At 41.3% G+C, this 246,741-nt stretch overlaps 3 protein-coding genes, 2 long non-coding RNA genes and 3 other non-coding genes across 24 annotated transcripts; 4 read left to right on the forward strand and 4 right to left on the reverse strand.

Moving 5' to 3' along the window:
• Positions 1 to 1,291: 1,291 nt before the first annotated feature.
• TERB2 (telomere repeat binding bouquet formation protein 2) lies at positions 1,292 to 242,064 on the reverse strand. Of its 16 annotated transcripts, XM_043919097.1 has the most exons (15): positions 241,964 to 242,064; positions 241,768 to 241,849; positions 240,856 to 240,995; positions 238,810 to 238,871; positions 236,514 to 236,599; positions 213,560 to 213,648; positions 109,847 to 109,914; positions 107,110 to 107,261; positions 49,012 to 49,137; positions 45,204 to 45,314; positions 20,081 to 20,162; positions 9,095 to 9,230; positions 6,223 to 6,499; positions 3,906 to 4,019; positions 1,292 to 1,438 (listed from the first exon to the last, which is right to left on the reverse strand). In XM_043919097.1, the coding sequence occupies exons 1-8, from the start codon at positions 242,025 to 242,027 to the stop codon at positions 107,160 to 107,162; spliced, it is 693 nt and encodes a 230-aa protein (XP_043775032.1). In that variant the 5' UTR covers positions 242,028 to 242,064; the 3' UTR covers positions 1,292 to 1,438; positions 3,906 to 4,019; positions 6,223 to 6,499; positions 9,095 to 9,230; positions 20,081 to 20,162; positions 45,204 to 45,314; positions 49,012 to 49,137; positions 107,110 to 107,159. The 16 variants fall into 16 exon arrangements, with proteins under 16 accessions (XP_043775032.1, XP_043775031.1, XP_043775028.1 ...); XM_043919096.1 differs by lacking the exons at positions 1,292 to 1,438; positions 3,906 to 4,019; positions 6,223 to 6,499; positions 9,095 to 9,230; positions 20,081 to 20,162 and adding exons at positions 28,265 to 29,404; positions 38,762 to 38,823; positions 47,292 to 47,413 and having other exon boundaries at positions 45,217 to 45,314; XM_043919093.1 differs by lacking the exons at positions 1,292 to 1,438; positions 3,906 to 4,019; positions 6,223 to 6,499; positions 9,095 to 9,230; positions 20,081 to 20,162 and adding exons at positions 28,265 to 29,404; positions 38,762 to 38,823 and having other exon boundaries at positions 45,217 to 45,314.
• Positions 9,619 to 24,313, forward strand: LOC122704995 (histone-lysine N-methyltransferase PRDM9-like). Its single transcript, XM_043920165.1, has 8 exons — positions 9,619 to 9,773; positions 11,803 to 11,870; positions 18,827 to 18,928; positions 19,142 to 19,413; positions 20,229 to 20,296; positions 21,367 to 21,560; positions 23,984 to 24,209; positions 24,307 to 24,313. The coding sequence occupies exons 1-8, from the start codon at positions 9,619 to 9,621 to the stop codon at positions 24,311 to 24,313; spliced, it is 1,092 nt and encodes a 363-aa protein (XP_043776100.1).
• On the forward strand, positions 48,700 to 50,466 carry LOC122704998 (serine/threonine-protein kinase MARK2-like). Its single transcript, XM_043920169.1, has one exon. It carries the CDS (start codon positions 48,700 to 48,702, stop codon positions 50,464 to 50,466), a length of 1,767 nt encoding a protein of 588 aa, XP_043776104.1.
• Positions 69,830 to 69,936, reverse strand: LOC122706093. Its single transcript, XR_006344333.1, has one exon. It is a non-coding gene; the product is annotated as a U6 spliceosomal RNA (small nuclear RNA).
• On the forward strand, positions 107,102 to 107,264 carry LOC122706066. Its single transcript, XR_006344317.1, has one exon. It is a non-coding gene; the product is annotated as a U1 spliceosomal RNA (small nuclear RNA).
• LOC122704428 lies at positions 108,444 to 109,840 on the reverse strand. Its single transcript, XR_006343855.1, has 2 exons — positions 109,689 to 109,840; positions 108,444 to 108,961 (listed from the first exon to the last, which is right to left on the reverse strand). It is a non-coding gene; the product is annotated as an uncharacterized LOC122704428 (long non-coding RNA).
• Positions 109,863 to 143,934, forward strand: LOC122704427. Of its 2 annotated transcripts, none has more exons than XR_006343854.1 (4): positions 109,863 to 110,297; positions 138,488 to 138,578; positions 141,080 to 141,266; positions 143,381 to 143,934. It is a non-coding gene; the product is annotated as an uncharacterized LOC122704427 (long non-coding RNA). The 2 variants fall into 2 exon arrangements; XR_006343853.1 differs by having other exon boundaries at positions 141,080 to 141,261.
• Positions 191,960 to 192,032, reverse strand: TRNAG-CCC. The gene has a single exon. It is a non-coding gene; the product is annotated as a tRNA-Gly (tRNA).
• Positions 242,065 to 246,741: the final 4,677 nt, after the last annotated feature.

The raw sequence follows: 246,741 nt of genomic DNA on the forward strand, positions 1-246,741 counted from the left end.
GGTGAGACCCACACAGTCCCCGAACCCTGCTTCTGGGGACGCATGACTCTTGGTTAGGACACCAGGTCCCTGATGGCTAGGCCCCAAAGGCAGAAACGACTGGGTTCCTGGAACCTTCTCTCATCCCAGAGAAGTCCCCCTCTCCTGCCCTTCGGTTCTGTCTGATACTAACTGTTTTGACAGCTGTCACGATAATGTTGAACACACTGCCTTGGTTCCAGAGGGCTCCGTTCTTTGTTTTCCCACTGAGGTGTTGAGAAAACACACCAGGCGCGGGGCTAGAAGATGGCGGGGGCGGGGGGGGGGGGGCAGGTCTAGTGTTTGCAGAGCAGGGACAGGCGACGGGAAGGCGATCACATAGCAACCTCACCTGCTGCCCGATGGTTTTTTGCCTGATCCCTGTACCCTGGAATCAATTAGCCAGGTGAACCTGCCTCCCTACTCAAACTGAATGCGCTGAAAAACTGGAATAATTACCAAGTAGCCCACCTGAGGAGTCTCCATGAGCCTCAGGGCAGGGGAGTCTGGCAGGAGGAAAGACTAAGAGCCCTACTGCACCACTGACATTGGGAGGTCCATGGAACCCCACTCAGAGGAGGGCACATTACCCAGAGAAGCCCCCCTCAGCTCCAGACCCCAGACCTCTGAGCACTGACTTTCAGACACAGGCACGGAGTTTTCCAGGATGGAGGCCAGGCCCAGTCCGCACCCAGGTCTCCACGTCCCCGTGCACACAGAACATGGTCAGGTGTCAATATTCTCATTGCAGAAAGCAAGAAGTCTTGTCTAAACATAGTCAGTGCAGACAGGATTGAAAAGTCAAAGTATTCATCATTCAGACATGTCTGACTATTTCTGACCACATGGACTGTAGCCCTCCAGCCTCCTCTGTCCATGGGATTCTGCAGGCAAGAATACTGGATTCAGTTGCCATTCCCTTCTCCAGGGGATCTTCCCAATCCAGAGATGAACCCAGTTCTCCTGCACTGCATGCAGATTCTTTACCATCTAAGCCACCAGGGAAAATCCCAGACAAGACAGAGAGGTCTAAATCTACCATGCAGACAGAACTTGGCCAGGTTTAAACTAGAGTAAAGTTGCTCTCCTGGAGGCACAGGTCATGCACACGCAGGGTCTCTCATCATTGGACAGGGGCCTCACCCTCATGTGGGAACTAGCATGTAAGTTTCTTAAAGAAAAAACCATCACTGGGCCCCACATGTCACCCACATCAGGAAACCAAAAGAATCTTTGCCATTAAACACTTTAACAGGCAAAACAAAACTGTCACCAGTATCTTTCGCCATGTGGTGGTCAGGATCCAGGGAAGATCCAGGGACTTCTTAGAGTTGAGTCCAGTGTCTTGTAAAGACAGACAGACAGTGCCCTGATTCCTTCTCCCATGCTTCCAGCAGGAGGCAGCCACACTGGAAGCCTTCTAGAAAAGGATACTCTTTATCAGAATAAGAATTGTTGAAATGGAAAGCATACTAGTTAGTATTTGCCAACCTAAAATATTCTTAAAAGCTTGGCCCCCAGATCTTTGCGGTTCCCAATGGTTCCTTTGTGTTCAGATTGTCAGGAGAGAAACGATCTGTTGTTTCAAATTGGTTTCTTCTAATTCTGTTATTTGCTACTATATGAATGAAAGGTCACACTTGAAATATACCTAAGATAATTCTTGCAAGAAAAAATGGAGTCAAGGAGCCCATAAGCTGTATGAACTCTGCCTTCTAACAATTTCAATTTCAAAGACTGAGGGCAGGAGGAGAAGGGGATGACAGAGGACGAGATGGTTGGATAGCATCACCAACATAATGAACAGGACTTTGAGCAAACTCTGGTAGATGGTGAAGGACAGGGAAGCCCAGCATGCTGCAGTCTATGGGGTTGCAAACAGTTGGAAATGACTGAGCAACTGAACCACATCAAGCTTCAATTTTCTGCCTGGAGAAACCTGATAAAATAGGCACCCTGATTTTGTCACTTCTCTGTTTAAACTCTGCTAAAATGAAATTGATATTCATATAACAGGTAAGAGTTTCTGAGTTTTGAGATGTCACACCAAGGTAAGAGGTGCTGGTGAGAATAGAACGCTGCTGGTGGGCATAACGTTCTTCAAACAAAGCTCTGTTTCAAACTGGATTTAAATACAACACTACATGGGTACATGAAGTATGAACCAAGAGCCTAAGTATAGCAGGCAATATGTAAAAACAAGTTTGATATCCCATATGCGAGAGTAAACGCTACTGGTTTTTGCAGTAGTCACGTACGGATGTGAGAGTAGGACCACAAAGAAGGCAGAGCACTGAAGAACTAATGCTTTTGACCTGTGGTGCTAGAGAAGACTCTTGAGAGTCCCTGGGTCTGCGAGGAGATCAAACCAGTCAATCCTAAAGGAAATCAGTCCTGAACATTCATAGGAAGAACTGACGCTGAAAGAAAGCTCCAATCCTTTGGCCCCCTGATGTGAAGAGCCGACCCACTGGAAAAGACCCTGATGCTGGGAAAGACTGAAGGCAAATGGAGAAGGGGATGACAGAGGAAGAGATGGTTGGATGGCATCACTGACTCAACTGTCATGAATTTGAGCAAGCTTCGGGAGTTGGTGATGCGCAGGGATTCCTGGCGTGCTGCAGTCCATGGGGTCACAAAGAGTCAGACACAACTTAGCAACAGAACAGCAACTACAACAACATGAGAATAAATGTTTCTTGACAGACCTGCAGCTGGTATGCACACATTGGTTTAGAACACTCTCCAACACAGATTGCCTCTAAGCTGATTAAGTCCGTCACAAGTGCATGAACCAAAAGGTAATGGATTCATTCCGGGATGGGATAGAATGTAACTTTGAACAGTCTGTAAAATTTGCAGAGTCTGTAATCCACTCAAGATTTCAAATAATAAAACATTCACCTAAAATTTAAAGCCTCTTGGAAAGTTGCATCCTATCTATGAAAACATTCCATAGATTTCTTTACATAATAATTTTTCACAGTGATAACACTGAGAGGGTAACAGGCAGGAAGGCCAGGGGTCTCCAAATGGAGGAAAGAGGCTGCAAGTGCCAGATATTTTTATTTCTCTTAAGAGGCAGGAGGAAAAAAACCAGCGATATTTTTCTTCTCTATACAAATTTAAAAGGAGGTTTCTCTGAAAATGCTGTGTTGCCATGACACCTGATTTCACCTGAAGCTAACTACTCTCAAACCTTGAGTTAATCAATACATTGCTTTTTCTTATGGAAATGTTGTCTTAAGCTATGTTAATGTACCCCAGATTCTATCTCCAAGCTGGTTTTGCCAAATGGCCCAACCTACTTACTCAGGTATTGTTCCCCTAATCTATGTAAACGAAACTATTTGTTGGTATTCTGCCCTTCTACAAGATTCAAGTCAATCGTTTTATGGCCAGGGATGAATTATCTGGTACCATTCTAAATTTTATGACACTCCTTTCTTTTCATTAACAGACTGTGAGTGACTATATAACATACAGCTAAAGACAAGGAGGGGTGTACTCTTTTGCCCCCTTCTGATACCTATGTCAGAAGCTATTTCTATCTCCTTTATACTTTAATAAAACTTTATTACACAAAAGCTGTGAGCGATCCAGCCTCTTCTCTGACCCTGGATTGAATTTGTCTCCTCCGGAGGCCAAGAATTCCAGCGTCTTATGGTTCAGCAACAACCTTTCAACACTTTAACTCTTCAGTTGCTGATATTATAACCAAGATAAACTTGTCCTCATGGGTGTGGGAGATGAAGTGGATCCATTGTGATTGCTCTCTGGTCAAATGACTCTCGCAATTTCTAATTATGTTCTATATCCACAATATTTATTTTTACATCCATCGAAGTCTACTTCTCAGATCTTTATGTACACCAAACAATAGATACCTGGTGAGTTCAGATTATATTAAACACTCTTTCCATAACTTTTCCAATGTCAATTGAACCAGAACAAGGTGAAGCAGGGAGAAGTGTTGAAATTTTAAATGATCTCTAAGGACCCTAAAAAAAAAAAAAAAAAAAAAACATTAGAAATCCTAACCATTGCTGGTCTATACAAAAGAATCACAATGTGTCTTTTTCATGAAATTGCAACAGTTGACTAAATAGAGTTGCAAGAAGTTGGAGTTATTATTGATTTTATTTGAAACAGTTTGTATGTGGGCATATGAGGATATATAGGATGATACATACTTAAGGAGGTAACAAGTATGAATCCAAAAATGTATAAGGTATGCTTTGTAAACAAAGGTGAAACATTTAACTTGTTTTCACTATCTCACCCTTCCAGACTTTGCCATCATCTACTGACCCCCTGTGGACTTGTTGGTTTAGTGCCCTCAGATTAAAACTAGTCACATGCATCTGGCTTAGCTGTGTTCTCTTTGTTTGAAATTGTTTATGTTTCTCTCTCCTAGTATGCTCTTATAAATGCCACTATCTGTATCACTTATGTTGTCTATAAGGTGGTCTCCTTCATTGCCCACTATGTAACCATCCTCCGTGTATACAGATATTTACATGTCTATGTATACAGATATCTATGTCTATATGTATCTATAATAGATATTTATATCTGTATATACATAGATAGTTATGTTTATATGTACATATGTATTTATATGTCTATCTGTATAGATATTTATGTCTCTATGAACCTAGGTATTTATACTCTATGTACCTAGAATGTATATTTCTTTTTTTTTTCCACTTATTTTTATTAGTTGGAGGCTAATTACTTTACAATATTGTAGTGGGTTTTGTCATACATTGACATGAATTAGCCATGGATTTACCTGTGTTCCCCATCCCGATCCCCACTCCCACCTCCCTCTCTACCCAATCCCTCTGGGTCTTCCCAATGCACCAGGCCTGAGCACTTGTCTCATGCATCCAGCCTGGGCTGGTGATCTCTTTCACCCTAGATAATATACATATTTTGATGCTGTGCTCTCAAAACATCCCACCCTCGCCTTCTCCCACAGAGTCCAAAATTCTGTTCTGTACATCTGTGTCTCTTTTTCTGTTTTTCATATAGGGTTATCATTACCATCTTTCTAAATTCCATATATATGCATTAGTATACTGTATTGGTCTTTATCTTTCTGGCTTACTTCACTCTGTATGATGGGCTCCAGTTTCCTCCATCTCATTAGAACTGATTCAGATGAATTCTTTTTAATGGTGGAGTAATATTCCATGGTGTATATGTACCACGGCTTCCTTATCCATTTGTCTGCTGATGGGCATCTAGGTTGCTTCCATGTCCTGGCTATTATAAACAGTGCTGTGATGAACATTGGGTTGCACATGTCTCTTTCAGATCTGGTTTCCTCAGTGTGTATGCCCAGACGTGGGATTGCTGGGTCATATGACAGTTCTATTTCCAGTTTTTTAAGAAATCTCCACACTGTTCTCCACAGCAGCTATACTAGTTTCCATTCCCACCAACAGTGTAAGAGGGTTCCCTTTCCAAGGTGACTTTAAAAAACAGCCACTGAGGTTCTAAAATTTCATATGCATCACAATCAACTGAAAATCTTGCTTAGAAAACATGAATTGCAAGGCCCCACTTCAAAATTTTCTGATTCATTGGGTTTGGGTGGGGCCCATGGTTTACAACAAATTGAATACTTTTTTTTTTTTTTTTTTTTTATTAGTTGGACGCTATTACTCTACAATATTGTAGTGGTTTTTGTCATACATTGACATGAATCAGCCATGGATTTACATGTATTTCCCATCCCGATCCCCCCTCCTACCTCCCTCTCTACCCGCTCCCTCTGGGTCTTCCCAGTGCACCAGGCCCGAGCACTTGTCTCATGCATCCAACCTGGGCTGGTGATCTGTTTCACCCTAGATAATATACATGTTTCGATGCTGTTCTCTCGAAACATCCCACACTCGCCTTCTCCCACAGAGTCCAAAAGTCTGTTCTGTACATCTGTGTCTCTTTTTCTGTTTTGCATAGATAGTTATGTCTATATGTACATGTATATTTATATGTCTATGTTTATAGATATTTATGCCTCTATGAACCTGGGTATTTATACATCTATGTACCTAGAATGTATATTTCTATGCATATAGACATTTGTATATCTATAAACGTAGACATTTATATCTCTCTCTGGACATTTACATATCTATGTACCTAGATATTTACATTTATGTACACTTATGTATATACAAATAGATGTCTTACCAGTACAACAGGGCCTGTAGAAAAAGGAACGCTCCTACAAAAAGATCTGACTCTGCAACCGGACAACAACAAAAATAGAAAATACATTCGGTTCACCTGCCACCAACAACACGTGATATATCAATGTTACTACAATATGAAATAAAGGTTACTTTAAAAAAATAATGCTTAGGGGGACTTCCCTGCAGTCCAGTGGTTAAGATTCTGTGCTTCAAATGCAGGGGGCGAGGGTTCGACACTTGGTCAAGGAACTAAAAATCCCACATGCCACATGGACCTGCCAGTAAATTAAAAAAATTATTACAATAAATAAATAAGAAAGTTCAGAAAGAACACACAAGCTTTTGGGTGTTTCTTCAAGTACATTCCATATTGAATTACAGTCTTGAGTTAAAACTTGAAAGTTTTCACTTTCAAGGTAGTCACAACTGGGCATGATAAAGTCCTGACGCCTTGTGGCCATTCCCTGCAATAGCAACCTTAAAATTTATGCTTATAAGAACATTTCACGCAAAGATGGGCTCAGTAAAGGACAGAAATGGTATGGACCTAACAGAAGAAGAAGATATTAAGAAGGGGTGGCAAGAAAACACAGAAGAACTGTACAAAAAAGATCTTCATGAACCAGATAATCACGATGGTGTGATCACTCATCTAGAGCCAGACATCCTGGAATGTGAAGTCAGGTGGGCCTTAGGAGACATCACTACAAACAAAGCTAGTAGAGGAGATGGAATTCCACTTGAGCTATTTCAGATCCTAAAAGATGATGCTGTGAAAGTGCTGCACTCAATCTGTCAGCAAATTTGGAAAACTCAGAGGTGGCCACAGGACTGGAAAAGGTCAGTTTTCATTCCAATCCCAAAGAAAGGCAATGCCAAAGATTGCTCAAACTACTGCACAATTGCACTCATCTCATACACTAGCAAAATAATGCTCAAAATTCTCCAAGCCAGGCTTGAGCAATACATGCACTGTGAACTTCCAGATCTTCAAGCTGGTTTTAGAAAAGGCAGAGAAACCAGAGATCAAATTGCCAACATCCACTGGATCATCGAAAAAGCAAGAGAGTTCCAGAAAAAATATCTATTTCTGCTTTATAGATTATGCCAAAGCCTTTGACTGTGTGGGTCACAATAAACTGGAAAATTAAAAGAGATTGGAATACCAGACCACCTGACCTGCCTCTTGAGAAATCTGTATGCAGTTCAAGAAGCAACAGTCAGAACCAGACATGGAACAACTGACTGGTTTCAAATCGGGAAAGGAGCATATCAAGGCAATATATAGTCACCCCGCTTATTTAACTTCTATGCAGAGTACATCATGAGAAATGATGTAGCACATGGATGAAGCACAAACTAGATTCAAGATTGCCAGGAGAAATATCAGCAATGCTGATGGCACAACCCTTTTGGCAGAAAGTGAAGAAGAACTAAAGAGCCTCCTGATGAAAGTGAAAGCCGAGACTGAAAATGTTGGCTTAAAGCACAACATTCAGAAAACTAAGATCATGGCATCTGGTCCCATCACTTCATGGCAAATAGATGGGGAAACAGTGGCTGACATTATTTCGGGGGGCTCCAAAATCACTGCAGATGGTGACTGCAGCCATGAAATTAAAAGACACTTATTCCTTGGAAGAAAAGTTATTACCAACCTAGACAGTATATTAAAAAGCAGAGATGTTACTTTGCTAACAAATGTCTCTCTAGTCAAGGCTATGGTTTTTCCAGTGGTCATGTATGGATGGGAGAGTTGGACTATAAGGAAAACTGAATGCTGAAGAATGGACGCTTTTGAACTGTGGTGTTGGAGAAGACTCGAGAGTCCCTTGGATTGCAAGGGGATCCAAACAGTCCATTCTAAATGAGATTAGACCTGAGTGTTCATTGGAAAGACTCATGTTGAAGCTGAAACTCCAACGCTTTGGCCACCTGATGTGAAGAGTTGACTCATTTGAAAAGACCCTGATGCTGAGAAAGATTGAGGGCAGGAGGAGAAGGGGACGACAGAGGATGAGAAGGTTGGATGGCATCACGGAATCAATGGACACGAGTTTGAGTAAACTCCGGGAGTTACTGATAGACAAGGAGGCCTGGCGTGCTACACTCCATGGGGCTGCAAAGAGTCAGACGTGATTCAGAGACTGAATTGAACTGATAAGGGGAAAGAATATGAAGAAGAATAGATATCTATATCTATATCAAGAATAGATACCTATATGTATACCAGACCAGCTGGAATGTAAGGGATGCTGATGGTGACTGGTTCTGACTCTCAAGACTTTAATCGACTGAAGCTTGGAGTCTCCCACAGCCCAAGACCCTTAATGAACATGCCTGTAAAGTTAAAGTGTTAGTCACTCACTCATGTCTGACTCTTTGCAACCCCATGGACCACCAGCCTCCTCTGTCCATGGGATTCTCCAGGCAAGAATACTGGAGTGGACTGCCCCGCCCTCCTCTTGGGATCTTCCTCACTTAGGGGTTGAACCCGGGTCTTCTGCTATGCACAGACTGTTTACCATCTGAGTCACCACAGAAGCCGGAACATGCCTGTACTCATAGATTAAAGCTAACCCAACTTTGTGGTTTACAGAGACCCTGCTCTGGAAAGCTCCATGGTGTTCTCCATAGTTCTGCAAGTAATACACTTTTCCTTCCCATGAGCTTTGGCTGGGTTGTACCTTCTGGCTCTACACCCACCAAGAGGTAAACTCGCTTTTCTGGTAACACATCTCCAACCAGACTCCCAACCACCACTTGACACTAATTCTACAGTCAGTCGCTTTGCTTCCAATACATGGAAATCACATTGTTTTTCTGTGAGCAAAGCTACCTAAGGGCCAGGAACAGTGTCCCTGTTTTACCTTGTGAAGCCAGTAGGTGTCAGGCAAACTCAGCTCAGTGGATCCACAGTCCTCCAGATCGATGCCTCGGCTTACAGAAAACACTTGCAAGGCTTTGAGGTTTTATTTATACCTCATTTCTGAAGGCTTCTCATACCTACATTAAATATACAGATGGCTCATCAGTGCCACTTCTACTTTAGGGTTAAAAATCCTCCAAGTTTTTTCTAACATCCTTATTCCATGCGTTGTGTTTAAATCTTTGACCACACGGTGTTTATCTTGTGTCTCATCAGAATGCAGTTAATTACACAGTTTCCCTTGAATAATGCAGTACTCACCACATAAGAGTTCTTGCCAAAACTGGATTTGATAAGGTAGGGCACAGGGGGACCTAGGATACACTCCGGGAGCACGGTTAAAGTCTGGTGGAGCCGATATACCAGTTGAGGGCACTGGAAAGAAACATTCAGCCTGAGGACAACCCGACCACTTGAGGATCCAAGCCTAAGAGGCCAGGCCTGAAAACAAACAAACCAGCCACGATGCGCCTGCACGCTGGAGGCTTGACAGACACACCCACAGAGCAGCCAATCCCCGAGCGGTGGGGCGGGGCCTCCATCGCGCTCCCCACCCTCCGGGCGCCTATTGGCCAGTCTGCCTCAGTCACAACGCCGATTGGTCGCTTGTGCCTGACAGGGTACAGGCCGGCTGCTGGCCCTTCACTTCACCTCAGCGCAGAAGGACTGGACTTCGCTTAACCTCTAGCTCTCCTGGGGACAGGGTGGGCAGCGTGGCAGGACAGCGGGGAGGCTGACGGAAACGCACCCTGCGCAGCCCTCATAAACCCTTAGCCTGATGGCTTCAAATTCCAGGGTGGGAGGCCAGAAATCCTGTCAACTTTGAGTAACCTGAGTCCTAATCTGAAGGGGGCTTGATCTCGTCAGCTTCAGGGACTACAAGTCCCTTCACCCACAGAAACACCAAACCCCTTAGTGCTGCGACCCTCAAATACCTAGATTAACCCCAGTTCCCCTCAGCCTAAGGCACCCTAAAAATAGCACCCGCAGAGAGACCCAATTTCCTCAACCTCGCAGCCCTGAATCCCTCCGCCTGCGAGCTCTTAAAACTCTTCCTCCTCAAGACCCTAACTGTCCTGCCTGTCGGAGCCCTAAAGTCCCTTAATAAGAAACCCCCGATTTCCTCAGCCTCACAGTTCCCAAGTTTTCTCACCCTGCGCATTCTACGTCAGCCAAAAGATCCCCAGTCCCCTCTCTCTGAGGAACCCAGTTACTTCAGCCCGTGGGACCCAGATCTCCTCAAGCCGAGCGACTTGTCCCTTAGACGTAGAACCTAAGTTATGCCCAGATTTTTCTGAGTCCCCAGGAGGAGATCCTCAAAACCCTTATTGGAGAAACATTCCCTCTGCTGCACTGGAACAGAGCCCTGATTTCAGCCTGACCCCAGTCCAGCAGTTAGGGGTTTCCGGGTCTCATTAAAAATCCCTCCGTCTCCCACAGACACATCCCTCCCAGTGCCTTCCCTCAGAGGGGCTGAATTGTAGGGAACCAAAGAAACCAAATCTAGTTCACATTAGGCTGATCTGTCATATCTAGTCAGGATCCTTCCATCCGACCAATACCCTCACCCCGACTTTCCCCTCACCTTCCTGCCCTGGACACTCCACTCAAAGGAAGACACACCAGGCTCTGGACACTGGTCTGGGCTATCTCAGCACCTTCTTCTTCCACAGGCACCTTGGCCTTGAGCACTCCAATGGCCATGAGGCTGAACAGGTCTCCAGAGGAGAGCACTGAGGGAGATGCCGGGAGAACAGACTGGAAGCCCACGGTGAGAGGTGGAGGCAGCAAAGCTGGGCTCTAAGCCAGCTCTATAGGAAGGACATGGCACTGGTCCCTGAAGCACCACAGACTGCTTGCCTGGGCAACTGAGTTAACTTCCCTGTGACCATACACAGGATGGGAATGCCTGGTCCTGTCTGAGATGGTGGGGGTGGAGTGGGACAAAACAGGACACTAGCTTGGTCAACTGCTCTGTGTCCAGGGAGAGCTAGGAAAATGCTCAGCGTTTGTTCAGTTAAGCAGGACACAGTCGGGAAGGAAAGTCTTCATCCCTGTCTCACACAGACCATCAAGTAGCTTCAGGCTACTCTCTTCACAAAAGGTGGAGGAGAAGGCCCAGCTCTAAGGTCTGACTTAGATTAGTAAATCACTGATGAAATCTCTTATTTTCCTTAGGCCAAAGATGCTTTCAAAGACATCTCCGTATACTTCTCCAAGGAACAATGGGAAGAGATGGGAGAATGGGAAAAAATCCGATATAGGAATGTGAAAAGAAACTACGAAGCGCTAATGGCCATAGGTAACAGGAAGTGCTGGGTGCCTGTGAGCCTGGGAAACATGAAACAGGTCTTCACCCTCAGTGTTCACTTGGCCCACTCTTAGGTGGCTTCATCTGCTCACAGTTCCCTTTTGTGTGGAGACTAACCTGGAGGAAATGTTTACAGTTCTGTACCAAAGGGAGGTTGACCCTGCAGGGCAGAGCTCACCTCTTGCCTTATTCTAGATTCCCCCAGCCCATCCTACAGATTTCCTTGACTTTGTGACACTTCCCATTGCTTCTATGCATTGTTTCTCCTTCTTAGAACAAATATTTTGCTTCTTTCCAGGTTTCAGAGCCACTCGACCGGATTTCATGCATCACCGCAGGCAGGTCGTCAAACCCCAGGTAGATGACACTGAGGATTCTGATGAAGAATGGACACCAAAGCAGCAAGGTGAGAGAGAGGCCAGGAGGATTTGGAGGTGTCTTCCTGAAATCAGCCTTGGCTTAGGTCTCAACTACATCTCCAACAGTAGTAAGGAAAACATAATTTTCAGCATTCCGAAGTGGTTGTGGCTGAATATTGACATTAGCCTGAATGAAGATGAATGTATAGGTTTTCCAGTGTAATTCTCAAAAATTTTATGGTTAAAATTTATCATTCTTTTTACAAAGAATTATTTTTGCTAAACATTCTTAGTGAAAGGCAGTTAAAGAAACCTTAGAAATAAATTCACCAAACAGATTTAATACTAATCTCATTGGTTATTGGATTAAATCTCTTCAAAGAGGAAATGATTAACATATTATGTCAAGATATATTATTTATGTTATGTATATAAAACAAAACCCATGATCTTCTTACCCTAAGGTTAAACTAATTCTTTATTTTGATTCTGGGAAACAGTTTGAGGAACTATTTATTCTCCATGATCTTTCCCACATTTCACTGACCAGAGATGGCATCAGGTAAATAAAATGAAGTACACTTATTATAAAATAGAAGTGAGCAGCTCACTTCCTCTTCTGCTGCTCAAACAGTTTAGAAGAGTTAATCTGCCTAGACTGGAGAAAACAATTTAGATAGTTCTATGATTCTCCATCTATGGATTTCTGTTCTCCCAGGTTTTTAAAAATTATTTATTTAGTTTTGGCTGCACTGGGTCTTCATTGCTGTCCATGGGCTTTCTCTGGTTGCGGTGAGTGTCTTCTCGTTGCAGAGCACGTGCAGGCTCTGTAGTTTGTGACACACAGGCTCAGCTGCCCCGCAGAAAGTGGAATCTTCCTGGACCAGCCATCGAACCTGTGTCCTCTGCATTGGCAGGCAGATTCTCATCCACTGTGCACCAGGGAAGTCCCTCTGTTCCCTGAGGTTATTAAAACTAGTGAAAGGGACGTGAAAACAAACATTTGGTTGTCTGCAAAGGTTTTGACATAAGGAGAGATTCTTCATAGGGAATACATACGCCTCGGTTCACCATACACCTGCACGTCTTTATTTTCCTTTTTAACAATTTCTGAGTGTATGGCACACTGTTACTAACTATGTGCACGTTAGTGTTAGTGGCCATAGGGTTAATCGCTCAGTCATGTCTGACTCTGCCTGCCCGTAGACTGTAGCCCACCAGGCTCCTCTGTCCGTGGGATTCTCTAGGCAAGAATCCTGGAGTGGGTTGCCATCTCCTGCTCCAGGTGATCTTCCCAATCCAGGAACTGGGCCTGCATCTGTTGCATCTCCTGTATTGCAGGTGGATTTTTTACCACTGAGACACCAGGGATATATATCCACATTGATGTACAACAAATCTGTAGAAATGATACATCTTGCATAACTGAAACCCTAACCCACTGAGTAACAATTCTCCAATCCTTCCTCCTCACAGCCATTGTCAACCACGATTTTATTTTCTGTTTCCATGGATTTGATTAATTTAGATACCTCATAGAAGTGGAAGCGGGCAATATTTGTCTTTTTTGATTGGTTCATTTCACTTAGTAAAATATCATCAAGGCCCATCCATGATGTAGCATATGACAGAATTCTTTTTTAAGGCTTCAAAACATTCTGTTGTGTGCATGTGGATATAAGAGCTATAATATATATCTTATATATAATCTTTATCTTTTATCCACCAATGAACATTTAGGTTGCTTACACATCTTGCCCATTGGGAATAATGCGGAAATGACCATACATGTGCCCACTACTTATTCAATATCTTGCTTTCAATTCTTTATGGAAATACACTCTTGAGTGGGATTGCTAGATCATACAGCAGTTCTAACTTTCTGTGTAAACTCCATACTGTTTTCTAGAAAGCTTGCAACATTTTACATTGCCAACAATAGTGTATAAGTGTTCCAATTTCTCCATATCCTTACCAAGCTTGCTATTGTCTTCTTATACATATTGCCCATCACAGAAGGTTTCAATTTGTATTTCCCTATTGATTAGTAATATTGAGCATCTTTTCATATGTTTGTTGGCCATTTGTGTATTTTCTCTGGAGAAATGTCTATTCAACTCCTTCTCTCACTGTTAGTCAGCCCAGACTGCCATAACAAAGCAGACTGCATTCCTTAAACCACAGAAATTTGTTTTCTTACAATGCTGGAGCATGGAAATTTGATATCAAGGTGCCATCATGGTCAATCAGGTTCTCTTCCTGGCTTATAGGTAGCCTTCATACTGGTGTATGCTTATTAACACCTGATCACATGTATATTTTACAAATATTTTCTACCATCCTATAGGTGGCCTTTTCAACTCTGTTCAGTGCCCTTTGCTGCACAGAGGTTTTAAGATTAATCTCATTTGTCTATTTTTACTTTGGTACTAATACTTGTGCACTTGGCACCATATCTAAGAAATCATTGCTGATTCAGTGTCGTGAAGCTTCACCCTTGTTTTCTTCTAAGAGTCTTATCAAGTCTTGCATTTAGGTCTTTCATCCATTCGGAATTGATTTTTCTTCAAGATGTAAGATGTTCATTATTTTGCATATGGTTATTTTGTTTCTCCAGCACTATTCATTTCAGGGATTAAACTTTCCCCATTATCTTGACACCCTAAATGAAGATCATTAGACCATGTATCCAAGAGTTTATTTCTGGCTGTCTATACTGTTCCATTGATTAACATATCTGTCTTTATGCCAGCCAGCTTCCTCAGTGGCTCAGCAGGTGCAGAATATGCCTTCAGTGCAGGAGACACAGGAGATGCGGGTTCACTCCATGGGTTAAGAAGATCCCCTGGAGAAGGAAATGGCAACCCTGTCCAGTATTCTTGCCTGAGAAATCCCCTGGACAGAGGAGCCTGGTGGGCTACAGTCCAAAAGTCACAAAAACTCAAGACGACTGAGCGACTAAGCATACATTTTTTGTCAAATCTACACTCTTTTGGTTCCTGTACGTTTGTAGTATGTTCTGAAATCAGAGGCCTCCAGCTTTGCTGTTCTTTCTAACATTGCTTTGCCTATTTGGGGTGCTCTGAGTTTCCGTGTTAACTGTTGGATGGATTTTCTATATCTGAAAAAAATTCCATTGGGATTTTAATGGGAATTGCATTGAATCTTTAAATTGCTTTCGGTAGTATGAACAGCTTAATAATATTAAGCCTACAAATCCATAAACACGAGACACCTATCTATTTATTTATGTCAGATTCCTTTCAGCAATACTTTGTAGTTTTCAACATATAAGTCTTTCATCTCCTTAAGTTTATTGCTAATTACTTCATTCTTTTCAATGCTATTATAAATAAGATTATTTGTCCAGTGGCTAAGACTCCACACTCCCAGTGCAGAGAAGTTGGGTTCAGTCCCTACTCAGGGAACTAGAATCCACATGCCACAACAAAGGCCTGGCACAAACAAATAAATAAAAATATATATTTTTTTAAATTTAGCTCGACTATAGCTTTAAAAAAATAAAAAATAAATAGGATTGTTTTCTTATTTTCCTTTGTGGAATGGTCATTCTTCATGCACAGAAAGATATTTGAATGTTGATATTGTAACGTGCAACTTTCTGTGCAGGATTTTTGTGTGTGTGGATTTAAAGGTTTTTCTGCACATAAGACCATGCCCCTGTGAACAGACATAACTTACTTCTTTCTTTCCAAATGGAAGCCTTTTGTTTCCATTTCTAACCTAAAGCCCTGACTAGGAGTTCTAGTATCATGGTGAACAGAAATTTCGATAACGGTCATCCTTGCCTTTTTTTCTTGATCGTAGAAGTTTTCAGCTTTTCACTGATGACTAGGATGTTAGAGGTAGACTTTCAATATATGACCTTAATTATATTGCAGTAACTTCCTCGTATCTCTACATTGATGAGTACTTTTGTCATGAAAGGCTACTAAATTTATTAGATACTTTATGAACATCAGATGAGGCACAGATGAAGTTTCATACTCTTTTTTAATTTTAAGAAAATTATGTAATACTCCGAGTGGAACCATGGGAGTTGATGATACAGAAATCATCTTCCATTCCTCCTTTGGTAATCCTTTTCCTTGTCACTCTCTGGCTTAGAATTATGTGTCCTTAATTAGAATACCCAGAGTTTGGAAACATTTCCCAACCAAAACACTGATTCTCATCATTTTTTAGGTAAACCTTCTTCGATGTCCTTCCGAGTAGAGCACAGTAAACACCAGAAGGTGAGTATTTCCCAAATCCTGTTGCCAAAATATCCTCCTCATGGATCCAGTCACAGGTGAGAATAGGAGAAAACACAGAGATCCTGTAGATGGCTGCCTTCCTGTCCTGAATCTTTACCACAATGTCTGATATGAGCAACATCTTTACAGTTAGTAAGAACAACACCCATAGTATCCTGTTATATTGTTACATTATTTTCACAATATTTCAGACTTTAAGCATTTTATGTGAATAAACTTACTTAAACCTTAAAACAATCCTACAGTACTTATAAGTAGGTATATAGCTATCACCATTAGAGATCACAAAACTGAGGTAAAAAAAAAAAAATGATTGATTATATGCCCAAGATCACAATATCACTGGTAGTGCAATCTAAACGAAAGCACTTTTTCTAAACTCCTTAAAAAATGATTAAAGCTTCCATGGTTCTATGAAGCTTATTCATACATCTTTATATCATTAATCTGAGAGATGTTTTCAACCTCAGTTCTTTTGTGCTGTGCTAGGGAGGGATATGCTAAGACATATGACTAACGGAAGCTTAAGGCCATGTTGGGCAGTTTGTAGAGTGGACAGTCCAAGATGAAGAAGGAGATAGGATCCCTACCTCAGAGCCTCCTACTCCAATAAGAGGAAGCAACTCGCAACCCTGAGAAGCCTCAGGTTTATGACTGAAAAGCAACAAATAAGAAAATAACAGAAGGACGTCACATAGATTACCCACTTTTGAGTAGAAATTCATCATCTGGGCATCATTTCAAATGCTCATTCTTGCAGGAGGGGGTAATAACTCCTTCCTCTGAGCTCTAATAGGCAACTCTCCTGTTTGGAATCATTTGTTTAGCCTGCCCCTGTGTTGTGAGCTTTGGGAACCTAGCCCACACCCATTCATTCTCAGAAGTCCAGGCCCTGCTCAAAGCCCCTGAGGGACCCCTGAATGTTTTGTGAATGAGTGACTCCACATTTAAGCATTCATCTAGGAGTAGAAAGGTCAAAGAATGCTGAAGATAGTATCTGTGAGCTAGACTTCAAATATTGATGCAGTTTAGGGAATAAATTGATACCAGGGATGTACGCAAATGTTCTTACTGTATTAAATAGCTCACAAAACAATTTGTTGAAGGTTATTAAATTTCATGTCCACTATAAAATTAAGAATTAGCCTGAATACCAATTCATGGATCAGGAAACTGAGGAGAATCAGCTAGTCATACAGCCTTGTTCAAGGAGAACTGATGTGACCAGCTACTTTAATTCCAAACATTGTCTCTAGGACATGGCAACCTGCAACTTTCATCTCCTTTTCTTTATTGTCTAAATGTGTTTCTGCCGATCGTCTTTTCTCTTCTTAATCTCACTGCTTTGTCACCTTATTTTCCAGATGTGTTTTGTCCCCTCTGTAATTTTCCATACTTCCTTGTCCATCAAAGGGCCACTAATTAATACAACCCCCCCGGATCTCTCTACGAGCACTTACCCTCTTCTTTCCCTGACCTCCACCTATTCTCCCTGCCTTGCTCTCATTTTTATGCAGAAAGTTGAAGGGGAAGAACCTTAAGATATGAATTCTAGTTTTGATTCACTATCCACCTAGGTCCTTTTGTTACATTCCAGTGTTCAGCCCCCCCCCCTCACCGCCCCCAAATCAGGTATTTCCAAGAACTGGCAAAGTATTAACTAAAGTCATGCATGTGAAAACACTTCATAAAGTCCTAAAGAACTAAAGAAATGCCTGTTGTCTTTTACTCACATGGAAGAGAATGTCCAGGGCACCATTAAGTAAGGAATCTAGTTTGAAGGAATTGCCGGGAGTAGCAAAATTGCTGAAAACAAGTGGCTGCAAGCAGGCTCAGAAACCAGTGCCCCATCACAGAAAAGCAAGGACCCCTGGACAGCACCCCAGACAAAAAGCTGGTAAGAGAAATTTGGGGAGTTCCTCTAATTAGTTCCTATAATCCCTGTAGAAAAACTAATAAGTATGGCCTAGGTGTGTGGCATGGACTTTGGGTAGGCATGGGTTTAAGATGGACTGATCTGAGACATGAAGTTAGCACTGGGGCCTTGGGAAAATCTCATACATTTTCTGATGTCCTGATTGCTATGTGTAAAGTGAAGATAAGGATACATAACTCATACAGTGCTTGAAAGCCTTACATTAAATGCAAAAGTCTGACACCTACAAGTAGTTCGATAAACCCAGCTGTGATAATGGGAACCAAGCTTTGTTAGTGTTTATGCCCAGACCTCTGCTCAGTGCCTTACATGTCATGTGCCCTTAACATATATTTTCTGAGTAGATGTGTCGGTGAAATTTTTCCTAAGTAGTAAGGTTCAGAAGTTAAACCTACTAATGGGAAGTGCAGGAAGCTATCACTGAATAGGGCATCTGTGGTCAGTGGAGCCTCAGTCTCCTGAACCTGTAGTTAAAGGGAGAAGAAACACAGTATAGAGTAGGGACTCCCTGGGGGTGAAGTGGTTAAGGCTCCACGCTTCCACTGCAGGAGGTGTGGGTTCCATTCCTGGTCAGGGAACTAAGATCCCACAAGCCATGCAGTGTGGCCAAGAAATAAATAATGTAACATTAAAACATAAAATTACAAAAGTAAAAGTTTGAAAAATACATGTAAGAATGTTTTAACAAAGTGTATAGATTGACAGGTAGGAGATCTCACACTTTCTGATAAAACAGGGACTAACTCCCCAGACCCCACCAGCCTTGCACAGCTTCTGTTCTCCATCTTAGAACTCAGAAGAAAGGAGACTGGAGTGAAGAGGTACAGTTTACGAGAAAGAAAGGGCCACGTGTACCAAGAGGTCAGCGAGCCCCAGGATGACGACTACCTCTGTGAGTGACCCCGGTGGCCCACTCACGGAGAAGGGGCTATGAGGCCTTGGTCCACTAACCTCACCTCACCATCTCGTCCCCCGGCCATCCCCTTCCTCTATGACTTGGGGAGCAGGGTCGAGGCCAAATGCCATGAATGCCCCAGTTCTTTCTGAAGGTCGTTATGACCAGCAACATCACTATACCTTCTCTCATCCCTGTTCTCACCTCCAGATTGTGAGGACTGTCAGAACTTCTTCATCGACAGCTGTGCTGCCCATGGGCCCCCAACCTTTGTAAAGGACTGTGCAGTGGAAAAGGGGCATGCCAACCGCTCAGCTCTCACGCTGCCCCCTGGGTTAAGCATCAGACTGTCGGGCATCCCTGACGCTGGGCTTGGAGTGTGGAACGAGGCGTCCGATCTGCCGCTGGGCCTGCACTTTGGCCCCTATGAGGGCCAGATCACAGACGATGAAGAGGCCGCCAAGAGTGGATACGCCTGGCAGGTGAGAAGCACCTGTTTCCCAGTCCTCTGGCCTCTAATCGCTTCTATGTGTTGGGGGGTACTTCATGTCTACATGCGAGGACGCAGATTGAGATAACATGATCGGCAATGACACAGTCAGCCCTGGGTACTGTGTGCCCTGGGCGTGAACACAGGACTTCCATCTAAAGGTCAGAGGAGAGGTGTGACCACAGTGTACAGACACTCAGGACGTCTATCTAAAGGTGAGAGGAGAGGTGGGAGCACAGTCTACAGACACTCAGGACCTCTATCTAAAGATCAGAGGAGAGGTGGGACCACAGTGTACAGACACTCAGGACCTCTATCTAAAGGTCAGAGGAGAGGTGGGACCACAGTGTACAGACACTCAGGACTTCCATCTAAAGGTCAGAGGAGAGGTGGGAACACAGTATACAGACACTCAGGACTTCCACCTAAAGGTCAGAAGAGAGATAGGAACACCTTGGTACACACTCACAGGACTTCTATCTAAAGGTCAGAGGAGAGGTGGGAACACCATGGTTCACACTCACAGGACTTCTATCTAAAGATCAGAGGAGAGGTGGGACCACAGTGTACAGACACACAGAAGTGACTCCTCCCTTGTGGAGCCCTTGCCTTCAATGAACCAAGAGACTCAGACTTGGAATGATGAGTAAGGGGCTTACCGTGTGGTCCGACTGGCAGTTGAATCCATGCAGGCTGAAAAGCACCAATGTCTACAGAGGGAAATAGCTCTTCTATATCTTCCTACCAAAAAAAAAAAAAAGAAAGAAAAGAAAGAGGGAAGCTTGTAACTCTTTCTCTGACACTCAGATCACCAAAGGGAGGAACTGCTACGAGTATGTGGATGGAAAGGACACGTCTTGGGCCAACTGGATGAGGTGAGTGCAGTGAGTCTGCAGTGTGGAGACATTGAGACTCCCTCAATCCCACGCCCCTTTCCTTCTCAACCCGGCTCCCTCAACAGCTTTCACATCTTCCTTCCTCTTTTCCCTCCATATCATGCTCTTTCATTTCAAAAGACACTAGAAAGAAGGAAATAAAAATATGGCATGTGCCGTCAAGATACAAGTCTATATGCTGAACAAAACTGGTGGACTTGAAAGCAACTTGAGGAGTCTAGATTCACCAGGGACACTTTAACTGACTTAATGGACACTTACCACACACTTTATGTTTCAGTTTAGACAGTGAACTTCGTTACTGAAGCACATCACACAACCCATGTCCTTTTGGAGAACATACTGCAGACAGACATTAGCCAACTGATTTTAGGAAGAGTAACCTTATTTTTTCTATCTTTGAGTAACTGCACAGCGCCAGGATAACCTAATACAGGAGACCTTGACTCTTTGTGGGCAACAACATCCTCAGCCTTGGTTCCAGTGAGAAGTGGGCCCTGAGGCCTCACAAGGAATGAGGGGCAGCATGGCCCTGAGCAGGGCAATTCTCTGAGGGCCTCTCCTTTCATCAGGGCAGGCAAACAGTGAACAAACTATTACTGTTCCTTGTCTCAAGCTATATCAGCGCTCTCTCCAAGTTTCCGTGGAAGAGGGTGGGCAAGCGAATAGGACCCTGGATACATGTGGGGAGATGGGAGAACGCTCGAGAGAGAAGGCAGGCTGGGGTGAGTGCTGAGGGCTGTGTGTTAGCCAAGGAGCACCAAGTCCTGTGGATGGAAGAGAACTTAATTCAGAGTTTAGAGGAGCTGGAGGTCACCAGCCTCAAGGACAGTCCAGGTGGAGACGAGTCTGGAACTGGGCTCTAGAAAAATGGCTAATTAGGTAAGGAGAGAAAAGCATGGGAATTCACATGGCCTGGCCGAAGGTGTGAACAGAAGGTCCACATTTGGGGCGGCCTCAGAGGCGGAAGGCAAGGAGCTGGGCATGGTGGGAGAGTGGAGGGCACTCATCACCTGAGGTTTCTTTCCCTTTCCCGGCCTCACCCCCAGGTATGTGAACTGTGCCCGGGACGACGAGGAGCAGAACCTGGTGGCCTTCCAGTATCACGGGCAGATCTTCTACCGAACCTGCCAGGTGGTCAGGCCGGGCTGTGAGCTGCTGGTCTGGTACGGGGACGAGTACGGCCAGGACCTTGGCATCAAGCGGGACAGCCGGGGGAAGAGTGAGCTCGCAACCGGGAGAGGTGAGTGTCAGCCCTCTTCCAGCACCCCACCCCATCCTGGGAGCCTCCGTGGTCCTATTTCGAAGCAGAGTACAATCCAGTCCAAAGGCAGTTGAGTTGCAATAAAAATGCCTCAGAATTTGATTCTTTTCATATGATTGTTAGGAGAAATTTTTATATTAAAAATGTTAGTTCTAATTTTTAATATTTCATGCAAAAATCTATGTAACATCACCTTCTGCTGAAAGGCTTAGAAGCAAAAAGCAAGTTTTCTAGCACCTACCAGCTCTCTGCCCTTTACCTCTTTCTTCCTTAATTCCTCCCATTTCTTTTTTTTTTTTTCACTAAAGACATTTTATTTTAAAATATTTATAGGACAAAGATATTTAAAGAGTCACACTAGGAAATTTATAAATGACATCTGCCAATTTAAAGAAAGTAAATGGAATTCCTTAGTCATCAGTATTTTATTTATTTATTTCATTTACTTTTATTAGTTGGAGGCTAATTACTTTACAATATTGTAGTGGTTTTTGTCATACATTGACATGAATTAGCCATGGATTTACATGTATTCCCCATCCCGATCCCCCCTCCCACCTCCCTCTCTACACGATCCCTCTGGGTCTTCCCAGTGCACCCGGCCCGAGCACTTGTCTCATGCATCCAGCCTGGGCTGGTGATCTCTTTCACCCTAGATAATATACATATTTTGATGCTGTTCTCTTGAAACATCCCACCCTCGCCTTCTCCCACAGAGTCCAAAATTCTGTTCTGTACATCTGTGTCTCTTTTTCTATTTTGCATATATGGTTAACATTACCATCTTTTTAAATTCCACATATATGTGTTAGTATGCTGTAATGGTCTTTATTTTTCTGGCTTACTTCACTCTGTATAATGGGCTCCAGTTTCATCCATCTCATTAGAACTGATTCAGATGAATTCTTTTTAATGGTTGAGTAATATTCCACGGTGTATATGCACCACAGCTTCCTTATCCATTCGTCTGCTGATGGGCATCTAGGTTGCTTCCATGCCCTGGCTACTATAAACAGTGCTGCGATGAACATTGGGGTGCACACATGTGCAGTGATGTTCATTCAGATGACCTGTTCCAGTTTCTTGTCATGTGAGTTCACACTCTGTGCCAGACAGGGCTCCACGCACCAAAACAGACAGAACCACTGCCCTGGGTCAGCAGGGGCTTCATACCAGACAGGGGCTGGTGCTCTGAGGAAAACCAGCGCAGGGAACGTACCTCAGTTCAGCGAGAACAGAGGGTGGGGTGTGGTGCAGGACGGTGCGGCAGGGTCTCTGCAGAGATAACACCTGCAGGGAAGGATTCCAGGCAGGGGAGCAGCCAGTGCCTCAGACCCAGGGCCGGGAACTGAGGCCATGCCAGGGGTCGCGGGAGGAAGCACAGAGGGAGAGGAAGGAGGCTGGACGGGACACGGGAGCTTCAGGGCCTGTGTCCACGTGCAGGCCCCAGGGGTCCCCCTGGGTAACACAGAACAACCGCGCGGCTTTCAGCTGCAAGCGGCATGTTCTCTGTGCTAAGACGATGCTTTGGTTCATTTTTGGGAAGAGACAGCAGCGGGGAGTCCCCTCAGAGATTAGTTCATTGCCAGACATGAGGGGAGAGTGGGCTGGCTGAAGATGCTTGGGAGTGCGAGTGTGAAAAGTCTGGCTGGAGATGCATTTTTAAATAGGGCTTCCTAATGCATGTTAAATGGACTAAGCCTGAATGAAATAAATAAGGTATGGATACTGGTGAGGCTTGAGAAAGGATATGCCTTTATTTTATGACTTATGGGAAACTGAGAGAGGAGCAATTTATGAACCAGTTTGGGCCGCAGGAGCCAGAGATCTGTGGTCAGTGGGACCTGGGCCGCTGGGTCTCATCCAGTCTCAAACCCACTTCCTGCAGAGATCGGCCCAAAGGCTGCTCTTTGAACAAGGAGCCACAAAGTCAGATTTACTCACACCTGATCTAACCACCCCCTGTGCTGCCTCCCACATGCAGAGAGCTCCAGGCCAGGCGCCCCTAACTTAATAGACCCTTTCCCCTCACAGGGAGCCACTCAGGAGATTCCACCTAAGTCATCAAGTCTTATCCCTCAGTAGGGTAAATATCTGTGGCTACTGTGACGTGACTTTTCCGATACTTACACGCAGGGAAAGTCCCTGCAGATCCACCTCTCACGAGAGATGCTGCCTCTGATGCTGCTGGAAGGTCCCTATCTGGGTGATATGTAGAAAAGGCCCTTGACAACAGCTTCCTGGATTTCTGTAGATGTAGAGAATAAGAGTGGAATGGAAAAGTGGACTGTAAAGACACTTGATGGGAGACAAATTGTGCACTGTCAACACTTAGATGATTAGTGGGGAGGGCCTGACCATGGCAAACCAGCTACCTGACCAAAAGCTTCCTCTTTCAGCAGAACCGAAGCCCAAGATCCACCCATGTGCCTTCTGCTCTCTGGCCTTCCCCAGTCAGAAATTCCTCAGCCAACACACCCAACAGAGTCACCCCTCTCAGACCCTCCTGAGACCATCTGAAAGAGACCTCCTCCAACCAGAGGATCCCTGCCCAGGCAATCAAAATCAGCGATATTCAGATCCACACAGCCCAAGCGAAAAACCTGAGGGTCAGGAGGCCAAGGACAGGCCCCAAACTTTGCTGAAAAGCATAAGGCTGAAGAGGATATCAAAGGCCTCTTCCTACTCAACCGGAGGACAAATAGGGGGTTCTGGGGTGTATGAGAGAATGAAAGACGAGCCCAGCACAAGCAAGAAACTGAATCCAGAGGACACAGGCCCATTGCTCACGGGGGCAGGGGTCTCGGGGATTATGAGAGTCATGTATGGAGAGTGTGGGCAAGGCTCCAAGGACAGGTCAAGTCTCAGCACACACGAGAGGACACACACAGGGGAGAAGCCCTATGTTTGCGGGGAGTGTGGGCGATGCTACTGTCAGAAGGTTCATCTCATCAGACACCAGAGGACACACACAGGGGAGAAGCCCTGTGTTTGTGGGGAGTGTGGGTGTAGCTTCAGTCGGAATTCCCTCCTCATCAGACACCAGAGGACACACACAGGGGAGAAGCCCTATGTTTGTGGGGAGTGTGGGCGAAGCTTCAGTGATGAGTCAAATTTCATCACACACGAGAGGACACACACAGGGGAGAAGCCCTATGTTTGTGGGGAGTGTGGGCGAAGCTTCCGTCAGAAGTCAACCCTCATCAGACACCAGAGGACACACACAGGGGAGAAGCCCTATGTTTGCGGGGAGTGTGGGCGAAGCTTCAGTCAGAAGTCAGATTTCATCATCCACCAGAGGACACACACAGGGGAGAAGCCCTATGTTTGTGGGGAGTGTGGGCGAAGCTTCAGTCGGAAGTCCCTCCTCATCACACACAAGAGGACACACACAGGGGAGAAGCCCTATGTTTGTGGGGAGTGTGGGCGAAGCTTCAGTCAGAAGTCCCTCCTCATCAGACACCAGAGGACACACACAGGGGAGAAGCCCCATGTTTGCAGGGAGTGTGGGCAAAGCTTCAGTCAGAAGACCAATCTCATCTCACACAAGAGGACACACACAGGGGAGAAGCCTTATGTTTGCAGGGAGTGTGGGCGAAGCTTCAGTCAGAAGGCTCATCTCATCTCACACCAGAGGACACACACAGGGGAGAAGCCCTATGTTTGCAGGGAGTGTGGGCGAAGCTTCAGTCAGAAGACCCATCTCATCAGACACCAGAGGACACACACAGGGGAGAAGCCCTATGTTTGCAGGGAGTGTGAGTCATGACCAAAATACCACACCTTAGCCACAGGAGGATTACTGCAGCCACCCCATGCCTCAGCTCTAAGGGGGCCTCAGAGGAGGTCTGTGACCCATTACTGTCCCCAGGAGTATGAGGAGAGACTTCCCAGGTGGTCCAGGGGTCAAGACTCCAATGCAGAGACCCACGTTCAATACCTGATTGGGGAACTAGCTCCCACAGGCTGCAACTAAGACACAGCACAGCCGAATAAATAAATATATGATAAATATTTTAAAGAAAGAGTGTGATAAGCACAGAATTACTTGTTAAATAGACCTTCCACTTTCATGACAAGAGAGGCGGTAGATAAACAGCAGAGGGTTTCTTAAGTGTTCTGGAGATGTTCATGCCAAGGGCCGTCGTGGTTTTTTAGTACTCCTCTTCTAAGAAATTTTGTCTCCAAACAAATCTGAAGCCCAGACTATTTACTCTTTCCCCCCTTATCACTGACAGTAGAGGAGTCCAGTCATAGCTGAACCCCTGGGAAGGCATCATTCTGGAGCCAAGTCAGTTAGGTCACTGGACAGTCAGTTCCTGGGTCCAGGGAGAGGAATCTAGGGTTTGAGACAGACTCACCAGAGAAGGGATTCCCTGGCCTCCTAAGAAGTGGGGCCTCTCCTCCTTATAGACCCCGACTCTCCTTTGGCCTCTCCTCGTTGCCCTCTGGTTCCCTCTGACTTCTGTAGACTCAAAGGTGAAGGCCATGTGCACGTGTGTGTGTGCGCGCGCGCGCCTGTCTCAGCATGGGCCATCTGGTCTCTGCCGCTCCCTCAGGGTCATCACAGCATCTGGGCTCCAGATGCGACCACAGGGGTCCAGTTCTCAGCCCTGCCCTCAGCAGCTGTGTGAGCTTGGGCAAGATGCTCAACCTCTCTGTGTCTCTAATCTCATCTGTGATACGAGGTGGGAGCACCAGCATTTTGGTCTGATGCGTAAGCAACAGGCGGAATCTGCCAGAGGCTGGCTGAGAACGCAAGCCCCACCATTGGTGTCCTTTGTGGGGTTTTTTTTACTCTTTTTTAATTTTTTAATAGAAGGATAATTGCTTTACAGAATTTGTTTTCTGCAAGCCAAAAATAAATAAATAACCTTTTTTAAAGTAGGAGATCACAGCATTCTCTGCTGATACAGAGGCTAGGACTCTGAGCTCCCAACACAGGGAGCCACATTCAATCCCTGGTCAGGGCACGATTTCCCACATGCTGCAACTGAAGCTCCTGCTTGCCACAGCTAAGACCCAGCGCAGCCAATCAAATGAATACTTAAAAGTAGGAGGCGGTTCATCTGTCACCATAGAAAACTGTGACATTTTAGGAAAAAAAAAAAATAATAAGATCTTATTTTGCAAGTGCTCATGGTTGATTGCAAAAATTTTCTCATAATATGCAGCTGTTAAAAGAAAAGAAATTTAGAAAATACAGAAACTAAAACCCACCCATAAATGTGTGGGGAACATCAATTACTGCAGCATGCGGCCACCACACACGGGAACACACGTCCGTGTTTTTCTTCTACAAAGAAGCTTTTAGCCTCCACCCCCCTTCCCACCGGCCTCTGTTCTGCTCACCAAGAAGACTGCGCTTTGGCCTCGTGACCCGGGGGTTTCTGTTGAACTCAGGGAGGGGGAGGAGCAGGGCTGTGAGGTTGGGGGCACCGTCTGGCCTGCAGTGAGGAGGGAAGCGCGACTGCTCTGCCTCTGGGTCCCGTAACTCCAGGGGCCTAGGGGAGCCGCCCGGGAAGAAGCCTCTCAAACACCTTCCCTGCAGTCTCCACAGTTACAGCACGTCCCAGGTCTCGGTGTTCAGCTGTGGGTTAACAAGTCCTCTCTTGTTGGACAGAAAAGTGTTTCCACAGAGAATCTGCCTGGATCTTGGCCTCGGTTGGTACAGATTAACAGGCAGTACGTTCAGGGCTCAGGGAAGTTAGTTCTGAAGCTCTCTGGGTTTAGGGCTACAGCACCTCCTCACCTCCACCCCTTCCATGGTCATGGAGCCTTCTCTTCCAGAGGAAGGTGTTTGGCAACATCAGCCATGAAGACACGTACTGAAGAGGAGAAAGCCCTCGGCAGGTGGGGCTGGGTGTTCCTGGGGGAGCAGAGGGGCCTTGGACATTGCATGCTGGACCCCTGCCCCATCAGCTTCTCCTTCTTCTCGCTGGGCATGCAGCTTTCACCTGCTGGGTGCCCGCCAGTGAGGGGCTCCCAAGACACGAAGCTGGGGTTGGCGATGGGGGAGCTGGATGCCAGGGAACCCGAGACCCTGCAGCAGGTCAGTGCACTGTGGACGAGGGCCGGCCTCGCTGACTGGTTAGGCCCTGTGCACTCAGGACACCCTCTCTGGACCCCAGGTGGAGGGCTGATGCCCCCAGGAGGTGGAAGAGAGACCGGGTTGTCCTTCCCACCTCCCGCCCAGAGAATGACAAAGGCCAGTTCCCAAAAGTGGGAGCAGGGAGGGCAGAGTGAGTCTTTGGTCTCACAGGGTCCCTGTGAAGAGGGGTTCACTGCTGCCTGGATCCCTCTTGGCTGGTTCTCCTTCTGTGTTGTCTTCACATCAAATCACAAGGACGAGGCAGTCCAAGTGCCCACAGCATCACTTGCCCAGGTGCTGACAACCCTCCTTATTTATTATGGGCAGGGAGACAGGGTGGCTGGTGTGACGCTCCCCTGGACCACAGAGGAGACCCCCCAGGCTGTGTCCCTGCCACGTCCTGAGACCCAGGTGGGCATTGGGGGCAGAGCACCTCCAGCTGGGATCTGGACAGGGTGTCCTGAATCGACAGGGCCTAACTGTCCAGTGTGGCTTCATGGGGTACGGGCAAGAGAGGTTCTAACTGCTTTCTAAATATTTCAGACAACCACTGAGTTCCTTCTGGTTTTTGGTTTCAGATCTTTTTATATGGTCCATTTTCAGAGTCTTTATTGAATCTGTTACAATATTGCTTCCATTTTATGTTTTGATTTTTTGACTGCATGGCATGTGGGATTGTTACCAAGTCCAAGCTAGCTCTGCATGCCTCACAACAGGGCGATAAATCAGAGCTGAGGTGCTGAGGCAAGGAATATGACTTTACTTGGAAAGCCAGCAGATTGAGAAAATAGCAGACTAGTATTTCAAAGCAACCATCTTGTCAGGGTCTGGATGCCAGTGTCTTTTATAGAACACAGAGCTGGGAGGTGAGGAAATAAAGTAAAAAGGCCATTAATCTGGCAAATATCTCCTGGAATGGCCAGCCTCGGAGGGAGATGTGTTACTTTCTCCCTCCTGTAGCTATCCACAGGTGGACAGTTCCTGGACAGAGGCAGAGGGGAGGGTTTCCTGAGGCAGGCCATTATGTATGGACAGCATCGCTGTAGCAAACAGACCAACAGGAAGCAAAGGTTAGAGTAAAACATTCAACATGGAGTCAGATTTTGTTCTTCCCTGTAACAATTCCCCAGTGTCAATGTCCATTCCACAATCTTACGAGAAAAGGGGTGATGAGTGTTCTAATTGCTCCACTAGTTGCATCTTTTGGGGAGTGCCCACCACTGGTGCCAGTGTGCTGAATGTTGAGATTGGTCTTTGTTGTTCTTTGGAAAGTCTCTACTTCATATGTATAGACATAATAATATTATAATACAGGTGTTGAGAGTTGTTTTATACAGTACAAATCTTTTAGGACTTCAAAACCAGGGGGAAGCATCTAAAGTTAAGGAACTTAGCACTTTTCTATGTGTGGGAAGATGCACCAGCCATCTCACTGAAATCATCCCCTTTGATACACACCTTACCACCTGGGACCAGCATCCTGACTTCTCCTTCCTGAGTTTCCTCGGGGATCACAGTGGGGAGTGGCTGCAGTCTGATGGCTGCTGGAAAGCAGGTATTCTTCTCTTTTCTGAGGTTCCTCAGAGCTCACCATGAGAAGCGGCTTCAGTTTGATAGCTTCTAGAGAGTAGGAGGGGGAACCTGGGTCCCCATTGAGATCATCTCAGCAGAGAGAGCAAGCAGGTCCTTTGACTCCAGGCAACCTTCCAACGTTCAGGGCTCAGCGTTCAGCCTGCAGGATCCACATTCGTCAGCTCAGCCACCATGCTCTGCACTTAGTTGCTATGTAGCCCTGAAACCTGCACTGCAGGAGGCCCTCTAAATGTGGCGTCCTGTCTAGCAAACTGTCAATCACACCCTCCAAGCCTGACCCAGGCCCAGCTTTGCTGAGAGGGTCTCACTGGGACCCAGGTTCCCCCTCCTGCTCTCCCACATTCCGTACCTGAGTGGGGAGAAGGCAGGGGCTGGGGGCACAGTGCCTCCAAGCAGGTAGGGCAGACGTTCTCCCATCACCCCTTGTGGTCCATCCCTGGGAACACAGTCTAATGTCAGCTTTAGCAGCAGAGGACATGTGTCCCCAGACCCGGCCCACTCTCTAGGGGCTGTGAGCTGTGAGCACTAACACAGGAAACCCCGAGTGACCTGCTTAGGCTGGAAGACTAGTTCCTGGGATGTGAGCTGAAGTCTGAAAGTAGCTTCTCATTGGGATTAGCCTTCTCCAGATGTAGCTTGGGGGCAGCAAGAGCGCAATAAGTGGCCCCCAGCTGGGGCAGCCACACGGTGCCTCTCGACAGCCCTGTGGAAACTGTGCACCAGAGTGACCACGAGCTTGCACTCATCCAGCGGATGGCCTCTGAAAGGTCTGTGACACGTCATAGTGACTACAAGCCTGCACTCATTCGGCGGATGGCCTCTAACAGGTCTGTGACAGACCAGAGTGACCACGAGCCTGCACTCACCCAGCGGATGGCCTCTAACAGGTCTGTGACAGACCAGAGTGACCACGAGCCTGCACTCACCCAGCGGATGGCCTCTAACAGGTCTGTGACAGACCAGAGTGACCACGACCCTACACTCACCCAGTGGACGGCCTCTAACAGGTCTGTGACAGACCAGAGTGACCACGAGCCTACACTCACACAGTGGACGGCCTCTAACAGGTCTGTGACAGACCAGAGTGACCACGAGCCTGCACTCACTCAGCAGTGAATTCTTGCCTGGAGAATCCCATGGACAGAAGAGCCTTGTGGGCTACAGTCCATGACGTCGCAAAGAGTCAGACACAACTGAACACCTGAGCACACACACATGAAACAGAAATGGACTCGGGGACAGAGGGAACAGACTGGCGCTCTCCGAGGAGGAGGGGGCGGTGGAGGGCCAGAGTGGGAGGCTGGGGTCAGCAGATGTAGCTTTTGTAAGTAGAATGGATAAAGAAGGCCCTGCTGCATAGCAGAGAACAATATTCAGTATCCAATGATAAACTATATAATAATATTTTTAAAAAGAATGTATATATGTGTACAAGTGTATCCCTGAGCTGCGCAACATAAATTAACACATAGTAAGCCAGCCATAATTCAAAGGAAAAAAAAAAATACTGATAAAAAAAAAAAAGAACAGACCCTAGCCAATTACAATAGACACTCAACCCAGAAGCACCAAGTCCCGAGCAGTCAGAACATGGACCAACCAGTCAGAAGAGGGGCCGACAAGAGACGGGGTCCCACGGCGGCCCATAGGCTACCTGGGAGCCTGGGCGCCGTAAGCCACAAGTGTCGCTGGAGGAAATGAGAACCCACCCACACGACTCCCCCTCCAGCTCAAACCAAAGCGGCTCTGCTTCCCCTGACCCCTTAACTGAAGGGGCCCTGGGACGCCCTGGCTTGGTGCTGGGACCAGGAATGTACTGGTCAGACCCCAGTGCAGGGGAGGTCTGTGAGGGCAGCTCTGGAGCGGGTGGGCCAGGATGAGCGCAGCAGCTCCGCCCGTTCCTCGAAGGTCGGACAAAACAGAGCCCAGGAGGCCGGAAAGTGTCCTCATGGAGGGCAGGCCCCACGTTGGAGCCTCCGCTCTCTGGCTGAGGCCCAGCGCTGACCCCCTGTGCCGGTCTGCAGCGCGTTCTGCACACGCCCTGACGGCTCAGCCGCTGAGCCCCAAGGAGAAGGCTTGTGATGGCAGCCATGCCCACAGGCACCAGCAGCACTGACCATCTGGCCCCCGGCCCAACAGCGAGGTCCAGCTGAGACCAGTGGGCACGTGGTCAGCGGTGCTCCAGGGTGGGCCCTGTGTCACCAGTAAATGGCAGTGTCACGATGCAGGCCAGCAGGACTCAGCCTGGCGGATGGCTAGACTCAGTGGGGACACACCGACCCATGAACACTCCCGGCCCTGGGTCAGGCAGAGACCAGAACAGGCAGACAACTGCAGAGAGCAGAGCCCACGGCACAGACAAGGTGCACCCGTCCACGGGCAGGGAAGGGGCCCCATCTCAGGGGGCGCCCTTGGGATCCCCCAGCTTAAGCATAAAGAGGCTTCAGGCACAGGTGGGAGGAACAGACTTGGAGCTGCTTTTAAGTCATGCAGGGCAGGACACGCAGGTGAGTGAAGGCCAGAGGGAATGTACCATAGAAAACAGAGTGTCTGGGGAACAGACGGGCTTGGGTGGAGCTGAGCCCAAGGGGGCTGGGAGTCCGGGTTTAGAAACCCTGTACGCCTCTCCCGGCTCGGCCTCCTAATCTACTTAACCCCCACTGTGCAGCCTGACGGTGCCTGTCCTGTGCATCTCCACACTCGGACCATCCACTCATTCACAGATATTTGCTTAGCACCTGCCTCTGGCCAGGTCGTGTTCCAGGCACGGGACAGCCGTGAGGAGAGAGACAATAACCCTAGTCTTTGGGGAGCAGAAGCTCTACCAGAGGCCAGATGCACCGCTCCTGTGGCTGAGCCGCAGCCTTGCCCTCCTCACCCACCGGCCGGGCCGCTGGAGCTCCAGGCCCAGATGCAGTTCTCTCTGAGCATCCCCCCTCCTCCAAGAAGGCGCCTCTCTGGACTCGCCACCCGTCAGCCCCTGCCTCCCCGAGTCCTGTGTCCTTCTCAGCACAGACCACCATCTGAAACGGCCTCCCCGCCACCTGCGTGACCTCAGTGTACCTGGTGATGTCACATCCTCGGTGAAGGAAGGTCCCAGCTGCCCTCACAGCTTTCTGCTGAGTTCCCACCACAGATTCCCTTCACGATGGCCTGGAAGGACTCTCCACATGGGTTTGGAGCAGGGCTCAGTGGAGCCCGAGAGAGTGGGCCCCCTGGGCCGCTCCAGTGGTCAGGGTAGACAGGGACCTCCCAGCAGGGGCTCGGACCGGCCGGCAGGCCAATCAGCTTCCTTCTCCCTGGGACCACGAGGGGGCGAGGCTCTCATCGCTGCTTAGGGTCGTGGCTGCCCAGGAAGGGCTGTCAGTTCCACAGTCCTGAGCACCCTGTGAGCTGTTACACGTTTTACCTGTGTGATCTCAACTCCCTCAGGCAGAACGCTCTGGGCTACACACTTGGAAGAATCTACTAGAGTGGTGTCAGTTCAGTTCAGTCGCTCAGTCGTGTCCGACTCTTTGCGACCCCATGGACTGCAGCACACCAGGCCTCCCTGTCCACCACCAACTCGCGGAGTTTACTCAAACCCATGCCCATTGAGTCGGTGAGGCCATCCAACCATCTCATTCTCTGTCGTCCCCTTCTCCTCCCGCCTTCAGTCTTTCCCGTCATCAGTCAGACATGACTGAGCAACTGAACTGAACTGATGCGACTGTGAATAAATGCAAGAGGAAGAAATCAAAGTCCTACCCCCTTGGTTTATCATACTGCCTCCTGACTGTGAGCCCTTCCTTCTATGAGCCCCTAGACTCCTCAAGGGGGGCAGGCAAAGGTCTTGAGGCATGAGCCTGCTGGGTTCCCCTCTCTGCTGGCTGAGAATTGAAGCCAACTTTCTATTTCCTCCAGACTCAGTCTCCATGTCCTTTAATTCAGCTTCAGCAGGCAGAGAAGGCCAAGATTGTGGTCAGCAACAATACCACTAAACTGATCATCAGGTTAATCTGAATTAACACCACCAGGCATAACCTACTAATTAGACCCACAAGCCTACTCCTCCTTAATCAATGATAACAGCCTCAATTTCTCATTAGTTTTCTCCCGCTCCCTATGGACACCACCACTCATTTTAACTACATGGTTATGACCCCTTATACTAATAGTCAGCACCACGTATTAAAAGAATCTCTACCAGAAAAAAAAAAAAAATATTATCACTGCTAGTCATACTATAATTACTTTAATTATAACATTTACTGCCATAAAATTAATTCTTTTATATATTCTATTTGGAGCAACACTAGTTTCAACACTCATTAACATTACCCAAAGAGGAAATCAAGCAGAACATGTTAATGCAGGTCTCTATTTATTTTATACCCTAGTAAGGTCTCTCCCCCTCTTAGGAATACTTGTCTACATTCAAAATACAGTAGGACCTTTCAATATTCTAATGCTGAGCCCAATCAGTATCCAACTCTTGATCCAATGGTTTCATATGGTTAGTATGCACAGTTGCCTTTATAGTAAAAATACCACTTTATGGCCTCCACCTTTGACTACCTAAAGCACATGAAGAGGCTCCTATTGCAGGCTTCATAGTTCTGGCTATGCTGCCAGCACTACTAAACTTTGGATGTTGTGGTATACTACGAATTACGAATTACAATAATTTAAAACCCACCAACAGACTTCATAGGGTATCCACTCATTCTGTTGTCCTTATGAGGCATAATTATAACCAGCTCAATTTGCTTATGCCAGACAGACCTAAAATCACTCACTGCATATTCTTCTGTCAGCCACATAGCACTTTGCTATCCTTACCCGAACACCTAGAAGTTGTATAGGAGCCACAGCCCTAATAATTGCCCATAGTCTTACATCCTCTGTATTGTTCTGCCTGGCAAATTCAATTTACCAGGTCCATCGCCAAACAATAATCCTAGCCTAAAGCCTACAAATATTCCTCTTACTAATAGCAACCTGATGATTACCAGCAAATTAAACAAACCTAGCTCCACCCCCAACTATTAACTTGATTGGAGAGCTATTTGTAGTAATATCCTTCTTGTGATCAAACATTGCAATTATTTTAATAGGAATTCATATAGTAATTGCTGCCCTATACTCTCTATATATACTCATTACAACACAGTGAGGCAAATACACACACCATATGAACTGTATCTCTCCATCTTTTACATGAGAAAATGCTCTCATATCATTACCCATCCTACCTCTTCTACTCTTATCCTTAAACCCAAAAATCATTCTAGGCCCCCTAGACTGTATATATAGTTTAGAAAAAAACACTCGATTGTGAATCTAGAAAGAGAAGACAATACCTTCTTATTTACCACAGAAGTAGATAAGAATTGCTGATTCTATATTCCCATGACTAACAGCATGGCTTTTTCAAACTTTTATCCATTGGTGTTAGGAACTAAATGATTGGTGCAACTCCAAATAAAAGTAATAAATTAAATTTCCTCTTTCACTCTAGCCTCACTATTTATATCATCGATCATAATAACAAGCACTAACATTTATAAAACCACCACATACCCTCTATATGTAAGATTATCTCATATGCCTTCACCATTAGCTTAGTTCCAACAATAATAATCATTTATACAGTCCAAGAGATAATTATCTCAAACTGACACTGAATCACACTACAAACCCTTAAGCTATCATTCAGTTCTAAAATAGATTATTTCTCAATAATGTGTGCTGGTGGCCCTATTTGTCATATGATCAACTATAGACTTCTCAATATGATCCATTCACTCAGACCCCAACATGAACTGATTCTTCAAACACTCCTTTTCCTTGTTACAATACTAATTCTTGTTACCACTAATAATCTCTTCCAATGACTTACTGGCTGAGAAGGAGCAGGGATTATGTCCTTCCTGCTCATTGGATGATGGTGTGGACAGCAGATGCAAACACAGTGGCACTACAGGCAATTTTCTATAACTCCTCAGTCGGTAGATTGTGTCCGACACCTTGTGACCCCATGGACTGTAGCCCACCAGGCCCCTCAGTCCATGGGATGTTCCAGGCAAGAATCCTGGAGTGGGTTGCCATTTCCTTCCCCAAGGCCAAAACACCTCAGCAAAGCCCAATGACTGACTGGAAAGAGGAGGCAGACTGCTGGCTTGTGCTGCGTGGATGTGGGGATGCAGGGCTCGGGGGCGTGGATGTGAGAAAGCGGGGCCAGGGGGGCATGGATCTGTTTCATATAACCCTGTTCTGCTGCTGCTGCTGCTAAGTCGCTTCAGTCGTGTCCGGCTCTGTGCAACCCCATAGACGGCAGCCCACCAGGCTCCTCCGTCCTTGGGATTCCTCGGGCAACAACACTGGAGTGGGTTGCCATTTCCTTCTCCAATGCAGGAAAGAGAAAAGTGAACGTGAAGTCACTCCGTGTTTCTGATTCTTCGCGACCACATGGACCACAGCCTACCAGGCTCCTCCATTCATGGGATTTTCCAGGCAAGAGTCCTAGAGTGGGGTGCCATTGCCTTCTCCAAACCCTATGCTGATACAGGTTTTATTAAAACAACAGCATGATTCTTACTTAACTTCAATGCATGACACAACAAATTTTTATCCTCAGCTCAGTTCAGTTGCTCAGTCGTCTCCAACTTTTTGCGACCCCATGAACCTCAGCACGCCAGGCCGCCTCGTCCATCACCAACTCCCGGAGCTTACACAAACTCACATCCATTGAGTTGGTGATGCCATCCAACCATCTCATCCTTTGCCGTCCCCTTCTCCTCCTGCCCCGAATCCCTCCCAGCATCAGGGTCTTTACCAATGAGTCAGCTCTTCACATCAGGTGGCCAAAGTATTGGAGTTTCAGCTTTAACATCAGTCCTTCCAATGAACATCCAGGGCTGATCTCCTTTAAGATGGACTGGGTGGATCTCCTTGCAGTCCAAGGGACTCTTCAAGAGTCTTCTCCAACACCACAGTTCAAAAGCATCAATTCTTTGGCACTCATCTTTCATTATAGTCCAACTCTCACATCCATACATGACTGCTGAGAAAACCATAGCCTTGACTAGACGGACCTTTGTTGGCAAAGTGATGTCTCTGCTTTTCAATATGCTGTCTTCGTTGCGCGTAACTTTCCTTCCAAGGAGCAAGCGTCTTTTAATTTCATGGCTGCAATCACCATCTGCAGTGATTTTAGAGCCCTGCTTCCACTGTTTCCCCAACTATTTGCCATGAAGGGATAGGACCAGATGCCGTGATCTTAGTCTCCTGAAAGTTGAGTTTTAAGCCAACTTGTTCACTCTCCTCTTTCACTTTCATCAAGAGGCTCTTTAGTTCTACTTCACTTCCTGCCATAAGGGTGGTGTCATCTGCATATCTGAGGTTATTGATATTTCTCCCAGTAATCTTGATTCCAGACTGTAATTCCTCCAGCCCAGCATTTCTCATGATGTACTCTGCATATAAGTTAAATAAGCAGGCTGAAAATATACAGCCTTGACATACTTCTTTTCCTATTTGGAACCAGTCTCTTATTCCATATCCAGTTCTAACAGTTGCTTCCTGACCTGCATACAGGTTTCTCAAGAGGCAGGTCAGGTGGTCTGGTATTCCCATCTCTTTCAGAATTTTTCACAGTTTATTGTGATCCACACAGTCAAAGGCTTTGGTATAGTCAATAAAGCAGAAATAGATGTTTCTCTGGAACTCTCTTGCTCAACTTAATTCAGGTTTACCTATATTAGGTTTAGTATTAGTTGCAACGGGAAAATTTGCCAATTTGGGCTACACCCATAATTACCCTCAGCAATAGACGGCCCACATCAGTCTCAGCCCTACTCCACTCAAGCACAATAGTAGTAGCAGATATGTTCCTACTCATCCACCTCTAGCCTCTGACAGAAAGCTATAAATGTACCCCATCAGTTACATTATGCCTAGGGGCTATCACAACATTTATAGCAATATGTGCCATTATCCAGAACGATATAAAAGAAATCATTGCTTTCTCCACCTCTAGTCAATTAGGCCTCATGATAGTAACAATTGGCATCAACCAACTCTACCCAGCATTCCTCTTTCTCCAAAAAAAATGCTCTTACCTTTTTCAAAGCCATTCTATTTATGTAATCCCGATTATTCACAACCTAAATGATGAACAAGATATTCAAAAAATAGGAGGTCTGTTTAAAGCTATGCCTTTTACTACAACCGCCCTTATCATTGGCAGCTTAGCATTGACAGGAATGCCTTTCCTCACTGGATTCTACTCTAAAGACCTAAATATTGAAACGGTGAATATGCCTTATACCAATGCCTGGTCCCCTCCACAAACTGCCACCTCACTCACAGCCGTCTTCAGCATCCTCACTATCTTCTTCATGCTACTAGGACGGCCTCAGTTTTCTACTCTGATTATCATTAACAAGAACAACACCCTCCTCATCAATTAAATGCCTACTAGTTGGAAGGATTTTTGCTGGCTTTATTATCTCCAACAATATTCCCCCAACAGCAGTTCCACAAAGAACCATACCTTACTACCTCAAAATAACTGCCCTGGTCCTGAATATTCTAGGCTTCATCTTGGCACTCAAAACTAGCAGTAACACAAAACCTGAAGGACAACTATTCAAATGTATTCAAGGATACTTTTCCACTATCATACACCGCCTGACCCCTTATTTAAACTTAACCAGCCAAAAGTCAGCATCCCCCTTCTAGACTGAATCTGAGGAGAGGATATTTTGCCAAAAACACCTCCCTTATTCAAATAAAAATGTCTATATTGGTATCAGATGGAAAGGGGCTAATCACACTGTATTTCCTCTTTCCTTATCACCTTACTCATCAGCATAATTTAAATTTCCACAAGTAATTTCTGTAATAACAATTCATTATGACCAACTAGTATCATGGTTGGGTCCCCTTCTCTACAAGCTCATTTATTGCAGCACTTACTATAGTCCACTTACTATCTCTCCATGAAACAGGATCAAATAACTCAGTAGGAATTTCATCTGATATAGACAAGATCCCATTTCATCTATATTATACATTTAAAGACATCTTGGGTGCCTTGCTACTAGTTCTGGGGTTAAAAACACTAGCCCTATTTTCACCTGACCTACTAGGAGACCCAGATAGCTACACCCCAGCAAACCTCTCAACACACCTTCACACATCAAGCCAGAATGGTACTTCTTGTTCACATATGCAGTCCTACGATCAAGCCCTGACAAACTAGGCAGAATTTTAGCCCGAATCTTTTCTATCCTAATCTTAGTATTAATGCCATTACTTCATACATGAAAACAATAAAGCATGACATTCTGACCATTCAGCCAGTGCCTGTTCTGAATTCTAGTAGTGAACCTCTTAACACTCGCATGAATTGGAGGACAACCAGTAGAACATCCCTTTATCATCACTGGACAACTAGCATTTATTATATGTTTTTCCTTATCCTACTATCAATGCCAGTAACTAGCATTACCTAAAATAATCTAAAATGAAGCGAAGTCTTCCTAGTATATCCATGCTTCTGGTCTTGTAAACCTGAAAAGGAAAACAATAAAACTCCCTAAGACTCCTTGCACAAGTTTGTGTCAGCAACTAGTATTACTCCTTGATGGTGAACAGTAAATAAAAATAATCTAACATTAGATTAATAATTGCAGTGTTAACCCAACAGAGGCATTCACTCAAGCAAAGAAGAAAAGAAGAAAAAGAACTCAGGAAACATAAACCCTGCTTGTTTACCAAAAGCATCATCTCTGTCATCACTAGTATTAGAGGCACTGTGTGCCCAGGGAAGCATCATCTCTGTCATCACTAGTATTAGAGGCACTGTGTGCCCAGGGACAATCGTTAAACAGCTGTGGTGTCCTGACCATGCAAATGTAGCCTAATCACTGGTTCTCTACATAAGGGCTTGTATAAATAGCCGCACAAGGGTTTTACTCTTACTTCTCATCAGTGAAACTGACCTTCCCATGAAGTCAGGAGAAAAAAAACGAGACGAGAAGACCCTATGGAACTTCAATTAATTAGCCCCCCCAAATAAAATTAAACCATTAAGGGATAGCAAACATTTAATGAGCTAATGATTTTGATTGGGGTGACCTTGGAGAACAAAAGATCCTCCAAGTGACTTGTAAAGCCAAGACCTCCCAGTCAAATCAAATTATCACTTATTGATCCAAGAAATTGATCAATGGAACAAGGAACCCTAGGGATAACAGCACAGACCTATTTTAGAGTTCATATTAACAACAGTGTTTACAACCTTGATGTTGGATCAGGACACCCGAATGTTGTGACCAGTATTAAAGGTTTGTTTTGTTCAACAATTAAAGTTCTACATGATCTGAGTTCAGACCAGAGTCATTCAGGTCGGTTTCCATCTATTATACAATTTTCCCAGTATGAAAGGACAAGAGAAATAAGGCCAATGTTAAATAAGTGCCTTAAAATAATGAATAACTTTATCTTAATTGATAAGTAAAAATTTCCACCCAAAAACAGGCCTTATTTAAGGTGGCAGAACCTGATAATTGCATAAAACTTGAACCTGTATGATCAGAGATTTAAATCCTATCCTTAACAAACTCTTCATAATATTCTAATAGTTATTATGCCCATCCTCCTAGCTATAGCATTCTTACCACTAGTAGAATGAAAAGTTCTAGGCTATACACAATTCTGAAAAGGCCCAAATGTAGGGCCATACAGCCTACTCCAAACTATTGGCAATGCAGTCAAACTATTTATTAAAGAAGCCCTATGACCAGTCACATTCTCAGTTTCTGTACGGATCCTTGAACCTATCTTTGCCTTGAGCCTAGTTTAACCATATGAACTCCTTTACCCAAACCATCACTTAAGTCGTTCAGTCATGTCTGACTCTTTGTGACCCCGTGGGCTGCAGCACGCCAGGCCTCCCTGTCCACCACCAACTCCGGGAGTTTGCTCAAACTCATGTCCATGGAGTCAGTGATGCCGTCTAACCCTCTCATCCTCTGTCGACCCTTTCTCCTGCCGCCTTCAATCATTCCCAGCATCAGGGTCTTTTCCAATGAGTCACTTCCTCACATCAGGTGGCCAAAGTATTGCAGTTTCAGCTTTAGCATCATTCCTTCCAATGGATATTCAGGACTGATTTCCTTTAGAATGGACTGGCTGGATCTCAATGCTGTCCAAGGGACGCTCAAGAGTCTTCTCCAACACCACGGTTCAAAAGCTGTACTATGTCGCTCAGTCATGTCCGACTCTTTGTGACCTCAGACTCTTTGTGACCTCAGACTCTTCGTGACCTGGACTGTAGCCCGCCAGGCTCCTCTGTTCATGAAGATTCTCCAGGCAAGAATACTGGAGTGGGTTGCCATGCCCTCAAGCTGAAGTCTTCTACACCAGTTCCACAAACAGACAAAATAATCTGTCATTAGCACTTTCAATGATGTATACCAGGAAATGCTACTGATTGGCTTTCAAGATTCTTCCCTCCTCCCTTTAAAATATTTATATGAGAAATTGTCTTTGTGTAGCCTATTTTAACTTTGAAAGTTAAAACTCAGTTGAGCTGTGATCACAAGAAATAATTTTTTTAAATCTGGTTAATGGTAAGATAGAAATGCCATCATGAATTGCATTTGCAGGCCTATGTCTTGTGCCCAAAATACCTATTTTTAATAGATATTTTAGATTTCTTTTTTCATAGATAAGAACATTTTCAGAAGGGATATATGAAGAAAGAAAGAACAAAAATCACCCCAGGCAAAATTTATCTTCAGTTCCCACAACTTTCATTTCTATAGCTTTCCACCCATTTGTGTCCCCTATTTGTGTCATTTATTTATTCAACAGATATTACTAATTGCCTGTAAGGTACAGCACAGGATGCTGAGGATATAAAGATATGTTGATGATGGCGTATGAGGGTATGGGAGTCATTGCTTCAGGGAGCTGGCAAGTACAGTGAGGTAACACAGATGTTAAATAAACAATTGTGAATGTACAAACTGTGATGCACTATGAATAAAATGAAACTGCTGCGGCAACAGATAATAGAGGAAGTGGAATTAAAGGGGACTTACTTAGGGTGTCCTGAGAAAGCTTCTCCGAGGCGCAGAGAGGTAAGGAAGAGCTAGGCTGACACAGAACTGTATCATTAGAGAAGCAGGCAGAGGCCAGATCTCACAGAGACTCGGGGCCATAGCATAGATTGAAAGTTTTACTCTAAATACATAGGAAGGCCCCGGGGAGTTTTAAGTAAGAAGGATTGATTTACATGCTATAATGCTACTCTGGGGAGCTATGAGGAAAATGAATTAAAGAAGAAAATAGTCAAGAGGGGAAGCAGAGGGACTGAGCAGCAGGCTCTCACAGCTGTCTAGGGGCAATTACAGTGATGGAAATTATGATGGTCATGGAGATGGATTAGCGGTCTACTCTGAAACTAGAAATGACAGCACTGGCTGATAGATTGGATATCTGAAGGGGAGGAGAGGAAAAGTCAGTGGTGCCTCCAAGAGAAAGGGGGCACTTGGAAAACATGGCACCACACTTCCAGGGACCTTTAGGTCTGGCTCTGATCAAGAGAAGGATCTAATTCATCTACCCCATTTACACAGGAGTAAACTGAGGCCCCAAAGCGGGAAGGGATTTTCTCTAAGGTCCCCAAGGCAACGCCTCTGGCCTGTTGCTGCCCACCCTCCAGTGTCCTCCCAGGCTCCACCGCCTGCAAATGGACTGAGAGTGAGCCTTTCAACTCTTTATTCCCATGGCCCTCTCCCCTCCCCATTGGCTTCCACTTTCCTGGGATCAGATGACCTAGTAAGAAAAAGGAGAAGGGTGTGGAAGGTCCTAGCGGAAGAGAGGAAAATAGGAAATGATGATTCCAGCTTTCAGAACTCTTACTCCTGATCTTAGAATGTGACAGAATGCATAATAATTATCTTCACCTAGGGAAGATAATCACTCTCAGCAAGAAGAATTCTAAAGCAGGGGAGTGGTGGCACTTTGGAGATCTCCAGGAACCCTGTACTACCACTCTGCTTCCCCCCAACCCTGGTTAATGTGCTTGCTGAGGGCCCTGAGACTGATTCACCATGGGAACAGAGTAGCCAATGAACAGAGCCTAAACTGATAACCAATGACAGTCTGACTTTCGCATTCACACACAAATCCACAGCAACCAGGACTATAGTGCACACAGGGGTGATGAGGAATCTCCCCCTTCCACCTCTTGTTCTCCCCACTTCCCTCCCAGAGACAGTCATGCAAACCCCTTCCTCTGGCCAATACTCGTGTCACTGAAGTGTTGCGGGGGAGAAAAGGGGGCAAATATTCAAGGAAGTTGATGGAAGCAGCCTGAATTTATAAAATATTTCATCTTCCCAGGCGGTGCTAGTGGTAAAGAATCTGCCTGTCAATGTAGGAGATGTGGGTTCAATCCCTAGATCAGGAAGATCCCCTGGAGTAGGAAATGGCAACCCATTCCAGTACTCTTGCCTGGAAAATTCCATGGACAGAGGAGCCTGGCGGGCTACAGTCCAGGTCACGAAGAGTCTGAGGTCACAAAGAGTCTGAGGTCACAAAGAGTCGGACATGACTGAGCGACATAGCACAGCCCAGCATAGGCACCGTGGCCCATGCTGTTGGCTCACTCATCAACGTCCATTCTCACCCTCCCCATTTTAGAGGCTGAAAAACCTTATTCTTGTCTTTCCTACCTTCAGTGCTACTAGAAGTGATCACAGGCCACTGTTCTGACTAATGAGGTGGATAGGAGACGTCTGCTTAGGGTGGGAAGTATATTGCTCAGCTTTTGTTTTCCTGATCCAGAGGGCTATTCCATGGCTCAAGCCTCAGGAACTGCATCTGAGCTCCTGCCTGCTTCCCTGGCAAAACTCATCACCGGGGCAGTGACTCTTCCTGCTGGACCACACTGCCCACCAGTCCCCTCCTGATCTCCCGGGTACCTGGTTTTGTTCCTTAGCAGTCAGCATTATGATGGTTTCCTCTGTATCCCAGAGTGACAGACACTGGTTTTGCAGGACTTGCAACTATGTGAGGCTTTTTCAAGAGAGTAATTAAGAACCTCATGAGCTCTGGAGTGAGACCTATGCTTAATTCTGCTTCTTACACTAATTTGCTGTGTGATCCTGGGCAACTAGCTTTGCAACTCCGAGCCTCTGTTACTGTATAACAAGCCTGGATTTGTGGCACAAAACAGCAGCTTTTTTATTCTGCTCGTAGATTCCCTGGGTCAGGAAACTTGGATACAGGCACAGTGGGATGGCTTGTTCTTGCTTACAGATGCCTGAGACCTCGGATAGAGAAGCTACAAGGCTGTGGATCACTTGGCAGTGGGGGGTGGAATTACCTGCAGGCTCACTCACTCACATGGCTGGCAATGGAGGCTGCTGCTCTGACCACCTACCTACACATTCCCTCTGCAAGCTCTGCTGGGGTTCCTCACAGCATGATGGCCAGGTCCCAAGAGCAAGCAACCAAGAGGAAGCAGGCAAAAGCTGTAACACATCTCATGACCTACCCCGAGACTTCTGCCAGAGTCACCAGCCCAGCCAGATCAGAAAGGAAGGAACATATGTTCCTTTGTCCTACCTTTCAGTAGGACAAGGGTCAAAAGTCACATTGTAAGAAGAACATGTGGAATGGGAGAGGTTGCAGTGGTGGTATTTGGAAAAAGCAATCAGCTACACCTTATATATAAAGTAAAGATAATACTTTTGGAATAAGTATGAAGGTTAAAGAAAATAAGGAATTTAAAATGCTTAGTATGGTGCCTGACATGTAATAAGTGCTCAGTAAAAGACACAGTCATTCACATTCATATTCCCTCTCCTTCCCTTCCTCCTTCCCTCTCCCCTCATCCCTCACTCTCACCTCCCCCAAGCAGAGGTACACACACACATATGTGACACTTCTGGATAGTGCTTATTAACGTGTTGTCTGTGCTTATTAATTGTTTGTGTCTATAAGAGATGCTAGTAATTATTTAAGTTAATGAATCTATAGATTAGATCCCTAATGAATCTACAGAATAGAGCCTCAAAAGTCAGGTTGTTTCTTATCTAATTACCTTATTTTTATACTTTGGAAAACCAATGTTAATAATCCTTACTTGGATGAAGCATTCTTGTTGAAAAGAACTCAAGTGACCCTTAGCAAACAATAAGCAATTTTTCAAAAGACTGAGATTAGATTTCAACACCTTTCGGGATTTATAAGGATTTGAATTTCATCATCACCCCTGGAGTTAAATGAAAAGGCACAGAAGGTGCACAAAAGCTTGATACGTTCTCATTTTGCAGATCTGAACACTGAATTGAGCCAGGTCACTTACTGTCTTTGACTTTTTTAAGACTATGCAGATTGTTCCTCCTTCCCAAAGCCAAGGAGCCTCATATTTAGGCAGTATTTGCTCTGTGAATCAGCAAGCAGAACAATCAGAATTCACAAACTTGAGTTACTGTATTTCTGCATCTCTGCACTAAGAAGTAAGGAAGGACCAAGGGAACAGAACAGAAGGCGCGTGGTTTGTTTCTCCTCACCAAGGCTGTGCAGGGATCTTGGCTGGACAAGGATGGAACTTAGAAGACAACGATGCCAAGTGACTGGGCAAATGACTTACCTCCTTAGACCTCAGATTTCACAAACTCAGTGATCTGACATTCTATTGGGTTGGCCAAAAAGCTCATTCAGGTTTTTCTGTATGATATTAGGAAAACCCAAACGAACTTTTTGGCCAACCGAATACAATGGAACATGCTTACTGAGCCTCTGTGGTCCATTCTCTCCTTATTATGGTGGAGACTGCACAGAAATAAGAAATGCCAGGTCTTGGTTTACATGATGTTCACAGTCTAACTGAGGAGATAAGACTAACACACAAGCAGCAATGTGTTACTTACAGTGTGAACTTACAAAGCTCAGTTGTATCTTGAACACTAAGTGCCATCCACAGGTGACCCAAAGGGACAGTTGCATGCTGGCAGAAGGTCAGTCTTCTTCCATCCATCTGGCTAGAGAGGAAGAAAGGGCACGCATGTTATTAAAACATAAGTCCATCTATCAGGTTTCCCCACAAAGCCAATGTTCTTACATTTCACCATATCTTCCACATCAAAACTCAAAGATAGAAAAGGAATTTTCCTACGTATATAGAGAAGATTCATAGTTAATTTTTTTTAACTTCAACTCCCTTTTAAGTCAATGAACTCTTCCCTCTTAAATTTAATATACCATGCTGAGCAAAGGAAGATGTTAATTAGAATCTGGCTTTCCCCATATCCTCCCCGTTTGACACACAACAGATTTAATTTTTCAATTTCGTTGAAGTATAACACACATATAAGTGCATCAGTCAAAAATATACGGCTCAGTTAATTTTCATCAAGTGAAAACACCTGTGTAATCAGAATTCAGGAAATTAAATACTGCCAGGGAGACTGGTATTGACATATGTACACCATTATGAATAAAAGAGACATAAAATAGATAACTAACGAGAACACTTTTGAATTTCCGTTGCATATATACCCAGGAAAGGAATTCTTAGGCCACATTATTTACGGTTTCCTATCATAGATTCTGCCAAACTATTTTGTGAAAACAAATCTATGCTCCCATCAATAATGTATATGAGTTCCAGTTGCTCCACACCTCCCTTTTGTATTTGAGCAAGTGAGTGTATCATAATATACACACTTTTACTCAGTTATACACAGACATTACCATTTTAATCTGCATCTACCTGCAATTTAGGTACCTTTTCCATGTTTATCAGCCACTTGTAGAGCCTCTTATAAGAATTACCTTTGTAAATTTCTTGCCAATTTTTCTGTTGTCTTTTTCTTGTTGTTCAGCAAGCATTATGTATATAACTTTGATACAGATCATTTTTCAGATGTCTATTATATCAGCATCTTCTATTCTGTGGCTTGTCTTTTCACTGTGTTGACAGTGTTGTATGAGGAACAGAAACACAGAATTTTAACGTCGTCCTCTTAGCAAGGTTTTTCCTTTAGAACTAGGATTCCACGCATCTTGTATAAGAAGTGTTTGCCTAACTCAAAGTCCTGAACATATTCTTCTATGATTTCTTCCGAAATGTCACCTTTCACATTTGGTATATAGATATGTGCAAGGTCATTTTTTTTCCTTGCATGTGTATATCCTATTGAACAAGCGTGATTTATTGAGAAGTCCATCCTATTCCCCACTGCATGCCCCTTTCTCAAATCACCAAATGCACATAGGTATGTTTCTGGACTCTTGATTCTCTTCTATTGATATACTAGTCTATTCTTGCCCCTACTTCACCCTATCTTAATTACTAGAGCTTTATAATGTGTTGATACCTAGTAATATGCAGATATCTGGAGAAGCTTGCTCAGGGTGCTGAAATAAAAGTTGGATGATTCCGCTGGGTGCTAGAATATGGTGTAGAAGAGAATCTGTTATGAGACCATATCTGTGGTCTTTTTCTAACTGTGAGGTGGACTATTCTGTTGAAGTACCAGTGATTGCGGGTTTTCTCAAAGCTCTAGAACAAATCAATAGCCGAGACTCTGTCAGTGCTTAAAAACCTAAATGTGATGGTTAAAGCTCAGGACAATCATGAGTGGAAAAGGGATCCAAACATGGAGCATGTAAAACTCTCCCAGAGAGAAGGATGAATCCTTTTCATGTCAATTAAGAAGGTGCATGAAGCAGAAGCTAGTGAGGAACAGATAGGAATTTGTTGTGCTCTCAAAACATGGTTGCTTTTACTAACCCTTAGTCTCAGCTCTCAACATGAGGAGAAAACAGGGCTGCATACACCATAAGAGATATGAAAACATAAAAAATGTGGATTTTTTTTCAGGTATTAAGTTTTGTGCCAGTTGAATCTAAGGGTATTACTAAGTAATGGATGTGTTGTGCAGTTAAACGAGGAGTATTGACCTAGCTATGAATCACCCATCTCTCCATACATGATAAAAATACAAATAACTCACAGAAAGAGCAAACTCATCCATAGCCGAGCCGCAGACCAAAAACCGTCCTGTGCAAAATTTGATTCCATTGCATCTTGTGAACTCTCCCCCCTGTTTATGTCAACCATGGTGAAATGCTGTGGCTTTGAAAAGGATAAACAACATTCGTTTTCTGCTGTGGCCAAACAAAACCCCCACACTTAATAAATCAAAACTATACTGGCAAAAATCGAACAACTCCATCATTTGCTGAAACCTCGAAAATTCTCAAATTGGTCTTAGTGCTTCTGTAAGCACTAAGGTTAACATTTCCTTCTTTCCTTCAACATTTCAAAGACACTGACCCATGTCATCTGACTTCTGAGGCTCCCCATGAGAAACCTGCTCTTGATCCTCCTGGCAAATCTTCTCTCAGCTTCATAAACATTAATAATGTGCTTTACCAGTGTCTCACACAACAGAACATTTTCCTATAGTTTCATCAAGTCAGTTAAATCATCACACTGCGACCAGAGTTTGAGGAAAAAGAATTGAATATTTCAAGTGGAGACATTATGAGGTCTTTAGAATTATTACTAACTTTCAAACTAGAAATGAAAAAGTTGCTGAAGCCTCCTACAGATTTTAATTTCTAACAAAGTGAATACCAGTCTCTAATATATTTAAAGAAAAATCTCTTTGGGACCTTTTACCTAAGTGCAAAGGGGCCTTGAAGCTGAAAAGGGAGAAAAACCACTGGGTTTATCCCAGCCACGATTGGTCCATTTCTTGCTCTGACCTCACAGGGCATCATTGTGATGCAACTCACCAGAACCCTTTATAAGACCTCAGCTGGTCTTGTCCGCAGAGCCCTGGAAGCTGATTTTGGTGACCTGACGGCTGGACCTATAGTTAGCGAGCGTTTTTCCGTGTTTTTGCCATTTTGTTGATTTTTTTTTTCTTTTTCTCTTTTTTCTTTCTCTTTTTCTCATTTTTTTAATTTGTGTCTTATCATTTTTTTCTTTCAGTTTTAGTTTCTCCTCCCCATTTTTTGTTTTTCCCCATTTTCCCCCTTCTTTTTCTCATTTTATCTTATTATTTGTTTTTAGTTAGTGTTGCTAGTGTTAGCATAGAGACCATCATTGACATAGTTATAGCAGAGTTGGTGTAGCTACTAGTTTGCTAGCATAGATAGTATAGTTAGTGTCAGCACTGTTAGTCTTCTCCATAGTTGGTGTGGTGGGTATAGTTAACAGGTTCCTAGCATAGTTAGTATCTGCACTGTTACCATAGTTGTTAGCATTAGAATAGTTGTATAGCACGGTTAGCATACGCAGTATTGTTAGAACAGTTAGCATTCTTAGTGAGGGCTTAGTGGTAGTATAGTTAGTGGTAGAGTTAGTATAGTTAGGTCATTAGTATAGCTTAGTGGTAGTTAGTATAGTTAGGGATGCAGGACTTCACAGCCATCTCGACTAACAAGATGGCTCGTATCGCAAATTATGACATACTTCACACCATTGGCGAAGGCCAATCCGCCAAGGTGAAATTGGCCCGGCATCGTCTCACCAAGGGACTGGTAGCCGTCAAGATCATCGAGAAAACAGATCAGACCAACCTCCGGCAACTCTTTCAGGAGGTCAGGGCCTTGAGAAGCATGAACAACCACAGGAACATTGTCCAACTCGTCGAGATCATAGACACAGAGGAGACTCTCTTTTTAATCATGGAGTACCTCAGTGGGGGAGACTTAGCCACCTACCTGGACGCCCAAGGCTACCTGACCGAGGGGGAGGCCCGAGGCGTGTTCCGCCAGCTGGTCTCAGCCCTGCGGCACTGCCATCGGCGGGGCGTGGTGCACCGGGACGTGAAGCCGGGCAACATCCTCCTGGAGGCGAACAAGATCAAACTCTCAGACTTTGGCCTGAGCGACCAGTGGCACCCCGGAAAAAAACTGAACACCTCCTGCGGCACCCTTGAGTACATGGCCCCAGAACTCTTCCTGGGGCTGCCCTACACAGGCCCAGAGCTGGACGTGTGGAGCCTCGGCGTGGTGCTGTACACCCTGGTAACGGGATCCGCCCCCTTCACGGGACGAGATTTCCGGGAGCTGCGGGACTGCACCTGCACAGGGCACTACCGTGTGCCCGAAGGCCTATCAGGTGAGATGAAAGACTTGATGCGCCGTATGTTAAGGCTCAACCCGGCCAACAGGGCGACTTTAGATGATGTTCGGCATCATCCTTGGCTGAACGTGGGCCTGGAAAGGCCACTCCCGCCAGCCTATGGAGATTACCCTGGGGTGACAATGGGGATGACACTGGGCTGGTCGAGGGACCAGATCCAGGGCAGGCATACAAGCACTGGCAGAGACTCGAATGGACCCAAGGTGCGGGCCCGCACCATCTTTGTGAGGCCGGCTGTTTCCTCCGACCTCAGCAGCCAAGAACATACGCCTCCCGCCAGCCCTGAAGTGTCCACGCTTATTCCCGACTGGCTTTGGGAGACCATGGAGCAGGAGAACCAGGAGTCAAGGGAGAAGACCAGAGAGCCTGCCACTCCCTCACCCTGCCCGGAGGCGAGGACCGTCACCCCCAGCTCAGCCCCCTCCACTCGCAACACCCATGATGGCCGCAGCGCCCCAGCCACCGATCGCGCCGGTTACCGCCACGACACGTGCGGGACCAGGCTCACCTGTGACGCCTGCGGCGGGCGTGACAGCAGCCACACCCGTGATACCAGCTTCACGCGGGACACCAGAGACGCCTGCGACACCAGCCTCACCTGTGATACCAGCCTCACCCACGACGCCCTAAGCACCCAGGACACCACTGGGGCCTGCGACATAGAAGACGCCCGTGGCGCCCGCGATACCTACGGCGCCAGTGTCCCCAGGGACACCAGAGGCGCCCGTGACACCGGTGGTGCCCACGGCACCCACGATCCTCATGCCACCGTCACCCGGGACACCAGGGGCACCTGTGACATCAGCGGTAAAATCCCTGAAGGAACCCACTGCCCCCCAGATGTGCCTGATGCGGGAAGCTCCACCCTTGTTGGGCAGCCCCAGAATTTGTCTCCAGTCACTCCCCCTGGCCTCACCCAGAAGAAGAAGGGGGTGGCTGGGAGAATCTGGAGAGGTCTCCTTAAACATCTTTGCTGTGGGCTGCCCAGCAAGAGGGGTAAAAAAGTGAGCCCAGAAACACCCAGGGGATGACCTGCCAAGCCCCCTGGGACCTGGGCATGTTCCCACCTGGATGATGGGACTCAAACCCAGCACCTCCACCCCTTCAGACGAGATCGGGCGCGTTCAGGGTGGTATGGCCGTAGACACCTCCACCCCTTCAGGAAGCCTCCTGTCCAAAACCCTGACCAGCACAGAGGATGCTCTGCAGGGACCTGGGCGACCAGAAGAGGCACCACCCTGGCCTGGCTGCCCCTCCTCCCCTGCTGGGTGAAACTTCAGAGACTGGACTGTCCCCTGGGGCATGTCCCCATCCCCCACACTTCTGTCTTCCATGTGGTGGGGGAGAGGATAGTTATTGCCAACTCCTTGGTTCTTCCCTTGGTTCAATCTTATTAAACTTCAATGCTCCAGAAAGATGTATCACACTCTCTTTTGCATTCTCTCTGGTTAGAGTAGTGTGTAGGCATGTAGTACTTGGCGTTAATGAGCTAACAATTAGCACAATCATCCCCAAGAGCAACAGTTGCTGCACTGCAGGGTAGAAATGCAGAAAGAGTGTATTATTCCCCTGCACTGACATTATCTAATATTTTCAGAAGGGGCAGAGGAAACTTTCGGTCCCTGCAGCTAGGGCTAATAGGACCGGGACGTCTAGGATAGGATAATAAGTCCTGTGAACCAGCCAGTGTGCGGTGCGCTCAGGTCCCTGTGTGGATGCCTTTCCTGAATATGCTGCAGGAGCTGGGCGCGCTCCTTCCCCCATGGGCAGGCACCCTGAGGTGTGGCGTTTTTTACATTTTCTGATGTGAATTATTTTTAAAGTCTATTGAACTAAATAAAATGACAGGTGCTGCTGCTGCTGCTGCTAAGTCACTTCAGTCGTGTCCGACTCTGTGCGACCCCATAGACAGCAGCCCACCAGGCTCCCCCGTCCCTGGGATTCTCCAGGCAAGAACACTGGAGTGGGTTGCCATTTCCTTCTCCAATGCATGAAAGTGAAATGTGAAAGTGAAGTCACTCAGTCGTGTCCGACTCTTAGCGACCCCCTGGGCTGCAGCCTACCAGGCTCCTCCGTCCGTGGGATTTTCCAGGCAAGAGTACTGGAGTGGGTTGCCATTGCCTTCTCTGCATAAAATCTGAGGCCTGTGTTTTAACTGATTTTATGAATTATGCTTCCTAAATTGATGTAGAGTTAAATAGGATGTAATTAACTCTTCTTGACACACCCGAGTCACTGGGTGCATGCACAGGGGCCCCTGGTTATCTGAGGACTGTGCTCCAGCCAGGTGACTCCCCAGGTCACATCTCACTCTGCCTGTGTTTCCTCTTCCTCAGACAGAGGGGTCAAACTCAGATTAATCTTTTAAGACCTTCAGCTTTTTATTTTGTAAGATGATTTTTCTTTTGATTGTGGACTTGTTTTTAAAGTCTTTCTTGAATTTGTTACAGTATTGCTTCTGTTTTATGTTGTGATTTTTTGGGGGACATGAGGTGTGTGGGGTCTTAGCTCCCTGGCCCGGGATTGAACCAGCACCCCCAGCATTGGAAGGCGAAGTCTGAACCACTGGACCACCAGGGAAGTCCTCACTTTAGCTTTTTAAAAATCACTTTTCTTCAGATGGAGCCAGCTCTCCAGTTGGGTAAGGGCTTCATCCTTTCATCCTTCATCCTGCCTGTTTCTGCAACAGCCCGAAATCTTGCTGGTCTCTGATACTTGCCTTCCATTCTGGAAAAAGAGAAGCCAGCCTGATGTTTCTGGAAGCACAGATGTTGACAGACAGCTGGAGGAGAAGTGGGGCTGAGTCATGATCTCTGCAGAATCAGGAGGGCCCCGCCCGCATGGGCCAGGTCTTCCTGATGAAGAGCTCCCAGCTCTTTACACAAAGCTGGATTCTACTCCTGCGCTGGTGGAGCCAGAGCCCTAACAGAAGAGGGAGCTCTTCTGGTTAGCTTGTATCCAGAAGAGCTGGCTGGAAGGGCAGGAGGGGGATGGCCCCTGGGGGCGTGGGGGTGCAGTCTTACAAGGAAACCACAGGCAGCTCTAGGCAAGAAGGGAGGTGCTCTCCTGCATCTGATCCCCTGTGTTTCTGGGTTTGTATCCAGGTGAGTCATCTTCATGCCTGGTACTCTGTTAGGCTGTGCGGTATAAAGGCAAGAGTGTGCCCTTAAGGGGCATCACACACTAGAGGGGAGACACCTACTGCCCTCTATCACACATCTGCTGTGCTTACCCTGTGCATGTCCACATAATGCTTTTTTTAAAAAAAGAATTATAGTGACTGACTCTTTGTGACCGCATGGACTGTAGCCCGCCAGGCTTCTTTGTCCGTGGAATTCTCCAGGTAAGAATACTGGAGTAGGTGGCCATTCCCTTCTCCAGGGGATCTTCCCCACCCAGGGATCAAACCTGGGTCTCCTGCACTGCAAGCAGGAGTTCTTGACTATTTGAGTCACCAGGGAAGCTCATCTATATCTGAGGCATCTTAGTTCCCCAAGCAGGGATCAAACCTGCACCCCCTGCAGTGGAAGCGCAGAGCCTTAACCACTGGCCCCCTAGGACAGTCCCTGTCCACATAACACAGGCAGGGTGAGATGTGACCTGGGGAGTCACCTGGCTGGAGCACAGTCCTCAGATAACCAGGGGCCCCTGTGCATGCACCCAGTGACTCGGGTGTGTCAAGAAGAGTTAATTACATCCTATTTAACTCTACATCAATTTAGGAAGCATAATTCATAAAATCAGTTAAAACACAGGCCTCAGATTTTATGCAGAGAAGGCAATGGCAACCCACTCCAGTACTCTTGCCTGGAAAATCCCACGGACGGAGGAGCCTGGTAGGCTGCAGCCCAGGGGGTCGCTAAGAGTTGGACACGACTGAGTGACTTCACTTTCACATTTCACTTTCATGCATTGGAGAAGGAAATGGCAACCCACTCCAGTGTTCTTGCCTGGAGAATCCCAGGGACGGGGGAGCCTGGTGGGCTGCTGTCTATGGGGTCGCACAGAGTCGGACATGACTGAAGCGACTTAGCAGCAGCAGCAGATTTTATGGATACCCAAACAGGGCTATGAAATTTCAGTGGAACTTACTACTTCATCAGTTTTATCCAAATGCACAAAGATTCACGGAACAAATGGTCGCACGGCTAACATCTTAACTGCTGAATATCCTTTTGAAAAAACATAAAGCCCCTGGCTAGTGGCAACCTGCTTCCTTGACTGGTGACAGGAGAACATGGGCATCTAAGCAAGAAGCACAAACGGCCTCCAGACAGTCGGTTCGGTAACCCTGAGTTCTGCAAAAGCCAAGCAGAGGCGACTGAAACCTTGCAAAACATAGGTTAACAGCTGAGACCACAAACCTCCAAAAGCCTGAGCCTCAGCTGCTGTCACTGGTGGCCCTGCTCTCAGGCCCTTCGGAGGTGAGGGCGTCTTTTCCTAACCCAGGGACTGGAATTCCCCTGATACGCTGGGAATGGGGAGGGACGGAGGAGACCAGCAGCGCAGTGATGAACATGCGGGCTTTCAACACTTCCTTTTCCAAAAACTCGGACAAGCTTACAGCCGGCTCTTTCTGGGGGGTCGGGGGGGGGGGGGGGGAGGGCACAACTGGTGGTTTCTTTTTAACTGCGAGGAGAATTTGACACAAGAGAGAATTCTTTTCTTTCAAAGTATCTGAAGGCAAGCAGAAATGTCTAGACGTGACTCAGGGTATACAGGTTTCCAGTGCTGAGGACAACTTCACATGGCTCACAGCGAGGAAAGGGCATCAAGGTACGATGCTCCCCTCCTGTAGATGCAGGTGGCTTCCCTGGTGGTTCAGGGGGAAAGAACGGCCTGCCCATGCAGGAGACACAAGAGACGCAGGTTCAGTCCCTGGGTCAGGAAGATCCCCTGGAGTAGGGAACAGCAACTCACTCCACTATTCTTGCCTGGGGAATCCCAGGGACAGAGGAGCCTGGTGGGCTTTCCCGTCCATGCGGTCGCAGAGTCGGACACAACTGAGCGACTAGGACAATCAACGTGAGCACAGTGAGCTGCCCCGGTTCTTAGTCCAGGAGCTCTGTAAGCTCAAGCACGCCTTGTCTGAACGACCGTTCGCTGATTAACTATTGGGCTGAGCATTTTGGGGGCAAAGATGAAAGCATAGCGTCTGCTTACAGGTTCGGGGCGGGGGTGCAATTCATAAACAACTGTAGACCACAGAGCAAATCGAACTGTTATAACTGCATAACTACCGCATCCTGATACACCAAGAGCCAGGACAAGCGCCAGGAGCTACGCCCATGCTTTTCTAGCACCGTCTCACCCACTCCTTACAAAACTGCTGTTGCTATCAATATTTCTGTCCTCATTTTGTAGGTGACATGACTGAGGCTCAGAGACATTTGACTCCAAATCATACAATTGGTAACAGGGACTTCCCTGCTTACGCTGGAGGTCCAGTAGGTTAAGACTCTGCACTTGCAGTTAGGGGGCAAGGGTTCGAACTAAGATCCCACATGTGCTGGCATGGCCAATAAATAAATAAAATTTAAATTTTTGAAATAAACAAAATAAAAATTTGAGACAATCAGTAACGGTAATCATGGCTGTTACAGGGCACTAGAAATGTAGAAAACTGTGCTACACGAACACAGCTCACATGGAATTTTCTCATTCCAACCTCACAATAACCCTCTAAGTTAAGCAGTATCACTGACACCAACTCTCCAATGAGGAAATGCACAGAATTTCTGTAAGGAGCCTCAGCAAAGCTGGGTTAAGAGCCTAGGGCCTTGTGAGTCGGTAGCAAGTACCCGTCACCGCCACCCCCGCGTCTATGAGGTGGGGCGCCCTGTGGTATCAGGAGGCTTGAGGAGGAGGTGGCATGTGACACCGATGCCGTGGTTCCCTGCCTACCTCCCGGGGCCCGTCCCTTCCTGCTGGGGACGAGCAGAGTCCTGGCACGCCCATGCATGATGGAAAACGCAAGGGGCTTGCTTTTACAGGTCAACCATCATGATGGGAGGACTCCGGGCCTGCCTGCAAAACCTGAGACCTTGGCTGCTTGCAAGGGCCACGCTTCTCTCCTCCCATTCTCTCATTTTATAGAACAGCCAGCTGCAACAGGGCCCCCAATCTAAGCACAAAGAAGCTGGAAGGCCTGCAGCCACTTCCCACCCCAGATTAACCCAGGCCTGACGCAAAGCAAGAACAGACCGGCATGTCTGAACGGTGGTCAGCGCGACCCTGCTGAGCTCCTGTGGCAACCCCCTCCATCTCCCCCGAAAGAGGCTGGGCCAGCCTACTGGCCCTAATTAAACTGCATCAGCCGTGTTCACCTGGGGGCCCAGCAGAGGGTGGAGAAAACACCCAACGAATGTAAATGTTCCAAACTTGAACGCGCTCACAACAGCCAGACGGCAAACGTGCAGAAACTGATTCTCCCATGGTAATCGCGACATTTCAAAGCAGGGCGTAAGCTGAATGCACCTCCCCACAGCACATTATTCAGCCCTGGGACTTGAACACGATCCCGAGGGAGAGATTCAGAGAGGAAGGGTGGTCTGTTTCTTCAAGGTCTCTTTCCTTCCTGAGGCACCTGAACTTGAGCCTTTTAGACGCAGGCTCATCAAACGTACTGTGGCTGACTCTCCCCGACCCCATCGGTCTCTGCACCACCAACAGGAAGCACCATTCACTGGGAAGACATGGATGGATGCCCGGCAGTCAGCCCTGAGTAGCCATCTCTGCTCAGATGTAATGAGTAATTCTCTCTGCACTCTGGTTCCACCAGATTTGTCCTTGGACTTGAAACTGTAGCACTACTGGAAGTGATGACTATGGCCCTGTGCTTGGTCTCAGAAAGTCACTTTCTCAGCTTTGCTCAGAAAGTCACTCGTGCCCCCCACCCCTGGCAGGCTGCTGCTGCTGCCCCCCGAACAATGCCAGGGACCTCATGGCTCGGGCTGGGGTCTTCCTCAGTGGCAATAGGGGCATCTCCCAGCACAGGGGTGTGGCCCACACAGCTGAAGACATCACCTTCATTACATGACTCCCAGGGCACTCTACTGAGATGGTAAAAAGGCCCACCGTGGATGTTACCTACAATAATGGAAGTCACTTAAATGCCCACCAGCAGAGAGATGGTTGCTCAATCAAGGGACATCCACATGACAGAAAACTGTGCAGCCTTTAAATAGCTTGGAAATGTCCAGAATAAGCAAATCCATAAAGACAGAAAACAGATTAGTTGAGGGACTAGCAGGCTTTGGAGGGAAAATGGGGAGTGATTGTTAATGGGGTTCAGGGCTTTTCGGGGGGTGGTGTGATGTGTTCAGTTGTGTCTGACTCTTTGGCACCCCATGGACTGCAGCCCGCCAGGCTCCTCTGGCCATGGGATTTGCAGACAAGAACAATGGAGTGGGTTGCCATTTCCTACTCTGGGCACAAGGAATGGGGCGGGGGGCAGTGATAAAGATGTTCTAAAATTGACTGTACGACTCAGAAAACAGTAAAAAAAAAAAATATTGAACTGTTTCTTTTCAATGGAAGCACTATGGTATGTGAATTTCATCTCAATAAAGCTGTCATAAAAAAAATGATGGTTTGGGAGACTAACAACGTAGAGAAATGCTCAATATAACGTTAAGTGGGAAAGATAGGTTTTAAAGCAGATTATTTAACAAGATCCCACTTTTGCAAAAACTTTAAAAAACAACACACACACATTCACAGGCTTACTGCCTTCTACTAATTCTACTTCTGCCATCACTACTGCAACTGCCTAACATTTAATGAGTGTGTAAACCATGCACCAACCACTAATAAGTTATTTTCCATGCATTTCTCACCTACAGTCACAACAGTTGGGTGAGATTGGTTGTGTGGTAGATGAGGAAACGGTCACGACATATGGACACAAAAGACTTTGACCAAGTCCATGCAGTTGGTATGTGGTGGTACAGAGGAGATCCAAGACCAGGACCATCAGACCAAAGTCTGGATGCTCTCGATCTCTGTGCAGAATTATACAGTGGCCAACAGTCTTCAGAGTAGTGAAAGCACAGGTGACTTAACCTTGGTATTATTCCTGTTATGAAAATTCCACAGTAATTTTCAGACTAAGGAAAGACAAGAAATAGATGTAATTCTGACAACAAAAAAGCAAGCGGTTCCTGGACTTCCCTGCTGCTTCAGTGGTTAAGACTCCTCACTCCCAATGCAGGAGGTGTGGGTTCAATCCCTGGTCAAGAAATTAAGGTCCTGCATGCCACACGGTGTGACCCCCCCCCCCCCCTCGCAAAAATAACAGGTTCTAAGCACCTGCTGTCTTATAATAGGCCCTGGGCACAAATAACACCTTGACCAGACAATATCACAGCAAATTATTTTCAAGAGGGAGATGTACAGTGTTAATACAAAAAGCTATAAAAACACTAGCAATCAGTTGAGGCTCAGTATAGACTGTGAACAGCTGGAAGAGGGCAGGCCTCCTATGCTAGCTGGGAATTCAGGGCAATAGGTTCCCTGACCAGATTTCTCCTAGCTGGAAAACGGCGTTGGCTTAATCGTCCCCTTGAGGCCCCTGGGGCTCTCTGAGGCCCCCAGTTTCAATTCAGGGTGATACGTCTTTCCTTGCCCCAAGCTCAGGATCAGGGCGGGAGGGCTCTCTGGGCTGGCACTGACCCCATTCCCGCCCATGCTGTCCCTTCTCTGGGTCACAGCACAATCGTTCCCCGAGCCACTTCTGGAAAGACTCCAGCTCTGTCCCTACTTGGCCTCCATCACTCCTCTCAAGACGTGGCCCCCAGCTGCGGTGCAGATGTGGCGGGGAGTCTACCCGTGGAGGAAGGACGCCACCGAGCTCCCCAGCACTCACTTCCTCCTTGCATGGCTGCCACACTGTCTGTGCAGAGCTGGGATCCAGGACCTGGGGTTCCTTCCTCCCACTTCTGAGGTGCTCCTGCGTCAGGCGCCCTGGAGGCCAGCTGGTCCAAAGCCATCACCCTACAGACGCAGAAAGTGGCTGGGGCGAGGGGAGGCAAAACTGGCGCGGAACGTCACCAGTGCCACTGGGGGCCTGAGTCCGGACCTCCTGTGCAAACATATTCCTGCCTCATTAAATGGGGACCAAAAACTCCAGGTGTTTGCAAAATTTTAAAGTTGAGCATCTTTCACGTTTTAAGAAGAGCTCTGAAACAGGAACTAAATAATCAAGCACATAAAGGCACTAATTTTTTCAAAAAAAAAAAATGTCCACCCACCTATGATACGCTGTACCTCTCTGCCGGGATAGCCTCTGATAGCGCCATCCCAAGTTTTCCAGGAGAAAACCCCCAGGACAGGGCAAGCAGCCATATTTAGTTTCTCAAATAATTTTTAAGTCAAGACACCCAGCAGCCCTAAATCAACACTTCCCTCCTGTCCTGCCCCCACTGAGAGGGGTGTCTGATGCTGCAGCTACTGCCCCGCCTTGCAACGAGAGATGGTTGTAATCTAATTCCCAATGTGTCAAGTAGGACATTTTCACTGCAGCTAGACCCAGCTGGAAATGAATCCCTTACACACACACACACACACACACACACACACCCAACAAAATATAAAACAAAAAAAAGACGGAGAAAGACAGAGAGGGAGATTGATGGCTTCATCTAGTCAAATGGAACAGGCATGAAATAAAGCCAATACCATCACCATGGGTGTGCTGCCTGCCTTCTCCCCGCCTCACGAAGTCCATCCCACCCTGGGCCTTTGCTCAAAGGGTATCCTCTGCCTGGAATGCTGTACTCATCTGTCCCTCATGGTCCAGGTCAGAAGGGACGCTGTAAGCTCTCTCTGGCTGGAACCAGTTGTGGCTTCGCTTGCATTCCCAGAGCCATGGGATCCGTCTTCACAGCACTGTCCACTACACTTAACTCTGTACCCTCTCCCTAGTCCCCATTCGCCTTCGAACACCTTTGGGGCAGAAATCGTATCTCTAATTCATTGTTACCCATCCCCCTCAGCATCCAACACAGAATGGGCACACAGCAGGTGCTCAAACAATGTGAGAAGCAAATTAAACTGAACTTAGTCTGATATTGCGGAGGGGGCTGGGGTGGGGAGGGGTGCGGCTTCCCAGGTGGCTCAGTGGTAAGGAGTCTACCTGCTAGTGCAGGCGAATGAGGGTTTGATCAGGAAGATCCCCTGGAGCAGGAAATGACAACCCACTCCAGTATTCTTCCCGGGATAATCCCATGGACAGAGGAGCCCGGTGGGTTATAGTCCATTAGGCTGCACAGAGCTGGACATGACTGAGCACGCACACAGTCTGATGGGAGGCCTTCCCGAGCAGTTGAGATTTTTACAGCCGTAAGGAATCTGTCCTATGGGTAAGCTTTACGATGGATCTGTCTTCATCCCCATGTTAAATGAGTATTTATACCTGTATGTGGGATGGGAGAGAGTATAGGATTCTATCAAATAAATCTACAGTGTATTTTTTATCACATGAGAATCCAGCCTGTCTTTACATACCACCCTTCTTGAGCCTATCAACTGACTCAAATAGAAAATTAAACATGAAGCCATCAAGAATATGTTGAACCCAATTTATTGTTTGTTTGGCTTGGTTTGGGGGGTCATGTTTTTGATTGGGTCATATTATTTCAGGACCTCTATCTGGAATTTTTTGTGCAACTCTTGATCAAATGATCTGATTTATTGGAGTTTCCGGTGAAACTTCTTGCTTCTACTCTGTGCTTTTATGATGCTTTTGCTGAAGACACTGCCTGGGCCATCCCGGGTCTCCACACCCATCACCACTGGCAGCAGCTCCAATGGAAATACTCTCACTCCCTCATGTCTCGCTGAGAAAGGAAACCCCATTTGCCCATAAACCCATCCACCGCATCTGCACTTTTGAATATTCAATTCCATTTCAAATTAAATAACCACTTTTATACTGGTTTCTGCGATGATGTAATGGTAGTTTAGTTCAAGTTACTGTTGTTTGTACACTGTCAAAAAATAACACAGAGAACTAATTTTACTTCAACACTTTAAAAATTTCATAATTCCAAATCCAAATGGAATTTAACACCAATAGCAATGCTTTTGAAAGCATTCCAGAATGCAAAAGGACTTTTCTTTCTCATATTAAAAAAGAAAAAAAAGTTTTTCTTTCTCCTAAATAGCTGAGAATAGAATAAAAAGTTTGCCTCTCTAGTTAATCTCACGCCAATTTACTTTCTACCTCCATTATCACTTCTTTCGAAGTCAAAGGGTGATCTTTATTCACTCCCCCACCAGGAAGGAGAAGCCCCCCAACTAGCCAGTGGCTGCCCTTAATGTGAAGACACAATTTTCATTTTTATAAAAAATACTTCAGAAAATATTTTTTTTAAAAATAAAAATCTAACAAATCGATAGTGGCTACAGAGAAATATCTTTTAAAAAGGGAAAATAAAGTGATGAGCTAAGGAAAGTATCTTCACATTACAGTATGAACTAGAAATTAAAACATATGCAAAGATTCTATAAGCATAAAACCATTCAACCTTTTATGATAACTTTTGTTAGGAGGTCTAACCAGGTTGTACTCTCAAACGTCATGGGGAAATTACAACTATACATCTACTATATAGACTCTATCTACCCCTCATTTCCTAAATGCTCTCCCTCATCCAAACCCGTTGGATCGCTTAAACGGTGGTTTTAAAAAGAATTATAACCCAAAATACTAACTCTGATCATCTTCAGGTGATGGAATTACAGGCACCTTTCACGCTCTCCTTTCTTTCTACAATAAACAGGCATGGCTCTAACAATAATAAAGATACGGCAGGACATTCCCCATCCTGAAGCAGAAAGGTTTGTATCAAATGGTCACAAAAATAAAAAAATCATATTTTTGCTGATTGTGTTGATAAAATGAAGCCCCACTGCAACTTCCTGGTGGTCCAGTGGTTAAGAATCCGCCTTCCAACACAGGGGATGCGAGTTCAGTCCCTGGTTGGGGAACCAAGACTCCCCCGTGCCATGGAGCAACAAAGCCCGTGCACCACAGTTAGAGAAAGCCTGCCCAGGTGAATGAAGAGTCTGCACAGCCAAAACAAAAACTAAAAAAATAATAAATAAATAAACTCTGTCACAGACTATTAGATGTATTTTAAAAGAGGCTTGCTCCTTGAAGGAAAAGTATGACAAACCTAGACAGCACACTAAAAAGACAGAGACATCACTTTGCCGACAAAGGTCTGTAGAGTCAAAGCCATGGTTTTTCCAGTAGTCATGTATGGATGTGAAAGTTGGACCATAAACAAGACTGAGCACTGAAGAATTGATAGTTTCGAGTTGTGGTGCTGGAGAAGACTCTTGAGAGTCCTTTAGACTGCAAGGAGGTCAAACCAAAGTCAAATCAAACTAAAGGAAATCAACCTTGAATATTCACTGAAGCTCCAATACTTTGGCCACCTGATGAGAAGAGCTGACTCATTGGAAGTGACCCTGATGCCAGGAAACTGAAAGCAGAAGGAGAAGGGAGCAGCAGAGGATGAGATGGCTGGATGGCATCATCGACTCAGTGGACATGAGTCTGGGAAACTCCAGGAGAATATGGAGGGCAGAGGAGCCGGGTGTGCTACAGTCCATGGGGTCACAAAGAGTCAGACATGAGTTAGCCCCTGAACAACAGCAACATTATACTGTCCCACTCGGCCCTATCACTAATGAACCTAAAATTTTAAAGGAAATTGCTAAGCTCTTGACGCTGTTGGAGGCACCCACAAGCTTTCCCTGGAGACCTAGATAAGAGGAGCGATTCTTTCTGCATTTCAGGCCTCCCTTCTTCCTGTCTGGCCAGCTCCTTGGGGCAGCATCGGCCTCGGGGATCCATTCACAGCTTATGAGTGCCCTGCGGGCAGGTCCTGCTGGCGCAGCAGCCTGACTCTACCAAACCAGCCAGCCAGGGGAGCCGGGTGGGGACCAGTCTGCAGAGATAGCTCTTTCCACCCAAGGCTTTAGGACAAGCAAGGAGGAGGAACCCCGGGGTGGAGGCAGTCCTGGCCAGAGCTCCCTCTCATTCCTCTGGGGTTTTTCCACCAGTCCTAGCCGAAGCAGCTCAGCCTGTCTGGCCAAGTCGGGCCGTGGAGACGTCCATTAATTGACCATCTCCCAGTCCCTTGCTGGTGACCTTGGCCACGTTGCTTTGCCTCCCTCTGCCCTCGGGGGCCTGACACCATCTACTTGGCGGGTTACTAGAGGGTCAGGATGATATGGAAAGCTCCCAGAAGGGCTCAAGCCAGGGAGAGGACTTCCCTCTTCTTAGGGCTGTCCACAGCCTGTTCAATCCTCTCCCCACCTCTAGCCTCGAGGGGAAAACGGAGCTGGGGGCTGCACATCCTATGTCCCCCGCCCATCACCTGGCCGCGGGGTGGGCTGGAGGGAGTCCAGCAGTGGGGGTGTGGCTCCCCCAAGCCCCTTACATCCCCTTCCTCCCCGGCTCGGAAATCGACGCAATCCAACTGCGAGGCAGCGGCCGCCAGCGGAGGCAGCGAGGCGTCCCGGCGGGCGGGCCGGGGTCCTCGGAGGGCTGCGCGCGGAGGGCGCCGGCCCCGACCTACCTCCTCCGGCAGCGTGACGGTGTTCCTGCAGTTGCGCAGCCGCGTAGTGAAGCTCGACGTGGTGGGCGAGTTGTAGTCTTCGGTGGTCTCGGCGATGAACTCGGAGACCGAGATCTGGTCCGGCATCCTGCCGGGGGAGGGGGCGAGACACAAGCGAGGGCGGGGGGGTGAGTCACCGCGCAGGCTCCCGGGGCCGCGGGCCGACCGGCGGCTCATGAACGGCCCCCGCACGCAGCCCGCCACCCGCCGCCCGGCCTGGCGCGGCTGCGATCCCGGCGGCGGCGCGAGAAAGCTCTGGCGGGCGAGAAAGGAGGCGGCGGCGGCCGCGATCAGCACGGAGCCCTTCAAACTCCGAGCGGCGCGCGAGGTTGGGAGTTCTCAGCTACCCGCCTCCCTCGGCTCACGCCCTGCCACGGGGGAGGGGATGCTTCGCGGGGGGCGGGGAGGGGGCGTCCGGGGCCGGGCAGGTCGCGGCGGGCCGGCGCTGCCTGCTCACACGCTCTGACAGGCGGCAGCGAGGACACCGACTGACTGAACACACGCTCCCGCGAGCGGGCGGGCGGGGCTGCCGCGACAGTCTCGGGGACATACAAGTGTTCTGCGCACGCGCTGTCGCGCCCCGCTCCCTGCGGGGCCCGGCCCCGCCCCACCCACAGCGGCCCGGCCCCGCCCCGCCCACAGCGGCCCGGCCTGCCCACTCCAGCCCCCAGCCCCGCCCAGGCCCCGCCCCAGTCCGCCCCACCCTCACCGCCCAGGTCCCGCCCCGGCCCCCCCCCAGCCCCGCGCATGTCTCCGACTGGGTCCCCTCTCACCCGGGGCCCGGGCCACGCGGCTCTCTGGGCGGCGAATGCCCGCGTCCCCAGGGCCGCCCCCGGAGCGGTTACTTGGGCGAGCTTGTTACGCGAGCGTTTCTCAAGAAGGGGGACCAAAAAAAAAAAGTTGTGCGCGTTCTTTTTTAGCCCCGTGTGGGTGCAGGAAGCGAGGCCCGGAGAGCCGCCTCCGTCTGCCCGGGTCGCGGGCCCGGCGAGAGGGGCGCGCGGTGGCGGCCTCTGGGGCCCGGCTCGCAGCTTGCCCGCCCGCCGGCTCTGGCCCCTCAATCCCTTGACAGGGTGCTCACTAGCCTCCACCACCCCCCCCGCCCCGCCCCGAAGGCTAGTTTTGTGCGGTTTGCTGAAGCCGCTGAAGTGCTAAGTGAAGACCCTATAGGAAGGTTCCCCCCCACCCCACAGTTTTCTAATCTTTCACTTATACTGGCTTTTGTTGTTGTTATTGTTTTTAACGGGAAGGACACTGGAGGGGAAGAGGTGTAAAAGGCATTTCCCGAGGTGCAAATGGTGTACAATGCTAAGTAGATGCCAAATTTCAGCGGAAAAATTACCAAGAGATTGCTCATTCCTCGGCCCTGGCAGATAGCTATTCAATCTACTTAGCCCAAAGAATCCATTTAATTTCTCACCATTGATTGCGGATCAAATTGCTTTAAAAAAAAAAAAAAAAAACACCACAAACTAGGCCCTTAGGAAGCGCCTGACGATTGGCTCCTATAATTGGAGCCAACTGAAGCCGGCTCATAAAGTCCCAAATTCACCAACCTGGGCAGAAGTCTAGCCCCCCCCCGGGCCTCCTCTGGGATTGAGTTCTGCGATCTTGTACAGTTATCTGTCCTCTGGTCCTTCCCCGAACCACAACAGAGTGCCCACTGGCAGGGAGGGGCATTGGACCCGGGAGTGATTGCCAAATGAAAACTGCATCTCCTCGCTCACTGCTGACAACTATTTACTAACGCCCTCCTCCTGCCGCTGGAGATTCGGAAACAGACAATGCCGCTACTCTTCCATCAACAGTAGTAAGGGAAACAGACAAGCAATATACATGTAATATAAAGTGAAGTATATACAGAGTAAGCAAGTGATGCAGGAGCTACGGTTTGAGGAATGAGCAGAGAAAACCTCCTTGACAAAGCGACATCTAGAGCAGAAGAGAGAATGAAGGGACTTTCCTGGTGGACCAAGACAGTGCAGGGGACCTGGGTTTCATACCTGGTCAGGGAACTAGATCCCACATGGCACAAACAAAAGTTTCTGAGACGCAGCTAAAAAGATGCTGCAGTGGCAACAAAGACCAAAGGTCCTGTGTGCCACAACTAAGATCCGATGCAGCCAAATAAACAACAAAAAGAAGAAACGAGAATGAGGGGCTGCCTCTGCAGGTATCCTGGTGGCTATGGGATCTTGGCCTTCAGTTGCCTCCCATGAACATGAAAGAAGAGGGCGCTAGCCCCATGAGGCTGGTAAATGATAACAGATGAGAAGGTGCTCTGTGCCCAGGAGAGCCATTGTACAAGTTCAAGGTCTTTTGTCTGCCTGTGCTGGCAATATCTCAAAACAACCTCCTTGAAAATGGCTCCCTTCCACAGGGAAGGACCTGTGGGCATACATTTTAAAGCTAGAGGAGGGCGAAGAGCCTCATTGTCTGGACCAGCTCCAGGGTCAACCTGTGGTCACACCCTCTGGATGTTCAGGCGGTATTGATGGTCTGCGTGGGATCTACACTGTTTCCACTGGGGTTTTGCTGTGTCCTTTGGCAAAGCTGTGGGCTGTTGCCTCGGTGACTTGGACTGAGACAACAGCTCCTGTCACAAATCACTCTTCACAGTCTGCTTTTCCACTAGGACCCTCAAAGACCCGTCAGACTGGACCAAGGCCTCTGGAGCACTCCCCAAGAAGCTTCTTGCTTGGAAGATTAGCAGTTTCTCCCCAAGCATCGCTCTCAACTTGCTGAACACCTGGTAACAGTCCCAGCAGGATGGGTCTCCCTCAGACCCCAGGACAGGTAGGCGCTTGTGCGCATCTAGGGCTTCTGCTCACAGCCACGTGGTCCTTCCCACCTGGCCCTTACTGTGTATATTACTTACATATGTGTGCATACGCAAGTGTATATGTGCTATGCTCAGTTGCTCAGTCATGTCTGACTCTCTGTGACCCCTTGTACTGTAGCCTGCCAGGCTCATCTGTCCATGGGGATTCTCCAGGCCAGAATACTGGAGTGGGTTGCTATGCCTTCCTCCAGGGGGGGTCTTCCCAACCCAGGGATTGAACTCAGGTCCACCACATTGCAGGCGGATTCTTCACCATCTGAGCCACCAGGGAGTGAGTGTATGTGTATGTGCATATCTATGTTTATATGTCTGTGGTTAAAAAAATGTTGTTTCTAGAATTTACTGTACCCCCAGAAGTCATAGGTTGAAATCCTAACTGCATATTATATATATTTATAAAATGCATCTATTATAGTGAAGGACAGGGAATCCGTGTCCTTCTGCAGTCCATGGGGTCACAATGAGTCCAACAAGACTTAGTGACTGACCAACAATAATGCATATGTATGTGTGTATATGTGTGTATGCATACATATGTTTATATATCTGTGGTTAAAACCCACTCCAGTATTCTTGCCTGGAGAATTCCGTGGACAGAGGAGCATGGCAGGCTATAGTCCATGGGGTCACAAAGAGTGGGACACGACTGGGAGACTAACACTTTCACTTTTCATTGTTTAACTTTAGATGAAAATGGGGAGTTTCTATCTCTGGCATATGACTAATAACTATCTTTATGCTTCTAAGGAATAATTAATTTTTCAGTTCACAGAGAAATAAGAATGGGGAAGAGGAAGATTCATGGAGGAGGGATATAAGAGTGAAACGAGAGATGGAGTTTGAAAGTGTGCCTGTGTGTTAATATATTTGATAATGATAGTGAAGAATAGAAAGAGAAAAGCTGTGAGTGCTTGAGTCTCCTTAATGGGAAGAATAGAGGTCTGAGGAAAAAATATGAATCATGTTACTCTTTGGTGACCATGCAGTGGCACTGTTGACATGAGACAGCATCGTGCTGTCACTTCCAAATTATGGTGTGTGCATTCTAGGTAAGTGCAAGACTGTCCTTTAAGGTGCCTGAAGAAAATATTTTGTTGTTGCTGTTTAGTCGCTAAGTTGTGTCTGACTCTTTTGCAATCCCATGGAGTGTAGCCTGCCAAGCTCCTCTGTCCATGGGATTTCCCAGTGCTATTTCCTTCTCCTGGGGATCTTGACTGCCCAGGGATCGAACTAGGATCTCCTGCATCAGCAGGAGGATACTGTACACTGAGCCACTAGATATTAGAACTCCAATTTCTATTTAGATTTTATCTTTAGAAAACAGATACACACTAAACGTTGCTAGTATTGAATATATGATTGATACTGGCTCCATCACTCATCACTTAAGTAGAGGATTCTGCATCACATGGTCTGCAAGAGGAATGGGAGCTCTGTAACTCAGGGTTGGTGGCAGCTACCTCATTCTCAACTTACAGTGATGTGTTGTAGTTTTCATGTTCTTGGTGAAATGGATTTATGTACTGTATTACTGATTATGATAAATTAACAGTCTTAAAATTTTAAGTACAAGTGACTTAAAATATTTTCTGCAAAGAAACTGCTGGTCAACATGGTCCTAATAATTCAAGACAACAGCAGGAAAATGGAAAAACAGCATGCCTCATCCTAGTTTGAACTTTTTCTCAGCTATATTGTGAGCTAAAAACAATAGCTATTGGTGATATGTTATCTAGCAGCATTTTTTTTTTTTTTTTGAGAAAACATACCCACTTAATCAGTCTTTTTGAAATAAAAGTGATATTTTTGATAATAAATGAGAAAATAATGGCCTTTGAAGAAAACTCACGGTTGGGGGAAAGAATTTTGAAAGTTCATATTTAGAGATATTTTCATCATTATGTGATTTTTGTTCCTGAGATTGAGACTTATTTATTTTAACTGTAAAACTCTTATATTTCAATATAAATAATGCTTTGAAAGTGAATTTTCTAATTTGTTAAAAAAAAGTGTCCATATGAAGCCATTAGGTAGGTTTTAAGATCATCTATAAAAATATAAATATTACATACCTTCATTTAATTTGTAAACAAAGAGATTAACATTATAGAAGATGGAAATTTCTTGATCAAACATAAGACTTGTACATGAATATGGTTTTCCATAGGCACCTGTGTTACTTTGTGACGTGTATTTTTCAACTAGGCAACCATTAAAATGAAAAAGTAAGTTTAGAACCAGGCCATCAAATCAGTTCAGTTCAGTCTCTCAGTCGTGTCCGACTCTGTGCGACCCCGTAGACGGCAGCCCACCAGGCTCCCCCGTCCCTGGGATTCTCCAGGCAAGAACCCTGGAGTGGGTTGCCATTTCCTTCTCCAATGCATGAAAGTGAAAAGGGAAAGTGAAGTCGCTCAGTCGTGTCTGACTCTTAGCGACCCCATGGAGTGCAGTCTACCAGGCTCATCCATCCACGTGTGCAATGAGTGCGGTTGTGCGGTAGTTTGAACATTCTTTGGCATTTCCTTTCTTTGGGATTGGAATGAAAACTGAGCACATGAGTCATGATTATATAATTAAGAAGTATCCTGCTATGTTACTTCTGGGTTTACATGTGTGGAAAATTGCCTTCTGCAGGATGTAAGCAAAAACGTGTTCCACACTTAGTCTTGCACTCATAAGAAAGGCGGCTTTGGGGTCTGAATAGGATTTTGAGAGGTAGAAAACATGAGGTAATGGTGTAAAAACCAAGAGATAGGAAAAGAAAAGCAAGTTTGCGGAAGAATGAATATAGTGTTTTGGCTGAAGCAGAGCTGCATTAAAAGATAGCGTTGGGGACTTACCTGGTGGTCTAGTGGTTAAGACTCTGAGCTTCCATGCAAAGGGCATGTGTTCTATCCCTGGTCAGGGAACTGAGATCCCATGTGCTATGTGTCACTGCCAAAAAACAAAAACATCCACATAAACAACAATAATGAAAAAGATTAACAGAGGTGTATTTGGGTAGAATTAGAACAGGAAAAAATTGAACAAGTGAGGAGGCAAAAGAGAAGTTTATTGTGCTCACCTAGGCATGAGGGGCAAGGGCCAGAAGGAATGAAACTTGGAGGGAAGAAAAAGGGAGTGCAGATGAAAGCACTTTTGAAGTGCAGCCTTCAAAAGACAAGTCAGCAGGGCTTGGACACATTAAATGACAGGTGAGCAAATGGAAGAAGACAGAATGACACCAGTATTTTCATTTAAGTTGGTGTGGTGTGTACGTTGACATCAAGAAGAGCAAAAGTAATATTTAGAAGGGCAATGACAGGTTTGACTTTTTCATGTTGAATATGAATTAATAGAGAAACATCTGAAGTAAAATGTCCAGGGGCATTTGGAAAACTTACATTGCTCTGACCCGCAGATGGAGTTGGAAGTCATCTGCATGGAGGACAGAACTGAAAGAGGTCTTTATTATCCAAAGATTTATAGTGGAAAGGTCATTTAAATAACTTCATACAGAACACCACCACTACATACCTGTAAATGGTGGAAAAATTTAATAGGAAAAAAGTAATTACAGTTATTTGTATGTTATAATTAAAGCAATTTCTATTCTAATTCCAACTGGCCACTAATTCCTAGAATGAGCAAAGAATTAATTTCTTTTTGTCGCTGTTTTATATACCCAGTGAATCTGTGCACCAGTCTCTCGGAATCTACACTCTGTGTTACTTTCTAAAAAATTGTGTAAATGTACATTTATTTTCTAATCTTTTTGTCATCACAAAGTTTTTTTTTTTTTAACAAAAATCATTGGTATATTGATTTGAGTTTTGTCTGGTCTTTTATGCACAAATATCACACATAGTAAAAAAGTCAGTCTTGGACTCTTCAACATGTAGTGAAACTTTAAAGACCCTTTTTTTTTTTTTTCCTTTTTCTTTTAAAAATATGGAACGCTTCACGAATTTGTGTGTCATCCTTGCGCAGGGGCCATGCTAATCTTCTCTGTATTGTTCCAATTTTAGTATATGTGCTGCCGAAGCGAGCACTAAAGACCCTTTTAGCAAGCAATCTGAATGCAAGATCCTTTGATATTTTATTATTGTTTGCCTTGAACTAGCTTTTTGATATTTTTTTTTTAAATTGTGGTAAAAGACACGTAATATAAAATGTATTAATACCATCTAAAACTTTTCAAGTGTGCAGTTCAGAGTGTTAAGTATATTTTACATTGTTATGCAACCGATCTTCAGAAATCTTTAGTCCTGAAAAACTGAAATTTCATAACCATTAAACAACAATTCTCCATGTCTCCTTCCCCTTAGCTCCTAGAAACCACCATTGTGACATTTTCTTTTCTTTTTTAACTTTTTAACCACACTACAAGGCACGTGGGATCTTAGTTCCCTGACCAGGGGTTGAACCTGTGTTCCCTGCAGTGCAAGGGCAGAGCAAGAAGCAGGATCTAGGTGTTTCTGGGTGCGCAGCTACAGTATCATTATAGTAGTACTAAAATCTCACAAGCACATGTCAAGATCAATATATTTTATTAGTCTAACGATTACAGGGAGTTAAGTTATTGGCCTTAAACAAAAGGCCAATAACTTTGTTTATGTGACATAAAGAATGGAATGAAAATTGGGATTTTGATGTCTAGTTCTGATTTTATCACAAAATATGTGACTTTACACAGGTCAGTTTACTACTCAGACTGAACCTCTCACATTTCTTCTGGCTGTGATTCTACACATAGTACGATACACCTTTCCTAAGGCTGACATCTAGTGGATACACTTAAATTTAGTATTTAAAAATGAATAAGCTTAGTTAAGCTATTTTAAGTAAAAAACTCACTAGGAAGCCTGGTTATGTGCAATAAGTACAATAAATTAGGAGACCAATATTGCTCCTTAAATGAAAGTGAACCATGATAAAATAATATTACATCAGATTGTCCTGGCATCTTTGAATTTGATTCAGAGATTACGGGTACTCTTCCATACACCCAGCCATTAAAAATTAAGCCACTAGGCAAATTAGCCGCCTGAGTTGCAAATTTAGAAGAAAGCAAAGAAATGCTTCCTGCTCGAGTGTCCTGCATTCAGGGACAGACACAGGATATGACAAGGGCTAGTACAAAGTTCTAAGTAAGTGACTTAGGAGTGTATAAGATGGTGTATGATGGAAACATGAAAAAAAAATTCTGAAACTCAAAATTACCTATTTTATAAGGATTATGAAGGTTTTTCTTTAAAAACTATGACCACTGAACAAAAGCAGTACTCTGAATTCAGTTTCTTAAAACCTACCACTATTTTGAAATCAGGGAAAAATTACATATATCAATACCTGTATGTGGTAAAAATACATACATTGAAAGGCAAGGGAATGATAAACACAAAATCTAGGATACTGGTTATCCCTGGGAAGGCACAGGGCCACAGGAATGGGAAACTTCAGAGGTTTAGGGAATACTCTAGTCCCTCAATGGCTGGTAGATTCATGGAATTCTTTTTAAGCTTTTAAATTCCTAAATAAACTCTAGCCTCCAGCAGACATTCTATTATATAGTCACTACTCAATAAACATTAGTTGAATTAATGAATGAATTAAAATTCAAGTGAAAAAAGCTTGTTCATCAAAGAAGAGCGTATCTAAACCAAGGGCATCCGTAAAAGGTGCAGCTTTAGGTCAAATGAAACAAACTGCAACTTTACAAAGTGGCGGTAAGCTTATGGAATGTGCTAACTACAAAGGAATAATTAAACTATAAGTTCCACAAAAGCTGCTGTTGCTGCTAAGTCGCTTCAGTCGTGTCTGACTCTGTGCGGCCCCATAGACCGCAGCCCACCAGGCTCCCCTGTCCCTGGGATTCTCCAGGCAAGAACACTGGAGTGGGTTCCCATTTCCTTCTCCAGTGCATGAAACTGAAAAGTGAAAGTGAAGTCGCTCAGTCGTGTCTGACTCTTAGCAACCCCATGGACTGCAGCCTACCAGGCTCCTCCGTCCATGGGATTTTCCAGACAAGAGTACTGGAGTGGGGTGCCATTGCCTTCTCCGCCACAGAAGCTGAGAAACTTAATTAAGGGCAAGGCTAACAGGCAAAGGTTTACTGCTGATAAACTGCTGATAACTGAACACGTTAAAGCCGATCTAGACAGCAATGTTATCTTCCCACAACACTCTTTATCACCTCCGAACAAATATGCATTGGTATTTCTCATGTTCTTATGCATTACAGCAGTGAGAGCCAAAATTCTTAAAATCTTGATCCTAAAACCTAACATTCATCCTCAGAAAAATCACCTCTTAACATATCTTGGCGGGGAGGGTAAGGGCTACAGAGACGTTTTCGTCCACTACATATACACATTCTGCCTCATTCTCAAGGAACTTGGGCCTCACTCCCAGGTAAGGAGGTCTCAAGGTGGTGAAAAGGAGGAAATAAGAACCCACCATCATTCTTTTCCCTCAGAGATTTCAGAGCAGAAGAAAAGGGGGAAAGCAGGAGACCTCCAAGCTCAAAGAAATCTGCCAGTACTTGATGAACACAAATAAGAATCTCTAGTTAGTACATTATGACTGTAATGGTTAAGAGGCTCTTAAAAACTGTCCTTCAGGGACTTCTCTGGTGGTCCAGTGGTAAAGACTCAATGCTTTCACTGCAGGGCGCTCAGGTTCGATTCCTGGTTGGGGAACTAAGATCTTGAATGCCACAAAGCACAGCTAAAATAATTTTTTTTTAATTAAAAAAAAATTTGTCCACTTTCCCTCATAATTTGAATTAAAAGGTATTCTCTGAAGCAAGAATTCCATTTTTTTTTTTTTGGATGGACTGTGGTTTCTTCTTTTTTTTTGGCTGTACCGTGTAGCAAATTCGGATCTTAATTCCCCCACCAGGGATCAAATTTTTGCCCCCTGCACTTGAAGCACTCTTCCTAACTACTGGACCGTCAGGGACGTCCCTGTGGTTTCTCCGTAACATTAACAGTCACCATGAGGAGTGAAAGATACCAGACAGAAAGGCTTAATATCCAATCATCAACGAGTAAGAAAATCTTAGACCAGGAAGGGACCATCCACACTGGCCTTGGACTGATTTTGAGCTTCCAAAGCAGTGAGAAATAAATTTCTATTGTTTATGAACCACCTAGTCGGTGGTCCTTTGTTAAAGCAGCCCAAACTAAGACATGCATTAAAATGGAAGACTCAAGCTTGACCATCTAACCTTAGTAAGAATGTATTCTACAACATCTGTTTATGCCAAGCTGTAATCGAGTCTCTGCTTAAATACTTTATTCTGCATGAGTACATCCAAAGAGGAAGTCATTCTGTTTTCAAATGACACCTTTCTAGACTTGAGTCAATTTTTTAAAACTTTTTAGAAACTTCAGCCAATAATCAAATGACACACTTAATCTGACATGAAGCCCATCCTCAACCACCACACAAAACCTGCATGAAGCTGAAACTTGCTAATTTCTCCTCCTTGGTCCCAGTTCTCACCGGCCTCCTGGAACCAAACTAACCAAACAATCCCTGTGCTGCTTGACAGCACGGCTTTTAAGAACATCTTTAAAATATGGTATCAGAGTCAGATTACAATGATAGAAAGAATCAAGGACCACAAGCAAAAAAAAAAAAAAAAAAAAAAAAACACCCAAAACAAAAACCCCACAAATGTTCTATTCAAAAAAAGCAACTGGCAGACACTTGGTGACATTTTACAAGTCTTGACCTTTTTTTTGTGCTTCGGTAACACAAACATCAGAGCACTTACTATTTGCATCCTCCCTATGACAGTTATGACATTTCTTGTGTTAAACTTTAAGTATCTCAAGCTGATATGCTATTTTTTACATGTTTATTTCATATTCCTTGAACTAGAACGTGAGTTCTCTGAAGGCAGGGTCTCTCCAAGGTATAACTCCTCTTCTACTCCCTTTTCTACAGACTAGGTTGCTGTTTCTGTGATTACTGATTAGCAACTAGAAGTTTTTTCAAAGCTATTTCTGTTAGGATATTTCCTAAGGAATGGATTGTAACTCTACTTCTTTAAGATTAGTTATACAAACATAAAAAACTCTACACTTACTCAAACATGATGGAGAAAGAAAGGTCTAATGGATTTTTCACTAATAGGAGTTCTTTATCTGAGGTTCAGAGAAAGAATTCGGTGATCTGTGAACCTGAACGGGAAACTTCTTACTAACCTTTATGTGAAATTTAGCAATTCCTTCAATTAGGATTATAGGCAACAAGCCACTGTAGGATTAGAAATATCTATTGAACATGGTATTAGTAAAAATCACAGGTATTTTCATATTACAATTACTACAAATTCATCATTATTTATTTTTTATCATTATTTGAAATTACAGTACTTAACTAAATTGTCACTAAAGCTTATTCTCTAATGTGAGAAGCATCAAAAATTTGTATTTTTAGTATTTGTTAACTGTATTTCAATAATAACGGGTTTCTTTTTTAATTCTATGCATTTTACTTCATAAAACCATGGATCATTATTAGAATTCATGAAACAACAACAAAATAAAAGGGGGGTAACTCCTGCCCTATAATAGAGAGTGTGGGTGAGGTGATTACAATTCCAAAGAATGACCATAACTGTCATAATCATATCCATTATAATAAAATGACAGGTGAGTTTTAAAATATAAATACCTGCTTATGATTAGAAAAAACAAAAAGGGACTTTAAGCTGATCATTTTCACTTAGACAAGAAAAAGTATATCTATAGAAAAATTAATTTTCAAATACCTATTAACTTGTTATAATTAAAACAATCACAGGATTGTAAATGGTTAGGTACTCAGGACCCTTTAACAGCGACTATTTACTGTTGCTGTTGCGTTCTTTACTTTCACCATCTTATAAAAGGACCAAAATCCATTATAGGTAGAATTCTTATATTAAGAAAATATGTAAAAATGTCTTTCCTTCTAGCTAGCTTCAAAATATACACATACATTTTATTTCTAACTACTAAAACTATGGCTTGGACTTTTCCTACTCAACTATACTGGTGATAGCTAAAATGACTTAGAAAGGAATTCAAGGAAAAACACATACCTCTCCTATCGAAAGGAAGCTGTAAAAAAAAAAAAGTTCCAATTAATCTACATTACTTCCCATTCTAAGACAGAAACTAAACAATATAGGGTATTTCCTAGAGACATTTTTAGCAGTTCAATAATATGCACAGGACATTTTTCTTAAATTATGTTTAGCAGATATCACTTTTCATTTAAACCATAACTTTTCACATGTATTTGAATAATCATTTCCCCCAAAGACATATTTACCTTCAGCCAGTGCTGGTGATTCTGTTCGTGTCCCTCCTATCTGTTTAAAGAAAGGAAAAAGGAAGACAGTCTATAACATTATTTTTAAAACAAGGTTTAATTTTATTAAAACTAACTTTAACCACTAAGTTCATCAATGCTATCATATATCACATGTATAAGCCATATCCTTCCCCTCTTGGGTTAACTCAACAACTCTTTATGGAGGACTTACTAAGGCGTTATCTTAAGCCCTGAGAAATATCAGTAAGTGATATACCCTAGTTGTCACCATCAAGATATTCAAAGACAAACAGGTGTACCAAGTACTCAGTTCTCATCAGAGCTTATGAAGCAGGAGGTAACAAGAGAAAAAAAATAAAGAAATTCTTTACTCAGATGATAAGAGAAAAAACTAGCAATTCCTCCTTATTCATGTAAAATTATCAAAAGAGGCATGTTTCTATATTCTTATCACAATTTAAGTTCAGTTTCAATGTATTAGAAAATCAGTTTTACTACAAGTACTAAGATCCTTATATTCCATGACAATTATGCCAGAGGCACATTTGGCTAAACTCACTGAACCACAAAGTCCTCTCAAGGACTGGTTTTCCTATTTCAAAGCCTTATTAAATAATTTTAGGTGAAATAAAGTTTTCAGAATGAATTTAACTTTGCAACTAAGAACAACTATAGCCATATGACTAGCTGAATTCACATAGAATGAAGGGAAACATTTGACTAATGTAACTAACCACTTTTATGAGATTTCTTTCCCTATTTATCTGGTACAACCCAAGAGTCCGAGATTAAGAAATTTAACAAAACTTCCTATGTATAAAAAATTGGCAGCATCTTGAGGGAATTGGGCACAGTTCTCCCAGTGGTACATGATCTGACACACTCTTCCCAAGGTAGAAATGTGGTGCTATCTCTGATAGAGTAAAAAAAAAATAAGAAAAAAAGAAAGAAAATTATACAGATATAGGAACCAAAAGATGAACAGTAGATTGGCAACCTTAGGGTCCACTGAATTAAAATTTCTGATTCTAGGGAAGAAGGGAAGGCACTTCTGTCAGGAGATGCAAGAAGAATTCTGAAGCAGTAACCAACAGGAGAATAATGGGAGAGGGTCCTGTAAGCTGACCCCTCACCATGAGGACTCATGGCAGCTCCTACACAAGAGACAGTGTACAGAGAACCCAGGGGATGGGACTGAGGCTGCCATGCCCACTGACAACCATAAATGGACAACTATCGGAACACAGCCCAGAAAGCATAAAGTAACCACAGGCGCTGATCCCTTGGGGAGGAAAAGTCTGGGTCACTCCACCAGGAAAATGTCTCAGCCTGTTGAAGGTGGCTGGCTGAAGGTGAGGACAATCTAAACTTAGTAGTTGACTGAACTAAAGAACGTCATTCCTTCTGTCGTAAGTCTAATGTAGAAACTGTGGTCAGCCACCATCTTGAAAGCTTAGTAGTAGGTGGAACTAAATGGCAAGCACCTAATGGTGGGCTGCACAGGACACCCTCCCGCCCCGCCTCTCGTTTTTACTCCAGCTGAGGCACCTCCCCTTAGCGGCTTGCTGCACTGGTGGGGCTCACTTCCTGCTCAGAGGCTTTGCAATAAGAGACGCCTACAGGAACTCTTAGGCCATCCTGAGTCATAATGAACCTGGAAGTATGAAGGTGTTAATACCAAGAGCCTGGGCAATCACTGGCCATTGGTGAGATGAAGTCTGGTAGACAAACACCCTCCTCCTCCCACCAATAGGCGTATTCTTCATATCTTCTCAGGGGGTTTCTTCAAGATCAAGCCCAAATGCTCACAGAAGTGACCAGGTCAATAATACTCCCTTAGATTGACTTTCCTTTTCTGTTTCACTTGCCCCAGTTCTCCAACTTGTGTTTCTCATTAACACTTCCCCCAAGAAATCACCTGTCTGAAGAGTCCCTGTCTTGGGCTCTGCTTTAGGAGGTGAAAACATGTCTAGACACTTGTCCTTCAGGACACCACACCTCCTTTCCTTTCTGTCCCACCCCACTGGATGCTCCCTCTTCATCTCCTGTGCTGAACTTTTTTGAAATCCCTGAATGCTGACATGTCCCAGGACTCAGTTGCAAGTCCTCCGCTCTCCTTGTGACTTCATCCTATCTCATAACTCTCTGAGTCTAAATTTAGCAAAATCTAAAACTTGCTCAAATTTATTTATCCAGTCCAGACACTTCTCCATCTCTGCACTTTCACAGCATTCCCTACTCAGTATCTCCACTAGGATGTTTTAACAGATAGCTCAAACTTAACATGTTCAAAACTGAACTCATCTCACTGCCCATGCCTGACAGACCCCGCAGTCTCCCCCATCATTTGATGACACTTCTATCCTTACAGTTGCTCAGTTAAAAACCTTGGATTTCTCTGCAATTACTCTTTCTCACATATCCCTTTTCAACTACAACTCTCACTACCTAAAATCTTCATGCTTTCTATTCTACCTCCTATCCACTCACTGTCGAAGGCTGAGCTGCATTAACATTATTAGATCTACTATTACTTTTGTATTCAAGAGCCTCCAGAACAGGTGGTGCAAAGTGAGATGCTGAGATCATGTCAGAAGTGCTAACTGGGGCCTCGTCTATAGATTGCCACAGCTACTAACATGTCAGGCTAAAAAGGCAGGTGATCCACTGCTAGGTACTCATATAAAACCATTTTGAGATGTTATGAAGTAATTGAGTTAAGTTTTGGAAACATTCAGTAGGCCAAAATAAAGAGTCTGAGGGCTGTATTTGGTTGATGAACCATCAGTTTGCAGCTTCTGCTTCAGAACTTTGTACTGTTTCTAATTGCTGCTATACTATTAATCCTTAATCTGTTGTTATACTTTCCTCGATCAGATAAGAGATGAACAGGAGCTACTTTTGTTCAAAGCCTAACCACTCTGGTTTTTCTCACAAGCTCCTCGTGGATCAACGCTACTACAAATGGAATGAATAAACACAGTTCTGCTTTTCCTGCCAAACGAAAACTTCCTTCCCTAAGACCTACTGCAGCCACCCAGAAATAAAACAAGTGGCTTGGCTGGCCACTTGCATAAACCACAGAAGAAAAACCAGTGCCACTTACATAACACCATGGGGGAAAAGCTCTGTTGATTCTGTTTAATTCTTAGTAAATCATGAAATAATAAAACACCTGTAATTGTTTTCACCCTTTGAAATCAAACGTCAAGTCATAAGTAGTGAATATTAGATGATATGTAAATTAGACAATCCAGGATCTTTTATCTACAAACCAATTTCTTTGCCTCCAACAAAACATAAAATAGAAGAGTTATGACTTCAGAGCACTGTCAGCCACATTTACAGCTTTGCAGTATTTCAAATGATGGTACATAAATCTAACTGCATTAATAAATGGTGTTGAAATAACCCCATGGAAAAGTTCAACCTTTTCCACCTAGGTTGCAGTTCTCCTCCACTTGGGTATATGATAAAACATAACTGAATTCAATTTTTTTAAGTTCCCCTTAATATACACAGAGCAATTTAAAAAGCTATCTTAGAAAAGAGCACTTGAAATAAAGGGCCTACTGATTATACTCACAGATCAGACAATATTACGAAAAGTGCATTATGACATAATTCCAACAAATATCTGATAAGTTTTAAATCTGAGAACTTGACAAGGTATTCTGTGTCTATTTGAGAAAAAGGAAACATGCAAGTCTATAAAAATTTTCTGAGAGACAGAATAACAGGTGAGATGGATCCATCCTACTCATCAAAAATTAAAATTTTTTGGCCCTGGGTTAGATATACAGTGAGGGGAAGAAATCAGAAATTAGAATAGGTCCAACTGTATATACATGTTTAAAAAAGAAAAAACCCAACACCAAGTATTTATCACAAAGTCTGTTTATGTATATACCACTAAAAGAGATACCCTAGGAGATACTATGATGAAAAAGATTGTGCACTCTAAAAATGTCTAGTCTGAGTATAGCAATTAAAATATTTAAGGTGAAAATGAGTATCATGAGAAATAGCTACACAGAGTGCTGCAGCAATCACGGAATTCCAGCTAGGAGTAGAGCCTGGAAATCAGGTATTAGGAAAGATTTTATGACGCTATGGAGCTCTGGTAGCTGAAGCAGATTTTGGAAAATGAATACAATCTGGGCAAGAAGAAAAAGAAGGTATAAGGTATAAAAAGAACATTCCATGGGAGGAATGTATAATCATCACAGGGCAGTGAAGAAAGAAAACTTAATAAACTGTGGTGAAGTAGTTCCACACTAAACTAAGATACAACCTTCTCAGCCTACATAGACCAGACAGAGACGAGTTTAAGTCCTTACAGAGGGGGAGGAGCCAAGATGGCGGAGGAGTAGGACGGGGAGACCACTTTCTCTCCTACAAATTCATCAAAAGAATAACTGAATGCAGAGCAAACTTTGCAAAACAACTTCGGATCGCTAGCTGAGGTCATCAGGCGCCCAGAAAAGCAGCCCATTGTCTTCAAAAGGAGGTAGGACAAAATATAAAAGATAAAAAGTGAGACAAAAGAGCTAAGGACGGAGATCCCTCCCGGGAGCTCTTAGGCGGCATTGCTTGGGGTAGGGTCCGGCCGGAGTGCCCTGAGGACAATCGGAGGGAACTTCTGTGAGTTTCCAACTTGAACTGTGGGAGACCAAAATAGAGAGAGTAAATTAACCGCCGAACACACTGCCGGCCGTTCGCAGAACAAAGAGACCGAGAGGGTCCAGAGAGGAGCTCGCAGGCTGCGGACCGGCCCAGCCCCGCCGGAGGCAGCGGGGAGGGGAAGGTCACGGCGAGACACAGGCCGCAGGCACCCGACCGGCGCGGGCGGGGACTGGGGCTGGGGACGCGGAGGGCGGAAGGCGCGCACGCCCGACTGGCGCCAGCGGAAACTGAGACTGGGTCCGCGGAAGGGAGTGAGTGCGCCACACCTGGGGATAGTGCGCCCACCAAGCCCCTGGCTGCCTGCACCGCTCTGACGGGGAAGGCACAGAGAGGGGGCGCAGCTTTTCCTTCCGCGCTTTTGTGGAACACCCGAGGGCTGGAACCTCGCGCAGCGCGGGGCGCGCTCCATATAGACCGGCCGGGAGCCTGAGCAGCGCAGACGGAGAAAGCAGCGTCAGCCCCTCCCGGCAGCCCCAGCCCATCCCCGCGGCGCAAGCCTGTCCCCACAGCGCAAGGCCCTCCCTGCCCCGCAGAGCGACGGAACTAGCTACCTGAGTAAGAGTCCACCTCCGCCCGCCTGTGTCAGGGCGGAAATGAGGCTCTGAAGAGACCGGCAAACAGAAGCCAAATAAACAAAGGGAACCGCTTCAGAAGGGACTGGTGCAACAGATTAAAATCCCTCTAGGAAACGCTGACTACACCGGAGGGGCCTGTAGATATCGAGAAGCGTAAGCTGGAACGAGGAGCTATCTGAAACTGAGCCGAACCCACACTGACCGCAACAGCTCCAGAGAAACTCCTAGATATAATTTTACTTTTTTCTCTTTTTTTTTTTTTTTTAATTTTTTAATTTTTTCTTTTTTTTCTTTTTTCTTTCTTCTCTTTTGTTTTCCTTTAAAATCCCCTATTACTCCCCCATTACTCCTTAACTTTCATTTCCACAGACTTTTACGATTTTTTAATTAGGGGGAAAAAAAAAATTTTTTTTTTTTCTTTTTTCTTTCTTTTTTTTTTTTTCTTTTTCTTTCTTTTTTTTTCTTTTTTTTCTTTCCTTTTTCTCTTCTATTTTCTATTTTTCTTTTTCTCTTATTTCTTTTAAAGTCCTCTAGTACTCCTCTACTACTCCTTAATTTTCATTTTCAATACACTATAACCTTACAAAAAAAAAAAAAGAAGAGAAGCCCTATTTTTAAACCGAAGATTATTCTCTCCCAATCTTGACTCTCTGTTTTCTACCTCAGAACACCTCTATTTCCTCCTTTCCCCTTCTCTTCCCAATCCAATTCTGTGAATCCTTGTAGGTGACTGGGCTACGGAGAACACTCTGGGAACAGACAGCTGCGTAGATCTGTCTCTCTCCTCTTGAGTCCCCCTTTTTCTCCTCCTGTTCATCTCTATCTCCCTCCTCCCTCTCCTCTTCTTCATGTAACTCTGTGAACCTCTCTGGGTGTCCCTAACGGGGGAGAATCTTTTAGCCATTAACCTAGAAGTTTTCTTATCAGGGCTGTATAGTTGGAGAAGTCCTGAGACTACAGGAAGAATAAAACTGAAATCCAGAGGCAGGAGACTTAAGCCCAAAACCTGAGAACACCAGAAAACTCCTGACTACATGGAACTTTAAGTAATAAGTGACCGTCCAAAAGCCTCCATACCTACACTGAAACCAACCACCACCCAAGAGCCAATAAGTTTTAGAGCAAGACATACCACGCAAATTCTCCAGCAACGCAGGAACATAGCCCTGAACATCAACATACAGGCTGCCCAAGGACACACCTAACACATAGACCCATCTCAAAACTCATTACTGGGCACTCCATTGCTCTCCAAAGAGAAGAAATCAAGTTCCACGCACCAGAACACTGACACAAGCTCCCCTAACCAGGAAATCTTGACAAGCCAATCGTCTAACCCCACCCACTGGGTTAATCCTCCACAATAAAAAGGAACCACAGACCTCCAGAATACAGAAAGCCCACTCCAGATACAGCAATCTAAACAAGATGAAAAGGCAAAGAAATACCCAACAGGTAAAGGAACATGAAAAATGCCCACCAAGTCAAACAAAAGAGGAGGAGATAGGGAATCTACCTGAAAAAGAATTTAGAATAATGATAATAAAAATGATCCAAAATATTGAAAACAAAATGGAGTTACAGATAAATAGCCTGGAAACAAAGATTGAAAAGATTCAAGAACTGTTTAATAAAGACCTAGAAGAAATAAAAAAGAGTCAATTAAAAATGAATAATGCAATGAATGAGATCAAAAACACTTTGGAGGGAACCAAGAGTAGAATAAGGGAGGCAGAAGATAGGATAAGTGAGGTAGAAGATAAAATGGTGGAAATAAATGAAGCAGAGAGGAAAAAAGAAAAAAGGATCAAAAGAAATGAGGACAACCTCAGGGACCTCTGGGACACTGTGAAACGCCCCAACATTCGAATCATAGGAGTTCCAGAAGAAGAAGACAAAAAGAAAGGCCATGAGAAAATACTCGAGGAGATAATAGCTGAAAACTTCCCTAAAATGGGGAAGGAAATAGCCACCCAAATCCAAGAAACCCAGAGAGTCCCAAACAGGATAAACCCAAGGCGAAACACCCCAAGACACATATTAATCAAATTAACAAAGATCAAACACAAAGAACAAATATTAAAAGCAGCAAGGGAAAAACAACAAATAACGCACAAAGGGATTCCCATAAGGATAACAGCTGATCTATCAATAGAAACCCTCCAGGCCAGAAGGGAATGGCAGGACGTACTGAAAGTAATGAAAGAGAATAACCTACAACCTAGATTACTGTACCCAGCAAGGATCTCATTCAGATATGAAGGAGAATTCAAAAGCTTTACAGATAAGCAAAAGCTGAGAGAATTCAGCACCACCAAACCAGCTCTTCAACAAATGCTAAAGGATCTTCTCTAGACAGGAAATACAGAAAGGTTGTATAAACGTGAACCCAAAACAACAAAGTAAATGGCAACGGGACCACACCTATCAATAATTACCCTAAATGTAAATGGGTTGAATGCCCCAACCAAAAGACAAAGATTGGCTGAATGGATACAAAAACAAGACCCCTATATATGCTGTCTACAAGAGACCCACCTCAAAACAAGAGACACATACAGACTAAAAGTGAAGGGCTGGAAAAAAATATTTCATGCAAACGGAGACCAAAAGAAAGCAGGAGTCGCAATACTCATATCAGATAAAATAGACTTTCAAATAAAGGATGTGAAAAGAGACAAAGAAGGACACTACATAATGATCAAAGGATAAATCCAAGAAGAGGATATAACAATTATAAATATATATGCACCCAACATAGGAGCACCGCAATATGTACGGCAAACGCTAACGAGTATGAAAGAGGAAATTAATAGTAACACAATAATAGTGGGAGACTTTAATACCCCACTCACAACTACGGATAGATCAACTAAACAGAAAATTAACAAGGAAACACAAACCTTAAATGACACAATGGACCAGCTAGACCTAATTGATATCTATAGGACATTTCACCCCAAAACAATCAACTTCACCTTTTTCTCAAGTGCACACGGAACCTTCTCCAGAATAGATCACATCCTGGGCCATAAATCTGGTCTTGGAAAATTTAAAAAAATTGAAATCATTCCAGTCATCTTTTCTGACCACAGTGCAGTAAGATTAGATCTCAATTACAGGAAAAAAATTGTTAAAACTTCAAACATATGGAGGCTAAATAACACGCTTCTGAATAACCAACAAATCATAGAAGAAATCAAAAAAGAAATCAAAATATGTATAGAAATGAATGAAAATGAAAACACAACAACCCAAAACCTATGGGACACTGTAAAAGCAGTGCTAAGGGGAAGGTTCATAGCATTACAGGCTTACATCAAGAAACAAGAAAAAAACCAAATAAATAACCTAACTCTACACCTAAAGCAATTAGAGAAGGAAGAAATGAAGAACCCCAGAGTTAGCAGAAGGAAAGAAATCTTAAAAATCAGGGCAGAAATAAATGCAAAAGAAACTAAAGAGACCATAGCAAAAATCAACAAAGCTAAAAGCTGGTTTTTTGAAAAAATAAACAAAATTGACAAACCATTAGCAAGACTCATTAAGAAACAAAGAGAGAAAAACCAAATTAACAAAATTAGAAATGAAAATGGAGAGATCACAACAGACAACACTGAAATACAAAGGATCATAAGAGACTACTACCAGCAGCTCTATGCCAATAAAATGGACAACTTGGATGAAATGGACAAATTCTTAGAAAAGTATAACTTTCCAAAACTGAACCAGGAAGAAATAGAAGATCTTAACAGACCCATCACAAGCAAGGAAATCGAAACTGTCATCAAAAATCTTCCAGCAAACAAAAGCCCAGGACCAGATGGCTTCACAGCTGAATTCTACCAAAAATTTAGAGAGGAGCTAACACCTATCTGTCAGGGAATGTTTAACGGGAGGATTCCTACGTGCTGTCTCTCATGAGTCCTTTGTCCCTCTTCAAGCGGAACAGCACGCTGCTCCCAGGGACTGAGGTCATTGTGTGAGGCAAGCATGAGTCTCCTTTAGTAAACATTCTCCTTAGGACAAAACAGCTTAGTCTCCTTCCCCTTTCTTGAGATAGAGATTGTCTTCTGACCTTGTGACTACTTTTAGCCCATGTTTCCTTGGTAACGTTTGCTGTACATTTGGTTTTCTGATCTCTATCATTCCCGAAAGAAGTTTCTTGTACTGCAGCCTATATATACTCATAGAAAAATCATTAAAGCACCTTTGCTCCATCAGAGCTTGGGTCCCCGGGTCTTTTTTTGTCTTTCTCTCTCTCTCTCTCCTTTTCTGGCTGACTCTCTGGAGCGTGGAGACCCGTCGTGCTCACTTTTCTGCCCGGGCTTCTAAGACCCCCTCGAGAGGGCGCCTGGTGCCTTCGTGAGCGATGCAAGTCCTGTGTCAAGGACTTTATTGGTCCTCTGCGTAAACCAAGGGACATCGGCCTCTTTCTCTCTTTCACTTTCTTATCGTCGACTCCGTACCTCCAGATTCCGGTCCATTAAGGGACCCCAACACCTATCTTACTCAAACTCTTCCAGAAAATTGCAGATGAAGGTAAGCTTCCAAACTCATTCTATGAGGCCACCATCACCCTAATTCCAAAACCAGACAAAGATGCCACAAAAAAAGAAAACTACAGGCCAATATCACTGATGAACACAGATGCAAAAATCCTTAACAAAATTCTAGCAAACAGAATCCAACAACATATTAAAAAAATCATACACCATGACCAAGTGGGCTTTATCCCAGGAATGCAAGGATTCTTTAATATCCGCAAATCAATCAATGTAATACACCACATTAACAAATTGAAAGATAAAAACCATATGATTATCTCAATAGATGCAGAGAAAGCCTTTGACAAAATTCAACACTCATTTATGATTAAAACTCTCCAAAAAGCAGGAATAGAAGGAACATACCTCAACATAATAAAAGCTATATACGACAAACCCACAGCAAGCATCACCCTCAATGGTGAAAAATTGAAGGCATTTCCCCTGAAATCAGGAACAAGACAAGGGTGCCCACTCTCACCACTACTATTCAACATAGTGTTGGAAGTTCTGGCCACAGCAATCAGAGCAGAAAAAGAAGTAAAAGGAATCCAGATAGGAAAAGAAGAAGTAAAACTCTCACTGTTTGCAGATGACATGATCCTCTATATAGAAAACCCTAAAGACGCTACCAGAAAATTACTAGAGCTAATCAACGAATATAGTAAAGTTGCAGGATATAAAATTAACACACAGAAATCCCTTGCATTCCTATATACTAACAATGAAAAAACAGAAAGAGAAATTAAGGAAACAATACCATTCACCATTGCAACAAAAAGAATAAAATACTTAGGAGTATATCTACCTAAAGAAACAAAGGACCTATACATAGAAAACTATAAAACACTGATGAAAGAAATCAAAGAGGACACAAACAGATGGAGAAACATACCGTGTTCATGGATTGGAAGAATCAATATTGTCAAAATGGCTATTCTACCCAAAGCAGTCTATAGATTCAATGCAATCCCTATCAAGCTACCAACTGTATTTTTCACAGAACTAGACCAAAGAATTTCACAATTTGTATGGAAATACAAAAAACCTCGAATAGCCAAAATAATCTTGAGAAAGAAGAATGGAACTGGAGGAATCAACCTGCCTGACTTCAGACTATACTACAAAGCCACAGTCATCAAGACAGTATGGTACTGGCACAAAGACAGAAATATAGATCAATGGAACAGAATAGAAAGCCCAGAGATAAATCCACGAACCTATGGACACCTTATCTTTGACAAAGGAGGCAAGGATATACAATGGAAAAAAGACAACCTCTTTAACAAGTGGTGCTGGGAAAACTGGTCAACCACTTGTAAAAGAATGAAACTAGAACACTTTCTAACACCATACACAAAAATAAACTCAAAATGGATTAAAGATCTAAATGTAAGACCAGAAACTATAAAACTCCTAGAGGAGAACATAGGCAAAACACTCTCCGACATAAATCACAGCAAGATCCTCTATGACCCACCTCCCAGAATATTGGAAATAAAAGCAAAACTAAACAAATGGGACCTAATGAAACTTAAAAGCTTTTGCACTACAAAGGAAACTATAAGTAAGGTGAAAAGACAGCCCTCAGATTGGGAGAAAATAATAGCAAATGAAGCAACAGACAAAGGATTAATCTCAAAAATATACAAGCAACTCCTGCAGCTCAATTCCAGAAAAATAAATGACCCAATCAAAAAATGGGCCAAAGAACTAAACAGACATTTCTCCAAAGAAGACATACAGATGGCTAACAAACACATGAAAAGATGCTCAACATCACTCATTATTAGAGAAATGCAAATCAAAACCACAATGAGGTACCATTACACGCCAGTCAGGATGGCTGCTATCCAAAAGTCTACAAGCAATAAATGCTGGAGAGGGTGTGGAGAAAAGGGAACCCTCTTACACTGTTGGTGGGAATGCAAACTAGTACAGCCGCTATGGAAAACAGTGTGGAGATTTCTTAAAAAACTGGAAATAGAACTGCCATATGACCCAGCAATCCCACTTCTGGGCATACACACTGAGGAAACCAGATCTGAAAGAGACACGTGCACCCCAATGTTCATAGCAGCACTGTTTATAATAGCCAGGACATGGAAGCAACCTAGATGCCCATCAGCAGATGAATGGATAAGGAAGCTGTGGTACATATACACCATGGAATATTACTCAGCCATTAAAAAGAATTCATTTGAACCAGTCCTAATGAGATGGATGAAGCTGGAGCCCATTATACAGAGTGAAGTAAGCCAGAAAGATAAAGAACATTACAGCATACTAACACATATATATGGAATTTAGAAAGGTGATAACGATAACCCTATATGCAAAACAGAAAAAGAGACACAGAAATACAGAACAGACTTTTGAACTTTGTGGGAGAATGTGAGGGTGGGATATTTCAAAAGAACAGCATGTATACTATCTATGGTGAAACAGATCACCAGCCCAGGTGGGATGCATGAGACAAGTGCTCTGGCCTGGTGCACTGGGAAGACCCAGAGGAATCGGGTGGAGAGGGAGGTGGGAGGGGGGATCGGGATTGGGAATACATGTAAATCCATGGCTGATTCATATCAATGTATGACAAAACCCACTGGAAAAAAATAAATTAAAAAAAAAAAAGTCCTTACAGAACGAGACACTGCTGCGTGCACTGGTGTGGCCATGGAGCCTCAGCACCCAAGTCCAGGCACGCCTCCAGCGCTGCTGCGCTTATACACCGGGGACCGCTGCTCCAGTGTGGCGAGAAGACCCTGATCCCCAAACCCACCCATGACCCCAAAGGTGGCATTCCTGTGCTGTGCCTGACATACAGATGTGGCCCCTCTCTGCAGAGGACAATCTGAGGGGACCACTGCTCCAGTGTGGTGGGAAGACCCCGATCCCCAAACCCACCCATGGCCCCAAAGGTGGCATTCCTGTGCTGTGCCTGACATACAGATGTGGCCCCTCTCTGCAGAGGACAATCTGAAGAATTATCCTGGCTACACCCAACACAAATCTTTGTTGATGTAAGTTAAAATGTTTTATGATATGTAGAGGTCTTGATACCTAATGCCAAAATGCTTTACAAAGATACATCTCAATCTATAATGCCATCAGAACCATGCCTCCTGGACATGAACTTCACTGTTTGAAAAGTAAAAGGTGTGCACTACGGTGTGTTTCTGCACATGCACATACAATATGGTGCCTTCTTTCACAGTGTTTTTAGTGAGCTACTAAATAACGTCGACTCTTTTTACTCTGCATTTGTAAAACTAGTCCTTTCTCGTTTTTCTATCAAGGCCTTACTTATTTTTAAGAGGATCACTGTCACTTTTGAACTCCTAGTTCAGACACTGTATATAATAAATGCATATGATAAAGTTAGACACTGTCTTCAAAAACGATCTACTAGGCTGCCATTTCATACGCACTTACTGTGTTTGAGACACACCGTGCATGATTTATTTCACTGAAGACTAACAATCTAATCAGATTAAAATTATTTGCCTCTTTTCCTTGATGAGGCTTTAAAGGGTGAAGTAGCTTGCCCAGAGTCACAAGAAAGGGAGACGGGAAGGGAGGCAGGGAATGAGTTGGTAAATTATTTTTCAGGAAACTGTTCAAGCAGTACCAGTTATAATATTCCTCTGTGTAATTGTGACTTTCTGTAAAGTAAATATTGGGTTGGCCAAAAAGTTCATTCGAGTTTTCCTGTAATACCGTATGGAAAAACATGAACAAACTTTCTGGGGAACCCAATGTTACCTTCCCATTAACATCCTCTGTAAAATTACGATGATTCCTTAAAGAATAAACCACAGCAGCATAACTGGAAAGCCTGAGGCAGTAGCTTCATAAAGATGGTATCACTAGGCTTTGGGAATGTTGTCCAGAACCTTCTCACTGATCTCCTGGCTGCTGTCATCACCAAGCCCTGATTACTGGACTTTCTACAATGGGATTTCTCTAAGACCTAAACTCAGGTATGCTTTGAAACACACAGCAATAAACATACTATAAGATGCATTTGTGGACAACAGGTACTGTGATCATGCCAACCTAAAGATTCTACAGGCTTAAGTACATTCTGTAAAACAAATACATAACCTATTTTGCAGTTGCAAAACCTCAAATTCTTTAAAATAAATGTTTGTTTCAAAGAAAAGATAGGAATTTTTACTGTGGCTCATTACTCTACTTCATATATTCAAAATTCATCATAAAATTTACACACATGATTAAACTTTAAAGAAATTATAAATAAGAAGAGTGAAAATAACAGGCAAAATAAAAAATTACAACTCTATATATAAAGAAAATACATTTTCCCCATGGACAATTTTGGAAAAGATCAAATAAATATCTATTCATTTCATTACACAGCCTCCTAAGAATATACAGGCTCCAAAATAATCAGTGATTGTATTAGCACTGAAATGACCATCCTTTCTAGCTTTTTCCCTGCTTCATCACCTCCCACTACCACCCCTCCTTCCACTCCTAGCCCTACTCTGAACTAAAAAGTTAAAAAAAAAAAAAATTTGGCTCATCTCAGAAAAGCAAAGTTGGGTCAGAAAACCTAGAACTGTTTTTCACCACATTAACAGATGTAAGCAAAAAGGACTGACATATGATCAGGTCAAAGATGCACAAAGAGCTTTTCATGAAGCTATACTTGTGATTAAAAAAAAAAAAAAAAAACCTTAGCAAAGAATAGAAGAATAAAAGATATCTACCCTTACCAAAGCCTATAATAAATAGTCCTTAATGAAGAACTCTTAAAACATTCCCTTTAGAATCAAAATGAGACAAACAAGTCCACGATCAATACTTCTACTCAACACTGTATGCAGGTCCTAGCCAACTTTATAAGAGAAAGAGATTAAAGGTTAAAAAATTTTTAAGGAAAAAACAATTCATGAGTTTGGCAAGGTAACAATATTTTAATCAACATGAAAATCTCAACTGCATTTCTATTTTCCAGTAAAAAGAACAAAAGAGAATTTTCCCCACAGACACAGTTCACAATAACAAAAAGCAATCAGTAACTAGGAATAAACCTAACAAAAGCTTTGTAATTTCTGCATGAAAAACAATCATAAAACTTTAAGAAAGCCATAAAAAAATGTAAAGACATGTTCACAGATAAGAAGACAATACTGTAAGAAATGTCAATCCTTTCTAAAATCCACGTTAATATTCAATGCATTTCCAACCCAAATCCCCAAAGTATTCTTTTATAAAACTTAATACGTTCATGCTAAACTTTACATAAAAAAGCAAAAATCAAAAAACAGTCAAAATGCTCAAGGACTCAAAACAAGACAACCTGCTCAATCAGACATCAAGATATAAAATGAAACAACAGTAATTAAGACAGAATGGAGTTAACACAAAGACAAACTGGCAAATGAAAGCATTGCCGAAAAGCAGAATGCACAGTCCAGGAATACATACGGACCTTTATGAAGAGGAAGCAAATCCTGAGGGACTGCCCTGCAGATCACTGGGGAGAGATTGTGGCATAAATGGAGCCAGGGTAATTAACTGTTCATAAAGAAAGTCAAATCCCTATCCTATACCACAGATAAATCAATTCTCATGGGATTAAAGACTTTAATTTGAAAGGAAAAACCTCAAATTTTAAAAGAAAATACAAAAGTGGTTCTTTATAATCCCAAGGTAGGGAAGTGAAATGAAAACGCTCAGTCGTGTCCGGCTCTAAGATCCCGTGGACTCTAGCCTACCAGGCTCCTCCGTTCATGGAATTCTCCAGGCAAGAAGACTGGAGTGGGCTGCTGTTTCCTTCTCCAGGGGATCTTCCCGACCCAGGAACGGAGCCCGGGTCTCCCGCACGGCCCTTCCCCACCCAGGGACGGAGCCCGGGTCTCCCGCACCGCCCTTCCCGACCCAGGGACGGAGCCCGGGTCTCCCGCACGGCCCTTCCCGACCCAGGGACGGAGTCCAGGTCTCCTGCACCGCCTTCCCGACCCAGGGACGGAGCCCGGGTCTCCTGCACCACCTTCCCGACCCAGGGACAGAGCCCGGGTCTCCAGCACGGCCCTTCCCGACCCAGGGACCGAGCCCGGGTCTCCTGCACCGCCTTCCCGACCCAGGGACCGAGCCCGGGTCTCCAGCACGGCCCTTCCCGACCCAGGGACCGAGCCCGGGTCTCCTGCACCGCCTTCCCGACCCAGGGACCGAGCCCGGGTCTCCAGCACGGCCCTTCCCGACCCAGGGACCAAGCCCGGGTCTCCCGCACGGCAGGCGGGAGGCTTTACCGCCTGAGCCAGCAGGGAAGCCCCGAGGGAGGGAAGGAGAGCTCAATATAGATAAAATATTGGAAGTATTAACCACAAATGAAAAGCCTGATAAATTTTATTCTATTAGCATCAAAAAATTTCTGCTTATTGACACTTTAAAGAAACTGAATATACAAACCACTAAGCTACAGAAAGCTATTGATGACATATATAACAGAGAAAGGATCAGTATCTAATATACAAAGAACTGCTAAACTCAGTAAGAGCAAGACAAATAAATCAATGAAACAATGGACCACAGTCATAAAGTGGGGTTTCAATAAAAAGAAACACAAAAGTTAAATCCTCAGTCTTGACGTTTATAAGCTAAAGCTGCATGAAATATCATTTTACACCCATGTGATTAGTAAAAATAAAGAGCTTTAACAAGAGTTTGACAAAAATGTTTATCAACAGGTACTCTCAGATACCCAGAATGTGGGATTATCAATTAACAACCACTTTAGGTGATGATTAAGTGATTATCAATCACTTTAGGAAACATTTGACATTATCTTGTTAAAGTGAACAATCCTACTCTCAGGTATATACCTAGAGAAACTCTTGTATAGAGAAGCACTATTTGTTACAAAGGAAAAAAAATAACAAAACACTGCAAACAACCTACATGTTCAGTGATAGGAAAATGAATACACTGTAGCTTTTTCACACAATGAAAATTTACAGAGCAGTACAAAGAAGCTGTAGTCATCGAGAAGGATATGGATGAAATTTCAGAAACGATGAACTCATCAGAAGTCTTAAGACTACATAATGATTTTCACATAGCTCAAAAACAGCATAATTAAAATACGTATTATTTAGAGACACAGACAATTGTGATTTTTTTTTAAGCTATAAAAGTGATAAACACATAATTCAGGAAAAATATTTTCCCTTAGGGGGCAGCAGGGAGACTGTATAGGGAAGGAACAAAGCAGCTTCCTAGACCTTAATCAGAGGTGACTTCATGAACTTTCACTTTACGCTTATTAACAACTTATAACTTATTTATCTTTCATATATGAAGTGTTGAAGCACATTATAAGATGGTTCAGGTAAAATGACTGTGTGGATTCTTGGTCTGCATGTCGCGCTTATGCTGATAGGAAACAAGCATGTTTTCTCCTATCAGTGTTAAAACAACAAATCTACACGCAGAGCACAAAGGTGAATGGTACAATTTACTACTCTTTCAGGAACCTGCTCCACTTTGAAAATAGCAGAAGTTTTTGAGATAAGCCTTGCCTCCTTCTAAGGTGTCTACAGTAAAAACCCCTCTTTTCTCCATTAGAATAATCAGAGTCAGAAGTTACTCAATTCAGAAAAATTCTTCAGATAGATATAATATACATGCACATTCATCAGCTAATCCTGTTATGAAGACCAAGACACATTCTTTGAATACAGGTCATTTCTAGAGTACTGAACATGATTTCCTGCATAGCCTACTGAGATTTTTCAAGCTCTCTGTGGTGAAGGACAGCTGTTTCATTTTTAAATTTTCCACCCATTATGGTGGAAAGGGAAAAAATCCAGAATACTAACATGCTAGAGTTAAAAAAAAAAAAGAAGAAGAAGAAGAAGACGGCTAAAAAAAAGAAAAAAAAAGTTTTAAAAAGACTTACAAAATACAAATCCCAATTCTCTGCAGATTGCCAACAGTTTATGAACTAGAGTTGGTTTACAAAGCATAACATATAAAGCAGGAACTCTGGAGCCAGACTGTCAGGCTTAGCTCCAGACAAGTTAATCTCTCTCTGACTGTCTGTTTACCTCGAGAGGGGATAACAAACAGTAATACCTACTTCAACGGGTTACTGTGAGGAGTAAATGAATATATGCTTAGCACTTAGAACAGCCCCTGACATACAAGTAGCATGTAAGTGTAAGCTGGTGCTGCTGTTATTACTGTATAAACCATACCCACAAATACATGTTTTCTAAAACATCTGGCTGCCTTTTTAAAATGTAATGAGAAATGAAGACAGTGAAAACAGAATGTTTTATATGTCTAGTTTCATAACTTTGTACCCATTTTTACATCATTAGTGCCCGATGACAACCCCTCTCACAGCCCATCAGTGATCAGTCACTGTGAACGTCTGCTGTCCAGGTCACACACAGACCGTAAAGCACAGAGGTGTGTTTCCTCCTTGTCCCCCAGCGACAAACCCGTGGGACATTTTACAAAAACGGACAGCCAAACAAGAGGACTTGCCAACAAAGATAAAATTACAGTAAAGAAACAGAAGTGGTAATGTCGGAAGTCAAACTGTAATAGAACATAAGTGGGGTTACAGAAAAAAATAGCTGACTCCAAGAATGCTGACACTTGTCGCCATGAAGGAGACTAAATATGTAGTCAGAGGAACTCTGTCGAGACAAACCTATCAACGTGAGTGAGGAAAGTGGTCGTGAAGAAAAGGACAAAGATGTCCCACAGGAAGTGATGCCAGCAAAAAAAAATTCTCATTGAAAGAACTCACGGGTGTGTCTTATGACACTGAGAAGGCAATGGGTGAAATGCTGGAAGCTGACCCAGACCTACAAGTATGACAGTTTGGCCAAGGCATAAAAATGATACTCCATATTGCAAGCTATACCACAAGGGGGAGGGGAGGCCTGGGATTTCACACTTTCAACTGCAGCAAACACTATAGATCTAACCCATGTAAAAACACACAAACACCAAAAGGGCTGACCTACACTAACAAAAGAAAATAGCCTTTCAGAAGCAAAGAACACAACGTCCATCCACTCATGTCCCTTTCTACAACTGGCTGTTCACTGAGTACCTCTGAAAACCACACTTCACAGTAACAGAATCAGAGACAAGTCCACCATTGGAAAATCCAAAGTCCCAAAGCTAAGTCCACTTCTTAATTTTCTCTAGCCATTTTTCCTACTGTTGGAAATATACAACATAATCAACTGTTTAGCAGCAATATTCCCAGAGTGCTAAATATTGAGATAATGCTCTACAAAAGTATGTATTTAAGTACAGCGTGTTCTCAAACTTCTGGGTCTGAACTGCAATACCACAAATTTCAAAATACAGAGTTATACTGAGTCATCTATGCAATTTTTTTAAAAAGCTTTATTCCATAGAATGAAAAAAAAAAACAATCTATGCAAAATAAAACTAGGAACCACTAATAAAATCAAATGTACACAACTCACTCTTAAAATTGCTTAATCCTTACATAACATTAAAGATTAAATGAAGTAACTGACAAATTCTGGCTGTTGTAAAAGGTAATTTGTGTTGCTTACAAACAACATAAGCCAGTGTGCCATTCAGCGTGGGCTGCTGCAGCATGCCGTGAACCAAGCCAGGACTAAAGACCTGATCATGCTGGGCCTGTGAGCTTCAGAGAGAAGGTCTGTGCCTGGGACATCACACCGTGCTCTGCTAATTCCAGAGAGTTCTATGACCAAACCAAACATTTAATCATCTTCCCGACAAAAATACAGATCCACACGTAAGGTAATTTGACAGAAAGAAAATCTCAGCTTTTAAACTTGAAGCAAGAATCTTAAATCTCCCAAAGTTTCAATTTCTTCATCTATAGAAAGGACTATAATATGTATTCATGAAATTGAGCGACCCAGAAATAAAGTTCGAGGGGCACTTATTCTACGGTCTGGCTCTTTTCCCCAATCTTAACCTGTCAACATTAGGCCAAGAGCACTCCCTCTGCAGAGATGTGGTCACTGCCGTTCTTGCAGTTTTCAAGGCCCAAAGACTTTAAGCAGCAACAGAGGTTAGAGAGTTTTTGTTTGTCGATTCAATCTTTATTGTGTCCCCAGCGGTGCTTGAGATATGAAGAAATAAGCCAGTCTTTATCCTGAAAGAGGCTAATGACTTCCTGTGGAAATGATACCTGCATATGTACAAACTAACAAGTCCTTAACAATTCTGCCCATACTACATCACTGTTACAGATCACAATTGCAATAGAAATTTAGAGACAATTCCACAAGAATCCTTTTTCATGGGCCCCATGACACATCACATCACTAGTGGTAATGTCTGGCTCTTTTCCAGGACTGAACCCCTGTTCACTGTTATTGTATCTCCTGCACTAAGCACGATGCCTGGCACACTGCAGCCTCCAACGCGTAAATGCTGGCCGAGTGAGTGAATTAAGCAAACATGATACATGATTTAAGGGGACCTGAGTAAATGCGACTTATTTAGAGTTATGGCCTCATAAGATTGGCTGTTCTGCCAAAAAGATTTCTTTAGGAAAATGAGACATAAGGAGAGGCCATTAAAAAAAAAAAAAAAAAGTAATGGGCTAACTAGTAACATTTAGAAAAATCTGTTATTTCCCCTATTTAAATTAATAAAAAAGATGTTAAATAGAACACTCTCAAGTGGGCACCATGGTTTTATAGATATTGGTTCTTCCAAGCTAACAGAATAATTCAATTGCAGCAAGCAGATAGCCACTCAGAAGAGATACTGTATGCCTGACATGTAATATTACTTCACAACTGTCTAAGAAGCCATCAAACCGTAGATTTCTTCAAAATCATTAAAAAATGCCTTGTCACACAATCTTCTTTAAAAAATAATGCTAACCTGTTCAGCAATGGCAATTTGACAAAGATTAGAAAAGCCAGATTGTCACATGCAAGGCAGAGTATATACTGAGTAATATAAGACCTGTCCTCAAGAAGCTCACAGTCTGTGAAGGCAGGTAAATAAATTGCGACCATACAGTGTAATTAAGTACAATGCTACGCTAGAGTTCTGTGGATAAAATACTTTAGGAAAACAGATGAAGAAGTAATTGAATTATGCCTAGAGGACAGTGTTAGAGAAAGCTAGAGAAGTGCTGACCTTTGATTTTGCCTTTTATGTTTAAAAACACTACCACCACTAACAACTTTCGAAGATATTTTTTAGATGCCCTGAGCGCCCTGTCTCATGCATCAAACCTGGACTGGCGATCTATTGCACATATGATAATATACATGTTTCAGTGCTATTCTCTCAGATCATCCCACCCTCACCTTCTCCCACAGAGTCCAAAAGACTGTTCTATACAACTGTGTCTAAAAGAAGCATTTTAAACGCTATCCACCTGATTCCTAACAAGGGGCACAGAATAGATTAATGTAAAAGTCCTTAAGAAAAAGCTTTGTTAAACTGAGACTGAGGCAACATCAAGGCACATCTATCTGTGGGAACAGAATAGATAAGATTTTTCAGTCACACTAAATAACAAACACTACACCAATTTTTTCAACAATTATTATCCTATTTGCTATGCATGTTTAAACTTTAATTGTCTTTTATTTCCACTTATTGCAGAGTCTAGTTAATTTCAGATATTGACTATTCAAGTCTGAACTTACAAGGGGGAAACATATCAAAAAAGGACACATACCTTTTATTGGAATTATTTCACAATATATGGAAGTCAAATCATTATGGAGTATGCTTTAAACTTATGCAGTGATGTATGACAACTATTTCTCAATAAAACTGGAATAAACAAAGAACAATGGGAAAAAATGCACTACTCTAAAAATTAGTCTTTAATGACCAAAGTGTGTGTGTGTCTTAAAGCTTTATGTTTAAAACACTGTCCAAACATGCTACACATCCTAAGATAAAATTGATTTTTTTTTCTGTATCTTCTCTTTCAAGAAAAAAAAAACAAAACCTTACATATCTTACAGTTTTTCTCTTAGGAATGAAAGTAGCCATATGATATCTAACGGATTTAACAGATACAAAACATCAATACACACAAATACAAAAGCATCACATCATACAGCTTAATTTCTCAAAACAGCTGGTACTTTCTTAATGGAATTCTGCTTTTCCTAATTTCAAGAGGCTTTGCAGAGATATACAAGTGGAAAATAATCACTATTTCCACATTTTGGCATACACAGTATATTACCTCGTGTTGCCCATTATGCAGTAAAGAGGAACTGCCATAGCCTGAAATGAGTCTATACATCTATGAGTCAAGGCCTGAAATGAGTCTATACATCTAAACATGTACACACACCATTCTGTGGGACATGCTCAGAGTGCTCACAGCACTGCATCTGAGTGTTACTCTCAAACATTAGTATAAACACAAGAAGACAAATCAATGAAATAAAACTTCTCCAACCTATGCAGAGAAAAAAACAGCTAGTACTGTGCTATCTTTATTGTCTAGACTTAAACTCCTTAAATGATTTAACAGGTTAATATCCACAAACCAAATGAATGCATCATTGCAACACAATAATTATTTGCCATAATTAATACTTTCATATCATCAATAATTTTTATGTACGTATTTTAGACTGAAAAAACAAACAGAAAAGGCTGGTAAGCATCACTTCAAATGAGGGATCAAACTCAGTATCACCAAGAAATGTGACAATCATTGGTATGCCTTCTGATGTGACACATGGGGACATTCTCAATACTATCCTCTGTAAAATACTTGTCAAATATGCTGTACCTCAATCTATGTATAAGGAGACATAAAACAGAAAAATCCAAACTACAGAACAACTTCTCAGACCACCTGCCTGGGTGGGAAGGAGCAGGTGCGTGCATGCCCAGCTGCCCAGTCGTGTCCAACTCTTTGGGACCCCACGCACTATAGCCCACCAGGCTCCTCTATCCATGGGATTTCCCAAGCAAGAATACTGGAATGGGTTGCCATTTCCACCTCCAGGGGATCTTCCCAAATCAGGGATCAAACCTGTGTCTCCTGCATTGGCAGGCGGATTCTTTACCACTGAGGTCAACAAAAAAAAGCAAGAGTTCCATTCATGTTAAATGTGCCAGGTCAAGGACCTCGGAGAGTCACAGGAGCACAAGTGTGTAGGTAGGTCATGGAAGGCCAGCCCACAACACTGCACCTCCACCCCCATGGCTTCTGACTGATCGATCCAGAGAGGGGCACCTGAGGAATCACTGGCAGCAGCAAGAGCCCAGAGCCAGCGTCCCAACCAGACGATCACCTGGGCTGGGCTGGGCTTTCCTGGGGCTCGCCCTCCTTTCACGACTGCTCATGTTTTTTGAGGCTGCATTCCTAGTCTCTCTGCCAGTTTTGTGAGTTACTTGCCAGCCTCCCAATACATTCCTTTTCCATCCAAATTACCCTGTCAATTTCTGCAGGCTGCAACCTAAGATGCTTGAATGAATTATAAAGAATATTCTGGACTCAAATACAATGCTAACTATAACTTCCTTCCTAATTTAAAGCCATTCCTATAAATAAACACATCTTAACTATGTTACAAATGTAACTCTGAGATGCAGACTGTAAAGATCTTATGAAATTAAAAGTGACATAAATCAGCTTTTTGAGACATTTAAGAGGTGCCTGTATTCCTAAAAATAACTAAAAAAACTTTAAGTTTAAAAGTACAAAATTTGAATGCTAGAGTATAAGAACATCCAGAAAGAAGAAATGACAAAACACCAAGAACATTTTAAACAGTATCAATCAAATAAAAAACTAAACTAGCTTTCCAGAAAAAGAAAACACTGATGCATGTTTTGAGAAAATAGGAACACTAGAATGGTACTGGTTTTTACAAAGTGTTTTCCCTGGGGTAAGAAGGCTTCTTTCTCCTTTATGAAAACCAAACCGTGGGCTTCCCTGGTGGTTCAGTGGTAAAGAATCCGCCTGCCAATACAGGAGACATGGGTTCAACACCTGACCTGGGAAGATCCCACATGCCAAGGAGCAACTAAGTCAGTGCACTGCCTGCACCCCCCCAAAGAAAGCTCCAAGAACAGTAATGAAAACAATTCTCCACCTGCGTCTACCTTTTCTCTAGATCCCTACTTCATGCTTCCTCACTAAAAATTAACACGTAAGTAAAACTACATTTCACTGTTTCTGAAAAGTTTTCACAATTCAATTCAAAACTGAATTTTTAGCTATATTAAAAGCTCACACTTCTTACATTCTTGATAGTAGTATCCAGTAGTCATTTAAATCCTCTAATCTATTTGGTATGCTAAAGGAAGTACATTTAGAGGAAGTAAAACATATGTGAAGGGGAGTAAGAACATTTAAAGTTATAGGAAACATCTGCTTCAGAGAGGAAAGAGCACTAGTAATATTTGTGAGCACCTATGTGTACCATGAATTTTGCTATAGACCAAAATCTCTTTGGAAAACACTAGAAAGCAGATGATGCTACCCCTTTTATGAAAAGTAAATGACAGAAATTAACCTAAAAAACTGGTTTACTCACCTCATGTCAGTGCTAACAAGGTTTTGGTTTGACTCAAGCACAGATCTGCCTGGCCCTAAAGGCAGTGTTTTACCCCCAACAAATGTCTCAATGGGCACATTCTTCTTATAAAAATTTGTTTTCACTGATATTTTTCTTATTAGAAAAACAACAGTAACCATTACCCCGAACAAGCAGAACCTGTAAAGCAAATTTCTGTTCACTGCTGCTCTTTAAAGTTATTCTTTGGTGATAGTGCCCCGAACCTTTATTATGATTTTAGTCATTTTCAAGTTATAAAAACTGAGCTTAGAAACTGATAGACCCTGTTTAGTACCATATAATTGTCAAAATTGTCATTCAAGGTTACAGCTTCTCCCCTATGCCCGGCTCTGCCTAAGGCAGGCTGCTGTTTAGTCGCTAAGTCGTGTCTTACTCTCTGAGACCCAATGGATTATATACTCTGCCAGGCTCCTCTGTCCAAGGATTTCCCAGGCAAGAATACTGCAGTGGGCTGCCATTTCCTTCTCCAAAAGCAGGCTAGCAGGCATTATTAAGAGGACTGCACTTTACCCCTCTTCCTTCCACCTCAGTAACCCTGGGTGAGGCAATTAAGGGTCCCTGTAGGACATGGGCACTCTCTTAGCTCACAAGGGCATAAAGCCAACCTGTGAGGAACTGCTTCCAGGATCCTGGGACGCTCTCAGCCACTCCAGCCCTTTGAGATCTCTCACTGCATTTCCTTGATAGAGAACATGCAGGTGCTCTCGGCATCCAGTCATCTAGTCCCTGCTCCACTCCACACCACTTTGTTCCAGCGGGCTTTCTCTCACTGGTGGCCCTCACAGGATCCGCAGGAACCACGCAACCCTCGCCCCAGAGAACAAGGACCCACACAGGTCCTTTTCGTGTGCTGCCAGAGCAAACAGCCTCTCCTTCACCCAGGCATGAGAGACATTCATCAACCCGCTGTGTCCACGAACCGAATCAATCGCTGAGTAAGCTCTCCAAGTCACCCCATACTTGGGGTGGGGGGAACGCTGAGATGGGAGCGGGAGTCAGAAGAAACTCACATCAACCACTTGGTTCAAAAACGCTTCCAATTTCCAACTTCCTGAATCTTTATATACCGACAGATGGGATAGGTGTTAGAAGTCACAAGATCCGTTTTCTGGCTCTTTCTCTTGCAGGACCTGCATTGTGTTGTTCTTACAACGCATTTCAGAAATGTGCATCTACTGACTTAGAGCTCAACTCAGAACAAAAGAGCTTCATTGTAACATCTTATTACATAATATAGTTAATATTTTTTTCTAAAATTTCCACCAAAAGCAGGAAGAAAAATCTGTAAGCCCACCAGTTAGTCACTGCTAACTGGTTTTCATTCTGTAGAGTCTAGTTGTCATCTGAAAGTTTCTTGTTTCAAGTTTTAACTTTTAAAAACCATGGAAAAAGCACTCATTTATATAATTTCATTGAGCGATCCAGTTTCCCACATAACCTAAGCATGACATTCTCAGACGAGATTGGGCACATTCAGGGTGATATGGCCATGGACTAAGCATGACATTTTCAAACACCAAATTTACACTGAACCAACCAATGTGCGCGGTGGCTTCTTGAAACTTGTCTGTCTATGTCACTCTCCAAAGTCAAAACCTCTTTAATGGCTCCCTATTTCCAAAATTAAACTTCAATCTTTTTAAATGAAGCATAATCTGTATGGTTTAAAACATGTATTCATCATAGAAAAATCATACTGCAAGAAAAATGTGAATGTCAGAGGAGTTTCTGATCATGGAAGTGGACCTACACTCAGACGAATTTGGTCAGCTCAAATTTGGCTACTGAAAGTAGCGAAGGACCCAGCTTCATCAAGTCTACGAGGCTGAAATCACCAAGGACAAAAGCGCAAATATGCTACTCCTCTATAACTCAGTAAAAACCAAGCTTGCAACAGGGATCAGCCCCCACAAGACTGTAAATACAACTATCACTGCACAGACACATATAATTTATTGGTTCCACACTCACTGTCACAACTGCCCAAAAGTTTACCTAATACTTAACAGGAGATTTCTGCAAACTAAATTTATTTAAAGCTGGATCTGGGGATTAATTTCTCAAAGTTTCACACATAATTTGCCATCCATTCACAGAGCACACATTTAAAATTTTGTTTGAAGGCCATCTTTAGGCAGATGAGTGAGAAATACATTCCATTTAACATGAGACCAAGAAAACAACACTCATAGTTCTCAGCCCAAAGCATCTTCACTCTTCTCAGAAGTTTATGTCAGTAAAAACTCACAGAATTTAAAAAGTGCCTGAAGGAAGAAAAATAATCATTTCTCTCCTGAAGTTGACGATAGAGGTACTCACTCAAGAAGTACACAAGAACAAGGAGTGTGGGCAAATACTGACACGTCTCTATGTATAATTGCAGAGGGTGTGTGTGCACTCATACAACATGCATGTACGTGCAGAGGTGTCTGGAGACACGTTCACCAAAACAGTGACCACTCAGATGATGATTTCTACATTCTTCTTTTACTTTTCTATATAGTTTCAATATTTAACAGTGTTTATTTTTTTTACAAGAAGAATGTTATATTATTATGGCATGAAAAGCTACAGTAATCAAAATATGTGGTACTGGCAGAAGGAGAGACATGCAGACCAATGAAACAGAAATGAGAGTCCAGAAATAAAGCCATATATCTATGGCCAATTAATTACCAACAGAAACGCCAAGGCAATTCATTCAACAGGGGGAAAGGACAGTCTCATCAACAAATAGTGCTGAGACAACTGGATAGTGATATACAAAAAGATGAATTCAGACATCTTCCTCACACTATACACAAAAGTTAATTTAAAATGGATCAAAGACCTAAATCTAAGAGCTAAAACTATAAAAAAAAAAAAACAAAAAAAAAAAACACTTTTAGAAGAAAACAGAGGAGTAAATCTCTACATCCATCCTACAGTACAGATGAACTTCCCCATCCTGTTAAGTCCCAGAGAGGACTCTCCCAATCAGGAAGGGTTGCATGCAGGAAAGTGCTAGCTAGCACCTTTGGGGCTCCACAGCCCTAAGAACCATTTCTGGTGACAAGTCTCTGTGACTCATGATTTTACTGACTGGAGCCTCTGATAAAGGTGCCACCTGGAGTGCCCCTGGGCGGAAGGACTCTTCTGCCTCCCTGAACAGCTATCAGGCCCACTGCTTTTGTTGAGCAGCTGGCTACTCGGCTCCTGTGGAAACTGAGAAGCCTGACTCAGGGAGGCCTCGTAAGTCCCAGTCTGATGCTTCTACTCTGGGGTGGGTCAGCTCGTACTCAACGACTAAGAATATGCAGAGTCAACTGAAAATGTGTATTTGAGAATGTATCTGGATTGCCTTAGCTTCACAACATCTCAGCTTTACCTGAAAAAGAGGTGGACAGCCCTCTGGGGAAACTCATCCTCCACTTTACCACTGGACACAAAGTTATGGGCCCAAGGGAGCCCACATCCATAAACCCTGTATTGCCAGACCATCCCCTGTCAGTACTTGAGCACTGATCACTATCAGTTCTTTCATGGACTTTAGCAAAAGCCTCTGAACTTGCTCAACTATATTCAGTCTTACTTTACCTTCAGGCCATTCTCCAAAAGTTTTGAGAACAATCTTTTGAAAAGATAAATGAATATTTCTCACCCCCTTTAAAGTCCTATAATGGCTTACCGTGGCCTTTGGTCCAAACTGCCCTGAACCTGTTAACATGACCCAGCCAGCCAGCCTCACAGCACACTTCCTGTCCACCTCTTTCCCACGTCTCCTTCATGCCTGGCAGTACCGCCACACGGAACCAGTGACTGTTTCTAAGATGCACAGGATTGATCTCACCTCCAGGCTTTGGCCTCTCCTCCTTCCTATGTCCCTGCGTTTCTCCTTTTGCCAGACTGACTAATGGTCCACTCTTCAGATCTCAGTTTAGATGGCATTACAAGATGGGTGTTTATCCTAGCTCATAAGATTAGGTACCTGCTAAATTCATACTGTCTATTCTCCTCCGTCTTTGCTTCTACTCTTAAAAAGGGACCACTAACGTTTTATTCACTGTAGTATAACCCTGCTTATGTGCTCAGTAACTATTTGAGTAATCAATAGCAATCATATTCCATGTACTGTCCCAGGTGTCAAAGAATTACATCAAAACAAACAAAAAAAATTTAATGATCATTCAACTTAAAAATGCATCACTTCAATAAAATTACATTCTTCCTCCCCTACTATGCTGCACTGAAATAAATACAAAAATCTCACAACAGTGTTGGGAGGCAAGTAGCAAACATAGTATTATTCATATCTTATAGATGATCCGAAAATATTAACACTATCAGGAAAAAGCAAATCAGGACTTAAATGAAATGTTTTTGTCCATACATACTAAAATTTTACATGGAGACTCTACCAATAAGAGAACAAGTCAAGAACTCCCTGGCATCCAGTGGTTAGGACTCCAGGCTTTCACTGCTGATGGCCTGGGTTTGATCCCCAATTGGGGAACTCAGATCCCACGAGCCCTGTGGCGTAGCCAAAAAAAACAGCACAAGTCAACAAACTTACAAAAGTCCACTTCAAGATCTCCGTTTCATTTAAATTAGTGCCCTTAATTCTCCATTGCCCACATTAAGAACAGAAAAATGGCATAAACAATCCCAAATATAGAAATACAGGAAGCATTACTATAAACAAAACTAGTGGAGGTGATGGAATTCCAGCTGAGCTCTTTCAAATCCTAGAGAAATGTGTATGCAGGCCAAGTAGTAACAGAACCAGACATGGAACAACGGACTGGTTCCAAATTGGGAAAGGAGTATGTCAAGGCTGTATATTGTCACCCTGCTTATTTAACTTATATGCAGAGTACATCACATGACATGCTGGGCTGGATGAATCACAAGCTGGAGTCCAGACTGGAGAGAGATATATCAACAATCTCAGATATGCAGATGATACCATTCTAATGATAAAAAGCAAAGAGGAACTAAAGAACGTCTTGATAATGGTGAAAGAGAAGAGTGAAAAAGCTGGCTTAAAACTCAACATTCAAAAAACTAAGATCACAGCTTCCAGTCCCATCACTTTATGGCAAATAGGGGGAAAAGTGCAAACAGTGACAGATATTTTATTTTTCTGGGCTCCAAAATCACTGCAGATGGTAACTGCAGGCATGAAATTAAAGACACTTGTTCTTTGGAAGGAAAACTATGACAAACCTAGACAGCATATTAAAAAGCAGAGATGTCACTTTGCCAGCAAAGGTCCATACAGTCAAAGTTATGGTTTTTCCAACAGCCACTGCACAGATGTGAGAGATGGACCATAAAGAAAGCTGAGTGCTGGAGAATGGATGCTTTGGAATTGTGGTGCTGGAGAAGACTCTTGAGAGTCCCTTGGAAAGCAAGGAGATCAAATCAGTCCATCTTAAAGGAAATCAACCATGAATATTCACTGGAATGACTGAAGCTTAATAGGGTTAGGGTTAACCTATTGGAAGCTGCAACGCGTTGGCCACCTGATGCGAAGAGCTGCCTCACTGAAAAAGACGCCGATGCTGGGGAAGATGGAGTCCAGGGGCAGGAGGGGGGGCAACAGAGGGTGAGGTGGCTGGGTGGCATCGCCGACCCAGTGGACAGGAGCCTACACGAGCTCCAGGAGAGACGGAAGGGCAGGGAAGCCTGGCGAGCTGCAGTCCAAGGGGCCACAGAGTCAGACACAACTCAGCAACTGAACAACAACAATCCCAAGTAATAACATCTGGGAATATGATGTATCTTTTTCTGGTGTTTTCTGAAACTGACCTCAGTATTCAGTGCAATTTGGATTATCTGAGACCATGCCGATTTATGACTAAGAGAAGGATTTGGGGGCACAGTGCAGACAGGCACAGTGAAAGGTGTCTATCAGTTTAGATTTAGCACAGAGCTGACACGATGCACCAACCAGGACACACCCAGCAGAGATCACTCACAGGCAGAGAGTGACTGTGCAGGACTGAGCGCTTCAGAATGCTGTGCACAACAGCACCGGAGCATCACCTTTCCAAAATAAACCAACAGCGACTAAAATACATCTCTGCATCAGGTCTTCTGCTGAAATAAAATCACCCAGTGTCTTGGAAAAGAGCCATTCTCACCCATGGGACGTACCACAATCAGGATGTGGGGCATGTCACAAGAAATGGCTTATAGTTAAAGGATCAAAACTCTAAGAATGATTTCCTTGTTTAAAAAACTTTACAAATGTCACTCATTTGCATTCCAGTATACTTGTGTGAGTGGGAAAGGGGTGAAGCTACAGCCAGTGGACAGGAAATTATAATCCTGTATTTGCTCACGGAAACTCAGACCATAAACAATCTGCCTGCACTGCAGGGACCTGGGTTGGATCCCTGAGTCGGGAAGAGCCCCTGGAGAAGGGAATGGCGACCCACACCAGTGTTCTTGCCTGGAGAATCCCATGGACAAGAGGAGCCTGGTGGGCTGGAGAATCCCATGGACAAGAGGAGCCTGGTGAGCTGGAGAATCCCATGGACAGAGGAGCCTGGTGGGCTATAGTCCATAGGGTTGAAAAGAGTCAGACAGGACTGAGCAACTGACATGTAACGTATATGCTCACAGACAGTAGAGAAGAGTGAACACTATCCATCCTGTGTGGAAGGTGAAAACGTTTGGAGACTCGCTGTTTTAAGTATGCCTTCTAAATGTATAACATAAAATACAGGACCTCAAATTAGTACTTTGAAATAATTTTAGTGAAGACTACAAGTCACAGAGGCCTGCGTTGAAATGCCAGCCTTCTTGATCCTACTTGGGCAAGTACTTGGACAAGTTACCTAAGCGGCTTGAGCCTTACTTTGCTAATGCTACTTAAGAATTAACTAGGAATTAACCTACACCTTGCACGGTCGTATAGAGAACGTGGCACAGAGGTGTTCACTATTACAGAGTAACAATTAGGAGCAGAGACCCAGTCCTCCATCTCTGTGTCCCTTCAGTTACCTAACCTTACTAGTTTCCTAGTCTATAATACGATCACCTTTTAGAATTAGGGTGTTGTAAAGATTAAATGTCTTACAACACTGCCCGGCAAGTAGCACACACTAGCTACGTGTTAGTTACTATTAACATCATTATCATCACCACCACTGAAATGTTAAGTAAACATTGCCACATTATCAGATTCATTACTTTTCTACTATATGAAAAAATGCTCCTTGAAAATTAACCTTATTTAGTGAACTGATTATAATATAGGATGAACTCACACACTCAAAAGAGTTTTTATGCTGATTTTTAGAAACTTTAAATATACAAGAAATTATCTGAATTACCATTGGTCATGAATGTTGACAAGATACATACAACAAATATCCATTTTCAGTGAACATATCCCTTCACGGAACTAAAGCATATCACAAACTGATATGTCTATTGTAGTTTCTCCCCAAAGATTTCAAAGCAGTTTAAAATAATTATATATAGCAATTCTCAAAACTTACAAGTATACTTACCTGGCAGAGGAGATACCATTATCAAGAAGGTGGTTCTCCCAGGGCGAGGCTCACCCATTGCACTCCGGTGTGTTGACCTCTGCCATTTCCTCAAATAGGGGAAACTCGACTGTGTAATTTATGGTAGTGGGGGACTGCGTGCCCGCTTTCCCCTGAAAAAAAAAAACTTACAAGTTACCAGAGAAAATTGCATCTGAGAGCAATCAACATCTTTCTCTAAAACTTTTGCTACATAATTCCAAAGTGCTACAGTCTAACTGTTGCAAACCTGCCACTCCTCCAATCAGTCGGAACAGACTGCAGGTCCACTGCACAGGCAGGCACTGGGCCAAACCCTGAGACCACAGCGACAGTGGGCGCCGCCAACACTGTGATTAAACGTTCCTGAAATGCTGTTTTCCTTAAACAGTGAAAAGAGTAAATTGTATGTTCCAACACTGGAGTGCATTAATAGTTAAGAGTTAAGTAACTTCATAAAAGTGACAGTACAATATTTTCCCCAAGGAGACTAGGATTAAATGAAATAAGCATCCGTCTCTACTGCTCAATTACTAAGTAAAGGTAAATGACCACTTTAAATGAGTCAAATAACCTCAAGAATGACACTATTTTTCACCCATCTGAAGGAGAAAGTTTTGAGAAAATCTTAAGTTAGCTGTTACATGTCACTTGTAATCTATCAGAAATAAAGTACATTCACTCAGTTTCACTCAGCATCTGAAACTGAATTTTTGCTGGGGCGACTAGGGTCAATTTACTAATCATGCCTTCCTTTGATCAACCATTTTTTCTTAGGAGAGAAAAATCTAGCCTTAATGCAATCATCAAACAATCTAGAATTCATACTTTTTATCCTACATTTTACAAAACAAGATTTTTCTCAAGTAGCTACCTGTTAAAGTTTTAAAGAATTTAACATACATATTACCCAGCAAAATTGCTCTGCCCAAAAAAAAAAAAAATGCAATCTTGACTCCAAGTTAAGTAATCTTAGTGCTTCAAGTGGTCATCCAAAACCTGAAAGTGGACAAACAGCCAACCACCTTTTTAGTACCTACCTCTCCAGAAGAAAGGGCTGTTAGACAAATGCTATTAATATTGACAGCAATTGTATCAAACTGACACGCAGGAAGGTGCACTTCAGGATTAAGTACCTTCCTTGGAGTTCATTATTACGAACTATGAATGTCACATTAGAAAAACTGCTGTCATTTCATTTTATGAATGCTGAATCAGGTAGCTTTAGTTAACTGCAACACTTTACAAACAGGCTATCAAATAAGCCCCAATTACCAAGTTGTTCCAGACACAGAGCTTCTGTTTCTATTATTAAGTGTAATTAAAGAATAAAAAGGATCAGTTTATTTTTCTTGATACATTAGTCTAAAACGATCTGCAATAAGTCTCTGAACACCCAAGTGACTGAAATTCCTTGAGCTATACAAAACACTCCTCTGGAATGCCAGTCTTCCAAATGGCAAGACTATAAGAACACACAACTGATACACATTCTCCACATTACACATGAAGGAGTAAAAAGATTTCAAACTCAGTAAATTTACAGGAGGGAGGGGAGAAAAAGTGAAAACAAATGCCCCAAGTCTTTGTCTTCTCCAGAATGGCATTTTGTAGCACTGCAAGAATTCAGGCATTTCATCAGTATTCTGCACACTGGGGGACATTCAGTAACTGCTGGTGACAGATGAGTCGACAAGAAGCTTCACCAACAAACAGTATTAACAGGTAATGTTGCAAATCAGTCATGGAACAGCGGGAGAAGGAATGTGGAGGAGTTCAAAGAGGAACAATCTTTGGCCAAATTTTACATTCAGAGCAAATCAATCACACACTCCTCCAGGGAAAAAAAAAGAGAGAGAGAGAGATTTGGTGTGACCCAGAATAACCATGAGGACCACACACACACACACACACAGAGCAAGTGCCAAGTCCACTACAGTTTGACAGTCATGCATTTGGATAATTATAGTAGAAACGTGTGTTTTAGAAACACAGCTAAGGCCACACCCTAGGACCGAGAACCGGGACTTTAAATGCTAAGGATCTGCGGTCCACGCAACACCTGAATCGGGCGGTATCGGGGCACCAAGTTCAAGGCAGGTGATGAGGAGGGCCGCGTGTCCGGGCGAGGCCTGGTGGAGTCCGAGGGAGAAGGGGGTGTGGATCCGGGGACCAGCAGCGGGAGGGAAGGCGGCCGCTGGGAGGAAAGGACGTGGGAGTTCCGGGTCGGGGGACGGCCATAGAGACGCCGGAGGGGAAAGCGCCCGGAGCCAAAGGCCACGGGCGGAGGCAAGACTGGGCACGGGAAAGGGCGGCGAGCACGCGCGGGGAGACGCGAGGGGAAGGAGGCAGGGGCGGAGAAAGGCACAGCCGAATGAATGAGCGCCAGGGCGGCCCGGGGCGCGGAGGAAGGGCCCGGGGCGCCCGCGGAGATGCCGCCGCACGCCAGGGGTGGGCGCCGGCCCCACCGCGCCCGCCTCTCCGCCAACATGGGGTCGCGGAGCAGACGAGCCAGGGGTGTGAGAGAAGCGAGGAAAACGGGAAAAAAATAAACCAGTCACCCTCCCCGCGAGCCTCCAGGCGCTCTCTCTCAGCCCCGTTCCTCCGCCCTCCTCGAGCCGCGGCGGCAGCTCCTCAGCAGCGCTAGGGGGAGCCCCGGGCCCGGAGCGGGGCAGCGTCGGCGGCGGCGGCGGCGGCCGGACGGGGAACCCCTCCGCACCTGCCCCTGTGGCGGAGCCGCGACGAGCCAGGCGGCGGCGGCAACGGCGGCAACGGCGGCAACGGCTCCTGCGAGCGGGGAGGGCAAATGAGCCGGATGTACAGGGTAACGGCGAGGAGGGGGAAGGGGCAACGCCTGGAAGTGAACGCCGCGGGCCTGTCCGGCCGTGCGCACGCGCCGCGCGCCCGCCGCGCCAGGTAAACCGTCTTCCTTCCCCGCCCCCTTTGCTCCCGCCCCGCCCCTAGGGGGCGGGGCGGGGCCGGAGACAGGCGGTCTGGAAGGCTCCGCGAGGAGAGGAAGGGGACGCGGCTACCTTCTCCGCTACCCCGCCCTCCTTAAAGGGGCAGCATCTTAAAGGCTGAGACGGCTTCTGGGTGGACCCGCGTCTTGCAGCCTTCTCATTTTACAGATGGAAAACTGAGGCTTGTCCAAGATCACACAAAACTGAAAGGTAAAGCTAAGATTTTAACTCAGGTCTGCCTGAAATAGGTTTTTGGATATATAAATATGTACATATCCTCAAACACAGATTTCTTTGTATAACATGTAAAATTTTACTTAATATTATTGCTGTTCATTACAGTATGCATCTAGTCCTCAAAAATGATTTTCGCATTTATCTTAAGCTTTATATCCATTCTAGAAATTATGTAGACACAGTTTAACCTATCTCATTGTTCACTTCCCTTCTTTAGATCTATAGTCACCCATTCTTTAGTTTCTTTTTTTAATCACTTTGTTGAGGTATGATTGCCATACAAAAAGCATATTTCAAGTAAATAGAGCTTGATGAGTTTGGAGATAAGTATATATGATATCCATGAACCATCACCACAATCTATGTCATGAACATACTCATCACCTCATCACCTCCAAAGGTTTCCTCCTGATCTCTTTTTTTTTCTCCAGCTTTATTGGGGTATCATTGACAAAACTAAGTTATTTAAAGGATACAATGTGATGATTTGATATATGTATACATTGTAAAAGAATTCTTCCCATCAAATTAGTTAACATGTTTATCATTTCATAATTTTACCTTTTTGTGTGTGTGAGAATGAGCACATTCTACTCTCTCAGTGAATTTTGATTATAGAATATTGTTATCAAATATAGTAAAGTTAGCACGTCAGACCTTGTTTATTTTATAACTAAAAGTCTGCAGCCTTTATCAACCTCTGCCTGTTAGTCCTACTCCCCAACTCAAGTGGATTCCCAGGTGGCCCAGTGGTAAAGAATCCGCCTGCCAGTGCAGGAGATGTAGGTCTGATCCCTGGGCTGGGAAGATTCCTTGAAGGAGCAAGATAAAACCCCAGATAAACGACTAAATGGAAGGAAGAGAGGCAACCTTCCAGAAAAAGAATTCGGAATAATGATAGTGAAGTCGATTCAGGATCTCAGAAAAAGAATGGAAGCAAAGATTGAGAAGATGTGTGAAATGTTGACAGAATTGTGGACATCACTGCCACAGAACACACTATAGGAAAAAGAATGAAAAGAAATGAAGGCAGCCTAAGAGACTTCTGGGACAACATTAAACACACTGATATTTGCATTATAGGTGCCCCAGAGGGAGAAGAGGGAGAGAAAGGACCTGAGAAAGTATTTGAAGAGATAATAGCTGAAAACTTCTCTAACGTGAGAAAGGAAATAGTCAACCAAGTCCAGGAATCACAGAGTCCCGGGCAGGATAGAGTCCCGGGCAGGATAAACCCAAGGAGGAACACATTGAGACACATAATCAAACTGACAAAAATTAAAGACAGAGATAAAATACTAAAAGCAACAAAGGAAAAACAACAAATAATATTCAAGGGAATGCCCATCAGGCTGTCAGCTGTTTTCTCAAACGAAATTCTACAAGCCAGAAGGGAATGACATGATATATTTAAGATGATGAAAGGGAAGAAGCTACAAGCAAGAAAACTCTACCCAGCAAGACTCTCCTTCAGATTTGATGGAGAAATCAATAGCTTTCCAGACAAGTAAAAGTTAAGAGAATTCACCACCAAACCAGTTTTACAACAAATGCTAATGGAACTTCTCTAGGCAGGAACAAGAGAAGGAAAATATTTACCTATAGAAAATAAGCCCAAAACAAGTTACAAAAATGGTAATAGGATCATACATATCAATAATTGCATTAAATGTAAATAGATTAAATGCACCAACCAAAAGACATAGACTGGCTGAGCAGATGAAAACATGTGCATGTATGCAATTCCATCACTCTGCTTGACTCTCCAAATTGCATGCAATTATTTTATATTGTTAGGCTAATCATGTTCTATTATGGCTTGCAATTGTAATTATCTTTTATTTTTGTCTGGCTATTGATTGTGAAAACTGATAAACATCTTTCACTATTGTGATTACGTAACTGTTACTCATTTAATACCATTTATCATGATTGGTCAACAGAAAAATCATAGAATTCTATATCATCAAAGCTACCACTTTATAGAAAAATCTGTAATCACTTTTTAAAATTCAGATGCGTATCAGAATTATCTTGGAGGTTTTTCCAAAAATACAAACGTCCAGGTATTGCTTCTTCTTTTGACTGGAGTTCCAGATAGGTTCCTAATGAGCAGCCATATTTAAAAACAACTGGACAATATGAGGACGTTTTACTTTTATCTAGTCTGTTTCACTTTTCCCATTTCATAGTCAATGCTCTCATTTAATTTAGTTTATGTTTTCCAACTTCTCCGTCACTTTTTTTATGTTCTTTCTCAAACTTTTATTAAACAAAGTAGAAAATCTCCTGTATGCATACATATAAATAATGTCTATTTTAGAAAATTAGGAATTTTGCCTAGCTAAAAATTTATGACATTTTGATTCCACTCGCTTGACTTATTATGAATAAAATGCTATTTTTCTAATTTAGAAAAATAGATACACAACAAACAACAAAGGTTTACTGTGTAGCACAGGGAACTATAGTCAATATCTTATAATAACCTATAATGGGAAATAATTTCAAAAATAATATATGTATATGTATAATTAAATCACAAAAAATTTTACTTTATGGAATTTAGTACTGTTTATCTTTTTGCCAGTTTTTCTAAATGTCCTATGGACACCTGATAATAATGTATGAGACACAAAATTTTAAATATATTTGTGTAGTATGTAAGAATAATATAAATTAATAGAAATAGAAATTTATTACATTTAAATTATGGATGACATAATTCAAGTTGCTTTTACTTTTTTCTGCACTTGATAAAGTATTCTCAGAGAAATGTTAATATGTCTCACTATGATTATAAACATTTTTCTTTTTCCTTCATTTCTTTTGATTTTTGATTTATGTATCTTTGTTTCTTTGTTTTTTAGTTAATGATTTATGATGTCTATCTTCTTCGTGAACTGTACCTTTTATCATTAAAAATATTCATCTTTGCTTCATTTAAAAATGAATTCAATTTAAAAAAGAAAGACTGAGGAGAGAGGAAAGGAGAACTTTACTGTAGCATAATGCATATTATTTTATTTTAAGCTTAGTTTCAAGGTCATCTTCCAGTATTGTACAAAATTTATTCATGTACTTTGTTGCTTATTGATAAATGTTTCTGAATTTATAAATGTCCTTTAACTCCAAAGGTATCCATTGAGTCATCTTTGACCAAGATTCACTTGGAGATATGAGTTAATTCAAGCGGCAAAAAAACTTCTCAATTACCTCTCAGTATAGCTTTGTAAATATTCGTATTGTTTCCAGATGCTAAGCTATACACTTTCTTTTCCTTGAAAACCAAAACCAAATGATAAAATAAAATTATTCAAGAAAAAAAAGCACAAGTACTGTTTCCAAACAGACCAACTCAAAGTAACACTCAACAAAATGTCTCAAAGCTAGCCAACAGAAAATGTATAATCCTCCATCAGGATAATGCAAGACTGCATCTTTCTTTGATGACCAGGCAAAAACTTTTGCAGCTTAGCTGGTAAATTCTGATACATCCGCTCTATTTACCAGACACTGAAACTTTGGATTTCCATTCATTTTGGTTTTTACAAAATTTTTTTAATGGAAAAAAATTTATTTCTCTGGAAGATTGTATAGAAGGCATGTGAAATATTTCTTTGCTCACAAAGATTAAGTTTTGGGAAGCTGCAACTATGAAGTTGCCTGGAAAATGGCAGAAGGTGGTGGAACAAAACAATGAATGTGTTGTTCGATAAAGTTCTTGGTGAAAATTAAAAATGATTTTATTTTTACTTAACAAATCAAATTGACATTTTGGCCAACCCACTATCTATCTGTCTGCATTGGAAGGACTGATGCTGAAGCTGAAGCTCCAATACTTCGGCCACCTGATGCAAAGACCTAACTCATTGGAAAAGAGCCTGATGCTGGGAAAGAGGAAAAAGTCAGGAGGAGAAGAGGACAACACAGGATGAGATGGTTGGATGGCATCACTGACTCGATGCACATGAGTTTGAGCAAGCTCCGCGAGTTGGGGATGGACAGGGAGGCCTGGCATGCTGTAGTCCATGGGGTCGCAAAGAGTCGGACGTGACTGAGCAACTGAACTGAACTGAACTGAATATCTGTCTGCAGGACTTTGTTCTGGATGTAAGTTGTCAACTCTTTTGAGCTGATACCAAGGAACATAACTTTAAGATTATATGGTAAAAATGTGCTTAGTTTTGTAAAAAAGCAAAAAAAATCAAACTGTCTTCAAAAATGTCTAAATGATTTTGCATTTCCATCACCAACAAAGGAGGGTTCCTGTTGCTGACATCTCGGTCAGCGTTTGGTATTGCCAGTGTTATGGATTATGGCCATTTTAATGACTGTGTTAAAACTAAATATTAAAAAAAAAAATCTAAGATCAGGCATCTGGCCACATTACTTCATGGCAAATAGAGGGGGGAAAGGTGGAAGTAGTGACAAATTTCCTCTTCTTGAGCTCAAAAATCACTGGGAATAGTGACTGCAGCCATGAAATCAGAAAACGTTTGCTTTTGGGGGGAAAGTTATGACAAACCTAGATAGTGTGTTGAAAAGCAGAGATATTACTCTGCCATCAAAAATCCATGCTGTAAAGGCTATAGTCTTCCCAGTGGTCACAAATGATTGTGAGAGCTGGACCATAAGGAAGGCAGAGTGCCAAAGAATTGATGCCTTCGACTGTGATGCTGGAGAAGGCTCTTGAGAGTCCTTTGGACAGCAAGAAGATTAAACCAGTCAATCCTGAAGGAAATAAATCCTGAATATTCATTGGGAGGACTGATGCTGAAGCTGAAGCTCCAATATTTTGTCCATCTGATGTGAAAAACCGACTAATTGGACAAGACCCTGATGCTGGGAAAGATTGAAGGCAGGAGGAGAAGGAGGCGACAGAGGATAAGATGACTGTCAAATTGTATGGCATCATCGACTCCGTGGACGTGAGTCTGAGGAAACTCTGGGAAATAGTAAAGGATAGGAAAACCTGGAGTGCTGCAGTCCATGAGGTCGCAAAAAAGTCAGACACAACGGAGCAAATGAACAACAAAAAGTGATCTAAGTGAGTGCAGTTCCTCAGTAATGTGGTTTGTGCCAGTTTGTAGTGTTAAAATAGAAAGTTAGAGGTACAGAAATAAAAAGAGTGAGTCTAATTCTGCTGTTACATGTTTTTCTTCACCAGCTTCTGTAGCATATAATCGTACTCCATATAATCTCTACTTCTGCATCTGACACCCTGTTCAGAACACTCACTCCGTTTAGATTTTGATCTTTTTCTCACGGGTTCTCTCAGCTGTTTCTCAGGTTGCCTGTCGGTTCCATTAGCATCCACGCTCTGAAAAGAACAGATGTTACTGCCTATGTTCTAAATCACAGCGACTTAGAATAAGCAGAAATCCATCACAAAGGGACACAGTGGGAGAGATCCGTGTAGCGATAGAGAGGACAGACTTGGTAGACCTTTTTAAGGGACTTCCATCCTTACCCTCCTGTTAATGTGTCTGATCACAAATCACTCACAGCCAGATGGAGCTAGACTTGCATGGTCTGATTTTCTGACAAAGACCAGACTTCTGTCACTTCTCACAGCAGAAATGCCCAGTCCTGCTGCAGAGGCTGCCCACTGTTTACATTGCAACATGAAAATTTTTATGCTGTTGTTCTTGCTCCTCTTTGGTATTATAAAACAGTCAAGTAAGATGAATATGGATGGTAATTTATTCCAGTAGCTTGCATTGAATTATACTTGGATGACTTATTCAATTAAGGATATGATCAATATTACATCTGTCATAAGTGAACAACTCCTCTTTTGAGTGAATCTAATCAATTCATTGTTTAATGAGCACAGTGGCCTCTGGAGAGAGGCCACAAATCCAAATAACATCACTTAGTGATGGATTTTAATGTTCTCTTCTCTGGCATGGCTAAAAATTGTGTGAGATCATTATGCAGAATGAAGGTTCTCCTTTGGCAAAGCATTGAAGCATTGAAAGAATAGAAAAGATTCATGAAACTATCAGGAAATGTCTTTGTTCAACTGCAGAGTTTATAAAGAGCAAGGTGGTAAATGGCAGATGGGTAAATATGGCCTCAGTGAACAGAACATTGCACTTAAAATATGTGAGTTATTTTCAAATATCTCTTGATATTGATTTGTAACATAATTCCACATGATAAGAGGACAGACTTTGTATGATTTCAGTACCTTTAGACCATGAAATTTTGTACCTTGTTTTATGCCTATGGATATGTTCGAGTGTCTCCTGGTTTGTAATCTATGAATAGAATTTGAATAGAATTTGCATCTTGTGTGAAAATTGTATTAGTCTTAATTATGTTGAATTGGTTCATAGTGCTTCTCAGATCTACTTTTCTGTCTATTCAGTCTATTGATTTTTGAGAGTTTGATATTGAAATTTCAACTAAAAATTTTTATCTACTTAAAAAATTAATTGTAATATATAATGTAACTATATGTAACTTTGTAATTTCCAAGTCTCCTATAAATGTGTTATCACACTTTAATAATTTAAAAAATTTAAAGAAATCAAGAAGAAAAAAGGCACTCTCATTACACCTATCTATTTCAGAGATATTTTGGAAAAATCAACTGCTTCCATTCATCATATTTACATAAAATCTCATAGTAATTTTTTTTAAATGGATGACTACTATTGCAGAGTTCTCTAGAACAATAGCAGTCATATGTTTCTAGGTACTTTTCAATAAAATTAAAATTATTTAATCCTAGAAGACCTCAGTGAAATAGGGTTACATTATCATCTCAATTTTTAGACAAGAAAACTGAGAAACAAAAATATTATTTTCATTTGTTTACATATTTTCTGTGGCTGCTTTTTAAAAATTGAAGTACGGTTGATTGGGGCTTCCCAGGTGGCTCAGTGGTAAAGATTCACCTGCCAGGGCAAGAGGAGGCGTTCAGTCCTTGCGTCAGGAAGATGCTCTGGAAAAGGAAATGGCAACCCACTTCAGTATTCTTGCCTGGAAAACCCCATGGATAGAGGAGCCTGACGGGTTACGGTCCATGGGGTCACAAAAGAGTTGGATATAACTGAGCAACTAAACAACAGCAAAGAGTTGATTTACAATATTGTGTTAGTTTCAGGTGTACAACAAAGTAATTTGTTTATACATGTATATATATATATATATATATATCTTATTCTTTTCCATTGTAGATAGTGAATGTACTTCCCTGTGCTATGCAGTAAGGCACTGTTATCTCTCTATTTTATATGTGGTAGTGTGCATCGTTAATCCCATACTTCTGATGGATTCCTCCTTCCCTTCTCCTTTGGCAATGATGGTCTATGTCTGTGGGTCTGTTTCTGTTTGTAAATAAGAAATCTGTCCTATTTTCTATATTCCACATATAAGTGATGTACTATTTGTCTTTCTCTGTCTGATTTATTTCATTTAGTATGACAATATCTAGGTCTTCCCATGTTGCTGCAAATGGCACTATTTCATTCTCTTTTATGACTGAATAAAGACATATTTTTTTACATTCTCTTTTATGACTGAATAAAGACATATTTTTTTAATTGCTTAATATCAAATAGCATGCTTCAGAACTCCAGAACTCTCATTCTTAACCATTAAATATAATATTTCATAAATCACTTGTAGAAGAAAATTTCTTAGAGTGATTATACATTATTCTACTGATTAAAAGGGCTCATCAAGTGCCCAGCACAACAGAATGAGAAAGATATCTCACCAAAACACATAATTTTGAAATATTACAATAGTAGCAAGGAGTCATAGTAACTAGAGATTTCAGAAAGAGCAAATATTACCTACAAAGGAATGGAGAACTACATGTCAAAATGTAATTTAATAGCAAGTTTCAATGCATAACAGAAGAGTAAATAGAGTTTTGAGAGAAACAAGTTTCAGGAAACCACAACCAAAACCCAAAAGAACATTACTAGGCCTTCCCAGAAAGATTTCTGTGCCCTAGGCCCTGAGGGGTCCTGAGCCAGAACTGGAGAAAAATCACTAAGGAACAAGGTTACTCATTAAAATATAAGAAACGATGGCATGTTTGTAAAGAGAGAGAAAAAAAAAAAGGAGGATTATTTTAAGTCATTGTCTTGGGGAAAGGGAGAGAAGGAATATTGCAGAAAGAGGAATTAATAGCTTGATAATGAATATACCTAGGGAAGAATCAAGAATGGGCAGATGTGAGGAAAAAGTTATTTTGAAGCAGAAGTAATTACCAGTTGAGAGAAAATTATCTTGTGCTTCTAAGATGATCATAGTAGAACTTTATTTTATATTTCCAATTAGGCCACTCCCAAAGTAATTTTTTTTTTTAATCACCTTTTTGTTGGTTGGAAAGGAACTTTCTTATGGTTGATGCAGAGTGAAGGAGGAGGAACTAAAGGGCGTTCCTTCCCTACCCTCATCTTCATCTTCATCCTCACCCTTGCCCTATCAACGAGAGGAGAAAAAAACTAAATTCCTAATTAGAATCGACCAAAATTGCCTGGATCTAGAGTAATATTTTCTGCAGGTTCCCAAGCCTATGCTTGTATTGTGGGAGGAAACTGGGGAAGAAGGGTTGAGGAAAGACAGCTTTAACAAAGGAATCAACATTTTAATTTGGGGTAGGAGTTAATGAAGTCAAAGTGGACAGTAGGGAAAACCTTCCAGACTGAGGGACTAGCTTTGTCAAGAAGTGAGGAGACATCTCACATTCTGATCAACATTTCTGTGCGACTACATGGTGAAATATCTCGATTCATGTGAGGAAAACACACCAAAAAGCAAGAGCAGTTCAGAAAATCCTTGGAGGATTGGACCCTGCAAACCTGAGCTATTCAGCATGAAACAGTTCTGAGTGCATGTCTAAATATAGGCAATTTAGATGTTCCAATATTTTTTTTAAATGAGAAAGGAGAGCAAACACACGTGAATGGAGAAATGCAATTTTATATTAAAAAGTCACAAAGCAGGAAAAATGTTGGAAAGCAATTGTGATCTGAGTAAATAGTTCTACTATTGTAGTTATACATATATTATATATTAATATTAATACATGATATTGTGCATTATAATATTATATAATATATTTAAAATATAAACATCATAAAATATAAAATATAATATACTTATAAAAATATATGATTATATTTATATGTATATTATTATATAATGTATATTATATAATAATATAATATTATATTATACATTATTATATAATTATATTATTTTATATATTATATTATATTATATATTATTATATACTATATAATATAGTATATTATATATTATATTATTACTCTTTATTATATATTATATTATAATGTATATTATTATATAAAATATTATAATATATTTATATATTATATATTAATATAATATATACTGTTTATATGTATATATAAATATATAATTATATATAAACAATGCAAAACTAAAGTAAAGACTCTCCTCACCTTAGCCAAGAAATAAAACAATACTACTATGGGAAGAAAAACAGTCATTTCTTTTGATTAAAATCTATGTAGTTATCTAGCTATAAAAATTAAATAAAATGACCAATAATCCTCTACTGTTGCTGCTAAGTCGCTTCAGTCGTGTCCAACTCTGTGCGACCCTATGGACAGCAGCCCACCAGGCTCCTCAGTCCACAGGATTCTCTAGGCAAGAATACTGGAGTGGGCTGCCATTTCCTTCTCCACAATAATCCTCTACTTTATATTAACACCTATTAGGCATCTACAGAGGAAAAGAAGACTCGACATCCTCTCTTTACCCACCGTCAGATTTATGTTATTAAAATAGACAGATGCCTTACTGTGGAGAAGAGTGTGTTTCTAAATTCAATCAGGTGGGGTGGTGTTAAACCTATGAGCATATTAGGGAATCTCTAAAGATAAACTTATTTCGGCTGGAATAAAACACTATTGTGAAATAAGTCTCTTGGAAGTCCAGTTATATAATGTACCTGTTTTAAACTTTATTTTACCTGTTTATTAATATCCTGAACTAGGTGTTTCCTTCAAGGTCTATTGTTAGTGAAACGTCATAAGCAAACCTCAGTGGGCAACTAGGGCTCCTGGAATATGAACTCAGACCCCTCACTTTAACCAGTCAGTCTATAGTGTTACATATATGAATACACCTGCCATTGCCCTAAGGGCACGTTACACACCCTTTCCTGTCCTTCTTCCTTATTAGACTGGAAGCTCCCAGAGGATTGGGAGCTTATCTTTCATGTCTTCATGTCATCTTCACTCCCTATCAAACTATTGGAAGTGTAGCAAAGTTAAATAAATACTTGCTCATAGAATTAATATATGTCATCCATTCACACTACTTTTTATGTTGACTTAGCAAGTTATGTGTCTTCCAACATGTCTGTTAGAAAGAATACTGACTCCTAAAAAGAATAACACAATTTGAAATGTTCTATTTTGTGTTTTATCCCCACTCTGTGTATCTGCCCTCAAGGTCTCATGGCTAAGGCATTTTAGGCAGGAAAATAAAATATGACAAGAAAACAGCTTGAGATAAAACTGACCCTCATACTTAGCCCATGCACAATCAAGTTAAGCCCTCCATACCTGATCTGGTTAATTGAAATGGATGGCAGATAATCCCACAGAAAGATGATACAAATGAATTTAGGGGTCTTAAGGACAAGATTGGGAAATTTGCATATTTCTCTTTTCTGGTATTTTCATAACTAAATCTTCTATATTTGGGTCAGCAAGGTTGGGAAGGGGTCAACCACCCCCCAGAATAAAGGATAAAGCAATAAGGTGGCAGTGAGGCTTCGTGAACTAATTGAAATCCTTACTTTTTAACAAGAAAATTACTTTTACCTGCATTTTTCTTAAAAGCTAAAGGTATCCTTGTATTATACTTGAATCCCTCTCTTTAATGTGTAGCAATATCATATACATCAAGCTCTTTGCTTAGAAAGCTGTATGCACCGATATTAAAGTTAACATGCAGGACTGTGTTGGATATCAACATGCGTTTCTTTGTAGACAAAATGTGTGCTGACTGACTCACCCATATACAAGGGAATTCTTTACTTCATTTTAATTTATTTACAGTATCTTAGAAACTGTTTGATGGCAAATCACTTCCACTGAAAGGGAAACAGTGACATCTGGTGGAATAGTTTTATCCAAACAGACAGTCATCAACATATCTATCCCCTCAAAATAAGTGTTTGAAATACATGCATTCTTTCCCTAGAGAAAAAGTGTGCCTTTATAATGGAACTGGAGATTCTTCAGTCCAGAGCAAAATAAATCTTAAAAAAAAAAAAGAAGCCCCAAAACGGATTACAAGGATTTGTGTCTTCTATCATTCTAGCTATTTGAGCAATGCAATCTGAAAGTCACAAGCAATATGGTAATACAGAGATATGTAAACATACTCATATATATATATCTATGTATATGCATATATTAATTATATGTTATATGTTTTATGTATAGCCCATTAATTATATAATATATATTATAGTGCTATATTAACTACATATTATATATATTATATTATGTTTAACTATATACTATATTAACTATAAATATATGTGCATATAATACACACATATATATCAATTATGTATGATATTATATACAATGTACATACAGACATATATTGTATATTAGTATTAATCATTTATCCACACATCACATATTTAATATAGCTACATATGTGTAATACACAAGAAAAATTTGTGAGGTTTGTCAATCTGTAAAAAAGTGAAACATGCTTTTAAAATGCTCATGAGGGCTTAATCTAGACCATAATAAATGTGCAAATATTAAAATGTGTATGTACCGTATCTCAACCACTGGACCACCAGGGAAAGTCTCTTTTTTTTTTTTTTTTCCATTTTCACTAAGAACTGATTGAACAATATATTCACTGTTTTGTTCCACTACCTTCTGCCATTTTTCTGGCAACTTTATAATTTCATCTTCCCTAAACTTTTTATCTGTTTGAGCAAATAACTATTTCAGATGCCCTTTGCAGTCTTTCATGGAACTGAAATTTTTCCATTAAGACAGTTTGGTAAAGACAAAAATAAATGGAAATTTGAACGTGCAATATCTGGTGAATATGGCGGATGAGTCAGAACTTGCCTGTCAAGCTGTAACAGCTTTTGTCTGGTCATCAAAGAAATATGTGGTCTTCCAGTATCCTGAGGGCAGACTGTATGTTTTCTGTTGACTAATGCCAGATGCTATTCACTGAGCGCTGCTTTCGGCTGGTCTAATTGGGAGCAGTACTTGCAGAACTTGTTGGAATTGTACACTGTTGTATAATACATTGTATGACACAGTATGTTATATCAAATATTTCTCATTGTGTAAAAGTGTCTGACCTTGATTACAAAGATCAGAGCAACCCAGCAGTTGAGAGCTTGGAGTCTAGAGCAAAATCAGAATGTGGTTCAAATCTTGGCTCTTTCACTTGCTGTGTGGTGTTGGGTAAGTTACTTAATTTTCCTGTGACCCAGTTTCATCATCTATAAGATGAGAATAAAACTCTATCTTATCTCATACAGTTTTATTATGAGAATTTACTATGAGACTTTATTGTGAGGTTTGAATGTGTTTATGCATGCAAAGCTTTAGAGCTCTGTCTGGCAGGGTAAGGGCTGTATAAATATTACCTCTTAGTATTGAATTATCTAAAATGTAATAACACAGAAATCAAACAGAACACTTGGTCTACTTTCCCAAATAATTTCAAGAGATGTGAGTGGAAAACTTGATCTAAATTTGATTCCTAAAGTGTGTGTGTGTGTGTGTGTGCGTGTGTGTTTGTGTTGCTTACTCATGACCCCATGGACTGTAGCCCACCAGGCTCCTCTGTCCGTGGAATTCTCCAGCAAGAATACTGGAGTGGCTTGCCATGCCCTCCTCTAGGGGATCGTCCAGACCCAAGGATCAAACCCAGGTCTCCTGCATTTCAGGCTCCTGCATTGCAGGCAGATTCTTTCCCATCTGGGGGCTTCCCTGATAGCTCAGTTGGTAAAGAATCCCCCCTGCAATGCAGGAGACCCCAGTACGATTCCTGGGTCGGAAAGATCCGCTGGAGAAGGGATAGGATACCCACTCCAGTATCCTTGGGCTTCCCTTGTGGCTCAGCTGGGAAAGAATCTGCCCGCAGTGCAGGAGACCATGATTCGATCCCTGGGTTCAGAAGATCTCCTGGAGATGGGAACGGCTACCCACTCCAGTATTCTGGCCTGGAGAATTCCGTGAACTGTGGGGTCGCAAAGAGGTGGACACGACTGAGTGACTTTCACTTTCACTTTCTTTACCATCGGATCTACCAGGGAAGACTTCCTAGAGTATAAATAGCCCAAAAGAGAGTTCCATGGCCACTGATCACTTTGACTAACTTATCCATTAATGAGTCTATATACACAACTGAAATACGTAATTCACTTTTCCCTTCTTATGTATATATGATCTCACCTTGGGTGTTGGTTAATTACCCTCACTACTGATATTCAGACATTACTAGGTACATCTGATTGATGGGAATAAACTGTGTTGAGTAGTATTGTGAGTTGAACCCACATGGTAAATAGAAGAAAAATCAAAAAGGACCTTGAATATTAAGGGCTATCTATCAAATGGAGAAGTTTAATACATAAAGCCTTGTTCTTTGACTATCATGTACCATTTCCTGTAATAAAGTTGTTTCTCCTATATTATGCAGAACTGTAGAAGCTCAGGATTAGGTTAGTAAGTGAGTGAAAGTCACTCAGTCGTGTCCGACTATACAGTCCGTGGAATTCTCCAGGCCAGAATACTGGAGTGGGTGGCCTTTCCCTTCTTCAGGGGATCTTCCCAACCAAGGGATCAAACCCAGGTCTCCCGCGTTGCAGGTGGATTCTTTACCAACTGAGCCACAAGGGAAGCCCCAGGATTGGGTGAAATGATCTCCTAATTCCAATCAGGCAAGATCCTGTCAGCATCCCTCTTGAGTGATTGTCCATTCTCTGCTTGAACACCTCCAGTGGTTGAGAAACATCATCTCTTGAGATAGCACATGGCATCTTATAGAAAGTAATTACTGTAACTAAAGTCAAACATGAAATACTAAGCAACCGGTTTATCTCCTTTTTCATCGCCAAAAACCCAAGTAAAACAAGTATAGCATTGCTTTTGAAAAATCCCGCAAGAGCCACGGATGTTAGTGAAACTTTGGAAGCTGATTTGGCAGAACAGAGAGGCTGAGTTTTAAATCTGCAAGGGGGAAGACAGACCATGGAAAGGCTCAGGTACATCTGAGGGGTGATATGGGGCTGAAAGTGAGAGTTTATTGGAAGGTTGCTTTTAAAAAAGTCAGACACCCAGATTCTCTCTCTCACCTCATAAAGCCAGTGAACTCTTCTCCCTCCCACCCAGGCATATGGATTTACATTCTGAAGATGTTGAACTGTAAAGATTGTCATTTGGACACCAGGCACAGAGGACTGTGAAGCATCTTCTGGAAACAAGGGGTTAAGTGTAGATCTGCATACTGAACACTGAACCCCTCAGCTGGCTGGTCTGCTAACACGGTAGCCACCGCCCAACTCCTTCCCCCATTTCATCTGTGGGAATGTAACAGCCCAGGGGAAATATCTCTGATACTGACAATTAAGAATCTCCTTAAGTGATCTTTCTCCCAAAATGATCACCTTGTGGTGAGGTCTACCATTTGCCTAAGCTCATGCACATCACAGCACTTAATTACCATGCCCTCGTGGATTCCGGATTCACCCTTCAGGGCTGAGGCAATTCTCCCAGTTGTTGGATGTATCAGTGGCTTATGGATCATAGCTGATTTCCTTTCTGGAAATCACCCCAAATGAAGACAGCTGCCTTGCCCGGAGGACAAACCCAATCCAGTGATTTGTAGGTGATTACAATCTTTCCCAGAGGAAAACCCAAATCCAGCACACTTGCCTCAATTTAGTATATCTCTGAGGTGTCATCCCAGTACCAGAGCTTTCCCTGTTGTTGCCCGGTAAGTGACTGAAACCATATTTCTACCAATTTCTCTCTCATCCTCTCAGGTGTTGATCCCAAGAAAATCCCAAGTAAACTTACTATACAATCTATTTCCCAGGGAACCTGATATAACAGACTCACTCTAGAATTTGAAAGGACATCCCAGCCTTTATTTTTAGGAAAGACTCTAACATGAAAGAATGAGTTCAAATCAATTCAAAGTGAGGATACAAAAAGGAACTTGGAGGAGAAAGATAGCGCAGAGAATATTAAGCTAAATTTTTCTCAAAGAGATAAATTTTATTCATAAAATTAAAAATGAGATGCTCTAAGACAGAACTTTCAGAAAACAAACAAGAACTCTTGAGAATCAAAAACACATTAATAGAAATAAAAATTCTGATAGATTGAAAGATAAAGTTGTGTAACTCTTCAGAATATAAAGCAAATTACAAAAAGATAAAGATTAAGAAAGAGCATGAGAAAATTAGATCCAGGAGGCACCGCGTTTTACTAGAAAAGGAATTTTAAAAATACAAAAAAAAAAAAAAAAAAACTAATAGAGAACATGAGAAAATGTCTCAAAACTGCAGGCCAAGAGTTTCTGAAATATCCCACACAATGAACAAAAAACTCCACATTAATGCAAATCACTAAGAAGTTTCAGACTAGTAAAGAGTCTGAAATGCAGTACTTGGGTGCAATCTCAAAAAAAGACAGAACGGTCTCTGTTCATTTCCAAGTCAAACAATTCAGTATCACAGTCATTCAAGTGTATGCCCCAACCACTAATGCCAAAGAAGCTGAAGTTGATGATTCTATGAAGACGTACAAGACCCTCTAGACTAACACCAAAAACAGATGTCCTTTTTATCATAGGAGACTGGAATGCAAAAGTAAGAAGAAAGTAAGAATCCAGACCATCCCCAAGAAAAAGCAAAGCAAAGAGGCAAAATGGTTGTCTGAGGAGGACTTACAAATAGCTGAGAAAAGAAGGGAAGCCAAAGGAGAAAAGGAAAGATATACCCATTTGAATGTAGAGTTCCAAAGAATATCAAGGAGAGAAATAATAAAAAGAAAATATAATATGAATAAGAAATAATAAGAAATATTATAGAAAATACATTATATACATACAATATAATAAAAAAGTAATAAGAAGCCTTCTTAAGTGATCCATGCAAAGAAATAGAGGAATACAATAAAATGTAAAAACCTAGAGATCTATTCAAGAAAATTAGAGACACGAGGGAGCATTTCATGCAAAGATGGGCACAATTAAGGACAGAAATGGTATGGGCCTAGCAGAAGCAGAAGATATAAAGAAGAGGTGGCAAGAATACACAGAAGAACTATACAAAAAATGTCTTAATGACCCAGATAATCATGATGGTGTGATCACTAACCTGGGGCCAAACATCCTGGAGTGTGAAGTCAAGTGGGCCTTAGGAAGCATCACAATGAACAAGCCTACTGGAGGTGGTGGGATTCCAGCTGAGCTACTTCAAATCTTAAAAGATGATGCTGCTTAAAGTGCTTTACTCAATATGCCAGCAAATTTGGAAAACTCAGCAGTGGCCACAGAGCTGGAAAAGGTCAGTTTTCATTCCAATCCCAAAGATAGGCAGTGCCAAAGAATGCTCAAACTACCACACAATTGCACTCATCTCAGTTCAGCTCTGTTCAGTCGCTCAGTCATGTCCGACTCTTTGCAAAACCATGGACTGCAACACACCAGGCCTCCCTGTCCATTGCCGACTTCCGGAGTTTACTCAAACTCATGTCCGTTGAGTCGGTCATGCCATCCAACAATCTCATCCTCTGTCGTCCCCTTCTCCTCCTGCCTTCAGTCTTTCTCAGCATCAGGGCCTTTTCAAATGAGTCAGCTCTTTGCAACGGGTGGCCAAAGGATTGGAGTTTCAGCTTCAGCATCAGTCCTTCCAGTGAATATTCAGGACTGATTTCTTTTAGAATGAACTGGTTAGATCGCCTTGCAGTCCATGGGACTGTTCAGAGTCTTCTCCAGCACCACAGTTCAAAAATATCAATTCTTCAGCGCTCAGCTTTCTTTAGAGTCCAACTCTCACATCCATACAAGACTACTGGAAAAACCATAGCCTTGACTAGATGGACCTTTGTTGGCAAAGTAATGGCTCTGCTTTCTAATATGCTGTCTTGGTTGGTTATAACTTTTCTTCAGGAGGAAGGGTCTTTTCATTTCATGGCTGCAGTCACCATCTGCAATGATTTTGGAGCCCCCCCAAAATAAAGTCTGTCACTGTTTCCATTGTTTCCCCATCTATTTGCCATGAAGTGATGGGACCAGATGGCATGATCTTAGTTTTCTTGATGTTGAGTTTTAAGCCAACTTTTTCACCCTCCTCTTTCACTTTCAACAAGAGGCTCTTTAGTTCTTCTTTGATTTCTGATGTAAGGGTGGTGTCATCTCCATATCTCACTTGCTGGCAAAGTAATGCTCAAAATTCTCCAAGCGATTCTTCAACAGTACGTGAACCAAGAACTTTTAGCTGTTCAAGCTGGACTTAGAAAAGGCAGAGGAACCAGAGATCAAATTGCCAATATCCATTGGATCATAGAAAAAGCAAGAGAATTCCAGAAAAATATCTATTTCTGCTTCACTGACTATGCTAAAACCTTTGACTGTGTGGATCACAACAAACTGGAAAGTTCTTAAAGAGAAGGGAATACCAGACAACCTGACCTGCCTGCTGAGAAATCTGTATGTATGTAGGTCAAGAGACAACAGTGAGAACCACACATGGAAAAATGGACTGGTTCAAAACTGGGAAAAGAGTACATCAAGTCTATATATTGTCACCCTGCTTATTTAATTTATATGCAGGGTACATCATGCAAAATGCCAGACTGAATGAATCGCAAGCAGGAATCAAGATTGCCAGGAGAAATATCAATAACCTCAGATATGCAGATGACACCACCCTTGTGGCAGAAAGTGAAGAGGAACTGAAGAGTCTCTTAGTGAAGGTGAAAGAGGAGAGTGAAAAAAACTGGCTTAAAACTCAACATTCAGAAAAACGAAGATCATGGCATCCAGTCCCATCACTTCATGGCAAATAGATGGGGAAACAGGGGCAACAGTAGAAACAGTGACAGACTTTATTTTCTTGGGCTCCAAAATCACTGAAAATGGTGACTGCAGCCATGAAATTAAAAGAAACTTGCTCCTTGGAAGAAAAGCTATGCCCAACCAAGACAGCATATTAAAAAGCAGAAACATTACTTTGTCGACAAATGTCTATATAGTCAAAACTATGGTTTTTCCAGTAGTCATGTATTGATGTGAGAGTCAGACCATAAAGAAGGCTGAACGCCAAAAAGTTGATACTTTTGTGGTGCTGGAGAAGACTCTTGAAAGTCCCTTGGACAACAAGGAGATCAAACATGGATCCTAAAGAAAATCAATCTCCAATATTCACTGGAAGGACTGATGCTGAAGCTGAGCCTCCAGTACTTTGGCCACCTGATGTGAAGAGCTGACTCATTAGAAAAGCCCCTGATGCTGGGAAGGATTTGAAGGCAAGAGGAGAAGGGGACGACAGAGAGCAAAATGGATGGCATCATCGACTCAGTGGACATCAGTTTGAGCAAGTTCTGGGAGAGGTGAAGGACAGGGAAGCCTGGCATGCTGCAGTCATGGGTCACAAAGAGTCAGACACAACTGAGAGACTGAACAATAACAAGGTATAAAGATTACTTACTGAAAAATTTCCAGGAGAATAAAAAAATGAATGTAATGTATATGCAAATGATATTCTCAGGTTCTAAACAACAATCTTGAAAGTTAGAAAACAATAATTCAAACCATGCCTTTAAAATTTGAAAGAGTGTAATTTCCAATCCAGAATTCTAGTCCCAGGAACACTCTTAATCAACTTCAGAAAAGAACAGAAACAGATTGTCAGGTTTCAAAATTTTTATTTGTCATACATCCCTTCTGAGGAAGCTTACTGGGGAAAATGTTCCTTTGAAATAGGGAAATAGAACAAGACATAGGATACGTAATATTTCAGAAAGAAGTAAGGAGTGTTGAAAAGACCCACAGCTGCCAGATAGGAGTCAGTGAGCTCAAGGCCCCAAAGAGCATTTTCCTGAGGAAAAAAATGGCATTAAAAGATTGACCAACATGTTTACTGCATTGATTGAAGCCCTACAGCTCTGATGGAGAATCTGGAGGATGAATTAACAAAAGCACCCAGGGGAAATAGCAAAAATAGGATAATCATTAATTCTAAGAAAAACAAAACATTGTGTAAAACAGAAAATATCCTCAATACTTTATGTGACTCAGTCGTGAGCTATTTATATAAAATAACATTCTAAATATTGATTTAACCAGAAACAGTTATTTAACTTGCTGGGAGAAAAGGAGGGGAGATGATAGACACCCAAATTCCCGTGTTCTATAGTAAAAGTGTTTAGATTTAATGTTTTTAGAGCAGAATATACATAACGTTTAGAAAACAGAGGGAAATATTGGAAGAATAAGTGAAAACAGTCCATAATGTTTGCTCTGGGAAGCAAGGACTAGGATGAAGAGAAAGAAAATAGCTGTTGTTTTAAATTACATGCTTTGCACTGTTATTTGTCTCTGTAAACTGTGTGCATGAATTATTTTAATAAACTTTTTTTTTAAGTATTAAGCAGTTGAAAGAAAATTTCTTTTTTTTTTTTTATTCTGACCTATTATCTGCCTCTCTACCTTCTGGTCCTAATTATCCTCCTTATGACTCAACATATAAAAGTATTGATTGTTTCTCTTCATCCTGACTATCTTTCAAGTACTTTAAACCAGATATCTTCTTCTTCCTTCAGTTTGCATGTATAAGACCTACAACCTCCCTTTTCATTCAACTGCACGTTATATGAAACCATTGTCTCCTTGACCTGATTGCTTGTCTCTTTACTCAACAGCATGGTATCCAGAGCTAAGAAGGATACTCCAGAGATAGTCTGTCTAATTTACAGCAACATCATCACTTCTTTCATTCTGTACATTATAATCCATTAAAGACAACAAAGATCACATTAACTGTCTTAGAATCTGAAACACGTTACTGCTTCACAGTGAAATTTTAAAGTCTCTTCCACCTAAAATATTCTTAAGTCACCTATCCATAGGGTGGAATTTGTTGTTTGAATTTCTTTTTCTGTATCTTCGTGAATATCCTTATATTTACTCTATTAAAGTGCAATTGATTAAATTCACCTTATAGTCAAATTAAAAAGAAAATATATTTGGCTCCTGATTTATTCATAGAAAATATTGCCCATCTCTTCCAAATTTGCATCACACATAAATGTGCTATCTATACTTTCAATTCAGGTCTTCAGTAAGAATGGCAAACACCACCAGGTTAACAACCATCTGTTAGCCTGTTTTAAGTTTCAAGTTGTTCAACTGTTAATAGATCATCAAATCTAGCCAAGAACCAGATACACCAAGTAGATAACAGTTCTGTAGTGTAGCCGTTTGTTAGTGCAGTCATTGAAAAGACAAATTAATATAATTAAATGTACTGCTCTCTTTTTCTGATATGAATTATTATGAAACAAACACAGGCAGCTACTATCATGTCTATTTTATTAGATATTCAGACACAGAGCTGTCATCTGACTGCTCTGTTACCTTATAGAGGCAGACCTGGGTGCAGGTTTTGATTCTGGCTCCTGACTTATAGGCCTGTTTTCTAAAAGCATCTTGGGGGTATGTTCCTATTGTTGCTGCTGTCGTTAGCTTAACGTGAGTTTGTGAGACAGAGACTTTTATCTTCATACTCACACCCTGAAGCCCCACGTGGACACAGCATAGCTCAGTCCTGGAGGCCATGCCATATGTATTTAAATTGTAATGGGCAAACCCCAGCCTCACCAGACCCAGCTATTCCCATTGCTTTCTGCCAACTGACTGAAGACACAGCTTTAAGCCATTGGAACTTCCTAGGCAAAGAGTCTGTACTTCGACATTTGCATTTATCTTATTATGTTTGATTGGCACATTGAGATCCATAAGCTTGTGGTTAATATACTGCCAAGGATTCTTAATTAAGCTGGTTGTGCAAAAAATGCATCAGAGTCTCTCGAGAAATGTATAATCTTTGCCAGTCATTCACACTGAATTTCCTTTGCTGCTCTGGTGGCATAGCAATAGTGTTACAGGGAAGATTGGAGGTTTGACATAACAAGCTTCCAGTAATCTGGTCCTGCCATTTGAGATGGGAAGCTAGAAAAACCGTCATGATAGAGAGGGGAGACAGCAGAATTTGTTGTTGTTCAGCCGCTAAGTCGTGTCCAACTCTTTGTGACCACATATACTGTAGTACACCAGACTCCCCTGCCCTTCACTAGTTCTCAGAGTTTGCTCAAATTCATGTCCACTGAGTCAGTGATGCTATCTAACCATCTCATCCTCTGCAGCAGCCCCCCTCCTTTTTTTTTGCCTTCAAACTTGCCCAGCATCATAGGCTATTCCAATGAGTCAGTTCTTTGCATCAGTCAGCCAAAGCATTAGAGTTTCAGCTTCAGCATCAGTCCTTCCAATGAATATTCAGGCTTGATTTCTTTAGGATTGACTGATTTGATCTCCTTGTTGTCCAAGGGAATCTCAAGAGTCTTCTCCAGTGCCACAATTGGAAAGCATCAGTTCCTCGGACCTTAGCTTTCTTTATGGCACAATGCTCACATCCATAAGTGAGTACTGGAAAAACCACAGCTTTGACTGTGTGGACTTTTGTTGGCAAAGCGAGGCCTCTATTTTCAATATGCTGTCTAGAGTTTCCCTGGTAGCTCACGCAGTAAAGCATCTGTATGCAACACAGGAGACTCCGGTTCAATCCCTGAATTGGGAAGATTCCCTGGAAAAAAGAATGGCAACCAACTCCGGTATTCTTGCCTTTAGAATTCCATGGACAGAGGAGCCTGGCAGACTACAGTCCATAGAGTCGCAAAGAGTCGGACATGACTGACTTTCACTTTCACTAGCTTTGTCATAGCTTTTCTTCCAAGGAGCAAGTATATTTTAATTTCATGGTTTCCGTTTTCTCCCCTTCTATTTACCATGAAGTGATGGGACCAGATGCCGTGATCTTAGCTAGTGTCCTGTAAGGCAATGGGTCTCAAAGTTTGCTGCCAGGACCAGCAAGACCATTATCTACTGGCAACTTAGAAATGCAAATTTTCAAGTCCCACTACAGAGCTTTTTAATCAAATCTTCAGGGAAGGGCCCAGAAATGGATGCTTTAACAAGTCACCCAGATTGCTTTGAAGCAGTCCAGTTTGAGAACCACTGCTATAAAGGAACCACTGAGATTTTCCAAGATGGGAACCTCTCAAAGGAGATGATAGAGTGATTCTGAGCAGAGCAAGGACAGCTTGTGGAGGACTCAAGGCTGAGTGGACTCATTTTCTCACTTTCTCCCCTGTCTGCTTGGCTGTCATTGCATTAGCATCCTCTGTGTGGCCAAAGTCACAGGGACCCCAGTGTCCATCAGACATCCTTAGAAGTTCCTTCAGGAAGCAGCATTCCCGTAGAAGAGGTATGATGGCTTTTCTCCCCATGATCCATTACCTGCCAAAGTAACTTCCACTTTTATCTTCTGTTTCCTTCACTCTATCTCAGGACCATAAGCCTTGGGGGAACATTAACTTTGTAGACTTCAGTCATTATGCATTAATATTGTTCACATATTCCCTCCTTATCCTGTTCAGGGTTACTCCGGGCATTCCCTCTGTGGCCTGACCAGCAGCATGTGGTTTAAATACAGTCAAGAGATCAGTAGTAAGCCACTGAGGGCTGGGCAGCTCTGTTTCCCTTACGTCCTGTTGAAATCAAATGATCCCACTCTCAGTTTTGTTCCAAACCCCTAAGTGATGTTGAGACATCTCAACTCTGATGTGCACGCTGAGAATCTGCTAAATAAAGAGAATGAGTGTCGGGCTTTACTCCAAGTAGGATTCGGTGCCATTTCTCTCGATTGTCATATATACCAAATATCCCTATAACATGCAACCCTGCACACCAGTTATCCTACTAGTAACAGAAGGCCTATGAGGGTACATGCTGAAACAAGTGCATTTAAATCTTTTCAATCTGTAGATTCCTCGGTTGTTTTCCTCTTGCTATTCACTCGGTGTGCCTAACCTTTGGCAAACAACTGCAGAGCTGTGATCGAGCCACGAGTTTTATTTACTGCCTTTAGTCATTTTCAGTTTCTTTGCAGAACCAAATGCTAGAGTTAAAAGTTAATGGAAAGCAGGTTAGTGTAAGCTCCATTCTGACCCCACATATTACCAAGAATCCCTGCATGAACTTAAGGCAAGGACGTAGTTTCTGCTTTGACCTGGAACACCATAAATCCAATAACTATGGTTCCACCACCCCCAAGACAACTGGCATGGCTGCTTCCCAATATTTATTACCACATGTAAGAACTTACAAATGCCAACATGAGTATATTGCCTACACCTGGAAAATTATTCCTGGTTTGTCAGAAAATCCAAAATGCTTTTGTTTGATGTTAGTGTGGTGCAGTTATTGTTCAGTGCCATTTGTATGACAATCACTTCACAGCATCAGAAGGGGTGGGAGTCTCCAGGAGAACCTCCAGGTCTCATATTGTATCATCCTTTTCTCCATAAATGCCAACTAACAAGCCTCTCTTCATATGTGCCAGCATTTAAAGATTTCAAAGACACAGGTAGCCAGTGAGTTGTATTCATAGTTATCTGCTATAGTTAGTTGAGTTGTTATTTTGCATGAGTGAGAAAATGTGTTTGATGAGCAATTCCATGAGTATCGCGTCTGTGTCAGCCACTGTGCTGGGGACAGTGCACCCTGCCCCTGCCTCAGGAAGCTGACATCCTTTGGCACCATTAGGAGTCCAAGTGGCTCTCTCCCTGCTGGTTTACCAACACGCTTAAGTATCTCATGTTATCTGAGCAGTTCTTAGATATTCTTTGTTGCACTATGGGAAGGAGTTAGTTATATTGGCATTGTAACATAGCTACTAAAAAGGCACTTAAAACTCTTAATTCATGGTGTCTAATAGTCAATTCACTTCAGTTCAGTCGCTCAGTCGTGTCTGACTCTTTGTAGTCCCATGGACTGCAGCACATCAGGCTTCCCTCTCCATCACCAACTCCCGGAGCTTGCTCAAACTCGTGTCCATTGAGTTGGTGATGCCATCCAACCATCTCATCCTCAGTCATCCCCTTCTCCTCCTGCCCTCAATCCTTCCCAGCACTGGGGTCTTTTCGACTGAGTCCATTCTTCACATCAGGTGGCCGAAGTATTGGAGCTTCAGCTTCAGCATCAGTCCTTCCAATGAACATCCAGGACTGATTTCCTTTAGGATTAACTGGTTGGATCTCCTAGAAGTCCAAAGGACTCTCAAGAATCTTCTCCAACACCACAGCTCAAAAGCATCAATTCTTCAGTGCTCAGCTTTCTTTATGGTCCAACTCTCACATCCATACATGACTACTGGAAAAACCATTGCTTTGACTAGATGACCTTTGTTGGCAAAGTAATGTCTCTGCTTTTTAATATGCTGTCTTGGTTGGTCATAGATTTTTCCTCCAAGAAGTGAGCATCTTTTAATTTCATGGCTGCAGTCACCATCTGCAAACCCAAGAAAATAAAGTCTGTCACTGTTTCCATTATTTCCCCATAGATTTGCCATGACAGACAAGATACCATAATCTTCTTTTTTTGAATATTGAGTTTTAAATAAGATACAGTTTTCAGGAAGAAAGATTTTTCTTTAAAAAATCAATAGTAACAATAAATTATGTACTTAGAAAAAAAAATAGGAATGTGAAACCACATGTAATCTTGACCACCAGGGAAAAAAAAACTTGAAATTTTTGTGTAACTCTATAGATACAACTATTTACAAACACCAAATAAAGATTAAATTTGTATTAAGTAGCTTCAAATCTGGTTTTTATATGAGCATTTTTCTTTTCATTTAAGTTACAATGGTTACATAATATTCCACTATTTGAAATATGCTATGATTTTTTTAAACCATCTTCTACTGTAGTACATTTAATCTTCCTAAGGTGAAAGAGGAGAGTGAAAAAGTAGACTTAAAACTCAACATTCAGAAAACTAAGATCACGGCACTTTATGGCAAATAGATGGGGAAACAATGGAAATAGTGACAGACTATTTTCTTGGGCTCCAAAATCACCGCAGATGGTGACTGTAGCCATGAAATCAAAAGACTCTTGCTCCTAAAAAAAGCTATGACGAACCTAGACAGCATATTAAAAAGCAGAGACATTACTTTACTAACAGAGGTTTGTCTAGTCAAAGCTATGGTTTTGATGTACCGATGTGAGAGTTGTTGTGTGTTCATGTATGGATGTGAGAGTTGGACTATAAAGAAAGCTGAGCGCCGAAGAATTGATGCTTTTGAACTGTCGTGTTGGAGAAGACTCTTGAGAGTCCCTTGGACTGCAAGGAGATCAAACCAGTCAATCCTAAAGGAAGTCAATCGTGAATATTCATTGGAAGGATTGATGTTGAAGCTGAAACTCCAATACTTTGGCCACCTGATGCAAAGAACTGACTTATTGGAAAAGACCCTGATGCTGGGAAAGATTGAAGGCAGGAGGAGAAGGGGACGACAGGGGATGAGATGGTTGGATGGCACCACCGACTCAGTGGACACGAGTTTGAGCAAGCTCTGGGAGTTGGTGAAGGACAGGGAGGCCTAGCGTGCTGCAGTCCATGGGGTTGCAAAGAGTCAGACACAACTGAGCAACTGAACTCAACTGAACTGAACTGAATGTTTCATCAGGTTTAAGGACTAATGTTCTATGACTAACATTCTGATACATATTTGTCTTTATTTCTAATTTATCCTTAGGCTGTATACCTAGAAGCAGATAAATACCTAGGTTAAGAATCATTAGATCTTTTACTATCTTGGTTACGAATTGGCAAAAATGTTTTCCAGAAATGTTATACCAATGTAAATTCTCATCAGGTATATTTTTTTTTTTTTTTTTTTTAGTTCTACCACTTTATTGCTACCAACCCATTTCCCTCCACCCTTGTGCACACATGCTCAGTCATGTAATCCCATGGACTTCAGCCCGCCAGACTCCTCTGTCCATGGACTTTTCCAGGCAAGAATACTGGAGTGGGTTGCCATTTCCTTCTCCATCATCAGGTATATTTTAAGAGCACCTCTGAGACCAGGAGTTTGTTTATTTGTTTGTTTTTCAAAATCTTGTATAAGACATTAAAACATCTTATAAGTCAAAAAGTGTATAGTTTTCCTAAACAATCTTTCCTCCAACTGACTGTTTTTAACATTATTCTTTGTACCATTTTGTTCAGGATATATGGGCTGCACAGATAAGATGAATGTTTTCTAGAACAGTAATCTTATAAAAGCTATGATGTGGTCATCACAGGGTGTATCCTATGCCCTTTTTTTGCTTATGCATGTGTGCACAGTCGTGTCTGATTCTTTGCAACCCCATGGACTGCAGCCTACCAGGCTCCTCTGTCGATGGCAAGAATACTGGAACGGGCTTCCATTTCCTCCTCTTTGCTTATACCATCCTGTTTTTTCTTTTCTTTTGGAAAAGCATATCATACCTTCCCTTAGGCACAGGATATACAGGGTGTGACCAAGGCTGGTTATTCCAACATGGTCACATGATTTTACTGGCACAGTCACAGTGTTTCCCAAGAGCTAAGAGGGAGTCCAGGAAGCCACTCTGACGATCACAGAGGAGCCCCTGCTGCAGATGGAAGTCAAGTGGGGACAAGCGAAAGAGAGCAGGAGAGCCCTGAGGACAATCCCACAGAGCTATAGGAGATATAAAATCTTAGGCCAAGTCAGAACCACATTGAGTAGAATGAAGTTTATGGGGTTGGTGGAAGAATTTATCAGTTTGATCAGAACTACATATCTAAGGAATGGAACAAATTATCAGGTTAAATAAAATGAAATGTTATGTTATGCTCTATAAATAGATTTTTCAAAGATTTTCAGCTTTCCTATAGGAAAAGGAAAAGTGACGGCAGAGGATGAGATGGTTAAACAGCATCACCCACTCAATGGACATGATTCTGAGCAAACTCCAGGAGATAGTGAAGGACAGGGGAGCCGGGAGTGCTGCAATCCATGAGGTCCCAAAGAGTCAGACACGACTGAGTGACTGAAGAACAGCAACCAAAGGAAAGAATCCGAGTTCATCAGTGTAAATGGTCATCTCTGCCTATGGGGTTAAAATCAGATGGTCCTAGATCTTTTTTTCTTTTTTGGCTAAAAACCTCAAAAGAAAGGAAAATGGACACAATGGTGTTGAGTACAGATGAGTGAAAGAACTGGTTTGATTCACAGCTATTTTTGAAGATCAATGAAGAAAATTTTATGCTATGATTCCATCAAACTCAGCACTGCATTGTATTACTGGGCTAAAACTCTCTGTAAACCTGCAAATATACGGCGGTTGGTGTAGTCGCTAAGTCATGTTGGACTCCTGGTGACCCTGGACTGCAGCCCAGCAGGCTCTCCATCAGCGGGATTTCCTAGGCAAGAATATTGGCGTGGGTTGCCATTTTCTTCTCCAGGGAACCTTCCCAACCCAGGGACAAACCCGTGTCTTCTGCATTGCAGGTGGATTCTTTACCGCTGAGCCACCAGGGAAGCCCATCTAGTCATTTGAAGCACTAAATAATCATTTGCTATTATGATAAGGAATGGTTGAATATTCGTTGCTAGGGAGAAAGGTGGACACTATAAGAATAAAAGGAACAATTATCTGGAAACATAAAATGTCAAAAATCATTTCATTCAATTTCATTGCTTCAAAATATATGAAATTTAAAACGGATAGAATGACAATACTCGTTCAGCAATCCATACAAATGGGGGCAGAGTTTCACACAGCTTCTCAGTAAATGATAGATCAGAAACTGCTATGGACTGAATGTTTGTGCTCCCCAAAATTCACATACTGAAGTCTAACTCTCAAGGGGATGGTATTTGGAAGCGGGGCCCATGGCATGTAGTTAGGGCACGGGGATGGCACCTTCATGAATGGGATCAGTGCCCTTACAAAACAGACCTCAGAGAGCTCTCTAGCTCCCCTCTGCCACAGTGAGAAGATAGTCACCTATGGACCAGAAAGCAGGCCCTCACCAAACTTCAAACCTGCCAGCCTGGATCGTGGGATTCCCACCTCCACAACTGTGAGAAATGAATTTCTGTTGTTTAGAAGCCACCCAGTATTTTTGTTGAAGCAACCTGGCTTAAGACAGAGGACAATATTTTAAAATTATAAAAAACTTTTGAATATATACATATATATATATATATATGTGTGTGTGTGTGTGTGTACATATATGTGAGCTTCCCCGGTAGCTCAGCTGATAAAGAATCCGCCTGCAATGAAGGAGAACCCAGTTTGATTCCTGGGTTGGGAAGATTCCCTGACGAAGGGATAAGCTACCCAATCCAGTATTCTTGGGCTTCCCTGGTGGCTCAGTAATCTCCCTGCAATGCGGGAGGCCGGAGTTTGACCCCTGGGTTGGGAAGATCCCCTGGGCATGGCAACTCACTCCAGTATTCTTGCTTGGAGAATCCCACAGACAGAGGAGCCTGGTCGGCTACAGTCTGTGGAGTTGCAAAGAGTTGGACATGACTGAGCAACTAAGCATATATATATATATTTATATTTATATTAGAATTAAAATACTGTTTACAATTACTTGCTATCAATCTAGTTGGCTAGAATTATGTACATCTATTTATCAATTTGGAGATTGTTTTATCTCAAGTAAAATAAAATAATATTAAATTACTAAAATTGCTTTTGGAGATTGGTTGAAGTGAACAATACAACATAATTTGAAAATGAAATACAGAGGCTGTCTGATGCAAGTTCATGCAAACTGACTTGGAGTTTTATTTTGAATATTAGAAAACAGACTTACACTGGGAAGTTACAGAGCTTTCTACGAACAATTGTGTATGAAAGTGAAAGCCATGTCCAACTCTTTGCGACCCCATGGACTATACAGTCTACGGAATTCTCTAGGCCAGAATACTGGAGTGGGTAGGCTTTTCCTTTTCCAGGGGATCTTCCCGACCCAGGAATCGAACCAGGATCTCCTGAATTGCAGGGGGATTCTTTACCAACTGAGCTATGACAGAAGCCCCAGTTGTGTATAGGTACATCAATTTATTGTTGTTAATCTTTGAAAAATGAATATGAGGCTTAAGTCTGGTGATTGCACATACCAGATTTGAAATTGAGAGAACAGCATCGAAACATGTGTATTATCAAGTGTGAAACAGATCACCAGTCCAGGTTGGATGCGTGAGACATGTGCTCGGGGCTGGTGCACTGGGATGACCCAGAGGGATGGGATGGGGAGGCAGCGGGGAGGGGGGATCAGGATGGGGAACACATGTAAATCCATGGCTGATTCATGTCAATGTATGGCAAAAACCACTACAATATTGTAAAGTAATTAGCCTCCAACTAATAAAAATAAATGGAAAAAAAAATTGATAATTGTAAGGGTGAAGTGAAGTTGCTCAGTCGTGTCCGACTCTTTGCAACCCTGTGGACTGTAGCCTACCAGGCTCCTCCATCCATGAGATTCTCCAGCCAAGGATACTGGAGTGGGTTGCCATTTCCTTCTCCAGGGATCTTCCCAACCCAGGGATCGAGCCCGGATCTCCCGCATTGCGGGCATACGCTTTACGGTCTGAGCCACCAGGGAAGCCCAATTGTAAGGGTATCTACTCTAAAAGCTTTACCTCAACACTTGGCTTAGTCTCCACTGGATTGCTGCTTGTTAATATCAGTCTCACTTCACAATGCTTAGGAACCTATGTCCTAAGGGCGATTTCCTTTTGGTTTAATCCCATTTATTTTTCTAACTTACATGTTGACAAAATACTATAAATTGACTTATTTATACTTTGTATAAAATGAAAGCAATAGCATTTGTTCCTTTCTTTGTTCCCATAGTGTATAAATAAAGTGATAATATGAAGGTTCCTACAAGTATGTCCAAAAGCAAATTGATAAAACATCCCCAAACACAAAAATAATTCCCATTTAAAATAGTAAACATAAATTGCAAAATCATCCATCATTTAACAAATATTAATTTGGCACTTTCTCTACCTCAGACACTATGATCAATGACAAAAATGAAGAAGGAAGGGTCCCTTTTTTCCAAAATTTTACCACCTAATAAAGGATATGAATAAATATAAAAGGGTAAATTCTGTATGTATGAAGAGGCTCTCAAAATATAATGGTCAGCTTAATCTGAAGTTATCAAGAAGTAACTTGGTAAGATTTGATGTTTAAACAGAATCTTGAAGAATTATTCTTCAAGCTCATTCACTTAAAAAATGAAGAGAAATGCTGTATCAGACACAGTGACATATAATGGGAATGTGTTCATGTGGTACTTTATGGCTACACATTGAATGTATGAGTTTCAATTATGTATATAAATCACTACTCTGATGCAAGAGAAATACAGCTCAAGTGAACTTAAACATATAAGAGAAATCTGAACTGCAGAAAGTCAACAGTAACCTTCAGGGCAACGGGATCCAGAGACACAACTTCTGTTAGTGCTCTGTTTCTCCATCTTTGTCTCTAATCTCTTCTTTGTTTTGCATCTTATTGTTTGTTCCTTTTCACTCTGCCGGGACCTCTCTACAGGGTGAAGAACACGAACACAGGGAGTTAGAGTCCCACATGCTGATAACTCCATCAAGAGAGAAGAAAGGTTTTTCTCTTCCAGCTGCAGAATGAGAACCTCCAGGGAAGGAGTAATAATAAAATAGGTCCAGTCTGAGTCTTAAAAAAGGAAGCAAATATAATAGCTCCAAACATGATTACAGGTAAGGTAGGTCATAGTCGGATTATTGAGAATGGTTTAAGCTATGCAACACTTGGATTTCACCCATTATCTTAAAGGGGATCAGTGAAGGGCTTCCAATAGAAGAGTAATATCTCTGGTTTCTATTCTTAAAGCACAAAGAAGGATGGGGTAACAGGAGAGGGTGGGGGGCAGGAGATGGTTGCCTTGATCTGTATGCGAGAGGATAATGGTTTGCATCAGAATAACAGCAGTGGAAATTTAGGAGAAATTGAGTAAATGGGACTAGTCCTCACTAGTCATATGTGTGTGGGAAGGAAAACTGTATGGAATGACTAGAAGATTTCTGGTTTGAGTGCTAGGTACATAATGGTACTGTTAACCAAAATGAGACAAAGAGGAAAGAGACAAATTCAGCCTGAACAAATGGAAGATTAAGTGAGATATCGAGGTGACGTCTATCAGCATCTTGGTTATCTAAGACTATAGAGAAGACTATAGTCATCCAAGCTGGGAATATAAAGTTGGGGAATATTCATATAGACATGGTAGTCAAAGTCATAGAGAAGACTGAGGTGGCCAGGAGAATATGTAAGGTGAGAAAAGAGAACAAAATGCAATTGTCCCTTGAAATTCTCGGGGACTCATTCCAGGACCCCATACAGATGCTCAAACTCATCATACAAAATCATGTGGTATTTGCATATAACCTACACATATCCTCCCATATACTTAAACTTACCTCTAGATTACTTATTAATATAATGCCTAATACAATGTAGATGCTATGCAAATAGTTGTAAACACAAGGTAAATTTTGAAATAAATAGTAAATAGTAAATTCTGAAATAAAAAATATAAATAGTTCCTGGTGCAGGGCAAATTCAAGTTTTGCTTTCAGAAACTTTCTTGATTTTTTAAAATATATTTTTGGTCTATGTTTGGTTGAACCTGCAGTTGTGAATATAAGAAGCATATTGCATAGAACTCTATAGACTTAATGCATGACTGTTGACTTTGTAAACTGCCTGTTTGACTGAACTATATTCCCATTATCTTTTTGGTACATTTCCAGTTGAAGTGGGCTAGTGATTCTCTTACTAGACATAAGGAGGCAGAAAGGAGCTGCCTCTCTAGATATAAGGCATATATAGAGAGAGTTTGACTGGAGAGTTTAAATCATTTATATTTGAAGTAATTGGTGATAGAAAAGAACCTCATATTGTCGTTCTGTTTACTGTTTTCTGTGCTGTATGATTGTGTTGTCCCTCCTTTCCTCTCACTGCCTCTCTGTGGTTTATTTTTTTTTTTTCTCTGTGGTTTACTTTTATACAATGGCAGACTGTGATCCCTTTCTCATTTTCCTTTGTGCATTTTCTACAGGTATTTTCTTTACCGATTATATAAAACGTATTATAACTAAAATAATCAATTTTAAACTGATAACAAATTAAGTACAGTGACATAACAGCTCTACTTCTTTAAGTCTTCACCACTCCTTTGTTATCAATGTCAAAAATTCATCTTTTTAAAAATATTTTTAATCCATTAACATATTTCATAAGTATATTTTTATAATTTAAGCTCTATATCTGAATTGAAAATGATTTATGTACCACCATTAAAGGATTCTGTATTTATCTATATACTTCCCTTACCAGGGAGAGTTTTATATCCTTTTGTGTTCCTGCCTAGGGTCTTTTATTTTAACTTGAAAGACTTTCTTTAGCAACTCTTGTTAAGGCAAGCCTAGCAGTGATGCGCTCCCTCAGGTTTTATCTGGGAAGTTCCTTATTTTTCCTTCGTTTTTGAAGGACAGTTTTGCTCCATTTAGCATTCTTGGTTGGCAAGTGTTGCTTTTTTTTTCTTTCAGCTCTCTGACTGTATCATCCTACTCCCTCTGGCTTGTAATGTTTCTGCCACAAAATCCTCTAATAATTTTATGAAGGAATCCCTGTATATACCAAGACTTTTTTTTATTGTGATGCTTTCAAGATTCTTTATCTTTGTGCGTCTCGTACATTTATCCTCCTGAGTCAGCTTACCTATGCTATATCACGCCTGCTGCTTAGTTGTGTCCAACACTTTGCAATCCTATGGATGATAGCCCACCAGGATCCTCTGTCCATGATTTTTTCCAGGCAAAAATACTGGAGAGGGTGGCCATTTCCTCCTCCGAGGTCCTTCCAGAGCCAGATATCAAACCCATGTATTTTGTATCTCTTGCATTGACAGATGGATTCTTTACCGCTGGGCCACCTAGGAAGCCCCATGGGTAAACTGAAAAATGAAACTCCTGGACTTGCAAACCCAAGAGCAAAACCATAGCTTCCTAATCAGTTTATTTCCCAGGAAGCCCTCTCTTAACTGTAAACTGTGAGCTCCTTGGGAGTGTCTTTCTTCCTTTTTAGCTGACCTAGTTACTGCTCAGTCATAATTTGTTACATAATTGAAAGAGTAAATGGTAAGCCAGCATGTTTAAATGATTGTTCTATAGTCCAACTCAGCAATATGGATCATATTTGGAGGATTTTGAGTTTTTCTTTTTCTGAAAGATGAATCATTTGAAACAAAAAGAATGTAATAAAACAACATGACTATTAATCTCTAGTGTCTTAGAAACATCTTTATTAACATTTTGTTTTCTTGATGAATACAATTCTCAGAAAAATTATTCAGAATTTTATAACACTGTTGCCCTGATATATTATTCTCGAAAGGGGACTCTGACTCAGAATATGGCTTTAGCTCTTCTAGGGTGTGATGGCATTGTCTCAGAGTTCTGTGAACTCTGACCTCCCCTGGGTTGTTTGGTAGAGTCTTGGACTTAGAAGTTAGGTCCACCTGGGTGTAGATGCTCCCCTACGTTTTCATGTGGGTGTTGAATGATTTATATTTTTAATCCGTTTTTTCCCATTTTTATCCTACACAAATAATATTGGTTGTCAACTATTTGTCCAATATATGTCTTCCAAGGTGCTTATCTTGGTTCTTTAATATATTTCAAAGTAATATCAGTAATATCTGTCTTTAAGTAGATAAAATTGCCCACTTACTAAGTAAATTTCTTTAGGTATCATGACCAAAGACAAGAGAATTTCTTATTTAGCTTTTAAAACCCATAATAGAAATAATGGTTTATTGATGATTTAATCTACTTCATATTCATAATCTTCAATACAAAACCATTATTAGCTATAATTGTGAATGGATTTCCCAACTCTAGAAAAAAAATAGTGTACATTTAGAAATCTTGGTCAGTTTGGATTAAATGAAATTTGTAGGTCAGTCTATCTAAATTTCTATGGTTTAATTAGTTTCTGCAAAGAAAGTTTCTGAATTAATCACAAGTGCAAAATTCATGCTTTTTGCACTCTTACTAATCAGGTTAGGATTTCTCTTCTACAAATGTAAACACAGAAAGTCCCAACAGTTTTGCTAGAGGCATGTTCCAAGGCATAGAAATTAAGTAAAAAGTCATCCTTCATTCTCTTGCTGGACTAAAAAGAGCCTCTTTCCTCAATACTGAGTTTCAGATCATGTGAAATGTACTGTATTTACAAAGCATATACTTTCTGAGAAACAATGAAGGTCATTTATCATAGGATCATCAGTCAAGTTCACAATGATTCTTCGATTAGTGAAAAGTGGTTTTTGCATGTTATGCTCCAGAGGATTTTATAAATTGTGATAATGCTCCACGTGCTGATTTTTAGTACGAGGTTTGCTACATGATGTGCCAAAGGTGATGGACAATAAAGAGAGAGCTTAAATTAATTTAGAAAGTTTGTGTTTTTCTCTAATGGAGAAAATTGTTACTTTATAAGCCCTTATAAAGGACAGCAGTGGGAAAATTACATAAAGCAAAGTTCTTCACCCTTAAAAGTTTTAGAATGCAATCATTTTTTTAAAAATTGTAAAATAACGGGTGAAGTTTTGCACTTTTATTTTCGGCTAACCCCAACCCGTATATACCATAAACCCATTTTGCTCTCTTGCGTGCTCAGTTGCTCAGTCATGTCTGACTCTTAGAGATGCTATGGACTGTATAGCCTGCCAATCTCCCCTGTTCAAGGAGTTTTCCTTGAGGCAAGAATACTGGAGGAGGCTGTCATTTCCTACTCCAGGGGATCTTCCCAACCCAGGGATCAAACAGTGTCCTGCATTAGTAGGTGGACTCTATACCACTGCACCACCTGAGAAACCCAATCTTGCTCCCTTAGATACATCAGAATACCAGAGATTTATTCTGTGGTGGCTATAAGGCTTCATAAGATCAGTCAAAATAATTTCAAGTGAAAATACTCTTCAGTTCCAATATCTATACAACAACTTCAGACAGCCTATTTCACTCAGTCAAATAATTGTGTGGCAACAAAGAAATGGGCTTTCCTGGTGGCTAGTGGTAAAGGATCCTCTTGCCAATACAGGAGATGCAGGCTTAATCCGTGAGTCAGAAGGATCCCCTGGAGAAGGAAATGGCAACCCACTCTGTATTCTTGCCTGGGAAATCCCATGGACAGAGGAACCTGGTGGGCTGTAGTCCATGGGGTCACAAAGAGTTGGACATAACTTAGCGACTAAACAACTAAGAAATGCTGGAATGTGATTCCCTTCTACAACTTTATGTTTTTGTTCAGTTTTCTGATTTTTCTGGGTTTTTAACCAATCACTGAATGGAGAATCTATGCCTAAAATCACCTAGGTATTTGAAAACCAGAGTACTTACTTGTTCATTTTCTGTTCAACCATTGAAAAAAATGCATATTGGACCCTTCTTCAAGCTTGTCACTGTACTAGGTAACATATTTTTCCCCAAAGGCCTCGGGGTGCTCTTCCTAGGAAGTCTCAGCTCCCTCTAACACAAATGGTTCCCTCAGTTTTGCCCAAAGCGTGCTTCTCTGGCATTCTCAACACCAGTAAGCACAAGAATAGAAAGATATAAGGACAGTGGCTGCTCTCTGGTATTGGACTCTCTTATCGCTAATGATACATTGCTTACCCAACTGCCCTTCCAGATCCCAGAACAGAACCCACAATTTAACGAAAGGACCATCCTCAATCTAAAGAAATCTGTGGAGTCTTAGGTACTCACTGTCCCCAGTTATCCCACGAAGCCAAGAAAGTGTCCAACAGAAGTTACATCCTCTCCCTTCCCCAACTTCTAATAGACACTTTCCAAACACCCCAGCTTACACCAGAAACAATACCAACAAACAAATATTGCCCTCCTGGAAGGGAACTGCCATTGTTGAGATAACAAACAGAAAGATTAGCTCGGTCCCTGTTACCTACCATTATCACTTTACACCCTCTCAAATATCTAGGTCTAGAGCTTGCTAAGGCTCTGATTGGCACTCCCTCTTGAGTCTCTAGCTCAACTGCTCACTAGAATTTGGACTTTATCCCAAAGTTCTGTTTGGGTAGCAGATCTGATCTCAGACACCCTGGCACTCGATTGGCAATACAGAATAGATGGACCCATGTGGAATCAGCCACGGGACACCCCTGCATGCCCGACACTCAGGCACCTGGGTAACTGGCTCATTTGTCATGGGCTCTAGAAGTGGTACACAACTCCGAAGCCAAGTTGGCTGAGGATGGGTCACCTGCATCGCCTTTCTTTTCCACTGATTTGGTGCCTACCAGGACTCAGACTCAGTCCCAGGAATTTAGCATTCATTAGTACCAATCTCCACTAACAAATTCTTCTACAGTATAGGCACAGAGAAGTTTTTGTCACCCAAGGACACAAAACCAGAATTATGACTTCTTCAACTTTCTGCGTGTGGTACTAATTCCCCAACAGGGTTGATGCGCTCCCTTGAAACCAGTCCATTCAGCTGGTACCTGTGTCATTTGCCTGATTCTTGCCAGTTCCTTTCTCCAAGACAGAAGCCTGTTCACCAGTACCCCAAGACATCCTCAGAGACCCTTACATTTAGTAACTTTTATTTGGACAGACTCTATGAGTCCGGATACTGCAATTTACCTAGCTGAAAATGTCTTCATCACCTGGAAACTGTGGCCGACTTCACCCACTAATTCTAACTTCTTAGATGATGATGATATGAGTGATGTGGGAGTCACCAGCTTTCAACGTGTCAGATACCATGCTAAAACCTTTGCATTTAGTATGTAATTTATTGATCACAAAAATTCTATGATGTGAACATTGTCATCTTCGGTTTATGAATGAAGCCCAGAAAGTTTAAGCCACTTGCCCAAGTTCTGTGACTAGAAACTAAATTCATACTCACTGTAGCTTACTCCGAAATCCACATTCTGCCGTTTAGAAAATATTGTGATATAGGGTTCCATTTAAAGGATCAGCCTGTCTGATTTAGATGACCCATCACCCTGATTCCCCTGGGACTATCCTGGTTTTAACTGAGATGCGCCTCTTTTCTCCAAGGAAACACCTCAGTCTCGGAAAAGTCAGTACTGTGGGCCCCTAGCCTGTTAGAAACCTTAATCCTGGCTCCTCTTGTCTTTGTGGTGCAGCACGGCCAGGCCTGCAGTAAACTTGAGGTAGCCGTAGACACACGAAGGCCAAAGTGACCCTTTCCTGGTGTAACCTAGGAAAGGTTAGAGGCTCCCAGCACTCTGACCTCAAGAGTTACTCAATTCTGAGGCTGTTTTCAGCTGTCTTGGTAAGGAACTAGGGGAGCATAGGTCAAAATGGCCCTAACTCACGTATTTTTAACTTTGTCCTGTTGACTTGCTTCTCAGTCGTGAACAGAAGAGGCGACAATCTGCAAATGAGCCCAAGTTGTTGCTATGCTACCAGGGGAGCCACCTACAACTTCAGAGCTCCCGTGCTCTGGGATGGTTTCTGGTTGGACTCCTCCTCAGGTGGGCAGCAGAGGCCCATTTACCATGAGCTGCTGAAGCGTAGAATTTCAAGACCCTGCATGTGCATGAGTCCTTTCAAAGTCCCTGAGAAAGGTTTCATTAATGTATTCCATGATGGAACGCTTTTTAATAACATTTTTCAAAAGTCAGACCTTTTAACCTGACTTGATTAAGACGGGTGTATCTTTCCATTCCTAGGACTCCTACGTACACTTTACCTTTGACCATGGCTTTAGCATGGCTATGACTATACCCTGACCATATTTTAGGATCTGGCTAAGGAAGAGGTAAGCTGGGGTATGCCATATTGAATGAAATAGAGAAAGATGTTTTAGAAGGTTTCAGTAAAATACATGGAAATTACAGATAATTGATTTGACTTTATATTTTGTCTGTTTTAAATTTACCTATTAAATATGCTTTTTAAGCTCAGATTAAAAATTAATGGAGTAGGAAACAGAATAAAAATACATACAAGGAAATTAAGACAATGTTTCTATAACAAGAGATGAATTTCAGCACAACAAAACTCACATAATACTGAAGTCAGTAGCTCTTTACATAAGGGGATCATTTCCAAATAGAAATAATGAACAGGCATTTGGTTTATTTAAGAATTCAATTAATGAAAAGAAGTAAATCATATTAATACATTTGAAGAAAAGATTTAAATTACCTTCTGATTAAACCAAGATGAACAAGGGGAAAGATAATAAAATACTCAAAATTCTACAGTACAACAAAAATGCCAATGACAAACCAGTTAATGCCCTTTGTTAATTCAAAGACCACTTGAAAGTAGTCATCGCACAAGAAAACTTGAAATGATCTGAAATGAGATAGCTAATACATGAAAAAAAATTTTTTTGATAGAGATTTTTCACAATTTTGACAAGTATCCCAAATGTCTATATGACATTATTAATCCAAATTACAAATCTAAAGTATTTTCAAAATTACCAACACAAGAATACAAATTCTACTCAACCATGTTAAAAGAAATAATAAATTTTCAATGTTTAAAAATTTACATAATTGCTGTCATTTTGAAGTGGTGATTAAAGAGTATACAGGGAAAGAATGTTTTAAAAAAGTTATGGAAGTGGGCTTTCCCTGGTGGTCCACAGGTTAAGACTGTGCTTCCAATGCAGGTGGCATAGAGTCAGTCCCTGGCTGAGGAAAACTAAGATCCCATAGGCCATGACACATGGCCAAAAAAAAAATGATATAGGTTTAATTGACTAAAAATAGTGTTATTTGTCTAAGCTTGGGAGTGTTTATAATATTTGTCAGTTTTATCACATTTTTAAACTGTTTAATTTTTTTCCTAATATGAATAAATACTTATTTTTGTACCTGATAGCATAATCTTTTTTTCTGGATTTGAGAGGTCACTTCCCATAGTTTAAACTCCAGTTCCCACAGAGCCTAGACCTACTTTCTTATTATTTACAATGCCTAAGGGCAGTAGATTCAATCAACCAGGCCAGCCTAGGTTATTTCTGTATGCAGAGTCAGACTCCATCTTATATAAATAGAACTTCCTCTTCTTTCTTCAGGCATTAGTCTGAGAATTGAAACTGCTCAGAATGTTCCCATTTTAAGCACAGAAGATGGTGATTTTCCAAAGCAACATTTTAGAAGTATCCTTGTTAGGATACAAAAGGGTCCACAACTGTTACTTCCCCCAGTACATTCTAGAATCTGTTCTTAAAGTTTTTGGCTAAATGCTACAGAGCCCTAGTAGATGTTCAATCATGTATTAATTTATTTGCCTGCAGTTAGAAGATTTAACAGCAAGTCACGTTTTATAAATTTAATCACAGTGACAGCAGAATCAACTGGCTTGCTTTGTTTATTGTCACTACATTATTATAGTAGATCCAGTCAGCAGCATTAGAACTGGGAAAATCCTAAACATGATATATCAAATATACCTAAGGGGACTATGCTATCCTATCCACCTCAGACCATCTGGTCGCTTCACTTAACCCAGATTCTATCATTTATCGATTGCATTGAGGAGTCTGGCAAAATGAAATTCTATTATATAAAAATTTGAGGTGAATTGAATTCACCATAAATCAGTTTATTTAAAATAACATCAACCTTTAGGGGACTATTTAGTTACTTACTAATGTGAACAATCAAGTTTATCTGAAACATCTTACCTTATTTACTAGAAACAGTCCAGATCCCATGACAGTGATGTTTGCTCAAATTATGATTTCTAATCCTGATTTTACCTCAAAAATATAGCTTATGATTTCAGAATGGCAGAGCAGTAGAATGAAAAGTGTACAACAGCCACACCTGGAGGTGACAGACTGAATCCCTGAAAATAAATGTTTTAGCACACAAAATTTGTAGCAGGAAAAAAAATAATAATACAAACTGGTATGTAAAAACAGCATAATAATAGTGATCTTATGAGGTTATTGAGAAAAATGTACATCATAGACACCAATAAATGGGAAATTTATTATTCATTCATTAACTCTGCTCTAATAAATGTTATACAATGCTTTTTAAAAATGAGTGATGTCTATATTCTTTGTAAAATATCTTCCATTGTTTATTATACTTGTTTGCCAATGTACAATCCTTACATAATTAGGCGCAAAATTTGGGAGGCAGGGAGGATCTTTCAAAATATATTTGTCAGGGAGGAACCTCAATCTTTAAGAGAAAGGGAGGGAACAAACAAGGTGCTACCATTCCATAGATGTCAAATGTAGATGAGACAGTTTATCACTCACAGCAGAGCACATGGCAGGGACATTAGCACAGTGGTGCGGGATCCTGGGCCCCCGAGTCCTGTGGGCAACCCATGGGCCCAGATGGAGGCCCACAGCCAAGGGAGCAGCAATCCTTGAGCGAGCAGCAGTTCCCTTCTACTAGGAAGGAGGCCACCTGGGTCATCTGGACCTCCTTAGTGGCCCGTGTGTCTAACTAAGAAGAGTGCTCAGGGTCAGAACGTGGATAAACCCTGTAGCTTATATACAGGGCCGGAGTATTCAGGGACACTTGCTTTGTGGACTGTTATTGGACTTTTGTGTTTTTGTCTTATCTGTTAGCACATCCCCCTGTGGCTGAGTAAAAGATGGAGGCAGAAACTAAAGGGGCGGGTGGGGGATGTGTATTTGGGAAAGAATAATACAATGGCCAAAATGAAATGGTTGGTTTGTACAAGAGCAGTTTATATTATACTATACCAGTTTGAAATATTGCACTAAGTTATAAAATCTAAACTTTTAGACACATAGGAAAAGAAGTAGATTCTTCATCATCTCATAAGCTATAATTTGTGTAAACAGGTTAAATGTTCTAGATTTTGAAAGAGTTAAGATCACTGAATCAGATCATGTACACAATAGTATATCCAGCTAGTGTTTAACCTCAAAGGAATATTGTTGATTCTTGAAAATAATATTGTCAGGGAAAGCAACTGGCAGGAGTCATGAGTGTCCCTGAATATTTTTACCAAAGCATTAGCAGTTAAAAAAAAGTAGAGTCCAAAATCAGACAAAACTATTACAAAGAGATCAAATTACACATCAATATAACTAATGAACAATAGGCATAAAAAATCTCAACGAAATACTAGCAAACAGAATCCAACACATTTAGAGGATCATACACCACGATCAAGTGAGATGTATCATAGGAATGCAAGGATTCTTCAGTATAACACAAATCAATCAGTATGATACAGCATATTAACAAATCAAAAAATAAAAATGATCATCTAAGTAGATGCAGAAAAAATTTTTCACAAAATTCAACACCCACTTATGATTAAAAAAATGAACAAAAACTCTCCAGAGTGAGCATGGAAGGAAACTATCACAACATAATAAAGGCCATATATGGCAAACCAAATTAGAGATATCATGCAAAGATGAATAGTTCATGCAAAGGGGAATAATTCACACAAAGATGGAGAAAACAAATGACAGAAATGGTAAGAACCTAATAGAAGGAGAAGGGATTAAGACGAGGTGGTAAGAATACACAAAAGAACTATACAAAAAAGACCTTAATGACCCAGATAACCACCATGGTGTGGTCATTAACCTAGAGCCAGACAGCCTGGAGTGTGAAGTCAAGCATTACCAAGGACAAAGCTGGCAGAGGTGATCAATTTCCAGCTGAGCGAGTTCAAATCCTAAATGAAGATGCTGTTAAAGTGCTGCATTCAATATGCCAGCAAATTTGGAAAACTCAGCAGTGGCCACAGGACTGGAAAAGGTCAGTTTTCATTCCAGTTCCAAGAAGGACAATGCCAAAGAATGTTCACACTACCGCACAATTACACTCATTTCACATGCTAGCAAAGTAGTGGTCAAAATCCTTCAAGCTAGGCTTCCGTGGTACAGAAATTCCAGAAGTACAAGTTTGGTTTAGAAAAGACAGAGGAACAAGAGATCAAATTTCCAACATTCGTTGGATCATAGTAAAAGCAAGGGAATTTCAGAAAAACATCTACTTCTGCTTCTTTGACAACTGCTAAAGTCTTTGACTGTGTGAATCACAACAGACTGTGGAAAATTCTTAAAGAGATGGAAATACCAGACCACCTCACCTGCCTCCTACAAAAGCTGTATGCAGGTCAAGAAGCAACAGAACCAGACGTGGAACAATGGATTGGTTCAAAATTGGGAAAGGAGTACATCAAGGCTGCATATCGCCAACTTGCTTATTTACTTTATAGGCAGAGTTGTTGTTATTCAGTCACTAAGCTGTGTCTGACTCTTTGCAACCCCATGAACTGCAGCATGCGAGACCTTCCTGTCCCTCACTATCTCACAAAGCTTGCCCAAGTTCACGTCCATTGAATTGGTAATGCTACACAATCATCTCATTGTCTGCCACCCTCTTCTAATTTGAAATTTGCTATGCTAGCCATCTTGTGAATAAAATACTTAAGAACAAATTTACCTCAAGAAACAAAAGACCTGTATAGAGAAAACTATAAAACACTGATGAAAGAAATAAAAAAAATGTAGAAATATAGATCCATAGAATAAAATAGAAAGTTCAGAGATAAATCTATGCACCTATGGATAACTTACCTTTGACAAAGAGGCAAAACTATACAATGGATAAAAGATAGTCTATCCAACAGTGGTGCTAGGAAAACTGGTCAGTTGTGTGGAGAGACTGAAACTAGAACACTTTCTGAGATCACATGCTGTTGCTCTTCAGTCACTCAGTGGTGTCTGAATTTTTGTGACCCCACGGACTGCAGCATGACTGGCCTCCAAACTCACGTCCACTGAGTCGGTGATGCCATCCAACCATCTCATTCTCTGTCGTCCCCTTCTCCTCTTGGCTTCAGTCTTTCCCAGCATCAGGGTCTTTTCCAGTGAGTTGGCTATTCAAGTCAGGTGGCCAGAGTATTGGAGCTTCAGGTTCAGCATCAGTTCTTCCAATAAATATTCAGGACAGATCTCCTTTAGGATGGACTGGTTGGATCTTCTTGCAGTCCAAGGGACTCTCAAGAGTCTTCTCCAACACCACAGCTCAAAAGCATCAATTCTTTGGTGCTCAGCTTTCTTTATGGTCCAACTCTCACAATTCATACATGACTACTGGAAAAACCATAGCTTTGACTAGATGGACCTTTGTTGGCAAAGTAATGTCTCTGCTTTTTAATATGCTGTCTGGGTTTTTCCTAGCTTTTCTTCCAAGAAGCAAGCGTCTTTTAATTTCATGGCTGCAGTCACAATCTGCAGTGATTTTTGAGCCCAAGAAAATAAAGTCTGTCACTGTTTCCATTGTTTTCCCATCTATTTGCCATGAAGTGATGGGACTGAATGCCATGAACTTAGTTTGGTGAATGCTGAGTTTTAAGCCAGCTTTTTCACTCTCTTTCACCTTCATCAAGAGTCTCTTCAGTTCCTCTTTATTTTCTGCCATATGGGTGGTATCATCTGCACATCTGAGGTTATTGATATTTTTCCCAGCCATCTTGATTCCAGCTTGTGCTTCATCCATCCTGACATTTCTCATGATGTACTCTGCATACAAGTTATATAAGCGGGATGACAATATACAATCTTGACATAATTCTTTCTCAATTTTGATAGAGTCCGCTGTTCCATATCCAATTCTAACTGTTGTTTCTTGGCCTGCATACAAGTTTATCAGAAGGTAGGTAAGGTGGTTTGGTATTTCCATCTCTTTAAGAATTTTCCAGTTTGTTGTGATCCACACAGTCAAAGGCTTTAGCATAGTCAATGAAGCAAAAGTAGCTGTTTCTCTGGAATTCTCTTGCTTTTTCAATGATCCAACGGATGTTGGCAATTTGATCTCTGCTTCCTCTGTCTTTTCTAAATCCAGCTTGACCATCCAGAAGTTCTCAGTTCTCATACTGTTGAAGCCTAGCTTGGAGAATTTTGAGCATATTTTAATAGCATGTTTAATGAGTGTAATTGTGCAGTAGTTTGAACATTCTTTGGCTTTGCCTTTCTTTGGTATTGGAATGAAAACTGACCTTCTCCAGGCTTGTGCCCACTGCTGAATTTTCCATGTTTGCTGGCATATTGAGTGCAACACTTTAACAGCATCATCTTTTAGGATTTGAAATCACTCAGCTGAAATTCTGTCACACCCACTAGCTTTGTTTGTAGTGATGCTTCCTAAGGCCCACTTGGCATCACACTCCAGGATGTCTGGCTTTAGATGAGTGACCACACCATCGTAGTTATTCTGGGCCATTAAGATCTTTTTTGTACAGTTCTTCCATGTATTCTTCCCACCTCTTCTTAATATCTTCTGCTTCTGCTAGGTCTGTACCATTTCTGTCCTTTCTTGTACCAATTTTGCATGAAATGTTCCCTTGGCATCTCTGATTTTCTTGAAGACCTCTAGTCTTTCCCATTCTATTGTTTTCCTCTATTTCTTTGCACTATTTACTTAAGAAGACTTTCTTATCTTTCCTTGATATTCTTTGGAACTCTGCCTTCAAGTGGGTATATCTTTCCTTTTCTCCTTTGCCTTTCACATACACAAAAATAAATTCAAAATGGATTAAAGACCTAAATCTAAGGACATAAACTATAAAACTCTTAGGGGAAAACATATGCAAAACACTCTCTGACATCCTCACAGGAAGATCCTATATGGCCCACCTCCCAGAGAAGTGGAAATAAAAACAAAAATAAACAAATATGACCCAATTAAACTTAAAAGATTTTGCACAACTAAGGAAACTATAAGCAAGGTGAAAAAGACAGCCTTCTGAATGAGAGAAAATAATAGCAAATGAAACAACTGACAATCTCCAAAATATATAAGCATCTCATGTGCTCAATACCAGAAAAATGAACAACCCAGTCAAAAAGTGGGCAAAAGACCTAAACAGAAATTTCTCCAAAGACATACAGATGGCTAATAAACACATGAAAAAATGCTCAACATCACTCATTACTAGAGAAATGCAAATCAAACCACAATGAGGTATCATCTCACTCTGATCAGAATGGCCATCATCAAAAAGTCTACAAACAATAAATGCTGGAGAGGGTGTGGAGAAAAGGGAGCCCTCTTACATCTGTTGGTGGGAATGAAAACTGGTACAGCCACAATGGAGAACAGTGTGGAGATCCTTAAAACTCTGGAAGTAGAACTGTTTATGACCCAGCAATCACACTGCTGGGCATACACCCCGAGGAAATCAGAAATGAGAGACATATGTACCCCAAAGTTCATTTCAGCACTGCTTACAATAAATAGGACATGGAAGCAACCTAGACGTCCATTGGCAGATGAATAGGTAAGGAAGTTGTGGTACATATACACGATAAAATATTACTCCATTTTAAAAAGGAACACATGAGTCAGTTCTAATGAGGTGGACAAACCTGAAGCCTATAATACAGAGTGAAGTAACTCAGAAAGAGAAAGACAAACACTGTATACTAATGCATATATATGGAATCTAGAAAGACAGTGCCAAATTCCTACATTAAGGGCAGCAAAGGAGACACAGATATAAAGAACAGGCTTCTGGACTCAGTAGGAAAAGGCAAGGATGGGATGATTTGAAAAAATAGCATTGAAACATGTACATTACCATATGTAGAATAGATGACCAGTGCAAGTTTGACGCATGAAGCAGGGCACCCAACGCCGGTGCTCTGGGACCACCCAGAGGTATAAGGCGGAGAGGGAGATGGGAGGGGGGTTCAAGATGGGGGAGACACATGTATACCTACGGTCGATTCATGTTCATACATGGCAAAAAACCATCACAATATTATAAAGCAATCATCCTCTAATTAAAAGAAATAAATTAATTTTAAAAAAATAAGGAATCCAAATTGGAAAAAGAAGCAAAACTTTTTGCAGGTGACATACATAGAAAATCCTAAAGATGCTACCAGAAAACTTCTATAGCTAATCAATGGATTTGGTGAAGTTGAAAATTAAAGGAAGTGAAAGTGTTAGTCACTCAGCCGTGTCTCTTTGCAACCCTATGGACTGTAGCCTGCCAGGCTCCTCTGTCCATGGGGATTCTCTAGGCAAGAATACTGGAGTGGGTTGCCATGCCCTCATCCAGGGAATCTTCCTCACCCAGGAATTAAACCCATGTCTCCTGCATTGCAGGAGGATTACTTTACCATCTGAGCCACCAGGGAAGTCTGGCAAAGCTGAATAAAACAAAATTAATGCACAAAATTCTCTCGCATTCTTATACATTAATAAGGAAAGATCAGATAGAGAAATTAAGGAAATAATCACATTTACCATTGCAACGAAATGAATAAAATACCTAGGATAAACCTACCTAAGGAAGCAAAAGATCTATTCTCATTAAACTATAAGACAGTGATGAAAGAAATCAAATATGACCAAACAGATGGAGAGATATATCATACTCTCGGATTGGAAGATTCAATATTGTGAAAATGACTGTACTACCCAAATCAACCTACAGATTCAATGCAATTGCTATCAAATTACCAATGGCATTTTTCACAGAATTAGAACAAGAAAGTCTTACAATTTGTATGAAAATACAACAGCCCCGAATAGCTGATGCAATCTTGAGAAAGAAATACGGGGCTGGAGCAATCAGGCTCTCTGACTTCAGAGAGTACTACAAACTACAGTAATTAAGACTGCATGGCACTGGCACAAAAACAGAAATATAGACCAATGGAACAAGATAGAAAGTCCAGAGATAAGCCCGGGCACCTGTGGGCACCTATGACAAAGCAGGCAAAGACACACAAAGGAGAAAATAGAGCCCCTTCATAAGTGGTGCTGGGAAAACTGTACAGGTGTCTGTGAAAGAATGAAATCAGGACACTCCCTAACATCATACATAAAATAGACTCAAAATGTATTAAAGATCTATATGTAAGATGACACGGTAAAACTCTTAAAGAAAAACATAGGAAGGTCATTCTTTGATATAAACCACAGCAAAATCTTTTCTGACCCACCTCCTAGAGTAATGAAAATAAAAACAAAAGTACACAAATGAGACCTAATTAAATTTTAAAGCTTTTGCACAGCAAAGAAAACTATAAACCAGATGAAAGGAGAACCCTCAGAATGGGAGAAAATAATTGCAAATGAGGCAACGGACAAAGGGTTAATCTCCAAAATAAATAAGCAACTCATACAGCTCAGCATCGCATAAACAAACAACCCAATCAAAGAAAAAAGGGCAGAAGACCCAAGACATCTCTCCAAATAAGACACACAGGTGACCAACAAACACGTGAAAAGATGCTCAACATCACTAATTATTAGAGAAATACAAATAAAAACTACAATGAGGTACTACCTCACACCAGTGAGAACGCTGCTGCTGCTAAGTCGCTTCAGTCGCGTCTGACTCTGTGTGACCCCATAGACGGCAGCCCACCAGGCTCCCCCGTCCCTGGGATTCTCCAGGCAAGAACACTGGAGTGGGTTGCCATTTCCTTCTCCAGTGCATGAAAGTGAAAAGTGAAAGTGAAGTCACTCAGCCGTGTCCGACTCTTAGCGACCCGATGGACTGCAGCCCACCAGGCTCCTCCATCCATGGGATTTTCCAGGCAAGAGTAGTGGAGTGGGTTGCCATTGCCTTCTCCCCAGTGAGAATGACCATCGCCAAAAAGTCTACAAACAAATGCTGGAGAGGATGTGGAGAAAAGGGAACCCTCTTGTACTGCTGGTGGGAATGCAAATAGATTTTCAAAAGATCAACTGCATGATATGATGTTAAATATAGTTGAATGTGGTCCCACATCTCTGCGCTGCTTTGCCAAGCTTCCGTCGGATGTGATTTGCAACAAGCAACATATTAAACCTCCATAAATAGTCATTATAATGTAAACAGTGAACACGCCTTATTATAGCAGTGAAAGCAGCCTCTCCAAAATATATAAAACAGAAAACAAATCCTTGAATTTCATCTCAGGGCAGAAGGTGGATTTGAATTTGGAGACATGCCAAATGGTAATTTTGGGCACAAATATTTCAGACAAAGCTGATGTATTATGAGTAATAACAGCATATGTTAGTTTCTAAGTCAGTTTGCATATGTCACAGGAAGAACACCCAATTAGTATATGAGGCCATTTACACTTCAACAAACTTATTAACAGTAAAAAATAACAAGTAGGTATAATCGAATTATACCTTCTATTTTAAATATACATAAAAATTTGATGCAAAAGCATCAATAGAGGGAAATATAGGATCTTGAATTAAATCATCAAATTGACTTCTTTCTTTCTTCTTTTTCTTATTGTTTTATTTTCACATAGCTAGTTGCTATGGCTCTTGACAGTTCCCCTTTATCTAACTAAGCCTTGGAGGGTTAAAGAAGACAGTTGGCCTTTATGGTTTTCTGTGTCTGAATGTGCATGTCCCAAGGAGAGAAGGAGCTATGCAAGAAGTTATTAAGCCCCAGTGAGTGAGCTTGTATGTGGACGATCTGACTTGTGCTCAGTGAAACAGATGGCATGTCCCAGAATTCGCTGAGCTGCCTCAGGCTTTTGCTGGTGTCAACCCTGTGGTAAATAGGTTTTCATAATGAATTTACTGTTAATTTTCACACACACACAAACTGTTAGAATCACATTAAAGGGCTGACTAAATGCCATCAAGACTCCAAGAATGACTGTCTTTTGTTCATTTGGAAGAAGCTCTGAAGAATCCAGAATCTCAAATCAATCATTCACGACAGTTTGCAGAGAGGAGCAGGCATCCCTATGCTTGAAAAGCGACAAATTTGGGGGCGTTCCCAAATCCCACTCACAGGACCAAGGCTCCTAATTTTTGTCAGATAATCAGAGTTATGATCATTCCTCTCAGTACCAAATATAGGGTATCTGATCAAACCAACTTGATTTTAAAATTTTTAGTTAGTCTTTTCTCTTTAAAAATAGGTTTTAATAAATAAATAAAAAGTTAAAGTAAAAGTGTAAATGTTTTTGAGAAACAAATATTCCAAAGAGTCTACCAACTATGTGTAGAATATCTAGAGGGTATGATAGCTTAAGATAGATACTCTGAAGGTAAGCACGAAAAGCAAGAGGGAGAGTCATGGAGACTGACAGACAGACAGACAGATAAGAGGATTATCAAAAGGAGACATTCAAAGTGAGATTGAGGCAGAAGAGAGATGGGCTCCAGGCTAGGTACTTAACAACTGGCCTCCTGGTCACCTCTCCTGGGGTGAGAAGATGAGCTCCAGGCAGGACATTTATTACCAGCCCTCCGTTTACATTTCCTGAGGCAAAAGACAAAGGACTCCAGGACGTCGTGTTTAGGACTGAACTCCTGCCTATGTTTTGAGATCTGTGCTGTGCTTAGTCGCTCAGTCATGTCCAGTTCTTTTGAGACCTCATGGACTGTAGCCTGCCAGGCTCCTCTGTCCATGGAGATTCTCCAAGCAAGCCCACTCTGATATAAAAACCATCAATACTAATGGGGTAAGTGACCAGACATTGGGCATTTTAATGGCAAGGACAGAGTGGGACTAAACCCTGTTGAAAGATCAAGAAGTCACACACTCCCCATCTTTAGCACAAAGGGGACACTATGCATGCACAAAATCCTTCATGGGGTCAAAAAGGCAGGGGATGCCAGACATACACGTTTTGCTATCCCCTGCCGTAAGTCTCCACAGTGGGATTCATCTTAACTGAGGGGTGCAGCACACCCTGGGGAGGGTCCAGAGGCAAATTAGCCACAGGGGTCAAAACAGAATGATTGGTCAGAAAGAAGACAAAGATCCGGAAGACTGCTCCTTTTGTCGGGGGAGTGTGTAGTTTCCTCGGTTCTGTCTCATCGTAGCAAAAATCTGAAGCGACAGCCAGACCAGTGTTACAGCTCCGTGTTAGAGCTCAGTTTTATTTAGAAAGTAAAGGAAAATACACCCTCGAGGCATGAGGGCATGCTCACCAAAAAGACACAAAGAGAAGAAAGGTCCCTAGCCCAATTCTGGCTCCTCTTTTTACATGTTTTTTCGCCTCGCCCTGGGTCTGCCCTATGTAAACTGGGCTAGCCAGGAGTACTGTTTGTTTTACCTGAGGTCCTCACTCCAGTCCTCAGACCTTCCTTTGCTCTATTTTCGAGGGTTTTTCCCTTCCTTGTCTTTTAGCCACCGCCATTCTGGACTCCTTTCTCCTGTTCTAACTACCCAACACTTTTAAAGGATTTAAACTCCCCAAAGGTGCCTTTCTCTCTGAGTTCCGTGCATCTCTCCACACGCACTTTTCTTTTCCAATAAATTTTACTTTTCTCTTTACCTTCTACCTCCTCACCTGAATTCTTTCTTGACAAAGCAGGCATAAATGAGGGACTCAGGCCCTCACAGCTGGTCTCTGCGGGCCAGTGGTTAGGACCTCCAGTCTGGGAACTAAGATCCTACTTCTAGCCACTGCTTACTGCTGCATATGACCCAAATCAAGAAAAACTGTTTTCAGAAAATAGCAAAGCTACTAGGACTGCTAAAAATAACAGCTACAATTAATTCTGTTGATTGAGCACCCATTATGTTTCAAGCATTATACTAGATAGTTTTCATGCATTATCTTGTTTCTTTCTCATAAAAATGTCAAGAATAAAAGCTAAAAGCATTTGTAGATACTTCCTTCATGCCAGGTTCTGTTCTCACCCCCACACCATCACCCTCAAGCCATGCTATTGTCCTTTCAGCATTTAACACTTGTGCTCTTTCTTGCCGCTGAGTTTTCCTGTTTTAGAGTCATCTTGTGTCAGCTTCACCCACCCTAGACTTATTTTTTTTGTTGTTGGGGGGGTATCTCCGGCTTCTCCATAAATTTTCACTTAAAATCATCTCCTCTGAGAAGTGTTAGGTTCGCAACTGTCTCAGTCAATTGCTCCTCTCTCCTCCTCCTTCCAAGCTGTGTTCTTCTCTACCATGGTGGTAACTTGTTTAGTTCCTCAAGGCACTTTCCAGTTTATTTATTTTTGTCTCTTCTTTACTATAATAAAGTAAAAGTCAGGTTCCAGCTCCTTCTCAGTCCCCAATCAATACACAACACATAACAAGGAACCTGGCCCATGACTGGTGTGCTTAATAACCATTCATTAGATGAAAAAATGTTCTGAATGCCTTGCATTAATTCTCCCATTTAATGAATGGTCTTCCTGTGAGCTGACTGAGGACAATGTGCTGTTGGTCACACAGCGAATAAATGCCTATGGTAAAATCCAAAGCCAGCCAATTCTGTAGGCCTTCAGACCTGGACCTTCTCCATTATGTGCCCATTTGACAAACTCACAGATTCATAGCATCAGTTTGGCATAGATATTTAGAATTGTTTGTGTTTTTTAAAAGGCTCTTTCACAATTTTGACCAATACAAAATCCTGTTCAATGTCTCTTTAGCGCCACTTCTCCCAAGTGTTCATCAGCTATATTCAGCTTAGTAGCTCTTCGGCAACTTGGAGTAAAGTAGATCAAGAAAGGAAAAAAGGCAAGACACATGCTCCCCCGTATATATAGCTCCTGCTATATACAAGCCCTGGGAATAAAACTCTCGCTCTCTTTTAACACCTCAGTATGAGTTAGAGCTGCATGAACCTTAGCAGTTTGTTAGATGGAGCTTTGGTTAGAATTTGAAAGGAATCTTTGCTGTATTTTACCGAGGCTTCTAACTTAAGCTAGTAAGGACATAAGGGTTGTTTTTAATTTTATTTTTTTCCATTTATTTTTATTAGTGGGAGGCTAATTACTTTACAACATTGTAGTGGTTTTTGCCATACTTTGACATGAATCAGCCATGGATTTACATTTGTTCCCCCTTCCGATCCCCACTCCCGCATCCCTCCCCACCCCATCACTCTGGGTCTTCCCAGTGCACCAGCCCTGAGCATCCATCTCATGCATCCAGCCTGGGCTGGTGATCTGTTTCACCCTTGATAGTATACTTGTTTCAATGCTGTTCTCTCAGAACATGCCACCCTCGCCTTCTCCCACTGTTTATAATAGCCAGGACATGGAAGCAAGCTAGATGCCCATCAGCAGACAAATGGATAAGGAAGCTGTGGTACATATACACTATAGAATATTACTCAGCCATTAAAAAGAATTCATTTGAATCAGTTCTAATGAGATGGATGAAACTGGAGCCCATTTTACAGAGTGAAGTAAGCCAGAAAGATAAAGACCAATACAGTATACTAATACATATATATGGAATTTAAAAAGATGGTAACGATAACCCTATATGCAAAAAGAAAACCAGACACAGATGTACAGGATATATGGGTTGTTTTTAAAAGAGAAAGCGATGAAGTTTCTGTTATGGATTGAATTGGGCCCCACCCCACCCCCCCCCCCCACCCTTTGATTCATATATTGAAGCTCTAACTTCCAATGTGAAGATATTTAACCATAAGGCGTTTAGGAGTTAATTAAGCTTTGTTGTTGTTATTGTTCAGTCCCTCAGTTGTGTTTGACTCTTTGCAACCCTACGGACTGCAGCACACCAGGCTTCTCTATCCTTCACTATCTTCTGGAGTTTGCTCAAACTCATGTCCATTGAGTTGATGATGCCTTCCAACCATCTCATCCTATGTCTCCCCCTTCTCTTCCTGCCCTCAAACTAAGTTTAGATGTGGAGCCCTCATTAGAGTGGAGCCCTCATGATGGAATTTGTGCCTTTATAAAAAGAGACATCACAGGGCTTGCTTCCTCTCTCTCTCCAATGGAAGGCACCAAGGAAAGGCCATGTGAGGACACAGGAAGAAGGCAGACACCAAAAACCTGAAAAATGGAACATTTCCTGCCATAACAGTAAACAAAGGATGCCACAGTCATCAAAGTTTACAGCCCTCCTACATGAGCTGGTGAACTCTGCGGAAAGGCAGGGAGAAAAAGAATATCTGATGCTGCCCCCAGCTGTGAATCCTGGGGAAACTCAGGATGTGATAATAAAGATATTGGCCCCAGATAGGTGAGATGAATATTAAAAAATGATTTCAGTGGGCCCAGACTCTTGCATCTTCCCATACATAGAAAAGCACTAAATTGCTTAACTTGAGATATCTGGTTTTCTTTAACTAACAATAATCTTATGGCATTCCTGACTAGCTCCCCTTTGTTACAAAATTCCTATGTGTTCTAGCTCCTCTCTTCACCTCCTTGGAGCAGCCTTTCAGAGCTATTTGAGTTGCTGTTTCCCAGGTTACAGCCCTGATTTTGCCCCAAATAAAACTACTCACAACTCTCACATTGAGCCTTTTTTTTTTTTTTCTTTTTTTTAACACATCCAAGGAGAGAGCTCTCACCAGACACTGATCCTCTGTCACTTTGACTTCAAACTTCCAGTCTCCACAACTCTGAGAAACAAATTCCTATTGTTTAAGCTACCCCTACTGTGGCATTTTGTTTATAGTAGCCCAAGCTGACTGGGACAGTTTCCTCTGCCAAAAGCAAAACCCTATACAGTGTTTTTGACATATCGCTTTGACATATCGCTTCTCATATGTCATCTCTTTATGATTTTAAGTCATGTCTTTATGTTGCTGTCTTCCCATAGTCATTCAGTTCAGTTCAGTCATTCAGTCGTGTCCAATTCTTTATGAACCCATGGACAGCAGGCTTCCCTGTCCATCACCAACTCCTGGAACTTGCTCAAACTCATGTCCATTGATTCAGTGATGCCATTAAACCATCTCATCCTCTGCCATCCCCTTCTCCTCTTGCCTTCAATCTTTCCCAGCATCAGGGTCTTTTCCAATGAGTCAGTTCTTCACATCACGTGGCCAAAGTATCGGAGCTTCAGCATCAGTCCTTCTAATGAATATTCAGAACTGGTTTCCTTTAGGATTAACTGGTTTGATTTCCTTGCAGTCCAAGGCACTCTCAAGAGTCTTCACCAACACCACAGTTCAAGAGCATCAGTTCTTCAGTGCTCAGCTTTCTTTATGGTCCATCTCTCACATCTACTACTCACATGGCTACTGGAAAAACCATAGCTTTGACTATATGGACCTTTGTTGGCAAAGTAATGTCTCTGCTTTTTAATATGCTGTCTAGGTTTGTCATAGCTTTTCTTCCAATGAGCAAAAATCTTTTAATTTTATGGTTGCAGTCACCATCTGCAGTGATCTTGAATAGTCATTGACCTTTGGGATGTTGGGGAAATTTAATAAAATAGGCACCACTTGCATATTGGCATCTACATATTTGGTGACATAGCATTTCCCATATTATTGGATCTGAGCATTTTATATGATAGGGAAAAATTATATAAAAAGTTTTCACAAAACCTTTGGTGGTTGGTGGTTTAGTCGCTAAGTCTTGTCTGACTCTTGTGATCCCATGGACTGTAGCCTGCCAGGCTCCTCTGTCCAGGGGGATTCTCCAGGCAAGAATTCTGGAGTGGGTTGTCATTCCCTTCTCCAGGAGATCTTCCCGACCCAGGAATCGAACCCTGGTCTACTGCACCGCAGGCAGATTCTTTACCAACTGATCTACGAGGGAAGCTTTGTAATATTATGTCATATTTTTCTTACAATCTCATCTTTATTTTATATCTATATGAAAAAGGAGAAGAGATTCTTAAATATATCATATCTTCTATGATAGTCTAAAACTTTTATCTCAGAATGTCTCTGTGGTTTGAAAACTAATGCTTTTAAGCTCTGTAACTTCTTAACTTTAAGAAAGTACCCCCCAAGCATAAACTAACTACACTGAAGGGGGGAAAGCACAAAATAAAGCAAAATTGTGTATAAATTCAGCTATTTTCCCTTAGAATAAATAGATACACATAAAGATAAATACAGAGAAGAAAACGTGGATATTCCTAGAATTTTCAAAAAAGAATGTTCAAATCCTTGGTTATCTTAACCAGAGTTTAAGAAGAACAACTTTGAGGAAAACCTTCTGTATCACAGAGTTGCTTTAGGCTTTAAATTACTATAATATTTTGAAGGAGGTAAACCAAAACTGATCATTTATATTTTACCTCACAAACATTTTAGACACTCTTTTATATGGCTTAACCTGTCTCCATTTTGTCAGCTCCATCTTAGGACCCACCCCTTTCTAGATGACCGAGCCTTAGCCTTCCAGTAAGAAATGTGTCCGAGATCTATGTTTCCTGCAACCTTTACTCTGCCTTCATCTGATATGAAAACTGGAAGAATGCCTTTTGCTGATGCAGTTAGTGGCCTGAGACCCCTGGCGGGTACAGATGTGTTTCTCCCTAATGGTCAGACTCTACTTTCAGCTTTGGCCCCTTCAAATCCTCCTGTACCCCTTTCACTACAGAGTGCAGCTGCAGGTGCCTACGGACCCTCATCAACCCAGTCCTGCCCACATTTATGTTTTTTCACTAATTAATCTTCATAGGAGGCTAATTACTTTACAATATTGTAGTGGTTTTCGCCAAACATAGACATGAGTCAGCCACGGGTGCACTTGTGTTCCCCATCCAGAACCCGCCTCCCACCTCCTTCCCCCTCTCATCCCTCAGGGTCGTCCCAGTGCACCAGCCCTGAGCACCCTGTCTCATGCATCGAACCTGGACTGTCGATCCGCTTCACATATGATAATATACACATTTCAACGCTACCCTCTCAAATCATGCCACACTCGCCTTCTCCCACAGAGTCCAAAAGACTGTTCTTTACATCAGTGTCTCTTTTGCTGTCTCGCATATAGGGTCATCATTACCATCTTTCTAAATTCCATATATATGTGTTAGTATACTGTATTGGTGTTTTTCTTTCTGACTTACTTCACTCTGTGTAATAGGCTCCAGTTTCATCCATCTCATTAGAACTGATTCATATTCCACGGTGTATATGTACCACAGCTTCCTTATCCATTCATCTGCTGATGGGCATCTAGGTTGCTTCCATGTCCTGGCTATTATAAACAGAGCTGCGATGAACATTGTGCACATTCCTTTGCAAAGTGGCTCTGCTGCTCCTCCCACACAGAGATGGAGTCTGTTTCTCCATTCTCCAGTCTCTTAAAATTGAGCTGGACTTGTGGTGGAAAAAAGGTGGTGGAAGTGACATTTTTAAGTTCCCGATCATGAGCCTTAAGAGACCTTGAGACTGCTGCCTTCATTGTCTTGGATGGTAAGACTTCCAGGTTTGTGAAGAAGCCCAGCCCTCAGCTAACTCAGCAACTGAACACAGCAACACGAGTGAGCCCAGGGGAGCCCAGCAGATCCAGCCGACAGACAGAACTACCAGAAATGATAAATCACTATGTTTTGGAGTTAGTTTGTTAGGAAGAAATGGATAATTTAACATACTACAACTGACTGCCAAAAAGATATTTCTATTGATCCAATATGTCCCACCTGTAAGTTCCACTTACCCCAGTCCCAGGTTTTGGTAGGCAATGAAATATAGTATATTGTAATAGTAAGTTAATATCTTAATTTTTGCTTTTCATATTATAGTATTTTTATTGATGACATATGGAATTAATGCTTTACTGGAAAAGAAGAGTTTTATCGGTAAAAATTTTGAGAACTGTCACAAATTGGCAAAGTATTTGAAGAATTGAAACTTCTGATTCCCCCTCAGACGGCATCTTACAGATACCTGCTTACTCCACCTGAAACTAGAGATTAGCTCTCTGCAGTCAAGGTTAGAACCCTGCAGTGTAATTGTCACTAGAAACTGGCATGCTTACATTTTTCAATAGAGAAAGTAACCTTTTCATGAAGAAATTTCTATTTATCTCCCCAGAATTACTTCAAATCACTGACATTTTTATTCTTTCCTAAACACATGGGCTTTTTGAGTCCCTTGAAGGGACTTCTTTTTCTTAGTTGATTCCTAGGTTTTTAATATCTTTAGATAGTGTTAATTTTGATTGACTTATCACTTCCTTCATTCCTTCAACAAACACATATTAAACATAACAGTCACTGAACCAGGAACACAATGATTACTATATAGCTGATGCTTTACCTTAAAAGCATATAAATGAACAATTATAATAAAATACTTAGAGGAAGGAATAAATAAAAACCTTAGAGGAAGGAATGGGTAGTTATCTAATGTAAACTGGGTGAATTGTAAAAAAGACTTAAGACTCCATTATGTGACTACTGCTGACAGTTTTTAAGCCAAACACCTCTCATTTCCCCTTCTGCCCCACATCTGGGCAAACTTCTAAGCAGACTTGAGTGTTTCCTCCTTTGTTATGGATAGTTCAAGAACATTTTCCCTGAAAAAGTGAGAGTGAAAGTTGCTCAGTCGTGTCTGACTCTTTGCGACCCCATGGACTGTAGCCCACCAGGCTCTTCTGTCCATGGAGTTCTCCAGACAAGAATACTGGATTGGGTTGCCATTTCCTTCTCCAGGGGATATTCCCAACCCAGGGATGGAACCTGCATCACTTCTGTCTCCTGCATTGGCAGGCAAGTTCTTTACCAATAGCGCCACCCTAACCATACCCCTTAAATCCCATAAAAATCTCAAACTCACCTCCTTCCCTTGATCTCTCAAATCATTTTTTTACCAGGGTAGGAGGCTTGCCCTGCTACCCACAGAAAGCTGATTATGCAAGCAACAAACATTTTCAAAACGTATTGGTGCCTATGTCCCATCATCAGTCTCAAACCAAGTTTTGAGTAAGTGTAGCTATCTTGTCACCACAAACAGATGATCATAAAATGTAGCCTGGATGATATTTGAATGGCATTTTAAACTGTGTGTACTTAGCATGTGGGATTATAATTCTTTTTTTTTTAACCTGTTTATGTCTTACCCAGAGATATCTAATTCATGTGTGTGTGTGTGTGTGTGTGTGCGCGCGTGCACACAATGTCACTTCAGTCATGTCAGACTCTTCATGATCCCACGGACTGTAACCCACCAGGCTCTTCTGTCCATGGGATTCTCCAGGCAAGAATACTGAAGTGGGTTACCATGCGCTTCTCCAGGGGATCTTCTTGACCCAGGATCAAACCCATGTCTCTTATGTCTCCTGCATTGGCAGGCGGGTTCTTTACCACTAGTGCCACCTGGCAAGACCTTCTAATATATTAAAGGTGGTAACATATAATATTTGTCTGACTATATGCACTTCAATATAACAGTATTTGCTGATGTGTTCAGTATATGTTAACAAGGGCTGTTTTAATTTATTGAAGCTTCAGGCCTGTGTATTTGTAGTACGCCTTTAACACTAGTCATCTCTTTCTTGGATTGATTTTAGGAGAGCTGAGTGTTGGCATCGCTTTTATGTCAGGCTGTATAGTCTTGTGACACTTGCCCAATTGTCAGACACTACTCAGGAGGAGCCCACCGCCTCAGAACTGGAAGCACCTACTGTGTGCCTGGTCCAAGGTCACCATGCTTGGCTCAGACCAGTGTTCTTTCCTAAGAAACACACAACGTGGTCAGAAGCTCTATGACAACTAATTATTTTTCATAGAGCTTAACTACAGTTGAAGGATTCTTTGGAATAATTGGAAATAGCAGATTTTAAGGAACATTTTCCATTTACCAGTTGCTGAACTGTTAAAAGATTTGTTGTGTGGGTAATTTTACTAGAATCTTGCTTATTTTAGTGGCTGAGGTGCTTCTGCCATTTTAAAACCACTTCTGGGGCTTTTAAAATATAGGACCATGTTTTTGATCAGTGTCTTGAAAGATTACTCTGGTGCTCAGCAAATCTTATCTCATGCTGCTGAAACCCCCACGTTAGGAAAGCAGCTTTGGAGGCAGTAGACTCGTCTGATTTGAGCTGAGTGGAGCTCAGCGGTGTTTGACCTGCGTCCTCTCAATTTGTTCTGTGTTAGGTGGCTCAGATGGTAAAGCATTTCCCTGCAACGCGGGAGACCCGGGTTCGATCCCTGGGTTGGGAAGATCCCCTGGAGAAGGAAATGGCAACCCATTCCAGTACTCTTGCCTGGGAAATTCCATGGACGGAGGAGTCTGGTAGGCTACAGTCCATGGGGTCACAAAGGGTCGGACATGACTGAGCGACTTCACTTACTTACTTACTTAGCGCCACCTGGCAAGCCCTTCTAATATCTTAAAGGTAAGATATTACTCATTCTTGTATCCATATCAACCAGCATGGTACATGGAATGCAATACATGTTCAAATACTTTTTGAACACATGAACACATGAATGATTTCTTTTAAAAAAAAAAGAAATTAAAAAAGGATTGTGAAATTTGTGAGTACAAATACATATTTTATTAATTTTGGGATCTTCTGAACATTTAATGCAATTAAATCCATTACCCATAGAGAGAAAATCAGTTTAAAAAGTGGATAAGGAATATACTGCATTAGGAATATTATAGAAAAATTAAACCTGAAGATATAAATTCACACATCTGGTAGTGATTCATAACTGAATATCATTTTCTCTGTAGTTATGATGGTTTATATCAGCCCCATTCCCAAACTAAAAATAGCTGAGTAATATAATTACTGCCACCATCACTTTATTACAGCTCCGTACGTGAAGAATGAGAGATTTTAACTACAGTTCACTCTGGTAGCATTTCACAGGAAATTTCAATGAAGGGGCTGAAAGAAAATAGTTACCCAAGGAGCCTTAGGCTTGAAGAGAAATCTCTCTTTATGAAGTGTTTCTAAAGGAAATGTGTGAGGAGCAACTTGGAGTATGAGACTGTTTTCTTCTATGACCACATGAGTATCTTTCGGAAACAGTATAAATTTGTGAAAGAAGGAGGAGACTGAAATTTTCCATGATGAAAGAGACTAAATACAATCTTAGACTAATTTCCAATCTTAGGAAATTCACCCAGGAGGAACTGAATAGGGATAATATGTTTCAGATCCTTTCTGACTCAGACAAACCCATACTGATCCAAAGTTATGGTGAATTTGACATGGCGCTTTGCCGTGTTACACTCAGTCCTGGTTGCTGAAGAATAGCACTGTAGATCCAGCATACACCCACAACACTCTGACCGTTGCACAAGCCCAAATAAAGCAAGTGAACACATATGTGCCAAGTCTTAGAGTACAGGGCTTTTTTCAAATACTAGACTAAAGAAAGCCTTTGTGACTGTGATTCCAAACTGTAGTATATAAAATGAAAGTGAATGACTGTTTAAAAACTCTTATTCTAAGTTAACCCCAAAGAAATTCTGATCCTCTAGGTTTGGGGTAGAGTGCTTAAATCTACGTATGCAGAAAATACCCGTAGTGATTCTTGTGCAGACATTATAAGGATCACATTTCAACCAAGGTTGAGGAGAGACCTGGCATCATCATTTTCTTGGTTTTAATTGAATAAGCCTCTACTCTGGTGAGACTCACACTACTTCAATCTTTTCATTGGCAGAGTGGAAAGAGCAATTGAAGAACTAGGTTCATACAAGATAAAAATTGTATGTCAATTCTGTTTTTGGCAGTTACACTGCTACTGTTAAATTTTAATTCCAGAGCAAAAGTGAAAGGCCCAGGTCCAAGCTCCAAGAAAATATGATATATGGGAAGAACTGTGTTTGACTTCATGAACACCAGTTAGTTCCACCATGTCTGTGTCTTTAGAGTGGGGTGATGAGGAGAGGGCCCTGGACATCCACGCATGCTTAAGGCATGTTGCTCAGCCTGTATCCCCAAATCACATCACCATTCTCATCCCTGCCCTCAGCAGGGGGGGAACTCCAAAAGAGAGTTCTAACCAATCTTCCAGGTGGTGCTAGTGGTCAAGAACCTGCCTGCCAGTGCAGGAGATGTAAGAGACACAGGTTCCATCCCTGGGTTGGGAATATCCCCTGGAGGAAGGCATGTCAATCCACTCTGGTATTCTTGCCTGGAGATTCCCATGGACAGAGAATCCTGGCAGGCCACAGTCCATAGTGTTGCACAGAGTCAGACACCATGAAGCAACCAATCTTCATCAAAGTTTATTCTGTGCTTTGTTTTCTCTGGCCCTTGATGACGATATCATGTATGTGTGTTAGTCGCTCAGTCCTGTCCGACCCTCTGTGACCCTATGGACCATAGCCTGCCAGTCTCCTCTGTCCATGGGATTCTCCAGGCAAGAACACTGGAGTGAGCTGCCATTCCCTTCTCCAGGAGATCTTCCGGACCCAGGGATTGAACACAGGTCTCCTGCACTGCAGACAGATTCTTTCCCGTCTGAGCCACCAGAGAAGCCCAACAGTGTCATAAGCTTATCGAATGAATTAGCTCTTTCCAAGACTAACACAATGCATTGCAGGGCTTACATGCATCCTTCCTTTCTTATCGTATTTACTCCACCCTAAATAAGTGCTGCAGACCATGGGGCCGCAGAGAGTCAGACATGACTGAGCGACTGAACAGCAACAAAGTGGTTAACGCTGAGAATCTCAGGCCTCTTAAAAGAATAATATTGCAAAATAATTAGCCTCCAACTAAAATAAATTAACTAATTAAAAAAAAGAATAATGGAGTATATGTTTGGACTCAGAAGACAGCTAGAAATTCCTAAAATCATAGGGTTAGTCATGCTAGCCAACTTTCTCCTCATCTACTCACTACCTGCCTTTACCCTCAGTTCTTCCTCCTCCCCCAAAGCCTTCCAGTGGCCAGGCAGTGCATTCACTGCCCTCCCTTCCCCACACTGGCTCAGGCTTAATTAGCCTGAGGAAAGGCACCTTTATTTAAGCAATAGATCTCTTACTATTAACACCAATTTAAGAAAACAGGGAGCAGGTAAGCTTGAGAACTCTGTAGGATATAAATCAAGGTGAAAGGAAGTGTGGAAATAGGGGTGTTAAATATGGAAGTTGAGGGAAACATACTCTAGTCTAAAATAATCTGCCTCTCCTCACTTTTCTGCCCTCACAAGGCCATAAACTGCTTCAAAACCAAGAAGGGGAAAAAGGCAGCTCTAGTAGCAAAGGAGATAAAGACACAATTCCAGATTTTTTTAATTGAATCATTTTATTTTTTAATGCAACAATTGTTCTTGTTAAGTATAAATTCTCACTAGACTTATTTATTAGCCAATTTCTAAATGTGGCCATAAAAACACATGGTACCAAATTGGGAAAAAAGTACTGAAAAGCTTTCTATACTTAGTGGAGAGAATGGTCTTTATTATTAAGGACAGAAAGGAAATAAGCTTGACCAAAATGACCTTTCTAGCGTGGAATCAGTAGAAAATGAGTGAGGGTTTTTACATAATGAGCACCCTGAGAGCCGTCATTCCACAGCACTTAGCTCATTCGTGCAGTAACCTACTATTCTTTTCTTCTTAGTAAACAAAAAACAAACAAAAATGTGGAAAGCTCTCACTGCAGTCGGCATCAGGACTCTGTTCTGCGTCTGTCTCTGTGACTGCTGGTAGAATTAAGCACATCTCCGCTGTTATTTTCTTTAAAACAATATGATAGTTAAAGGAAAGCTAACTAATTCAATTCTATCTTTATAACAGGATGGCTAATCCTTAGAAACCATCACCAGAATATAATGTCTCAGCTTTCGAATAGCCATTGGTATATTGCAAACCCATTCCTGAACACTTCACTATGTTTCATAGCCAGAATCTCATCTCAGTAGCCAGATATGGCTGGTAATATCTATGCTCATCTACAGTCTCTAGCATTAAAATACTTTAGCCAGACAGTTCACAATTATTTATCATGTTTTTCATGCAAAAGCATTATGTTAAACATTGGGTCAGTCAAAAAGTTCACATGGGTTTTTTGCAACATCTTACAGAAAAACCCAAATGAACGTTTTAGGCAACCTAACTTATAAAATTCTAGCAAGCCTAATTTTTAGATATAAAAAGGAATGTTTTAAAATAGAAGAAATTTGTAACTCCCTGCTATGGACTTGCGTTTCCCTAAACCCCAGTGTAACTGTATGTGGAGGCTGAGCATGTTCAGAAGTAATAAGGTTAAATAAGGTCATAAGGGTGAAGTCCTAAGCTTACAGAATTATAGGATCTTTCAGAAGAGAAACCAGAGCGCACTCCCTTTCCAACATGTGAGGGCACGTGAGGACAGCAAGAAGGCAGCTGTCTACAAGACACAATACAAGCTCTCACCAGAAGCGGCATCAGGTGCTACTTTGATCTTTGACTTCCCAGCCTACTGAATTTTGAGAGATAAATGTCTACTGTTTAGTTCTCCGGTCTGTGCTATTTGATTATAGTAACCTGAGCTTACTAAGACATTCTCATTAGTCACCATGCCTGTCACTCTATCTCGGGACACAACACCCACCTTCTGCCATACATTTTATGCTCTTTCCTTGATTTATTCTTATTCTCAGCACATATTTTCATTTAACTTAAAGGTATTTAAATTTTATTCTATTTATTTTGTCTTCCCCCAGTAAGGATGCAAGCTCCATAAGGGCAGGGATTTTTTTTTTTTTTTCTGCTTTATTCACTGCCATATCTCCAACACCTGGAAAAGAGCCTTATCTTCTTGTTCTTTGAGCAGTCACCTAATTCTGGAGAATATTGAACTCAGCCTAGAAACTCAGAAAAGACAAACAACAGTATATAGATGAAGAGCCAAACAAACTAACAAATTAAATTATGTATTAATTAAAATTAGAACAAGAAAGGATTTAAACTTGGTGTAAAGGACTGTGTAAAAGTAGTGTTGCAACAAAAAGTAGCTTTATTAAACTTCTGTAAATTGACATACAACATTTTACAATTTTAGGCTGAAATTTTGTAAGAATAAATTACAAAGAATATTGAATCCAGTAATTGTCAACACATAATACTCTGTAGGTCAGTCTAAGCAAGCAAAATGTACTATTTGCTCTTCAATAAGTACTTTGAACTAATAGAAATCCATTTAAGCACAGTAATATTTCAGTTTATTTTCCATGTAAATTGATTGCTATATGCTGAGTCATTGCAAAGGATTATTTAAAAAGTAATTAAATGTATTGAAACATAAAAATGTAAGTGTGACATACTAGATGATATGATTTGTAACTAAAAATCTCTATATTGTGCAAGCCTCACTAAACTCCCTATTGAAAAATTGGCAACAAAATCACCATAAAAAGGATAGTCTATGTTGAAGTAGATGATCATCCCACAGAATGTAGAACATGCATCTCCAGTCATATGTATATTCAAAAACATATTAACATATTTGGGTAAACACTAAATGTCAAACATCATCCATACAGGGTATTAATACATTAACATTTTCATTAAAAAAGAGAGATCTCTTTTCTCATTATCTTACGCATTTACACAGTAGAGATCTGTCAAATAAATTACTGCAAAGTAATTCAAGTTAGACTTTTAACACTAGAATCATACAATTGGGAGCAAATAATCTTTAAAATGAAAGACAAATGGTAAATTAAGGACATTTAATCTGTATAAATGTAATATTAACAGTCTTTTCCTGGTTACTTGCTTTATGGTTAATTTGTATATTGTATGTCCCTCTGTTAAGTCCTTAACACTCTTATAGGTCAGTTTTAATTTTTCCCTATTTTATTTTACCATAATAAGTAATATATAAGTAGTTTATCATATACAAAAATAAATAATCTCATAAAAACAGTTCAACATGATTAGAAACATTCTAGCATCAGGACCTTATTGTAGTTTTTCTATTATCAATATCTGTTTTGAAGTAAACATGTATACTTTAGGAGGATCTTGTGTGTGTGAAACTCATACTGAGTTACTGGGCTTTCAAGACTTAATTCCAGGGTGTTCCTCTAGGTCTACAGTCACTGTGACCTAGCATGCAGAATAAGCCTTAGAACAAAGGGTTTATGGTACCTTTGTTTTGATAGCTTTTCTATATCCTTGCTGTTTTCTGTTTAATTGTTTCATCAGTTGTTGAGAGAAATGTTGGAGTCTGCAACTGTATTTGTATTGCCAGTATTTTTGTTTGCCACTAACTTAATAGGTGAAATATCAGTTCAGTTCAGTTCAGTCGCTCAGTCGTGTCTGACTCTGTGACCCCATGAATGGCAGCACGCCAGGCCTCCCTGTCCATCACCAACTCACAGAGTTTACTCAAACTCATGTCCATCGAGTCAGTGATGCCATCCAGCCATCTCATCCTCTGTTGTCCCCTTCTCCTCCTGCCCCCAATACCTCCCAGCATCAGGGTCTTTTCCTCTTCGCATGAGGTGGCCAAAGTATCGGAGTTTCAGCTTTAGCATCAGTCCTTCCAATGAACACCCAGGACTGATCTCCTTCGATGGACTGATTGGATCTCCTTGAAGTCCAAGGGACTCTCAAGAGTCTTCTCCAGCACCACAGTTCAAAAGCATCAATTTTTCGGCATTCAGTTTTCTTCACAGTCCAACTCTCACATCCATACATGACCACTGGAAAAACCATAGCCTTGACTAGACAGACCTTTGTTGGCAAAGCAATGTCTCTGCTTTTAATATGCTATCTAGGTTGGTCATGTCCAATTCTTTGCGACCCCATGGACTGTAGCCCACCAGACTCCTCCATCCATGGAATTTTCTAGGCAAGAATACTGGAGCGGGTTTCCATTTCCTTCTCCAGGGAATCTTCCCAACACAGGGATTGAACCCGGGTCTCCCGCATTGCGGGTAGACGCTTTACCGTCTGAGGCACCAGAGAATCCCATTTGAGACTTTCAGAAAGAGTAAAGCTGTTTATCAATTTTTAGCTCCTCTTTTGTGAATTAGCTGTCACATCTTTTACCCATTTATGTGTTGGCATATTATGTGTTGTTATTTTTTTTCTTTCAATTTCTGCTTCACCTATTAGTTCTAGTTCTGTGTATAACAAATATATTAATTCATTAATTTTCAAGTGGTGAGATTATGAGTTGTTTTTATTTTCTTATTTATTCTGACAATAAGGCAATTGATTTTCTGAAAAATCAATAAAGTAACACACAAAAATTAACTAGGTCTTATTTTCTTGGAAGCAGTCTCGTCACTGGGGAAAACCCATGTTTCCTTCTACTTTTTAGTAGGACTTTGTGTCTTTGAGACCTGGGCTTCTTTTTTCCTTCCAGAGAGTGAACAGGTCTTTGTTCATGAAATCTTGGCTTGTGGACGAGATTCGGCTATGCTGCCAGAGAAGACAGGGTTGGGGATGTGTGACTTAGTGGAGTGGATGAAGATGTGGAGTGGTCCAGTTGTAAAGGAGCCTTCTTAAACACTGAGAAAGGGCAGCAGGTTTCTTGGCAGGGTAGAAATTAGGATTTCATTAAGCGTGTTCTCAGAAGTTGTAAAACCATGTTATGGTTACTTTTCTGTGTTTCTGTTTTTAGCATTGAATAGCAGTAAACAACCAAGCAACCAATAAGGGATTTAGAGACAGTAAAGAAGGTTGAATGCTTGACTGAAAGATGATTGATTATTCCTCTTGCTGAAGGCTTATAAAACCATAAGATGTAGACTCCTGCCTCTAAATTATATCTCCAGCTCCAACCCTGTCTTCTTGGACAGTGCAGCTGAATGTCTTTCTCATTGTGTTACCTGGGCTCTGTTTCCAAAAATCAGTCAACCATATATGTGTGGGTCTATTTCCAGGCTCTGTTATGTTCCACTGACATGTGTATCTATCCTTACATCATTTCCACACTGTTTCGTCATATAGCCAATTATAGTCTCTAAGTTTAATCCAGTCTATATTTTGTTTCGTACAGCCTATGGGCTAAAAATGGCTTTTATATCTTTAAAGAGTTGTATATGGTACACAAAGCCTTAAATATTTACTCTCTGGCCTTTTACAGAGAAAGTTGCTAATTTTGTGGCAAGTCTTGAAATTAGCTGTATAATGTTGTTCTGTGTCAGATTTCCTCTGGATATTCTGGGTATATTGCATTCACATACATTTTAAAATCATATTAATTTCTTAAAAAAATTGCTGAGATTTTGAATGGAATTACATTGACTTTCTGGTCAGTTTGGGGATAACTGACATTTTAAAAATATTGAATCTTCTTACTTCAAGGGCATTTTTTTGCACTTAAAGAAAGCTGAACTTCTAATAAATAAAGTGCGTACCACTAGGGACGGTTAAAAAAAATAAATAAAATAAAAATATTGAATCTTCTAGTCTGTAAACATGAATTATCTATTTACTTAGGAATTCTTTAATTACTCTCAAAAGTGTTTTATAGTTCTCTGTATCCTGGTCTTACACATATTTTGTTAAATTTATCCCTAAGTATTTGTGTTGTTGATATTATCACATATGGCATTTTAAATTTTATTTATAAATTGTTTGTTATTATTAAATATAATTGCAATTGGGTTTTACTGATTACATTGTTTCCTAAATTTGCTAATTCTGGAAATTTTTTTGAGTATTTGTTATGATTTTCTATGTATGTAATAATATCATCTGATAATAAAAAGTTTTACTTCTTCCTTTTCAGTCTGTATTTCTTTCATTTCTTTTTATTATCTTATTGTATTTACTAGACTCTTCAATAGATTGTTAAATAGAATTGATGAGATTATCCCAGTCTTGAGAAAAGCACTCAGTCTCATATAACTGAAGGGTTTCGTTTGTTCATTTATTTGCTGCAGATTACCCTGACATGTTAAAGACGTTTCCTTTCGATTCTAGTGTTCTGAGAGACAGATGTCATATTTTCTCAAATACTTTTTCTAGCTCAAAAAAATACTTGCATTGGTTGTTTTTTTTTTTTTTTTTTTTGTCTCTCAATACTGTGAATTATATTGCCTGATCTTCTAGTGATAAACCAATCTTACATTCCTGAGATAAACCCTGTTTTTTTTTTAACTATATTTTCCAAGAGTCAATTCATTCAGGTTTATTGCTTTTATTTAAAATTTCTGCTGTGTTCTCATTCTCCATCTCATTGATTTCCACTTTCATTTTTATTATTTTCTTTCTACTCCTTACTTTGGGTTTAATTTGCTCTTTTTTTCCCTCATTGTTCTTAAGGTGAAATTTTAGATAATTGATTTTAGGCCTTTCTCTTTTTAAAAACTATAAGAATATATAGGCATACATTTCTCTCTAAGCATTGATTCAGCTGCATCCCACAATTTTTCTTATGTTTTACTTTTATTTCATTCCATTAAATTTTTCTAATTTCTTTTATGATTTATTCTTTGCCTCTTGGAATATTTACATGTTTGTTGCTTAATCTACAAATATTAGGATTTTCAGATATCTTTTTGTTACTGATTTATACTTTAGTTTCATTACGTCAGAGCATATATCCATGTGATTGCTGTCCTTTTAAATTTATTTAGTCTTGTTATAGCCCAGCATATCATCTAAGAGTGTTTCCATGTGCACCTGACAAGAATATATATTCTGCAATTATTGGGTATTGTCTAGGGTCTACTGAAGGTCATCAGTTTTCAGTATGTTCTCTCCGCTCTGGCTCGTAGAAACTCAAATGTCTCCCAGCTATGTGTGAGCTATGGAAATTGTTCCATTTAGAGCTCTCCAGCAGCTGTTCTTTGCACAGTCCTGTAGAATTTAACTCTGTGCATACACAAATTAGCGTTCATCCAAAGGCAGAAAAGGGAAACTTATACAGATTTGGGGAGGATTTTCTCTGCTTAGCACTCTCCTTTCTGTTATTCTTCCCCACAAATTCCAGTGAGCTCTGTCTTCTATTGTTCTTATCCTAGTCTCTTCAACTTAGCAAGATTTTAGTTTTAGTGTGGGCTTTTCCTGCCTCTTCCAAAGTTCCAGAAATTAACCCCAAACAGCCAGTGCCTTCATAAAGCCCATATAATTTTATTCAAACTCAGCAGAAAGCCAGTGCCTTCCTAAAACTCATCCTTACTATTTCCTACTCTCAGTAACTTTGCTGCTTATTGTCCAATGTCTAAAATAAGTTTGTCTTGCTTTTTAGGTGTTTATGGTATAGACATGGGATAGTTCTTATATGTGTGCTTTGGACAAAAACTTTAATGAAATGAACAAGCAAGCCATGTAGATACCTATCTACAGGAAAAAGCATTCTTGAAAGAAGCAAGAATGGGTTAAAATCTCTGAGGCTGACCCATGTGTGACTTAGGTTCTACTATTCCTGCTTCATATTTAGGAGCCCAAGAATCAAAGAGGTTAGCCATCTATCTAATCCCTTTTACAGATAGAAAATGGCAATTTCAGCCCACACTTGAAAACAGTATCTGAACTCCTTCTCTTGGGTCTTATTACCTTCCCTGAAGGCTGTCCTGTTAGTGAAGGCGAGATTTATGGACTATGACTAACAGGTGGAACTTGTTATTCCAGTAAGTTTTATGAGCTGAAAAATATAAATTGCTTAAAAACGTGCTTAGACGAACTCAAGGTTGGTAGATTTGTAATGGCTTATGGGCACCAAGGGACTTTCCAGTGAACGTTTGTTAGTTCTGGGAATGGCACCCTCTCAACACATTTTTCCTCTGCAGTGCTTTCAGCTTGCTTGCTGGGTGGAGGCAGAGCACCTCTCCGACTCAGTAGAGATGAATGAGGTCTGCGCATTAACAACAGCTCCAGAACTTCAAAGTCCAGCGTGCTCCAGGTGCTTCACATGGATTATCTTGAGTCAGCTCTGTGCAGTAGCGTTGTTACACCAGTTTGCAGAGCAATAAAGGAGAGCTCTGAGAAATAACTTGTCAAGTCCATTCAGTTTGCAAGTGGTAGAATCAAGGCTTAATTTTGCTTACCCTGTTTTTGCTACATTTCATTCCAGTGTTTACTAAACACTAGACAGAAGGATGTTGGGACAGAAGAATACAGAGGGATTATATTTTGAGTCACTTTATCAGGTATGAGACTCTACTTTTTTTCTCTTATTTTTTCTGTGATTTCTGTGAGAAGGTTAATAATGAGAAAAATAAATGGCAAATTCAAGGAAAGTTGAAGAGACGTGTTTCTCCCCTCTTCTAAGACTGTGGATTTTTGCTGTTGTTGTTGTTTATTTCGTGGGGAGAGATTGCAGGTTTAGGATGATGAATCAGGAAGAGCACAGAGTCCAGGTCATATCGTATGGGAGAAGAGTTATTGTAGATTCTCAGGTGTGTGAGGTGGTGTAGGTGCCACAATCCCAGAAAAGAGAGAGAGGCCAGATCCCAGCCAGTCGTGTGTTCACCTACTGCAGAGAGCTTGGGAGAACAGAAAGAACCCGCTACTGGATTTCTTCTGCCCCCGGCAGAGAGGAGAAGGACTGTGTGGGTGACTGTCAGCATCCATAGATAATGTGATCACTGGGAAGTTTTTCGCTGTTTCTTTTGAAGCATAGTATTAGGACTGCTTTCAATGCTTGGGTACAGAGTGAATAAGGAAGAGGACACTGCTTGTTCAAGCTACGAGACATTTCTAGGTATACCATGTGTGCAAGCAATGTGAGAAATCTCTAGAAGTAATAATACTTTTACAGGCCAAAGGAAGACATCAAGGTCACTTTTTTTCTTTTCCCACTCATCATTTATGAGTAAGGAGCTTTCTCTCACTTTATGGCATTTCCTCCCTCCTTTTCTTCCTCCCTCTCTCTACCTCTCCCTTCCTTCCTACCTTTCTTCCTCCTCCTTCCCTCCTCCCTTCTGTAATATTTATTGAATTACCTGTTATGTGCCAGGCCATGTCCAAAACATAGCTACCTTTCAATGTTCATAGATGTATATCGCAATCTTGACTACACTACCGCACCACCACTGAGTCCAACATCCCTTTCATCATGACAACAGTCCACAGGCCGTGCTAAGTACCCGGGAAGTAACTGAAAAAGACGAGAAGCAGAAACTCGCAAGACCAGTTAAAACAACTCTTCAGCTAGTCTATGGCCTATGAGCAGTTTGCAGATGGACCTGGGATCTTTGACATTATGGCAAAGGAGGGCTGCCATGGTCCTCCATCATTAATAAATAAGATCAACATCAAAACAGCAAAAATCTTACACATCAACCAGGGGAAAGGGGGGACAAGTTCATTGACAATGGAATATTGGTGCAGGCTTATTGCTCAATGGGTTTTTTTTTTTTTTAATGTAAGAAAATGCAAAAACTGAGAGGAGAGAATACACTGCCGTCACCTGGTCAATTGACCAAAGATAATTTAACTCTAGGCTCCTGTCATTTGAACCATTGATTTTGATTGCATCTTCTCAACATTATCACTTATTTTTTAAAAAAAGATACAAAGTAATTTACAGTAAAATCAAATTAAAAATAAGGTAAAATACAATAACAGGATAAAGAACCTAGTGAAAAGTACCCCCAAAAATATGAAAAAAGTGCCTCTATAAAGTCTGTAGCATTTGCACACAAAACTTAGTTGTGAGCTTCCTGACAACTTTGGAAAAGAAGGAAATGTTAAGGCTGACACAGCTCTGACAGTCTGGTGGAAGGATGGCTGCAAATTATTCAGAATCACAGCCCTGAGCTGTGGGAGAATTTTTCACATGACCCCCTATACTGGGGCATCGAATTCTATAATCTTGTGGAAAGATTTATTTGCAAAGATACTCCATGCAACTAATGATCTCAATACTGGTATGCAATGAAAATACTAGTATTTCTGTATTCATTTCATTTAATACCAAGCTATATTTTTATTTTTATTTGAATTAGCTAATTAATTTAATTATTAATATAATGATTGAAATTCAATTGAAGTAAAAATGAATAAATGCAATACATAGACATTTACCATAATTCACATAAAATTTATTCACATTTCAAAGCATAAAGTCAAAACATCTATAAAAATGCTACATCCATTATGGGCTTCCCAGGTGGCACTAGTGATAAAGAACCTGCCTGCCAGTGCAGGAGATCTAAGAGATGTGGGTTTGATCTCTGGATTGGAAAGATCTCCTGGAGAAAGGAATGGCAACCCACTCCAGTATTCTTTCTTGGAGAATCCCATGAACAGAGGAGCCTGGCAGGCTACTGTCCTTAGTCACGAAGAGTCAGACACGACTGAAGTGACTTAGCATGCAGGCATGTAGTGAGTATCAAGCATAGGAGAAGGGATGAAGGAGAGAAGAATTATAGACAGAACAAATGGTGAACAGAATTAAAATATGTGGCCCAGAAATATTGCTTTGTCCATAAAAATGTCATTGTTTAGTAGAGTCAAAAATACTCAAATTTGCATTGCAATCACTAATTGCACCATTATCTTTAAAGAGAAATAATTTATAATCTTGCTTAGATTAGTATGTGTCCAGATGATGAAATATTCAATGACCATTGGCGTATAATGTCAAACAATTTTTTATGACTTGAAAAATGTTCACAATACAACTTTAAGTTAAAAAAAGTCAGAGTCAAAATTTCTATATTCATCATTATCTAACTAAGAGGATCCTGGAAAAGATTGGGAAAAGTAAAACAAATGTTACCATGGAAAGCAAAAAGGGGAAAATTGAGCTAAAGAAAAATTGAGCCAAAAAAAATTTAAACCTAAGAATTGCCATCAGGGGCTAGGCTAGGACCTTGCCCAAGACCCAGAACCATACCTGGGACAAAACATGTTGGCCAAGTTTCTATGGCCTAGAGCAGGAAGCCAAGGCAGTATGGATTTCCGCTTCTCCATTCCTAAGAAGACAAAAAGAGGACTACGTCTCCATCATCTTGGCACCACTCTAATGGGTGTCAAGCACCATTTGTTCATGATCTCAGGGGTAATGCAACTTTTTTACTGTCATTTAAACCATGGATTTTGATTACATCTTCTCAACATTACCACTTATTTAAAAAACAGATATGAAGTAATTTACAGTAAAATCAAATTAAAAACAAGGTAAAATACAATAACAGGCTAAAGAACCTAGTGAAACTTGACTTGGGTGGGTTGAGTCTGAAGGTGGAAAACTTATAATACATTTCTGTCCCTGACTTTCTTTGTTCTAAGAATGCAGCGTCCTAGACAAATGAAATCATCTTAACAAAAACATGTTCAGTTAAGTTCTGATCATTTAACATGACTATGTAGGCAGTGTCACATTCTTGACTCCTACTCAGACAAGCATTACATACACCTGGTCCCAAAAACACCCCCAAGATTTGTTTTATCTTTGAAGCTCTGGTCAAGACTTCTTTTTCTGACTTTGGCCACTAGAAAAATTCAATCCTGTGGGACATGGTTGAGGATTTAAAACAAGTTCTTGGCTTTTAGGATCACAAGGTCTACATTGTATTCTTCTCTTTTAGCGTAAGTTCCTCCCATGGTTCTTGGCACCTATCAGATGCTCAGTGGAATCGGTTATTTCTGTAGTTACCATGAGGGCTCAACAGAGTTCATATGCCATTGCTTGCTCAATTGCTCAACCTAGCTTGTCCAAAACAGAACTCTAGACTTCCACCCCAATGACTTCTTCCTCAAGTTTTCCCTACCTCCACTCAACCAATGGCTCAAACCTGATCCTAAGAGTCACCCCTGACCTTGACTCTTCTCTCCTTCATGTCCAGTCTATCAGCAAATTTTGTTGGCTCTGCTTCCAATAGATCCTAAATCTTACCACTTCTCTTTGCAACACCATCATTGCTCAAATAGGCCATGAACTACTTGTATTAGTTTGCTGGGCTGCCATAACAAAATACCAGAAATTGGGTGTCTGTAGCAATAGAAATTTATTTTCTCATAATTACGGAGGCAGGAAGTCCAAGATCAAATTTTCAATAAAGTTCATTTCTTCTGAATCCTCTCTCCTCAGTGTGTAGATAGCTATCTTCTTCCAGTGTCTTCACATAATCGTCCCTGTGTGTCTGTGTCCTAATCTCTTTGTAGTTAGTATTAGTCACTTAGTCCTGTCCAACTCTGTGCGATCCCATGGACGGTAGTCCACCACACTCCTCTGTCCATGGAATTATCCAGGCAAGAATACTAGAGTGGGTAGCCTTTCCTTTCTCCATGGGAATCTCCCTGACCCTGGATTGAATCCCGGTCTTCTGCATTGCAAGCAAATTCTTTATCATCTGAGCCACCAGGGAAACCCAATCTTTTCTTATATGGACATCAATCTCATGGAAATAGGGGCCATCCTAATGACCCCTTTTAACTTAATTACCTTTGTAAAGATCCAAATACATTCTGAGGTACTAGGGGTTAGGGTTTCAAGATGTAAATTTTGGGAGGACACAATTCTGCCCATTACACAGGTACCTTGCTTTGATTCTTGACTCCTAAAGTCTGGTTCCCATAGTGAATTAGAGTAATCTTTACGTATCTTGGCACTTCGCCATTCTGAAAATTCTCTGGCGGTTTCCTATTGCACCTGTATTTACACCAGAGATTCCCTGGTGGCTCAGATGGTAAGTGTCTGCCTGCAATGTGGGAGACCTGGGTTCAATCCCTGGGTCAGGAAGATCCCCTGGAGAAGGAAATGGCAACCCACTCCAGTATTCTTGCCTGGAAAATCCCATGGATGGAGGAGCCTGGCAGGCTACATCCCATGGGCTCACAAAGAGTCGGACTCGACTGAAGCGACTTAGCATGAGTGACTTCACTTTCTTTACATTTAAGATTTCTTCCTCAGCCTGTGAGGCCAGCCGTACCCTCTGCAAGCTCATCTGTTCTGACCCTGGTCTGCTCAGCATGACCTAAATCTCTCCCCCACGCATGCCTAAATCATCCTCACCTCAGTGACTTTGCACCTGCTGTTCCTGTTGGGCAAAGCACACTTCCTCCAGCTGTCCCTCAAGGCTGGCATCTGCTCACAATCTGGTTCACCCCAGAGTTGCTATCACTTTCCTGGGTGCTCCCCTCTCCCTCCTGCCCAGCCAGTGTCAGCTTCAGCATGCAGACCCTACCGAGACCCTCATCCTGTTTGACTTCTTTCATAGAATAATCACTTTCTAAAGTTTTCCAATGTTTAAATTTGTTTTTTTAAATTGTCTACCTCCCCCATATTAATGTAAATTCTAATGTAAATTCATAGTTCAGTAAGTAATATTTATTTAATTATCAAAGGGAACCTTCAAAATGTGGACACAGCACTTTTCTTTTGCCAGTAAACCAGCATTTATTTACTGATGCTCTTCACAAACGACATCATTCATTAAGTCATTCAACAAGTATTGATCAAATGCAGGATGGTAGAGCAGACAGATCAATGGATTCTGCAGTAAGCAGATGGGTAATTTAAATGCTATTTCTACCACTTTGCCATGTTGCCTTTTGCAAAATGTTTAACCTCTCTAAAACTTTGTGAATCTGTAAAATAAAGACTGAAAATATATTTGTCCTTACTTTAAGATGCACCAAAAATAAGGTGGATTGACAAATATAGCAGGATGAACAGATGGAGAGTGTGTGATAAAGCAAGCAAGCAACCCCATGAATAGTCCATGGAATTCTCCAGGCCAGAATACTGGAGTGGGATGCCATTCCCTTCTCCAGGGGATCTTCCCAACCCAGGGATCGAACCCAGGTCTCTTGCATTGCAGGCAGATTCTTTACCAACTGAGCCACAAGGGAAGTCCATAAGCAAGTATGACAAAATGTTCATTGTAGAATCTGGGTGGTGAGTCTATGGGTATTCATGAAAAAATTCTTTCAACTTTTCTGCATGTTTAGAACTTTTCATAATAGTATATCAGGGTGGGGGGGGCAAATCAAACAACAATCTTGCAGGTTTGTTTTCAGGATTAAAGGATATGGTGTTTATAAGGTACATAGGCGTGGTTGGAGTGCTATCAGTTCAGTTCAGTTCAGTCACTCAGTCGTGTCCGACTCTTTGCAACCACATGAGTCGCAGCACGCCAGGCCTCCCTGTCCATCACCAACTTCCGGAGTCTACTCAAACTCGTCCATCGAGTCAGTGATGCCATCCAGCCATCTCATCCTCTGTTGTCCCCTTCTCCTCCTGCCCTCAATCTTTCCCAGCATCAGGGTCGCAGAGAGTCGGACACAACTGAGCGACTGAACTGAACTGAATGTGGCAAGCAATAGGGAGGGGAGTGGGGTGGGTAGATTTACTGTAGCCTTTGCCCTCTAAATAAGGAAGATCTGATCTGATCAAATCAACAGAATTGATCGTGGATGAGTGTTTTCCTCCAAGGAACTGGCAAATAAATTGAATATATTCATTTCTTACAACTGATGTTATTTCTTCCTGGAAAACCCAGGCAAAAGAAATGTCTAAATGCAGCATAAAATTCAAGGCAGCCAACTGTCAGCCAGGGAAGACGTGAACAAAATCTTTCCAGGTCACATAGCTGTAGCTACGTTCCAGGCATTCCCTCATTCCCTCAGCAAACTTGCACAACCTTCTGTTCTGAGTCAGGCCTTGTGCCAGAACTTGAGAATGTGAAGGTGACTTTGTGGGGGTTCAGAACAGGCCTTCCCAAGATGTGCCACCTTGACATGTGGCCATTGAGACCCTCTGGACTCAAGAGAAGCTACTTCCCCTCCCTTAACTAACCTAGAAGAATTTAAACTGGAGATTTTTCCCAGGAAAAGAGTTCTTTTCAGGGATAAATTTGATCTAAGTTGCTGTCTGTAAGGCAGGGCAAACACTTAATTACCAAACATGTGCTCTTCTTCTTGCCGCCCTGTGACTGACCCTCCTGTCCTTGAGAGCCCCAAGTCCCTATCCCATTCCTTAGCTCAGGATGGCATTTTTACCTGGTTTTACTTTTCTCTGAACCTCTCACACATGTGGGATTCTTGTACCCAAGAAATTAAATTCAATTTTCTCCTGTTAATCTGTCTCATGTCAATTTAATTCTTAGACCAGCCAGAAGATGCTACAAGGGTGAAAAACAGTTCTTTTCCATCCTAACAACTTGGACACGTGCCAGTTCCCCAGGAGCCCACAGGCTAATGGGGTGGACCAGTGCATGTGGACTGATATTAACTATGTGAAGAGGGCCAACATACACACAAAACATACAAAGGGGTGGGACAGAATGCAATTGTGTTGGACATATGTAAAAGCTATAAATTCATTCTTATGAATCAAAACCAGAATATCTTTGTTCTTTTCCTTAGAAAATCATCAAAAGGAAAGGCTTTGTGCCTGTTTTCAAGCAGACCATGTCAAACATGCCAAAAAGAGCTTTAAGACCTAAGGGACTTGAAAAGAGATTTCACCAAGGTTGTGGTGATAAAATAAGGGAAGGGAGACCCAATGAATACAGAGCATTCATCCTGGGCCAACTCTTAACAGAAAGCATTTCATATCATTCTCACAACAACAGTAGGACATATCACAGGAGGAAATGAGGTTCAGGGAGCTTGGGTGCTCCCCTCAAGCACATGGACCAGAGGTGGGATGCTAACACTAATCTTCCAGTCCCCAAAGCCCATACTCCTTCTGCCAGACCCTCACCGCCAATTTTAGAGAGAATTCTTTTTTTTTTTTTTTTTAGGGAAAGAAGGGCGTTATTATCTTTTCAGGGGCAAATCTATGTCTTGTGAGGTTGCTTCGGAGGTCAGGATAAAGGTCACTGCCCTTGACCATGAGCCACAGTAACCTCTGGAAACTGAGGGGAGGAGGTATAGGGAGAATTGAATGGTTGTATCTTTAGGCAAAGGCCCCTCCAAACTAGGGTTTCCCAGGGGGTGTTAGTGGTAAAGAACCCCCCTGTCAATGCAGGATACTTAAGAGACACAGGTTTAATCCCTAGGTCGGGAAGATCCCCTAGTGGAGGGCGTGGCAACCCACTCCAGTATTCCTGCCTGGAGAATCCCATGGACAGAAAAGCCTAGTGGGCTACAGTTCATAGGGTTGTGAAGAGTCGGACATGACTCCAGTAACTTAGCATGCATGCCTCCAAACAAGGCTGGGATTTAGAGCTCTGTTGTATCATTTTAGAGTCTCTTTGGTATTTCTCTTTGGGTTTCCCTTGTGGCTCAGACGGTAAAGAATCTGCCTGCAACGCGGGAGACCTGGGTTCGATTCCTGGGTTGGGAAGATCCCTTGGAGAAGGGAATAGCTACCCACTCCAGTATTCTGGCCTGGAGAAGCCCATGGACCATATAGTCCATGGGGTTGCAAACAGTCAGACCCGACTGAGTGACTTTCACTTCACTTCATTTAGTATTTCTCTGAAGAGGTTCAGGGAGGTAGACAACTAAAGAACCCCTGGGTCAGCTGGGATGTAGTCATTGTTAATTGGGGTGCTTAGGCATGAAGGGAGGGTAATGTTGATATGGGAAGGTACCATGGACAAGGACCGAGGCAGGAGTGCTCAAATCCCGTTCTGTCAGTCACCCTCCACCTCTGGAAAAGTACCTAAGGCAGCTTTACACTGAGCATTAAGAGAAAAGCTAAAATTAAACCACCACTTTGTCAATATCTGATTAAGTATGTGAAGAGATTTCTGGGAAAGGTTTCTCCAAACCAGCTCCTCTTCTTCAGATCTAACTGAGGGACCAGAATGTCCATGTGGGCTTGCTAGGACAGAGAGAGCTACCCAGACCCATGGGAGGTCCACTTCTCTGAGTTGTAGAGAAGAGGCTGACCTTCCCTGAAGAACTAGACCCATTAGGAGATGTGAGAGCATGAAGAGAAAACATTTAAGATATAGCTACGGTTTTTCCAGTGGTCATGTATGGATGTGAGAGTTGGACTATAAAGAGAGCTGAGTGCCAAAGAATTGATGCTTTTGAACTGTGGTGTTGGAGATGACTCTTGACAGTCCCCTATCCACGTGGAAGTAGCCAGCTCCACATAAATGTGAACAGAACTTACATATACTTTTGTGGGAGTAAACTTAAAAAGCAGGTTCAAGCTTCATCATATTTTTTAACGTTGAGTACTGGTGACAGGTCATATTTCTGCAATGAACTGTTGCCTGTCTATATGAGGGATTATTATATAAACATGGAATTTTGAAACTTATATAACTCTAGAAATAGAACACACAACTAATCATTACAATTTTCCGTGTCCAAATTTATTGTTTGTTGTTTTGATTACCTGAATAGCAAAACTTATTATAATACACTGAACAATCTCAAAAAAAAGGGAAAAAATAGAACAATTTACTCTGTGGTTTCCATAATTAACAATGATGATCATTTTTATATTGATCATTTCTAATATGAGTACATATGTAAGGTTTGAGGTGGAAAACACTTGTGCTTTTATAGCAGATACTTACTTTTACAAAAATTTAAATCCTTTCCCTTTCCCCCTAACTTTCCTATCCCCACTATCATCTCTAGGAAAATATATTAAAAAACCATGACTTGTGAATATCCCCATCAGTTTTTTCCAGTCTCATCTTATACATGTAAATATTTTAATGATATCTTTTGTTTTATAAATTCAACAAATCATATTATTATTTACTCTGATATGCACATAAATGATGCCTAATATTTATTAATATCATTGTGCAACATCGTTTGTTAAACTACATTCCCAATGAAAGGTGCTTTTTACTCTAAGAAATAATTTCCCTGTAGAATAATTGCTAGGCCAAATTATATGCAATATTTTAATTAAGGTCCACTACCAACTTAGATTTAAAAATTTCTGCAACAACTCTATGGAAATGAATAATATACTTTCAAATAAGTGATATAACTGAGTCTGTATTACAACTGGGTCTGTTAGAGCAATTCTTGTCTGAAGTTCTTACTACGAGAGAACATTTCACAGTAAGGTTACAGAATTCCCAAATGAATGATTTGCTATTTGTTAACCTATATACAACTGTATAACTGCAGACAGAAATATCTTTTAGAGTTACAAGCAATTTTTATTTTGGTAATAACTACCACTTTATAGACAGATAAATTGAGTTTAAGATAAATATTTATTGAAAATTTATAACAAATATATAAGAAATCCACTTCTGAAATACAAGTCACTTTTTCAATGAACTAAGGTATTTGCCAAAGCCTTTGACTGTGTGGATCACAATAAACTGTGGAAAGTTCTGAAAGAGATGGGCATACCAGATCACCTGATCTGCCTCTTGAGAAACCTATATGCAGGTCAGGAAGCAGCAGTTAGAACTGGACATGGAACAACAGACTGGTTCCAAATAGGAAAAGGAGTACACCAAGGCTGTATATTGTCACCCTGCTTATTTAACTTATATGCAGAATACATCATGAGAAACGCTGGGCTGGAAGAAGCACAAGCTGGAATCAAGATTGCTGGAAGAAATATCAATCACCTCAGATATGCAGATGACACCACCCTTATGGCAGAAAGTGAAGAGGAACTAAAAAGCCTCTTGATGAAAGCGAAGGAGGAGAGTGAAAAAGTTGGCTTAAAACTCAACATTCAGAAAACTAAGATCATGGCATCTGGTCCCATCACTTCATGGGAAACAGATGGGGAAACAGTGGAGACAGTGTCAGACTTTATTTTTGGGGGGCTCCAAAATCACTGCAGATGATGACTGCAGCCATGAAATTAAAAGACGCTTACTCCTTGGAAGGCAAGTTATGACCAACCTAGACAGCATATTAAAAAGCAGAGACATTACTTTGCCAACAAATGTCCATCTAGTCAAGGCTATGGTTTTTCCAGTGGTCATGTATGGATGTGAGAGTTGGACTGTGAAGAAGGCTGAGCGCTGAAGAATTGATAAAACTGTGGTGTTGGAGAAGACTCTTGAGAGTCCCTTGGACTGCAAGGAGATCCAACCAGTCCATCCTAAAGGAGATCAGGCCTGGGTGTTCATTGGAAGGACTGATGCTGAAGCTGAAACTCCAATACTTTGGCCACCTGATGTGAAGAGTTGACTCATTGGAAAAGACCCTGATGCTGGGAGGCATTGGGGACAGGAGGAGAAAGGGATGACAGACGATGAGATGACTGGATGGCATCACTGACTTGATGGACATGAGTTTGAGTGGACTCCGGGAGTTGGTGATGGACAGGGAGGCCTGGCGTGCTGCGATTCATGGGGTCGCAAAGAGTCAGACACGGCTGAGCGACTGAACTGAACTGATACCATGTTCATATTTGTATACCTTATTTCACTTTAGTCAGATTTAAGATATCCATGTGTTCATGCTAAATTGCTTCAGTCATGTCTGACTCTGTGCAACCCTATGGACCATGGCCCACCAGGCTCCTCTGTCCATGGGATTCTCCAGGCAAGAATACTGGAGTGGGTTGCCATGCCCTCCTACAGGGAATCTTCCTGACCCAGGGACTGAACCTGTATCTTTTACATCTCCTGCATTGGCAGGTGGGTTCTTTACCATTAGCACTACCTGGGAAGCTCAAGACATCCATATGTATATATTAACACAAAAAGTAAGTTTAGAAAATGTATTGACCTACAAGATATATGCCAGTTTTTCCCACACTCATGGATGTTCCACAAGAGATGTTTCCCCACAGCACCAGCCTTGTGGAGAACAAAGACCAGGACTTCCTTAGTTTCTTCTGGGTCATGATTTTCTGATCTTAGCATGAATTTTATGTAATGGAGGGCTATGGGAAAGTTTTATTTTTTAATATTTATTTTTATTTATCTATTTATTTGGCTGCTCCAGGTCCTAGTTGCAGCACACAGGATCTTTAGTTGTAGCACATGGAATCTAGTTCCCTGACCAGGGATCGAACCTGGGCCCCCTGCATTGGGAGCTCAGAGTCTTAACCACTGAACCATCAGGGAAGCTCCTTGGAAAAATTTTAACATGAAAGTGTTATTCTCAAATTCATTAAGTTCTAGGATTTTTTTTAGTTTTTTCTTCTACTTTTGGCTGTGCTGGGCCTTCACTGCAGCACATGGTCTTCTCTAGCTGGGGCACACAGGCTCTAGAGCCCACAGGCTCAGTAGTTGCTGCTCTTGGGCTGCTCTGACCCACTGCATGTGAAATGCTTAGTTCCCTGACCAGGAATCGAACCTCTGTCCCCTGAGTTGGAAGGCAGATTCTTAACCACTGGATCACCAGGGAAATCCCAAATTCTGGGATTTAAATATTGAGTCTTGTCATGATTGAAAGAGCAATCTACCCTACCTTTACCACAGCTGATCTGACTTCTAATCACTTCTCAGTTCACCCAATCAGAACTGGCTACATCATTTGCAAGGACCAGTGCAAAATGAAAATATGGGGCCCTTTGTTCAAAACTTAAGAATTTTAAGACAGCAATATCAGAGCTTAGAATTAAATGTGGGACCCTTCTAAGCACACTGGCCCCATGCAACCGCATAGCCTGTGTGCCTGTGAAACGGACCCTGGGCGTGTGTGTTTGAAGTGATCATACCAATTACACATTTTGCAATGGCGAAAATATCATTAAATTGCTTATGTTGGTAAAAGTTTTAGTAGAGGGTACAGGGCACAGTAGACAGACCTCCCCAGTGATCTATGAAACAAGGAGACTGTACTATTAATCAAGGTTCCATGAACACTTTGGTGAGGGGAGACAATATCTCAGAGGTTCACCTCAGGTCCATCTCTTGTTCATTTCACCACTGGAGGCAGGTCAGGCAATAGTCCCCTGATGATTTACTCTGAGCATCTCTGGAGCTTCCACCTTCCAACTCTACTATCTTGGAGTTCTTTGCTTCTAGTCACAAGGAGGGGAGAAAAAGTAAAGGAAGCCCTTTGCTCATGTTCTCATTGACCAGAATTCAATCCAATATTCCCAGCCTAACCTCATGGAACCTGAGAAATACCATTTTCTTGTATGCTCCCCAAAAAAGCAAAAAGAATTGTGAACATCTAGCTTGCCTGTGCCACAGAAATGGAAATATGGAAGTAAAATAAATTCATCAACTACATATTAATTAGTGTTGACTAAGTAGGGTGGCTCAGAGGTTAAAGCATCTGCCTGCAATGCAGGAGACCTGGGTTCAATCCCTCGGTCAGGAACAGCCCCTGGAGAAAGAAATGGCAACCCACTCCAGTATTCTTGCCTGGAGAATCCCATGGACAGAGGAGCCTGGTGGGTTACAGTTCATGGAATCGCAGAGAGTCAGACACGACTGAGCAACTTAACTAAGTAGATAGGATTGTGCTGCTCTTTGAGAAGACATTAGAGAAAATATCAGTGTACCTTCTGTCAAAAAGACTAATGCTTCATTATGGATATAAGACACACAAACACCAAAAAGATTCATATCAAAGGAAACTACTATATTAGTGTAGTCTGAAGAGTTAGGCAACCTCCTTGCAGGAAATTACTTAAGAGCAAGGATAAATGAAGGCCATTCAAATGTGAACAAGCAAAGGGTTTTTTAAATTAATTTTTTATTGAAACATAGTTGATTTACAATGTTGTGCTAATTTCTTCTGTACAGCAAAGTGATTCAGTTATACATATATAAACATTCTTTTATATATATCTTTTCCATTATGGTTTATCACAGTATGTTTAATATATTGATGTTTTCCTGTGTTATTCAGTAGGACCTTGTTGTTCTCCATTCTGTATATACTAGTTTGCATCTGCTAGCACCAAACTCCCACTATATCCCTTGCCCACCCACTTTGGCAACCACAAGTCAGTTCTCTATGTCTGTGAGTCTGTTTATGTTATATTTTAGATTCCACATATGAAGATGTCATATGGTATTTGTCTTCCTCTTTCTGGTTTACTTCACTTAGTATGATCATCTCTAGTTCCATTCATGTTGCAACAAGTGGCATTATTTCATTCTTTTTTAGGAATGAGTAGTATCACATCATATATATGTACCACATATTCTCTATTCATTCATCTGTTGATGGACATCTTTTTTTTGTGAATTAAAACATTTTCATTTTTTTTTACTCAAAGCGAACTATAGCAAGAGAGTTAGCCACCATCACTTGCATTTGGCAGGGACGCAAAAGCAGGTAGAGGAGCAAGAAAGTTTCACTGTGGAAAAAGAGGAAGGCTTCATGTACGCCCTGGCTAGAGGCTGCCAACCTAGGACAGCTGTAGGTGAGAGAGGTGGACAAGGGACACTGGCTGGGTAGGGGTGTATATTTGACTGTCTCCAGTTGGCCCTAGGTTGGAAGTAAGGGGTGGGGGATGAGGGAAGTGGTCAGTTATGAATCAAGTCTTGGCTGTTTGGGTCACTGGTCACAGGGGTTTTGGCTTCCTAGACTGGCTGCAGGAGACAGAGGGCTTACTTCCTACAAGTCTGAGTTGTGGATAGTAAGTTAGTTTCCTGGGTTGCTTTCTGCAGATTGTCAGTCGGAGTTCTATTTTTACACATGGTCTGGGTATTATCTGTTTGTATATTCAGTCTCTCAAGGAAATCTCAACCACAGGACTGAGCTATGTGGATCTTGGAGCCCAGGCCCAGTTTCAGAAAGTTTCAAGTGGATGTGTATCTGGTTCTAACTTAGCCTCAGCAGGAGGTGGCCATGTGTATCTCAGAAGAAAGTCAGCTTCAAGTTTGCAATCTAATTCTACCCCTGATGAGCTCTGTAACTTTCATAGCTGAGTCTACTGGTCTGGGTCTAAGTCTACTGGTCTGGGTCTAGTTCCTTCATCAGTAGAAACAGAGAAAACACACTTGATAAGGTTTTGGACAACTGAGAAGAAATTACTGTTTTAAGTAACTGAGAGGGAGGACTTCCATGGTGGTCCAGTGGTTAAGACTCTGTGCTCCCAATGCAGGGGGCCTGGGTTCCATCCCTGGTCAGAGAACTAGATCCCACATGCTGCAATGAAGATTGAGGATCCCGCGTACTAAGACTCTTCAGATCCAAATAAATAAATAGATATTTTTTTAAGAAATAATAAAGTAACTGAGAGGGTACTTGCGGAATCTCAAGAACCCTTGGTTCCTCTCCTTTTCCTGCCTCTTTGTTCATGTGCCACCATGAGGCGGTTACAGTTCTGAGGACTTTCTAGGCGGGAAAGGTCTTAGCAGATCTAAGCCCATCTCGGGTCCAGCTCTGAGGAGTCTGTGACACAGTGACCTTGGGCTACTGAACACAAACTGTTCCCTTCTCCTGGGCTGATCTTCTCTTAAATATGCAACTCTGGATAAAACTTGCCCTCTGCAGGCCAGGTAACATGGTGGATCCTGTGCCCAGTGTTTTAGAAACTTGTTTCCAGTCAGTCAGTTTCACTTGAGGAAAAAAGACTTCATTAAAGGAGGCAGCCAGAGAACAAAGGAGTCACTCACTCCCCCAGTGCAAATACCTTGGCCCAAAGGATTTAAAAGGGCCAAAATCCAAGGGCCCCCACCAAGGTCCAAAGTCACACCATGACCTTTTGTACACTCACCCTTGAGTTCTCAGATTCATAATGAGATTAGTACACCATCAGCTCCCTGGCATCCACTGTTCTGACTCAGAAATCTAGTTCCCTAACTTCCTTTGGAGCAGGGAGTCATGGTCTCTCACAAGAGCCTCTCAGAGCACACAAACCTCTATGCTCCCATGTTGCTCCACAGGTTCCTTGATCCCTGTATTTCTGAGGCAGGAGACACAGTGAAATGTTCCTCTTTTCTATAACACACTCCTTTCTCTCTTTCTCGCCCACCAAACATGGCTGGCAGCTCTGAGGACCACAATGAGCACTGTGCAAAGAGAACCAAAGTGACTCGCTCCCCCGCAACTCAGCAGCCAACAGGCCCTGAGACCCACTTCAGCATGTGGCTGTGTTTTCTCAGTTGGGACTGGGATAAAGCCTCTTTATACAGTTGTATAGATTGCACGTTGGCATGAGGCTATATCCACCAAGAAGACAGTAGATGTCTTTGCCTAATCTTCAGAGCTATGGCAATTCTGAATGTCAAGTTATATGCATTCTACATTCTAAAGTATTAGAGCCAAAAGAAATCGACCTATTTGAAGGCGTTCCAGGATGGTAAGTTGCCATCTCCACCAGTCATGCCAACACACGTCTGCATCAGTCTGTATATCACTGCAGAATCCAGTGGCCTCATGTAATGTCAATAGAAGGCAGGACTTGAAGTCAGCTGGACTGGGTTTGGCCCTTAGATCTTTACCTTCATTCATTCATTCAACAACTATTTACTGAGGACCTCTTCCATGCCAAGAGTAGGGCAAAGCATTAGGGACACAACAGTTAATAAAAGACAAAAATCCCAGCCTTCATGGTGTTTACAAACTATCTGAAGTAGACAGACAATAAATAAAATTAACAAGTGAAATATGTTAGAGGGTAGAAATTGCTGTGGATAAAGTAAAAATGGGAAAGGGGATCAAGTGTCCTGGAGCAGAGGGCATTTGTATATATGTGGTAGATAAATGGGGGAAGAGCTTTCCGGGCAGAAAGAATAGCAAAAACAAAGGCACTAAAGCAGGAGAACACTGGGCTTGTTTGGGAGGCAGCCAGGAGGCCACCGTGGCTGGAGCAGCATGAGGAAGGGTTACCAAAAGTAGAAGATGCAGTTTAACTATGAGGTTGTGAGCTGTCTTGTAGCCCTTTTAAATCCTTAGTTTCCTCCTCTGTAAAAAGGGACCAGGGATATCATTTCACAGGGAGTGATAAAGTACTGGAATACATGTGGGAGAGCTTTGCACACATTAAGAAACTGTAAGGTATTTGTAAACTGGGACAGCCACTCTGTCCCTCCTCCCATCGGGCGGCCATTCTCATTCCTCCTCCTCCGTGTCCCTACCCAGCCACAGGTGCCACACAGAACAGAAGTGTATCATCCCAAATTCTCCCAGAATGAGGTCTGGAATCACCATCCCCATCATATCCTGACTCTGTGAAACATAGAGCTCTCTCACACCCAGTGCTTGGCCGGCTTTAGAGAAGGAAGAAAGGAACTACCCACCAGACACACTTGGCCACCCACCAGCTACTACAAGACGTCACTCAGCCCCACACAGTGCCTGGAACAGGGAAGAGACTCAAAAATGCCCAGTGAACTGGATCCAACTGAAGGAGTTTAAGGTGCAGATGAGAAGACAGAATGATAAGAATATCCACAAAACAGAGGCAAAGAACTAGGGAAGGTCTCTACAGACACTGATAATTAGGATGAACTCTGCAGCTAAAACTATAAAATCTGGGTCTATCACAGAAACCCTTATTGCCCTGTCCAGCACATCAAGCTACACCTTCATGTCAGATGGCTCCTGTGTGCATCTGCTCCCACACTGAGGATACATCTCTGCTGAGGTTGAGTAGACTTACAAGGGAGTTGGGAAATCACTGGAATGGAGAAAATCCCAGAACATCAAGGCTTCCACTCACATCCTTCTACAGAGCCAATCCATGTTTACTGTCTCACCCTACAGAAAGGCTGGTTCCAGCATTTGACCCTCAGAGGGGCCAGTTCCCCACTCATGGCGGGACAGTGGCTGAACCAGACCAGTTGTCAGCTAAGAGGGCTGTGGCAACAGCCAAGGGTGATCCACTCAGCAAGGGAAAGGATGAGGCTATATCCACCAAGAAGACATTAGATTTCTTTGCCTAATCTGCAGAGTTATGACTTCTTTGAATGTCAAGTTATATGCATTCTACATTCTAAAGACTCTTCAGACCTTGGGGCGATCTAATTACAAACAGCAGATCCAGATGCAGAATCAGAACAGGAGTGAGGAGCCAGGACTCACATCTGGCAAAAAGAAGACCAGAGCAAGAGAAGCTGACCCAGGGAAAAAGAAGCCCAAGTTACCTGGAGCATGAAATGAGTGTGGGTCAGTCGCCGTGGCTTAAAGGGCAAGAAGCAGATGCCACACCAGTTTAGGAAACAGACATCCTTCTAGTCTTCCTCACTGCGAGGGCAGTGATACCCTGCGAGTCCACTCGAGCTCTCTCCTTTCTCCTAGTTACATTTACCCAGGCCTATATTTTCATTTTTATCAAATAATAGAGAACAGTATGAAGATTCCTTAGAAAAAGAGAGAGAGAGAGAGAGAGAACTGGGAATAAAACTACCATATGACCCAGCAGTCCCACCAATGGGACCCAGCAGTCCCAGGCATATACCCTGAAAGTGAAAGTCACTCAGTCATGTTCGACTCTTTGCAATCCCATGGACTAGAGAGTCCATGGAATTCTCCAGGCCAGAATACTGGAGTGGGTAGCCTTCCCCTTCTCCAGGGGATCTTCCCAACCCAGGAATCGAACCCAGGTCTCTGGCATTGCAGGCAGATTCTTTACCAGCTGAGCCACCAGGGAGGGAAGCCACAAGGGAAGCCCATATAATTCTGGAGGAAGCCAGAATTGAAAAAGATTTATTTTAAAATTTAAGATGCATCTATTGCCCTTGAGCACTTTTACTTCAGAAAAAAGAGAAACCAGGCCCTTTTACCTTTCAGAACAGACACAGCAGGGTGCCCACAGGACACATTTTTGCATTTAGTGGTACACACACAGACCGTAAAGGAGACTCAACGGCCAGCATACACTGAGCATGTGTCAACTACCAGACCATGTGCAAAGTACTTCTATCAGAATTTAATGCTCAAAGTACTACCTATGACATGACGCTACCTTTTAAAATTTAATTATTTAATTTTTGGCTGCGCTGAGTCTTCATTGCTGCGAGGGCTTTCCTCTAGTTGCAGCAAGTAGGAGCTGTTCTGCAGCTGCGGTGCTCAGGCTTCTCATTGTGCTGGTTTCTCTTGTTGCGGAACACAGGCTGCAGACTCTAGCATGTGGGCTCAGTAGCTGTGGTTCCCAGGCTGTAGGGCACAGGCTCCATGGTCATGGCACACAAGCTTCGCTGCTCCAAGGCATGTGGGGTCTTCCTGGATCAGAGATGGAATCTATGTCTTCTGCATTGACAGGTGGATTCTTTACCACTGAGCCACCAAGGAAGCCCTAACATTATGTTATTACCTTCATTTCTGAGATGGAGAAATAGGTACATAGCTTTCCAAGATCACAACACTAGTAACTCATGGGGCTATAGGAAGCTTTTTATCTTGTAAATTCATAATTTTTATAGTTGTAGGACTAATGATATTTCCTATTTTTTGCATGTCAGATTTAGTAAAACAGATTTCCTAGGAATTTAGATAGCTCATTTAAATATTTGAACTTATTGGCATAAATTTGGTCAAATTTCTCTCATAATTTTTAAATTCGGCTTCATTTCTGATACTGGTTTTATGTGCTTCTTTCTCTTTTAACTAGTCTTGCTAGAAATGTATCAATTTAATTAGTCTTTTCAAAGTAAACATTTTCTTGATTTGTTGTCCCTTCCTATTATAGATTTGTTTCTTATTTCATTAATTTCCCCTCTTGTCTATATTTTTTCTTCCTTGTATTTTCCTTGGGAGTTGCTGGTGATTTTTCTTTTCTAGTTTCCTGATATGGATGTTTATTAGATTATTGATTTTTAGCCCCTGTTCTTGTCTAAAATATGTATTTAAGACTATACAATTTCCTGAAGACACAGTTTTTTGAGGCAGAAGCCCAATGTGTATCCCTTTGCCTGGCAAAGCAAAATAGCTATCTTTTTCTACTTAAATGTCCATACAATAGAATACTACTTTGTGATAAAAAATAAATAAAGTACTGATACCTCAAGGTGTAACATGAATAAACTCCACATCATGCTAAGTGAAAGACATCTGTCACAGAAGAGCATGTGTTCCATGATTCTACTTACAAAAAATGTCCAGAATGGGCAAATCTATAAAGACGGAAGGTAGACCTAGTGGCTGCCTTCAGTCAGGGGTATGGGTGTGGAAGAGCAGCATGGCTGTTGACCTAATAGGCAAGGGGTTTCTTTCTAGGGCGATGAAAAAGCTCTAAATCAGACTGCGGTAATGGTTTCACGGCTCGGTCACTACACTAAAGACCATTAAGTTGCACCCATTAAATGGGTGAATTGTGTGGTGTGTGATTGTATCTTAATAAAGATGTTAAAGAGAAAAAATGGCTATTCCATTAAATCAATGAAATATGATTTTAAGGTACATTCTATTACTTAATTATTAAACACTGAGTTTATTTTCAGGTTTTCCACACTGCTGAGTAATAGTGTAACTAAACATTCCATTTGAAAGAACCTTTTTTTTTTTAAGTAAAGCTGCTATAAATGTAAAAGACATGCTATGTTACTAAGGTCACCTTTATAACTTCAAGATTAACACTTTACAGATGTAAAGAACTAGTTATCTTCCACACAATTATCTCCCATAAAACAAGGTCAGTAGCCTGTTCTTATGCCTCATTTATGGTTAGTCTGGCAGAAAGAGACACAAAAATAAAGTGCCTTAAACAAAGAAGACATTTTCTCGGTCACATGAAAGTGTAGAGGTAGGCAACCCAGGGCTGGGGTGGCAGATATCTCCACAGTGTCCTCAGGACCCCAGGCTCCTTTTACTCTAATGCTTTGCCAGTCTGAGTATGCTTTTATGGTTCAAACAGTAGTTATCACATCCCCATTCCAAGCAACAGGATGAAAGACGCAGGAAAAATGATTGGAAGGAATGGAAACAAAGGGAACATGCCAGGTATCTTAAAGCAAGGTTCCCACATGCCATTTCTACTATGCATCCATTGTTAACCTAGCTATACTTAATTTCAAGTGAAACTGAGAATATGGTCTTTATTCTAGGTAGCATGTGCCTGGACAGAAATTAGGAGTTCTGTCATCATGGAAGAAAGGGAAACAAAGAGACATTCAGAAGTAAATAGCAGATTCTGCCAATGACTCATAACTTATCTAATGACACAAAACCCTACCAAAAGCTAAAAAGAAAAATAATCTGATCATGAACAATGAAATAAGATGAACTAAGAACTATACATTAAATAAACGATGTGAGGAATGACTGTGCCTAATAGTGAAAAGCATCAGAGGAGACATGTTTGCAAAAGGGTCGAGGAATAACCAAAAGTTCTAATGTGGGGGAGTGTTTTTAATAAAATGGGAACCAGAGGCAATCTAGTAGATACATGAAGGCAAAAAAAAAAACAGTTTGAATGAGCAATAAAAAAATCATTCTGCCTTCACTTCCCATTAAGACAATAGATTTTTTAATTTATTTATTTATTTTAATTGGAGGTTTATTACAATATTGTGGTGGTTTTTGCCATACATCAATGTGAATCAGCCATGGGTGTACATGTGTCCCCCCATCCTGAATCCCCCATCCCACCCCTCTGGGTTGTCCAGAGCACCGGCTTTGAGCACCCTGCAGGCTTCATGCATTGAACTTGTGCTGGTCATCGATTTTACATATGGTAATATACATGTTTCAATGCTATTCTCTCAAATCATCCCACCCTCGCCTTCTCCCACATAGTCCAAAAGTCCGTTTTTTACATCTGTGTCTCTTTTGCTGTCTTGCATATAAGGTCGTTGTTACTGTCTTTCTAAATTCCATATATATGCGTTACTATACTGTATTGATGTTTCTCTTTCTGACTTACTTCACTCTATAGAATAGGCTCCAGTTTCAGCCACCTCATTAAAACTGACTCAAATGCATTCTTTTTTATAACTGAGTAATATATTCCTTTGTGTATATGTACCACAACTTCCTTATCCATTCATCTGCTGATGGACATCTAGGTTGCTTCCATGTCCTGGCTATTGTAAACAGTGCTGCAATGAACACTGGGGTACACATGTCTCTTTCAATTCTGGTTTCCTCAGTGTTTGTGCCCAGCAGTGGGACTGCTGGGTCGTATGGCAGTTCTATTTCCAGTTTTTTAAGGAATATCCATACTGTTCTCGATAGTGGTCGTACTAGTTTGCAATCCCACCAACAGAAAACAACAGACTTTTAACAAAAGTTTATCTTCGCCTATTTTATTTGTTCACATGCTTCTAATTCCCAAAAGGCTTATATTATTAACTGATTTTATTGCTTCTGGTTCTATTTCAAGGATATATAGTTACATCTGACCTTTTCTATATATACTTAAAGATATGATCACTTTTGTCTAGGAATCACTTTTGTTGTAGTTTTTGATTTACCAAGTAAATATGTGCATACTACATATATCAGAAAATACCCAAACAATTCCAAGAAGTCCCAATGCACATGACTTGGTGTAAAGTTACTTAACCCTATTAATAATTAACTCCGTGTGCACAGATAGGCTCAGTGTTTATATAAGAAACATGATTGACTGAATGTGACTGAGTATTCAGGAGAGATAATATTTAATACATTTCAGGAAAAGGATAATTAATATATTTTAGGTGTTCAGAAGAATTTACCCACAGGGAAGAACTTAACTACACATATGAAGACATAAGGAAAAATTATCATATGGGAAAAATAGAACTTTCTCAGCTAATGCTGAGATTAGTCTAAAAATGTCATATTATTGAGTTTTTCATAAATGAAAAACTGGTGCCCATATATATACACAAATAACCCAAACACTAAAAAAAAAAAAAAAAAAAAGTTCACTTTCTTTAGATAATTCTACAACTGGTATGCACTTCCTAGAAGAAAGTACTGGGGTTTTCTTATTGAAAGTAAATTTTTAAAATGTAACCAACCCACCAGATTCCACATAGCATGATCATATAAATAAATATAAGTTGCCTGGGATTTTCATGGTTGTCCAGTGATTAAAATTCAGCACTTACACTCCAGGGGACGAGGGTTTGATACCTGGTGGGGGAACTAAGATCTTGCATGCTGTGTAGCATGGCCAAAAATTTTTTTAAAAAGGAAAGAAGTTGCCTTCTTGAAATCACTAAAGCACTAGAAACCATTAAATCTCAACACTATTTCAGCTTATTCAGAAGATAAGGCAAGCATGCTTGACTTGTTTCTGAGTCCCCTTTGCAGATTTGCTATTATATCTGATATAGACTATATCACATACCATGAGGGAGAGTGGGGAAGGACTGGCCTGAAAAATCAAGAGGACCGTGTTCCAGTCCCAGTTTAGCCTCCAGTTAGTCAGTCTAAGCAAGACACTTTGTCAAGGCCTTCATTTCCTCATTAAAAACAAACAAGTTAGACCCAATATTATCTAAGGTCCTTTCTAGCACTGTGATTCTATGGTATCTTGTGGGTTCATTTCAGAAGACGTAACATTTGTTTACATTAAATCACTTCTGATACACTGATTATCAGAAACTGTCCATATAATGAAGTGTGAATTATTTACTTCTTAACATATTTTTTCAAGCCAGAAACAGTAATTCAACTATCACATTCTGAGATTTTAATCAAAATAAGATGACCAGAATCATAAAACTTAGCATTTACAGCATTAAACCTAGAAATATATATATATATAGCTAATAGAACATTAAAGTCAAAAGAATATCTGACAGAGAGAGAGAGATTGAGAATTCATGAAGTATGTTTCATCGACAATTACTCCATAACAACTGTGCACTCAGAATTGGTGGACATAACCTTACAAGCTGGGGGAAAAGGCCATCCCAAATGTCAAAACAGAGAGCCAAAATGATTCTGAATTTCCTAAAGTACATTTTGAGGAAGAAAGAATTCTTCCCCATTCCCCCAACCTCCTGTCCCAAAGAGGAGAATTTAAAAATATGCACATCTTTGGTAATATTTTACAGAAAATAAATGCCCAGATAGAAGGACAATATTTAACTTAATACTTATTCTTTAGTTTGTTTTTTATAGCAGACATGTTAATTTCATTTTGAACATGGTATGCCAAATAACCTGAACTTCCAGGAATGAAGTCATGTAGCTCCCCAAGAAATTTCTTCATGGCATCAATTGATATATAACCTACAGAATAGAATATATATATTGGAAATTCTATCATACTATCTCCTTTTCAAGGTCTTTGATTTATTAGAGCTAAGATTTCCATAGAATGTTTTTAGAAAAGAAGTAAAAAGAAGAAATACCAATGAGAATATTCTCCATAAAACGTGGTAACTATCGGGGAACACCTTCCTCCCCTCTTCACCACTACCCTTAGCCTTATACTCTTTTTAAAACACCAGATACTTCATTAGCCACTTTGACTACAGAGAGTGTGATGTACAGGTTAGGGCTGGAACTTACAAGTACCTAGACCAAAATAACTTGGACGTGTGTCTGGTTTAGAGTGTAACTGCTTAGAATTCTCTATCCAGCTAGCTACTAACAACACAAAAAGCTAGCTCATCTTCCCTAGTAGGGCAAGTGACACCTTCCTGCATTGCTAACACTGAGATAACAGTATTTAATAAAAAATTAAGAGGAAAACTGATATCACAACTTAGTCAACAAAGGTTGTAGGTGTGAGTAATCCTGATGTCATTAATAATCTGAAATAGATATGAGAATCAAAAAGAAAACCTGAATGGAAAGAGCTTACAGACTCAATGATTTTGAGTAATATTACCTTGATAGCAGTTGCTTATCTGAGTGATAATGTTTTATGTGTAATATAAATGTTTGTGGTTTATACTAATATTGAAACCTAATTTAAAAGTATATACCATATGAAAAAAAATTCTGCTAGAGCTCAGAGATGACTGAATTTAGACCACCACCATCAATAGTATATCTATACAGTTTGATTGTTTATAATAATAGATAATAAATTCAGTTAATAAATTAACTATGAGGCCAATAACATAAAATTCATTACAATCTTTAAAGATATTTTAAACATAACCATTTACTTTAGAAAATCTCTTAAAGCACTATTACTATCCTCCATATTGTTCATGGTCCTTGCCTAATGGCTAGATTTCTATGTAAAATAAACTAGTGCATTAAAATATTAACATTTAATTAACTGCACATACATACTATGTGACGTTTCTAAAGGTATGTGGGAGGATAGAAATTTTTAAAATAATTACTATATTAATAAAATTATTCCTGCAAGTTAAAGAAGGATAGGACATTTATGATGTAAAACTGGATTATTGTGGCAGTTTTGAAGTAGTTAGGACTTTAGGCTGAAATTGACAGACACTCAATTTAAACTAGCTTAAATGGAAACTAATGAGAACCTACCACATAGCACAGAAAACTCTACTCAATGTTCTGTGGCGACCAAAATGGAAGGAAATCCAAAGAAGTGGGGCTATACATCTACACATAGCTGATTCACTTTGCTATACAGCAGAAACTGAAACAACACTGTAAAATGACTATACTCCAATAAAAATCAATTTCAAAAATTAAAAAAAATAAATAAATAAAATAGCTGAAGGTGAGTTTACTGGAAAGACACTGCCGTATCAACCGAACTATGAGGAAGGCATACATGGTGCTAAGCCTCAGAAATAACTAGCTCTCACAGCCATCTCAATGATCTCCAGTTTTCTCCTATACATATTAATTTAATTTTCTTCTCAACACAAGCTGACTTTCTTTACAGGGTAGAAAACATGGCCACCAGTAGCTCTCACGTTTTATATCTTAGAGCTATGGTCACTTGAATAAGAATGACATGACTTGCTGCACTCCATGTCTAGAAATCCAAAGAACTGTGATTGGTCCAGCTCAAGTCAGGTATTCATTCCCAAAGCAACTGCTGGAGGTAGGAACTAGCTCATGTTTTAGAAAATGTAACCCAAAATAATTGGGAAGAAGAAAAGAGAGTTCCTAGGAAAGGCATTCTTGTTGGACAATTCTATATGAGTCTGTGGTAGCCAGCCCCTCAGATGGGCCTGAATGATCCCTATCATCTGGTATTCATGAATTTGTGTGGACTCCTCCCACTTTGTAATTGGGTTGTTCTATATGACTTGACAGCACTTGGCAGAAGTAATGATACGTCCCTTCTGAGAATAGGATATAGAAAAGACACTGGCTTCTGTCTTCGACACACTCTTTCTCACACTTGCATTTCTCATTCTGAGGAAAGCAAGCTACCATGTTGTGAACAGCCCTTATGGAAGCCCACTTGGTGAGATCTAAGCCTTTTTCCAAAATCCAACAAGAACCCAAAGCCTGCCAACAACCATATGCATAAGCTTTGAAATAGATTTTCCTGTCCCTGAAATGACTGCAAACTGGCTGACAAACTGACTGCAACCTTACTAGAGATTATTAGACATAAGTATCCAACTAAGCTTCCCCTCATAGTTCAGTCAGTAAAGAATCTGCCTGCAATGCAAGAGACCTGGGTTCTATTCCTGGGTCGGGAAGATACCCTAGAGAAGGAAACAGCAACCCACTCCAGTATGCTTGCCCGGGAAATCCCATGGACAGAGGAGCCTGGCAGGCTACAGTCCATGGGGTTGCAAGAGTTGGACACAACTTAGCAACTAACTACCACCATCCAACTAAGATGCTCCTGGATTCCTGGTCCTCAGAAACTATGAAATAATAAGTGTTCACTGTCTTAAGCTGCTAAGTTTTGAAGCAATTTGTTACACAGCAATATATAAATGGAGAAGGGAATGGCAAACCACTTCAGTATTCCTGCTTTGAGAACCCCATGAACAGTATGAGAAGGCAAAAAGATAGGACACTGAAAGATGGACTCCCCAGGTCGGTAGGTGCCCAATATGCTACTGGAGATGAGTGGAGAAATAACTCCAGGAAGAATGAAGAGATGGAGCCAAAGCAAAACAACACTCAGTTGTGGATGTGACTGGTGATGGAAGCAAAGTCCAATGCTGTAAAGAGCAATATTGCATAGGAACCTGGGACGTTAGGTCCATGAATCAAGGCAAATTGAAAGTGATCAAACACAAGATGGCAACAGTGAATGTCGAATTTTAGGAATCAGCGAAATAAAATGGACTGGAATGGATGAAATTTAACTCAGATGGCCATTATATTTACTACTTGGGCAAGAATCCCTTAGAAGAAATGGAGTAGCCATCATAGTAAACAAGAGTGCGAAATGCAGTACTTGGATGCAATCTCAAAAAGGACAGAATGATCTCTGTTCATTTCCAAGGCAAACCTTGGAATATCACAGTAATCCAAGTCTATGCCCAGAGCAGTAATGCTGAAGAAGCTGAAGTTGAATGGTTCTATGAAGACCTACAAGACCTTGTAGAACAAACACCCAGAAAAGATGTTCTTTTCATCACAGGGTACTGGAATGCAAAAGTAGGAAATCAAGAAATACCTGGAATAACAGGCAAATTTGGTCTTGAAGTACAGCATGAAGCAGGGAAAAGGCTAACAGAGTTTCACCAAGAGAATGCACTGGTCATTGCAAACACCCTCTTCAAACAACACAAGAGAAGACGCTACACATGGACATCACCAGATGGTCAACACTGATATCAGATTGATTATATTCTTTGTAGCCAAAGATGGAGAAGCTCTATGCAGCGAGCAAAAACAAGACCAGGAGCTGACTGTGGTTCAGATCATGAACTCTTTATTGCCAAACTCAGACTTAAATTGAAGAAAGTAGGGAAAACCAATAGACCATTCGGGTATGAACTAAATCAAATCCCTAACAATTATACAGTGGAAGTGAGAAATAGATTGAAGGGACTAGATCTGATAGACAGAGTGCCTGATGAACTATGGCCGGAGGTTCATGACATTGTACAGGAGACAGGGAGCAAGACCACCACCAAGAAAAAGAAATGCAAAAAAGCAAAATGACTTTCTGAGGAGGCCTTACAAATAGCTGTGAAAAGAAGAGAAGTGAAAGGCAAAGGAGAAAAGGAAAGATATACCCAGCTGAATGCAGAGTTCCAAAGAATAGCAAGGAGAGATAAGAAAGCCTTCCTCAGTGATCAGTGCAAAGAAATAGAGGAAAACAGTAGAATGGGAAAGACTAGAAATCTCTTCAAGAAAATTAAGAGTACCAAGGGAACATTTCATGAAAAGAAGGGCTCAATAAAGGACAGAAATGGTATGGACCTAAGAGAAGCAGAAGATATTAAGAAGAGGTGGCAAGAATACACAGAAGAACTGAACAAAAAAGATCTTCATGACACAGATAATCACGATGGTGTGATCAGTCACCTAGAGCCAGACATCCTGGGATGTGAAGTCAAGTGGGCCATAGGAAGCATCGCTATGAACAAAGCTAGTGGAGGTGATGGAATTCCAGTTGAATTATTTCAAATCCTAAAAGATGATGCTGTGAAAGTGCTGCACTCAATATGCCAGCAAATTTGGAAAATTCAGCAGTGGCCACAGGCCTGGAAAAGGTCAGTGTTCATTCCAATCCCAAAGAAAGGAAATGCCAAAGAATGCTCAAACTACCACACAATTGCACTCATCTCAGATGCTAGTGAAGTAATGCTCAAAATTCTCCAAGCCAGGCTTCAACAGTACGTGACCCGTAAACGTCCAGATGTTCAAGCTGGTTTTAGAAAAAGCAGAGGAACCAGAGATCAAATTGCCAACATCCACTGAATCATCGAAAAAGCAAGAGAGTTCCAGAAAAACATCTATTTCTGCTTTATTGACTATGCCAAAGCCTTTGACTATGCGGACTATAACAAACTGTGGAAAATTCTGAAAGAGATGGGCATACCAGACCACCTGACCTGCCTCTTGAGAAATCTATATGCAGGTCAGGAAGCAACACTTAGAACTGGACATGGAACTGGTTCCAAATAGGAAAAGGAGTACGTCAAGGCTGTATATTGGCACCGTGCTTATTTAACTTATATGCAGAGTACATCATGAGAAACGCTGGGCTAGATGAAGCACAAGCTGGAATCAAGATTGCTGGAAGAAATATCAATCACCTCAGATATGCAGATGACACCACCCTTATGGCAGAAAGCAAAGAAGAACTAAAGATCCTCTTGGTGAAAGTGAAGGAAGAGAGTGAAAAAAGTTGGCTTAAAGCTCAACATTCAGAAAATAAAGATCATGGCATTCAGTGCCATCACTTCATGGCCAACAGATGGAGAAACTGGAAATAGTGGCAGATTTTATTTTGGGGGGGCTCCAAAATCACTTCAGACAGTGACTGCAGCCATGAAATAAAAAGATGCTTACTCCTTGGAATAAAATTATGACCAACCTAGACAGCATATTCAAAATCAAACACATTACTTTGTCAACAAAGGTCTGTCTAGTCAAGGCTATGGTTTTTCCAGTAGTCATGTAAGGATGTGAGAGTTGGACTATAAAGAAAGCTGAGCACTAAAGAATTGATGCTTTTGAACTGTGGTGTTGGAGAAGACCCTTGAGAGTCCCTTGGACTGCAAGGAGATCCAACCAGTCCATCCTAAAGGAGATCAGGCCTGGGTGTTCATTGGAAGGACTGATGCTGAAGCTGAAACTCCAATATTCTGGCCACCTGATGAGAAGAGCTGACTCATTTGAAAAGACCCTGATGCTGGGAAAGGTTGAAGGCGAGAGGAGAAGGGAACGACAGAGGATGAGATGGCTGGATGGCATCACCGACTCAATGGACATGAGTTTGAGTAAACTCTGGGAGTTGGTGATAGACAGGCCTGGCATGCTGCAGTCCATGGGGTCACGAAGAGTTGAACACAACTGAGCGACTAAACTGAATTGAACTAAATAGATAACTAATAAAGTATCTCTTATAAGTTCCCAAACTTTTAATTATCAGAACTTTTTGGTTTGGGGACTTCCCTGGTGGTTCAGGAGTTAAGACTTCACACTTTAATGCAAGGGGGTCTGGGCTTGAAATTTTTTGCCTGCGAGATATTTATCACTATTAGTTATGCTTTTCCTTTTTATTAACTGTATGTGCTCAGTTGCTTCAGTCACGTCTGATTCTCCGGCCCTGTGGGACCACAGCCCTCCAGGCTCCTCTGTCCACAGGCTTTCCCACCATGAACTGGAGCGGGTTGCCAGGCCCCCCCCAGGGGACCTTCCCCACCCAGACACTGAACCAGCGTCTCCTGCATCTCCTGCACTGCAGGCAGCTTCTCTGCCACTGAGCCACTGGGAAGCCACATATGGAGCTGTTAATCAGAATTTTTTATTATGGTGATAACCAGTGACAGCAGATGGAGAGAACTTAATGGAGTCAAAAGCAAAAAATAAAAAACAGACCCAAAAAACTTTGATATTTTATGGGACACTTGTAACACCTGGATATACTTCTGGTTGTCACAACATGGGGGTCATGTGGTGGGGAGGGGCAGGTTTCTGGCTGGGATGCTACTGGCATCTAATGGGCACCGGCCAGGGTTGCTCTCTACAACAGAGAATTATCTGGCCTAAAGTGCCAACAAAGGTCCGTCAAAGTCAAAGCTATGGTTTTTCCAGTAGTCATGTATGGTTGTGAGAGTTGGGCCATAAAGAAAGCTGAGTGCCAAAGAATTTATGCTTTTGAACTGTGGTGTTGGAGAAGACTCTTGAGAGTCCCTTGGACAGCAAGAAGATCCAACCAGTACATCCTAAAGGAAATCAGTCATGAATATTCACTGGAAGGACTGATGCTGAAGCTGAAACTCCAATACTTTGGCCACCTGATGCAAAGAACTGACTGATTTGAAAAGACCCTGATGCTGGGAAAGATTGAAGGCAGGAGGAGAAGAGGACGACAGAGGATGAGATGGTTGGATGGCATCACCGACTCAATGGACACGAGTTTGAGTAGGCTCCAGGAGTTGGTGATGGACAGGGAAGCCTGGCGTGCTACAGTCCATGGGGTTGCAAAGAGTCAGACACGACTAAGTGACTGAACTGAACTGAAAATGCCATATATGACAGTTCCAGGACTGAGAAACCCTGTTCTAGGGTATAGCTTCAACTTGTATTTTCTAAAACCAAACATTAGATTTAAGAGATTTAACATTCACTGAGTTGAACTCGACCCATTTTGAGGAAGAGACAGTAAAGTTATAGTCACAAATACTGATACCCCTGCCTAAATTAGAACACTGCTGCCCTACATTTTCAATTAGATTACCACTGCCCTATATTTTCAATTAACACAAGCTGATTTTCTCAACAAGAAGTTATTTCTTCCTGTACAGGCAAATGGGCATGATAACAAAGGAAAGGCTGTCACTTTATGTCAAAATTAAAGACAATTAAATTATTTTTAAAATAAAGCTTTCTTCCAAGAAAGTACTATTTTTAAATTTAATGCAGTATTAGAAAAAAATAATTATTCAACTTCACAAATTAAAAAATTAGAAGATTTTACTTTAGTTCTACCAGTAAAATCAATACCAGATTACCACAGGTTAAAATTATACTTTAAAGATAACTAATGATTATTTCTACAGTTTTTAATAATTTTATTTGGCTGCACTGGATCTTAGTGGTGGCACGTGGGATCTAGTTCTCTGCCTGTGTGCTAAATTGCGTCTGACTCTTTGTGACCCTATGGACTGTAACCCTCCAGGCTCCTCTGTCCACGGGATTCTCTAGGCAAGAGTGCTAGAGTGGGTTGCCATTTCCTCCTCCAGGAGATCTTCCTGACTGAGGGATCAAATCCATGTCTCTTACATCTCCTGCACTGGCAGGTGGGTTCTTTACCACTAGCGCCACCTGGTAAGCCAGGGATCAAACCCAGGCCCCTTGTATTGGAAGCACTGAGTCTTAACCACTGGTCCACCAGGGACATCCCTATAGTTCTTTTTTAGTTTGTTTTATATAACACTGCCATGTCTTTTTAAACAGTAAGATGGCAATGAGATATAGAACAACATTGTTGCTTATCCAAATCTAAGCATTTGTCTTTATTGTATGGCTGATTTTAATATTTATTATTGGTCTTTATGTTATCAAACAGTCAGTAAATCCAAATGAGCAAAAGACATTTAGTATGTGGTGATGGAGCCGCCTGAAGCAAAATCAATACGAATACTATACCATAACCATCCATGGTTTAAGGTACCTACATCTTATCTGAATATTTAGATCTAGGGAAAAATCTAGGCAGCAATCAGCTACTCCCAATCATAGTACTTAAGTACAGTTGACCCTCCAAATAATGTGGGGGTTAAGGATGCCAACTCTTTCAGCAGTCAAAAATCCACTTACAATGTATAGCTGGCCCTGGAGATTCAATGTTCACCTTTATCTGTGGTTCTACATCTGCAAACTCAACCAACTGCAGATTATGTATGTAGAACTGTAGCATTTATTATTTAAAAAACCCTCATATAAGTGGACCCTGGAAGTTCAAACACTTGCTATGCAAAGGGAAACTGTACTTCTTCTTAGTTCACTGTCCTGTGCAGTCAACAACTGCTCCTAAGAGTTCCAGAACTGACTTTTTCTACTATCATAGTTGGAATAGAAGTTTTCTTTGGTATCTCCAACACTTAGCCCCAAACTACACATTCAATGTTCTTAATTGCTTTTCTGAAGGCCATTTATATTACTCAAATGAATAGAAGGAAAAAACTAATAAAACAAATGGATAAATAAACTTAGTTAGAGGAATAGTAATATGACAGAAGACATTTAGGAATTTGTAAACTAGTTACAAGAGGTAATTATGACACTGCTAAAAAAGATAAAATGATAAATATACAAATGATTTTATAATGACACATCCAAAAGTCTACACATTTTAATCGTAGTGTTTTAAAAACAAATTTTTAAATCCTCTATTTTTAAAATTAACAATGACCCTACTAAATACTACCCACATCAAATTATTCAAATAATATTTCCTACTTCGCCTTACTTAGCACTATTCAAATTTCAACAGCCACTTTTCAACTAGTTCCTTCGTTTGCACCCTCTCAATGTCAGCCTCAATTAATTGTCTTCTTTTTATGCTGGGCACTAGAAAACCTAAATATGGAGTCTGTCAACATCTGGGTGACCCATGAAAGGGCTTCTGGGCACATGTGAGCCTCTTTAAATTATATGTAAAGTTTATGTGTTATGTTTGTATGCATGTATGCTTAGAGGAAGGGACCTATATATTTCATCAGATTCTCAAAGGAAACTATATAATTAGGGTTGTTCAAGCAATTAATCTGGCTTCCCTGGTGGCTCAGATGGTAAGAATCTGCCTACTATGCAGGAGACCTGATCCATGTGTCGGGAAGATCTCCTGGAGAAAGGAATGGCTGCCCACTCCAGTATTCTTGACTGGAGAATGCCATGGACAAAGGAAACTAGGGGCCTACAGTCCAGAGGGCCGCAAAGAGTTGAGCATGACTGAGCAACTAACACTAACATTTTATACAATTAATCTTCCAAATCGGGACACTTAAGAGCAAAAGTTGATGCCAGGACAACAGGCACAAATTGGAACCGTCTTATGTAAACAGGAATGTGTTTCCACCTTGTCAATAGACCAGCATTTTAAAACAGGAAATACAGGGCCTATTTTGGGTCAGTTCTGCAGATTAATTTATTTAAAGTATGAATGAGGTCTCCTATTAGTGTGTATGACAGGGGAGTTATACTTTGTACAAGGTATTCCCTTGTTTCTTCGCTACTTGAGTTGACTCTAAATTTTATTTTAAATTACCTGTTACCATGTTGTTCACTGGATAGTGCTGAAGAGGAAAGTACATCTGCTTTTCTACAACTGGAGTCCTTATAAAATGCTTTTCTGTGCTATAAAATGAAACATAAAGTCATATTTATATTTGTTTTTTGGACTTGTTATACAAATTAGCCCATTATACAGAGTGAAGTAAGCCAGAAAGATAAAGACCAATACAATATACTAACGCATATATACGGAATTTAAAAAGATGGTAACGATAGCCCTATATGCAAAACAGAAAAAGAGACACAGATGTACAGAACAGACTTTTGGACTCTGTGGGAGAAGGCGAGGGTGGGATGTTCTGAGAGAATAGCATTGAAACAAGCATACTATCAAGTGTGAAACAGATCACCAGCCCAGGTTGGATGCATGAGACAAGTGCTCAGGGCTGGTGCACTGGGAAGACCCAGAGGGATGGGATGGGGAGAGAGGCGGGAGGGGGGATCGGGATGAGGAACACATGTAAATCCATGGCTGATTCATGTCAATGTATGGCAAAAAACACTACAATATTGTAAAGTAATTAGCCTCCAACTAATAAAAATAAATTAAAAAAAGGAAATTATCCCAGGCAATATGTATAGCAATGTATTGCTCTGTGATAAGATTTCAGTCTTATTGGGTGAAAACATCAACCATGAACTTCTTCTGTGCTTCCAAACAGATGGGGAAACAGTGACAGACTTTATTTTGGGGGGCTCCAAAATCACTGCAGATGGTGACTGCAGCCATAAAATTAAAAAATGCTTGCTCCTTAGAAGAAAAGTTATGACCAACCTAGACAGCATATTCCAAAGCAGAGACACTACTTTGCCAACAAAGGTCCAGCTAGTCAAAGCTATGGTTTTTCCAGTAGTCAAGTATGGATGTGAGAGTTGGACTGTAAAGAAAGCTGAGCACCAAAGAATTGATGCTTTTGAATTGTGGTGCTGGAGAACATTCTTTTGAGTCCCTTGGACAGCAAGGAGATCCAACCAGTCCATCCTAAAGGAAATCAATCCTGAATGTTCATTGGAAGGACTGATGCTGAAGCTGAAACTTCAAACTCTGGCCACCTGATGTGAAGAACTGACTGATTTGAAAAAACCCTGATGCAAGGAAAGACTGAAGGCGGGAGGAGAAAGGGACGACAGAGGATGAGATGGTTGGATGGCATCACTGACTCAATGGACAAGAGTTTGAGTAAACTCTGGGAGCTGGTGATGGACAGGGAGGCTTGGCATGCTACAGTCCATGGGGTTGCAGAGTCAGACATGACTGAGTGACTGAACTGAACTGAACAGATATTTTTGGTTTTCTTGACTGCTTCACAAAACAAGTATTTATTGAGTAATAGAGACCTGGTCTTTCCCCCAATATTCTTGAAATCATAATAATTCAATAATACTTTATAATTAGATAAAATACATAAATACACATGTAATTTTAAATACTCTAAAAGAAAAGGCTCCATTTTAAATAACCGTTAACATTTACTGTTATTGTGTTCAAATAACTGGAACTCTATTAATTAGCACTTCCACATTTTAAGCAAAAAATGATGTCTGGGAAAAAACATGAGGTACACTAAGTGACTTCTGAGTTAAAAAGAGAAAAAGTTAAATTATTCTGAGTGTGGTTATATAGTATAATTAATTATATTCTAATTTTTACAGAGCTAAGCAGTTTTCAACTAAAATATACTATTTTCTAACTGCCAAATAGCAATGTTTATTATAGTCAGACTATATATAATCCATAGATAATACAACTATATGAGAATAAAAACTTCAATAATAAAAAAATTGAGATCATCCTTAAATTTATTATACTGAGTGATAACAAAGACTTTATTTTCAATTTGTTTAAAAGTCCATCTAAAAGAAACTATAGCTTGGAGACTTCCCTGGCAGTCCAATGGTTAGGACCCTGTGCTTCCAATGCAGGGGTCATGGGTTTGATTTCTGGTTGGGGAACTAAGGTCCTGCATGCCATGAGGCATAGCCAAGAAATTAAAAGAAAAGAAATGAAAACAGAGAAACCATAGCTCATTTACGAAGAGTTCTACAAATAAAGCAAAACAATGTTCCCAGAAAAGTCGGGGACTAAACAAGGATACCCATTATCACTGTTATTATTTACCATGGCTCTAAAATTTCTGGCCAAACAGAAAGAGATGGGGGAGGGAAAAGCAAGAAACAGAAGAGATAGCTAGTAAAATAGAAGAGCTATATAGAGAAAAGGAAGAAAAAATACTTCCATTATTAACAAATGATATAAATGTGTACCCTGAAAAGCCAAGAGAAAAAACTGAAATATTTTTAGAAACTTAAAGTGGGTAAATGTAAGACAAATACTCAAAAATAAATAAATTTTCTATGTATCAGCGATGACTAATGAAAATAAAATGGAAAAAATGATCCAATCCACTATAGCAACAAAGTTCAGAAAAATTCTAGGAATAACATAATAAGCAGTTTCTGATTCTATCTGTAGAAAAATTAGGAAACCTTACTGAGATATCAAAAAATAAAAACAAAAAAGGCATTGTCTTGGATAGGAATACTGAAAATTATCAATTATTCTCAAATTTAACACAATTCTCAAAGGGATTTTAGTGCTCAAGACGAAATAATTCTAAAATTCACATGAACAATCACGTTAGAAGATCTAACAGGAGATAAGATTAAATTTATAATAAAATGAAAAAATACCTAGGAATAGTCTTAAAAGAAATATAAGATTTATATGAAGAAAGTATGGGAAAAAATTTTAATATTTATCTACTTATTTGGCTACACCAGATCTTAGTTGCAGCATGCAGGATCTTTAGTTGCAGCATGTAGGATCTGGTTCCCTGACCAGGAATCTAATTGGGGCCCCCTGCATTGGGAGCATGGATTCTTAGCCAATAGACCACCAGGGAAGTCACCTGAAAAAAAATTTTTAAGGTCTACAAAAGAAAACTTGAACAAGCGAGGGAAAATATACCATTTTCTCAGAGAGGAAGATTCAGCATCAAAGTCTCCCTAAATTAACCTATAATTTTTGTAATGTCACTAAAAATAACAACAGGAATTTTTAATAAGAACAGGCTGGTTCAAATTCCATCAAAATTCAGATGGAAAAATAAATCAGGAAGAATAGTTAACTAAGAAAATTTGGAAAAGAATAAGGAGGAGGAACTAGCTCTAGATATTAAATCATATTATAAATAATTAAAACAGTGATACTGTTGTATGACAAATGAATGTAATAGAATATGTTAATAATAAAGTCCAGAAGTAGACCCAAATACTTAAAGGGATTTAACCTAGGATAAAGGTGGCATTTCAATACAGTGGCGGGGGGAGATAAATTATTCAACCAACAGACAAAAGTAGGTAATTATCTGAAGAAAAAAAAGAAGGTGAGATCCAAACCTCACATCTTACACCAAGATATATTCCAAATGTGTCAAAGATTTCAATTTAAAAATAAAAAAAAATCATTAAGAAAAACCTTAGCGAAATAATAACAACAATAGTCTCATAGAATGATTTCTTTAAAAAATGACACAAAACACAAGGAGCCGTTAAAGAAAATATTAGTTAAGAATGAATACAGGACTTCGTCCAGTGGTTAGGAATCCACCTGCCAAAGCAGGGGACATGGGTTCAATCCCTGGTCTGAGAAGATTTCACATGTCATGGGGCAACTAAGCCCCTTGTGCTGAAACTACTGAGCCCTCATGCCAAGCCCATGCCCCACAACAAGAGAAGTCACTGCAATGAAAAGCCCACTCGCTGCAACTAGAGAAAGCCCGTGCACAGCAACAAAGACCCAGCACAGACAAAAATAAATAATTTCTTTTAAAAAAGAATGAATACACATAGTAAAAAATTTCTGCATGCAAAACCCGTTTTTATTTATAAAATTTATTTTTTTATATAAATTACATATTTCTTTGGCAAACAGTCTTCACACTATTTTACTCATAGCACATCTGGAAAGCCACACTACAGGATAAGTCTTAACAAGGTCTATATTTCCAAAGTAGCATGTGTCTACCAGGCACTGTAGAGGAAGATTAAAGAAAAGCCAGGATATGCTGAGGTGAAGAAGAGGGAAGGGGTAACATATGTTAGCAAAAGGCTAATGTGAAGGTAGAAATATGTTATCACACTGTGTCAGAGAAAGTATAGAAGAATGGTGACTATCCCAGTTTACCTTGGATTGAGGGATTTCTCAGACATGGGCTTTTCAGTGCTAAAACCAAGACCGTCCCAAGCAAATCTGGATGTCTGGTTACCCTAGCCGTGTAAATACAAAGTCAATTGGAATGTAAGCTGGTTTAAACTCTTGGAGGGCAATTTGACAAGGCCTATCAAGGATACCACAGGACTGGAAAAGGTCAGTTTTCATTCCAATCTCAAAGAAAGGCAATCCCAAAGAATGCTCAAACTACCGCACAATTGCACTCATCTCACACGCTAGTGAAGCAATGCTCAAAATTCTCCAAGCCAGGCTTCAGCAATACGTGAACCATGAACTTCCAGATGTTCAAGCTGGTTTTAGAAAAAGCAGAGGAACCAGAGATCAAATTGCCAACATCTGCTGGATCATCAAAAAAGCAAGAGAGTTCCAGAAAAATATCTATTTCTGCTTTATTGACTATGCCAAAGCCTTTGACTATGTGGATCACAATAAACTACAGAAAATTCTGAAAAAGATGGGCATACCAGACCACCTGACCTACCTCTTGAGAAATCTATATGCAGGTCAGGAAGCAACACTTAGAACTGGACATGGAACAACAGACTGGTTCCAAATAGGAAAAGGAGTACACCAAGGCTGTATATTGTCACCCTGCTTATTTAACTTATATGCAGAGTACATCATGAGAAACGCTGGGCTGGATGAAGCACAAGCTGGAATCAAGATTGCTGGGAGAAATATCAAGAATCTCAGATATGCAGATGACACCACCCTTATGGCAGAAAGTGAAGAGGAACTAAAAAACCTCTTGATGAAAGTGAAGGAGGAGAGTGAAAAGGTTGGCTTAAAGCTCAACATTCAGAAAATAAAGATCATGGCATCTGGTCCCATCACTTCATGGGAAATAGATGGGGAAACAGTGGCTGACTTTATTTTTTTGGGCTCCAAAATCACTGCAGATGGTGACTGCAGCCATGAAATTAAAAGACGCTTACTCCTTGGAAGGAAAGTTCTGACCAACCTAGATAGCATACTAAAAAGCACAGACATTACTTTGCCAACAAAGGTCTGTCTGGTCAAGGCTATGGTTTTTCCAGTGGTCATGTATGGATGTGAGATTTGGACTGTGAAGAAAGCTGAATGTCGAATAATTGATGCTTTTGAACTGTGGTGTTGGAGAAGACTCTTGAGAGTCCCTTGGACTGCAAGGAGATCCAACCAGTCCATCCTAAAGGAGATCAGTACTGGGTGTTCATTGGAAGGACTGATGCCGAAGCTGAAACTCCAGTACTTTGGCCACCTCATGCGAAGAGTTGACTCATTGGAAAAGACCCTGATGCTGGGAGGGGTTGGGGGCAGGAGGAGAAGGGGACGACAGAGGATGAGATGACTGGATGGCATCACAGACTCAATGGACATGAGTTTGAGTAAACTCCAGGAGTTTGTTATGGACAGGGCCTGGCGTGTTGCTGAACTGAACTGAACTGAACGGATCAAGGATACAAAATGCATACACTCCTGATGCAGCAATCCCCCTTCAAAAAATTACTCCACAGACACTTGCACACATACAAAATGACATTACTTGATCAATCACTGAAGCACTGATTTTAACAGCAAATGAGAAATTACCTCAAGTCCAGTAAACTAGGAAAACAGTCAAATAAATTATGGTAAATCCATATAATAAAACACTACATAGCACAAAAATGAAAACGTTCTTTATGTAGTTAACATGGAATGATCTAAAAAGTAAATTATTAACAGCAAAGAGGAAAGGTGCTGAACAACGGTTATAGAATATTACTATCTATGAAGAAAAGGAAGAATATTTACTTGAATTTGCCAGTATATGCATACACAAGAACCTGATAATACTGGTTGCCTCTGGGAGGGAAACAGGCTATCTAGAAGCCAGTATATGTCATCTGTTCAGTTCAGTTCAGTCACTCAGTCGTGTCCAACTCTTTGTGACCCCATGAACCACAGCACACCAGGCCTCGCTGTCCATCACCAACTCCCGGAGTCCACCCAAACCCACGTCCATCAGGTTGGTGATGCCATCCAACCATCTCATCCTCTGTCGTCCCCTTCTCCTTCTGCCCTCAATCTTTCCCAGCATCAGGATCTTTTCCAATGAGTCAGCTCTTCACATCAGGTGGCCAAACTATTGTAGCTTCAACATCAGTCCTTCCAATAAACACCCAGGACTGATCTTTAGAATGGACTGGTTGGATCTCCTTGCAGTCCAAGGGACTCTCAAGAGTTTTCTCCAACACCACAGTTCAAAAGCATCAATTCTTCGGTGCTCAGCTTTCTTTTTTTTTTTTTTCAGCTTTCTTTATAGTCCAACTCTCACATCCATACATGACCACTGGAAAAACCATAGCCTTGACTAGACGGACCTTTGTTGGCAAAGTAATGTCTCTGCTTTCCAGTATGCTATCTAGGTAGGCAGGAGCAGTGGCCAAGAGGAGCTACCCCGCATCAGAAGTAAGAGTATATTTCATAGTTTCCCCTTTTGTGTATCTTGAATTTTGAACCATATGAATATATTATCTATTAAAAATAAAATTTGACAATAGAAAATAATAAGTAGGCATGAAAATATTTTTAAAAGGAGAGCAATGAGTTTGGTATTTACAAGCCTTGTTGGGTATTAAAATACATAAAGTTAAATAACTTAAAAGAAGATTGTATTTAAGTTATATAACTTAGAAGAATATCAAAACAAATCCACAGATTTATGGAATAAAACATAGCCTAAAAACAGATCTCCAGACATACTAAAAACAACATATGACAAAGGAAATCATACATCAGCTGGAGATAGATTTATTCTCTAAAAAACTGGCAGAAGTCTAAAAATGGGGAAAGAACAGTGAATTTTACATTTTCTGTGACGGTTATTTGAAGTATGGATAAAAACTGCTGGCACCATTGCTCACCAAGTTTGTGTTCAATAAACAGAGATGTTTATGACTTTAAAAAAAACTGGTGGAAACTTATTTCTAAGACAAAAATAAATTTTTATCTTCAACTGTTAACATATACCACATACAAAATGAATATCTGCAGAATAAAAAACTTATTTGATATCTAAATGGGAAAGGACTTTCCTGAACATAAAAGCAGTAAAAGAAAAAGAAGTGATTCGCTTAACAATGTAAAAATTCAAAACTTATGTCTCCAAAAAATATAAGCCAGATAAACATCTGAGGAAACAATGTGACAAACTGGATATGTGACAATGGGACAAAAAGGATAATATAGCTATTATATAGAGATATCAGGCAAGTTGACAAGAAAAACAGTAAGACTCCCAGTAGAAAATGGGGAAAGGGTAAAACTAAGTCATAGAAAAGGACATGTAAAATGCTAATAAATTTAAAAAGATTCAAACCTACTAGTAATCTAATAAAAATGCAAATTAAACCAAGATCCTATTTTTCATCTATTAAGTTAGCACAAGACTTATTATTACTATACTGATGAGGATGCAGTGAGACAAACACCTGGTGGGATTTTTAAACTTGTACTTTTATGGGAAGCAACTAACAATAGGCATCATGGCCTTTAAAAACATTCATGTTTCATTAATATCATAAAATCCACGTCTGATAATTTACATTAAGAAAAATTATCTAGGGAATTCCATGGCTGCCCATGGCTAGGACTCTGCACTTTCACGGTCGAGAAACAAAGACCCTGCAAGCAGCATGGTGCAGCCAAAAAACGAAAGAAAACTGTCTAAAAAGTGGAGAAAGATTTATTTTTAAAAAGATGTTTATTAAGGTGCTACAAGAGTAGCAAACTATAAATTTTTTTTAATTTAAAGGGAGATGGTTAAACAGACAATAAGAATAAATGCCAATACAGCCATTACAGACATAATATCAAATAAGGTTTTTCAAAATGGAGAACTGCCCATACAATAATAAACAGAAAATCAAGAGACAGACTCTCTGCTGTCTGACCTCAACTCTACTTAATGTGTACATGGAAGTCACTTCAGTCATGTTCAACTCTTTGCAACCCTTTGGACTTCTGTGTCCATGTGTCTGGTTTCTCAACCACCAGGCTTCTCTGTCCATGAGATTCTCCAGACAAGAATACTGGAGTTGGTTGCCATGCCCTCCTCCAGGGGAATCTTCCCAACCTAGGGATGGAACCCACATCTCTTACATCTCCTGCATTGGCAGATGGATTCTTTACCACTAGTGCCACCTGGGAAGCCCACTTAATGTGTGTATCTGTATAAAACTAGCAAGAAATGTACTAATGTTGATGGTGGTTATCTGAGTGGTGGGTTTGCTTACAATTTAAATTTTTTTTATTCTTTTTGTTAGTATTTTCCATTTTGACAAACCAGATGCGTTACATTTATTATAAAATAAGAACAAGAAAAATAAGCAAAAATTCACGCTATTTTCAGAAGATTTGGGAACATACTGAGAAAGAAAAACAGCACAGTGATTAAGAGTTTGGACTCTCAGAATTGGTTTCAAATTACCTTCACTACTTAAACAATACAGGGTGAATTATTTAACTCTCTGAACCTGTTTCTTCAATTGTAAAATGAGGCTAATACTATTTTTCTATCTTACAGAGTTGTGAGAATCAAATGAAATACTGTGAATGGCTTAGCTCATCAATGTCTTTCATTTGGCACATGTTCAATATCTAGTTCACCACTTAGTGTTCAATATTACATGCTCTGGTGGTTCCACAAAGACACACATCTACCTTTATTTTTGTTGTTATTTTGTTGTTACTGGAAAATATTAGACATATTTCCCCCAGATTCGTAAGCTCTCTTTGTATATTAAGGAAAATAGCTTTTGTCAAAAGTTTTTTCAAGTATATATTTTTCTTTTAACTTGGCTTATATTTCTATTTCCAGGCACAGGTTTAAAATAGTTTTGGTAGTCATATTATCAATCTTTTCCTTATGCTTCTGCATTTTGCAGGACAACCATTTCTTGAAGGAAAATAAAAACACATCTGTTATCTTTTCTAGTCAAGTGAATCACTGGGAGTTACTTTTTAATTTCTATTTCCAGGAGGCGGTCCTAAGATGGAGGAGGACTACAATGGGGAGACCACTTTCTCCCCCACAAATTCATTGAAAGAACATTTGAACGCTGAGTAAATTCCACAAAACAACTTCCGAACGCTGGCAGAGGACATCAGGCACCCAGAAAGGCAGCCCACTGTCTTCGAAAGGAGGTAGGACAAAATATAAAAGATAAAAAGAGAGACAAAAGAGGTAGGGACGGAGATCCATCCCCGGAAGGGAATCGTAAAAGAGAAAGGTTTCCAAACACCAGGAAACACTCTCTTCAGCGGGTCTGTGGCAAGCCTTGGAATCTCAGAGGGCAAAATAACCGGGAGGAAAAATAAATAAATAATTAAAACCCACAGATTACGTGCCTAACAGCAACTCCCAGTGGAACAGCAGCCCAGACACTTGCATCCCCCACTAGCAAGCAGGAGAGTGACAGGGAGGAGTGGACTGCATTGCTTAGGCTAAGGACCAGGCCTGAATGCCCTGAGGGCAATCTGAGGGAACTAGCTTGAGATAGTCGGAGAAGGCAATGGCACCCCACTCTAATACTCTTGCCTGGAAAATCCCATGGACAGAGGAGCCTGGTAGGCTGCAGTCCACGGGGTCGCTAAGAGTCGGACACGACTGAGCGACTTCACTTTCACTTCTCACTTTCATGCATTGGAGAAGGAAATGGCAACCCACTCCAGGGTTCTTACCCGGAGAATCCCAGGGATGGGGGAGCCTGGTGGGCTGCCGGTCTATGGGGTCGCACAGAGTTGGACACGACTGAAGCGACTTAGCAGCAGCAGCAGCAGCTTGAGATAGTAACCCAGACTGTGGGACAGCTATCCCGTGAAAAGCCTTAACCTAAGACACTGCAAGGCCCGCTCACAGAACAAAGGACTGAGCAGAGCTAGCCGGCTGCAGACTGGCCCATCACCCGCCGGAGACAGACAGGCAAGGGCAGCCCGAGTCGGAAGGGGGCAATCGCGGCCCCAGAGAGGTATCCCATACCAAACTGCAAGCAGACTTCGTTGCTAACCAAGACTTATTGGGATTCTGGATGGTCGACATCCTCTGGGAGGGTCGCGGCCAAAGATCAGCTCCCCAGAAAAGACACACAGCACACCTGAGAAGGCGTGCCCATTGTACACCCAGAAAACCGAGTGGCTGAGACGGGGGAGGTGATAAGTTGCAGCCTTCAACTGGGGGTGACTGTGCTCACCAGGCACCTGGTCACCTGAGCTGCTCAGACCTGGGATGGGCACAGAACGCAGGCCCAACCAACTCTGCGCCTTTGTGGAGTACCCGAGAACCTGAACCTGAGCGGCTTAGACCTGGGGAATGCATGCAACCCAGGGCCAGCATCAGACAGTTCCCGGCAGAGCAACCTAGAGCCTGAGCAGTGTAGACTGGGAAAGCACACACGCCATGAGTGGGGGCAAACCCAGTGTGGCTGAGACACTAGGAGCACTCCCCACACACATCAGTGATATTTGTTTGCAGTGCTCCTCCCTCCCCACAGCACGGCTGAACAAGCGAGCCTAAATAAGTGACCACCACCACCCTGCCTTGTGTCAGGGCGGAAATTAGACACTGAAGAGACCAGTAAACGGAAGAAGCTAAAATAAACAGAGGGAACCGCTTTGGAAGTGACAGGTGCAACAGATTAAAACCCTGTAGTTACCACCGACTATGTAGGAAGGGGCCTATAGACCTTGAGAAGTACAAGCCGGACCAAGGAACTACCTGAAAATGAATTGACCGCACACTGTGCACAACAGATCCAGAGAAAGTCCTAGATACTATTATCATTTTTTTTTTTTTACTATTATCATTTTTTAAATTAAAAAAAAATTTTTTTTTACTTTTAAGTCCCCTATTACTCCTTTAATTTTCATTTTTATAACCTACTATTACCTTGAAAATAAAAAGACCCTATTTTTAAAGCAAACGTCACATATATATTTCATAATTTTTGTGACTTTGTTTTTTTGTTGTTGTTGTTTTGTTTTGCTTTCTTTTAATATTGTATTTTTGAGAATCTACCCTCTACTCTATATTTGTAATCTTTGCTTTTTGGTATTTGTTATCAACTTTCTACCTTTAAGAACCCAATCTTCAGTACCCATTTTTACATGGGAGCGAGATCACTGGCCTGATTGCTCTCTCTCCCTTTTGACTCGCCTTTTTCTCCACCAAGTCGCCTCTATCTCCCCCCTCCCCCTTTTCTTCTCTACCCAACTCAGTGAATCTCTTTGTGTGTTCCGGGCTGTGGAGAACACTTAGGGAACTGATTACTGGCTGGATCTGTCTCTTTTCCTGTTGATTCCCCCTTTTATCCTCCTGACCACCTCTGTCTCCTTCCTCCCTCATCTCTTCTCTGTGTAACTCTGTGAACATCTCTGAGGGATCCAGACTGTGGAGAGGACATAGGGAAGTGATTACTGGCTAGCTTGCTCTCTCCCCTTTTGATTCCCCCTCTCCCCCTCCTGGTCACCTCTATCTCCCTCCTGCCTCTCCTCTTCTCCATGTAACTCTGTGTACCTATCTGGTGTCCCTCACTGTGGAGAAACTTTTCATCATTAACCTAGATGTTTTATCATCGGTGCTGTATAAACGGAGAAGTCTTGAGGCTACTGTAAGAATAAGACTGAAAACCAGAGGCAAGAGGCTTAAGTCCAAATCCTGAGAACACCAGAGAACTCCTGAATCCAGGGAACATTAATCGATAGGAGCTCATCAAACACCTCCATACCTACACTGAAACCAAGCACCACCCAAGGGCCAACAAGCTTCAGAGCAAGACATACCACACAAATTCTCCAGCAACACAGGAACATAACCCTGAGCCTCAATATACACGCTGACCAAAGTCACACACAAAACCCACCGACATCTCAAAACTCATTACTGGACACCTCACTGCACTCCAGAGAGAAGAAATCCAGCTCCACCCACCAGAACAATGACACAAGCTTCCCTAACCAGGAAACCTTGACAAGCCACCCATCCAACCCCACCCACAGCGAGGAACCTCCGCACTAAAGAGGAACCACAAACTGCCAGAATACAGAAAGGCCACCCCAAACACAGCAACATAAATAAGATGAAAAGGCAGAGGAAATACCCCACAGGTAAAGGAACAGGATAGATGCCCAACAAACCAAACAAAAGAGGAAGAGATAGGGAATCTACCTGGTAAAGAATTCCGAATAATGATGGTGAAAATGATCCAAAATCTTGAAAACAAATTGGAGTTACAGATAAATAGCCTGGAGACAAGGAAAGAGAAGATGCAAGAAAGGTTTAACAAGGACCTAGAAGAAATAAAAAAGAGTCAATATATAATGAATAATGCAATAAATGAGATAAAAAACACTCTGGAGGGAACTGACAGTAGAATAACGGAGGCAGAAGATAGGATAAGTAAGGTAGAAAACAGAATGGTAGAAATAAATGAAACAGAGAGGAAAAAAGAAAAAAAAAATTAAAAGAAATGAGGACAACTTCAGAGACCTCTGGAACAATGTTAAACGCCCCAACATTTGAATCATAGGAGTCCCAGAAGAAGAAGACAAAAAGAAAGACCATGAGAAAATACTTGAGGCGATAATAGTTGAAAACTTCCCTAAAATGGGGAAGGAAATAATCACGCAAGTCCAAGAAAACCCAGACAGCCCCAAACACGATAAACTCAAGGTGAAACACCCCAAGACACATATTAATCAAATTAACAAAGATCAAACACAAAGAACAAATGCTAAAAGCAGCAAGGGAAAAACAACAAATAACACACAAGGGGATTCCCATAAGAATAATAGCTGATCTTTTAATAAAAACGCTTCAAGCCAGAAGGGAATGGCAAGACATACTTAAAGTGATGAAAGAAAATAAGTTACAGCCCAGATTACTGTACCCAGCAAGTATTTCATTCAAATATGAAAGAGAAATCAAAAGCTTTACAGACAAGCAAAAGCTGAAAGAATTCAGCACCACCAAACCAGCTCTCCAACAAATGCTAAAGGATCTCCTCTAGACAGAAAGGGTGTATAAACTCAAACCCAAAACAATAAAGTAAATGGCAATGGGATCATACTTATCAATAATTACCCTAAATTTAAATGGGTTGAATGCCCCAACCAAAAGACAAAGACTGGCTGAATGGATACAAAAACAAGACCCCTATATATGTTGTCTACAAGAGATCCACCTCAAAACAAGGGACACATACAGACGGAAAGTGAAGGGTTGGAAAAAGATATTCTATGCAAATAGAGACCAAAAGAAAGCAGGAGTAGCAATACTCATATCAGATAAAATAGACTTTAAAACAAAGGCTGTGAAAAGAGACAAAGATGGACACTACATAATGATCAAAGGGTCAATCCAAGAAGAAGATATAACAATCATAAATCTATATGCACCCAACATAGGAGTACTGAAATATATAAGACAAATGCTAACAAGTATGAAAGGGGAAATTAACAATAATAGTGGGAGACTTTAATACCCCACTCACACCTATGGATAGATCAACTACATAGAAAATTAACAAGGAAACCAAACTTTAAATGATACAATAGACCAATTAGACCTAACTGATATCTATAGGACATTTCACCCCAAAACAATGAATTTCACCTTTTTCTCAAATGCACATGGAACCTTCTCCAGGATAGATCACATCCTGGGTCATAAATCTAGCCTTGGTAAATTCCAAAAAATTGAAATCATTCCAAGCATCTTTTCTGACCACAATGCAGTAAGATTAGATGTCAATTACAGTAGAAAAACTATTAAAAATTCCAACATATGGAGGCTGAACACCACACTGCTGAATAACCAACAAATCACAGAAGAAGTCAAAAAAGAAATCACAAATGAAAATGAAAACACAACAACCCAAAACCTATGGGACATTGTAAAAGCAATGCTAAGGGGAAGGTTCACAGCAATTCAGGCTTACCTCAAGAAACAAGAAAAAAGTCAAATAAATAACCTAACTCCACACATAAAGCAACTTGAAAAGGAAGAAATGAAGAACCCCAGGGTTAGCAGAAGGAAAGAAATCTTTAAAATTAGGGCAGAAATAAATGCAAAAGAAGCAAAAGAGACCATAGCAAAAATCAACAAAGCCAAAGCTGGTTCTTTGAGAAGATAAATAAAATTGACAAACCATTAGCCAGAGTGAACAAGAAACAAAGGGAGAAATATCAAATCAACAAAATTAGAAAGGAAAATGGAGAGATCACAACAGACAACACAGAAATACAAAGGATCATAAGAGACTATTATCAGCAACTATACGCTAATAAAATGGAAAACTTGGGAAAAATGGACAAATTCTTAGAAAAGTACAACTTTCCAAAACTGAACCATGAATAAATAGAAAATCTTAACAGACCCATCACAAGCACGGAAATTGACACTGTAATCAGAAATCTTCCAACAAACAAAAGCCCAGGACCAGATGGCTTCACAGCTGAATTCTACCAAAAATTTAGAAAAGAGCTAACACCTATCCTACTCAAACTCTTCCAGAATATTTCAGAGGTAGGTAAACTTCCAAACTCATTCTATGAGGCCACCATCACCCTAATACCAAAACCTGACAAAGATGCCACATAAAAAAACTACAGGCCAATATCACTGATGAACATAAGATGCAAAAATACTTAACAAAATTCTAGAAAACAGAATCCAACAACATTATTAAGAAGATCATACATCATGACCAAGTGGGCTTTATCCCAGGGATTGAAGGATTCTTCAATATCCACAAGTCAATCAATGTAATACACCACATTAACAAATCGAAACATAAATATATGATTATCTCAAAAGATGCAGAGAAAGCCTTTGACAAAATTCAACATCCATTTATGATTAAAAAAAAAAAAACCCTCCAGAAAGCAGGAATAGAAGGAACATACCTCAACATAATAAAAGCTATATATGACAAACCGAGAGCAAACATCCTCAATGGTGAAAAATTGAAAGCATTTCCCCTAAAGTCAGGAACAAGACAAGGGTGCCCACTCTCACCGCTACTATTCAACATAGTTTTGGAAGTTTTGGCCACAGCAATCAGAGCAGAAAAAGAAATAAAAGGAATGCAGATTGGAAAAGAAGCAGTAAAACTCTCACTGTTTGCAGATGGCATGATCCTCTGCATAGAAAATACTAAAGACTCCACCAGAAAATTACTAAAGCTAGTCAATGAATATAGTAAAGTTGCAGGATATAAAATCAACACATAGAAATCCCTTGCATTCCTATACACTAACAATGAGAAAACAGAAAGAGAAATTAAGAAAACAATTCCATTCACCATTGCAATGAAAAGAAAAAAATACTTAGGAATATATCTACCTAAAGAAGCAAAAGACCTATATATATGAAACTATAAAACACTGGTGAAAGAAATCAAAGAGGATACAAATAGATGGAGAAATATACCGTGTTCATGGATCAGAAGAATCAATATAGTGAAAATGAGTATGCTACCCAAAGCAATCTATAGATTCAATGCAATCCCTATCAAGCTACCAACGGAATTCTTCAGAGAACTAGAACAAATAATTTCACAATTTGTATGGAAATACAAAAAACCTTGAATAGCCAAAGCAATCTTGAGAAAGAAGAATGGAATTGGAGGAATCAACCTGCCTGACTTCAGTCTCTACTACAAAACCACAGTCATCAAGACAGTATGGTACTGGCACAAAGACAGAAATATAGATCAATGGAACAAAATAGAAAGCCCAGAGATAAATCCATGCACTTATGGACACCGTATCTTCAACAAAGGAGGCAAGAACATACAATTGGGGAAAAGACAATCTCTTTAACAAGTGGTGCTGGGAAAACTGGTCAACCACCTGTAAAAGAATGAAACTAGAACACTTTCTAACACCATACACAAAAATAAACTCAAAATGGATTAAAGATCTAAATGTAAGACCAGAAACTATAAAACTCCTAGAGGAAAACATAGACAAAACACTCCCCAACATAAACCACAGCAGGATCCTCTATGGCCCACCTCCCAGAGTAATGGAAATAAAAGCAAAAATAAACAAATGGGTCCTAATTAAAATTAAAAGCTTCTGAAAAAAAAATTAAAAGCTTCTGCTCAACAAAGGAAACTATAAGCAAGGTGAAAAGACAGCCTTCAGAACAGGAGAAAATAATAGCAAATGAAGCAACAGACAAAGAATTAATCTCAAAAATATCCAAGCAACTCCTGCAGCTCAATTCCAGAAAAATAAACGACCCAATCAAAAAGTGGGCCAAAGAACTAAACAGACATTTCTCCAAAGAAGACATACAAATGGCTAACAAACACATGAAAAGATGCTCAACATCACTCATTATCAGAGAAATGCAAATCAAAACCACAATGAGGTACCATTTCACACCAGTCAGAATGGCTGCTATCCAAGAGTCTACAAGCAATAAATGCTGGAGAGGGTGTGGAGAAAAGGGAACCCTCCTACACGTTGGTGGGAATGCAAACTAGTACAGCCACTATGGAGAACAGTGTGGAGATTCCTTAAAAAACTGGAAATAGAACTGCCATATGACCAAGCAATCCCACTGCTGGGCATATACACCAAGGAAACCAGATCTGAAAGAGACACGTGTACCCCAATGTTCATCGCAGCACTGTTTATAATAGCCAGGACATGGAAGCAACCTAGATGCCCATCAGCAGACGAATGGATAAGAAAGCTGTGGTACATATACACAATGGAATATTACTCGGCCATTAAAAAGAATACATTTGAATCAGTTCTAATGAGGTGGATGAAACTGGAGCCTATTATACAGAATGAAGTAAGCCAGAAAGAAAAACACCAATACAGTATACTAACGCATATATCGGAATTTAGAAAGATGGTAACGATAACCCTGTATGCGAGACAGCAAAAGAGACACTCTTTTGGACTCTGTGGGAGAGGGGGAGGGCAGGATGATATGGAAGAATGGCACTGAAACATGTAAATTATCATATTTGAAACGAATCACCAGTCCAAGTTCGATGCATGATACAGGGTGCTCAGGGCTGGTGCACTGGGATGAACCAGAGGGATGGGATGGGGAGGAAGGTGGGAGGGGGGTTCAGGATGGGGAACACATGTACACCCATGGCACATTCATGTCAATGTATGGCAAAACCAATACAATATTGTAAAGAAAATAAATAAATAAATAAAACTGAAAAAAAATAAAGAAAAATTTCTATTTCCCATTCTTCTCTTACAAGGTCACTTAGGATAACTATTCTCTCCTTTACTAATTCCTTAATATCTTCATGGTCTCACCTTTTCAGTTTCATTTTTCTTCCTAACCTTACCAGTTTCTTATCTCAAAAAGCATAACAAGTTCAAAGGAGTTCTATGAATAGAGATTCAGTTCAGTTCAGTCACACAGTTGTGTCCGACTCTTTGCAACCCCATGAACCTCAGCACACCAGGCCTCCCTGTCCATCACCAACTCCCAGAGTCTACCCAAACCCATGTCCATTGAGTCGGTGATGCCATCCAACCATCTCATCCTCTGTCGTCCCCTTCTCCTCCTGCCCTCAACCTTTCCCAGCATCAGGGTCTTTTCAAATGAGTCAGCTCTTCGCATCAGGTGGCCAAAGTATTGGAGTTTCAGCTTCAACATCAGTCCTTCCAATGAACACCCAGGACTGATCTCCTTGAGGATGGACTGGTTGGATCTCCTTGCAGTCCAAGAGACTCTCAAGAGTCTTCTCCAACACCACCATTCAAAAGCATCAATTCTTCGGCGCTCAGTTTTCTTTATAGTCCAACTCTCACATCCATACATGACTACTAGAAAAACCATAGCCTTGACTAGATAGACCTCTGTCGGCAAAGTAATGTCTCTGCTTTTTAATACAAAGACCTAGAATATGGATATTCAAACTTAAGTGGTGGATTATCTATAAGTCACGGGACCATGAAGCAATAGTTCACCAAAATTAAATACACAACTTTGTGCTAAGGCAGGTAACAATGCATTTCAAGTTAAGGAAAACCATATAGGAGGTACAAAAGGAACAAGAAAAAATTATGGGAAAAAAATTTGAAGGTAAAAAAACTACACTATATAAATTAGACTCATTAATTCTTATATTGAAGAAAGGTCATTTTATTTCAGCAGCTAAATCCCATACTTTCAATAGTTAATGCTCCCTGTGAACATGTGGAAGCCACTGAAGTGGAAAATATAGTATTGGGACTAGACAGTGAATAAGCCTGAAACAAGGGAGCCTCTCACGGATTAGCCCTAACACAACACCAAGTCCATGTTTGTTTGTCTTTTAAAATATAACTTTAATTTCTTAAGCCAAAGTAGCCACATTATAAACAATTTGGAAAAGAAAGAGGGGAATCCTCTTTCTAATCCTCCAATCCTAATAAAATTACTAATAGTTTATTTCCTTATTATTATGTATTTTAAAAATAATATCACAGTAATAAAAAAAATCCCATTTCTTCTCTGTAAGGATAGTCTAGCATAATATTGCTAAATGCATGGGTTCTGGAATTAGACTGACCCAGTTAAAATCCTGCTGCTCCCCACTTAATAAAAGTTTGTGTGACTTTGGGGAAATTACTTCATCTACCTACCCATGTGTTCCCTCCCTGTTGTTTGACCTGAGGCCAGTCTATGGTGGAGGTGATGAGGATAACGGCAACCTCCTTCAGAAGGGTTGTGCACGTACTGCCGCACTCAGTGCCCCTGACCCTGCTGCAGGCCACCACTGACCCACACCTCCACCAGAGATGCCACGACACTCACAGGCAAGTCTGGGTCAGTCTCTTGTGGGATCACTGCTCCTTTCTCCTGGGTCCTGGTGTGCTCACGGTTTTGTTTGTACCCTCTAAGAGTCTGTTTCCCAGTCCTGTGTAAGTAATGGCCACTCTGTGGTGGGGTTAATGGTGACCTCCTCCAAGAGGTGCCCATCAAAACAGAACCCAGTTTCCCCCCTCAGTCAGTCTCTCCCATCAGGAAGCTTCCATAAGCCCCTTATCCTTATCCATCAGAGGGCAGACAGAATGAAATCCACAATCACAGAAAACTAATCAAACTGATCACATGGACCAAAGCCCTGTCTAACTCAATGAAACTATGAGTCATGCCGTGTAGGGCCACCCTATAGGGATGGGTCACTATGGAGAGTTCTGACAAAATGTGGTCCACTGGAGTAGGGAATGGCAAACCACTTCAGTACTCTTGCCTCATGAAGCCCAGGAACAGTATGAAAAGGCAAAAAGATAGGACACTGAAAGATGAACTCCCCAGGTCGGTAGGTGCCCAATATGCTACTGGAGAACAGTGGAGAAATAACTCCAGAAAGAATGAAGAGACAGAGCCAAAGCAAAAACAACACGCAGTTGTGAATGTGACTAGTGATGGAAGCAAAGTCTGATGCTGTAAAGAACAATATTGCATAGAAACCTGGAATGTTAGGTCCATGAATCAAGGTAAACTGGAAGTGGTCAAACAGGAGATGGCAAGAGTGAAAATTGACATTTTAGGAATCAGTGAACTAAAATGGACTGGAATGGGTGAATTCAACTCAGATGACCATTATATCTACTACTGTGGACAAGAATCCCTTAGAAGATATGGAGTAGCCATCACAGTCAATAAAAGAGTCCAAAATGCAGTACTTGGATGCAATCTCAAAAACGACAGAATGATCTCTGTTCGCTTCCAAGGCAAACCATTCAATATCACAGTAATCCAAGTCTATGCCCCAATCACTAATGCTGAAGAAGCTGAAGTTGAGCGGTTCTATGAAGACCTACAAGACCTTCTAGAATGAACACCCAAAAAAGATGTCCTTTTCATTACAGGAATGCAACAGTAGAAAATCAAGAGACACCTAGAGTAACAGGCAAGTTTGGTCTTGGAGTACAAAATGAAGAAGGGCAAAAGCTAAAAGAGTTGTGCCGAGACAACATACTTGTCATAGCAAACACCCTCTTCCAACAACACAAGAGAAGACTCTACACATGGACATCACCAGATGGTCAACACCAAAATCAGACTGATTACATTCTTTGCAGCTGAAGATGGAGAAGCTCTATACAGTCAGCAAAAACAAGACCAGGAGCTGAATGTGGCTCAGATCATGAACTCCTTATTGCAAAATTCAGATCTAAATGGAAGAAAGCAGGGAAAATCACTAGACCATTCAAGTATGACCTAAATCTTATACAGTGGAAGTGACAAACAGATTCAAGGGACTAGATCTGATAGAGTGCCTGAAGAATGATGAACAGAGGTTTATGACACTGTACAGGAGGCAGCAATTAAGACCATCCCCAAGAAAAAGAAATGCAAAAAGGCAAAATGGTTGTCTGAGGAAGTGAAAGGCAAAGGAGAAAAGGAAAGATATGCCCATTTGAATGCAGAGTTCCAAAGAATAGCAAGGAGAGATAAGAAAGCCTTCCTTAGTGATCAATGATAAGAACTAGAGGAAAACAATAGAATGGGAAAGACAGATTTCTTCAAGAAAATTAGAGATCCCAAGGCAACATTTCATGCAAAGAAGGGCACAATATAGGACAGAAATGGTATGGACCTAACAGAAGCAGAAGATATCAAGAAGAGGTGGTACCAATACACAGAAGAAGTATATAAAAAAGATCTTAATGACCCAGATAACCATGATGGTGTGATCACTCACCTAGAGCCAGACATCCTGTAACGCGAAGTCAAGTGAGCCTTAGGAAGCATCACTACAAGCAAAGCTAGTGGAGGTGTTGGAATTCCAGTTGAGCTATTTCAAATCCTAAAAGATGATGCTGTGAAAGTGCTGCACTCAGTGAGTGAGTGAGTGAAAATCACTCAGTCGTGTCTGACTCTTTGAGACTCCATGGACTGTCCCTGGAATTCTCCAGGTCAGAATACTGGAGTGGGTAGCCTTTCCCTTCTCCAGGGGATCTTCCCAACCAGGGATCAAACCCAGGTCTCCCACATTGCAGGCAGATTCTTTACCAGCTGAGCCACAAGGGAAGCCCAACCACACTGGAATGGGTGGCCTTTCCCTTCTCAAGAGGACCTTCCAGACCCAGGAAGTGAACTGGGGTCTCCTGCATTGCAGGCAGGTTCTTTACCAACTGAGCTATCAGTGCTCAATATGCCAGCAAATCTGGAAAAATCAGCAGTGGCTATAGGACTTGAAAAGGTCCATTTTCATTCCAATCACAAAGAAAGGCAATGCCAAAGAATGTTCAAACTATCCCATAATTGCACTCATCTCACATGCTAGCAAAGTAATGCTCAAAATTCTCCAAGTCAGGCTTCAATAGTACATGAACCATGAACTTCCAGATGTTCAAGCTAGATTTAGAAAAGGCAGAGGAACCAGAGATCAAATTGCCAACATCTGCTGGATCATCAAAAAAGCAAGAGAGTTCCAGAAAAACATCTACTTCTGCTTCATTGACTACACCAAAGCCTTTGACTGTGTAGATTACAACGAACTGGAAAATTCTTCAAGAGATGGGAATACCAGACCACCTGACCTGCCTCCTGAAAAATGTATCTGCAGGTCAAGATGCAACAGCTAGAACCGGACATGGAACAACAGACTAGTTCGTTAAGTACGTTAAGGCTGAATATTGTCACTCTGTTTCTTTAACTTATATGCAGAGTACATCATGAGAAATGCCGGGCTGGATTAAACACAAGCTGGAATCAAGACTGCTGGGAGAAACACCAATAACCTCAGATATGCAGACGACACCACCCTTATGGCAGAAAAGTGAAGAACTAAAGAGTCTCTTGATGAAAGTGAAAGAGGAGAGTGAAAATGTTGGCTTAAAACTCAACATTCAGAAAACTTAGATCATTGCATCTGGTCCCATCACTTCATGGCGAATAGATGGGGAAACAATGGAAACAGTGACAGACTTTATTTTGAGGGCCTCCAAAATCACTGCAGATGGCGACTACAACCATGAAATTAAAAGACGCTTACTCCTTGGAAGAAAAGCTATGACCAACCTAGACAGCATATTAAAAAGCAGAGACATTACTTTGCCGACAAAGGTTCGTCTAGTCAAAGCTCTCGTTTTCCAGTAGACATGTATGGATGTGAGAGCTGGACTATAAAGAAATCTGAGTGCCGAAGAATTTATGCTTTTGAACTGTGGTACTGGAGAAGACTCTCAAGAGTCCTTTAGACTGCAGGAAGATCCAATCAGTCAATCCTAAAGGAAATCAGTCCCGAATATTCATTGGAAGGACTGATGCTGATGCTGAAACTCCAATACTTTGGCCACCTGATGCGAAGAACTGACTCACTAGAAAAGAACCCTGATTCTGGGAAAGATTGAAGGCAGGAGGAGAAGGGGACGACAGAGAATGAGATGGTTGGATGGCATCACCAATTCTAAGGACACGAGTTTGAGTAAACTCCGGGAGCTGGTGATAGACAGGGAAGCCTGGCGTGCTGTAGTCCATGGGGTCACATAGAATTGGACACGACTGAGCGACTGAACTGAACTGACCTGACCTATATACTTGATCTCTTTTTCCGTAAAATGGCAATGGTGATAATGATACCAATGTCATAAGATGACTGAAGATTAAATGAGATTAAGACACAGTGTTCAAAGGTGTCTATATTGAATGAAGTATACAAATCAGTGAAGTATACAAATTCAGTACCTTTCGGATAATTCTTTCTTGTGATCTGTTGCTAGTACACTGCTTTCCCTAAAGGCCTTTAGTTCATTTGATGTTACTTCATCATACTGTGGACAGCAAAAGAAATCACATTTTAAAAAATCAGCCATATCAATCATGCAATCAATAACATTTTTTTAAAAAGTAAATTGGCATTATATATAGCAACAGTCACAAAAGTATCTACAGACTCAGATCCATTCCGTTTCATAGGAAAAACTCACAAAATTTTGTATATACACACACACACAGAATTATCTATTTTTAGAGATACATACAGAAAGGAGACCTGGGTTTTTAAAATATAAGCTATGCTCATATTAGATAGTAAAACTGACTGATTTTATTCTCTTATTGATTTTTGAAATTTTCCCTAATGTGGTCATACAATGCTTTGGTTTAAAAAAAAAAAAAAGAAGAAGCAGCAGCCAAGAAAAGTGTTATTGATCTAAACTTTCTTAAAATCCTTGACATGAAAACTCCTAGGCATCCTGCAAGCTACAAATCAAAAATATGAAGTAAGCTGAACAAACTGTTTCCCCTTTAAAATTAAAGTGAAACATTTAGCTATGGAGTTACAAAAGAACTAAACATATATAAAGCTTTTCCAAAAGATTATGTTAAAGTTGACAGGCCTCAGATTCTGGTATCTATCACATAATATATTTACATAATATTCCATTAGGAAATTTCTATATATAGGTTGCAAGCCCACTCCAAACAATAATAATGTTTCCCAAATTACTTTCCAGATTTACCCTTGCTATTGCCATTAAAAGAGGTAACTTCTACTTAAAATTCCATGGTTGTATTATTTTAATTAGTTAATACTCAATATCAATCAATATTTGAAAGAACAAAATCCTTTATCATATAATCATACAATTTCTAGAGTCAACAGTCAATACAGGCATATGCTACTAACACATCAGAAAAAACACTGGCTTGGGCTGAAGCTGAGAAAATTTGGTTCCACTTTGCTAATATCTGGCTATGTGAACTAAGTCAGAGGTCTTACCTTCTTACCTCAGTCTTCTCATTTCTAAAACAGAGTAATTAATGATCTTCAAGGGCCTTTTAGTATACTCAATAATTATTATCAAATAATAACCATTCTACCACCATCTATGTCCCTGGAACACTCTAACAAGTCAAGGATTAGCATATTTGCTCATAATTAGATTCAGAACTTTGAACATGAACACAAGATAATACTGTGTTTTCTTGATGTTGTTTTGGCAGTTCCTGGGATCTTATTTCTCCGACCAAAGATTGAACCTGGGCCCTCAGCAATAAGAGTGCGGTGTCATGCTGGACTTCCAGGGAATCCCCTATACTGTGTCCTTTTTATTATATGACATTGAGCTGAACATAACAAGAGGTTGTTTCAAATTGGTGATGCTAAATTTGATCAGCTGGTTAAGCTGGTGTCTGCCAGATCCCTCCATTGTAAAGGTACAAGCAATGTTTGCCTTTGTAATTAATAAGTAATCTGTGAGGTGATCATTTTAGATAATGATTTTAGCATCCATTTATGACCTTTGCCCAAATCAACTATTTTACTGGGAGTGGTAACATGCAAATTTTCTACCCTATCATCCTTTCTACATTTATTACCTATTATTCTGAAAGGAAATTTTCCCTACCCCATCTTTTACTTCCCTCCTTCCCTCTTTCCTTTCTGCCTTTTTTCTTCCTTTTGCTCCTCTGTTCTTTTTTTCTTTATGCTTTTGGAGTATCACTGTGGAATTACGGATTTTTTTTTTATTTAAAATATTATAATCCATCACCATCATTATTCTTTTTGGATAAATTCTTATCCCAATTTTGCCTTGCATAAAGATTCTGAAGTAAATAAAAAACATGGCAAATGTGAGGCAGGATGACAAAAGCTAAAAAACTTACAGTATTGCATACATTTATTGAGGTATTATTCATAACATTTAACAAATAGTACAACAAGAAATTAATCAAATAGTATCTACACTGGCAGCAAAGAACTGGTAAATACTGTGTACTTATTATTCCCTTAATATTACTGATGAAAATTTTCAAGCTTTTTATTTTATTCATACAAAAATCTCAATTTCACTAATGTTACTAGTGTAAAAACAATGCCAAATGAGATAATGTTCAATAAAAATATGCCCTCTGGATTCCTTACTCTGGGTCACTGGAACTAACACATCACTAGTACATATTTTAAAGATTACACAGCTTTCAAATTTTTTTGAAACTGTATATTCTGTATAAACTGTATACCTTAATTTACTCTTACCTTTTCTATCAGAAAATGTTGGTCTTGTTCCCAAATAAAACTACCAATTTTTCTCCTTATTTCTATAGGAAGAAAAATAAATCCAATATTATTTTTCAAAAAGTAACTTTGTAGAATTCACTGAATTTTGTTTAGGTTTCAAATTTCTAGGTCTGCATTATTGCACTTGTATCACAAGTACCTAAGACACTTGTTTAAAATGAGGACTCCTATTGAACCAGATTGTTGAGGAGAAGCTGGGAACTTGCATTTCTAACAAACTCCAGATGATTCCAATGCATTATGTGAATCATTGTTCTAAACTGTTTTGGCTATGATATTTTCGTAAGGTGTCAGTGTGTTTAGGCCAAGCATTAATAAAGGTAATTGTCCAGTCAAAATAAAAGGCATAAAATTCCTGAATTTGTGAGTGCTTAAATAATTCAATAGTTCAGTTTGTTAAACGAAGGTAGGATGAGCAACATGTCTATTGGGCATGATAGTGTAGGAATTCTACAATGCTCAGCATGTCAAAGGACTGACATCATCTTAAATCAATGATCTCAGGTTTCCACAGTAGCCCACCACTCAAGGACAAAAAGTTAACATTCCTCTAGACCTAAGCTGTCAAGATTCCTCTAAACCTAAGCTACCTAGATAAATGTGGGTACATATGTGAAATGTTTAGTTAGTCCAACTTGAGATGTGCTGTACTTTTAAAATAAACACTGGATTTCAAATCCAGTAGCAAAAAATAGAATGCAAAAATTTATCAATAATTTTATCCTGAGTATATATTGAAATAATATTCTAGTTATGTTAAATAAAACATATTCTTAATATGAATTTCATCTTTTTTTATTAACTTGTGGGTATTAGGAAACTTAAAATTAGTATGTTGCTTACATTTGCCTTTCACGCTTCTATCCCAGTCTAGGTGAATAATAATGCATACTTTTAATTTTTAAAAAGGAGCATGTTTTCATTTAAAACGGATTTTTTTTTAAGTCGAATACATTCTAATATACGTTGTTAAACTCAAAGATGTGATAGGAGTGGTAACTTAGATCAGATAGTCATTCCATAATATAAGCTCCCTGAAGGTAGGTATTCACTGATTTTAAGTAAATCAATTCTCCTATCCAGTCATTAATTTATTTGCATAACCACTTAGAACAATTTATTTTTTAAGTTATAACTAGGTTTTGCCAGGACATCAACTATGGAAGAAAGCCAATCCTCGAAGTTCCCAAAGCTCTTCTACAGAAATATTTTTCAAGTTTGTTTTTTTAAAAATTTTTTTAAATTTGTACTATTTTCAGTCTGTCTTTCTAGGGATGGACACATACACATCAAGAAACACATCAAGAATTGGGTAATAATAAGATCTACAAAAATGGGATATTTAATGCTAGTTGATAAAATACAGGTAGGATTAGGACAGAACAGGCTAAGAATGTGTGTTCCTAGCAGGGAAAGCTGAAAGAACCAATCTCAGAAGCAATCTATTCATTTGCTCTTTACTTCATACGGTTGCTGAAGTAATTAATGTGTAAAAGTACTTTAAATAATATAAAAGCAATACAAATACATGGATTTATTATCACGATGAATCTTGAAATATCAGTGGGGAAGAAAAAAACAGAAAAAATAACGGTGAGAGTCAAAACTAGCTACGAGCATTTATTATAAACTCACAGGTCAGATTACTTAATATATTATCCTCAAAACAACTGGGGAGAAATTGCTGGAGGCCACAAAAATTAGTTAAGTGCTGGATTCTCGCCAGTGAACAATGTGAGGACAAATTTTTCATCAGTCTTATTCACCACTGAATCCCCAGCGCCTTGGTTGAAACGCAGCACACAGCAGGAGATCGGTGAATGTAAGACTGAATGATAAACAAATCAAGAATACACACCCAAGGCAATATGATCCAAAGTACATACTTTTCTGTTTATATTAAATGACATAAAACAAAAAGTTCTGATGAATAACAAATATCAGTAAAGTTGGATGACGTAACAGGATTTCGCGGTTTAACAGAGATGAAAGATCTTTGCTAACCTTTTTGCAGGCTTGCAGGAGGAAGAATGAAATGACCTAAAGCCACCGAGTTTTTTATTTCAGCATTGGCTACAGCAGAGAGATAGCAGGCGTGAAAAACTGTAGCATTATCTTCTATGTAATCAAGACTCTGATATATTCTAGGAGAAAGGAAATAATTTAGGTTATGAAATAAACAAAAATGTATTCAACATTTCAAAAGAACGAATAAATGAATGGAAACAGAATTATCTGTAGGTGATCTGGAGACTGGAGGGTGGGGAGTGAAGGGGTGAGAAACGGAGGGAGCCAGAACCGTGATCAGACCTCTGTTCTGTAAACATAACCCCACTGCAATGTTAAGAGGGCTCCCAGGTGGACAGATTGGAGTCGGAGCAACCTCTCAGAAAGTTCCTGTGATATCAGGGCAAGAGACAATTTACGGTGTGTACTAAAATAGTGGCAGCAAGAACAAAGAACATTTACAGGAGCACGGTACATGGTGTTTGACCTTGGATTAATCGGATTAATTAATAGATTAATGGGAGTAGGCGTTATTACTCAAAAAATTACCAACATTTTCAGAACACAACGTTTAAATACACAGGCAATCAGATTTGGTTTAAATATACTGAATAGGAGAGTTCTACAAGGCATCACAAGGGTGTGGGAGAGTCTGCTGGAAAAACACAACTTGAAGTCGGGAAAAGGCTTGAGGAGCAGGTAGGAGGCCAGGCCTTAGCCGCAGTAAAAAGGGACCGTGAGCTATTCCCGCGCCTGCCCCTCCCCCTCCCCGCACATCCAGACAGGACTGAAAATTTGCTCGTTTCCAGTCTCTTCCTATTATCAATATTTATTAGCCGACGGCGACTTCCAGCGACAACTCCTGGTTCCTCATGACCCAAAAGGTACCCCCAGGTGACCTTCAGGTACCTCAGCGTGTCTGGGTGTGAGGCATCGCAGCTGAACAAGAAGTCGGCGACCCTCGGGTCACTGATAGTCCCCCCTTCAGCCACTGTGGAGGCAAGAGCACAGGGTGAGCCCAGCAAATGCCCTGGGGCCAAGGTACCAGAGAGAGGAGCGGTGCTCTCCTCACCACCTCGCCCACCCCTTCTGCCCAACCTCCTACCCCAAAACTGCCTCAAGTCGTGGCTGACGCTGCCACTGAACCAGCCCCGCTGCCCTTGAAACATGGCGCTGCCTCACGCTCCTCACACGCGTGGACTTAGGCGGGTGGGGGGGGGGGGGGGCGGAAGGTGAGGTCACTGATTGGTCCCGGGTTCAAAGCCAAGCTCCATGATTGGCTGTCAGAGTAATGCCTCAGAAAAGCCTGAGGCACAACGGAGAAGGTTCTGGTCCTCTACCAGCTGTGCGGAGCTGCTTGTGGAATTGTAAAGAGTCGTCTAAGCTGTCCCTGACTCGGCCGAGGAGGAAGGTATCCTGCTTGTGAGTTTTAAACCCTGAGTATTAACAAAGGTTTTGTGCTGTGTCGTTATTTTGAAACAAAACCCATCTTATCTCTTTTAAATAAATGTTTCAATTGGAGTCTCTAAAAGAGAAGAATTCTTAAACAAACAAAAATATCATTAGCACATTTTAAAAGGGACTTCCCTGGTGGTCCAGAGGTTAGGATTCCACAGCTGCCATTGCAGGCCTAAAAAAAGCAAAAAACCAAAACCCAAAAACCTTTTTTTCAAAAGTTTGTTTAATATACTAATGTATCACCAGTGTTCAAGTTATGTTTTTCTTCAGAGTTCCCCCACATCAGTTTTGATAAGCTACATTGTTCCTGTATGGGGTCAATTTATTCTAAAATTTAAAACATATTGGTATAAAGTTGAGCACTGCCTGGGAAATCCAATGAACAAAGGAGCCAGGCAGATTACAGTACATAGGACCACAGAGAGTCACACACGACTGAGTGACTGAGCATGCAATAAAAACTCATGTGATGTTTTGTAATGTCAGGCTCTGTAGCAGTGGTTCCATTTTCATTTGTGATTCTAGTTACTTGTGCCTTCCTTTCATTTCTTAGTCTTACCAGAAGTTTGTAGTTCTTATTAACCTTTTCAAAGAACAAACTTGTGACATCTTTGATACTTTCATATGTTTCATTTGTATATTGTTAATTCCTGCCCTTGTAATTTCCTTCTACTTTTCTTGGCTATATTTTTTTTTTCTTGGCTTTAAATTGCTAGTCTTTTTCTAATTTCTTGAAAGAGATGAGTTTTTTTCATACTTTGTTTTGCTAGTATGCATATATAAGATTATTGATTTACTTTAAACTGTGTGCCAGTTTTTCAGATGTCATTTTTTATTATCATTCAATTAAAAATATTTTCAGATTTTCAATAGGATTTTTTTTGATCCATGGGTTATTTAAAATGCTAAAAATTTCCAAGTTCATGTGACTGTTTAGTTATCTTGTTATTGATACCTAGTTTAAATGAATTAAGATCAAAGAATATAACTGGTGTGATTATAATCCTTTTAAATTTGTTGAAACTTTCCTTCTGACTGACATATATGGTCAGCGTCCTGTGTGTGTTTACAAAGAATGTCCTGCAGCTGTTGGATGTTCTCAGATGTTGGGTACAGTGTTCTATCTAACCTATGTTCACTGAGTCAAATTTGTTAATCATACTGTCTGATTCTTCTATCAATTACTGAGAGAGTCATGTTAAAATCTCCCAAGTTATTTGCAGATTTATTAATATATTGTTAATTTTTGCTTTATATGTTGAAATTGTGTTGTCAGATACGTGCACATGTATACTTGTTACTTTCTAGCTGGTTGACTAATTAAGCACTTAAATATAAAAGGCAAAACTTTAAAATATGTAGAATAAAACACAGGAGACTGTCTCTGACCTGTGAGAAGAATTTTTTTTAAATGACACAAAAGTATTAAGCTGTCAGAGAAAGTATTTGCAGTGCAGACAACCAACAGGATTGGTATCCAGAACATATAAGTAATCTTATGAATCAATGAGAGATAATCTTATGCAAAAATTGGGCAAACATTTGTATAGGCATTTCACAGAAGAGGAAACTTAAATGGATAATAAACTTTTCAAAAGATGCTCAACCACAGTGGTAATTAGGGAAATGCAAGCTAAAACCATGAGATACCATTATGTATCCACCTTACACATGTACCCTCCTGCTAATAAAAATGACAAGTGAAAGTGAAAGTCGCTCAGTCATGTCCAGCTCTTTTCGACCCAGAGTTCCCCAGGCCAGAATACTGGAGTGGGTAGCCTTTCCCTTCTCCAGGGGATCTTCCCAACCAAGTGATGGAACCCAGGTCTCCCGCATTACAGGCGGATTCTTTACCAGCTGAGCCACAAGGGAAGCCCTAGATTAATGGGGACTCCTACTGATAGTGGCAGTGTAAATTGGCACAGTCGATTTGACTAACTATTGAGCGTTACTTACTTGAAGATGTGCATGCCCTATGTGCCGCTGCTTATTAGGTATGAAGTGAAGTGAAGTCGCTCAGTCGTGTCCAACTCTTTGCGACCCCATGGACTATAGCCTACCAGGCTCCTCCGTTCATGGGATTTTCCAGGCAAGGGTACTGGAGTGGGTTGCCATTTCCTTCTCCAGGGGATCATCCCAACCCAGGAATCGAACCCAGGTCTCCCGGGTTATTAGGTATAAACCTAGACAAATTCCTGCTCCCATTTACTGGTACACATATCCAATAATGTGTATGGCAGCATTGTTGCTAATAAGGGTAGCAACAGAGATAATTTTAAAAATAAATCAACTAAAAACAACTACTTACTTATTAACAGTAGTTTGGATATTTAAATTGTTTAATTTTCATACACTGGAATACAACAAAAGTTTGAATTTAAAAAAGCTAAGGAAGACATGCAGCATGATTCCATTTATTTAAAGTTCAAAGAACGGGCATAATGATACTATACTTTCTAGGAATACATACATGGGAAAACTAAACATACATGTAGAATGGGAAAACTAAACAATACATTTGTTGGAAAAATGTATTTATGAATTATTTACAAACAGAAAAAAACAGACACTAAACATAGAATAGTGATTAACTCAGGGCTGGGAGAGAAACATAGGGGCCTTCAAAGGTTTTCAATACTGTTGTATTTCCAAAGCTAGATAGTGAATTAATGAGTGGAATTTTTTGTATTATTCTCCAAACTGTACATTGCATTAGATATACTCTTCAGAATGTATTTTACAAGGCATTTTCCTTTTGAGGTTCTCACCTCAGTGAATCCCAACACACTGACTGGAGCCTCTTTATCCTCTACTTCATTTTTTGGATATTATCAGCCTCATCTCCTGTGGCATGAGAGAAAACAGTATATAAGCTAGCCCCAGTCATGCTTCCTGGTGAAGGCTATTCTGAGTCTGGACTTCCCAGGTGGCACCAGTGGTAAAACCCACCTGCCAGTGCAGGAGACATAAGATACGCTGGTTTGATCCTTGGGTCAGGAAGAGCCCATGGAGGAGGAAATGGCAACCACTCCAGTATTCTTGCCTGGGTAATCCCTTGGACAGAGCAGCCTGGCAGGTTATAGTCCATGGGGGTCACAAAAGAGTTGGACACAACTGAAATGATTTGGCACGCATGCATTCAGAGTCTGTTTCTAGCAGGGCAATCCTATATTGGTGTTTTATAATTCATACTCCTTAAAAAATTCCTACATTTAATTGTAACCTGAGTTCTCAGTAACTGGATTCAAATTACTCAATATAGAATAACCAATTATCTGGGAAAACTGTGGGAAAATTTGTGTCATCTGTGTTAAGACAAATACTGTAAAGCTGAAGTAGCATATCTGAAAAAGTATTAAAGGTTGATTCCTACAGATAGTGGAAAATATGTATACATCTGTGGCCTGTTGTAATTCCCCTGGTGATCTGAATAAAACATTCACTGTTTTCTTTCCCTCTTTTAAAAACACTTTACTGTGGTATAATATACTTCTCATAAAAATTGCCCATTATGTATACAGCTCACTTATTTATAGTATGGGCTTCTCTGATGGCTCAGCAGGTAAAGAATCTGCCTGCAATGCAGGAAATGTAGGTTTGCTCCCGGATGTCAGGAAGATTCCCTGGAGAAGGAAATGGCTACCCACTTCAGTATTCTTGCCTGGAGAATTCAGAGGAGCCTGGCAGGGTACAGTCCATGGGGTTGTAAAGAGTCAGACAGGATTGAGCAACTAACACTATTTATAGTACATTTGTGTGGCTATGCAACCATTACCACAAAACATTCATTTTTAAAAATACATTGTCCAAGTCTAGATTAGAATTTACATTCATTCCTACTTATCTTTCCTTTTGTCCAACTTAATCACGTCTTTTTTTTCCTTTGAACTTTCTCCTCCTCTGCTGGTGAATTTTGACCTCCCCTTTCTCTGAACTCTGTAGCACTTGTCTGTCCCAAAGGACAGACTTTACATGTCAATTATCTAGAACTTTGCCTATATATGACTTAACTAGACCCTCATTTTTCCCCCAAATTCTTTGTCATATTACTTGAGGGTTTTTTTTTTTTTTTTTTTTTTAACCATAGTGCCTAAAATCCCACCATTAGAAATATTTACTTATTTATATGGACTGTATATTAGCTAGTAAGTAGTATTGTGTTAATGTTAAGTTTTCTGAATTTGATAATTTAGTACTGTGATTATGTAAGAGAATATCTTGGTTCTTAGAAGATACTTGCAGATGTATTTAGGAATAAGAATCTTAATGCCTGCAACTTATTCTAAAGTAGCTGAGCAAAAATGACGTTAGTAATAATTATAGACACACACAAAATTATATGGGGTGGATGTCAGGAAGAGAGACTTAGGAAAATATGGCAAAATGTTAATGATTGGTAATATAGGTGGAGAGTATATGGGAGTT

The sequence above is a fragment of the Cervus elaphus genome, chromosome 12 (assembly GCF_910594005.1).
Source record: "Cervus elaphus chromosome 12, mCerEla1.1, whole genome shotgun sequence".
Taxonomy (NCBI): Eukaryota; Metazoa; Chordata; class Mammalia; order Artiodactyla; family Cervidae; genus Cervus; species Cervus elaphus.

What these genes read in the sequence shown, in the direction of transcription:
- LOC122704995 (XM_043920165.1), top strand. Translation starts at nt 9,619, where the DNA reads ATGCGCCTGCACGCTGGAGGCTTGACAGACACACCCACAGAGCAGCCA. An exon ending in GGTCGCTTGTGCCTGACAGG is followed by an intron (nt 9,774 to 11,802) that starts GTACAGGCCGGC and finishes GCATCACCGCAG; the next exon opens with GCAGGTCGTCAAACCCCAGG. An exon ending in TCTTGGGCCAACTGGATGAG is followed by an intron (nt 20,297 to 21,366) that starts GTGAGTGCAGTG and finishes CCTCACCCCCAG; the next exon opens with GTATGTGAACTGTGCCCGGG.
- LOC122704998 (XM_043920169.1), top strand. Translation starts at nt 48,700, where the DNA reads ATGCAGGACTTCACAGCCATCTCGACTAACAAGATGGCTCGTATCGCA.
- TERB2 (XM_043919097.1), bottom strand. Translation starts at nt 242,027, where the DNA reads ATGTTTCAAGGGCAGCGGGGCTGGTTCAGTGGCAGCGTCAGCCACGAC. An exon ending in CGACTTGAGGCAGTTTTGGG is followed by an intron (nt 241,850 to 241,963) that starts GTAGGAGGTTGG and finishes TTGCCTCCACAG; the next exon opens with TGGCTGAAGGGGGGACTATC. An exon ending in AACATTTTCTGATAGAAAAG is followed by an intron (nt 236,600 to 238,809) that starts GTAAGAGTAAAT and finishes TGCTGTCCACAG; the next exon opens with TATGATGAAGTAACATCAAA.